Source organism: Camelus dromedarius, chromosome 33 (assembly GCF_036321535.1).
Source record: "Camelus dromedarius isolate mCamDro1 chromosome 33, mCamDro1.pat, whole genome shotgun sequence".
Lineage (NCBI taxonomy): Eukaryota > Metazoa > Chordata > Mammalia > Artiodactyla > Camelidae > Camelus > Camelus dromedarius.
In genome coordinates this window covers 15,221,360-15,467,988 of record NC_087468.1, presented here as the reverse complement: position 1 = coordinate 15,467,988, position 246,629 = coordinate 15,221,360, and the positions used below count along the sequence as shown (strand labels likewise).

General features: G+C 49.3%; 5 protein-coding genes, 2 long non-coding RNA genes and 1 other non-coding gene across 22 annotated transcripts; 4 read left to right on the top strand and 4 right to left on the bottom strand.

Annotated features, from left to right (window-relative positions):
• The first annotated feature begins 36,202 nt into the window (after window positions 1–36,202).
• TCF7L1 (transcription factor 7 like 1) lies at window positions 36,203–180,742 on the top strand. Its single transcript, XM_031440981.2, has 12 exons — window positions 36,203–36,472; window positions 36,558–36,621; window positions 36,829–36,956; window positions 163,385–163,468; window positions 173,862–173,994; window positions 174,840–174,942; window positions 175,215–175,298; window positions 176,147–176,290; window positions 176,960–177,119; window positions 177,208–177,315; window positions 178,072–178,147; window positions 179,334–180,742. Exons 1-12 carry the CDS (start codon window positions 36,203–36,205, stop codon window positions 179,765–179,767), a joined length of 1,788 nt encoding a protein of 595 aa, XP_031296841.2. The 3' UTR covers window positions 179,768–180,742.
• On the top strand, window positions 105,634–105,737 carry LOC116149580 (U6 spliceosomal RNA). Its single transcript, XR_004133200.1, has one exon. It is a non-coding gene; the product is annotated as a U6 spliceosomal RNA (small nuclear RNA).
• LOC135319866 (uncharacterized) lies at window positions 177,414–178,099 on the bottom strand. The gene is made up of 2 exons (XR_010378843.1): window positions 178,046–178,099; window positions 177,414–177,791 (listed from the first exon to the last, which is right to left on the bottom strand). It is a non-coding gene; the product is annotated as an uncharacterized LOC135319866 (long non-coding RNA).
• Window positions 180,743–182,815: 2,073 nt separating the features above from the next.
• LOC116149565 (uncharacterized) lies at window positions 182,816–187,565 on the bottom strand. The gene is made up of 2 exons (XR_004133184.2): window positions 187,510–187,565; window positions 182,816–184,269 (listed from the first exon to the last, which is right to left on the bottom strand). It is a non-coding gene; the product is annotated as an uncharacterized LOC116149565 (long non-coding RNA).
• Window positions 187,563–195,018, top strand: TGOLN2 (trans-golgi network protein 2). 2 transcript variants are annotated; one of them, XR_010378841.1, is made up of 5 exons: window positions 187,563–187,697; window positions 187,921–188,591; window positions 189,579–189,662; window positions 191,266–193,381; window positions 193,508–195,018. XR_010378841.1 is itself a non-coding variant. In XM_010997823.3 (4 exons), the coding sequence occupies exons 1-4, from the start codon at window positions 187,652–187,654 to the stop codon at window positions 191,269–191,271; spliced, it is 807 nt and encodes a 268-aa protein (XP_010996125.1). In that variant the 5' UTR covers window positions 187,563–187,651; the 3' UTR covers window positions 191,272–195,018. The 2 variants fall into 2 exon arrangements, 1 of the variants encoding a protein (XP_010996125.1); XM_010997823.3 differs by having other exon boundaries at window positions 191,266–195,018.
• RETSAT (retinol saturase) lies at window positions 195,005–207,941 on the bottom strand. Its single transcript, XM_010997824.3, has 11 exons — window positions 207,610–207,941; window positions 204,828–205,010; window positions 204,129–204,370; window positions 203,427–203,628; window positions 202,809–203,006; window positions 201,067–201,186; window positions 197,544–197,682; window positions 197,206–197,315; window positions 196,962–197,128; window positions 196,698–196,857; window positions 195,005–196,420 (listed from the first exon to the last, which is right to left on the bottom strand). Exons 1-11 carry the CDS (start codon window positions 207,776–207,778, stop codon window positions 196,281–196,283), a joined length of 1,830 nt encoding a protein of 609 aa, XP_010996126.1. The 5' UTR covers window positions 207,779–207,941; the 3' UTR covers window positions 195,005–196,280.
• Window positions 207,942–207,984: 43 nt separating this feature from the next.
• ELMOD3 (ELMO domain containing 3) lies at window positions 207,985–226,784 on the top strand. 6 transcript variants are annotated; one of them, XM_064481955.1, is made up of 13 exons: window positions 208,003–208,233; window positions 208,989–209,156; window positions 210,126–210,410; window positions 213,555–213,623; window positions 214,103–214,172; window positions 216,644–216,712; window positions 217,693–217,784; window positions 218,961–219,084; window positions 219,292–219,414; window positions 220,389–220,519; window positions 224,800–224,876; window positions 225,180–225,307; window positions 225,763–226,784. In XM_064481955.1, the coding sequence occupies exons 3-13, from the start codon at window positions 210,357–210,359 to the stop codon at window positions 225,963–225,965; spliced, it is 1,140 nt and encodes a 379-aa protein (XP_064338025.1). In that variant the 5' UTR covers window positions 208,003–208,233; window positions 208,989–209,156; window positions 210,126–210,356; the 3' UTR covers window positions 225,966–226,784. The 6 variants fall into 6 exon arrangements, with proteins under 6 accessions (XP_064338024.1, XP_064338021.1, XP_064338025.1 ...); XM_064481954.1 differs by having other exon boundaries at window positions 207,985–208,023; window positions 208,989–209,047; window positions 218,961–219,414; XM_064481951.1 differs by having other exon boundaries at window positions 207,985–208,023; window positions 218,961–219,414.
• A 970-nt stretch (window positions 226,785–227,754) lies between these two features.
• CAPG (capping actin protein, gelsolin like) lies at window positions 227,755–240,642 on the bottom strand. Of its 9 annotated transcripts, none has more exons than XM_031441361.2 (10): window positions 240,624–240,642; window positions 233,886–233,921; window positions 233,552–233,724; window positions 233,292–233,446; window positions 232,938–233,105; window positions 231,558–231,707; window positions 231,130–231,222; window positions 230,526–230,658; window positions 228,524–228,612; window positions 227,755–227,942 (listed from the first exon to the last, which is right to left on the bottom strand). In XM_031441361.2, exons 2-10 carry the CDS (start codon window positions 233,906–233,908, stop codon window positions 227,877–227,879), a joined length of 1,050 nt encoding a protein of 349 aa, XP_031297221.1. In that variant the 5' UTR covers window positions 233,909–233,921; window positions 240,624–240,642; the 3' UTR covers window positions 227,755–227,876. The 9 variants fall into 9 exon arrangements, with proteins under 9 accessions (XP_031297221.1, XP_031297220.1, XP_031297225.1 ...); XM_031441360.2 differs by lacking the exon at window positions 240,624–240,642 and adding an exon at window positions 240,359–240,430; XM_031441365.2 differs by lacking the exon at window positions 240,624–240,642 and adding an exon at window positions 240,359–240,425 and having other exon boundaries at window positions 233,552–233,721.
• Between the last annotated feature and the right edge of the window lie 5,987 nt (window positions 240,643–246,629).

The following is a 246,629-nucleotide window of genomic DNA, read 5'->3' as shown; positions in this document are numbered from 1 at the left end:
TCTGTGTGCCCTGAAAACAAATCCTGTTCTGTTTGTTTAAAGTTTTTACTTTTTGTGGTTGTTTAAAATTTTTTTCAATTGTTAAAATATGTTCTATTCAGGTGTAGATGAATTTCACTTATTCACTGTTCAACAAAGTTAACCTGAATTATGTTGTCTTTGTTTCTGAAAATCTCACATTCTCAATCATACTCCGCGTTGTTTGTGTATTTGCTTCCTAGTTTGCTGAGACAGATCAAGTATCAGGGGAGCTCTGAGGATTTGCCTTCCCAGACTTTGTCAATATATTACAACCAAATTCTTACTGCTAACTTTAGCACCTTTTATTTATTGGGTTTTTTTTTTCAGCATAAAAAGTAAAGCCTTTTAATTGAATCATGCCACCTATATGCCTATATTATTAATCCTATATGTAAAAAAAAAATGTACAGCTTTTTTGGGTTTGTTTTGGGGTTTGAAGGGGCCGGGATATTTTTTATTTTGTTTCCGTTTTTGTGCATAGACTTTCACGATAGCTCCAAGGCAGGGACAGCGGGTTTGGGGGTTGGGGGGCAGTTTTTGGAATGTAAATTTAGGACTTTTAAAAAAGGTGCGCACAGCTTCTGATAAATTTATAACTAGACTTAACCTAATCACGTCTCGTTCCAGCGCTCTCTTCTCCGAGCCCTCTCCTCCGTCTCCCTCTTTCTCCTGTAGTCCTTTCCTGTCCTGTCTGTGTTTCTGTTTCTTCAACACAACAAGCATACAGACTTGAGCACCCTCCGGGGTCCTCCCGAGAACTGTGAAGTCCATGCTCATCTAGGTGTAACCAAAAAAGAAGTCACCCCACACGTCTGAAAAACTGTTGCTTCTCCTCCTCTGAGACTTCAGACTCCAACAACTTCCAAATACCCTAGCATCGTTTTCTTTCGTTTCTGTGATGGAAAATGTTTTCAAGGAAAATTTTACCCCAGACTTCTGGGTATACTAGAAGTCCGGTCCAGTAGGGTTTTTGGTTTTTTTTTTCAATTGGTTGTTGAGACGTTTCAAAAACCAGTTTTCAAGCTGTGGTCTTTTCACACACATCTTCTGCATATAAGTCACACATTTCAATAAAGCATTTTCAAGACTGTTGACCACTTGGCTTTCTTTGCTGTTGGTGAATTAAATTAACCTAACCATTATTCAGAGATAATGTATCTCCAGTCCAGGTTTTTGCTTTTTTGTTTTGTTTTTTCCTTTTCATGCTGGACATGGAGGTCCTGACTTTGTGTGAATGCATTACTTAGGATATGAGAGATGGAAACCGCCAATTATGTGATTTCCCTTTTCTGCACAAATTCTGAGAAAATGTAAGATCCTTCGTTTTTTAACAGGGTTTGAGGGAACAACTGTCAAGTCCAGGCAGGTCAGTTTAATTTAGATGTTCAGCTTGACACTTCAGAAGACCTGAAGGTTCCTAAGAGTCCATCTCATGTAGAATACTGTGTATTAATTATTTTCTGCCAGATATTTCACAAATACCTCACCGCATCATGTATGTAATGAACAATAATGTATTAGGGCAGAAAGACACAGATTATCAATATAAAAAATATATTTAAGCCCTTCAAATTCTTGTGTCCTTTTTCTTCAGTTTCTGAATTAACATCATATCATTGGAATCACTGAATAAAAATCATTGCAAAGACTGTGATGTAGAGGAAAGAAAATCAATATACCAGTGTTTATTTTGGCTGCAGCTTCAATTCTAAGGACCAGATCGTGAGTCTTGAGAGGTTGTTGAGTTTGAGTATCTAGGGTATGTGTCTGTAAAGTGTTCCACGGGTCTTGTCTTTACTCTTTGTTTGGAAATAAGTGAAGCCTTTCTGCTCAAGGTGTTCTGAAAGGAGTTTAACGACATGACTCATAGAGAACCCCCCGGAAAATGTGGAGAGGAAGCCCTCCAGGGGGGTGTTTGAAGGTTTATTTGTTCCTATTTCTGTGTAACTTATGAAATAGAATGTGCTGTGTGTTTTAAGAATCCCCAAGCAAGTCCTGCTGAACTAGAACTGTGGGGAGGGGGGTGTGTGCGTGCTCCTCACTCCTGGGTGTTCAATCAGAAAACAATGGAATTTGGGGATTTGACCAAAATAGTAGAATCTACCTCGTGACTTCCTCAGATTGCATTTCATTCCTTCGTTTTCTAAAATACTTCAGCTCTTTTGGGCAAATAGAAATGCCTGTGCTTTTATGGCTGTAGCCTTAAGATACGATTTCTGTGATTGGCTGCAGTGAAGTGTTCGGGTTTCTATCTAGGTTGTATTTTGGTCGGTTGATTGGTTTCCTTTTTAACCCGCAGACTTGGAGCCGAGGTTTGTTACTGAGCAGTGGGTTCTTCATTTATAGTTAGACCCAGGCAGTGGATGAGGAAGCCCCCCTCCCTGTGGCCCCCAGAAGAAATAGCGTTTGCAGATTACATTATGAGAATAACGGAAACAACAGAAAAGTCCATCCCGTTATCCTCTCCCTCCCCCCAGTTCTCTTCCGGTCTCAACGTTTGAATTTTCGATAATGTACAGAGAGGTTGAACGATCACTAAGCCTGCTGTGTGTTTTCTGGTCTGTGAGCCACAATTAAAGACAGACGGGTGAGGAGTTCAGAGTTCTCCTGATGGCCTCTCACGGCGAGGTTTTCTCTTCCCGTGGGTGTTTTGCTCCACGGCTCTTGGGTGTGACACAGACTTCCGTGACTCATAGCTCTGTTTAAGGGCATACAGGGCGAGGTGGGCAAGAGGAAGGAGTGGAAGGAGGCAGCTGGAGGGAAAGGGCCTTCTGAGTGAGGTCCCTGCCGCTGAGGGCGTTCAGCGCGAGCAGGTAAGCCCTAAGTCCGCCGCAACAGCCCCGTGAGCCAGGAGTGTAGAAAGGCTGCCCGAGTGCAGCTGAGGCCTGGGAGCGGAAAGCTCTTCAACAGCAGTTTCACAGCAAAAAGCCCCGCGTCCGCATGCGTACGTGAGAGGTCTGCTGTGAGCCTCACCGACTTGCACGCACAGTTTTGGAGGCACATGGAAAATTGATTTCATGTGCAGTAATAAGTAAAACGGGGGGTCTGAAGGCTTCCCAGAATTACATGCTGAAGTGCACGCTGATGCTGCCTCAGGGGTCATGCTTTGCTGTGCTCTTTAAAGTTGCGCTGGACACTCAGACGGAGTCACTGAAGCCCTGCCTGCAGGTGGAGGTGGAGCGCGGTTCAGGTTGGAATGTGAGACGGAACAGCTGTTGGCAGGCTTTCTGCTCATTGGTGACAATGTTGTGAAATTCTGTGGCTTTAAACACAGCCTTAATCTGAATGATTTCATCACAGTATTCCAAAGCCAGATTCAGGTGACTGTTTTTCAGAATGGTGTGAAAACCTCACTCCCCGTGCCCGTCCACTGCAGCCACGCCGAAGTGATGCTTTGTCTTTGATTCTGAGGGCTCGTTACCTCTGGGTGCTTCTAGTGTTCAGCGCATCTCTGGCAAATAGTTGTTCTATAAATAAACATGGGCCTGGGAACTTCCTTGTTTAAGGAACCCGGCGGCAAGCCTTGCTAACGTGGTTAGCAGATTCAGATGTGAAAGATTCTCGCCTGTCAGGGAGGCTGGTCCGGGACCTAAAGTCCACGTGGCCTTTTGGTCAGTTGCTGTCAGGGGGGCAGTGCCTTGGTCAGCCTCCTCAACTTACAAAGGACCGTGCTCCCCTCAAGTTCTCGGCTTGTATAAAGTCAGCCGAACTTCACAGCAGCTAGTGAAAGAGGTTGCTTGATTTAAAAGGCACCCTTCAGTGCGACTTTGTGTCGCTTGGTCGTTTTCCTTGGGGAGCGGGTTGCGTGCAGACGTTGAAGAACGTGCGTGTGTGACCTGAAGCCCCTGTGGGCCACGTGCACACAGCATCCTGGGGCCGCGCTCCTTGAACCTAGGCTGCTGGGTTTTCTAGTCTGAGGTCGTCACTAATCCCTCAGGAACCACCAGGAACCTAGTCTTTCCCTTGTCTCCTTTACAGACCTTGGGCGTGGCCTGTGGTTTGCTGGCTCCTCTTGCCTCCGTAGACCACCATCACCCCGTCCTCCCTCATTTATACACACTAGTTGGGCTCTCAGAAGGTCCAGAGCTTTGGGCTAAGCATTATTTACAACTTGCAGTTTTTACAGACATTCCCCCCATAAGAGAGTTCTCCAGAAATAATTCCTGGAAGAGCCTTTCCCTCGCCCAGTTGGGAGTGTATTCAAAGGTCACCAAGCCTGCTGCATCTGGTGGGTAAAGTGACCGATCTGATCTGGTGCGTGAGTGTGAGCTACTGCCTTAAGTCTTGCTGTCGGATGGGGGTGAGCGTGTTTGGAATCCGGCCTCACACACAGAACATCGACCCGCATTTGAGAACGAAGCGGGCACAAAACTGGGGCATCCTGTCCTGTGAGCCGGATGGAGTCCTATTTTTCTAGATGTTCTGACCACACCTTGTGTGGTTTAGAAGGCTAAACACTTGAGGTGGAAGCAACAATATTCTTAAGGTGAGATTGTGTGATACTCCCAGATCAGCGAGAGCGGCAGAGCTGGGGGACCAGCCCCAGCCCCAGCCCCTGCAGACCGAAGATCTCGTGGCTCCTTAACACCCTCACCCCATACGCTATTCCAGCCAGTCTCGAATGCCTTTAATTTTGTCTATGAGAGCCTCCCGGGACAACAAGGCACAAGTTTCACGTTTGAAAACCCACTTGGGGGTATGCAGTGTGCTCATTAAATTCTGCTGAATTGCAAAAGGGCATGTCATTGGAGTGTGACCCAGTTGGATGTCAGCCACCTGTTCGCTGACCCCGCTCTGAATTAAAACTTACCTTGAAAAATGTCCCCCAGCGGTATTTTAAAATAAATGACAAACATTGTAACAGGCTCCCAGACACACTGGGTCCTTACGTGGGTTGTCTTTATAACAGCATCACTTGGCTCCCCGGCTTACCTGTGTTTTCTGATGTGAATCTATTCGCGGGTACATCTGTAAACTGTGTTGTCCACATCTCTTTCCATTTCATTCATGTGGAGCTTCACTGTCTGGGTGGCACCATCTTAAGATATTAGTTAGGACAGAACGTGTGGCACTGGGTCTCAGCTGTTCTGCAGGGAATTTTCTATAGTCTAAAGGAGCCCGTGAAGATCTCACTCCTCCTCTAGTCCCGCTCTGCTTCCTCGCCTGTTTCCCTCTGTCTTCATCTGTGTGTGTGTGTGTGTGTGTGTGTGTGTGTGTGTTTCGCTACTGCTTCCAGTGACACCGGAAGTTATAGCTTCATTTGCCTGCAGAATTTTCAGGACCCACCCTCAGACCCACTGCTGAGGGCACTTGGCACGCCACGAAGATGACGCTGAGTCTGAGAGGTGAAGGTGTGGTCTCTGCTCAGCCCAGACGGAGACAGTGGACCCCTCACCCCCCTCACAGCTTCACAGGACACATGCGACTAGAGCAGGGATGGGGAAGGAGCCAGAGCGTCGCCTGCACGACACGAGCCCCACCCGCCCAGGACTGGCGAGCGGACAAGGCTTGCTTCTTAACAATCTTTATTCCTCTTCAGAGTCCTCGTTGGCTTTTTGGCCGTTGTTGGTTTTTCCCTTTTTGAACAGCCAGATGCCTTCAACGAATAAAAGTGGGTTAAAAGTGACGGTGAAAACCATCAAACGTTGGCGTCTCCCTGAACAAGATCCTCTCACTATCTTCTCGGGCTCTAAGGGGCTGAGACCGTGAGGTGGGGGGTGTCTGGGAAGGAAGATGGGTGTATCTTTTAAAAAACACTTTTGCTCTATTTCAACAAGCCTTTTCGTTCTTTGTAGTGCATTTTCCAAGTGCTCACCATTCTGTGGTTACAGAACACCAGACAGGTCCATCCGATTAAACCCAAACCCACCGTGCAGACTTTCTGGCGCTTGTCCAGTGTCCCTCGTGCCAGATGATTTTTCACACTGCCTGGTTCCAAATTGCCTTCCGGGCAGCCAAGGATGGACAAAGATTTCTTAAAGGATGCAGGACATACGGCTTTCACACATACACACATACACACATACAAACCCTGGCTTTCTAGTAGTTGCTACTGTATCCCTATGTCTGCAACATTTGGCACATAGTAGGTGCTCCATAAACATTTATGGAAGGAAAGAATGAATATCGTGGGCCAGATTCTGTTCATGGTTTTTATGATTTTAAAAGCACACACCAACGTAAAATGCTCAGCCACTGTGGAAAGAGCTGGGCAGTTCCTCGAAAAATTAAACACACAGTTACCACATGGCCCACCAGTTCCACTCCTAGGTCTCTGCCCAAGGTAACTAAAAACGTATGTTCACCCGAAAATTCATACAGGAATGTTCTTAGCAGCATTGCTCATAATAGCGAAAAAGTGGAAACAATCCAAGTGTCCTTCAGGACATTTGGATAAACAAAATATGGTACATCCGCGCAGTGGAGTATCATTTGGCCATAAAGAAGAATGAAGTTCTTTTTTTTTTTTTTTTAACTTTTTTTTGAGGGGGAGGTGATGAGGTTTATTTTTTTGTATTTTTTAGTTGGATGTATGGGGGATTGAACCCAGTACTTCGTGCATGCTAAGCAGGTACTCTACCACTGGGCCCCACTCCCAGGAATGAAGTTCTGACACTTGCTACAACTTAGATGGGCCTTGAAAACCTTCAGGTAAGTGAAAGAAGCCAGACACCAAAGGCCACACATTGTACGGTTCCATTTAAATGAAATGACCAGCATAGAAACCGCCCCCACCAAGACAGAAAGCGCATTAGTGGTGCCCAGGGCCTGGGGGGAGGGGAGAGTGCAGAGTGACAGCCAATGGGCACAGGGCTTCTTTGTGGAGCGAAGAAAATGTTCTAGAAATAGGTCGTGGTGATGGTTGCACAATTCTGTGAATACACTAAAACCCACTGCATTGCGTACTTTAACATGGTAAATGCTATGTGAACTTTATCTAAAATAAACTTATATACCTGTGTTAGATATTCTTTAAAAAAAATTTTTTAATGGAGATACCAGGGTTTGAACCCAGGACCTCATGCATGCTAAGCATGAGCTCTACCGCTCCCTCTAGATATTCTTAACATCCCCAGCTCACAGATGATGAACTAAGTGTAGGGGAGCGGCTCTGCCCTGGGGCCCAGCAGCGGCCTCCCGGCAGTTCCTCCCGGGGAGCGCTGCCGTGAGGCCCTTTCTCGCCTGCCTCCCCACCATTCAGGAGCCATTTCCATTTCTCATCCAGGCCCTGGTTTCAGTTTTGGGCAGCCCTTTCCACCTGTCTCCTCGGCGGCCACAAGGATGTGTCTGTAGCCCCTGCATCGGTCCACAGAAGTCGGCTGGAGTTGACAGCGGGCTTTGGCAAAGCAGAGCGGCCACTGCCCCTGCCATCTGTTAACCAGACCTCCGGCTCGGTGTCATCCCATGGGACTAGACACCAAGCTGCTGACACCACACTGCTTTTGCTTTTGCTTAGCTGCCCGGCAGCTGTCCCGTCGGCCACCACACTGCTGCCTTGGGAATGCTTAAGCCTCAGAGTCAGGGGTGAAATAAATGTCCCCAGGTCCCACCACTGCCAGAGCCAAGGTGCGCTGACTCAGAGCAGACAAAGTAAAATCCATCTGGCGTGACCTCTGATACGACAGCACACTGAAATTAGGACATTTCTAGAAAACACAAGATGAAACACAAGATGGTTTGTTCTTCTACCGTTCTTCTCTGGCCTCATCAAAATTTCTGCCTTATCTTTACCACAGTAAATTCAGAGCAGGCAGCCCACAGAAGTCTCTCTGGGTATTTAGATGGGCATCCTTGGGAGCATTTTGGGGTAGGACCCTTAAAGCCACAGCATAACTTTCAGAAACACTGGCCTAGGAATGCACGTATGTTCCTCCCCCCGGGTGAGAAAGTCACCTGTGTTATATACTTAATTTACACTATGCTCTGCTGTATTTGAACGTTGCCTCCAAAATTGCCGCTGCGGTTTCCAAAGGTTGGAGGTCATGGTCCAGCAGGAGTACTGACCTCATGGTACCTCATGCCGGCTTTCTTCAGTTACCACCCTGACTTTCCAGCTGCCTCTTCTGTTCTCGCGATGGACAAGATTGGCGAATTCCTGTGAACTAGAGGCACCAGATCCTGAACCATTTCTGCTTGTGTTTGTAGTTGGAGGGATCACGTCAGCAGTGCCGGGAGGGAAGCAGGCAGTGGCCGGGCTCCCCTGCTGGGTCCTTGAGGCTGGCGATCAGCCATCATGTACGGGCTCCACGCTGTCAAAGAGGCAGGGAGGCCTGGGAAGTGCCAGCTGGGGGACTGAGGCCCAGCGCAGTGTGAGGTTGGCGCAGCCCCTTGCCTCCAAGTCTGACTCTCCTGTTCTGCAAGACGAGGGCACTAGCTTCCTGTGGATGAGCAGACATCACGGCCATGAAATCACCTGGCCGTCTCACACCAAGAAGCCTCCAGCAGGTCCAGGGAGCAGAGGTTTGGGGCAAATACATACTTCCATGTCCCGAGCCACGGGGAAGTCTGTCCTTCCCACTCTAAGAGCAGGAGGGCATCGTCTGGTGAGAGACTTCTGAACAGTCTCAAAATCAGGGATCTGAGCCAATCCTCCCATCACCTCAGCAACTTCCAACCTTTTATGCAACTGTGGTCGGAGTCAAGCCAGCAAGAACCGAGCTAATCTAGCAGAGCATTTTTCAAGGAGCCTTGAAAAGGAGGTGGCCTTGTGCTGAAGACGGCTTCTGAACGACCGCAGTAGACTTGGCAGCTCATACATTGCAGCAGAGGTAAGAGTGACTGTTGCCACCCTACTTAGAGAGAAAGGAACCTGCCAGCATCGTAGCTAATGTTTATTGGGCCCTTAGTTTGAGCCAGGAATTTATTTGTATTATTTTATCATTTCATTTAATTCGCTATCATTACCCCATTTTAGAAAGGATGGAACCGAGGCCCAGAAGGGTTAAGTAACCTGCCCCAGGTCACACAGTGCTGTCCAAGGCCAGAGAGGGTGTGTCTCCCAGCAGGGTGAGGTTCGAGGATCTTCATTTAAGTTCAAACCAGAAAATAGATTTTTAAAAAAAGTTTCTTCCATATAGCACAGGGAACTATATTCAATATCTTGTAATAACCTTTAATTAAAAAGAATATGAAAACTAATGTATGTATGTATCTGCATGACTGGGACATTGTGCTGTACCGCAGAAATTGACACATTGTAACTGCCTGTATTTCAATTTTTAAAAAATGAAGTTCAGGATGTGACCACCTGGGGGCAGTAGATCAACACCAAATGGAAAGGCAACCCCTTGCCCAGCCCTCAGCTCTTGGAGGTTTCCAAAGGGTCCGTTTTCACCCTTGTTTTTAATAGGTTTCCAGGGCAGTAGTGCCAACTGGTGCTGGGGCCGGACGGCCTGGGATGGGCGCTGCCTCCATCACTTACGGGCTGTGTGATCTGAGGGAGGTCCTTTATCTGGCCTTCTCTCCTTGGCCAGGGCTCACTCCGCAACTCCAGAGCAAGGGAAGACAGGTGGCAGCGCGTACCTGCTTGAAGCCAGGGGGTTGCAATTAGCACAGCAAGCAGCAAGGCTGAAGTGGCAGCCGACGGTGGGCCAGAGCAGAAGGGAGTTGTGGAGATGGTGACAGAGACATCTTGGCATAGCCACAGGCAACATAGCCAGCCAGCCAGCACGGGTGCTACTCACACTGAAGCATCGGAAGAAATCCAGGACGGTGATGATGACCAAGAAGCCGCGCCCCCTTGCCTAATTTCTCCGCTGAGCCAGCTTTCGAGCCTGGAACCCACTGATTAAAGAAGAGGCTGGAACTCCAGGAAGAAGGACCCGGCGACACGTGACAACTGAACGCGGTAATGTTTCCTCTGGCCTTCTCCCTTAGGGAACTCTGGATATTTACTTGGGGAATTGGGCATCATGAAAAAAAAAAGCCTAAACATTTGGAGGACATTTGCCCAAGACCCCCAGCTGACTTGGATAACCTGAGACCCAAAAGGTGATCATGGCCGCTTGTTAACAGACAGAAGCATGAAGGGCTGGGGAATAAATGGCGATAAATGGAGTTCTGGCCCAAATCTAGTTCAGAGAAGGTCCACCGAGTTTTGTTCTGCCCGTGGTCACTTCCCCAGGCCCCCACTATGTGTTAGGGATAGACGAACTTGACAGTTGGCTTAATCCCTAGAGTTCTTTTAATTACAGTGACTTGAATGGGTATGTAATGGCATCAAAATGTGTTTACTTTTCCAAATTGACTAATGATATTCAGCGTCTTTCATATGCTTATTAGATATTCACATGTCTTCTTTGGTGAAATGTCTATTTTGCCCATATTTTAATTGGCTTGTTTGTCCTCTTACTGAGTTCAGTTCTTTACACATTCTGGAAAGAAGTCCTTATCACATATAGGGTGTGCAAGTGAATTCTCGCATCTGGTTTATCTTTTTCATTTTCTCAATAGTGTCTTTCGCAGAGCAAAGGTTTTTAATTTTGATAAAGCTCCATTTTGGCTGACTTTAAATTCACATAGCATAAAATTAATCATTGTAGAGTGTACAATTCAGTGGCTTTTAGTACATTCACAGTGTTGTAAAACCACCACCAATTTGTCTATTTTTCTCTCATTGCTCATGCTTTGATGTCACATTTAAGAATCCACTGAAAAATCCAAGGTCATGAAGATTTCCCCTGGGTTTACTTCTAAACGTTTTATGGTTTTAGCGCTTATTTTTAAGTTGTTGATCCATATTGAGTTAATTTTCATATGCGGTGTGAGATAAGGGTTCAAATTCCCTCTTTTGCAAGTGGATATCTGGTTTTCCCAGCGACATTTGTTGAACAGACTATTCCCCTTGGCACCCTTGTTAAAATCAATTGCCTGTGAATGTACGGGCTTATTTCTGAACTCTCCATCCTCCCCCATTGCTCTGTATGTCAGTTCTATTCCTTGTGCTGGTACCAAACTGTTTTGACTTTCTGTTGTTTTGTTTTTTGAGGAGGGAGGTAATTAGGTTTGTTTTTTGTTTGTTTTAATGGAGGTACTGGGGACTGAACCCAGGACCTCTGCATGCTAAGCACGCTCGCTACCAAACTGTTTTGACTACTAGAGCTTTGTAGTAAGTTTTCAAATCAGGAAGTGTGAGTCCTCCAACTTTGTTCCTCGTTTTCTATACTGTTTTGTCTGTTCAGGGCTACTTGCAAATCCATATGAATCTGAGGACCGGCTTTTCCGTTTCTGCAAAGAAAGTAGTTGGAATTTTAAGAGGCATTGCATTGGATCTCCAGATTGCTTTGGGAGGAATTGCCATCTTAACAATGTTAAGTCTCCTATCCACGACGTCTTTCCATTTATTTTGGTTTTCCTTCATGCCTTTCAGCAATGCTTTGTGGTTTCCAGTGTACAAGTCCTTCACTCCCTTGGTTAAATTTATTTCTAGGTATTTCATTCTTTTGAATGCCTGTGTAAATGCAGTTGTTCATTACTAGTATGGGAAAGCACAATTTGTTTTTGTGAGTGAATCGGGTACCCTGCAACGTTGCTGAGTTTGTTTATTAACACTAGCAGGCTTTTGTGAAGTGTTTGGATTTTCTCTACATAGAATCATGTCGTCTGCAAATAGAGTTTTACTGCGTCCTTTCCAATTTGGATGCCTATTATTATTATTATGCCTAATTCCCTTGGCTAGAACCTCCAGGACAATTAAATAGCATGGGGAAGTGGACATCCTGGCCTTATGACCGACTGTGGGGGGAAAGCTTTCAGGTTTCCATCGTTGCCTCTGATGTTAGCTGTGGATTTTTCATGAATGCCCTTCACGATGTTGAGAAATTCCTTTCTATTCCGAGTTTCCTGAGTGTTCTCATCAGGAAAGGCTGAGTCCCTGCGTACAGTTCTTCCCGGTACATACTTAGGAGTGGAATTGCTTGATCACGTGCTAGTTCTGTGTTTAACGTTTTTGGGGAGCACCTTACTGTTTCCCACAGCAGCTGCAACGTTTGACATCTGTAGCAACAATGCACCGGGGTTCTAATTTCTCCACATTCTCACCAACATTGTTATTTTCCATTAAAAAAAAGCCATCTTTTTTTTTTTTTTTTTTTTTTTTTAGCGATCTTAATTAAGGTGAAGTTGTATGTCAGTGAGGGTTTGGTTTACACTTTCCTAATGACGAGTAATGTGGAGCATCTTTTCGAAAGGCGCACAGAACCTGCCAAGTCCTGGGCGTTGGGCGGTGTCCTGGGCCAATAGCTTGGAGCAGTAACCGGAACTACACAGATTCTGACATCCGGACCCTGTGTAGACGGGGCCAGAAGTGGGTAGGGAGAGACAGGGGCAGGGACTGAGATGAGATGGGAGCCATCGGATCCTATGACTCACCTGCCCTTCACTGGCAGCGGAGCTGAATTTTAAATTTTTATTTAACAAATATTTATTCAGGACTGACTGTGTGTCAGTAAAAACTTTGTACACGTTAGCTCGTTTAATCTTATTAAGCTTATTAATTCCATTTGCACACATGAGAATTCCAAAGCACAGAGAGATTAAGTATTTTGCCCCAATTCACCCAGGAAAAGGATGCAGATACTGTCAGCCAGCCTCCAGAGTCCTTGCTCTCGATCACTGGGAGAGAAATAGTCACCTTCCAAACTAGAAGTGCCTACTGTTTTCCCTGAGTTTGAGAGTAACCAAAGAGACATAAAAACACCTGAACAATGTAAAAGGGCACAAACAGAAAAGGAAAATGAGCCCATGTATGGACAGAGGGATGTAGGTACAGAGTCTTCAGCTAGTTTTCAACACGACGTATCAAAACCAGCTCTGGGGAGAGTAAATTAGCAAATCCAAATGAAGACAGCCAGGCTCAGTGTCACAAGACTGGGGAGTGGGAAGGGGAGGGTTCGGACTGGGAGGAAGCATTGAGAGTGGTACACAGTAGCCAGGGGGGGTGCTCTAGAATGGAAGGCAGCGAAGGGCATGTACCAGGGGGTCTGAGGAGACCCACAGGCCCGGGGATGGGAAGCTTTGGGACTTAGGAATATTCCAGGCCTGCTACTGGGCCCTCGGGAGCAACGCCTCACTCTTGGCCGTGGGCACAGGTGGGCACTGAGCTGGCAGGAGGCGGGGGACACCCAGCTCAGGTGGATTGACCCCCTCTCCTCCACGCTCCCAGCCCGCTGATGGGTCTGGGGGTGGCAGGGGAGCGTGAACTTTCCTAGATCCCCCATCCAGCGTGCCTTAATGAGCCCCATGGGGGCTCCAGTTGTCAGTCACCCCGGCTCCCTGCCCAACCTTCATCTTAGGGAAGAGGCTGATGAGAAGGGATACTGGGCATAGCGGCAGCAGGTCCGTCCAGCAACTGGCAACGTTGCAGAGAGGCCAGTGCCTCCCCGAGGCCGGAGGATGAGGATCCTGGGCTCCAACAACAGGTAGAGCCCCTGAGCAATCGCGCTTTTTCCCTTTCCTGACTTTTCTAGGAAGGCCTAGACTGCTTTACTGCCTTAGGGTTCCTGCCGAGTGTGGTGTTTCTGGGGGAGGTCGAAAGCTTGCCAGCCTGTGGCAGGTCAGGCGGTGCCCTTACAAGATGCGCAACGAGAGCCTAGGAGGAGGCCTGATGTCCGGGTCTGTGGCGGCCTGCTTAAGTCTGCTGGTTTCAGGAAGAGTCAGCTGGTCCAGCAGCCCAGTTCGGGAGAGAGCATTACATGAGATGCGAACACTCAGAGGCAGGGAATATTGGGGTCCCTCTGAGAAGCTGCCAACCACAGCCCACCTTCTGGCCCTCAGGGATTCAGGTCCCTGTCACATGCAAACTCCATTCTCTCCTCCCCAAGGCCCCTCAGTCTCCATCCATTACAGCATCAGCTCAGAAGTCCAGAATTTCAGGATCTAAATCAGGTCCAGCTGTGGATGAAGCTCCTCAGGTGTAGTTCCAGCTCTCGGATGTGGTTCCTCTCTCTCTGGATTCGTAAAACTGAAAAGATGAGTTATTTGCACCCTTCCCCCCACCACCCCCATCACAGTGGTGGGACAGACGTAGGGTAACTGCTGTAGACATTCCTGTTCAAAAACCAAGAAGCTGAAGGGCGAAGGAAATTGTTGGTCCATGGAAATTCCGAAATCCACCTGGCTAGACCTTGCAAGTTCCTTGACTAGTTTTCAAGGCGTGGGAATGACTGTCCATGACTTTCGGCCGCGCCCGGTAGGCTCTGGGCTCCGCCTCCGAGCCCACCCTTCCTTTGTCACGATGGGCAGTGCGTGTTTACACCTGAATGGTTTGCTCAGCCTGCTTCCTTTCAGCAAAATTTTGGAGTTCCAACGGCCTTTTTTCACTTTGTACATCTGTTTTTTTCAGCCCAAGCCAGTAGTGATTCCACTTACACAGTTTTCTCAAAAACTCTGTGGGTCTCCTTTGAATCTCACTGGGGCTCACCCCATTTAACAGACTAGCCCTTCTCTACCTTGGGCTCCTGCTGGGGGACAGAGCTCGTAAGTGTCCTAGAGGTCCTATTGTTTGATGGGAGAGGGTCTGGAAGGAGTACCCTAATTCTCCTGAAAAGGCCTTTTATGTGACTGAATAATACTCTGACTTTTTCACCTTTTTGAGGTCTTCACAAAAGGTCGTGTAGTCCTACCCTGGTTTATTGCCAGACCGTGTTTTCCTGGGAGCGCTCAGAAGCCATTTCTTTAGCACAGTTTGTCATCCTCAAGAGACTGAGAACTTTGAAAACCATCAAGTCCTGGCTCCTTTTTTTTTTTTTTTTAATGGAAGTATAGTTGATTTACAATGTTGTGTTAGTTTCAGGTGTACAGCAAAGTGATTCAGTTATACATATATATACATAATTCTTTTTCAGGCTCTTTTCCATTATAGGTCACTACAAGATACTGAATATAGTTCCCTGTGCTGCGTTAGGCTTTCTTGAGTCTGCCTGATGAGCTTTCAAGTGTAACTACTGAAAGAATGGCTAAAGTGTAAACAACTTTTCGACTAGGAGAAGGAAAAAATAGAATAAGAAAACAAAATTTAAAGTCGTTGTTTCAAAAAGACAAAAAAGGGGGGAAAAATGAAATGGCATCTTATTGTGCTTTTAATTTGGATCTCCCTGAATTTTAATGAGAAATGTTTCATATGTGTGTGAGCCACTCATGGATATCTGCATTTTTTTTTTTGCCCATTTTTCTTTTGGATTCAGATTCCACCCCCATCTTATGTACCTGTGGGAGTTCTTTATATGCTCACCTTACAAATCTTTTAGTCGGTATGTGTGCTGTGAACACCTTCTTCCTTTCTGAAATTCAATCAAGCAACAACACTGTTGGGTCAGACGTTTTTGGAATGATCTTTGGAGGCTATGGAAATTTTTTTAAAAATCAAAGTAATACATGCACATAGTTTAAAACATCAAACAATGACTAAAAGTCTATAATAAAGTCGCTAATCTGCTGGTTCTCCCCTCCTCTCCCATTTTGTCCTCTCCCCAACTCCTTAGAGGCAATCACTTTCAATTGTTTTCATTTTTTGTGAGCATGTACCTCTGTATTTTTAAATAACATGCACGCTCTGTCATCGCTTAATAACCAGTCTTGTTCACTATTCATTCACTATTCACTGACATCCCATTGTGGCAGAAAGGGACTTCAGCTCTCTCAAACCCACCCTCCCCACATCCTTCTCTCCTTTCAGTATGTCACCATTTTTGGTGAAATTGATAATCAGGGTTTCCATTATCATGACTAGGAAGCTGTTCACAGCTAAGCCAGGTGGAGTATTAAGATTACATTTCCTTTCTGACACAGCCTTTTGGGTTTGCATCATTCTTTCTCATTTGTTTAGTTTTCTCTCAATCTCTGGCCAAGTCTTCCCCCACATTCCCCCAACTCTATGCAATGCCTCTTAGTACGATCTTCCATAGGGTCGAACATCTCCCGTCCGCTCTTTCCAGGAGACACATCCCAGAGGCCTCGTCCTCTGTCCTCCAGTCTGAACTGGCTGGTTTCTAGGTGTGAGCAGCTTTCTGAGAAAGGACACATTCTTTTGTGTGATTATTTGCTGGTTGGGCCATTTTTCACTTTGAAAGTCTGACACCTTTGTTTCATGGACACTTGATCGATAGTTTGGGTAGGCCTGGGATGAGCTCTTGGGTTAAAAAGCATTCTCACCCAAGGAGGAGGGTACAGCTCGGTGGTAGAGTGCATACATAGCACGCACAGGGTCCTGGGTTCAATCCCCCGTACCTCCATTAAATAAATAAATAAAACTAATTACATCCCCACTAAAAAATAAAAAAAAAAAAAAAAAGAAAAAGCATTGTCACCCAGTATTTTGGAAGTGACTCTCCATTGCGTTTTATCTTTCAATACTGTCATTCCTTTTTTCATTTTTGTTTTGTTTTGTTTTATTTTGTTTTGTTTTAGTAGAGGAACCGGGGATTGAACCTGGGAGCTGGCACATGCTAAGCAGGCCTCTGCCCCTGAGCCATACTCTTCCCCGCTGTCATTCTTTTTAAAAATGAAAGATCATCCTATTCTAACTTAATGAACGCAGTATCTTCTCTCTCTAAGAATATTAATTACAATTTCTTTGAGACGTTCCTCTGCTCGGCCATCTTGGACTTAAAAGTCCCCTCTGTCCTACAGTCATAATTAAACTGTAAATGGGCGTATATGCTGTTATTTAGCCTCAAGTCCCCACGGTGGAGGTCCTTGAAATGATCCTCAAACTTCAGTGTCCATCCCAACCCCCCAAGGAGTTTCTAAAAACTGCACGTCCCACACCAGATGCGCTGATGCCCTGGGTCTGGGGCGGGGCTCAGGAATGCAAGCCCTCAAGGGATTCACACCGAGTGACTCCCCTCGGAAGGAGTTCTGCCTCTGGGTGTCGGGAATGAAGTCAAATTACAGTTCTGGCTCTGTCTTGGCCCTGCAATTTACTTCGCCCTTGTGGGCCTCAGTTTCCTGGTCCCCACAGCAGAGATAATGGCTGCCTGCCTTCCTCATCCCATGTTATGCAGACCAATAGGCATGATGTCCCTGAAAACCTCTGTAAACCATGCAGCCCTCTCAGGATGGAAGGGAGGACTGTGGAGGGAGGGTATAGCTCAAGGGGTAGAGTGCATGCTTGGCATGCAGGAGGTCCTGGGTTCAATCCCCAGTACCTCCTTCCTCTAGGAGTAATAAATGAATAAACCTAATTTCCTCCTCCCATAAAAAAAAAAAAAAAAGAAAGGAAGGAAGGAAGGAAGAAAGGAAGGGAGGACTATGATGATTCGTGCTGCACGACCAGCTGTGGTGGGTGTTCAAGTCCGACCACAGGCCAAGTGGTGTGACCTGGCCTCGGCAGCTCGAGTTTGGACTCAGTGGTTCTCAGTCTTGTCTGACCATCAGACTCACCTGTTGACAGCAGGCACCACCTCTGGAGATTCTGATCTAATCGGTCTGGAGGGGGCCTGAGCATCCGGGTGTTTAAGACGCTTCCTGCATGATTCCCACATCAGCTGAGGCTGAACCACAGGCTAGGTCATCTGGAAGGCCTCTCCAGCCAATTCTAAAAATAATCCAGGGCCTGCTGGGACCGCCAGGCCAGAGACACAGATGGTGGTACCGGATGGGCTGGGGCTACCACAGCAGTTCTTGGCTCCCCCATCTCTGCTCAACTCCAGCCAGACCCTCTCCACGACCAGCCGGGCCCTCAGTTTGCCGTGGGGGAGAGCAGCTCAGGCTATGAGGTGTCACAGCTGTGCACCTGGCAGGCCGCCCCAAGACACGGTTCGATGCAGCCTTCTGAGAGCGGGGCAGGCGGCTGCGGGGCTGTGGTGGGGGGTGCCAGCTGTCCGGGGGGCCAGCTTGGTGCTGAAGTGTTTGTAAACCTTGGGGAGTGAGGGCTTCCAGCTGGGGGAGGGGATACTGCCTTTAAAATTTTTTTTCTTTAAATATCTTTTGAAAACAATAGGGTCCTACTGTACAGCACAGGGAACTATATTCAATATCTTGTAATAACTTATTATGAAAAAGGATATATATATGCATAACTGAATCACTATGCTGTACGCCGGAAACTAACATGACGTTGTAAATCAACTATACTTCAATTAAAATAGAAGTCTTCTGAATTTATTAAGAGAACACATGATCATTATTTAAAAAAAAAACACACACTTCAAAAATACATAACAAGGTAAGAAAAAAAAAACAAACCCCAAATCACACCTAATACTACCATCCAGCAATAATCTCTGTTAATATTTCGGAATATTTCCAAATGTCTGTTCATGTCATGACCCTGACAGTGATGTGTTAAGTGTCTACGCCAGGGCAGGCAAGAACGGAGCCTCACGTGGACTACCTCGGGAGAGTGCCACGGGACACAAGGGGGTAGGTACTCCTGTGACTCTGTGCTTGTAGACAGAGAAACAGGCAAGAGATCTGCCCGCAGTGCCCAGATCTGTCCGGCTTTAGCACCCCACCACTCCTTCCTCCCAGCCACTAAAGCAGATGCAAGTGCACATGAGAGGCATCCTTCAAAAGAGAAAGTTCTATGTCCTTTTTTCCCTTAATATCTCCTGACGTTCCCCCCAAATCATTGAAATGCTTCTGTCATTTACTAGTCATCAAAGAAAAGCCCCATTTTTCACATGGCACATTGACGACATTTTAACTTACTACACACACACTGTGTTCAAATGCCTTGACTCAGGAACCCCATTTCTAGAAACTTACCCTAAGGGGGGGTGGCGGAAGGTTTAGTTACAAAAGCATCCACTGCAGCTTTCTTTAGCGCTGTGAAAAATGCTGTGCAAAGTAATTTGAATTGACTTTTATTTCAGAAAATGATGCCAGCCCTGAAAAATCACATGATGAAGTGTATTTACTAGTACATGAAAATATTTCCGGTATATGGAAAGCAAAAGAGAGTAGGATTTGATCCCAATTTGTGAAGTTTGCATAACGAATCCCTGTGAATTAAATGACAGTTCAGTCTTCTTGTTACCCAAAAAAAATTAAAAGAGGGGGACAGAATCTCTCCAAATGTGTAGGGCATGTTTAGGATGGGCTGAATTCAAATACAGGTTTATGGCACACTCACAGTTCCCTCTGTGGGTAGGAGGGCCTGACAGACTGCGGAGACAGGCAGACAAGTTCAAGGAGAGACCTGTGTGAGGGCCAGAAGAGACCTGCCCAAGTAAAACCCTGAGTCAGGGCCAAGAAACTGGTTTCAGACATGTGCCCCAAAGCCACCGTGCCAAGGACAGAGCCTTGGCGTTGCAGGTGCCAATTTGCAAGCAAGTTGCTTCTCCCACGGGGAACCGTGAGGTGCGGCTCCCCAGAGAGCAGGAGAAGGCCGTGTTTATGTCAGTGATGGTTAATAGCACCCCTGAGCAATGCTGGACAGACCAGGGTTTGCAAGTGTGTGTAGGAACGGCCTACAAACACTTCAGTGTTACCAGTTGTATCTCTGAGTGGAGGGATCAACCAATAATTTTGTATTTTTTGATATTTCTGTATTTTCTACATTTTTTATCCTGAATATATATTACTTTTAAAAAATCTTAAGGAAAATGTCAAATATACCAAAAGTAAAGAGAATACATGTCCATCAGTCAGCTTCAACTTTCCTCAACATTCTGCCAATCTTACTTCATGTATCCATTCACCAACTTTGTTTTTTTCTGGGGTATTTTAAAGCAAATTCCAATTGTCCCATCTTAGGCCAGTGGAAACCCCTTCAAGTTGTCTCCTGTGTCCTTTTCAAACGGCTCCATTAGATGCTTTCTGATGCAATAAGATGTCCCTGCACTAGGAGACTATGGACATGAAAAAGTTCACCTTTATGATGAAAGATATTTACGAATGGGTTTTACATGGGTTGGTAACTTGAGGTGTTCTGTTCCTTCTTTGTGTATCATCTGTGGTGATCACCTCACACATTCAGCAACGGCTCTTGGTCCATTTGGATGGTTCTAACAGACTGCCATAGACCAAGTGGCTTGTAAACAGCAGAAACTTATTTCTTACAGTTCTGGAGGCTGGGAAGTTCAAGGTCAAGGCACCAGCAGATTCAGTGAGACCCACTTCCTGTTTCACAAACAGCTGTCTTTTCACTGTGTGGATGTGAAGGCGCAGGAGAAGGCTCTCTTTTATAAGGGCATTCATCGCATTCCTGAGGGCCCCACCTTCAGGACTTGATCACCTCCCAGAGGCCCCACATCCAAATACAATCACACCAGGCGTTAAGACTTAATGTATGAATTGTGAGGGGACACAAACCTTTCGTCAATTGCAGGCTGCAAAATTGAAAGGCGCTTAACTACAGATAACAACTATTTGACAAGTAAAGGGGCTAATATTGTTACTGGCTACTGGGATTTCCAAACAGAGTAAAGTTTTTATTTAAAAAAGTCACAAACAGTGAAAAAGCTCCAAAAGCAAATTATTTAGTAGCAGGATTTGTTACCTGGGGGGGGAAAAAAAGTCATACTGCTGGTGAGAATCTAGTAATTCCACATATAAGATGAAAGTTGTCTGAACTCTAAAACAAGACACAGGGGGAGGGTACAGCTCAAATGGTAGAGCACATGCTTAGCATGCACGAGGTCCTGGGTTCGATCCCCAGTACCTCCATCGAAAAACTAAATAAATAAACAAACCTAATTACCTCCTCCTGCAAAAAATCCCTACAGACCTAAAGCAAGTTGCAGTGTGAGAAAATGCAAAGATTCTGTTCCCCCAAAATCCAGTAGGGCACTGTGTTGATGGCAGTCACGTGATACCGAAGAGGTTTTGTGCAATACACTAAATCAACAACATCTCTGTCCAGGCTGGTGAGTCAACAGGTTTCCCCAATAAATATCACAACTTAAAATTTGTGATATTTGTAAATAATAGTAGATTTCAAGACCATTTTTTTTTCTGCTGCAAAGAGCTGCTGTATAATCCATTAAGAAGATACAATTGTAAACACACATGCAGCTAACAAAGAGCTCCAAAATACATGAAGCAAAAAAAATGACAGAATTGAAAATATATACGGACAATACAACAATAACAGGTGGAGATTTCAATACTCAAATTTTTTTTCAATACTCAATTTTCAATAATGGGTAGAACAACCAGAAAGAAGATTAACAAAGAAAAATATTTGAGCAGCACCATAAACCACGTGGAACTAGCAGACATCTGCAGACCACTTGCCCAACAACAACAGAACGGAGCCTCCCCAGTGCACACGGAGCATCCTTGAGACAGATCACATGCTAGACCATAAAGCAAACCGCAATCAATTTAAAAGTGTGGAAATAATATAAAGTATGTTCTCCAACTACAATGAGATGAAATTAGAACCCAGTGACAGAAAGAAATTTGGGACACTCACAAATAAGTGAAAATTAAACAACACAGTCCTAAGTAACAACTGGGTCAAAGGCAAAATGAAAAGAAAAATTAGAAAATACTTAGAAATGATGGAAAACAAAGACACAACAAAGCAAGAGAATTGTATTCAATATCTTTTAATAACCTATAATGGAAAAGAATCTGAAAAAAAAATATATATCAAGTCACTTTGCTGTACACCTGAAACTAACACAAGGTTGTAAATCAATTATACTTCAACTATATATATATATACACACACACAAATATTTAAAAAAGAAAAAAGTTTGCCTATAAAGCCATTTTTAGTTTTCAGTGGCAGAAAAAAAGCCCCCACACGCCATATATCACAACTCATTAACATCTTATATAGTAGAAATTTGTAATAAGACTTTAGATCTTCTTGAATAATGTAAAATACTCATGTGGGAAACGTTTTCTAAATGAAAGGCTGGGGATTCCTTTACCAACACTAGTGACTTGCACTGGAGTCGAAATCCTTTGTGATTGGAAGATCCACAAAAAAAAGACTGTGCTAGTAAGTTAAGCAAAATGCATAGGCCACAGGGGGAAAAAATAACATTCTCTACTCGAAAGAGCATTGTCAATTATTCTGGACGATTATATTTACATTTCACAAATCATGCTAATGTACCATGAGCTGTGGGTGTAATTTTTATGTAAGGTTTCCTGGGACCTAAAACTCATTTCAGGAGTTCCTCTGGAGTGAAAAAGACTGCGAAAGACTGCTCTGTGGGTAACCATTTGTGCTTTCATTTTTTTCTTTAGAAAAATATCAGCAAATACATTTATATATTCACACTTCCACACTTTTCTCCCCCAAAGGACAGCATACCGTGGACGATTCTGTCCCTTGCTCTCCCCCATCTAGCAACGTATCTTGGAATCACTGCGTAGAGGTGGGTAGGTATCTTGGGCAGCTCAGGCTGCCATAACAAAAGACCATAGACCGGGTGGCTTATGCAAGAGAAATTAATTTTCTCACCGTTCTGGAGCCTGGAAGTTCAAGATCAAGATGCTAGCTTGGCAGATTTCTAGTGAGAGATTTCCTCCTGGCTTGCAGATGGCTGCCTGCTCACTGGGTCCTCACAAGGCAAGCAGAAAGTAAGCTCTTTGGTATGTCTTCTCATAGGGGCCCTTCTTATAGGGCCCCACCCTCAAGACCTCATCTAAACTCAATCACCCAAAGGCTCCGTCTCCAAATACTATTACGTTGAAGGGAAGGGCTTCAACATATGAATATTGAGGGGACACGATTCAGTCCAGAGCAACACGGATTCTTCTCATGGCTTCTTACATCTGGGGAGCACTCCACTGCAAACATGTAACTTTCAACCAGTCCTTACTGATAGATACTTGCACTGTTTACAGTCTTTTTTAAATTACAAATAGTGCTGCAACGAACTCCTTGTTTCTGTGGCACTTCACAGCTTTACCTGTGAGTCTTTGCGATAGACTCCTAGAAGGAGGATTGCTAAATCAAAGGGTAAATGTGTATTTAATTTGGCTCGCTATTGCCGAATTGCCTTCCATAAAGATTGTATCGCTTTGCATTCCATGAGTAATCTATGTAGAGAGCCCGACTCCCTACATCTCACCATCAGAGCATGCTGTCAGACTTCTGGATTTTGCCAATCTGATAGAGCAGAAATGTTATCTCAGTAATTTTAGTAAGCATTTCCCTTATTATGAAAAAGGCTCAGGATCTTAGTCATTTGCATTTCTTTTCTACTAACTATATTCGTGTGTTCCTCTCATTTTAAAAATCAGGAACACTTTATTTAGTAGGAGTATTAGCCGTTTGTGATGCAGGCTGCAACACCCTTTTCCCCATTTGTCAATTTGTCTTTTGACAAATTACAGTGTTCTCTCTCTCTCTCTCTTTCAGGATTTATCTCCTGCAAGGCATATTTGTGTCTATGTAGTAAACGTTACCAATCTTTTCTTCTATTTCTTCTTATTTGTAAAATTACAAATATTTCCCCCCTTCCCAGGCTATAAAGAAATGCATTCCGGTTTCCTTCTGTGTTTTTATTTTTCACATTTAGATCTCTTCACTCTTCACATTTAGATCACATTTAGATCTCGTCATTTATTCTGGTAAATGAAAAGAAGGAATCTCATGTTATCTTTCTCCAGGTGGTCTCCGTACCATTTACTAAAAGTTTGTCTTCTCCCCTTGGATTCGAGGGCCATCCTTTCTTGTATGCCAGTTTTCCTTTCGCACCTAGGTCCATTTCTGGGTTTTGCATTCAATCCCATTGGTCTATCTGTCTGTTCACGTGTCAGCTCCACACCATTTTACTTTTTGAGACTTTATAACACGTTAATGTCTCGGAGGGCTGGACTCTCCACCTTTCTCATTCTTAAGGGATCCTGCTAGCAATTCTTGGAGGAACAAACTTTGTGTAGCAAATCTGTTCAGCTCTACAAAACAATCAAAACCTGACGGTAATCCCCACTGAGATCATGACCAACACATCACTTAACTTGGGCAGAATTGGCATCTTTATGATACTGAGACTTCCTACCCAAGAACATGGTACATGTTTCTCTTTGTTCAAGTCCACTTTTGTGCCTTGCGCGTGTTTTTCATAATTTTTACCCATATGGGTTTTGCACATTTCTTTTAGGTTCACACCAGATATTTCACTTTATTTTTGCTATTTTAAAATGTATCTTCTCTTTCATTATATCTTTTAATTGCTTATTGTTTGTCTATACGAAGGCTATTGATTTTTACACATTTATTTTTTATCATGTCACTTTACTAAATGTTTTTATTGCTTGTGATAGTTTTTCGTTCAATGCTTTTGGGTGTTCCAACTAAACAATTATATCAGCTCCAAATAGAGATAGGGTTATTTGTTGCGGCAAAAACATTATTTCCATTTGGGCTAAGCCTCGGGAATAATGCTCCGGGGTGGTTAAAAAGCTGCCCAGCGGCTGCAGAAAGAGGCTTGGGCAGAAGCCCTAACACCAGCAGGGAGCTGAGGGACCCCTCAAAGGCTGCTGGGCTCCCGGGCTCCCAGTCCTGCTTGAGGGTGAGCCTTTCCAAGCAACACACTCCCAGCCCAGCCTGGGGGCTGACCAGCCTGTGGAGGTTAGTCCGGTGGTTGCCCAACTTCTCGATGAGTTTCACCTGTACATCTAGGAAGTGGCTCTCCAGGAGGTTGCAGAAATGGGGGTGGTTTGTGCGGGTAGACCCCAGGGCGTGCAGATCCCAAGGAGCCGGTTCAGGTTCTTCTCCAGGGCCATGGAGGCTTCCATGGTGTCCAGGGTTTTATCCCACTCATCTTGGGACATCTTCTGCAGGTCCTAAGTGTAGGTGCAACCATTGCTCCTGGGCCAGCTCTCAGAAGAAGAGGCTCTCTCCTTCCAGAGCCACGTCCTCATGGTCAGAATAGCCCAGAGAGAGGTGGGTGTAGGAGGCCAGCAGATGTAGGTTGACCAGGTGGTTGACAATGACCTCCACCTCAGTGCAATAATCCTGATGAATCTTGGAACTCTTGCTTGGTCAGCAATAAGGAGCTAACTACAAAATCCGTGCTGGCTGGTCCTAGAGGAAGGGGGTGGCCGAAAAGATGGTCTTGGATTTTGTGACTAGAGAGGAGGTTGGAGGTTGTTCGGAGGTCTGTTCCCTCCAAACACAGCTGAAACAAGGAACGGATTTGCAGGACCACTGGGCATGCTGCTAAATAGAGATGGTTTTATCTCTTCCTTTTCAGTTATTATATTTCTTATCTACTGTGCTTTCCCTTGAATAATATGTGTTGGTGAATACTTCCAAAACGATGTTAAATCACAGTGGAGACAGCAGCACTATTCCTGATTCAGTATTTCTATAATCAGTAAGTAAATGAAGATGCTAACTGTTGGGCAGTGATATATACAATCAGGTTTAAATTATATCAAGTTTCCTTTTTATATTATCTTGTGGGTTCCCCTGAAAACAGACAAAGGATTGTATGCAAATAGCTTTTGGGGGAAGGTGATCCCAGGGAACAAGAGCAAGGAATAAGAGAAAGTGAAACGGAGAAACAGGGAAAGCCAGCACAAAGATGCATTAACAAACTGGCTACCATTCATTATATGTAATTAGTGCTTAATTCTATGGGACCATCCGAGAAGCTGTATGAAATGTGCTTTGGAACTGTGTACCAGGTAATGAAAGAGAAGCTTCTCTCCACTGGCTTTTGTCTCCCGTTGACAGATCCATCATATTTCATGGTTGCACATGTACGAATGCTGAAAAGGTTTCTGCAGGCACCCCACGGCACCATGTCATAAGAACCGTGGAGCAGATGATAATATTTATTATCTCACAGTCCCTATGGGTCAGGGATGCAGGAGTAACTTAGCTGGATGGTTCTGGCTCAGGATCCCTCAGGTGGTTGCAGTCAGGATGTCCACAGATCCTGCAGCCAATTGAAGGCTTAATTAGGGTTGGAGGATTCACCATCAAGATGATTCATTCACGTGGCTGCTAGCAGGAAGCCTCAGTTCCTTATCACATGGGCCTCTCTGTTGATTGAGTGTCCTGACTAACTTCCCTGAGAACAAGTGATCTACAAGAGGAGAGAAATTAAGCTCCACCTCCTAAAAATATGAAAGAATTTGTGGACCTATTTTAAATCCAGCACACCATCATAACACAGTCCACCTCAAGGTGGAGTATCTGAACACCCTGAAGAACATCACATCGGTCCATTATGTCAATGACATCATGTTAACTGGACCACATGAACAAGAAGTGGCTAGTATGTTGGTGCTTTGGTAGAAGACATGCGCTCCAGAGAATGGGGAGATAAATCCTAGGAAGAGTCTGGGGCTCACCACCTCAGCAAAGGGTTTAGGGATCTGTCGGGGAAGAGGCACAATGCTTGGTGGCTTCTTTGGGCTCTGGAGATGACAGTAAGTTTCATACTGGGGAAGTCTGCTCTGACTTCTTGATTGGCTCTTTAGTGGAGGGCTGACAACTTTGAGTGGGGCCCAGAGCAAGAAAAGACTCCACACCTGGTCCATGTGATATGACAAGCAGCCCTGCCATGCGAGCCATGAATCCGGGAGACTGTGACAGTAGAGGTGTCCATAGTGAAAACAGACCTGTGAGGAGTGTATGTCAAGCCCCAGACAGCTCTACGCCATCGAATAAATAGCCCCTGGCATGCTCCCAGGCCACGACAGAGATGGAACGTGCGACTGTGGGACACCACGTGACCATGTGGCCAGAAGTGTCTATCATGAGCTGGTTTCTGTCAGACCCACCAAGCTATAATGTTGAGTGAACCCAACGGCAATCTGTGATAAAATTGAAGTATTATATAATAAGCAAGCCAGAGGCCAAAGTAAGCCACAACAAGAAGTGCCCTAGACCACTGTGGCACTGATGCGTCTTCCTGAGATTCCAAGCTGACAGAGGCCAAAGGCCAAGGTTGATTCTTGGGTGCATTGCCTCGATATGTGGGTGCAAGCCAGAAGCGGACTGCTGGTGCTGTGTGGTCTCACTCACTAAAAGGGTGCTGAGGGGAAATCCTCCCAGTGGTCAGAGCATTGTGTGATGCATCTGGTCATCTGCTTTGTGTGGGAAGAGAAGTGGCCCAGGGTACAAGCAGGTACAGCCTTCAAGGCAACGGCAAATGGATCAAGGACCTGAAAGGAAAACGACTGGATGACTGGGGACAAGGAGAGACTGGAAAGGAGCATGTAGATCAAGTCTGTAAATTCCTTCCATAAAGGGTCAGAGCAAATATTTCAGATGTACTGGCCACGTGGTTACCACTGCAGCCACTCTACTCACTGTTGGCGTGTGAAAGCAGCCACAGACAATACATAAATAACCGAGTATGGTTTTGTTCCCATAAACCCTTATTTACAAAACAGGCGGTGGGTGGATCTGGCCTGTGGGCTTGTTTGCCAGCTCCTGGTACTGATGGACCTCAGGAAGTGGGCAAGGAGAGTAAATGTCTTTAGACTGCATTTCAATGACCACATGAGAACATCTAGCCACAGAAGGGCCACCAGACAACCAAACAGACAGGATGACTCAGTTGATGTCAGCCAACCTCTGTTTCCTCCCACCCCAGTGCTGGCAGAATCTGCTAGGAATGGAATCGTCACTGCAGAAGGACTGGGGGCTATGGGTGAGCCCCAAAGCATGAGCTCCCACCCACCCTAGCATTACTGCTAGGCAATGCCCAACTTGCCAGCAGCAGAGGCCAATGCTGGGTCCCCGAAACAGGGCCTCAAGGAGGCCAGTCAGCCAGCTGGAGCCAAGCTGACCGCTGGGCCCCTCTGGGAGGAGTATTGCTTCACCTGGAATGATCGCGTGTTCTAGATACGGTCGGGCTTTTCTGCCTGTAGTGCCTTGAAAGCTCCCTATCTGAGGACTCAGAGTGATGTACTGGTAAGGAATTCTGCACATCACCTCTGACCAAGAAACTTAACTTACAGCAAGGGAGGTGTGGCAATCACCATATGACAGTGCAATCCACTGGTCCTATGCCACACATGCCACACTGGGCAGAAGCTTCTCGACTACTAACGTGATGGAGGAGCCTTTTGAAAGTGTAGCTGAGGTACCAGCTTAGAGATGATGCTCAGCAAAAACGGGACATCATCTTTCAGGATGCAATATATACCCTAAGTCAATGTTCATTACATGATGTTGTGTCCACAATAGATAGACTACATGAGTTTGGAAATCAAGAAATGTTCCTAAGAGTGGCCCCAACTACCATCACTCCCATTGGCCCACTTGGAGACTTTGAGCTTCCCATCCCCTCAATGTTAAGTTCTGGAGTTCCCAGAAGGGAACGTTTCCACCAGAGGGCATAGGAAGAGTTCCCTGTACTACTGCTAAGTCATCCTGGGCTCCTTGTGCCAAGAGAATAGGAAGAAAGGAAAGGAGTAACCGTACTGTCATGAGTAATTAAATGTCTAGGATCATCAGAAGGAGACAGAGTTGCTGTTACTCAGTGGAAGTGGGGAAGAATGCATTTTGCACCCAGGTGATTGATTCACTAGGAAATCTCTTGGTATTCCCTGCCCAATATTTATGGCAAATGGACAACAGAAGTAGCCACAGTCTAAGAAAAGTACGATGACTCTAGGCTTAAACCACTCAGTATTAATGAAGGTCTGGGCCACCCATCAGATAAGCCATCTAGATGGAAGATGAGGGAAATATGGAATTCTGGGCTGGAATCTGGCTAGACTCGAGGTTGTGGCTTGAGACCAGCTGAAGCAGTGAGGGCTGTAGTTTGCCCCACTGAATTTTCTCTCAAAAGTTTTCCCAGAAAAGGAGATCGTTCAGAACCCTGGAGCTATTCTCCAGGAGTGAACTGACTCTATATACAAAGGAAACAGATCCTGGTGCAAGGGATGGCTGTAGTGGATGCTGTAGTTTGCCGCACAGAATCCCCTCCTGAGGACTGAGAGACTCATTTCCTCAGCAGCCAGGAATATTGGCTGCCAATGGCTCACAGCTGAATCTTTCTCTAGAAATTGCTCTGGGCAAACGAGAGCTGCCTTCCCCAGGATCGTGTCCCTGCTCCGGTGGCAGCCCATTTTCAATCAGTAGTCAGTGTGAGAGTACAGAGACTCATCTGGGGGCAAGTCTAAAGGAAAGTGCCAGCTCTGTGGCTCCCCATGGGATCATCTCAGTCCTCTACTGCAAGTGCTTTGCAGTTCAACCTTCCCATCTAACTTAACCCTGCCCCTCTCCCTCACTACTTCAGACTTTCTGTCCAGTCCTCACTGGATTTATTGGATGATGCCCACCCACATTGGGAAGGGCCATCTACTTTACTGAGTCTACCAATTCAAATGCTATTCTCATCGAGGAACACCCTCACAGACACACCCAGAAATGATGTTTAATCTCGGCACCCTGTGGCCCAGTCAAGTTGACCCATAAAATTCATCACCACAGGACCCATGGAGCAGAGTCACCCTCAGATTCTCAGAAGCAGCTAACCCTGCGGACACCTTAATTTTGGACTTCTAGCCTCCAGAACTGTGAAAGAATACATTTCTGTTGTTTTAAGCCACCCAGTTTGTGGTACTTTGTTAGGGCAGCCCTAGGATACTAATGTACAACTTACATAAAATTTCCAGAGAATAGAAGAAGCAAGAATTATTACTCATTTTATGTCTATCAATAGATGAATAAAGAAGATGTGATAAATCTATATACACACAATGGAATATTACTCAGACATACTAAAGAATAAAATAATGCCATTTGCAGCAACATGGATGGACCTAGAGATTATCATACTGAGTGAAGTAAGTCAGACAAAGACAAATATTATATGATATCACTTGTATGTGATATCTAAAAAATTATACAAATGAATTTATTTATGAAATAGACCCACAGAAATAGAAAACAAACTTACGGTTACCAAAGGGAAAAGGGTAGCAGAGAGGGCTAAATTAGGAATATGGGATTAATAGATACACATTGCTATATATAAAACAGCAATAAACAGCAAGGATTTACTGCATAGCACCAGGGAACTATATTCAATATCTTATAATAACCTATAATGGAAAATGAAAAAAAAATATGTAGAACTGAATCACTTTACTGTACACCTGAAGCTAACACAATATTGTAAATCAACTATACTTCCAAAAAAGGAGGGTAGTAATATTCTGGTTTCATTGATGGAAATATGTAACAGTATATAAAAATTAATTCTTCCCAAATTGATCTATAGATTCAGTGCAAAGCCAATAAAAAAAATTCCAGCAGGTTTGTGTGTGTGTGTGTGTGGAAATTGACAGGCTAATTCTAAAATTTATATGTGAATGACTCATGGTTTTTATTTTTTGTCTTTCATGATGGTTTCACATCTTGAGAGCCTTGCTGACCCAGGAGAGACTGCCCCTCCCAGGCAAGCTAACTCCTAGAGATAGCAAATGACCCCCCTGTGAATGGGACTTCCACAACCAAGCCAAAGCTCACCGCCCCTCCCCCACACTGCTATCTTTATTGGGCTCTTACACTCTAGGCCAATATTCCCCTGTCATGATCGTCCCATGTCCAGTACCAGATAACTCAAGGCAGATCCTATGCCCCAGAGCTTGCTGAAATGACTTAAATAAGCCAATCCCAAACCTGCTTAGCCTGCCTGTCGCCTCACCCATTGTTCCCCATGAAAACCACAATAAGGTTTCTTGCCCATGCTTTCTCCTGGCTCCTTCCCTGGTGCTTTAGTGAGTGGCCCTGCATGGCCTGGCATGCCCCCTCCTCTTGAAACTGTGAATAACATACTATGTTTTCAAAGAAAGTCATCTGGCCTCACTATGTCTCAATAACAATAAAACCTACATTTTGAAACACTGTATCATTTAAAAGGCCCAAAATAACACAGATGACCCTGAAGAACAGTTGAAGAACTTGCACTGACAGATTTCAAGGCTTGTTACGTATCTGTAATGTGTCATCAGTGCTAGTTTAGACAGATGGACTAAGGAGAAAATCTAGAGCCAGACCCACACCTCGACTTGTGATTTATGGTAAAGCCACTAAAATACATACTGTCAATACCAAGTGTGGACGAGAATGTAGAGCACTGGAACTACTGTATGCTAGTGGGAGTGTAAGTTGCTATGAAGGGGGAAAGGATGGCACTGGCAACCGTACCTACAGAAGGGAGGACCTTGACCTCTAATTCAAGCCACACACAAAGATGTATTTCAGATGGATTGCAGCTCTAAACTTAAAGAAAAACAATAGTCCCTAAGACATAATACATGAGAATACTTTCATGACTCTGGTGTGAGCAAAGCACTAACAATAAAGTGGACTAGATTACACTTAAGATTTCTATTCCTCACATGACAGCAGTAGAACAGTAAAATGGTAAGCCACAGACCAGAAGAAAACACTTGCATTAGACATGTCTGTCAAGATATTCATACCCAGGATGTATAAAGAACTCACACCTGCATTTTCTCCATGGGAGAAACACAGACAACCCAAGAGAAAAATAGGTAACAGGCTCGAATGGGTATTTCATAAAAGAAAATATCCAAATAGCCAAGAAACATATGAAAAGGCAGTCAACAAAATCAGTCACTGGGGAAATCTAAATCAAAACCATAATGAAGTACTAATATACACCCATCAGAATGGCTAAAGCTATTAAAAGATATACTGGCAACACCAAGTGTGGACAAGGATGTGGGGCAATGGAACTATCGTGCACTATCAGCGGGAGTGCGAATTGGTATGCCCACTTTGGAAAACTCACTGGCGCTATCTAATAAAGCTGAACAAATGCACATCCCGTGACCCAGCAATTACACTCCCAGGACTCAGTGGAAGTGACTGTCCAACAATGTAGAGAACAACGTTCCTAGCAGCATCACTTGTGTTGGTGAAACTACTCAAATGTCCATCAACAAAACAATAGATCCATAAATTAGGGCGTGCTCATATGATATAACTTATACAGCAACTCAAAAAAGAAAAGAAAAAACAAAACAAAACTGCTGCTCCATGCAATGGCGACATGGATAAATCTCACAAGAATAATTTTATGCAAAAGAAGCCAGATACAAAGTACTGTATGATTCCATTTATACGAGGTTCTAAACCAGGCAAAACTCATCGCCTTTCCTCAGAATGCAAGTTCTCTTGACCGTAATACATTTTCTTACAGTCAGAGATCCTTCCCCTCAGTGCATCCCATTGGCCCACCCTAGTTCAGATCTAATCAAAAAAACAAACAAACAAAAAACCCCCCAAAAAACTACATTAGCTCCTTTCCTAGTCTTCTCTCTCCACTTACTTTCTAGCCAATTGATTGTGCAACGTTAACTCAGTGTAAGAGTTGGCCCCAGGGACAGTGCATACATACAGGAAACTATGACTCACAGTTCAGTACCTATTGGTAAATGCTAAATTAGTGATACAGACGAAGGGGCAGGAGTTGAGAGGAAACATAGTAGGTGCCCAATAAATTCTCCCCCACTTACAAGGTAAGTTCCATGAGGACATGGCAGCAGCGTTTTGCTTTGTTTTGCTTTGTTTCGTCTGTTGCTGTGTTTCCAGTGCCTCCTAGCACAATACCTGAAACGTAGTAAGTGAACAATGACTTGTTGAATGAATACATTAACGACCTAATAGTGGCCATTATGATTATTTTCACTGCTCTGTAACACTTCAAAAGTTTCTCCAAAACAGAAGTTCATGTATACATTTGCTCATTAACTCAACCAACATCAGCGTCTATTGATGGAAAGCTAAGTATGCACAGGATATGATTTGTGCCCCAGGGAATTTGCAACCTGTCGGGTAAAACAAAAATAGCCATGACTACTGTGGTAGTGCCCAGAACAGTGGCCACTGACCCACATTCTTTTTTTTTTTTTTAATTGAAGTATAGTTGATTTACAATGTTGTGTTAGTTTCAGGTGTACAGCAAAGTGATTCAGTTATATATATGCATGTGTGTGTGTGTATTCCTTTTCAGATTCTTTTCCATTATAGGTTATTACCAGATATTGAATATAGTTCCTTGTGCTGTACCGCAGGTCCTTGTTTGTTTATTTTCTATATAGTAGTCTGTATCCGTTAATCCCAGACTCCTAATTTATCCCTCCCCCTACCCCTTTCCACTTTGGTCACCATTAGTTTGTTTTCTATGAGTTGACCCTCATTCTGATCTTCCTCTGCCCCATCTGGTTCAACTACAGATCCCAGGGAGGCCTCCTGGCCTCCATGCCTTGTTAAATAAAATAAATAAAAACCCTGTTAAAGAATATGATTTCATTTAACATTTCTCTATTTGAGGACCCTGGGGTTGTTCCCAGCTTTTCACTGGGATAAAGACACTTCTATGGGTTGCCTTGTGTACCTGGTTATTTCCTTAGGATAAAATCCTAGAAGAACAGAGATGGGTCAAAGAGTTTATACTTTTAAAGATTTTTTCATAGGTATTGCCAAACTTCAGAAATGTTACACAAGGGCGTGCCCAGCAGCTGTGTGTTCTCAGCACAGGGGCCAATGCTGGGTGTCGCTCTTTTCTGCCTTTGCCAATCTGATAGGTGGGAAAAGGTATCTCTGTGCTGTTTCCGTTTGCATTTCTTCGAGGTTGATAGGTGTGGTAGGTTGATAATGGCTCACTCCCAAAGACACGTCCATAAACTAACCCCTGGAAACTGTGAATGCTCCCTTATAAGGAAAAGGGGTCTTTGCAAGTGTGATTAAAGATCCTGATGGGGAGATTGTCCAAGATGATCTGGGTGGGCCCTAAGTGACATCATAGTGTCCTTCCCTGTAAGCAGAAGGCAGAGAGAGATTTGACAAAGACAAGCAAGAAGACAACGTGATGACGGAGGCAGAAATTGGAGTGATGCAATCACAAGAGCGCTGGCAGCTTCCAGAAGCTGGAAGAGACGAGGAGTTTATTCTCCCTGGAGCCTCGGAGGGAACAGGGCCCTGCCAACACCTTGATTTTGATTTAGTGAAACTCATTTCGGACTTCCGGCCTCCAGAACAGCGAGAGAATGCACTGTTGGTGTTTTAAGCCACCAAGTCTGCAGTGCTTTGTTACAGCAACCATGGGAAACTAATACGATAGCTTTTTCATATGTTTATGGACCACGTGAAAAACCTTTTTACTTTTAAATACTTATAAAAATGAAATATCCTGCAATCATATGAACAGTATAATTCTGTTTACGTGAAAGTAAATCTGAACATTTGTATCTGTGTTTACATGCGTATGTAACTGCCTAAAAAATGTCTGGGAGAATATATGCCAAACGAGTAACAGTAAGTACCTGGAGGGAGGTGTGGGAGGGAGGTGGGGAGAGAGGAGCTTCTACTTTTCACTCAAGATGCCACTCAAGATACATCTATATTATTTGAAGAAGTTTTATGAGACTATATTCCTATACTAATTGTGTGAAAATATAGATAAAGCATATCTGCTTGTTGTAAACAATAAAATATGTAGAAAGTAGGGGGAGGGTTTAGCTCAGTATAGAGTAGAGTGCATGTTTAGCATGCATGGGGTCTTGGGTTCAATCCCCAGTGCCTCCTCCAAAAATAAACAGATAAACCTAATTACCTCCCTCCCCCTCCAAAAAATTTAAAAAAAATTGTAGAAAGTAGAAAAGAAAACTGCCCCTCTCCTCTTACGTGTCCCTTTGCCCAGAAACATTTATTCATAATAATTTGGTGTGCGTCTTCTCAGACTTCCTTCCTAAGAAGAAACAAATGCAGGTATGTGACTTTTAGAGAACAAAAATGAAGAGCCAGCACCATATGCACTTTCGCTGAAAGGTGTGTTCCTCCAGAATTATTCTAGGATCTGTGTGTGCAGGGGCCTCATTCTGCTGAGCTGGTTGCTGCACAATCTGTCACTTTAAGAAAGACCCGGAATACCTTTTACCAACCTCCCATCTGCGTTCAGCTTTCTCATATTTGTGACTTTGACCACATGTGGACACATCGCTGTAGAAAACGTCTGCCAGCTGCGTTCAAAATAGTTTCCTAGTTCTGCCTTCCAGGCTGCTTTTAAAACGGACGCACTCACCTACGGTTCTCCGCCGTGGATGACACAAGATGCATTTTTTCAAACTTTCCCGAACTGGTTGAAGAGATGATACCTTAATGTGATCACAGGAGGCATTTCTTTAAGCGTGAGGCAGGTTGGGCATTTTTCATACGCCCATCGGCTACCGAGGCAGCTTTGTGAAAGCTTCTGAGGTCACTGGGCTGACAATTTTCCTTTGCAACGAACCAAATCCGAATTCTTTTGAACCCAAGACCGTGAGTTACTCGCTTAAAAATCTATGCATCCGGAACTGTGGGGTGAAGGTGCTCTTTGGGATTTTGGCCGGGGTGACTCTGGACACCTGAGTAAAGTCGAAAACCTGGACTAGAGCGGGGTGCGCGTTGGAACCCCACGGGAAAGAGGGGTGGAAGGCCGCTCGGCATATTCCGGGGTGCCATACATTTCCCTAATTCTCTGCCTTACGCACCCGGCGAGGGCGACCAGGCCGGACGGGATCCTCCGCTCGGAGAACTCCAGGCACCAAGTGGCCCCGGCGGGTCTGTGGGTCCGAAACGTTCCCGCAGGGGGCAGTGCCGCCCGCCAGCGCGCGGATACGGTGGGAGGGGGTGCGGCCGCGGTGCGGAGTTCTGGGGGTTCTGGCGAAGAAAGTTAGGGGATGCCTGGGGTGGGGGCGGGACTCGAGCGGGCGGGCGGAGGGTGGGGGCAGGGCCGCCGGGGTGTGGGGCGGGGCGCGGGGAGGGGGTCGCGGCGAGTCCAGGGGCGAGGGCGGTGCGCGCTGCGGGGAGGCGCAGCCCCGGAAGGTGTGAGCGAGCGGCGTGCGAGTGTGAATGCGAGAGTGTGTGCGCGCCGGAGCGCTCCGGGTTCCGCGAGGCGCGCGGGTGTCAGCTTGCAGCCGGGGCTCCTCCCTCCGGCCCCCCTGCCCCGCGCGCCGGTCCCTCCTTCCTTCCCCGCTCGCCCCTCCCCGGCGGGCCAGGCTCTGGGACGCCCCGGCCGAGCAGGCGGTGGCGGCGAGTTGGGGAGCCCTGGGCTCCGCGCAGTCGGAGGGGCCCGAGCCGAGCCGCCCCCGCCCCGGCCCGGCCGCGCCAGCCCCGCTTCCCGCCGGGCCACGCCCTGTCAAACTTGGTTGCTGCGGCCGCCGCGGCGGCGAGCGGAGCGGGCCGGCGAGCGGGAGGGAAGGAGGGAGGGGCGCGCGCCGGGCCGGGCCGGGCCGGGCGCGGGCGGCGAGGGGCTCGAGAGCAGCGGCCCCGGCCCGCGGCCCCACCATGCCCCAGCTCGGCGGTGGCGGCGGCGGCGGCAGCGGGGGAGGCGGCGGCGGCGGCGGCGGCGGCGGCGGCGGCGGCGGCTCGGGCGCCGGGGCGGCCGGCGGAGGGGACGACCTCGGGGCCAACGACGAGCTGATCCCCTTCCAGGATGAGGGGGGCGAGGAGCAGGAGCCGAGCAGCGACAGCGCCTCGGCGCAGCGGGACCTGGACGAGGTGAAGTCGTCCCTGGTCAACGAGTCGGAGAACCAGAGCAGCAGCTCGGACTCGGAGGTGAGGAGGCTCCCGCGGCCGATCCCCGGGGGCCCCGGCCCCGCGCTCGCTCACCGCCCTCCTCGCCTTTGTGTCTCCTCCGCAGGCGGAGAGGCGCCCGCAGCCCGCCCGGGACGCTTTCCAGAAGCCGCGGGACTATTTCGCCGAAGGTACGTGCCGGCTCGGGCAGCCCCCACTCCCGGCCCCGCGGCGTTCGGCGCCCCAGCCCGGCCCGCCCGCGGTCCCCGTCGCCCCCGTGGCCATGCCCCTGCTCCCTGCCCCTGTCTGCCGCAGTCGTCCTGGGGCGCGTTCGGGTCCCCTGCCGCGGCGCCGTCCCGGGGGCCTCAGCCTCACCCCCGCCTTGGTCTTGCCCGCAGTGAGAAGGCCCCAGGACGGCGCGTTCTTTAAGGGCCCCCCTTACCCTGGGTACCCGTTTCTGATGATCCCGGACCTGAGCAGCCCGTACCTCCCCAACGGACCCCTGTCTCCCGGAGGAGCGCGCACGGTGAGTGCCCGTCCGGCCGCTCCGGGGCGGGTGGGCGGCCGGGGCCGGCGAGATGCGCCCCCGGGCTCGGCGGCGAGGTGGGGGATGGGGCCGTCCCGTGCGGATCCTGGGCAAAACTTGCTTACGGAGTTGAACTACTCCGGCGGTCGAGCGTTAGGCTGCGCTGGGCAGTGCTTGGATGAAAGAAAGTTCCTTTACATTCTCCCCTTTTGCTGGGGAGCGGCTTTGGGGCCACTTCTGGAGTCTTCGTCGGTCTCCAAAATCCTTTGCTCGCACTAAAGGAAAACTTGGATTTGTGCCGGGTTTTTTCTTGGGGGGGGGGAGGTGTTGCTTTCTTCCTGGAAATCGGTCAACTTTCCCTGGCAATTGGGCAGTGGGCCTGGGGGAGCTGGGTTGGCGACGTCGCCCCACGACTCCAATTTCGCTGGGCGGCTGCTAGTTGGTTCCTAAGAAACCCAGTATTCGTGGCGGGTTGTTCGCACACACACCCTCGCCACCCCCATCCCTCGCGCGGGGGCCTCAACTTTTCTGTAGAGCTCGGGATTTTAAACGCGCCGAATGATTTCGAGGGCGAATCGAGGCATTCTTCAAGTTGAGGAACTTGGCTTTTTCCCCCTTTGTTGCAGGCTTTTCTCATTTAAAGCAAGCGCTGCGACACTTTAAACCTGTTAATGGGCGCGCATTGTGTGCTGCGCGCTGGCATTTAGAGCCGTGATTAAGCAAATTGACCGGGCCCCAGACGACGTGCAAATGAGGGCGGATTCCATCGCCCCCCTTCCCGGCTCTAAACTCCCGTTCCCCCGCGTCGCGAAGGGCGCAACCCCGGGCTGGCCTGGCTTTTTTGTCCCCTGAGCTGCCACCCCACCCCAGGACCCCCTGTCCAGGTGCTAGATCGGATGGCAGATCTTGGATGAACGCCTACCTACTATGCGCCAGGCTCTTGCGCACTGCTGCTTGGGCGCCCCGCGCATCGGAGTAGTTCTCTGCTTCCTGCCCAGCTTCCCAGTGTCTGCCAGTTCCTGCTTGCTTCGAGGTGGGAGGTGTTTGGTGCCTTAGGAGCCGGCCCAACAAACTCAATTTATGCTCAAGCTGTCCTTAAATAATGATCATAATTAAAGTGCTGCCCGGGAAACCGGTGCTGAGTGCAGGATCCCCGCTGTCGCGGTACAGCGGTCGGTGGAGAGCGGAGGCCGCTGCTGCGGGTTCAGTGGGGGCGCTCCCCTGGCCAGCTGGGGTGTGGGAGTGAAGGTGTGACCAACCGAGAGGGGAGTAGGACCACACAGCCTTCACCATTCAATCAGGGCCGACGCTGCACCTTTGGCTCTGCTTTGGAGCATCTCAGGAAGTCCCAAATATAAGTCCTGAACAGGAGCTGGAGTTGGGCACCTGGCTGTTGCTTTTTCTCATTCATATTGAAAGAAAAAAGGTGTGAGTAGAAGTTGAGCAAACGAGTTGCAGCCACTTTGTTCAGATTTTCACAGATTCTCTTCCATGTCTGCAAATGCAGCTTAGTTCTGAAAGTTTTAGTAGGGTTCCTATAACTGTGTGTGAGACTGTTACACCATCAGAGTCCCCTTTTTCCATTTTACCTTTAGATGCCTGGGAAGAGGGGTTTGGCATTTCTGTGAGTCAGCACTGATCCATGTCCTGCTGCAGATAAAGTCACCAGAAATGTTCCAAATATGACCAGTTATTTCACCCAAGCTGGCTGTGCCTTTCCCCTGCCCGTTTCACATGAGGGCACTTTGATTCTTCCTCGTTGATAACAACTGCCTGTCTTCATATGCTGCTCTTCTTCCCCCTTCCCAGGAGCACACGTGGCACAGATTTTGTTTGTGTCAGTCCCCTCCCTCCTCCTGCCATCTTTCACCACCTTTTCTCCAATCACGTGTTCTTTAGCCTAAGGGCTTCCGAACGTTGATTTCTTGCTGGTACTGGGGATTCCTGATTACTAAATCCAGGCCTGCGTGGGGTGTTTGCAGCCCTCCTGGAGCAAGCTGACCTTTCCCCTCTGCATGCTTCTGACTATCCCTGCTCATCCCTGCAGCTGCTCCCTTCCCTGGGCCCTTGTCACCATCCTCCTTTTTGAGCCTCCAAGGACACTCACCCTCTCGCTGTCGATCCTTCGAACAGGACTTAGTATGTCCCGTCCCACTCTTACACTTCCATCTTATCCCCTTGGTGAACTGCCCTTGCCGAAGTCAGTTCAAGACCCACATTGTTCCTGCCCCTTATGTGCCTGTCATTGTGTTTTGACCTGCCTGGTTGCAAAGTTCAGTGAAGTTTCCTGCGGTTAGCTCGGCTCAGTGGAACCTGCTAATCTGACCCTTTCCTTGGGCGTCAGTGACTGTTAGGAAAGCGAGTGAGGAAACACTTAAGCACTTGATTGTCTGGACTGGAGGACTGAGATGGTGCTTTTCCTCTGGATGATTATATTGATGTAATTAATGTGATTCTCACTGTAGGCAAACTATAGGTGCAGATGACCTGGCCCTCTGTGGGGGTCCTGGCCTGCTAAAAATGAATGTAGATAGATATGGTTGTGGGGGGAGGAATGGGAGGAAGGTGACGGAAGGCTGAGAAGGGGTGGTGCCTGGAATATATGCTCTGGCCTCTCTTTGGCAGCCGAGGTATTTTTTTTTTTCGTTTGACCTCTAAATTTCACAACCATAGGTCTTGCTGTTCTAAGGCCTGTAAGTGGTATAAAATTGGGTGACCTCAGTTCTCTTCTGCTAGAACACTTCCTGGAAATACCAAGCCAGAGGCAAAAGTGAGGTTTGGCTGGAGTGTTTTCAGGGTGTTAATTGACCCTAGGAATAGCACGCGGCAGGGTTGCAGCATCCTCACCCACTGGCAAAATTCCTTCTGGGACAACTGGGGGCGGCCAGTCCTGCAGTCCGGCCGTCTCCTCCCCCCACTGGAATACCTTTGTCCTCCACTCTGCTTTGGCTGGGAGGCTGGGAAGTGGCCTCTTCCTGAAGCTCTTTAGAGAAGAGGTCCCCTTAACCTGGGGTGTGTGCCAAGCCTCCGAGCCATGATTCATTGTCAGCTGGAGCCCTGGGGACCCTGTGGCCAGTGAGGAGAGGACTGACCACCACAAGCCATCTTTCACTCCTCCCGAGGGTCACCCGAAATTCTGCCGTCATTCATGACCAGGCTGCGCCCGTGACCGAACCACCTCGGTGCTGTTGACTAGAATTTTGTTAGGAAAATGTCAGTTAACACAGAAGAAAGTGGATGTTGAAAAATAGTTGGACTAATCAGAGCCAGAAAGAAAATGTTGCCCGTGGCTCAGCGAGCGAGCTGCAGAGGTGACAGAGAGGAGTTCGCTGTGGCCGCAGCGTGAGTGCTGAGGACGGTCTGGAGGATGATGCTTCCAGGTGGCGCTGCTGAGAGAATCTGTGGTTCTGGGGTCCAGCGAGTAGATTTGAGAGCTGCTGCTGTGCAGCTCAAACACCAAGCTAATCACATGTTTCTCAGCCCATCTTAACTCAGATTTCTGTCTGAAATTATTCTGTTCTCCAGACGTGGGCCGGTTTTTCCGTCCTTCGTGTCCCACTGCTTCCCGTGAGCATCTTGCCGGGCATGAAGGCCCCCGGCAGAAACCTTTGTACACGTGTCGAGGGGTTCCCCGTTTTTAGGGGTGGTGTGTTAGAGCCAAGTAAAACCTTTGCTTCTGGCAGATCAGTAGAAACATGCTGCTTTTGGTAAAATTTTTTAAAGCCATTTCATCTAAATATAACTTCTGTTCCATTTTTTTCTAAATATAACTCAGGGTTTAATGAGGGCTTTTCGCATGGAACAAGCGTTTGCGAGGGCCCTGCCTGCCTGGCTGAAGTTTTGATACTTAGACTGCTGAGGTGACAATGGGTGAAAAGCTCTGCGGAGGGACTCAAACCCTGTGAGCCCTTTTTCTGTGGGTGGGTGGATCTGGCAGGGAATACCTGCGTGCTCTGTTCTAATTTTGGGAAGTTGTAGGTTGGTCCCAGTCTTCATTGATCTCACCTCTAGGGATTCTTGATCAGAAAGCAGGCTAGTGCATTTACACACACACGCACACGCACACGCACACGCACACACACACACACACACACCCCTAACCTTTAATGTAGCGTATTCCAGCCTCTACAGTGTTGTGCAAAGTTCCTCAAAGACTTCTGGCATAAATAAGAACTTAAACAGTTAACTCACTGGAAAATCCGTAATGCAAAGATCCTACTTACATTCCACGTTAGAGTCAACTTTTTCTTGCTAAACTGGGGGAAATTCAGATTGGCATCTTCCAGATAAAGTCGTAGCCCCTCGACTTCATCTGCTATTTATTGAGGACCTATCCTGGGGAATGACTAAGGGGCTGTGAGGGTTAGGATGAATTAGACCCAGCTTTGCCCTGAAGGACTTAAAAATTGAGTTAGGAAGAAGTAATGTTAGTACAGACCACTGTAATAGAAGGTCCATGTAAAGAGTCAGTAAAGTTCAGAGCATTTTTAGAATAAAAAGAACAGAAAAACTGTCTTGGGCTGGCATGATCAAGGAAGGCAAGTAAAGGAAATTGTTTTAAACTAGTCCCTGAAACTCATCATTCTTTCATTCAAAGTAATTCTTATTGATTATAAAATATTTGAACAATACAAAGGTATTTAGAGTGAAAGCTGGAAGTTCGTCACCCGCATCTTGACGTAGAAGCCAGCGCAGGGAGAGCAAAGACGCGGAGGAGGGGAAAGTTCAGGGCTGTTTTGGGTAATGTAAGTTCTTCCATTTGCCTGGAAGGATAAGGGGCCAGACGTTGAATGCGGGTGAAGGAATCTGATCTCCTTCAAGGGGCGGCAGAGAACCACCCAAAGTTCTGCTGGGAAGAGGTGTGAGTCGTGCATGTGCTGAGAAAGGGAACAGTGACTGTGGGGAGAGGACCTGGGAGGACCTAGGTTGTTTAGGAGACTCACGGAAGTCCAGGGGTGAAGTGGAAGGGACTTAAGAGTGTCCTAATGGAGAGGAAGGGTAGGATGAGAGACTGGGTCGGTTGCTTGATTTTGTGCGGGGAGCGGTGGTACCGGAGGAAGAAAGTAGCTGATGTCCGCTCACGCCTGGTGTCTGAGCCGGGGCGACCTGGGGGATGACTTCCTGCAGGTGGGGCCCTGGCCTGCCGTCTGTGCCTCCCTAGTGCCGGACAGATGCTCATGAACTGCTTTGGCAATAACAGCCCATGCATTTTGCCAGAGGCTCTCACTCGGAGGAACCGATAAGGCTCATTGGAGACACATCGGGTTTGAGGGGATGTTAAGGGAATAGTTGAAACTACAGCAACTGGCTGATGCCAGGGAGGGAGAGAAGAAGGGGAGAGGGCTCTCAAAGCAGAGAAGCAGGTCCCTGAGGGAGGCTGGAAAGGAGCACTTGCCGTCCTGTGATGGTGCCGAAGCTGGAGGGAAGGCAAAGGGGTGGGGCGGTCCTCAGTGTCAGATGCCACAGAGGGAGGGGACAAGTGGATTGAGGAGTCAAAATGAGCTTTGGGAATTCACTAATTAGGAAGTAATTCGTGCCCACAGAGAGCAGTATTCCAGGCAGGCAGTGATGATAAAAGGTACAGAGGCCGAGACTGCTTCAGGCTTCTCAACTGGATGTCAAGGTTCCATCATGCTGACTGGTCCTGCGGTGTGGCCCACCCGTCACTCCTCAGCCAGAGCCCACACCAGACTCCCGCACTTGCGAGCAGCATGCTTTACGCATTGCACTTGCGGTCTGGGATATGTTGAAAAGCCAGACTCTGGACAACCCATTCAAGAAGATGGGCTATGCCAGGGACAGGGAGGGGAAGAGCTGCAGGCTCTGGAAGTCCGTTTGGGATGCTGGAGTGGGAGCTCGATTGTAGGGGCGGGAGGGTGGGGGAGGGTGAATGGGGGAGAAGCTCAGAGGAAGAGATGAGACTGAGAACTTGGGGAAGACGGCAGTCTTCTCCCTCCATAGATGGAGGGTGCTCCCCAGTCGGTGTTGTTCTCTGGACTTTGCAGATGAGCCCAAGTTGAAGAGGGGGATGTAGGAAAATGCAGACACAGAGCTGCAGAAATTGAGGAGGAGTGCACTGGGCAGCTGGATGGCTTTGAGATTCTCAGTAAAACCAAGGGCAAGTTGGCTGGAGTTTTGTTGGCAGGCCCTTCCTCTGTACCCAGTTATAAAGCCCAACTTGTTGGGAACCTTTGGCTCCATGTTAAAGAATGAAATGTTTGTGCGTTGATTGAAAGATATGACACACTTGGGAAATTTTTCCTCTTTTTATTGTCTGGAGCTGGCTGACTTTGAAGGGGAACAGAGGTGGGGATTGAAACACAACGCATTAGCATCCAGGGGCAGATGCTGGGGTGCGATAAGTGATTGGGGATAGGAAGGGACTGACTGACCGCTTAAAAGTTTGTCAAAAATGGCCCCACACTGGCTAATCTAATAGTGTATTTTTAGAGGAGGTTTTTATACAGCCCATGTTTTATTATCTTCCCCCAGACTGGATTGAAATGATTGCAGTTTCCAAAACCTTGGCATTTGGGAGTGAGAGAACATGAGGGGAGTGAGGGGGCTGACCTTTCCCTCTATACTGTGTGCGCTGCCCCGGGAACAGCTCTGGGGCACTGGACAGCTTCCTTCTGAGATGCTCTGAATTATCCCTCAATTAATAGATATCTTTAAGGTTCTGAAGATTTAGATTCAGAATCCTAAATCTTTCCTTTTCATTACGTGCATGACCTTCCAATTTTCATGGGAAAATGAACATTTAGTTTAGAAATACACTTAAGAGTTTGAAAATAAAATCATAAAAAAGTCTTCCTGAACATGGCCCTTTTCAAGAGTTTTGGTGAAAGTCATAAGGGACGGTAACTCCAGGTACCTGGGGTCCTCGGGACAGGAAGTGAAGTCACACACATACTTTCAAACTGTGTGATAGCAATTTAGAAATCGATTTCATTCAAGAGGAGGAACAAGTGTTCACCCCACTTGCAGAAAATAAATACAAAATATAAACAAAAAATTCACGAAAGAAGAAACTACAAATGCATACTAAATATGTGAAATTATGTTCAGCCTCCCAAGTAGTCAGAAATGCAAATAAAAACAAGAACCCCTTTTTTTTTTTTTTGGTCACCAGAATAACAAAGATTTTGTCTACGACTGTTCAGGGCTGGCAAATGTGTGGTGAAGTGGGTGCTCTCAGCTGCCGTTCTTGAAGGGTGTCGATAGCCCCATCCCCCTGGAAAGCACTTGGCCCTGGTTACTAAAACCTGAATATTTATCACAGCTTCTCATCTGCTTGGAAGTACATGCTTATAATTCCCATCTTGCTGCCGGGCAGACAGACTTGCAGAGGTCAAGTATCTTGTTCAGGGTCACGCAGCTGGTAATTGACAGCACCCAGATTTGAACTTGGTTGGGTCCGAAGTCTAGGCCTTCCACCCTTGTGGCTTTCCACGCATGCCTGATACACTGGCCCCTCCTCCTCCTCTTGGGAGGAGGGCAGTGACCTTTGTTTCCCGGTTCAGAAATCCTGACGTGAGTTACCAGTTGGGGTGAAGGGCGGGCACATTTGTTCCTACTTGACAAATCGGACCTGGGAAGGTAGCTTCCCCAGTAAACAGTTGGATGGCTGTGGTTGAAGTTGTTCCTCCGGGGCTGTCTGTGCTCCAGAGGCTTTGAATAACCCTTAGTGGGCGGCCCCAGGAACTTCACCACCACGAGTTACCCTGCTTCAGAGGAAAGAGTGGCTATCTACTAACACAGACACGAACTTTTCTGCACTTGGGGACTGTTTTTCCTTGTTGAAATGGGTGGGTTGGAAGAATACACAAGTGTGTCTGGCGTGGAAGGAGGTGGGAGACACAGCCTCGCCCACTGCCCCTGCAACTGGATTACAACATAGTTTGGTTAACAAACCAAGCTCTGCTGAACCGAGCATGCAAATACTATTTCCTTCTTGCACATTTTATGACATATTTGATAAATTAATTGCTTTTTAAAAATTCTTTATAAGTTACAAATGCAGTTCCAATCGCCTATAACTCTTTCAGTAAATTGATGGCTACGTAAATACTAAACATTCACACAGAGAATGTATGAGTCCCCCTCTCACCTTTCCTGTGTGTGTGTGTAAGTGTGTGAGGTTGTTTGAAATGAGGAATCAGGTAATTTGGTACTTTTTACATTCACTTACCGAATTATCTTCCAGGTGATCTCTTTCTGAAGAAGAGTCACATGGTGGTAAGAGTAGTAAGAGGGGCTTCTGAGTTTGGTTGATAGACGTTGAGGGGGCACTGGGGTCCTTGGTAAGCCCTCCTGGAGATCTGCATATTACAAGGCACTAATCTTGGTGGGATAAACGTCATATATATCATAAAGTGAATGGGGCCATTATTTGTAAGAATGTCTATAAAAAGTGTGTGGAAAAACAGCTCCATAAATATGAACTAGTAACTGTGATTAAGAAATGGGTGGATCTACATTCAGTATCTTTTTTTTTTTTTTTTGAAGTACAGTCAGTTACAGTGTGTCCATTTCTGGTGCACAACACAATGTCCCAGTCATGCATAGACAGACATATATTCGTTTTCATATTCTTTTTCATTAAAGTTTATTACAAGATATTGAGCATAGTTCCCTGTGCTATACAGAAGAAACTTTTTTTCCCATTCAATATCTTGTAATTATGTATTATGAAAAAGAGTATACATGCATTTGTATAACTGAATCGCTGTGCTGTACACCAGAAACAAACACAACATTGTAAATCAACTAGACTTCAATAAAAATAAGTAAATAAAATAAAGGGGAGTTTGAGATTAGTGAATATCAGAAAAAATAAAAAGAGAAGCAGATGGATCTGATGATAAGAAGAAAAACAAAAGAAGCAGGAATGAGTGGTATGGAATGCTGATCGATTTCCAAGTCCAGCTCTGTTGGCAGTAGTGCTTTCTGATGTTTGGGGCTGAGCTCTTCTCCATAAATTCCAGAATGGATACACCAGAGTCACTAAAATCAGCTGGGTTTAGAACACATACGTCGTAGGGGTGGGTCGGGTGTTCCTCCCTTCTTATGGTTCTTATGCAAGAGCCCTGCGTGGGCACCCCGTAGGCCTCTGAGCTAGGAGGGACCCTCCAGCCCACCCCGTGGGGAAGGAACACAAGCCCAGGGAGACTGTGGGCTTGCCTGAATCAGACAGCCGGTGGAGATGCTCAGAGGCCCATGGCAGCCCCGGCAGAAGGAAATGCTATGGAAAAAACGCACCTCAAAATATTTCTGTATCAAACTAGAACCCCTGACCCAAGATAAATGATTCATAGACATCGGTTGAATGTTGACAGCGTGCGTATTTAAACATCAGAATTGGAAAAAACAGCCCTGTAGGCACCTGCTGTCTTCCGGGGCGCTACACCACACCATTTACAACTGTCACCACGTCTGTTGGTACGACCTCTGTTTCACCCGCGAGGGAGCTGAGACTGAGAGTGAGCGCAGGGCGCAGAGTCGCCTCTCCAGAAGAGGGTAAAGCCATCGTTCAGCCACGATGCTGCGATTTCCCTTCTACTGAAAGCGGACAGCCAAATTAATGTGGAACAAAATACAAAGAAATGGGGGTACAAGTGAAAAATGAGTCATGAGCAGAATCTCTGCACTCACTCTTTCCAGTGGCATTCCCAGCCCTTTACCAAGAGGCGCTTTTAATCACTGCGTCTGCCTGGGGTGGAGTCAGAGCCTTCATGACTGGTGTCTTTATAGTGTCAGCGAAGGTGTTCATTGCGGTCTTAATCTTTCTTTGCTTTTCTGTGCTCTGCAGCTTCGTGTCATCTGTTTTTTCTCCCCCTTCAGTTTCCCTTGGGCTTTCTTCTGACATCTCGAGGTGGTAAACTTGGTTCCTTAGGGACCACAATATGTCGTGTTGTGGGGTGCATCTGTTGACTTGATTTTTTGCCTCCTTCCCACCCCTGACCAGCCCCACTTTCTTACACATGTGTGAATGTTACTTTGTATGTAAATTGGATACAGTCATTGCTTGTGAATCACATTATCTATTTAAGCGTTTCCAGGCGGGGTGCATAGAGGAGAGGTGTAGCAGGAGTCTTAGAGATGTGTCAGGTGAAAATGCTTTATACTTCTACTTTACAGCATAAGACTTTCTATGGATAAAATGCTTGTCAGGGAGAGAGACACTGGTGTGAAGCTTAGAGTGGGAAAGAGATCTTCCCAGGAGTGTTCCCAGGCCCTCCTAGGGAGAGTTAACACAGGAAGGGGGTGGGATGGTGAGAGAGTCTGGAGTTGGGGAGAGCCCCTTAGTAAGCTGGTCCTTTGACCTTGTACCAAAATGAAGGAGCGAGGAATGTGTGGAAAGGAGCCTGAGGCTTGAGGGATAGAGGAGCATCCTCCACTAACCAGCAGGATAAGTGGCGACGGGGTCTGGGACTGGGGTTTGACCACAGTTGGCCAGGCCTTGGACCCCAGCCTGGCCATGGTCTGGCTCGGTGCCCCTGTGCCCCACGGTCCTCTTAGGCAAACTGAGGGTAGTGGTTGTGTTTGAGGGTCACTGAATTAACATTTTGGCTGAATGGACTGTGTTTTAAAACCAGGATTTGTCCAAGGCTAAAACTAAATATCGCCATCGTAGAGTGAGTCTCTGGAATGTAAAAAGAAACGGGAAATGTCATCAAAATAATTTACAATATAACTTGATTAAGATGTTTAGTGGCCAAAATTTTTAACTAATATTTTAGTAAGTGGATATTTTCTTGTAATATTTAAAAGTATTTTACAGGAAATGATTAAATGATACGGTCAGGGGAGAATCAGAAAATCTTAAACACAATTAGTACATCAGCTTCCGTACTTAGTGCAGGTTTTTTAAATGTACATGGTTATCAGTTCCCATTGTGAAGACTTACGTATCACTTTAAAAGAATGACCAGTTTGTGTGAGTTCTGAATCAAATAGCTTAATCAAACAGAATGACATACATACAACTTATCCACATATATATTCACATATATATATATGTGAATAAGTTAGTTGTATTTTGGGATAATTTTTTTATTTTGGGATAATTTCAGACACAGAAAAAAAAAGGAGCAAATGAGTACGGAGAATATCCGTGTACTTTTCCTCCAACTGTTAACATTTATTACATTTTATAAATCTTTCTGTCTTTCTGTGACTTTTTTTCTGAATCATTTGAGAGTCAGTTGCAGACACAGTGCCCCTTCACTCCTAGAGAGCTTCATGCATACATCCTGAAACCAAGGACATTCACCACGATACAATGATGAAAGTCAGGAAATTAGCAGAGAGACAGTCCTACTGTCTCAGCTGTAGACCTTACTCGGATTTTTACTGCTTGTCTTCCTAATGTCCTTTGTAGCAAAAGAAAACATTTAAAAATTTTGGTGGCGTTGGGGGTGTCCAGGATGGGTCCAGGACTGCGTCTTGTACTTAGTGGCCACATCTCTTTAGTCTCCTTGCGTCTAGAATGGGTTTTTGATCTGTGTCTCTTGTGTTGACTTTTGAAGAATACAAGCCATTTATTTTGCAGAAGGTCTTGGAAAATTTTTTTCCTGATGTTTCTTCGAGTAGATTCAGGTTATATATTTTGGGCAAGAACACTGTAACTGATGTGGTGTCCTTCTCAACGCTTCTCTTACGAGGGGCTGTCTCTTTTTCCACTTTCAGGTGATGTTAATTTTGATCACTTGTTAAAATTTAGTCTCCCCACTTCCTCCAAGAAAGTTACTATTTTTTCCTCTTTGTAATTAATAAGTATCTCATGGGGAGATACTTTGAGACTATGTACAGATTCTGTTTCTTATCAAACTTTCACCTACTGGTTTAACATCCATTGATGTTTCTTGCCAGAAACACTGTGGTTGTGGCCAGATTGGTGGTCAGATTTTTAAAGTTTGACATTGTAACACGGAAACAATAATTTCTTAGCTCTATAATTTGCTAGATTGTTTCTGTGCTTCTTTATAGCATACTTCTGAATACTGAATATGATGAAGGAACAAGATATGTTTGGTCCTTTTAAAAAATGGTTTCTTCATAATTTTTATAGTCTTTGTTATGTCTGGGTCAATCATACATCAATGATTTATCAAGAAATTATGATACATGATTTTGAAATCTTGTGAAATATTGAGGTAACAAAATTGACATTCTGCTCTGCATTCTTTGTAGAATGTCAGGAACTTCCTAATTAAGATTTTTAGGTTTTTATCTGATGACTCCTGTGGGGTTTCTCACGGTCTGGATTTTTATTTAATGCAACCCCTTGGTGTCTTTAAACATGTTTTTTCTGTCCCCCCGCAGTTCTCGAAAATTGTTAGCTGGATTTAGATTCTTGATCAAGCTTCAAGATTCATCTCTCTCTTGCTCCTTTTTAAATTTATTTTTGCAAGACTCTGTCGTAGATGTTGTCCTTACATCGTGAGACACTTAAGGTCTGGTGTTTCTCTGTGTGATATTAACAATCCCTGGTGATGCTGACCCACATCCAGAAAAGGCAAGAGTCTGTTGTATCATCGCTTCTCCATTTATCAGCCGTGATTCTTTTTAAAAAGAGAAACTGCCTCTCATCAGCTATTAGTTACCTTAGATCAGCGGTCAGCAGAGTAAGGCCCACAGACTAAATCCAAACCAGCGTTTGTGTTTTCTTGTCATGACTGTTGTATTAGAACACAGCCATGCCCACTCATTGCGTACTGCCTGGGATCGCTTTTGCATTGCAGGGGCTGAGGCGAGCCGTTGTCAGTGAGGCCCTAAGTGGCTCAGAGCTGAAAAGATCTGGCCCTATTACAGAAAAAGCTTGCCGACCCCTGCTCTCGATCGTATGCAAAAGGCGGTTTAAATGTTTGATTCCCTCCCCAGTTTTTGATTGGTTTCCTGTTGCCCTGCAAAGGTGACCAATGAAGTTACTTTTTCAAATACCGTTACAAACTCACAGACTTAAACCTATTGATGTAGTTCAATCGATTTGCAGTTATCCCTATTGAAACTCATGTTGCCTCATCTTTAGCCAGTGGGAGCCCCTTCAGTTGGCTTTTTGTGTGCACGATCCTAGTGGTCTTTGATGCTGCCCTGATTACCGGAGTGGCAGGATATTCCAAGGTCATCCAGGAGCATTTCCTGCCCCACACCTGGAGCCAGCCATTTCCAGGAGCTCTGATTCCTTCCAGTGAAACATGTTATTTAGAGTCGCATCTGAGGGTGCGTATACATAGTTCCTAAAGGTTATTCTGTTTAATGTTACGAGCATACCAAGCAATCCATGTAATTTATAGGTAGACTGTGATATGCCTATTGTAATTTTAAAACATTTAATCGCTGTTTTGTTTTATAAGTATGTAATGTTCTCTATTTATAATGTACTCTTAATATTAATGATGTTAATTAAGCCTCCTATTTATTTAGTAATTGTAGTTGAACTTTAGAATTGTTTTCTATGAAATGAACACTTTTCACACTCATATTTTATTTTTTCAATAAAATATCTACATATACTTCTGCCAACTGTTAGCATTTCAACGGATAAAGTTCATAAGGAGATTTCTGCTCAAATTACATGTGGAATGATTCCCTGTGTTTGAAAGGGCATGTTCAGATAATGACAGCGAATCCAGACCTGCTTCATTTCCTTATTTTCCAACGTTGTGACACTAATTACGTCCGTTGGTCACCTCTGTGACCACGTGGTCACCCGTCATGCAGAAGTTCAGACCTTCTGAAGATTGAAGTCAAAACTGAACAACAGATTTCCGTTGAATGCTGAGGCTGAGGCCATATTTGGATATATTCCTAGGAGCTCCCTCATAGTTGCAAAGATGAAATAAAGTTGTACAGGAGCACGTGGGACACCGCCTGGGGCATAGTAAGGGCTTGGTTAAGGGAAACCATTATCAGCTTTGCAGGAACTGGGTGTTCAGGCCTCTCTTGCCCGTTTGAAATTTAGGCTCTCCCTTGTGCCCTTCCCTGGGTACACAGCTCAGTTTGGGATTGCTAGCTTTCTAGAATGCACATTCTTAGTGACTGTCGTATTTCCCTTTTGATCGCCGTCGCCCCAGCACAGTGCCTTGTTCACAAAATCTGGACTGGATGAGTATTTGTTTATTTGCATTTCCCTCTTTTTAATGTATCCTGTATAACCAAGAGCAAAAAGTCTATCTTCCTTCTGGACCTTTTTAGGCTAACAAGGGAAATCATCGTTCACTTCTGAGCACTTTTGGGGTATAATCTCTTGTAAGTTGATCATCAGTGGTTGATCATTTTTATTTTACTTTTTATGAAGGTTTTCTCAATTCATCCCAGTATAGAGGCTTACATTCTTTTAAAAACAAAGCAGATGTCTGTGCTGGAGACAAGAGTGCCTACTGGCGTGTAGCGATGGACTTCCCCTCGTCTGTGATGCCGTGAGTGTGTTAGTTGTGGAAGCCATATGTTTTTACAGGCCTTTGCCAAGGAAAATACTTTAGAATTACATTAGCAACTCCGACGTCTTTTGGCTGTTCTGAGAGGGCACGTGATAGTTTCCCAATTATACGAACAAGAGCTTTTGTTTTGTGCTGAAGTTTCTTATAGACTCTGGGAACAGCAGCGCCTCCATTAGCGTTTCTCAGGGTGACATCCTTGGGATGTTAGTGGCAGTCCTGTTGCTTCATTCCTGCAGGACTTCCGGCGCCTCTAACATGCCAGCGGGCACCAGGAGTCTCTTAGCGGGGAGTGCGTTGTGCAGGATTCCTCAGGCTTGTTTGACCAAGGCTTTCCTTGTGTTTGGAATACTAGCCTCCACCCTGCGTCCCCCACCCAGCGCGTAAGTCTCACCTCATACTCCCTGGCTACCAGCCTTAGATGCGGTCCCTGCGGCAGAAGCTCAGCTCGCTGTACATGAGGACGTTTCTCTGCTGGTAAATATGTGGCTTAACCGTGATCTGATACATGTTTGTCTTCTCTGGATCCTAAACTCACTAAAGAAGGCAGGGTGTGGGTCCGGCGGGTCTGATCTGTTCCCTGTGGGCTTCCCAGCACCTGGCGTTCGGAAGTCCCTCCGTGAATATTTGCTGGGTGAGTGGAGGTGCCGTAGACCGGCTCATTTCTAAGCAGCAGCTCATGGGACAAGTGCTCTGCCAAACCCACTTTGGGAACCAGGGCTTGGTCTTCATTTTTGAGTAACTGGAATTCTGTAGACCATCATACTACTACTCAACGTACTCCGTGCATCCAACTAGTGGGCATCTGTCAATATATTTAAAGATGAGGCTAAGTGCTTGTAATAACTCGTCTCAGTGGTGCATAGTGAATAATCAGCTAGGATTGGGACCTTCATTTCTTGATACCCGTCCCTGGGCGTTGCCCACAGGCCTCCTGCAGCCCACTCTAACGATGTTAGTTACATAAATGGGAGCTGGTGTTCAGACTGTCAGGGGAGGGAGAAATCAGATGCCCCTTTGTGTGCTCATTAACGCAGGCAGAACAAAAGGCCCAGCTTGGTTTTCAAGTTCAAGTTTGGCTCACATGTGGTCCTCAGTGAAGATTATGATCTTGGGTAAATTAGAAACAAATGTTAAAGAAGTCGGAATGAGGTAGAAAGGGAGTTCAGGGTTCTTATTTTTAAACACGGGGGTAAACAGACCTCTTTAAAGCAGACATTCGTCTCCCCTCTTCCATGTTACCTCTGCACCCTCTGCTAATTTACTTTAATTAGCAAGATGGGTAGGTGTGTACACGTGGTCTCACGTCAGTGTACCCAAGCTTTGTTCACCAAGACCCTCGCTCTTCTGAACTGGGAAGAGAGAAGTTTGGTCAAATCCGCGGTTGCATCGAGTGAAAACAGAATTGCACCTTTGGCAAAATGGCCCCTTCCTTTTGCGTGACACCCAAGGGCCTGCTGCCCCAGGCGGCTTCTTTTTCCTCAAGCAAGCGTGTTCAGGGCCAGGGAGCGCAGAGGGAGCACACAGGATCCCCCTGTGCTCCTGTCCCCTGGGCCGAGCTCCCGGGCACGTTCCCCACTAGCACCGGGGAGCCCCGGGGCCCGGCAAGTTTCCGCACTAAATGGGACTCTGTATGTCGAAGCCAAATGAAGTCTGCGGGCAGTCTTTATGAGCACAGTAACCGTTTTACAGATGTAAAGAAGCTCCAGAGTACTGTGTATGTTTGTAGTCTCAACCCCTGTAAAGTTTCCACGAGCACATGGCAAGGGCTCTGTACGTGGAAGTTGTGTTCCTCTGTTCTCACCCTGCCCACCACTTCACTCTGTCAAAATGTGCGTCATTATTGTGTGTGTGTGTGTGTGTGTGTGTGTGTCTGTACACATGACTACTTCTCCACTGGGGGCAATTTTACCCCCTGCGGACATTTGGCAATGCGGGGAGACATTTTTGGTTGTTACGACTGGGGAGGGGAGGGACACTATTAGCATCTAGTGGTTAGAAGCCAGGGGTGCTGCTAAGCATCTTAAAAAGCACGGGATAGTCCCTCACAACAAAATATTATCTTGCCCCTAAGATTCATAGTGCAGAGGTTGAAAAACCCTGGTGTGCAGACACACATATTATATCATACATGAATAAAGCCACGTGCATGTGTGTATATGCATGTATACATAAAAGAATATATATTGCACATACACATATATATGTGACTGTATGTTTATATACATAATATACAGACATACTTTTTTTTTAAAGAAGGGATATTAGACAGACAGACAAATATGACATCGGCCCAGAGGCGCTGTCACCCTGTCCCCAGGCCCCCAGGCCCCAGGAGCTGACCAGTGAACGGACTGCGTTCTGCTGCCTTGTCCCCTCTGGCAAGGGTGCTTGAGAACAGGGGCAGTCCATTCCCCTCTGACGGGGACCTCTGTCCTTCTGGCTTTGGTGTCCACCTGCAGACACCGTGGGAAGCGCAGGCCCGCCCAGAGCTCAGGGGTCTGTTGCGGCAGTTTTCGATGTGTTTTGTTGCGGGAAGATACGAACCTGTTTAAAAATGTCTGCCCAAGCCCGCTGCTGGGAGAGGTTGGGGGACGGAGAGGAAGCCCACGTTGCAAGTCCTGAGAAAAATGATCATGTCTGAATTGCCACAATCACTGTAGGTTAGGCTAGAATAGTTTGAGGAGATGATAAAGTTTCCTGTCTCCTTTTGGGGGAAAAAAAAAATTCTGGAGTTTTCTGCTCTCCCCGTATCTTTCACTCTGATATAGTAAAATGTCACTAGGCCTCTCTGTAAGTGGGTAATTGAGCAGAGCAGCACGGTAACTTCTCTCTCAGTCAGGCCTGCAGTGAGGCCTGGTTCCTTGGAGAGGGTCCAAAACCAAATATCCGCAGCTCACCTGCCGCAGAGCCTCCTGGCACCGGAACCCCCGCCACGCCTTTCTGTCTGTCCTCGGAGGGCTGTTCCCCACCCCGATCTCTGTTATTGAAGGGCCGCGCCTTCAGATCTGACTGTGCCTCCGTCTCGGGTACACATTATCTTCCCTCGGGCGAGTCCCTGTCTCTGGCTTGGCTGTGAGGATGTGGACGCGCACTCGGGCTTCGTGGTGGAGGAGGCCTTTGCAGTGCCCTGGAAGGTGGGGTTCAGCCTTGTATAAGTAAACAACAGCAGGCCCTCGCTTCAGGAAGACGGGATTCCTGGAATGAGAGAGAGACTGGTGCCCAAGACCAAAAACTTCCTGGTGTTTCCGCAGCCTCTGCCCCTTCTCCCAGCCTCGCGGTCCTTCCGAAAGGCCGGCGGGCATCCCGGGAGCCAGTTCTCCTCCCAGAGCAGCTCTGACTCCCCCAGCTCTTGGACCAACCACTGACCCTCAGGACCACGGTCTGTGCCCCTTTTGTGGTCCAGAGACACTCCTGGCCCCTCATAAGACTGAGCCTGCAGCTTCTCAGGGTTTCCCAGGAAGCAGCTGGGCAGACGCCCACCTGCCCTGCTTGGGCATTTCCGCCCTCCTTCCGCGGCGGTCACTGTCTGCAGGCCGAGTGATGCCCTCTGCGGAAAGCACCAAGAAGGGCACGGTTAGCTGCCTGCAATTCGGAGATCCTGCGGGGTGTGAAGGGAGGTAGGTTTGGATGTTCCAACTGCTTTCCATATCAGGGCCTGGCCTCTGACTGGTTTGGGAGAAGGCCCTTTGACATCAGAGATGGGAGCAGCCCTGAAGGAATTAAAGGTCTTATTCAGGCCTTCTTGGCCCAAGGCCCATGGAAGCCTGGATGAAGGGGATGCTTAGGGAGAAGTGGGACATCTGGCTCTTCTCCAAGGCCGCTCACAGCAGGCCTGGGCCTGGACCGAGCGTCCCGCTGGCCGTGCTGCCTGGCAGCCGCCTCCTGCGCCCTCTCCCCCCGCCAGTTTCCTTCTGCCCTTCACAGTCCTTCTTTGCTTACTTTCTCCATCTGTGCAAGTGGCCAGCTTCCTCCCAGAGCATCTCTTGCTTCCCTGGTGTCTGGGTTCACCCCTCCCTGGGCGCGCTGAGTGTTGGTCACTCGGTTTCTGCGTTTCGGAGCCCGCCGACCCGAGCAGAACTTTGCTGAGTAATCTCCAGCCAACACTTTTCTCCATCTGCCTGAAGACTGTGTTGTTCTTTTCAAATTAAAAAAAAAGTATTATGCATTTTAACACATAGAGACTTGTGTAATTCCACCATTACAGTTCCTAAAAACTCCTTGTGTTTGACCCCTTTGTAGCCATGCTCTCCCACCCACCTCTTTCCCCAGCCACCCCTGACCCCCAGCACACTCCCCAGAGATTTGTTGTCCACATTAACCACAGCTTCCCATAAATTTCACGGATACCTAGTGGTATAAATAAAAGCATGGAAACGAAGTGTGCTCTTCTGAAAGCCTTCCACGTTCCTTGGCACCTCACTGTGACTGCCGAGCCCTGACTCCCACCTGGCCCCCCCCCCCGATATGGGCAAGTCGGTGTTAACCCAGCATTCTTCCTCCGCACCCTCAGCTGTGTCTGCACGTCAGCATTTTTTATCTATTGCATCCCTGTCTTTCTGCTCATCGTAAAAAATGCTTCTCGTAGCCCAGTGCTTCAAAATTATGTGTTAGAGGAGGAAGCAGATGAAGTCTAAGTTTAAAGGAATGCTGTCTGTAACAATAACCCTAAGCTGGAAATGGCCCGAGGGAGAAAGACGAGTTGGAAAAAAAGTGCACGGGAGACTCTTAACAGTGGATTTAAGCCCATCTTTTATTTTTGGAGTCTTGGTACATCTTTTTTTTTGAAAAAAAAAAAAGTTAAGGGGCTTGATTTTATTCCAGAAGATCATTTGCAAATCATTTGTAGCAAGAACCCACAAATCATTCTTGTTTAATTAGAGTAAGGCAGGGCGTGGTTATCGAGGTCTGTCTGGGCTCCCCAAACCGGTGTGGGAGAATTAGGGCCACAGACATGTTCCATCAGCTCACAGACGGCTGAATGCCCTTCCTGGGCTGGCTTTGGGGAGCTTGCCAGTATCCTTCTAGCTAAGGATTTACCCACCACCTTGTCCTCAGAAAAAACATCTCTTTCCTCTGCCCGTGTCCTTCTGAGTACTGTGACAGCCTTGACTCACAGAGAGATTTTTCTCATTTAATGAAGTGTTAACTCCAGAGTCTCCAGGATAAGTTGCAGTTGCCAAATTTCCTGGTAAATGTTTAGATTCTCTGCTGGTTTGGAGGCGTGAACGAGCTCTTAGAATAAATTAAAAAATCTATAAAATGTGATTTGGGTACTTGGTTTTGGGTGCCAGGACTTGCAGTGAGAAAGGAACAGAGGGCAGTCTGAAGACTGGTTTTCTTTAAGGTGGGTTCTGAGCTGTGCGCGGTGTTCGGGGGGGTGTGCCCGGGTGGATGGGGCTGGTTCCCTGAGCTCCGGCCTCTCGCTTCGGCCCAGGGCTTGCCCCCTTGCCTCCTGGGATCGGATGATTGGCCTCCGGGGGAGGGAATGACTCTGTGTGCAGAGAATGAATGCACCCCTCTTGTGGCTGTCTTTTGTGGGGAGCCAGGGTAACACGTGAGGCACAGGGGACATCAGGTCCCATTTGTACCTTGTGTAGAGCCAGTCTGTGTGAAAAGGAGAGAACGATTTCCTGCACTGTGGGCTGAGGGGGTGTGGTGATTAGCTCGGTGGGGGAGCTGCACTCTGGGGCAGCCCCTTGGGCAGATTTGGTGCCAGGACCCTGGCCTGGGAGCAGGGGTCAGAGCTGGAGGGGGATTGGGCCTGGGCGAGTCCTTACAGGGAAAACTCAGGCCACTGGTGGTCAGTCTTCCAGGGAGGGAGCCAGGGGAGCAGTCCCACATGCAAGACGGAGGTCGAGCTAGGCAGGCCCAGCAGGGCAAGCCAGTGCTGGGCCACAGCCTGGGGGACTATCCTCAGAGACAAGTTTGGAGATCAAAGCCACGAGTGCCCAAAAGGTGGAGAATTAGTGACCCATCAGAATTCTCTGGAGCCCGTGTTTTTTGGAAAGTCCATATGCCTGACCCCTGTGCCCAGAATTTCTAGGCTATGGGGCCCCAGGGCATGTATTTACTAAAAGCTGCCTTTTAAAAGGTGGTACATAACCCACAGCTAACCTACTCAATGGTAAACAGCTGAAAGCATTCTCTCTAAGACCAGGAACAAGACAAGGATGCCCACTCTCACCACTTTTATTCAACATAGTTTCGAAGTCCTAGTCACAGCAGTCAGAGAAGAAAAAGAAATAAAAGGAATCCAAATTGGAAAAGAAGAAATAAAACTGTCACTGTTTGCAGACATGATACTGTACATAGAAAATCTTAAAGACGCTACCAGGAAACCATAGAGCTCATCAGGGAATTCAGTAAAGTTGCGGGATACAAAATTAATATAGAGAAACCTGTTGCATTTCTGTACACTGACAGTGAAGTACCAGAGAAAAAAATCAGGAAGCAATCCCATTTACTATTGCATCAAAAAGACTTAACATACCTTGGAATAAACCTACCCATGGAGGCAAAAGACCTGTTTTCCAAAAACTACTGTATGAAAGAGATGGAAAACCACACAAACAGAAAGATATACCATGTTCTTGGGTTGGAAGAATCAATATTGTTAAAATGACCACACTACTCAAGGCAATATATAGATTCAATGCAATTCCTGGGCATTTTTCATCAATGGCATTTTTCACAGAACTGCAACAAAAAGTGTTAAAATCACATGGAAACACAGAAGACCGTGAATAGTCAAAACAATCTTGAGAAAGAAGAACGGAGCTGGGGAAGTCATGCTCCCTGACTTCAGGCTATACTACAGAGCTACAGTAATCAAAACAGTCTGGTACTGGTACAAAAACAGACACATAATGCAGTGGAACAGGGAAGAAAGCCTAGAAATAAACCCACTCACTTAGGGTCAGTTAATCTACAACAAAGGAGACGAGAATATACAATGAAGAAAAGACAGTCTCTTCAGTAAGCGGTGCTGGGAAAACTGGACAGCTACCTGTAAAAGAATGAAATTAGAACATTCTCTAACACCATCTACAAAAATAAACTCATTTTATCAACTCATATCAAAGACCTAAATGCAAGACCAGATACTCTAAAACCTCCTAGAGGAAAACATAGAACACTCTTTGACATAAGTTGCAGAAATATTTTTTTGGATCTATCTCTTAGAGTAATGGAAACAAAAGCAAAAATAAACAAATGGAAGCTCATTAAACTTAAAAGCTTTTGTATAGCAAAGGAAACCATAAACAGAACAAAACGACAACCTACGAAATGGGAGAAAATATTTGCAAACAATGCAACCGACAGGGGCTTAATTTCCAAAATATACAAACAGTTTATATAGCTTAATGTGAAAAAAACACAAAGAACCTAATCAAAAAACAAGCAGAAGTCCTATGTCTTCTCCAAGAAGACATACAGATGGCCAACAGGCACATGAAAAGATGCTCAACATCACTAATTATTAGAGAAATGCAAATCAAAAGTAGAGTGAGGTACCACATCGTACCAATCAGTCAGAATGGCCGTCATCAAAAGTCTACGAATAATAAATGCTGGAGAGGGTGTGGGGAAAAGGGAACCCTCCTACACTGTTGGTGGGAATGTAAATTGGTGCAGCCACTGTGGAGGACAGTATCAAGGTTCCTTAAAAAACTAAAAAGAGTTAACATATGATCCAGCAGTCCCACTCCTGGGCAAAGAAGAAAGTTCCGGAAAAGAAGAAAACTCTAATTTGAAAAGATTAGATAAAGTGGGAATTTGGGATTAACAGATACACATTACTGTATATAAAATAGATAAATAACAAGGACCTACTGTATGGCACAGGGAGTGATATTCAATATCTTGTAATAACCTATAATGGAAAAGAATCTGAAAAAGAATGTATATATGTACAACTGAATCACTTTGCCGTACACCTGAATCATTGTAAATCAACTGTACTTCAATTACTTTTTTAAGCCAAAAAAAATTAAAAATAATATGAACAAAGAAGTTGGTGCATAGATCATGGTGAAACCCCCTGCCTCGGGCAGCAGGGGGGTCTGGGGGCTGCTCTGTGGATGCAGACAGAAGCCAGGCCCAGGTGGACAGTGAGAACAACAAAATGGGGCAGTGCCTCACCCAGCCCAGGTCACCCCATGTCAGATCCCCAGTTCACAGAGCAGTGGTCCTCACATTTTCTTACTCTCTGCAGATGTATCGTCTCCTCTATTTCTAGCTGAACAAAACCCTTTGAGCCCAGCACGGATTAAGCCTTCCCACGCTGTTTTGTCCTCATGGAAGACATTCTTGTTTCTCCTTTGAGATCATCTCTGGAGTTGCCTTCTGTTGCCTTGGGGTGGTGGCTTGACCCCCTGCTCCCACACGCACCTCTGCTGTGGTACTCCTCACTTTAACAGCTGTCCACTTGTTTCTGGAATAAGACTGGGCTTCTGGAGGTCTAGATACCGGCTTCTGGTTCATCTTAGAGTTCCTGGCACGTAGGAGCTTCATAACCAAAGCTTACTGAGTTGATGTTTCAATGAAAGGGCAAAAAGCATTTTAAACTCCCTCCCCTCTTTGCCACCGTCCGTCAGATGTCCCTAGATCATCAGAATTACTCATCCACTCCTACCCAGTAAAGGCGGCTGCAGCCTGGACCTGAGAAACCAGCCCCAGGCGGCCCCCAGCACGCTTCTGAGAACCACTAAGATAAACACAGAATGCACTCTCGCCGAATTCTGAGAAGGAAAAGGCTTCAGAGGTCGCAGGGTCCAGAGGCTCTCAACCCCGGCCGCACATTAGAATCATCTGGGGAGCTTTTAGAAAGTGCTCATGCCCAGCCCCCACCCCCAGAGATTTTCATTCAGCTGGTCTGGGGTGGGGCCCAGGCTCGGGTGGAATTTTCTTAAAGCTCCACAGGGGCTTCTAATGTGCAGCCAAGTTTGTGAACCACTGCTTTAGACCAGAGCTCCGTATGGAACTTTTGAATGAAGGGATTAAAAAGAGCTCTGCCTGGCGAGGTGGGGGCCTCCACAGAAGACCACGGGCTGGTGGCAGAGTCACCACCGGTGACCCCTGGATTCTCTAAGCCCCTCTCTCCATTGTCCAGTCCTGTCATTTCTTGATGACAGACTTGGCTTGACCGTCGATCCTGTGAGGAACCAGAAGCCAACTCTGAACAAAATCTTGTTTCAAACTGAAGAGTGGCACGGAAGGGTGATGTCTGAAACCACGGTGTCGGCAGGGTTTCTCCTGAGGTCTGTGAGGGGAGGATCTGTCCCACGCCTCTCTCCACAGCTCACAGGGGCCATCTCCTCCCTGCGTCTCTTCACATCTTCCCTCTGCACGTGTCTGTGTCTACAGCTCCCCCTTTTATAAGGACACAAGTCACATTGGGTCAGGATCCACCCTGATGACCTCCTTTTAACTTGACTTCCTCTGCCTCTGGGAAGACCCCGTCTCTAAATGAGATCGTATTCTGAGGTCCTGGGAGTGAGGACTTCAGCATATCTTTTGGAGGGATATACAATTCAACCTTTAACTAATGCTCTCCAAGCTTGCCACCTGAGCTGCAGCTTTTAATGGGTGGAGCCCCACAGTAGAGTTTCCTTTACCCCCAAATCACTCAGAGCACGGAGACCAGGGCCTGTCGCTTCTCAGCACCCCGCACTAACTGGCCAGGGGACTGACATCTGTTCCCTGGTTCTGGGGACACTTGGAGGACGATGGTTTACGTTCAGGCTTCCCCAGGGATGGATTTATTTCCTCAACAGCGGCAGGAGCAGCCGAGAGGCTGGAGGTAGAGGTGAGCCATGAGGGGTGGGCCTCCCCGCCCCAAGTAAAAGCCGGAGTCACGTGCTGGTGTTACCCATCAGTTTGAGTGGATGCGCGAAAACGCTTTGGATGGAGGGCCTGTGTTGGTGGAGGTCCTGCTTTGGAAAGTACAGACTTTATCGCTGGTAAACGGTGAGGGAGTTGACGAGGGTGTGGAGTGAAAGCAGGCTTTCTCAGCCGTGGAAGTCACACATCAGCTGCTTACTCCTAAGGTTCTTAACGTGAGTCTGTCCACAGCCAAAATTTGGCGGGGGCTCTGAAAACTTTGATGGGAAAAAAAGTTACAACTTATTTTCACAGCCTGAAAGTTTGCATTTCCTTCGATTATGAATGTAGACCGCAAACCAAAGCGATGTGAACAGCAGCTTAGACTGCCACCAGTAGGAACCGCTGAGATGATTTTTTAATGCTGGGGCCATCGTGGATATCCTGAAGTATTGTTATCTTCATCACTGCTTCAGAACTAAGGTGGCTCTGAGACTGACCACTAGATCTCATTTAAGGTGTTGATTAAATATTACTATACAAAAATTTAAAATATTCTGATAACTGCATGTTCCTGTAATTGGTTTCCTCTGCAATGCCATGTGTTTGTGCACTTTTTACCATTCTGAGGAGGGTCCCCAGGCTGCCAGCGGGGTCTGTGGCACTGAAGAGGTTAAGAAGCCTTGGTGTGTGACTGTCATATGCCTTCCTATCCTCAGCGAGTGGGTAAATCCTACAAATGGAGATACGTCTAGATTACAGTCTTGACAATCACTGACGTAGCTAATATTTGTAGCTTTCATTTTTGGCTCCTTGGGCTAAGCCGTGTGTGCACATACACTCACATGGACTTGGACACCTCTTCTTCTTTTCAAAAACGTTAAGCGTTAGGTAGGCATTTTAGAACAAGCTCAGCCTTAAATCTGCTCTCCTGTCCTGTTGGGTCCTGCTTGGGAAAGCTGATCCCTGTCTCTGGCCAGTCCGCTCCAGTGTGTGGGGCAGAGAGTGGCTTTTGGCAAAATAACCATCTACTTTCCCAGGGCCAGATGCACCGGGAAGTGTTCTTGGTCACTGTGCAAATGTGCAAAACTTCCTTGCACTGGTGCCTGTGCTGCCTGTGTTGGAGGTGAAAGCTGGGCTCGGAGAACCCGTTCCAGGAAAAACATAAACGGTGGGCGTGAAAATGATCTGATTGAAGTTGATTAGGGTTATGGGTTGTTTTTGGAGTTTTGTTTGCTTTTTACTTTTCTTTCGAAATAATTAGACTCACAGGTAGGCAGAAATGGTACATTAGGGTCCCGGGAATTCTTCCAGTGGTTTCCCCCTGGGTAACATCTTATTTATACAGCTCAAGTTCAATACCAAAATGAGGATATTGACACTGGTACATTACTGTTAACTAGATCATAGGCCTTATTCAGGGCTCACCATTTTTAACACGCCTTCACTCTGTGTGTGTGTGTGTGTGTGTGTGTGTGTGTGTGTGTGTGTTTATACAGTTCTATGCAGTTTGTTCCCATGTAGACATTTTTCTAACTCCTCCAACAACCATGATACAGAACAGGTTATAGGATGTATTTTTGAAGCTTGGTTTTTTGAGGCACATAGCCTGGTTGTTCCATTAACCAGAGCACGGTCCGTCAGCCTCAGGGCTGGAGGTAGTGATTTGACGCGTCCAGAGGCCTTTGTAGCATTTGGACTCCAGTCCTAGGTGTGGTTGCCATTTACAAGGTCCCATCTGGACCTGGAGCCCCGCAGCAGGAGTCTTGGCTGACGAAGGGGCCCGCAGTCTGTAGGCACAGCACCCCGTGTTTCTCTGGGCTGGGGAGGGGGAGTAAGGCAAGAGAGAGGCAGGGAACTAGGGCAGCAGCCAACTCCCTGGGGTTCAGAGAAGGGCTCCAGGCCTCACAGGGGATGGGGGGCCAGGCAGGGACGAGAGGATGCCTGGACACACATGGGGTGGATTGTCGGGAAAGGTCATAACTTGGTGGGCTTGGGAGGACCCAGGGGCCCTGCCCATCCTTCCAGACACCCCTGATCTGACTGTGCTGAGTGCTTCCTCTGTTGATGTGGCCTCAAGATGCAGGATGGGAATGTTTGTTGCCTCGCTGCCCGTGCTCTTGTTGTGAGGTCATGGTACAAGAGAAGATACCTGATACAGATTGCAGAGAACACTCAGAACAAAGGTGGTAACTTTTCCCAAAGCCAGCCGTGTGTTTATTGTGCCTTTGGCGCTTCCCAGTTACAGGACGTCTGATTAAGTGGAACATCCATTCCCCAACCACACAGAGTAACAGGGCTCACCGCGTCTGGGATTTTAGCTAGCCATTTGGAGATGTTGGCACACAGGTGTCTATTTTATTTCCTGTTTGCTGGTTTTTCCAGTTTCTTTGGTTTAGGTTTTCAGCCAAGCACTTAACAGGACCTAACCTCTAATAGTCGGAGATGACACCCTGCTCCATCTCTGCAGACACACCCCGCTGCTGGATGATTCTTGCAACATGGGGCTGCCTGGTAAGAGCCAGTGCATGGTACAAGGCTAGCTCCCAGGAGCACATGCTGGGACATTGGATGGAAGATGCTGAGAAGGGGAGAGACGGAAGGCTGATTCAGACAGGCAGGCCCAACACAGGCCCTGAGGGGCTCCAGGAACCCAGGTGGAGGTGAAGGTGGGGCCAGCATGCAAATGAGGAGGCCAGCACGGTGCCAGGGAATTGGGGGAGGCCAGGTGCCGCCGGCGTGAGCACCAGCCACTGACTGGCAAAGCTGGGGTTCAGACGGAACCCGGGAGCCGCAGCCACAAGCAGGTGGTCAGAGGACAGCCTTGCAGGCATTTGTAAATAAAATTTTTGAAACCAAACTTGCAGCAGGAGGCCAAGGTTGCTACCATCCCAGAAAGAAAATCTGATTGAGATAATGTCCTGGCTCCATTTCCTTCATTCCGCTCACCTTCCCTTTCCGATCAGTTCCATCTTCCAAAACACCATCATCCTGTACCTTCATTTCTAAGAAAGCAGCAGTTACACCTTTTTGCTTTGTACACCTAGTTCCTGAGGCCTTCCGCACCTGACCTCAACCAGTCGGGCCAGCCTGACTTCTAATGAGTCCTGTCATTCAGCGTTTCCAAACGCGCCCGTTTCCCACACTTGGGGCGTTTCTGCTTCTCTTCCAGACTTCATCCTACAACCTTCTGTCCCTTTGCTAACAGCGCTGGCTTTGATGAGCTGAACTCCACATTAACCCACTGTCACGTTTCTCCCATGTGCCTCACAATCAAACACAATTGGTTTGTTATATAATGGTACCTTTATTGTCTTATAACTTCCATATGTTACCTATCTATGTGTGATAGTGAGTTAGGCAAAGCTTGTTGTGTTGGCCCCTAATTGGTGGGTGGGCAGGGGCCCTGTGCTGTATATTTTGTCCACCTTGGGCACCAGGATGGCCATCTCCATGCCTCATCAGTGCTTGCTGAGTGATGGAAACAGCCAGCTCCCATCACGCAGCACCTGACAGCTCTGCTCTGGGTCCTTATTCCGCAGGCTCTTCCAGAGCAGACTGGAATTTGCAGGCTCCCTGTGTAGTAGTCATTAGCCTGGAATGCAAGGGACTAGCAATCAGGGTATTTTAGTGAATGGTCAGGTTTTATTTGAGTGTGTGATAATCAGTTAAACTCACTTTGAGTTAACTGTGAAAGATCAGAATTGGGGAAAAAAAACCAGAACAATATTTTCTTGTAATTACAACTTGAAGTAGTTAAAACTTACTTTCTGCAAACTCAAGTCTAGAGTGTGATGAGGTAGACTTGAAAGAGAAGAAATTTTGATGAGATCTCAGGGGCCAAGAGTTTTCTAACTCTCTGGAAGGGCTCCCTCAGCCCAGTGAGCAGGGATGTCTACACTGCCTTCCCTTCAGTGTGGAGAGAGGAGCTGACTTTGCTCCTTTGGGTCATCTTAGGCTTGGGGCAGAGGCCACGTGTTCCGTGGGTGGGCCTCATTTTCAGAAACATCGAGTCTAGCATTTTTAACAAAGTAAGCAATCTCTGACTATAGAATTAAGTCAGTTTGTTGGGGGGAAAGTCATATATAGTCATCAAAGGGAAATCAAACCATATGGAAAATCGAGATATTAAAAAATTTAAGGGGCAAATAACTCTGCCCCTGGTTTGGATTGCCAGATTGTGGGCTGTTCCAGCTACCATCACTCTGTTCTAAAACACGCCAGAGTTTCCATTTATAGCCAGCAGCTCCTTCTTGCTTACTCTGCCACCGCCTTTCTGCTACTGTCTAAACTTCCCTTATTATGGGCGGAGAGAGTTCTGTGATTCCTCCTACCCCTCTGTCTGCTAATTGGAGCAGATGGATCTTTAGTGCTGAACGTCTCAGGAAAGAAAAATGGCACCCGGGGAACTCCCCCAGAGTGGAGCTTTGAAAATCAGTTTTGCCTGCCCGCCCAGGAAGCCAGCGCACAGGAGATGTGAAGGTAGTGCCCTCCCTCCTGCAGGGAGCCTGTGGACAGAGAATTCACTCGGGTTTTCCTGTCTAGGAATATTTTGGAAAATGCACACCTCGAAGTTAGTTTTGTTTCCATTTGCCAAAAGAATAGTGAGGCAGTTGGGTTTTCAGACTTTTGGGGGAGGACCGTGTCAGAGTGATGTGGGGCAAGGGCTGGGGAGCAGGGATTCTGTTTTAAAATGCAGAGGCCTGGGCTTCGCCCCTGGATATTCTGATTCAGGTGGGCCAGGGCCGGGCGGCGGTAAGGACTCCTACGGTGATTGTGACAACAGCGAGGCCCGAAAACCTCATGGTGTGTGCTCCCGACTCACAGGGCCCGGCTGTAGACCTTGAAGAGAATGTCTGTCTCCTTTAAGGACCTTCAGTGCTTCTGTTGTGGGTCAGGATTGGGGGTGCCAGGCTACTCCGTATGGTCCGTATGAAACTGCCATTCTTGGAGTTTGCAAATAGCTGATGATCAGCGATTCTGTATGATCGAACTGATAGAAAGACCATGAAATCAGGCCCACCTGGGCTTGGAACCGAGCGTCTCCCGGCTGCCAGCCTCCCAGCTTTGGCCAAGTCCGTTTCGTCATCTGTAGGATGGGGATTGTAACTTCACCTTTGCCAGATTATCTTAAAGCAGAGCCATCATGCGTGTCGAGTGATTCAGTCGCACTGTTTTTACCGTATTGGGGTAACTTTTGCCACCTCCCCCACCCAACTTCTCACTCTAAAACACATCCTTTTTGTGCATGTGGGTCCTGGGGGTGCCTGGGGCTCCAGTTTCTCAGTTTCCACTGCTCCTGCGGGTTCTCCTGGACTGTCCTGTGAGTTGGGCTGTGCCGTCCTGTATCCGTCACCAGACGCCCCTGGCAATTCATGCCCCAAGTCACACTCAGCAGTGTGTCCAGCCAGGTGTGCCAACAGGGTTGTCAGCATCACAGAAAATGATGTCTAGGACCTGGGGCGACGTTGAGGGAATGACGGGGTGATAGTCCTCCTCCTCTCGCTCCAGGCAGAAGCCAGCATCCTCCCCCTCTGGCTCCGCGCCCTCACATCCTTTGTTCCGTCCATACTTCTTGTTTCCCTCTGGGCTGCTTTTTGTCTCAGAGCCTTTGGGCTTGCTGTGTGCCCCCCCTCCCCCGAGAACATTCTTCCCTCTAACTCTGTGGCTCACTTCCCCGCTTCTTTGTTGTGACTGGCATCTCCTCGGTTTCCCGACCACCTTATTTCAGATTGCAGCCCTCGTTCTCCCCCTCCCCTGCTCTATTTCACTCCATGGCCCTTGTCACCACTGTTTGTCACTGTCCCTCCCCTCTTACTAGAACATCAGCCCCACAGGGGCTTGTCCACCGCTGTATCTTGGCACCAGAGCAGTGCTGAGCACACAGTAGGTGCCCAATAAACAATTTTTAATAAATAAATAAGCAGCCAGTGTTTTAACTTTTTTTTTCTCTTTTGTTAGTGGAGGTACTGGGGACTGAACCCAGGACCTCGTGCATGCTAAGCATGCACTTTACCACTGTCCTATACCCTCCCCAACAACACAGTGTTTTAAAAGATCCAAATGTGCTGACTTTTCTTATCCAGACCTTGTTTCCAGAGGAAAATTCAACTCATCCAACAGGCCTTCCTTTCCAAAGGAACACGAAGACGACAAGGTGATCTTCTCCCCATGTTTTCCTGCTCAGTGTCAGCAGAGGGGCCTCACCCGGGGGCCTGATTGGGACGATCGGCTCTGAGCATCGGGACAAGCAGGGACCTACGCTTGCGCAGCTGAGGTGGGGGGAGGGGGTGGCAGCGATGAGACATCCTGACAGTGGCCCCATGTTGGCTGACAGCCTGCCAGCGAGCATCGAGCGTCGGAGGCAGGAGACAGGAACACAAAAAAGGGCACCATGCGGGGATATTAAGGAGCACTTCGGGGGGGGCACATTATTTTAATTATAGCACATGGTGCCCAGTCAGTGAGAATTGAAACAGTGACCTTGAATTGTTAGTAAAGATTACATTGAATCGAACATACCCCGTACATCGAGGAGAGTAGCAAACATATTTAGACTCCCGTCAAGCCAGTTTTTAAAATAACAGCTTTATTGAGACAATTCCCACACCATAAAATTCATCCTTTTAAAGGGTACAATTTAGTCATTTTTATTATATTCACAGAGTTGTGTAACCATCACCACTGTCTAAATTTAGGACATTTTTGTCACCCTATGAGCAGTCGCTCTGTGTTTTCCCTTACACCCAGCCCTTGCAACTTTCTTTCTCTATGTTCTGGATATTTTGTATAAATGGAATCATGCAACATATGATCTCTTGTGTCTTGCTTCTTTTTCTCAGCCTGATGTTTTCAAGGTTCATCTGTGTTGTAGCGTGTAACAACACTATTCCTTTTTATGGCTGAGTATTATTCCACTGTATGGATATACCACATTTTGTTTACCCATTCATCTGTCAGTGAACATTTGGATTCTTCCTACTGCCACTGAGCCATTTTGAAATGTGATGAAGGGCTTGATGCTAGTGGGGTTTTCTTGCTCCTAAACTGGAGGCTCACACCCTTCTGTGCTGGTGTACATTGTGTGAGATTATCAAAGTCTTCCTCTTTGACCTGCAAGTCAAATCTGAACTCAGTAGCCTCCCCACCTCTTCCCTCCAGTCTCCATTCCTGCCTGCCTGGTCTCTCCACAGTCAGCTCTGAGAGCATCCCGTTCTCCCCAGCTGTGCCCTCCCCTGCTGGGCATCCTGGGCCTCTTGCAGTCACTTCAGGTGCCTGTGAAACCCACTTCTCTGCCTCAGGACCTTTGTATTAGGCCAGCTCTGCGGGCCTTTTTGGCATGACTGCCTGAGACAGTTACTGATGTTTACATGTATGTTTTCTTGTTAAGTACACTTTTTTCCCCTTTGATGTCGTTGCCTTGCCTTATGGCCTCCACCAAACCATAAATGCGACACTGCCAGACAGTGTCTTGTAACGTCCTTGTCCCTGGGCCCGCCGGGGGCAGCTCACGGTGGGTTCTCTGAGTGCTGGCTGGTTTAGTGTCTGGGAGTTTGGAGCCCTTTGCCATGTAACTGGAGAGGATGGAGGGGTGAATGGAGCCACCTGCTCAGCTGCACAATGGTCTTTAGAGGGGGGAATCAGGTTTAAATCACTTCAAATTCTGTGTTGACCTCCCATTGTTAATTGCTAAGAGTGTGTGGCCGAACCAGCTGAAAAGGAACTGGAATTTTGGTTAAAACTTTAAACCATGGATTTTCTTGGTGACCATGCTCACCTGCGTGAATGCCACAGAATAGCAACAGGTGCCCAGCGCCCATTCGGGGGGACCTTTGATAACTCCTTTTCCCTTCCCTCCTGGTCACAGACCTAAGCATCAAGTTAGTGTAGGGGGCGGGGTGTGACTTGTGATAACCACATCGGGAGCAACGAGGTCTGCCCGGTCCTTTGTCCCTTCGCAGTCTCTGTTTTCCAGGTGGATCCGGTAATCCACATCAGCAGGTAACTTAGTTGAGTTTTTTCACTGCCTCCCTGTTGTCTGTGTTCATTGTCTGCTGAGATGATAGTGAACAGCAAAAGAAGAAAATTAAAATAGGAAGGTGGGAAGGGCAGGAAGAGAATCCGTAGGCTCGGTAAACAAAAGTTGGCTGTAACAGGAGCCAGGATGTGGAAGCGCGACCAAGGACTCCTGCCTCTCTCGGTGCAGGCCCTCCGCGTCTTTCGTTTTGCTTGGCTCATCTCCCCGTCTCATTCTTACCAGACATGTTTAGGTTAGCGTTTTTGTTTTTTGTTTTTTGGTGTTTTTTTTTTTCGGTCGGGGTGGTGTGGGCAGGGGCTGTTCCTGAAGAAAAGGAGAGATAATTAGATGGATCTCTTAAAGTCAGAGTTTGAGATTAGACGGCTGGGTGGGTTGGTTCCAATGAACACAGACTTCCTTCTGACGCAACATTTCCTAGCTTTTGTAGGAAGCCATCTCTTCCTGTCTGCAGTGGTGACAGGCGCTCTCATCCTTTTCCCCCTGTGGCAAGGAGCTGATGATGACTTTTGCAGGGTGTACTGGGATGAGCAAAAAGGTGGGAGCTGGTCAACCCTGGAGGCTCAGTTGCCTTGGGCACACCCTGGCCCACTGTGAGGCCAAGAGCCACCAACTGGTTGGAAACTCTGGTGTATTGGTCCAGGCCCTGGGAGACCTGGCTTTGAGACTCTGATTTCCCACTGACCGTGTTTACCTCGAAGCAGATCGTGGTTGGAACTGATTTCTGGAAGCCCCTGAGCCCACCAGTTCCTGCAGGTAGCTTATTCAGTACCTTCCTCCCCACACCTCTGTGCGGTCAGGAGGGTTTGGCAGTTACTTCTGCTGTTGGACAGCTCCATTGGGGTGTGGAGGAGGGCATTTCCTCCTTAGATTTAGCTTCTGTCTTCTCCGTTCCTCACTCTGGAGTCCCCCAGGGTGACCTCCTCTGTATCCCTGGCTGCCAGGCTACGCTGTCTTAGAGTGACTGGTCCTCATGTGGGCTGTGCCCTTCTCGCCCCTCACCATCCTATCAAATATGGCTTTGTGCAAGTTACCTGTTCTTGTTCCAAAGGAAGATCAGTGGATCCTGAACACCTGCTATATATATATAAAATTATGTATAATATAATATACTACATTATAGATAATTGTCTATTTATTTTAAGGTCAGTATCTACCACATTATATAAAAAAGGTGGTAACTTCATCACCTAACAAACATTTTCATTTGAGTATTTCCTTTGTTTTTATTCTGATGAATCCAGTTATATGGTTATCATCAGAGTACAATATACAGAGTTGCAGTCATTTCCTCCACAGTTCTCGGCACCATAAAACAAAGACTAAAGAACACAAACATTTTGCGGCTACGGTGAGCGTTGGGGTGGCTGCACTTCGTTTAGTGGAGCAGACCCAGAGTCGGAGTCAGACCCAGAGTCTAGTAAGAGACACTGACTAGAGAGCAGACCAGTGATGTCGGGGGCCCTCCCTGCCCCGGGAGGAAGCAGGGCACCTTGAGGGAAGGGGAAGGAGTCGGTGTGAGGTCGAGCCACCTCCTGAGCTCCCGGGAACATCTCCGTACGTAGGACAGTGAGTGCTTAGAGAGGAAAGGAGTAAGTTTGGGAACCGTTTTAATCTTTTAGAAAAGAAAAGAAAGCAGTGCCCTTTTAACACACTTTTCAGAATTTCCTGTGTTTCATGTTAGCGGTGCCTATCTTGGCTTCCTTTCATGGTAGTAAACACAGTCTGATTTGTTTAGCAGTTTCCTTCCCCCTCAAATACCATTGCTGATCAATTCTGCTGTTGCTGGACTCATACATGCATTCACCAGTCTCTTTCCTTCCACCTCTCTCCCCCTAACTCCTCCATTTATAGGCTCCCACTGTGCACTCAAGGCTCCAGGAGGGGCTGTGGTCGGGGGTGTTGAGGGGAAAAGGGGCAGCTGTGTAGGAGATGCTTCTACCCTCCGTCCCAGGCGGCTCGCTCTCTTGAGGCTCGGAGCACTGGTGTTTAATTACCCTCCGAGATAGTGATTTGCCCATTTTATAGAGAGGGAAATGGAGGCCTGCTTAGTCACTGGAATCGGAGGTCGGCATGGCCTCACTGCAGCCCTGGCTCTGCTGTGGTTGCCATCTGTCCTGTCTGAGCTTCGAGAGCCACCGAGACAGGCAGTCAGGGCTGCGTTTTTAAACACTGTTGTCTTAAGTGTCTCAAGCAAGGGTCACTGTGGTGCCTCAGCCGGCCCTGCCGGCGTCTCTTGGGGGCGAGTGGAGCTTGGGTGGAGGAGACAGTCAAGAAGAGGGTGCACAGGAGGAGACGGGGGCTGGTTGGCCCAAGGTGAGAGGGTGGGGCCTTTCAGAGGCCCTGCTGGGAGAGGACCGGGTCCCGCAGGCCAGGCCGATGCTACTCAGATACGCCAAGCTGCGTTCCCTCCAAAGCCACCCGCGTTCTGCAGGCGTCATCCCCCTGGCCTGGAACAGCAAAAAGAGTAAGTTGCCTGTAACTGCCGTGGTAAAATCAGTAGAGCCACTCACCTTGAGCTCAAAATAAGGCTGGCCTTTCGAATGAAATTGGGAACACCTGGAGTTTGTTTCCTACCAGTTGGGCACAGAGCGGTTTCTGGTTTTTCTCGGAATGAAACACAGCCTGAGGGCCGGAGGACTTCACCGGGTCTCAGGTGCACCAGCTTCGTCTGCAGGGCTGGATGGTCAGCACTCACTGCTGGGCCCGCCCCGGAAATTCGTGTTCAGGGGGTCTGGGTTGGGTGGGGGCCCTGGGAACATGCATTTCTGACAAAGTGTCCTGTGATGCGGCTGCTGCCCTGAGAACTTCTGTCCTAGGGCACCTCTCAGATCTGGGTCCTTGTTCCCGTCTTTGCCCTCCAAAACCAACACAGTGAGCGCGGTAGAGAGCCGTCGTCTAAAAGAGAATTTATCTCCTTTCAGCCTATGGAGTAGTCTAGAGACTCTGGCTGAGGCCCGAAGCTGAACTGCCCCCCCAGCCCTGCCCACAGCCCTTCCTCCCTCCCCCGGGGCTGGATCCTTCCGTTACCTGCCACCCTGCGAAGGGGTCAGAATAGGGCTTGAGTGAGGCTGACCTCGAAGAAGTGGACAAATCTCTAGAAACATACAGTCTTCCCAGACTGAATCAGGAAGAAATAGAAAATCTGAACAGATTGATCACCAGTAAAGAAAGTGAAGCAGTCATTAAAACAAAAAAAACTCCAGCACACAGAAGTCTAGGGACAGACAGCTTTACAGGGGCTGTCCGTCTAGTTCCTTTCAGCCTGTGAAATTTGACGAGCTAAGCGTTTTCCGTGGTAAGTGCATAAAAAAGATTTCTGATCCTTTTTTGAAAGAAAGAAATACAACCTTTCTCTTGAGTCATAACTGTTGTTAGATGCTGAATGAAAAAAAGACAGTGCTCTGCTCCTCTAAACAGTTTTCTCCGACTTCTTTTTTGCTCTCAGAAGGTCTTGAGAGTTAAATTTTAACGGCTTCAAGTGTGTGGGGGAGTCGCGCCCTCCTGTCGAGGATGTCACTGGTCAGGACGCAGCTCAGCAGGGCCTGGGAACAGCTCCAAGTGGGCCAGGAGGGGCACAGGGACACCAGCTGGGGAGAGGGTCAGGAGACCTCCGTGGGGGGCGGGAGGAGCGATGCAGAGCTGGGAGCCTGGTGTCGAGCCCTGAGGCTTCCGGTCTGCACAGCGCTCTTTTTGGTTGACTTTAGGACCTCGGTGCGCGAGCTGCCAGTTGGGTGTCTGCTTGCCTGGCCCTCGGCCATCTCAGCCTCAAGGTCAGACCTAGCTTGTTACCATCCCCCCTCAAATGTGCTTCGAATCCCCATCCTGGTGAACCTTCTCAGTTGTCCACACCGCCTTCTCCCTTGGCCCCCACACCAGTGACTCCCAGCCTCCCCGGATCACTGTGTGGTTCATGCCGCTGCCACCTCCTTAGATTGCGCTTGTGTCCAGTAGTTTGCAGCCAGTCTCCAATTTCTCCCCCACCCAACCTGCCCTTTCTACCACCGCCGTATCGCCATCCGCGCCCCTGCTGAGCCCGGCTGCTCCCCACCCCCTGGGACTGCAGAACCGTTGATGGCTTCCTATGGCCCAAGAGAAAAATCCCATTTCCTTGGTATCAGCACTTTCCTATCTGGACCTGTCCTGTGTGGCCAGAGTAAGGCCCTATGAGGGTCTTGGCCATCCGGATAGCTTCTGGGTATTCAGCCGCTAGAAGGGGTGTATTTGACAGGCTGATGGCTTGCCACAGGACGGCCAACAGCGAGATTTGCTGACCCCTGTGAAGGGGGTGGAGGAGGAGGGTGATGGTGAGGTGGGGGGCAGAAGCTGTGCCAGGGAGCAGTGGAGAGAGCTGGGGAGAAGGGCCCCGGCATAAAGAGCTGATTTGTCCGAGCCTGACTAAGAAACCCCATTCCGTGCAGACCACCCTCACTGGGAAGACAGCGCAAGAGGCCTGGCTTCTGATGGTGCTCATGCTGGGGCCGCTCGGAATTTTGAAGGATGTCACAGTATGCAAATTTGGCTCTTTATAAGAAAGAGCAACGCAAGGGTCAGACTGTCCAAAGGTGGGGTAATTGCCCAGCATCAATAATAACAGTAATAATAATAATAGCTTATTTTTTTCTGGGACACTTTACAGTTTGCAAAGCCTTTGCATGAGAGGTGGTGAGCCCTCCTTCTCTGGAGGGATGCAAATTCAGGAAGGGATGTTGTTGAGGTTATTCAGGCCCTTCTGAGAGTTAGACGGATCCAGATGGGTGTTTCCCAAATGTGTGTCAGAATAACGTGGGGGTGTTTACAGATACAGAGAACAAACTAGTGGTTACCAGTGGGGAACGGGACGTGGGGGAGGGACAAGATAGGGGTAGGGGATTAAGAGGTACAAGCTACTGCACATGAAATAAATAAGCTACTAGGATATATTGTGCAGCATGGGGAACATAGCCAGTATTTCATACTAACTATAAATGAGCATAACCTTTAAAAATTGTGAATCACTATGTTGTACACTTGAAACTTATATAATATTGTACAGCGACTGTACCTCTAGAAGAAAGTTCACTGTGAAAAAGAAAATGAGTTATGTGGATGCTTTAAAAATATTCAGTATCTTGAGGGGGGGTGGGTATAGCTCAGTGGTAGAGCGCATGCTTAGCATGCATGATATAGATATATATATGCGAATATATATGATTATATATACCCATACTTTTTTTCAAAATAGAGAAATCTGCAAAACTGAAATGTGTTTAATTAAATCACTTCTAAACGTGAGGTCATCGCTGCCAGCCTGTTCCGTTACTGCTGACTCAGCTCCCCTTAGGTACGGGATCAAAAGGATTGAGCTCTTCCCTGCACCATCCTTGTGAAGTTTTCCAGATGTTCTTCCTCGGAGGTCACGGGTGCTGGAGGGTTCTGTGGTCCAGAGCTCCCCCTTGGCCTTTATCCTCTGGCTCACAAGGGTCTCTGCTTCTTGCCTTGCACATTCTACAGAGGTGAGTGACCTCCCAAAGTGAGGCTTGAGGACATAATTACAGTAATAATAAGAGTAAGAGCTGGGCCCTGAGGAGTGTTTCCTCCACACCAGGCTCCGTTCCGAGTGTCTGCATTTATTCCCGCCTGGAATCTTTAGAGCAGCCCTGGGCTGTTAGTGCCTATTAGCCTTATCAGCCCTGTGTTGCAGGTGGGGAAACTGAGATGCTCTGAGGCTGCGTGATTTGCCCGACATCGTGCAGCCAGCAGATAACCAGCAGCTAGACTGCCTGTTTGCCTGCAGGTCTGAAGCATGTGGTTCCCAGACCCAGCCCAAGTCCCAGCTTGCTCAGGGCTTCTGACAGACAACGTCCCCTTCCGCTGGACTGGGGCAGTCAGCTGTTTCTCCTGATGGAAAAGGAGAAGAGGAGGCTGGTGGTTTCAGGTTTCATAAATTTCTGAGGCTGCCTGCCCTGTCGCCCCACTTGGCTTGGGGCTTCTTCGGGGGAATTGGGGATGAGGCTTGCAAAAGAGAGAGGTGCTGTGAGCAGGGGCACCTGAGGGAGGGCTGGATCCCTCGGTGAGCAGACCTGCCTAACAGGAGTGGCTGGCAGGCGTTCGGGGTGGGGGAAGGGTGGAGGGCGCACAGTTCTCGTCCAGTATGGTGTGTGGCCAAAAACCTACGTGTGAGAAGGTAAGCCACATCCTTTAACATTGCCCAGGAAAGGCCCTGCTTTGGGTGGTAGCGGAGGTATGGGAGGTTTGCAGGGGTATGTGTGCTTCTGTGCAAGGCCTGGGAAGTAAACAGCTCGTGGGAAAAAAAGGATGGGTGGTGGGGAGACAGTTCAGCACAGCAAGGGAACCTCAGGCAGCTCCCGAAGCATTCTTTCTTGCGACTGAATAATTACAGATGAGCAAGAGGCCGCTTGGAGGGGCAAGTCTGGGGCCATAGTGTGCCCCCCGGGAAGAAGACTAGTCTGTGTCTCTGAATCTAAAATCTAGGTTCACTGGTCCCGCAGGCGCATGTACAGTACCACCAGGGCGCTCACCTGGGGTCACTGTTCCCCCAAAACCTCACTCATCAGTCACTAAGCAGGCATTCGGTGAGTGCCAATGTCGTGGTTGCTCGTCCGGTGCCAGGTCTAGGGGTACGTGCGAGGCATGCAAAACACAGCCCCCATCCTTAAGAACTGTGTCTTAAAGGGGAGACACAGACCTTCGTGTGAAGCAGTTAAATGGCTTGGGTGGACTCGGTGCCGTCTGAGGCCACTCTGAGAGCGTCAGACATAGAATATCTACGGACACAGGAGAAGGGAGAGCCAGCGGACTTGTAGGGGAGACCTCGAGGAGTAAGTGGGATTTCCTTTGGAGAGGAAAGGGAAAGGCGGCGAGCAGAGACCAGGTCCTCAAAACTGAACCCGCGTGGCATGGGCGGAAAGATGGCCATCCAGGCCCTTCAGGACGGCCTGGGACCTGGGACTGCAGAAACAGGGTCTCTGGTCCTCTGCAAACTCGGGCCCAGATGCAGGCTCTGGGCGCCCCTAACTGACAAGCAGGCAGGTGCTGGCCCGGGGTGCCAGGCCGGCAGGAGGGCTGGAGGGCGGCAGGAATGCGTTAACACCGGCAGCTGGCTGCTATCTGATCCTGGCCCGGCAGCGACTTCCGCTTCCCCCATTGTTAACATACCAGCCAGACTGTGACCGAATGAATGAGTGGGTAGAAAGGGGTCCTGTGCAGGCTTTCAGCGCCGCGATAAAATAACCCCAGCCTGCTTGCCCTGCCAGCCTTTGGCATTGGGAATCCCCAGGTGGGACATGGCCCCAGTGAGGAGATAGACCTGAAGCCCGGTGATTATTATTTCAACTGGGACAGAATACCTGCTTTGCAAAATAGCTCCGCAAATGGCTTAACACAATGCGGCTTTATTCCATCTCCAGTGCAAGCCCAGATCTTTCCCTCTAAGGGCTCTGCCATCTTCTGCAGCAGTGGTTTCCCACCTTGAATGTGTAGCTCAACCACCTGGGGGGCTTATTAAAACTCAGGTCGCTGAGCACTCCCCCAGGGGTGGGCCTGAGAATTTGCATTCCTAACCAGTTCCAGCTGCTGTTGCTGCTGCTGGTCCAAGGACCACACTCTGAAAACCACCTTTCTAGGGCTTCGTGGTTCTCCACTGAGGCTTGTGTATCCAGCCAGGAGATGGGGGACGAAAGAGAGCAGAGGTCAGTGCCAGTGGCTCCACTGAACTCCAAGAGAGCCTGAGAAATAGAGTCCTCTTGCCGGTCCCGGAGGAAGAGAAGGTGGCCTTGTTGCTGCCACAGTGAAAAAGGGCAGCCCAGGTCTTGACAGCACTGATCTCTGCCTGAATCACTAGGTTTCAAGTGCGCGGAGGAAGTCAGCCAAGGCTTGCATGGACTTGTGGCGCAGAGGAGGCAAAACCTTCATGGAGCTCATTATCGAGTGTCCAACTTGTCCCACACCACGTGAGTCACCTGAGACTCAGGTTCCTAGGTTGGGTTCCTAGGTTGGGCACCCCTAGTCCAACTCTTACAGCTCAGCCCTAAGGGAGAATGCTGCAAACAGTACCAGATCGTCACATGCGATGGACTTTGTTCTGAATGTCCCCAGTTCTTTCTTGGTGTCTGTTTTCATTTTTGTTGCCCGATGACTTTCAGAGCCTATGACCCTGCTTGCTTGCATAGGGCAGTGGGTGTCTTTTGGTCAGAACCTTAACCATAGTGAATGGGTTCATATCATGTGGTTCAGGCCTGATTTGGGGTTAAATCAGTGGGTGAATCAGCAGGTCTTATATGCCTGCCTGTGCCAGAGGATTCAAGAGAACACGGCTCCAGGACATCTTCAGTGACCTTATCTGGCTGCAGAGGCCGGGGCAGCCCAAATACAGACATTCCTCATTTTATTGCCCTTTGCAGGTACCGTGTGGGTTTTTTGGTTTTTTTTTTTTTTTTTTTTTTTTTTAATGAATTGAACGTTTGTGGCCACCCTGCCTCCAGCAGATCTATTGTTGCCATTTTTTTCCAACAGCATTTGCTCACTTCGGGTGTCTGTGTCACACTTTGGTAATTCTGGCAACATTTCAAGCCTTTTCATTATTATTATGCTTGTTATGGTGATCTGTGATCAGTGATCTTTGATGTTATACTGTAATTATTTTGGGGCACCAGGAACCATGCTCATAGAAGACAGTAAGCTTAACAGACAAATACGTGTATTCAGACTGCTCCATCAATCAGTTGTTCCCCCAGCTCTCTTCCTCTCCTTGGGCCTCCCTATTCCCTGAGACACAACAATATTGAAATTAGGCCAGTTAATAGCCCTACCGTGACCTCTGCACATTCAAGTGGGAAAAAAAAAATCACACATCTCTCACTTTAAATCAAAAAGTAGAAACGATGACATTTAGTGAGGAAGCCATGTCGAAAGCTGAGAGAGGCTGAAAACTAGACCCCTTGGACCAAACAGTTTGCCAGGTTGTGAATGCAAAGGAAAAGCTCTTGAAGGAAGTTGAAAGTGTTAACTGCAGTGAGCACGTGAATGATAAGAAAGTAAAACCGGCCTTATTGCTGATACGGAGAAAGTTTGCGTGGTCTGGATAGAAGATCAGACCAGCTACAACATTCCCTTGAGTCAGAGCTGGATCCAGAGTAAGACCCCAGCTCTCTTTAATTCTGTGAAAGTGGGGAGGTGAGGAAGCTGCCGAGTTTGAAGCTAGCAGAGAAGCCGTCCCCGTGACAGAAAAGTGCAAGGTGAAGCAGCAAGGGCTGGTGTACACGCTGCAGCAGGTTGACCAGAAGACCTAGCTGAGATCATCGATGGAAGTGGTTATGCTAAGTGACAGATTTTCAGTAGACAGAACAGCCTTATGTTGGAGGAAGATGCCATCTTGGCCTTTCATGGCTGGAGAGAAGTCAATGCCTGGCTTCAACACTTCGAAAGACAGGCTGACTCTCTTGCTAGGGGCGAATGCTGCTGCTGGCTTTAAGTTGAAGCCAGTGTTCATTTACCATCCTGAAAATCCTAGGGCCGTTCAGAATTATCCTCAACCTACTCTGCCTGTGCTCTGTAAGTGGAACAACGGAGCCTGGAGGACGGCACATCTGTTTGCAGCGTGGTTTACTGAATATCTGAAGCCCAGTGTTGAAACCTACTGCTTAGGAAAGAAAGATTCCTTTCAAAAATTCCTACTCTTTACTATGTCAACTTTTTCTATAATACAGCTAAGCTTTAAGTATCAGTAAGATACCAATTTGGAAAAATACTTCATTATTTAATGCTCGTGTTTTTTAAGGATAAGCTAAGAGGTCCAACTTATTTTTATTTCAACAATCAACATATGTTCCTATATTAAGCAAAAGATTAACTTCATATTTTTCCAGTAGAGCTTTAGTTTTTATAAATCTTTAGTATTTTCTCCATCAAAATTCGAAGTGATTAAGAGAGAAGGGCTTACTTTCTTTTGGAGGTTTTTCTAATTTGCACCATGGCACCAGATAAGTAATGTCACTCTCTGGTTGATCAATAAGAGCCAAATTTGGAATGAGAAATTGTTCCTGCCATTCCTTATCTTTGGCCAAAGCTTTCCGAACTTCAGTTCGATGAGCAAAATTGTCTATGGACAGAAAAGGAGTAAGAAAAATCAAAATGTTAAATCAAGAAAAAAAAATCCTCCTCATTGACAATGTACCTGGTCACTCAGGAGCTCTGATGAAGAGGTACAGTCAGACTGTTGCCGATGGCTGCTAGCACAGCATCCAGTCTGCAGTCATTCTTAAATCTTTATCCTTCAAGAAATACATGTCATTAAGGCTGTAGCTGCCATAGACAGTGATTCCCCTGGTGGACCTGGGCAAAGTCAGTCCCTTCTGGAGGGGAGTCACCATTCTTTTATTTATTTATTTATTTTTTTAATGGAGGTACTGGGGATTGAACCCAGGACCTCGTGCATGCTAGGCACGTGCTCTACCCCTGAGCTATGTCCCTCACCCCCGGATTCACTATTTTAAATGCCATTAAGAACATTCATGATTCATGGGAAAAGGTCAAAATATCAACATGAACAGCAGTTGAGAAGTGGACTCCAGCCCTCATGGATGACTTTGAGGGGGTCAAGACTTCAGGGGAGAAAGTAGCTGCAGATGAGGTAGAAGGAGCAAGAGAACTAGCCTTCCAAGTGGAGCCTGAAGGTGGGGCTGAACTTCTGCATCTCACAGCAAGACTTGAATGAAGAGCTGGTTCTCATGGTTGAGCAAAGAAAGTTGTTCCTTGAGATATAACCTACTCCTGGTGAAGATGCTGTGAAGATTGTTCAAATGACAACAGAGGACTTGGAATATTTCATAAACATAGTTGATAAAGCAGTGGCAGGGTTTGAGAGGACTGACCTCAGGTTTTAAAAATTTATTTATTTATTTTTAATTTTTTTTGGAGGGGGCGAGGTAATTAGGTTTATTTATTTTATTTATTTATTTTTAAATGGAAGCCCTGGGGATTGAACCCAGGACCTCGTGCATGCTAAGCATGCAGTCTACCACTTGAGCTATACCCTCCCCCCGGATTGACCCCAGTTTTGAAAGAAGTTGTCCTGTGGGTAATGTCAAACAGCACTGCATGCTACAGAGAAATCATTTATGAAAGGAAGAGTCACTTGATGTGGCAAACTTCACTGTTGACTTATTTTAAGAAATTGCCACGGCCACCCCAGCCTTTAGCAGCCACCGCCCTGATCAGTCAGCCGCCATCAACATTAAGCCAAGACCCTCCACCAGCAAAAAGATAACAGCCTGCTGAAGTCTCAAATGACAGAGTTTTTCAGCAATAAAGCATTTTTGAATTAAGGTATATACTTTGGTTTTGGGGGGACATATGCTGTTACACACTTAGCAGACTACAGTATAGTAGAAACATAACTTTTATATGCACTGGGAAACGAAAAAATTCGTGTGACTTACTTTATTACAGTATTCGCTTTATTGCAGTGTTCTAGAACCAAACCCACAGTATCTCGGAGGTGTGCCTGGGAAACGAGTGAGGGCCCAGACAGGGCTGCGTGTGTCCAGTGTTCAAGCCAGGGAGCCCAGCTCAGGGCAGAGAATGGCCCCGACAACTTGGTCCTGCTCAGCCCACTTCTGGAGCTTTCGGCTTAGTTCTGGGAGCTGCAGTCTCAGTGGGCCTTAGACAAAGCAGTGATTTTGAAGGGTCTGTAGGAGGCCCTGGCCTGGGGAAGATGGAAGGTGATGGGCTGGTTGGCCATCATGATCATTATAACTTTGGGCTGTGGTCGTGGGAACAGAGTGGACGTAACGGGCAGTTCCTGGGGAGAGTGAGGCAGAGTGAGGGGCATCTTTCGTTGACTCAGGGCGTGGAAGGGGACTTTTTGAACCATCGTGGTAGTCTGAAAGCAGAGCAGCACACTGCTGCTTTGCACTGCACCAGGACTGCTCACACGGAGCTGGGCAAATCCCACGTTCAGGTGATGACTTTGGGAGAGCAGCTGGACTGGAAGAAAACAAAGTGTCTGTGGAAGCAAGAAACCTGAAAGAACCTTTTTTGGTGGAGCCGGTCTTCGGCCAGGCTGTGACGGTCAGGCAGGATCTGGGTGGACAGGAGAGGGCTTCGCAACGTGGACACGCATCAAACCATCACCTTGTACCGCTTGTACCGTATGTCAGTTGTATCTCAGCAAAGCTGGGGGAAATGAGGAGGGAAGGCCTTCCAGCCAGCAGACGTGCACCGAGGGTGGGGTCCGCAGGAGAGGGCGCGAGGCACGGGCTGGGCAGGCCTTGACAGCAGGGAAGAGGGGCTGGACCAGGCCTGGCGGGGACTGCGTTCTGGAAAGCGGAGTCTGTCTGGCTGAGGATTGTGGGATCTTCCAGAGTGAAGGTGACCCGGAGGCGGCTTGAGAAATTTGGTGACGAGTGTCCAGATGGGGTGTTGGGGGAGAATGAAAGGGACAGTGGGCGAATTTAAGAGCCAGCTTGTGCGGATGAGGTCTGTAGTCCTTGGTAGTTCTAGCATTTTCACGATGGCGATTATGAAGAGGCCTCCCTGCACCTCCAGCCCTGAGAGCGTGAAGGTGGGAGGCCGCGGTGCTTCCCTGCGGAGCCGGGTGCGGGATAATCTCATCAGCCTGCCCCCTTCGTGGCCCGTCCTTGCCGCGTGGAAGGTCAAGGCTGCAGGACTTGAACGCTCTCCCCGTGGATGCCGCTGTGCTTGGCCTGAGAGGGTGGCCCCCCGATGCTCCCTGCCCACGCTGGGGTGGGAGGGAGCCAGGCCGGCTCTCAGTGCCTACTTCCCTCTGAGCGCCCAGTCCCGACCTTTGCTGTTCAATTTGGCCACAAGCCCTGTTATGGCCAGGTGGCGGGGCAGAGGGGTGGGGGACTCTCCCGTGGGTCCTGCCTTCTGATCCCCACAGCACCTCTGCAGGGCAGGGACTCTGAGCATCTCAGAGAGGCCCATCCCAAGGTGTCACAGTGAAGTGGAGTGACAGGTCTGCCTGGGTCTCAGTTTTCTGACTTCACATCTGGAGTTTGTTCCAGCGTTGAGCATCTTTCAGGGCCCTGGATGAAGAATTTCACATTCCTTAAGAATGCGGCTGCCTGGGCGGGGACTGGGACTCCTGGGAAATCATCTGTAGGCGAGTGTGCACTCGGATGAGAAGGGAATTTGTAATAGCCAGCCTGCACTGAGGGCCAGGCCTGCCTGTTAACTCGTGAATTCGCATCACGGCATTTTGGAGACGAGGCCACTGAAGCACAGAAAGCCTCAGTGGGTTGCCCAGCCCCGAGCAGGAGCCGGACCTTAGAGCCCCCACCCTTAAGCTCAGGGCAGCCAGTCCTCCCAGACGCTCGCTTGGCTCCGAGCGGCCTCTGAAGCTCTGCAGAGGGTTGGCCTGTCTGTGCCTGCGGGCTTTCTCCGGAGGCTGCCTTGAGTCAGGGAATGACTGGGTCTCAGCCTGAGATGCCACCTGCTCTGAGGTGGTGGCAGCTCGCTGCCCCCGGTGGGTTTCTGTGACTGGCTGGTGGAGAGGAAGATGATCAGAACAGGGAGGGCCCTCAATGTGCCGTGGCCCACGCTGGCTGCGGCCCTGACTCTGGGTCTCTCTGCGTGCTCTGCTGCCTCACTTAAACTTGAAGGGCATATTCTCCGAACAGCCTCCCCAGGAGATAAGGGTTTACCTGCGGGTCAGGAGAGAATACAGGGTCCCATTCAGAGTGGCCTGTTAAAGCGACGGTGGCTCCTCCTTGCCCTCAGGGGGCGCCGTTGAGACTTGAAGCCTCCTCTCTGAACATTCTTCCCACATGGATGGGAACAGTGAGCAGCGCAGCCGCAGATCTCATGGACCACGTTCCCCGGATTAACTTTCTCATCACTGTTGTTTTTATATGCTTATTCCTCAAGTTAGCTGTATGACACAAATTTACAGTTTGGTAAATATGATTACATGACCATATGGCTTTTATCGTGCCTTCTGACTTGGCCTAGGTGAAATTTTTGTTTCTACAAAGTATTAAGAGTTAAAAGCCCTTGATTGTTTTTGATTCTCTGGAAGTCAGTGATAATGCCCACTGTAGCTGTCACTAGAATTCTCCAAGAATAAGTTCCCAAAGAGGCATTTGCCTAAGCAGTTCCATTAAACATCCACGTAAAGAAATGATAAACTCAAGAAGGAAAATGCTGGATAGGTAATAAATATGTCTTCCGTACTGCCAATCCTGTTTGGAATATAAATTCTTTGTTTTGTGCTAGATTTGTGCTCTACTAATGAGGGAACCTTAGTTCCACACCTCCCCGCCTCCTCTTACACCTATACACATATTCTCCTCTTCTTGGCGTATAAGGTGGTGGGTACCGCGTGTGGCTGTCTGCTCGTGTTAGGTGGGTGTAGTTTGGTGAAAACCCATTATCAGCACCATAACCGCCAGTGATACTGAAACCAGATGGGGATCTTGGAAGAAGTGGCCATGGCTTTGTCAAGCAGGTGGAACTTGTCAGAACATTATCTTTTCCCTCTGACTCCTTTTCACCTTCCTCCATTCTCCTTAGTGCTCAGTGCCTATTTCATTTTACTTCCTTTTAGAGCCTCCTCTCAGCTGTGAGCTGGAGAGTTCGTGATATTCTAATTCACCCCAAGATTTAAAGTTCATATCTTATCTCCCAAAGGAATTTTGTGGATGAGCCTCTAAGCCAAAGGTATGACTGTGTAATAGTGGAATTTCAGTCATTTGGGACAGACCAGAGGAGAGGATGTAGTAAGAGGCACTTCCTGGTGTTCTGTGAATAACAGAGCTAAGATATCTCCATGTTCCCTGTTTTTTTCTAGAAGTTTAATAGTTTATGTTTTACGTTTAAGTCTGTGGTCCATTTCGAGTTACTTTTTGCATAAGGTGTGGAATTGAGGTTGATATTTATGTGTGTGTGTGTTTGTCCAATTGCTCCAGCAACATTTGTTGAAAAGTCTTCATCTTCACCCCTGAATTCATTGCACAGTATCAAAAATCACCTGGGTGTATCTGTGTGGGGCTAATTGCGAGTTCTCTGTTCTGTTCCGTTGGTCTGTCTTCAACCAGAACCATGTTGTCACAATTACTGTAGCTATAAGAGTAATCCTGAACATTGGAAAGAGGGATAACTTCATTCTTTTTCGAAATTATTTGGGCTGTTTTAGGACCTTTCACTAATGTTTACGAAGAAACTTACACATGAATGCTTGTAGCACTGTTATTCAGGATAGCCACAAGTTAGAAGCTACCCAGATGTTCTTCAGTAGTGAGTGTTTGAACAAACCGTGATACCCCTACACATACATGGAACACTGCTCAGAAATAAAAAGGAATAAATGATCGATACATGCAGCAGCATGGATGAACTGCAAAAAAACTATGCTGTGTGAAAAAGCCAATCTCCAAAGGGTACCTACTGTCCTGTTCCATTTATAGAACACTCTTGAAATAATAAAATTGCAGAGATGGGGAACAGCTTAGTGGTGGTCAGGAATTAGGGGTGGGGGCAGGTGATTAGGTCCCTGTTAAGGGACAGCATGGGGGAGTCTGGGGAGGGTGCAGTTTAGTATCTTGATTGGTTACACAAAGCGACACATTCGTGATCAAGTTTTGTGCACACACACGCACACTCACGAGTGCTTGTAGAATTCGTGAAATCTAAATGAGCCTTCTGGATTGTGCCAGCGCCATTCTCCTGGTTTTGATGCTGTGCTACAGCTGCTTGTACCAGACATCCACGTTGTGAGGGGCCTGGGGGGACAGTGCATGGAACCTCCCTGTTCATGTCAGTTCACTTTCCTGTGAATCTAGAACTATTTCAAAATGGGAAGTTAAAAAAACACACAACTTTTTTTTTTTACAAGCTTGCCATTATCGATGCGACACGTACAGACTTTAATGTTGTGTGTGTTTTTTTTACTTTTTTATTTATGCAGAAGGAGGGCCAAGTGACTTCTGGGGCCATAACATTTTACTTCTTAAAAAAAAAAACAAAACAAAAAACCAGAACCCGAAGCAAATACGACAGAATGTTAACATTTGTGAATTTGGGCTGATGAGTTCATTGGTGTTGTCTCGTTTTCTCCGTCCTTTTCTTTAAAAAAAAAAGTTTGAATTATTCCATCATTTAAAAATAAAGTAAACAAAACTAATAATGGTGCTTGGGTACGTGTCTGCCTCCATGTTATCTTGACCTGTTCACTGAATTGGTCTGGACATTTCGTATTTCCTCAGTATAACTGCTCAGTCACCAACTTCTCCCTTCTTCCTGCGAGTTACTAAGCCTGGGTCAGGAAGCCTGAGAATGCAATCCGTCTTTTTTATTATGACAAGCTAATTTAACTTTAATTGCTCATTATAGGATTGCAGTATGAGGAGGAACTATCTTTAATTATCTTCTCGGAGGTTTGTTTCCAAAGTAATGTGATCTCGGGAGCTGAGAATCATCCTTTCCGAAGTATTCACCTGACGATGCGCTTAAAATATTTGTGCGCAACAGTGGAAGTAGACGTCTCTGCTCCTCTGACTGGCAGAGTCTGCCCTCCCCTTGAAGCAATTAAAAGAATTCCAGGTGGGTGGCTCTTCCCTTCCTGGTTCTATTTAAAAATACAAATGTCTTTTTGGAGAATTTTTCCCCCCCTAGGAGAACACCAAGTGAGTGACACAAGAATGGGACCCTGCCTCTCCAACCCTCATTTAAATATTGGCCGTGTCCTTTCGAGGTCATTTTTCTTGGTGACATGTTAAACAATCTCAGGTCAGCCGGAGCCCTTGAAGGTCACCGTGGGAGTCAGGAATGCAGCCCTAACCGATGTACAGGACAGGCACGCGGAGGCGCCCTGCCTCCCCTCTGGCCCAGAGCCCCATCTTGCTATGAATGAAAAGGGTATCCTGTGTATTTACTGTTTGTTGGATTTTCCTTGCTGCCTCCAGCCCTCTTAGCTGCCCCCATGTAGCCCCAGCCTCTGCTGCTGCTGCTGCGCACTTGGCGCCCAGAAGATGCCATTGAAAACGCAGAGGCGTCTTCACACTGCTCTTTGTGGAGGGGTGGCCTCCCTTCCCTTCCCGTGGGCAAACCCCGGGCCTGGAGCCCTCCCGGCTGCCCAGTGGCTTTTGTGTGTGTGCAGCTTTCAGCTCCTGTCCATCAGCCTGAATGGGCCCATTCAAGGGCATTCATGCGCCTCGGAGACCCCGGCCGCCTGGGCACAATCAGCTGAGCAGGGCGCTGCGGGCCCCGCACATGAGAACGCGCCGGCTCAGCCTGCCTCCGGGAGCCCCCAATTGTTCTGTGGAGCCCAGGGCCCAGGAGTGAGCCCAGAGGGGTGATGCTGGAGCCCGCTTTGGGGCTCATTCGTTCTGTGCACTTGGGGGCTGTGGCAGGCCGGGGGAGGAATACCTTGTAGCGAGGAGGAATGTGCAAGCTGGGGCCTGCTCCAGCTCATCGTTGGCTCTGACCTTCCGCTTTTATCTTTGTGTACCACCCACCTGACTCCCTGCTTAAGAATGGAGACCTTGTCTTTTTGATCTTCATGGCCCTACATACCCGAGGCGCTCAATAAGTGCTTGTTGGATGAGCGAACCAAGGTGGTGCTCCTTCCGTTCAGGCCCAGGGCACACGCATGATGTCCACGTACTCGGCTGTTGTTTGAAGAAGCTGCTCTGCCCCTGGGGGTGCAGGCAACCTACTGGAGGAACCGGCATCACCTCATATTTGGTAGATCTGAGACCCTGAAGGGACAAAGGACATTTTCAATGTGGGAAGTCACAGAGAAGGGCCCTTTGGCTGTCAGGGACCTGCATCTGGAGTTTGAGAAGCTGTGTAAGGTGTACCCCGAGGCGTCTGCAGAGATCAGCCTCAGGCCCTTTGCAGGAAGGGGTCGTGCCTTTGGCTGACTGGGAACCGGTTAGCGGCAGATGTGGATTCGGGGGCTTGGACTTAATTGACTCCCTCTGGCTTGTGCCATGTGGCAGCTAAAACCCTCAAAAGCTCTGGCTCTCAGCTCCAGCTTGTGCCCTCCCTGCGCTCAGGCCCCCTAGGAGCAGGCTGAGAAATGGGGGGGATGAAAAGGACAGGCCGAAATGCCAAGGAGCCGTAGTGTTCCCAGCGTTACAAAACCATGTTGGGTGATCGCAGCAGCAAGTTGCAGCGATGGGCTAAGAAGTGGTAGAGTCTGCTAGTTACTGGGAACGTACTGGGCTGAGTGCTTTGTATGTAATACATGATTTGACTTAAGCCGTTAAGCTGTTGTGCACAGGCACACACGTTTGTAAAATATATACGTATGTGCATTTATAAGCGCTTTAGGTACTTGGAGGTAGGAAAGATGGTTATTCCCATTTACAGATGGAATGACTGAGGCTCAGAAATAGGAAGGGGCCTCCACAGATGAGTGGCAGAGCTGCAGTGGAGACGAGGGCTCGGGCTCTTAGCATCGCAGGTGGTGGTGCTTGCAAGTATGACTCTGGTGCAGTGAACCAAGTTATCGTTCTAATTTTTATCCCAGTTTTAAGGGTTAAGAAAAAAGGAAGAAAAAGAAATGCACATTTTTGTTGGGGCCATGACAGTCAAAAAGGTAGGCATCTTAAGAAGTCTTAAGAGCCTCGCGATTTAGTTGGGAGAATGCAGCTCACAAACGTAGAAGCACTTTCCAAACCGCCAGCAGCCAGAGTGGCGGCAGTGTGGGTGCAGGGCACCGGAAGGGAGGAGCTTTCCCACGTGTCGCAGAACCTGGGGAGGTGGTCACGAACCCGCTGGGACAAACGCATGGGTTTTCCTCCTGAGAAAGGGGGGCGGTTTGCTCCATGGCTAATGGAGGGATGAGGATCCACTTACCACGATGCCAGCTTCCAAACATCTGGCCTCAGCAGCTTGTCCCAAAGGGCACAGCGCTCTGTGAGGTCTCGCAGAGCTGGGTCCAGTGCCAGCTCAGCTCGGGGCAGGTCACAGAACCCGGCGGTGAGATGGGATGCCTCCTACGGTTAGTCAGCGTTGGAGGCATGGTGTGTGCTCAGTACTCTTCCATTTAGTGCATTAGAAGTTGGTTTCTTCTGTGGATGTGGCCGGCTTCCCACGAAGGGATGGGATTTCGTATCCAGCTCCATAGGGAAAAGCTCTTCATAGGGAGGGGCCAAAAATTCAGCTCCAGGCCACTGAGAGAAATCGTCTGGCAACATGAAACTTGGTGTAGTTTTGTTTCTGCCGTGGTCCCAGAATCCCTTTGTCCTCTGCCCAGGGGACTCCGTGCTGCACTGCGTAGGACCAGAGTGCTCCCACCGTGGCCCGCTGCCCCCTTGGTGGTCTCTATTTCCTCTAATCTAGGGGACTTAGTTTAGTCTAGAGAAAATCGGTCAGACTGCGAATGGCAAGGTGTGTTTTCTTCCCTCCTTGGTTCTAACTCTGAGTTTAAGCCTTGAAAGACCTTGACCATAACCCCCTACAAACTCAGTTTCTTCATCTGCAGAATGGGGTAACAGTGGGAACCACGGGGCTTAGATGAGATGGTGCATGTACAACAGGAGGGGTTCTGACACTAGTAATCTCTCAATAAAATGAGCTTCTCTTTTTCCAGCTGAGTGAATTGTGTCTATACCTGGGGAAGCTGAGGTCACGAGTTGCGACCCCGCGGGGCTCATCGCCTTTGTTACAGAGCACAATCACTAAAATGCCCATGGCTTCTCTTGCCCTTTTATGCTCATGGGTGATGGAGGGTGGAGCCCAGAGACGAAAGTGACTTGTCCAGTCTGGATGGACATGTCAAGAAGCTGCCAAGTGCGGTCCCAGCATTGTTCAGCTTGGACTGGATCCTGGACCATGGGTTTGTTCTACTTACCTATTTATTTTTCTTGCTCTAAAGGACATTATTGGGGCAATTGGCAACATCTGAATAAAAGTCTGAAGATTGGATGATAGTATTGTATCAATGTTAGTTTCCTGATTAAGTAATTAACCTGGTAATGTAAGAAAATGTCTCTTTAAGGAAATACACACTGAAGTATTTAGAGGTAAAGGGGTGTCTTGTGTGCATTTTAGTCTCAAGTAGTTCAGAAGAAAAAGCTGTCTGGTGAGACAGAGAAGGATAAATTAGATTAAATGTTAACATTTGGGTATTTAGGTGGAGGGAGCTCATTGTAACTATTCTTGCAACTTTTCTGTAGGTCTGAAATTATTTCAGAATAAAAAGTTAAAAATAACTCTCACGTGGTTAGGGCTCATGTGAAATAAAACCACTTGTGTGTCAGTTCTTCTAGAATAGACTAACCAGGGCAGTGTTTCTAGAAACACTTGCTGTGTGTGTGGTGGGGGGTCGGGAGCCCAGGACCGCGGCCCTTGGGAGTGGAGGGATGGAGACCATGTGAGTGATGAGAGAAGAGGGTGAATGAACTAAGAAAGAGAGAAGTGGTCCCTGAACACGGGATCTTTCCACCAAAAAAGGCGGGACTACCCTCTGAGATGATGTGGGCAGAGCCCAGGGGAAACCTAGGCTACCACGACAAACAGCTCTGATTTGGGCCTTGGGGAGTGAAAATTGTGAGAGAACGAGGCAGCGGGGACGGACCGGGCAGTGGACGGACAGGTCAGAAGGTCCTGTGGGGATGCTGGGGCCATCTGCAGTTCTGAGACCCTCAAACTTGAATGTGTGCTGAACACGGCTTCCAGCCGCCCTGGAGCCCAGGGCCAACAACTTGTGTGGTTCACACAACTAGCAGAGTGTGTAACCCATCACAGTAGACACCCCGGGAGGGGCTTATCACAGAAGAACCAGGAGGAAAACCCTGGCATATCGAGGTGTGGGGCTGAATCCTCACGTCCTTGGCAGGAAGCTGCTGCCGGAGCATTGTAGGCGCCCCGGTTCAAGTGTGATCACCCCAAGTTTATCTGAGAGTAACACATGGGTGGTGCACGTGGTGAAAAATTCAGACCAAATAGAGGCGACACATCAGAGGCTTCCTCACCTCATCCCCGAGGCGAGGGGTGTGGACAGTGGGGCTCCCTGCGGTCCTTTTTCAGGGTATCTGCAGTATCCTGTTTGCGTGGTGGCTGGGATCGTGGGCTCTGGGCGCAGACCTGCGTTCACAGACCACCTCCACTGCCTACAAGCTGTGCATCTCTGGGCGAGTTACTTACCCTTTTCTCTGCCTCCATTTTCTCATCATTAAAGTGTGAGTAACAGTACAGGCCAAATAGGGTTGTTGTAAAGACTAAGTGAGTTGGTGCGTGGAAAAAGCCTGGAGCAGTGCCTGGCAAATGGTTAAGGAATGTTAGCTATCATTTCCTATTGACATGTAAGGACCTAATTTTCATTTTAATTTTTTTGGTTAAAAACCAGGCATTCCTACTCTGAATGTTTTTATCAGTAGGGTTCTTAGTTGCAAGCAACAGGTATCAACTGACGGATACCAGCAGAGAAGGAATTTCTTTAAGGGACATCAGGAGGTTTCCCAGACTTGCTCGGAAGGCTGTGGACTCAAACTTGGAAACTAGGTGGCAGCCCAGACCAGGGCCACCGCTGTGCCACAAAACCAGAACGTTCAGGATCTGCAGCTTTCAGAGTGAGAGGCGGATTCTGTCCCCCACCAGGACTCATAAAGGGAGCAGGGATTCCTAACTACGGGAAGGGAGGCCCAAGCCAGGGGCCACATGTCTTCCCGAGTAGTGTATTATTTATCTGAGCCATCAGCGTTCTTTTTCGTGGTTGCATAGTATTCTCAGGACGGCCCTTGACTCACTGGACCACTGCCCTGGTGATGAACTCCCAGGTTGCTTATGCTTTTTGCAGCATGCCCCACTGAACATGCTTGCACACGTGTCTTTACACAGACGTGGCATTTCTGTTGGATGAATTCTTATAAGTGTAGAATTACAAATGTAGTCATTATTTTTCAAGTTAATGTTTCTTATATTCTGTGGACATTGAAAGACATTGTGAATATAAGTGAATAGTATTTTAAGCAGCTGTTTAAAAAGCTGTGGTGAAGTACACATCACATAATGCTTGCCATCTTAACTGTTCGTAAGTGTACATACAGATCAGTGAAGTTATGTTCATGCTATTTGACTATCACCAGCATCCATCTCCAGGACTTTATCTTCCCAAACTGGAATCCAACACCCATTAAACAGTAACTCCCCGTTCCCCCTTCCCCAAGGGAACTCCCTTCCTACCTTGTGTCTCTATGAGTCTGGCTGCTAAACAGTTTTCCTAGGGTGGTCACGGAAGTCATCTGCACAGGAATGATGGTTGAAGGGCTAAGAGATATTTCTGATTGGGAGCTTGAGCATTTTTAAAGACGGGTGTGAGCGGGGACTGGAGACACGACCAGTGGTAACAGGTCGCATTTTTCCAGCACGTCCCTTAGGCCCATCTGCCCGTGCTGCGCGGGCTGTGGTTCTCACCCCAGCGGTGCCTTAGAATCACCTGGGAGCTTTGACAGGCGGATACCCAGGCCAGGCGTGGCACAGGACCCAGGCATCAGGACTTTACAAGGCTCCAGATGATTCCAGCGTGGTAGGCAAGGTCAAGAACCGCTGCTTCTGGAGGACAGCTGCATTTCATCAGCACCCCATCTGGGGTAAGGATTATGATTATTCCTGACTGACAGACAGGAAGGCAAGTCACAGGGAGTGAGGCATTCTCACCGCCCAGCACACGCCCCTGCTGCAGTGATCTCACTGCTGCCTCCTGGGCGTGGGGCAGGGCGTGAAACAAGCCCCTCAGCGGAGGATGCCCCTGCCTCTTTCTCTGCCCCGTGTGCTCCCGGCCTCATGAGCCTGCTTTCCGATTGTCCAAACCCCCCGGTCCCTGGGTCTCACGCTCGGAGTTTGCTCTGCCTAGAACGTTGTTACCCTCCATCCTCACGTAACTCATTTCCACTTACCCACCTGCCGTCCCCTGCTCTAAAATGGGCCCCGTTCTTTTCCCTTGGTAACGCTAGGAACAGCATGTGATCATGTACCTATCTGTTTTGATTTCCCAGTTGCCTGGTACTCAGTAGGCACTTGCTAAATAAGATGAATGAGTGGGAAGAAAGCAGTAATGAACAGGAGCACGTGAGCTCTGTGAGGACAGGTGGCAAGTCCGGAGAGCTGGCTCCCTTCTCTGACGGTGGTGAAGCGTAAGCGCAGACATGCGAGCGGCGTGTTTTTCAGGTTCGCATGAGAGGCTTGGACCAGCTGGGTGTGATCCTGCTCAGAACTGGGTTAAACTTCTGAAAATGGAGACAAGTAGGACCACAGAGCTGTCCCCTCCAGCCTGCCACACAGCTGAATCACCTGGGGAGCTTAGGAACGAGCGCGGCCTGGGTCTTTGGTGGGAGGCGAGGCTGAGGGACATGGACCCGGAGGTCAGAGGGGCCAGGGCAGGGATGCTGCGGCAGGGGCAGGTGGGAGCTTGCAGGAGGCCGGATCGAGGCCGTCCCAGCTTATGGGAGCAGCACCCTCGGTCAGACCAGAGAGCCCTGCGGGGTCATCGGGTGGTTCCTGTTCTCTGCTATGGGTCCCATGCTTTGGGGGTTTCTCAAATTTTGAACTTGGTTTTTTTAATTTAAAAAAGTCTTTATTTTGTTTATTTATTTATTTTTTACCAAGTAACCAAAATAAAACATGCCTGATTAGATAGCCCGCATTTCAACAGGCTGGAGACCACCGGTGCCCTAATGGAGCTTCCAGGGTGGCTCACGCTGGGGCGGGGGAGTCCGCTGCCACCTTCTGTCTATTGGAATTTCTTATAAATGTGGTATTGGTTAGAAGCTTGGAGTCCAGCACCCGTTTTGCTCAGTGTTCAGGCACAGTCTGCTGTCAGGCCACTACCCAGATGCTCACTCATGCCCTTCATGGGGTTGGTGGCTCTGTCTTCAAGGCCCAGTGGCCAGTTCGCTAATGTGGGATGTGTCGCCTGGTGGAACTGTCTCCTGATATTTCAGGCTTCTTGCAAGTTTTGGGTGCGTCTTGCTTGATTTTTATGTGTGATAAGGAAACGAGCAGTTGTTCAGTAGTGTGGGAAGCCAGCACGGCCTAGTGGTTCAAGTGTGGAGCCTGGACGTGAGTCCCAGCTCTGCCGTGTGCTGCCTGTGTGGCCTTGGGCAAGTCGGCTAACCTCTCTGTGCCTCATTTCTTCATCTTTTAAGTAAGGATCATGGTAATGGTGTTGCAAGGCTTACACAAGTAAAAATATAGGTAAGGGGCTGAGAATAATTACCATGTAAGAGTTTTCCATTGTTTCTAATATTATTTTAATGACTCTTTGCAACGAAAATTTTCTACCACTGTTTCAAATTTTGTATGTACTGAACTCATGCATTCTCAACCAGAAAGGTATTGCCCCCCAGGGGGCAGAAAAAAAAATCTAACTATGTGGTGATGGTTCATGGCTCTCCAAAGGGTCACCGTCCATGGAACCAAAGGGTCAGATGCATGGAGTATCTGTATTAAGATTCCTGGTGGGGGGGGGAGCACAATGAGGCAAAATTGTCTAGCAAGTCTCCTCGTTCAGGGGCTGCGGGGGAAGGTGCTTCATAATGAAAGAAAGACCAAGAAACACTGGTTTTAACTAGGGACCATTTTAAGATCCGAAGGGAGTCTCCTAAAAGCCAGTTAGCATTTTCTACCACCTGTCTGTGGAAATCAAGATTTTTCTCAGCTCTGTGCAATTTAAAACAGGAATCAGAAATAAGCGGCTAGGTGATGTGGCTGGTTAGAGGACAGCTGTCGGCCATAACCGTGGGTGTCAGGGCACGGCGACACACCTCTGTCTGTCTCCCTGATGGATCTGGTTTTTATGTCGAGGATTGCAGCCTCCTTAACACAGAGGTTTCCTCCCCGGCGAGTTTCAGCAGCCAGCTTTGTGGCAGCGCTGCGGCTCCTGCCGGATGGGTGGCAGGTGAGAAGCAGAGCCCGCGCCGGGGCAGTGGGTCCCCCTGGCTCTCGAGGTGCGAGCAGAGCAGGGAGCCTCTGCCCAGAGCTCTGGCGGGCAGTGTGGCGGACGTGGAGAGGGCCGTGCGGTGTCCCGCATCTCTGTGAGGCTGTCTGCGGGGCTCCTCGGGGAGGCTCAGGCCCCACGTTCCGTGCAAGGAAAGGCAAAGACCTTCTTTACTGGTACAAAGGCGGGTGGGGTGGCTGAAGCCCCCAGGTGGTGTGCAAGCTTGAAAACCCAGTCAAGTTGACCAACAACCTTCGGTTACAGTCACGTGGCATCTCCATTACTCCCGAATTTCCCGTTTGGGGTTTTATTAGCTTTTAGTCAAAGGCGACATTGTGAAGAAACCCAGGTTAGAATTCAACTTTTAAAACAGCTCAGTGAGAAAGTGGGGAGGAAGAGCCAGGGAGCTGCACAGAAAATCTTGGAGAGGTTACTCAGCAAGCTCAGGCCCAAACCAGCACGGTGTGCGCGTTCCTTTCGAGGGAAGGGGCAGGAGAGCGGGGCAGGAGCGCCGAGCAGCACCCCGGGGGAGGGGCAAGGGGCTCCCCGTTCCTGGTCTCCGGGGCCTGGTGGCTCTTCTGATCGGGGAGGAATTTCCAATGGGCAGGGGCTGGGTGGGGGCCCAGACAGCCTCCCACAAATGGACTAATGAGCAACACGCACTGGCCATGACTTTGCCAATTGGAAACAGCTTTGGGGCTCCGAAACCAACGTGGAGCCTAATGCAGACCCGACGTGGGTTTCACCAGCTTGGGGGAAAATCATGAAAATCAGAGAAGCAGTGTTCGAGGTCTGCGAGCTCCTGGACGGGAGCTTGCCTGAGATGAGGAGGTGGAATAGCCTCGTCTTCCCACCATCGTAAGAAAAACTGGTTTGTCATCAGGGTAGGGACAGGATGGTTCCGAAGGTGAAGCTGGTGGACTTGAGAGTTTGCAGTTTTTCCAGACAAGTTTCCATCCAGCCTTTCTGCCTCTTGTACTGACAATACTCAGGTTGAGTGGATGTTTCTAATGGTTCCTTCTGTTGGAGTAACTCGAAAAAGAAGTAAGTTCGGTTCCCAAGGACTCAGTTTTAATTCGATCCCCATTGCAGCTCACTATGGTGACCTCAGTGTGTGTCTTAGCCATTTTGTACCTCAGAGTCTCTGTCTGTAAAACGGCAACCTGCTGATCTTTAAAAAATGTATATATATACATAGAAGACACAGTAAAATAAAATCCCAGTTTTAACAACCAGAAGCTGTGAGCCATTTAAACTCTTGTTTGTCTCATGTTTATGAGAAAGGATAAAATGACAGATATCTAAACCAACACCAGGGACTTTCTTGAAAGCTCAGATTCTAGGGCAGCCTGTTCTCAGTTTTGTCTGCACATTAGAATCAATTGGGGAACTTTCGAAAAACACTAGTCCCCAAGCTCCACCCCAGACCAATTAAATCACAGCCTCTGGGAAGGAGGTCCAAGTATCTGTGTGTTTTTAAAAGTTCCCCGGGTTATTCTAATGGGCAGCCAGGATTGGAGACCATTGTTTGGGGTATGCCAGTTGGATGTAAAGATTCAGGCTTATTTCCAGAAATATTGTACAAGATAATTTTTTCCTTCATTCCTTTAATGGCTTGAAAAGAAATCCTGTTTATTTATTTTACTGAAATATAATTTGCATACCATAGCATTCACCCTTTTATTAAAGTGAACAATTCAGTGGTTTTAATATATTCACAGAATTGTGTAACCATCACCACAAATTCCAGACCATTTTCATCACACCAAAAAGAACCCCTAACCCATTAGTTATCACTCTCTCTATCTCCTCCCTCTAACCTCTGGCAACCACTAACCTACTTCTCCATGGAGTTGCCCATTCTGGACATTTTGTATAAATGGGATCATACAATATGTGGGCTTTTGTGATTGGCTTCTTTCACTTAGCATAGTGTTTTCAAGGTTTATTCATATTGCAGTGTGAATCCACATACAGTCCTTCTTTATGGCTGCATAATATTCCACTGGGGGATATACCACATTTTGTTCATCCATTCATAAGTTGATGGACCTTTGGATTGTTTCCACTCTGGGGCTATTATGAACAGTATTATGAGTACTTACATTTGTGTATAAGTTTTTGTGTGTATATTTTTAATTATCTTGGGCATATACCTAGGAGTGGAGTTGCTGGGTCGTAAGGTAACTCTCTGTTCAGACATTTGAAGAACTGCCAGTCTGTTTTCCAAGGTAGGTCCACCGTGGTACCACTAGCAGTGTACAAGGATTCCAATTTCTGTACATCCTTGCCAACACTTGACATTGCCTGGCCTTTTCATTATAGCCATCTTGGTGTGCGGTGGTATCTTGTTACAGTTTTTTTTTTAAACATTTTTTTATTGAGTTATAGTCATTTTACAATGTTGTGTCAAATTCTAGTGTAGAGCACACTTTTTTAAAGCTGTGCAGCATCTTTTTATGTGCTGATTGGCCACTGGCCTGTCTTCTTTAGAGAAATGGCCATTCAAATCTTTCACCTTTTAAAATTGGATTATTTGTCTCTTTATTAAATTATGAGTCTTTATGTATTCTGGACACTAGATCCTTATTAGACGTATGATTTGCAAATATTTTCTCCCATTCTGTTGGTTGTCTTTTCGTTTCCTTGATAGTATCCTTTGAGGCACAGAAGTTTTGAATGTTGGTGATTTATTTTTTCCTTTTGTCTTTTGTGCTTTATATGGAATATCTAAAAAAAACCATTGCCTAATCCTAGGTTATGAAAATTTATGTCTGTGCTCTCTTCTAAGACTTTTTAAATTTTAGCTCTTAGGGTTGAAGTCTTTGGTCAGTTTCGAGTTAATTTTCCTGTATTGTATGAGGTAGGTTTTATCACTCCAAAAGGTTAAGGGTCCAGCTTCATTCTGTGCAAGGTAGTTTGATAATCTTAGAATGGTAGAGCAGGGACTTGGGAACCCCAGCCCACTTACTGTAATGGCAAGGAACCTGAGGTACTGAATTATTTCAACTGAGGGGCAAATACTGACTGACTCTGGGATCCTATAGAAACCTGAAATACTTCCTGACTCTCATGAAAGGTTAGGGTATATTCTTCACTTTCAGTGAATTTTAGTAGCATTTCTAACATTTGAAACCTAGCACTTATCTCTGAGGTGTTTCGTGCATCTTAACACCAGATTAACTAAAATGACCAGAGCACTGCATGTCCCTGCCACAGATGAAATGCCAACTCAGTATCATGTTTAAAGATGTTCATTCTTTTTTTTTTATTGTTATAGTTGTTTTACAATGTTGTGTCAAATTCCAGTGTAGAGCACAATTTTTCAGTTATACATGAACATATATATATTCATTGTCACATTTTTTTTTCACTGTGAGCTACCACAAGATCTTGTATGTATTTCCCTGTGCTATACAGTATAATCTTTTTAAAAGATGTTTATTCTTGAGTAGCTGGATAGCCGAGAGTAGCTGAAATGCAAGTTCAGATTATAGATACATCAGACTCAAACTAAGTGGAAAATTGTATCACGAAAGAAAATTAATTCCCAATGGATTAGCATGTTAAGAGGTTAAAAAATTAAGACACTTAAAAAAGTTTTGAAAAAGATGTTAAAGTGTCTTGTAAAACCACAACAAGGGATAATAGACCAAAGGAACATCAGGGAGAACTCAAACAGGTTCAAGCATGTATAAAGGAAGGGATGGCTTGGAATGGGCAGCTGGAGCCCTACCTCATACTGAAGTCAAATATATCGACTGGATTAAAGATTTCCTTCCATCATTCTTTTTACACTTAAGAGAGGAATGAATGCAAGTTGCAGTAGAACAGTCAAACAGCACAAGTACAATGAAATTCTGTCTTGACCCTCTCCTTCCTCTCTCTCTGCCTCGCTCCAGTACACACCATACTCTCAGCTGTTTGGTGTGTGTCCTTCCAGGCTGGTTTGAACATGTACATACAGTGGACCCTCTGTGTCTGCAGGTGACTGGTTCCAGAATCCCCCGTTGTGGATTCCAAAATCCGAGGATGTCCAAGTCCCTTATATAAAATGGCATGGGGGCATACCTCGCTTTATTATGCTTTGCTTTATTGCACTTTGCAGATTTTTTACAAACTGGGTTTTTACAAATTGAAGGTTTGTGGCAACCCCGCTTTGAGCAAGTCTATCTCCGCCATTGTTCCAAGAGCATTTGTTCACTTTGTGACTCAGTGTCCCATTTTGGTAATTCTAGCAATATTTCAAACTTTCTCATTACTGTATTTGTTATGGTGATGTGTGACCAGTGATCTTTGATGTTTCTATGCAGAAAGATTGTAACTCCCTGAAGTCTCAAATGATGGTTAGCAATTTTTAGCAATAAACTATTTTTAATTAAGGTGCGTACATTGTTTCAGACATAATGTTATTGCACACTTACTAGACTACAGTATAGTGTAAACACAGCTTTTATGTGCCCTGGGAAACAAAAAAAATTGTGTCACTGGCTTTATTGCCATATTTGCTTTATTTATTGGAACCAAACCTGCAGTATCTCTGAGGCACGCCTGTAGTATGTGCATATGAGCTATGTGCTGCCTCCCTCATACTTCACATCATCTAGGTTACTTCTAATACCTACTACAATGTAAATGCTATGCGAATAGCATTTGCCCAGTGTGTGGCAAGTTCAAGTTTAGCTTTTTGGAACTTTCTGGAATTTGTTTTTTCCCCGGAATACTTTTGATCTGTGGTGGGTTGAATCCAGAGATGTGGAACCCAAGGATATAGAAGGCCGACTGTATACAGCAACTGTGTATTATTTTGTGTAATTTTTTTTAACACAAGGAGGATCATATTACTCATATTCAGTAACTTGTGTGTTATTTCCCACTCAGGGTATCTCAGAGACCTTTCCAGATCAAGTACATATGGGTCAACCTCATTCTTCTTAACTGCTGTGTTGCATTCTGTAGTAAGGATTACCTTGGAACCATTCCCATGTTGATAAACGTTAAAAAAAAAATCCTTGTACTTGTCTCTGTGTGCCTACAAGTTAGTCTTTCTCTAGAATAGATTCCTAATGGCATATTTACTGGATCTAATGGTATGTATGCATCTTAAATTTTCATAAATTCTGCCAAAGTGCCATCTAAAAAAAAAAAAAGCTTTCTGTAAATGGACATGCGAATAGAAATGACACTTCCATTAACAGTATGGGAATGATTTTCTGTACTCTCAACAGCTTCTTAAATTTAAACTAATTCAACAGGCAGAAATTATGCCTCATTTTTTGCATTTTCTTTATAAGCAGAAAAAAAAATCTTTGTTCAAGGTATTACTTAGTTTTTTTTTCTATAATCTTTGCATAGAAAACCAGCTGGAAGTGAACAGGATTGGGAGAACTTTCCGCTTCCTAAATTTGAGTCCTGTTTCAGGTTGTCTGAAGGTAATATGTGTATATTGACTTTGTAAATTGAAAAACAAGGATATTTTAAAAGCCGATATCAAACAAAGCCGCCCTTAAAGGTGGTTTACTCTTTCTGTCTCCCTCTCAGGGCAGAGCTGGCCTGGAGCTGAGGGCAGCAGGAAAGATGTGTATTAAAAGCCTTTGTTTTTTCCTGCAGTAGAGGCTGCACACCTCTGTAGGGACCACTGTCAACCACAGGTTGAGTATTTCGAGTCTTGAAATGATGGATTCATGTAAGGACAGATTGTGTGTGCCTGTGCATCCGGGGCGCTGGATATATTGACAGAAGAGGTTGGGAGCAGCAGACAGGAGTGTATGGAGTGTATGTCAGCTCCTGTCCTTTTATTTTTTTCCCCGGTTTGTTTTGTTTTGCGGGGGAGAGGTAATTAGGTGTATTTATTTAGTTAGTTATTTTAGTGGAGGTACTGGGGATTGAACATGGGACCTCATGCATGCTAAGCATGCTCTGTACCACTGAGCTATACCCTCCCCCCAGCTCATGTCCTTTATTCCATTTTTTTCATATAATAATTTCCAAGTGGTTTTTCCAGCTCCTATGGGTTTTTAAAACAGTAGACTTCATGTAAAAATTAAACGGTATCACTTTAGTTGGAGCCTGGGAATGATAAGTCATTGATAAGGACAGTCATCCGCTTGGATGCTTCCTTTTCTTGGTTTGAAGTGCACAGCCAGCCTTTTATTAATAATGACAAAGAAAGACAGTTCCAAGTGAAGGCACAGCCACCCGGGGGCATTAACTCGCTCCTGCCGGGCTCCTGTCCTCTGCCCAGAGGGTTTGGGGCAGAGGCCCTAGTGGAAAATGAGGGCATGTGGCCTGAGGGTAACTTGTCTGCTGGGATTGCTTCCACCTTGTGGGAAGGTTGGTGGCCTTTCTCACACCTGCACAATACTGACTTGCCTTGTTGGCGGCCCTTGTTATCACTGAGACCTTGTGCGTTAGTTTTTGACCAGACAGGCTCTGCATTCCTCCCTGGCCCTGCGGGGCTGTGTGACCACAGAATGTGTCAGTGGGTTAGCGGTTTTGTGCCAAGTAAAGACTGATAGAAAACACTGAAGATGACAATGCAAAAGTTACATGAACAATCATGATTCTATTTGCATTTTGGGGACCAAACAGGGATCCCCGCCACTTATTGATCGACTGCCAAGTCCTGGGCTTCAGAATAGGTGCTCTTCATAAGGCATCATTTCATTTAATGTTCTGGAAAATCAGTTCCAGAGTCTGTAATCCCACAGCTAGCTTGAGGCAGGCACCGGACTGAGAGCAGGATTTGTGCTAAACCAGACCAGGCGAAGTCTTTAAACTGAGGTTCCTTCATCTCATTAAACTTGTTTTCAGGCTCTTGCCTGGGCCAGGCACTAATCGTAGTGCCGGGAATCCAGAGTTAATGCCTCCCTAGAAGGAGCTAATAGTTCAAGAAGGAGATCCTCTTTCATTTTATGCAAATTAAATTGTTGCATGTGTTGTAATTTTAGGTGGAGAAAGTAAACCCCAGGAAACAAAAAATAAGAAATATTTTGCTCTAGTGAAAAAGAAAATCCAGTCTTCTAAGGATTTGTCTTTGCTTACGCACATTGAATTCGGTTCCCTGAACCTGAATGTTGACTCCAGCCAGAAACCTCGTTCTGAACAAGGATGGGAAAGGTGGGAGGGGGGTGGATTCTATGACCGAAAAATGTTTTAGCCACACTGATTCCTCATTCCAAGGTTTTCTCAGACATTTAAGAAGCACCTTCGCTGAGGCAGAAACAAATGGGGGGTTTCAGCCCATATTTTAATCATGAATTTTAGTCCTCTTTTATAATTGGTGTGAGAACAGACACTTCGAGTTGTTTATTCCCTGCTTCTATAAATCCTGTAAGCAGAGTCAACGCCTGACTGGCACTGATTGAATTCCAGGTCACCGCCCGTCTGTCTGCCAGATGTGGGCGGACGCCTTCTTGTCCTTCATGCCCGTGTCTTCCTCACTCACGTCCACCAAACTCCTCCCATCCTGGACCATCCTGAGTGCTTCCCTTTCACTCCGCTCTGCACCTGGGCAACCCCCTCGGCCTCCGGGTCTCAGCTTACGTGTCACCTTCTTTGGGGAACTTCCCTGATCCCCTAACCTGAAATCAGTCCTGCGCTTTTCATTCTCATAGCCCCTCGCCTGTCCTTTTTAGGCGCTTATCTCAAACATAGCTTTGTATTTTGTGCGCACACATCTGCCTGGGGTCTGTCCCTCCAGAAGCAAAAACCCACGTCTGTTTTGTGTCTGTCTCTCTCCCGTTACATAACATCCATCGTGGCGTCTAGATCATGTGGGTGGATGTTTGGGGAGGGCGATGGATGGACTGATGGGCAGATGATGGGGTCCTTCACTGGGTCCATTGACCTGGCAGGCACTTTCGAGGGACTGGGCACATAGCAATGAAGAAGAGGTTAGTTCTCAAGTTCTTCCGGCTGGGGAGAGTGACAGTGAGCACAGTGACAGAGCGTGTCAGGTGTTGATGAGGAAAATAAAGCAGAGTGAGACACGTGGAGAGGAAAGACAGCGATGCTGTTGAACGGTGGTGGCAGAACAGGCCTCACAGAGGCCACACTTGAACAGAGACTTGGAGGAGGTGAGGGGGCGAGCCATATCGAATTCCTCGTTGAAGAGCTAAATTCTTACCATTCCGTGTTCTCCAGGTGGCTTCTAGGTATGTGTTTGTCCTGTCACACATGCAGCTTTAGTTTTCCATGTGTCTGGAGCTGAATATAGTTGACCTTCCTCATCCGCAGGTTCCGAGCAGGGGATTTGACCAACCGCGGGTCGAAAATATCTGGGGGCAAAAAGAATTCCAGAAAGCTCCAAAAAGCAAAACTTGAATTCGCCGCACAGTGACAACTATTTGCATAGCATTGACATTGTATTAGGTGTTACAAGTCGTCTAGAGATGAATTAGAGTGTGTGAATACAACTCCGTTTCACGTAAGGGACTTGAGCATCCATGGATTTTGGTCCTAAAACCAATCCTCTGTGGATACCGAGGGAGGAGCGCACACAAAGTCCAGTGGACGGAGAGCCTTTGGAATGGTAGGATCTCCCTTTTTTGTGGAAGGGACAATTCCAGGAAGAAAAACAAAAAGATGTTTATGGGCCACATTTTTGCTATCTTCAGTTCATTTTTTATTATCTTGAGGAAGTGACACATTATTAAAAAAAGTTGAACTTTTTTCTTCTTCCCCTTGGGAATCAACACGAAATCAGTAAGAAAGTGACTTTGTCCAAGTAATCTGGGCTTGCGGGTTCGGCCCCATGTGTAATGTCATTGATTTCTTTTTCCTCCACGTATTTTACAGATTTTACAGTAGTCATTGAAAAACAGGGGCAGATATTTCTCTGAATCTAAAATGTGCCACCGGGTGAACAGGTAAACAGGTGGTCTGGTTAGGAGAGTTTTTGCCAAGCGGGACAGGTGATGTGTGCGTCCAGGCCACCCAGGAGAGACCTGGGGCGTGAATAAGGAGGTCAGTCCCCAGGCAACAGCCCAAAGCAGGAGGGCGACTAGGGGCCCCAGTGTAGGGCCCACAAGGATATCTTCTTCTTTTGCGTGAGTCCCTGTGAAGCCAATGGCGCTGTCCTCTCTGGGCACATGAATGAGACGAGAAGACTTACTTCGTGCATCCTCCGTGGTTGGGGGTGGGGGCTGCAGTGCCAGGAGTTGCTGGCCAGCCTGCTTCTTTTCCTGTGGTCTGTCCACTGCCTGTGCTCCCAAAGGGAGCTGCTCCAGCTCTGAATGTCCAGGTGGGCCTCTTGGGTCAGAGAAGGGAGCAGGGAGCTCCAGGGAAGATGCTCAGGGGCTTCAAAGCTGCAGACCCGTCAGGACAGTGATTCTCAAAGTGTGGTCCAGGGAACTCTGCTTCAGAATCATCCCAACTGCTTGTTGAAATGCAGATTCCTAGGTCATCCCAAGGGGCAGAAGGTGCGGCCTCGAGACGGAAGGGCTGTCTCCAGGGCCCACATAGGGAGTAGGTAATGGAAGCAACGCCTTTGCACAGAAACCTACTGCTGCAACTGTTGCATTTCCGAATTATGGATGATTTTTCCCCCCAAATGTGTCTGATAAGTCCGGTCCTGGGGAGGCTACTTAGCAGACCTGGGTGGGGGGTTCCAGACAGGAAATTCAACAACGTTAACGGGTTAGGAAACTCATTTGCCTTCTTTGAAGGGATCTCCATTTGAGACATGAATATCCCTTGTAAGAGAGGAAGCATTTCAGTCTCCATATACCTAAAATCCTGGAGAAGGCGAGAGTCTAGAAGGATCTGTCCTGGGTTGTGCCTGTGGAGACAGGACATAATCTTCACAGATCAGTGTTGATTCAACAGTACTTCTTGGATCCTAGCCCTGTGTCAGACCCGGTTGGGGACCCTCCCAGCCGTGTGACCATTACTGCTTCCTTATGGTGACGTCAGCTCTGCCCCTGCCCTTACCCCCTAGGAGGTCTCCCCTCCTGCCTGCCCCCTTCTCCACGCACACTGAGTGTCCCCATCTCCCTTCCGGCTTCTCCCAGGAGCTGCCTGCCCTGCTGGGGAGGCCTTGGACCTACCCAGGCTGAGCCCTACAGGGTCTCCCCTAGGCAGGCATCTCCAGCGGTGCCTTGGGGTCGCTGCCAGGTAGACAAGACAGACGGGCCTTCTCCTTTGAGGAAATGACAAGTGCGGAGAGCTGGGGAGGGAGAGAAGGGTTACATGGGTGTGGCAGCCAAGACAGTAGATTGGAAGATAATCACGGTTTGCTGATTGCCTACGTGGAAGCCCAAGAGGGTCCAGGGGAACCCACCATAAACCATGAGCCACAGCCGAGACTCACCGGAGGAGTTTTCCCTGGGCCGTGGAAGGAAGCATCCGGTGGCAGCGTGGAGGGCTGGGTTCATCCAGGTCGGTCCCGACACCCTGTCCTTGTCTGCTGGGCCTCTTCCTTCCATGGGGGTGACAGAGACGCATCAACAGGGCTCTGAACACCACCACTCTGGAGGGGCTGCCACAGGCCAGACAGGGCCCTGAACACGCACAACAGCCCTGTGAAGCGGTGAGCACGGTCAGCACCGAGCTCATCACCCCCATCTGACAGGTGGGAGACTTGAGTGTGGAGAAGTGAGGAGACTGGCCCCGGGAGGCCACTCAAGGCTCCCCTCCGCCCTGCGCTGCCTTTGGCCACACAGCACGAGGGGCCTGTTCCCCGAGACACTTTGCTTTCCTACTCTGGGACCCCCACCCCTGGAAATTTAGCCAACATCACTGAACAAGCCTTTGTCTCCAGGGCAGTGTCCAGTCCTCAAGGCAGACGACGTAGCCCCGAGAGCTCTGAGAACTTAGGTGACCAGGGAGCCAAGTGCTTTATTATTTACTGAGAGCTTTTCAAACATAAACAGTTCCCTCATTCATTAATTTAAGAATTGATTTCCCTGCCTGGAACCACAGAGATAGAGCTCATCAACCAGGATTTACAACTGCTCCGTGAGCTGGAAGGAGCTGGAAGGAGCTGGAAGGAGCTGGAAGGAGCTGGAGGGAGTGGGCATGGGGCTGCCACCACTGCCTGAGACTTTTAGTAAGAGACTCAACGCCTCTTAACCCTTCACGGTCTGCCTTTGTTTAGAAAGAATAAGGATTATATAAGCCGATATATAGAAGAATCTAGAACAAGTGTTGGCACGTAGTAGGGTTTCTAGAAAGTCAGGCTCTCCCCTGTTCTTCCCAGGAGGGCGAGAGGCCGTGTAGGATTTCATGAAACGCGATGGACTGTAAGACCTGCTCTCTGTCCTCGCTTAGCTTGTGATTTAGGGAAGGAGGGCTCTCTGAAACCACAAACATCGGAACTCCAGGCCTGCAAGGAGAGACCCCACGGAGCGGTGCCGGCTCAGGGGTCGGAGGCGTTATTCCTGGCAGGCATGGCCTGTGCCCACTGGCCCAGTCCCGTTTCAGACATGACTTGGGGCTGGTACGGTGATTTTGCAAAGTTTGAAATTGTCGGTGCTCGCTTTGGCAACACATATACTAAAATTGGAACGATACAGAGATTAGCGTGGCCCCTGCGCGAGGATGACACGCAAATGTGTGAAGCGCCCCATGTTTTCCTGTGTATAAAATAGATAAACAGCAAGGTCCTGCTGTAGAGCAAAGGGAACTGTATCCAATACCTTGTAATAGCCTGTAATGAAAAAGATTATGAAAAGGAATATATATGTATGACTGAATCACTCTACAGTACACCAGAAATTGACACAACGTTGTAAATCGACTGTACCTCAATGAAAAAAGAAAGAAACTAGACAATTGGAGAAACTTGAAAAACATAACCTAAAATAAACCAGCATTAAAAAAATAAATAAAATAAAAAATAAGAGTTCTGATCATCAGACAAGCAAAAAAAAAAAATCATATAAAAATCCCAACTTCAAGCTTCTCTTGAAAAATCAGAGGTGTAGCAAGGCTGGGCTCAAATTCCTGCGGGGTGAAGGTTGGCGGCCTCCCTCCCTCCCGGTTTCCACGCCCACTCCTCCTGCAGAGCTGTGTTTGGTTGGGGCCACAAGCAGGGCTGGGTTCAAACCCTGGCCCCACCACTTAGCATCGGCCATGACCTTAGGCAGGTTACCTGACCCCTCTGTACATCCTGGCAGTGACGGTGCCTGCCTCACGGGATGATTATTATCATGGTTTCTGTTTATTATCACGACTACTCTCCGCCTGGCCCTGAGAAGTGTTCTCATGTTTGACCTCTGATTTCTAGGAAGGAAGGCTCATTGCAGTCTGAGGTCTTGATGTTTTTCTGAGTTGTCTTTTGAATCGAGTGTGAACTGGGAGAGGAAGGAGAGGATGCCGGGCCGGGGAACAGCAAGAGCCAAAGCTTGGAAGTAGGAATGTGCAGGCTGCTTTGAGTGGCTGCAAACCCATATACAGTCTTCCTTCCACTGCCACCGAGAGCTTTCTCACCTGCTCCTGTGTGACTTGCACAAGGTTTTGGGCCCAGGTGCTCCTCACGCCCTCAGCCCCTGAGCAAAGATGTGCTCACTCACAGGTTGGGTACAGGCATTCCTCCTTTGGATCCGAACACCACCCGCTGAGCAGGCTGTGGTGTCAGGGTCACCGTGCGGTCCGAACAGGCTTACAGGAAGGATCTCCCGTGTCAGTTACCAGGTTAGGAAACAGACTGGCCTTTAGAAACCCCCAGGACTAGAACAGGACAAAACTTGTCTCCCAGCAGCAGAGAATGTTTGGCTCCAGGAGGAGTCCCAGAAGGGGCCGGGGTGGAAGGGAGGGTGTGTCTGCTGAGACTGGAGCGCCCAGGAGATGCCTTGAATGGGAAGCCTCCAGTCTCCCCGTGTGCCGGGGGTGGGGGAGGGCTTTGAGGGCCAGGTGTGTGGATGGGCCCCGGCTCCTTTTTGGACCCGAGCGGCAGTGACAGAAGACTGCACTGGGCTTGGAAACGCTGACCTTGAGAGTGGCCTGCATCTGTGTCAATTTCAAGTTCTGAAATTTCCTAGGGGTCCCCATCACAGATCAGCAGACACAGGCCTACTAACCAAGAACACGCCACACTTCCCCTAATCGTACCCCTTCGATCGTCTCTTGCGTCTAGAAGTCACACCCCAGAATACCCTCTGTGGAGTCCCATGCCCCGCTGTTTTATTTGGAAGGGAGCGTCACTGCATTTATGTGTCGGCCATAAATGCTTGGACCAGAGAATGAATTCCTGAGGATCCGCCACTTCCGGCTGGTAGCATTAGATCCCTTGGAGAGTCCTGTGTCCCAGTGTGCCAACAGATTTAGAATTTTAAAACAGTCATGGAAACAAACAGGTGCTGAGCGCAGCTAAAAATAACCACCCTGGGAAGGGAAGCTGGGGCGGCGCCAAGGAGTTAAGGTGAGCAGCAGTGAGCTTCTGGGGGAGGTCAAGACTGCGGCAGAGAAAGCCAAGAAGGGAAAACCCTGCCCCTCCCTCCCGGTGCTTTGCTCAGGACGTCTTCCTGTTGTGCTGGCCTCTTTACATCATCTCCACCGCAACTTCTTGCAACCCCATGCCCACCCCCAGGCCTGGTGGCTTTCCTGCCTAGACTTCTGAGTGAAAGTCCCAACCCTGCAGGGAGCCCGTGTGCGTGTGTGGTGAGTGGGCAGCCTCTTCATGTGCCGGTGGGAGGGCTCCTACTGGGGAGGTGAGAGGGTGAGGGACAGCCCGAACCCAGAGGGCACTCGGAGCCCAGACATTCCAGCCGGTGTCATCCTGCTCCTCCCATGAAGAGCCCCGGCCACATCCTCCGTGCCCCGCTGCACTTCCTGTGGAGTGAAAGATGGTGGCTGTCAGTGGGTGAAGGATGAGGGTGACAAGTGGGGTAAACACAGCTTGTTACTACCAGATTCAGTTACCAGCAGTGCTCGAAGACAGATGGCCAGGGGCTTGTCCGCCCCTTGAGGACAGGGCATCTTAGACGCCATGAGCAGGGTCCTGGGAAGAGGAATTGCAAATGCCACGGGATTGCCTTACAGAGCAAAGCTGGTGTAGCGGACAGGACTGTAATGCAATGTCAAGTTTTCATTCTTGGCAGTTTTGGTTTTAATTTTTTCATTGAAATATAGTTGATTTACAATGTTGTGTGAGTTTCTGGTGTACAGCGTTATGATTCAGTTACACATATATAAATATATATTCTTTTTCATATTCTTTTTCATCATGGGTTATTGGCATTGTTGGTAGTTTTTACTCGGGAGCGTGGGCTTCACCCTGAGAATAACCCAAACTGCTCAAAAGGTGTATTTTTACACCAGAGACACGCTCTGTGATTCCATTTGCTCAGACGGAGGCAAAAATGTCTATGACGATGAAGATCAGAATAGTGGCTACTTTAGAGGCAAAGGAGTAATGACTGGGAGGGGACACATGGGAAACTTCTAGAATGGGTTCTAGAATGTTCCGTATCTTGATCTACTGTTGGTTACACGGGTTTATACATATGTAAAAGTTAATCGGTCTGTACAGTGAAGATGTGTGCTCATCATTGTGTGTACGTTATCACAAAAAATTTAAAATGTGCATAAAAGGAGGGCTGTGAAGAAAAGCACCTTGGCAATATTTGAATAGTCTGGCTTTTCCTGCCCTTGGAGTTTGCTGTCCCGTGGCCCCAGATCCTAACAGTTTGACTTGGTTCAGTCCAGAAGTTTTAAACTACAGCCACTATGAAGGAATAAAGTAACGAATGCGAGTCTCTTCCAAGTCTTGACAGTCAAGAGAGTAATTTGGAAACTGCCAACCCAAATCCTGAATCAGAGTCTCCATTGCTCCATGATTTAACGAGATGACTGGGCATCAGTTTCAAGCTGACCCAGCTTTGAGTTGCTGCCCTGCTTCTTACTGGCCCTGGGACCTTCTCGAAAACTGTTGCCCTCTCCAGGGCTCAGTTTCTTGCTCTGTGACTTGGCTGATCTTTCAGGAGTGCTCTGCAGTGAGGGACGACCTGTGAAGTCCTCGCTGGATGCTCAGTGCTTCACAAGTGATAATGAATGCTAATGCTGCCGCTGCTGCTAATGGCCACAATCACCAAATTGTGCAAAGTCCGCGGGGAGTCCGGGAGCCACCGTGCTCACCAAGGAGAGTGCCGGGCATCTCTGTGGTCGCTCTACCAAACGGTTCCCACACGACCCAACTTTTCCTACAGTTGGGCCGGCTCCAGGGTGCAGAGGCCCCCTCTGGCTTGGCCGGATTCTCTGGCTGCAGCCTCTGCCGGTTCTCAGAGCAGGGGCATGGTCGAGTTGGACAGCAGTGTACCCGCGCTGAAGCAGCTGTGACGAACATCTGGCTCTGATTATCTGGCTGGGAATGGCTGGGGGTGGGAGCTCCGTGATTTATAGATTGCTCCTCTGGCTGTAAATCCCATCTGTAATTGTGACTTCTCTGTCCCTAATTGTTTGCAGAGAAGAGAGGAGCTGAATGGCTTACAATCCCTGGCAGGGCCAGAGGCTGCTGGGGGGTGAGGCTGGTTGCTAGGACACCACCGCCTTTGTTTTGGTCCCTGCTCAGCAGTGTTTTTAAGGCCCTGTATACATTTCTCTGTATTGTTAATGTAATTTGTTCAGGCAGTGAACAGCCAAGTTCAGCCGGAGGAATCCGATACTCATAACAGAAACACCAGAGGCCAGGTTTTTGTGGTCAAATTAGGGTTTTGAGGCCTAGGAAGAGAATGAAATGTTTGAGCTTGGCCAGGGGGACAATCTCCCTTTCTCTCCTGCGCTAACACTGGCCTGCGTTCAGCTTCCTTGCGGACCTCGGCTTCAGGGGCACGGAATCCACCGTGTTCAGGGCTGTGTTAGGTGGGGAGCGGGGCTGCCCTTCTGGGAGAAAAGGAATGCAGACTTTATTCAGAAGGGATGAAAGGAAACTGACAAACTACGGGCAAGGTTGAACCCTCTCTGCCCAGCCTTCCCCTCACCCCCTCCCCCGCTCTGGGCACCATTTATCTACGCGCCACTCCCGCCCTTGAATTACTTGACTGGTGCGGAAATAATAGTTGGGATCTGCTGAGAAGGTATGTGACTGTGCAAAATGCAATTTGCCATTTCCGTTGCCCGTGAAGACCCGACAGCCCACTTGCCATCTGGGAACCTCGCATCCTGCTGTGCTGGGAGTTTTTGGAAACGGTGGATTCCAAACAACTTTCAGTGAGTGATTAGTGATGTTAACTCCGCTCCTTTTACCCTCTTCGTTTTGCCTCAGAAAAGAAAACCAATCCAAACAAACACACCAGCCCACAGACATTTTCCATGCTTTCTTATGCTTCTAGGATGTGTGCATGTTGTGAAATTAATCAGAGCAGCAGTATCAACGCCCTCCCTGCCTGCTTTGGAAGAATGCCTGGGGTGCATGCATCCGTCCATCCATTTAACAATGACTGAACACCTTCTGTGGTTACCAAGTAGAACATGACAGGGTCCCAGCCTGTGGGAGCTTGAATTGCAGGGGAACAAACAGGAAAACCAGTCCTTACGATACTGACAAAGCAGAATAAAACGTCAGATGGAATACCTGTGAGAGGAGCGGCTCAGGCTCGGAGGGGTGAGGGGTGGCCCTGGCAAGGAGGTACGTGAGCCAAGCGCTGCGGGACAACACCCAGCAGCAGTTCTAGGAGTAGCCGGGGTCCCGCTAGCCTGCCTTCCGTTCCAGTGATGGGAAGCCCCCTGGAGAGTGGAGAGAGCCCCTTCGTCTCAGTGACCCTCTTGTCCCGAGAATGCTGGAGATTGGTCAGAAGTCTTCAGAGGCTAACCATCTTCATTCAGGAGGTGAATCTCATGACACGTGGTGTAGGCACCCCCTGCTCTAAACACTTCCAGACACTGATGTCGTCTTAGAAGAAGCTGATGCTTTATGGGCGTATTCACGCCTCAGTACATGTTCACCAGTGACTGGACCAGATGAGCCCATCAGCTTCCTATTTTTTTTTAATTTTATTGAGTTATAGTCAGTTTACAATGTTGTGTCAATTTCTGGTGCACAGCATAATTTTTCAGTCATACATGAACATACATATATTCATTTTCGTATTCTTTTTCACCGTGAGCTACTACAAGATCTTGTGTGTGTGTGTGTGTGTGTATATATATATATACACATACATACATATATATATATATATACACACACACACACATATATATATGTATGTATTTCCCTGTGCTACACAGTATAAGCTTGTTTATATACTCTATATATACCTGTCAGTATCTACAAATCTTGAACTCCCAGTCTGTCCCTTCCCACCCCACCTCCCCACTGGCAACCACATCAACTTCCTACTCTTGATCGTGATCGACTTCTGTCCCCTTCCCCCAACAGCCCATACTAGCATTAAATAGCACCAATCAGTTTATATTAAAACAATTGTTTTTCTCATCTATCTCCTCCATTAGATCATGAATTCCTTGGGATCAGAAATGGAGTTCCTATCTCCCCATGCCTAGAAAGGGTACCTGAGAGTGTTCACTGTGTATTTATGGGGTAAAAATTTCATGTATCTGTGCCTTTTATCCCTTACAAAATTTGGTTCTCCAGACAGTAAATGCTCGTTTTTCAAAATGCTGAAATTAACTTTAGCCATTTTTGATGGAACTGTTCTAAAATGCATCCTACGCTTTTCTGACTTCTTAAATAATGAAGATAGAAACTTTGTTTTTTGTTTTCCATTTCATTTTGTTTTTGATGATTCAGGATCAGCCTTATGAATCCCAGTTTTGTCTAGGGCTGAAGTAAAACGAATTTTTCACAGGTGTTTATGGTATCGTAGAACCATTGAGTGTTTGAGTTGAAAGAACAAAAATTTTAAGCCATCTAGTTTATCTCCTTGTACAGACTAGGAAAACGAACTGGAATCAGCAGCCGGGTCTGACTCGTAGCTGAGCGTATCTTCTGTCGTCACGTGCCTTCTGCCCGTCTCTCCTTTCTGCCATGTCCCCTCCTGAGTAACTGAAATGACGCTGCTTCCTTTCACCGGGCTGGCGGGGGCTGCACACCTTTCTGTTAAGAGGAGGGGATAAGCTCTCTGACGTCTGTCTTGTCCTTTTTTTCACTACATCCCAGAGTTGGGAGTTTGCAGTACTTATCTAGATATTATACTTTCAGTGTTTCAAACATCTGTATTAAAATCAAGAACGAGGAACTGTTCAGTTAAAACAGGCCCTCGTCCCACTGAAAAGTTGGTCATGTTGTTCTTTACTAGAGTTCTTGCTCTTTAATCCAGAGGTGGGGCCCCTGGACCTTTACCCAGGATTTTACGAAGTTGATTTAGGAGCACCGCTTGGTTACTGGATGGTCAGATTAAGTGGCAGCTGACCACCTAGTCAAAGGCAAAGAGGTGCAGCGATAATACAGCAGGGTGCTTGGTAACGGGGGGGTCACGGTGGTGCTACAGGATGACCAGAAGAGGTTAAATGCATTCTATGCTTTCTGTTTAAAAAGAGAAGCCGGATCGGGGAAATGATATTAAAACAATGAGATGGCAAAAATTAAAGTCCAAGAGCACAGGTGTTGACAAGGATGTTGGTTAACAAACGATGCTTAAATCAGTATACCTACTTGGAGGAGTGATTTGGTGACAGCTAGTAAAACGGAAGCTGCCCGTGTCTTGTGACTCAGCAGATCTCCTGCACGGGGCGCAAGGGCTGTGACCCAGAATAACTGTTGCTGCGTCGCATGCAGAAGCACCAACTGGGACGTTGCATAGCCATCAGCATATTAACTAAGTAAACAAATACAGCTGTATGGTAGAATGCAGTGAATTAACCAGAGCTACGGGCATAACATGAATGATTTCCAGAAGTCTAATGTTGATTGGGAAATGCAAGTTGCTAAAGGATACTCACAATGTAACAGCATTAATATGAACGTTTAAAACGCTCCCGAGAGTGATACTTTCACTGTGGTTACATAGAAGAGTGTCCTGGGGCTTAGGAGAGCCTTGCTGAGGGATTGGAGGGTGAGGCGTCAAAATAACTACAATTTACTTTCAAATGATTCAGCAAAATAAGTGTGTGTGTGTGCGCGTACGTGTGTGCACCTGTATAGAGGGGAGGGAGGTAAACATAAAGCCAATTTGGGATCATGTTAATGACGATAAATCTGGTTGAAGGACAGATGGGTTTTCACTGTTCTTCTCCTACAATTTTCCCGTAAATGTTTTCTAAATAAAAAGTTGAAGAAAACACCCAGACTGAATCTGTAAACTGTGGCTAATACATATATGTATTAAATACATGTAAATAAAATTATAGACACTTGCAGAGGCTTGATAAACAGCACTTTTGGACAATAGTTAACTTCTGGGGAGGGTGGGGAAATGAATGGCTGAGATTAGAAACTTTACCTGTGTATCAGAAACACTTCATTTCTATTTTAAAAAAAAAAGTCAGGTGAGCTCTGAGATCAGTGTGGGGAAGTGTTAAATTATTCAGTATGGGTAATGGGTACATTAGTGTTACCAGTTATTTCTTTACTTTAAAAAAATATGTACCTATAGTTTTATTTATAGGTAGTTTTATAACTAAAAGTAACGTTTTTTAAAACTACTGAGAAGTAGTTAAATGATTTGGTTTCATGTATTATTAGAAAGTATTTTGGTGCTTAAAGGATTATGGAATACCTCCTTCTCTCTGATAGATACCTGTCGGACAGCTAAGGATTAAAAGGCTCAAAAGAGAGAGGGAAAGACGTATACTGACCCACAGCAATGTATGGACCACATCTGGGTCCTGATTGAAATACATCAACTGTAGGGGGGAAATGATTTTTAAAACAATCAGGAAAATATAAAAGATATTTTATAGTATTAGAGTACTGTTACATATAAAAACATCATAATCATTTTGTAGAAACTTTTAGAATTCCTGTCTTCTTGAGATACACAGTGAAATGATGTGCTACTTGGGGTCTGCTTCACAGACGTTTGGGGCTCAAGGTGGGGTGACCGTGGAGTGGATGGGAGTAGATGAACCGAGATTGGCCACGAGCTAGCGTGCCTGAGGGCTTAACCAGGCTCCTTATATTATTCTCGCTCCTTTTGTATATGTTTGAAATTTTCCAAAATAAAAAGCTTTATGTATATGTGTATATATTTTTTTCACCTGGAAGATCCAGTATAGGAGTTGAAATGCTTGCCATATAGTTGCGTGTTTGAGCCAGACCAGTAAACGGGAGGGAGGGAAGAGAGGGGCCAGCCTGGGCCAGGCCTGGTCAGGAGACCTGCAGGACAAGGGTCTGCAAGCAGTGATGTGTGGGTGTGGGCTTCCACAGGTGGACTGGATTTAGATGCGCCGAGAATGAGGAGGGAGAAACACGAAGCAAATGCCCAGGGAAGAGTGCACAAGGGACTGCTGACAGCAAAGTATGGGAGACTGTGCGATTTAACACTGTCTGGCAAATAAGAAATCCTTTAGTCCTTAAAGCCAAGCCCCCATAAGGACTACACTGTTCTTTCCTTTTTTTTAAAAAAAAAAAAACAGAAGTATAGTCAGTTACAGTGTGTTAATTCCTGGTGTAAGCATAATGTCCCAGTCATGCATATATGTACATATATTCATTTTCATTTTCTTTTTCATTAAAGGTTATTATAAGATGAGATTTTTCTTAATGTCACTTAATCCTGTCACCCAAATATAACCGTTTAAACACGTGGGTCCAGTTTCTGCCGGAACTTTCTCCTGGTGTGTAAATTACATACTTGTTTCTCTTTTCAAACATCAGTGTCTTCATACTATGAACTCATCTACAAAACAGAAACAGACTGGCAGACACAGTAAACAATCTTACGGTTACCGGGGAAAGGGGGTGGGAAGGGATAAATTTGGGAGTTTGAGATTGACAAGTGTTAGCCACTATATATAAAACTAGATTTTTAAAAAAGTTTCTTCTGTAGAGCACAGGGAACTATGTTCAATATCTTGTAATAACTTTTAATGAAAAAAATATGAAAATGGATATGTGTATGTATATGCATGACTGGGACATTGTGCTGTACACCAGAAACTGACACACTGTAACTGACTGTACTTCAATTAAAAAATAAATAGATAATTTTTTTTTAAAAAAGACCAAACAAATTATGAAGGGAAAAAAACACATCACTGTCTTTAGACTGATGTCTAATTTGGTATCTGGCTTTTTTCATGTAATACTTTACCACAAGCTTTATCTTCAGTGGACACATAACCATCCCCCTATTTTTAGAAACTCAGGTTTTTCTGGAATCTTACGCTTACAAACAATAGAGCAGTGCATGTCTTTTATGAGTAAAGATTTTTCTGAATTTAGGATTATTACCCTAGAGTGGATTCCCAGACGTGGGCTCCTTGAGTGAAAGGTTAGAAACATTTTGAAGCTCTTGGTCATGTTGCCAAGTTTCCTTACAGTGGGCTGAGCCAGTTTGTTCCTGGGGCTACCGTAGGGTACCCATGTCTCCTGCACCCCTACGTGGCACTCTCTTCTGTAGGGTAGAGCCAGTAGGATTACAGGTCCTTAAAAAAAAAAGTAATGGCCTCGAGTTGTCAATATTTTTATTGGTTTTCCTAGACTGTACACCATATATAGTCGCCTTGATTGTGTTGCCCGAGGAAAAGCTTGACAGGGTAGGTGGATGTCTGTCGCCTTTTAATTTGCTGTTAGTTTGTCATAAAGGAACAAATATCGTAAACTTTCCAAAACTTAGTCTAAGCTTGGATAGATCCCTTGACTTTTGAAATCGGTTCTCAGGATTAATGCCCTATTTAGTTGGGGGGGAGAACATATAAATGTTCCCAGAAACATTATGGGGTGCATTGAAAATCCTTTGAAACACCTGCAGGAATCTTACTGATGGACGAGGTTGAAAGCAAGCCAGAAGGAACAGCCCGCCTCACCCCAGCTAGGTTTGACGGGGTCACCAGCCCTTGGGAAATGGGGTCGGTCAGGATGCTCTGGGCTGCAGGGTTCAACTCCGACCTGGCCGCACATGACATCTCCACGCAGCAGCCAGGTTTGCATTTCTTCTTTGAGCTGGAGCTGGGCCTTTCCATTCCTTACTTGCTCTCGGAGACCTGAGAATCACTTCGCATCTGAGAATAATTAATTGTTAGCTGAGATCACAGGGCTATCTGGTCCAACAGTTTGTTGTCTGGCCTCTGCCTGGACACCTGCAGTGACGGGGGCAGCCCAGAGCAAACTGAATTCCTCCTCATCCACATGATGGCCTTTCACTTTCCGGAAGACAGCCTTCCCGTGTCGTCTTCTCTCCACCCTGACTGTCTGCAGATAACGTAGTTTTGAATGTCCCTGACTTGCCTCTCCACTCTGGACAGAACTCCATTCCCTGGTCCTGGGAGGAACATTAGACACTGAAGCAGTCTTTTGGGGGGGCACCAAAAGTTACTGTCACGTATGTAGCTGTCAGTTCAGCCATACCCCCTCCCACGCCCTTCCTGCCCTTAGTGGTGGGATGTCTGTGGGTGGAAGACTTGACCTCTGATAACCTTTGTCTTCATGGATTTATCCAATTTTCCGGTTGTGTAAGGGTTACACAGACCCTCGGGTCAGGGTAGGTTCAGATCCCACCCTGGGCTAGTCAGAAAGCTCCCTGCGCCTCGGTTTTCTCAATCTGTAAAATGGGACCCAACAGCTCCCACCTCAGATGGTTGTTGTGAAGATGAAGTGAGTTAATGCTAGTCAAGTTCTGACCACAGAGCCTGGACATTGTAAGACATGGAAGTGTTAGCCCTGTTGGGATGTTTTCGCTTTTCACTGTGTGTTCCCTCCAGGTCTGAGCAGGGAGCCTGTGAGATCAGAGGCCAGCTTGGCAAACAGGTCCGGGGTCAGTAGCTCAGGGCTGGAGAGTCAGGGCTCCCGTGCCATTCGTTCTGAGCCGTCTGCTTTCTGTCCTTCGCTTTGGAGGTTGATTTTGTGGGGTGTTTTTTTTTTTTTATGTTTTGCTTTATGTGTGTTCAGTTTTGTAATGTTATTTTAAATCTCTCTTGGCACACTTCCTAATACTCAGCTTGACCTGTGTGAATCTTCCATGTATTTCTTCTCCATTTTTCTCTAATCAAATTGTCTCCTCTGAGCTCCTGCCTCAGGGCTGTTCATTATTGGGCAAATACGGATTATGCATCTTGTCACATGCATGTGGGCGCCATGTTGTCCTGGCCACTGGGGCCACAGCAGGGATACGAGTGTCCTGGTAAAGCTGCCATTCCAGGGATCTGGATGACCTCTGTGAGGCCGCACTGACCTTCTGCACCAAGACCTTGAATTTATTCACCTCTGTTCAGCATATGGACATTAACCCACTTGAGATCATAAACTGCTTTTTTTTTTTTTAATTTGGGGGGGAGGTAATTAGGTTTATTTATTTATTTATTTATTTATTTAAATTATTATTTTTAAAATGGAGGTACTGGGGATTGAACCCAGGACCTCATGCATGCCAAGCACACGCTCTGCCACTGAGCTACACACCCTCCCCCCATGCACTGCTTTCTTTTCATCCTCTTCCCACTATTTCCTCTCCTACTTATTAAGGGATGTCTCCTCCACTATTAGTTTTTCTTCCCAAATCATACACAGAAAGAGCAAGACCGCAAAAAACAGAAACAGATGAGCTTCGGGTCTTGAATATATTCATCTTTACCTTCACCGGGTTAGAGAGAACAGAGTCAGGGACTGAAAAAAGTGCGCTGCGCTTGGAGCCGGGCAGGTGTAATTCGGGAGAATCGCACAGATTCTTCATTGTTTCATCCTGGCCTGAAGAGTCAGTACCCTGTTTCTAAAGGACTAAATTCAGAGATTTTTTTTCTTTTTGTGGCATACTATAAAATTCACTGTTTCTGGAGTACGGTTCTATGGGTTTTGACAAAGCTTACCACCAAAGTCACAGTACAGAACAAGTCCATCTGCCACCAGCTTGGCATCCTCTGAGAGGCAACCCACCCCTGTAACCAGTCCCAAATCCTGGAAACCATGGATCTGGTCTCCACGCCTATAGGTTTTGCCTTTTCCAGAATGACATAGAAGTGGATTCATGCAGTGTGTGGCCTTTTGAATCTGGCTTCATTCACTTAATAGAATGCATTTGAGATTTATTATTGCTGCTGCCTGTTTCAGCAGTTCTTTTTCACTCCTGAATAGTATTCCAGTGTGTGGATGAGCCAGTGTGTGCTGATTCATTCACCTGTCAGCAGACATTTGGATTACTTCCAGTCGGGGTGGTTATGGATAAAACATTCACCTAAAGTTTTTGTGTGAGAATAATTTTTTTTCCTAAGGCTTTTTACACTTCTAGTCATTTTACTTCTCATTTCATATTGTTCCGCTCTGATTGAAAGGCTGTGGGAATTTGCTGGTAGAAGCTATGTCTGATAAATTACAGGTGGCAGTGCATATTGTGAAGAAACTTTGCCCCCACTCTTTCAGAAAAACAAGATTTCAAGAATTCCCAGACAAATGCCAAAGAGTGTCTCCCCTCTAAGAAGTACTGGTTTTGAACCACACTCTCCATCCACTGGAATTTATTTGATGCCCCAAGTGAATCACCTACTTAAATTTTCATTCTTTGTCTTTGGGTCGATATTTTCCTAAATCACAAAAAAATACAGCGATGCTGAGCAAATGATAAAGATGCCAGAGGTCCGGGAATCTCAGAACAAGGGTTTGTCCTCAACTTTGGACACATGGGAAGAAGGGTGAGGTGAGCCGGGGTGTGTAGATGCTGGCATTATCCTGGGTGCTGGGAATGGGATGAGGCTTGGGGATCTGACTTGTTTCTGAAGGGCATTCCCAAATCCTGCTCTGGGATAATTCCCCAACTACCATTTAATCAGCTCCATTAAACCCTGCCCTGTCTAGTGCACCGTGCTCCAGACACAGCTCTCCTGGGCTCTCAGTAATAGCTCAATTGTGTGTAAGTGGCTGTGAAGAGGCTCTGTGTGCTGGATGAATAGGCGCCATCTCCATGGAAACCAGCGCTGGCTGAGGGGCTGACCTTTGACCCACTTGTTGCCACCATACTGTTAACCACTGGTGCCTCTTGGGTGGAGAAAGAAAGCAAGGAAATGGCTGTCAAAGTTGTTTTCATTTTCCCTTAGTTTAAGCCTGAGTCCATACTAAGTAGAAGTAACACACCAATATTAATCCAGAGCGCTCGGATTTTATGAGTTTAATTTGATGATGGATTCTGCCTGTCCTCCCCTGCCCTCTCACAAGCCTCTTCCTCGTCCTACAATGCAGAAACCCAGCCCTGGGTGGCAGGACTGGTCTGTCATCCCCCCTCTGGAGACGCCCGGAGCGTAGCCCCTAAGGGGAGTGTCTGGTGTGACCAGGCGCTCACTCCCTCACCTGTGCAGTGGGCCTGATGCTCTTCCTGTGACCCAGGACCTTGCGAAGCTCAGTGAGGAGGCGTGTACCTGTGAGGCTCTCCACTAACCCAGGCATTAGGATCTCAAGCGCAAGGATAAATCACGCACCTTTCTGGTGATGATCAAACCTTGGCCGTGTGACAGCCTTTCAGATCAGCCAGGGTGGCTTTAGCAGCTCTGCAGGGATTCCTGTGTGTGTCAGCATGTGCTTTAGTCCTGGTGGGCACTCTCTGAGTACAAGCAGATTTTTTTCCAAGCTCCATCCTTTGCTCTGAGCTGACTTGGGTTGTCCTGGACCCCATGAAGACATCACAGACAGAATCAGGGCTGTCATCCCCGTGTTTCCCTGCAGAGGGTCCCCCGGCCGGGGTCAGACCCCAGGGTCTCCTCTCCTAGGTGTGTGGCGGTGGCCTCTGGGTGAGTTTGTGTAAACGTGCTGCTTGACCCTGGGGCCCAGAGTGTGAAAGTGTTTCAAAAGAAATCTGACTTGTCAGGTTTCTAGCTGTGGCCACCCCATCAGACAAATCAGGTAATCTGTTGAAAAGGAATATTTGTTAATCCCTAAGTAGAAAAGCAAAGTGACCCTTGGTGCCTGCAGTTCTGAGACCCCGGTGGCGGGGTGGGTGGGGGTTTGGGCAGGCTGTATGTATTTATCTGTCTGAGAATGTGTCACCCTGGGGGAGTGGACCACAGGAGGCAACAAAAGCCCCAGACTAGTTCCTTGGAGAAAGTTAGTCAGAAGGCAAAGTAATAATTCTTCTTTAGAGACAGAAACCTCAAAAGTTCCATGGCTTTCCAGGAGTCACTGTCTTGAGTTCTTTCATTTGTCCTCTGATCGGATTTAATCCAGGCCAGTCTGGGGTACTGCCGCCACTACCTACGCTAATGACGAGTGCTTTGAGACGCGTCTGGTGTGGTCTTCCCTCCTGGCTTGGAGTATGGTCACGGAGCTGATCGCTGGGGCACATCTTAGGTTTGGAGATGTCCAAAATGCTTTCCAAGTCTTTCGTTAGTTAATTTACTTAGTTTAGTTCTAAGATACTTGTTAGAACTGGACAGTTTGTCTAGTGGGGAGTGTTTTTTCCCCCTGCAACTTGCCCGCAACTTGCTCAAGCCTTGGATGCTGTGATCCTCAAACAAGGATGCCCACTGCAGTTGTCCCTGGCTGGAACCCTGGTCCCCTGGGGGTCTGCGGTGTGCCTACCTTTCCGTTGCTTACATTCTGGGGCTCAGGTGGCGCGGAACAGCCGCTGGCCCCTTGGGCCGCGGAAAGGCAGCCTGCGTAGGCGTCCACGAGCTCATTTACTGTAAGCGGTTCAGCATGCGTTTCCAGTCCCCAGAAAGTGCCATTATCAGCGGATGGACTACTTACAGGAGGAGGGTTGGGGTAGCATTCCCACTGCCCAAAGTTGTGGGGAGCCGGAAATATACATATATTAACCCGGGGCTTGGGGAGGGGAGGGGAGAAATGAGCGTCGGTTCATTCTGCAGCTGTGTAAACAGTCCAGGGGGAGAGGGGCGAAGCTCAGGATAATGGGGGAGGAGGGGGGATGCCCGATAGAGGGGCCTCCCTGGGGGCCCTGGGAGGACTGTGAGCCCGGTGGGGGAGGGGCGGGTAAGAGTGTGACGCGTAAGGTGGGGGAGGGCGGCGGGTACACAGGCTCCCAGGGTTTTCACAGGCGGAGGACACTTCCGCGCAAGTAGGGCTGATGCCAAGTGATGAGAAGCGTAAGTGATGAGAAGCATAAGTGATCTGGGCCTACTTGACCTAAGGAAAAGGAATGAGGGGAAAGTGATTGGAGCAGAAGGTGATGGGGGCGGAGGGGGGACCCGCCAAGGAGGGGGCGTGGCAGATGACAGGCCCTGCGCCCTCGGGTCAAAGGCGGAAAGGCTCTCCTCCTCCACTCAGTCGCTTGTTCCAGCAGCAAATGATTATTAGGTCCCTGCTGTATACCAAGAACAGTTATGCGCAGTGGCAGCAGGCAAGGGGTGGAGATTCCAATGTAGGACACACGGGCCCTATTCACAGAGAGTCCATAAGCCAGTGGGGAAGAAAGGGCAGCACATAGACGACTCCACTCAGAGCCCTTTGTGTCCCTGGAGGGGTGTTGGAGGGGAGGGGTGTTGGGGGAGGGGCGGGGGCTGCAGGAGCACTTGCGGTGGGGGGACGGTTAGAGCCTTAGCTGGGGTCTGTCTTCCAGGTCCTGGGGGAAGGGCTGGAGCAAAAAAGGCTAGAAACAGTGACAGGGCAAGCAGGAGCGTGGCTTTGGAGCCAGGTCAGGGTTTGAACCTCAGCCGCCACGGAATGAACTGGACTCTTCCATTTCCTCCGAAATGCAGATGACGGCAGCTCTGAGGGTGGGGGATTCAATGCAGCATTTTACCGAGAACGTCGCACGTGTGTGTTGTAGGAACTGGGTCCTCGCGCACGGCTGTGGGCACTGCTCCGGGGTCTTCTACATTCAGCACTAACTTATGGATTGCCTTCAAGAGCCAGCCCCTGTCCTAGGATCTGAGACAGGCTAGGTCTCCGCCCTTGGGGACATCACATTCTATTGGTGGAGACGGACATTGAACATATAAAACACCACCAGCAGTAAGGATGTGCTGGGCAGAGAACTGAAACAGTGCGGGGGGGGGGGTGTTTGAGGTGCTACTTTGGGTTGGGCAGAAGGCGGTGGAGGGGAGAGGGGTTGAGGAGACATCAAAGCTGAGATGATGGGAATGACAAGGAGATCCAGGGAAGGGTGTCCCTGGCAGTGGGAACAGTCAAAAAGGCTGTGGGGTGGGGAGGGAGTAGGAGACAAAATCAGAGTGGACGGCGGAGGCCAGATCAAACTGTAGAGTGTGGGTTTGACTGCATGTGCACAGGGGTTGACTGGAGGGTTTTAAGCAGGGGGGGTATGACTTCATCTGATATAAATTTTTAAATCTCCAACGACTGTGTCAAAAAGGAACGGAAGGAAGGAACAGGTGTTGGGTCTATGGGGGTGCCTTTTTTGGAGGTATGTGCACCCCACCTCCTTTGCTGGACCCAGCTGCCAGGCTGAGGTCCCCCTGCCACCCCTGTGCAAACTCCCCCAGGCAGGCAGTCAGGGCTCGCCCTCCCTGAGGTCCATGTACCCTTTTCTCCCTGCCGCTGGGAGGGTTGAAGCCCTTGCACAGGATATGAATGGCCAGGCAGCATCCTTCACCTCTTTCCTGGGCACAGTGCAGACCATTTCCCATCTGTATGTCAGGCTCTCCCCCTAGTTCCTCAAGCGCTGGGAAACTATGCCAAAAAGCAGTAGGAGCAGTGGGGTTAGCTCCGGTGTGCCCCTGGCCCTATGGGTGACTTTGCACTGACCCCTCTAGGGCAATGCTGTCCAATAAAAATAAAATGTGAGCCCTGGAGATAATTTTAAATTTTCTAGTAACCACATTAAAAACAAATGAAAATGAAACAATGAAATTAGTTTTTTAATTGATGTATACTTGATTTACAGTGTTGTGTTAGTTTTAGATGTACAGCATAGTGATTCAGTTGTACATACATACATCCTTTTTCAGATTGTTTTCCACTATAGGTTATTACAAGATATTGAATGAATATAGTTCCCTGGGCTGTCAGTAGTTCCTTGTTGCTTACCTGTTTTATATAATCCCAAACACCTAATTCATCTCTCCTTACCCTTTTCCCTTTGGTAACCATAAGTTTGTTTTCTGTGTCTGAATCTATTTCTGTTTTGTAAATAAGTTCATTTGTATCATTTTTCTAGATTCCACATATAAGTGATATATGGTATTTGTCTTTGTCTGACCTACTTCACTTAGTATGATAATCTCTAGGTCCATCCCTGTTTGTGCAAATGGCATTATTTCATTCTTTTTTATGGTTGAGTAGTATTCCTGTGTGTGTGTGTGTGTGTGTGTGTGTGTGTGTGTGTGTGTGTGCGCGCGCGCGCGCACACCACATCTTCTTTATCCAGTCACCTGTCGATGGACATTTAGATTGTTTCCATGTCTTGACTGTTGGTAAATAATGCTGCTGTGAACATTGGGGTGCATGTATCTTTCCAAAGTAGGATTTTTGTCTTTTCTAGATATATGCTCAGGAATGGGATTACTGGATCATATGGTAACTTTAATTTTAGTTTTTTAAGGAACCTCCATACTATTCTCCATAGTGGCTGCACCAATTTACATTCCCACCAGCAGTGCAGGAGGGCTCCCTTTTCTCCACACCCTCTCTAGCATTTATTACTTACAGACTTTTGGGTACTGGCCATTCTCATTGTAGTTTTGATTTGCATTTCTCACTAATAATTAGTGATGTTGAGCATCTTTCCATGTGCCTGTTGGCCACCTGTATGTCTTCTTTGGAGAAATGTCTCTTAGGTCTTCTGCCCATTTTTTGATTGGCTTGTTTGTTTTTTTGATATTGAGCTGTATGAGCAGTTTGTGAATTTTGGAGGTTAATCCCTTGTCGTTCTCATTGTTTGCAAATATTTTCTCCCATTCCATAGGCTGTCTTTTCATTTTGTTTATGATTTCCTTTGCTATGCAAAAGGTTTTAAGTTTAATTAGGTCCCGTTTGTTTGTTTTTGCTTCTATTTCCATTACTGTAGGAGACAGATCCAAAGAAAATATTACTGTGATTTATGTCAAAGAGCATTTAAAGTAATTTTAGTAATGAATTTTACTTAACCCAGTTTATCAGCAATATTATCATTTCAACATGCACTCAATATAAAAAGTTATTCTTGAGGTGCTTTATATTCTACTTCCATGCTAAGTTTTTGATGTGTGTTTTACGCGTGCAGCACCATCATTTCAGTGCTCAGAAATCACGCGTGGCGAGTGGCCACCGTGCTGCAGAGTGGCCCTGGGAGCCTCCCTTTCCTCATCTGCACAGTGGAGGGGATGGCGTCCCTGCACCTCCCTCACTCATGAGGCTGTTGTGAATACAGAGGAGAGGAAGCCGGAGATGGAGATTGAGGCTCTTGTAAAAGTTCGGTGGCTACCATCCCAGAAGGTGTTGATGGGAAAACCAGGGTGGGAGTAAAAGGGCTGATACGGGAATGTTCCTCCTGTTTCTAAGTCACTGTGCTACAAGCGAGAGATAACGGAAACACGCACAGACAATTAAATACCATAAATCTACAAAAATAGTGCCTAGACTGATGGACTAAATTATGCGGGGGCAGAATTTAGTGTCTCACTGATTTTTGAAAAAGTCATCTTTCAGCAAAAAAAAAAAAAAAAGAGAGAGAAAGAGAAATGTATTTTTTCCTTAAGCCTCTGGTAACAGTAAACGCATGTGATGCTTTTTGTGAAGTGGCATTTTAATGGAAATATTAAATCTGTGGCTTTTGTTTTTGTTTTTAAGGAAATGGAGAAAGGAAGGAAGCTGGAGGGTTTAAATTCGTTCTGCTAGCTTTGGATTCTGCAGAATCAGGAAATCAGAAAGTACAAGTTCTCAGAGCAGTGACATTTAACTTGATTGGGAAGGGGCACGCCCAAGGTCACCCTTTTAAAGGGTTTGTCTTCCTTTTCAACAATTTTCACAGCATGTCTTTTGAAGCTCAGCATTTTTCGGTCTTTCTTTTTCAGTGTGGGAACAGAAGTTGGAAGGCTAGAGTTTGCTCACTTGACTCTGCTAGTGCCCTGTCCTCTGTGCCTTCTACATGATAGCACTCTGGAAGTTTGTTGATTGACTCACAGACCAAGTTTCAAGGATGGGGAGCAGTGGGGAGGATGCTTTTTCAGTGGAGAGGGAGCATTTTTTCTTTTTTTTTTTTTTTTCTATTTTTTTTAATTGAAGTATAGTCAGTTTACAATGTGTCAATTTCTGGTGTACAGCATAATGTTTCATTTATACATGAACATACATATATTCCTTTTCATATTCTTTCTCATTATAGGTTACTACAAGAGAGCGAATATAGTTTGCTGTACTATAGAATAGAAACTTGTTGTTGATCTGTTTCATATATAGTAGTTAGTATCTGCAGATTTTGAATCCCAATTTATTCTTCCCACCCCTGGATGCATTTTTTAAGCAGTCCTTGTTCATGTGAAATCATTCAGGTCCCAGGTATATTTTTATTATGTTATTGGCTCCCTTAGAAACTTAAAAAGAAATTAAATACGGTCACTGTTTATTTTTAGTATTTTAACTGAACTCTCCACAGTTTAGGAGCTGGACAACTACATGGATCTAGGAATAGTTTGTTTCTGTTTCTCCATAAATATTCCTTTCAGGTTTCTTTCTGCTTTCTTTCTCTTTTATAGCCAGGGAAGTTTTTTAATTACCCAGACTCTGAAAACATCTAGCTTTAGAAACTGATGGGAACTTCTTTCACTGTCTGGATCACTCCAAATCAAACATTTGCCTACAGGACCCTGGGTGGGGGAGACTTAGGTGTCCCCCAGCAGGTCTTTTCCATCTCGTGACGTTTACGATCCCCTAGTTCTTCCATGGGTACCACGAGGCTTGGAAGCCTTGGCTACTGGCTTTCCCAGGGCACCCCTGCCAGCCCTGGGCTGCCAACTACCAACATGGAACCCACGTCACGAAATGCACACGCTCAGTATGGTGCCAGCATCTGGTCAAATCCACACTGGACTGTTCGTGAACGCATGACATGTCAGCATTTCTTTCCCTTGTGTTTCTGCGGGGAAAGAACGGTCCTACGTTGCCTTAGGTTTTGGTCAGCTTAACTTTCTCATCCAAACCTGACCGTGCTGTTATCACATCACAGACCCAAACCCCATCTCTCTGGACCTCGGAAGCTGCACTCTGCCTGCGTCTTCCTTCCTGAATGGGCTCCCTGCTGCGGTTCGCAATGAATGAGTACAGATGTCAAGTGTGAGGGCTTGTCCCCAGGCTCGTGCTTCTTGGAGACATTTCCCTTGAGCCCCCTGCTTGGAGCTCCCCTCCGTGCAGGCGTCTCCCTTCCATGTGGGGTGTGTTGCTGCCTCCCATTTCTTCTCTTTGCAAATCTCTAGTTTTCTGTCTCCTGCGAAAAATCTCCCCTGACACCTCTGTCTCCCTCTTTCTCAGCCTCCCTATTGTTGGAAGCAACTATTTTGCCTCTTTTTTTTCTCTTTTACATTCCTGGTATGCCGCTGCATTTTTTTTAAAGCTCTTGAATGAAAGGGCATGTTTTTCTTTCTCCTTTTAGATGACAGACCTCTCAAGGTGCAGCCTCCGACAAGCCTTAGACCTCAGTGCAGCCAAGTACCAGCCATAGTAGTTACTCGACAATAAGTAACTCGAATTGGCTTCTAGCTGAACATCACGTATCTTGGTTACCACGTGCAAAACTGGGATGCGTTCAGCTCCAGTTTTTCTACCCTCAGCCTATTTTTGAAGTTGATTCATCGTCCGTGGGCATACTATTTCAAAAAGGCTAATTCTGTAAAGTGCTGTGGCTGCTCCTCAGCGTCATTAAGGGCTTGAGATCCCCCTGCTGTCTGTCTGTGTTCTGATGAAGGAAGCATCTCCAAGCTCTGACCTCGAGGTGGGTACGGAAGACTGAGCTTTTGTAGCTTCGTGCCGGGAATGATGAAGCTGAGTGGAGGCTTTCAACCACTCACATGAGGCTCCCGCACTTTGTTTTGAGTTCCTCAAGGTCCATCTTGTCCCTCACTCACCAGGAGGCACATGTGACTTAGTGCCCATCTCTGCGCCGGGTCTGAGGAGAAAACGATGGTAGGGCCATGTGCAGGGACTCTGCACAGGGAAGCGGTGCTTATGTGGTATTCACAAGGGACCCAGTGGTTTGAAACGAAACAGAGGGATGACCCATTTCTCCTGTGAAACCACTGTCAATGTCTAAACAGCAGAAGAGGTACAGGTCTGTGGGGCTGAGAGGGCAGGGTTCTTGTCCTGTGAAGTGTGAGGCCGCCTTTGGATCATTCATTCATTCAGTAGATACACGCTGGGCCACCCACTCTGTGCCCTGCACCAAATATGCCTGTCATGACGCACAAGATGCACCGTCCCTGTTCTCGGGGGAGACAGGCCGGCAGAGTCGGCCTTCAGAGACAGACCCCTGCCAGGCACAGACCACACAGCATCCCCTGCATGTGTGAGATGTCGGGGGCCAAGGGTTCTGGATCCCGCCCTAGGGTAAGGACTAACAAGGACAAGGCACTCTGTCAGGGGTCCCTGCGCCCCAGGGGGCTTCCAGGCAGAGCTGCCAGTTAAACAACTATTTACTGAAGGTCTCCCTGGGGGATGACTTTTTAGTCAAGAGAGAAGGGAGCTGACTGTGTGGACACATGGGAGGAAGAGCGTTCCAGGCACAGGGAGGGAAGAGCCAAGTGCAAAGGTCCTCAGGCAGGATCACGACGGCTTGTCTGAGGAGGGGAGGGAGCCCGCGTGGCTCGAGCAGAGGACAGGTGCGAGCGGGCACAGTCAGGAGGGCAGCTGGGAGCCGGGCACAGAGGCTCCTTTTCCTCAAGACCCAGGTGAGAAGGGGAGTGTTGGAGGGTTTGAGCAGAGGGGTGACATGATCTGAGCTAGGTTTTAACAGAGCTCTAGGGCCACTGTGATAAAAATGGACCAAGGCGGGGTGAGGGTAGGAAACTTGGAGTCAAGTTGGGGCGGAGGTCAGTGTGGTTTGGACGGTGGAGAGGGAGAGTTGTTGGATCCTGGGTCCGTTTTGTTTGGTTCGGAGAGGGGGAGGTAATTAGGTTTATTATTTATTTATTTGTTGCCTTTTTTTTTTTTTTCAATGGGGGTACTGGGGATTGAACCCAAGACCTCGTGCATGCTAAGCACATGCTCTGCTACTGAGCTCTACCCTCCCCACCCCCTCACCCCGATCCGTTTTGAAGGGGATGTGGCAGAATTTGCTGGTGGGGTATAAGAAGAAGAAAAGAGTCAGGAATATCTCCTGAGCAACAGGAAGGAGGGAGGGAAGCGGTGCCGAAATGGGAAAGACTGTGAGACAAGCGGATCTGGGGGGGAGATCACCAGGAGCTCTGTTTGGGACATGTGGCATATGAGCTGCTTTTAGGACATCCAGTGCGGTAGTGATGGGCAGTAGGGCAACTGATATCAGGAAAGGGATCTGGATTAGAGAGAGAGACCTTAGAGTCATGGGCTCACGGGTGGTACCCAGACAGGAGATCCCTGCGGGATGAGGGCTGCGAAGAAGCAGGCGAAGGGCCGAGCCCTGACACTGCAGCTTTCACAGGTGGAGAGAAGAGTAAGAACTGACGAAGGAGACCGAGAGGGGGAGAACCGGGGGGGTACAAGGTCCCTGAAGCCGAGGAAGAGAGTGTATGAAGGGGCCACCCGGGTCAGGTGCTGCTGAAGGGCCAAGTAAGGTGACGGGTGAGCTGATGGGGGTCATCGCTGTCCTCAGAAGCGTGGTTGCCATGGAGCTGCCAAGACGGACGTGGCATTCTGCCGGAGAGCAGGGCAGATTCCAGAGTGGGGGGTCGAGGCAGGTACTGGGCAAACGGGGCTCCTCTCCAATATCCCGGGCACACCTGGCCCCCGAGGAGCCTCAGGAGAGCTCTTGGAATCTGTGCTGGACTCCTGATCTGGGGAGGTTGGTGGAATCAGTGGGTTGATGTTGGGAGTTGCAGGGTGAAAAGGACCGAAGCTCCCTATGGCTCAGGAATGGCTTCAGAGCATGGGACCTAAGGGGCTCCTTGGAGTCGAGGGCCTCCCCGCCAGGCCTCGGTCCCCATTCCTTCATCACCTTAGATGGAGTGAAGGGCTGAAGAGGCTGCCAGCTGGGCTCAGCGCAAACAAGGAGCCCTGGGTGGGCGACTAGAACCACGGGGGTGGGGGGGAGTCTTCGATCTCCAGGATCAGGCCCAGGGCTTCTCTGAAGCAAACAAGCAGCTGTTTGTGCCCTGAAAGGAGTTTGCTGAATGGACATGTTAGAGGGCAGCCTCAGCCCTCCTGGGCAGCGCGGCACAGGCTTCAGTTCTTGAGTGACTGGCCAGCCGTCCTTGCCACAGGAGGATCTCCGTCTGAGTGGCAGCCAGGTGTTCCTTCAGACCAGTGGCTCAGGGCGGGACTGTCCGCACTGCGGACGCGATGCGGTGGTGGTGTTTATGCTCCCACGAGTCGTGGAGGCTGGCTGGGCCCTGGGCTCCAGATGTAGCAGAGCCATCCAGGGAGCTGAAGTCATCAGGAAGAAACCTGATGACGGACAGCTCAACCCGAGTGAGTTGGGTGGAGTGTCACCTTCCTATTACATGTAAGGTTCACAGGCTTAGAGGAGCCTTAAGCTGCCCTCAGAGGACACACTATTAAATCAGAACTGGATTTTGTTGCTTAATGAATTCTAAATGTGTTAAAATTTAAAGGCAAACTTACTTAGGGGCCTGGGAGGGGGAAGTATGAGTGTCACATGCCTCTTATGACATTGAAGAAGGAAGCTTACCCCAGACACACCCAGCCCCACCCACAGACGTCCCACATTATAGCCTATATGCCTGGGTTATTGGCTGATCGACACACTTAGGGACTCACATCCATTATCTCATTTGATCCTCAAAATAGTTCTAAGAATTAAGCGAAGCTGCTATAATCGCTCCTATTTAATAGACATGAGCTGAGGCTTATCGAGGTGATGGATTTGCCCCTGGCAGGGCCGGACTCTGAACCCAGGGCCCCCGATTTCCACGTCTGGCCGTTGCCGGGCGGGACAGGGAGGCGGGGAGGAAGCAGCCCCTCTGACAAGTGTACTCACGGATGTTGCCACTGGTGTTTATTAATAACAGATGGGCCAAGGAGTCCGCAGAGTTGCCGTCCTAAGGACTCCCACGCATTTAACTCTCAAGACATTTTTTTTTCTTATTTTGTGAAATCATGCCGTCTAGTCCTTATCTGATAGGTGCACCCCAAGGAGTGCGTGAACCACGTCTGCCGAGTCGATGGGGTGACTGACAACCTTCCTTCCCTCTTGGTCATCGCAGGGCCGGAGCGTTGCCCTGTGGCTGTGGTCCCTGTGGGTCCTGGCTCCCCACCGTTCTCTGTAAAGTGTGGATGCCAGCCGCTTTCCGTGAGGTCTGTGCTGTGTGGGTGGGAGGATTTTGTAGCTTTTTCCCTCCTAACTGAAACGGTGACTTGAAGATGCTCTTGCCAAGTTCTGCTTCTTTGCCCCACTGGGTTGGTGTCCCTCCAGGAGCCTCTTCTGTCTTTCTTCAGGTGTTTAATTAAGCAAGTCCACGTGCTGCTCCATGTTCCTGGAGAAACTAACACAGTGAGCAAAGTATCCCAGGACCTCGCTTCCTCCCAGGTGGCCAGGTTCCCACCCTGCCCGTTGTTACAACAGTGCGTCGCGTGTCACATGTGTCCCGGTGCAGGTGGTGTGTTACAGCACGTGACTGCAATACAGCAGTATGGCTGCTGTTATTAACAGCCTCTTCCCCTACGCACACGCGTTCCCTCCTATACATCCTATTTCAGAAGACTTACCTTCTTAAAGGCCCATACACTGAAAGCAGCTCGAGGAGACCAGAAAGCAGCAACTAAGCTAGGTCCTAGTCTTAAGTCCCGGGGCCTTTTAAGAAGGTATCTCTCCCAATTTGACCTTTTTTTTTTCTTCTTTCTTTACTATGCCAAGGTGAATGAACTGCATCACATCTATTTAGATATCTTGTATTTAACTTACAAAACTTAAATGGAGTTTTTTTCTATTTGCACTGTTTCAGGATTCACAGAAAATCAAATCCAGTCCAGCCTCCTTCTCAAGCAGCTAAATTTAAGTTTTAGGCAAAATCGTGAGGGGTTGAAAATCAGCTTTCAACCCAGAGCGTGTCCATGGGGAGGCTGTTGGTGAGTCCTGAGGCTCTGTGGAATTAAGCATTAGTGTGGCCGCCTGATTCTTTTCCTCTGTGGACTTGCAAATTAACATCTTCCGTGGCTGCCTCTGCCTGCGTACTTATATTCCAATCTCCAGATGTGTTGTTTGTTATCAAAATCACCACGTTTATGGGGTGAGGTGGGGAAGGTGTGGTGACTGCCCCAGATGCGCTGACCCTCATTGTAACCAAACATGTTATTCAGACATACTGGAATATATTCTTCCCCACCCTGGCTTGGCTCCGTCACTCCCTCCCTCCCTGGAGCCAGGGACTCCCCAGACTGGCAGGGAAGAGCAGGGCTGGGCAGGGACCTCTTTCAGAGGGGTCATGTCGAGGGCTCACACTGAGGCTGGGGTCAGGTGTAACAGCAGGCAGGCGGGCAGTGCACACTCATTTTGTGCGGTCAGCCTGGGGAGCTGTCTGCATGTTCTAACAAGGGTGGAACTGCCTGTAACCGTGTATGCGAGTTCTCTAGAAGTCCTACAACTGTACAGGGGCCAGTTTCTACAGCTGCCAATTCAGGCCCATGGCCGAGGCTTCAGGAGAAGGGAGTGTTTCTCAGCTGAGAACGACTGGGAACCAGAGGCGCAGGCTGACCTGCGGAGCGGGGAGGGCCAGCCCAGGGCTCCCTGTGTCCCTGGGTGATCGTTCCCCACTTCGGTCCTTCCGTTGTGTTACGCTGCCATGGGTCTGGAGTGGAGCCAGAGACTGCATTTCTGACATCATCGCAAGTGGTACTGATGCTGCGGTCCGCGGAACACACTTTGAGTAGCAGGGAGCCACGTCAAAACGACCCAATGCTGGAGGGTCAGGCCCGCAGAAGTCTGTTTCTGTCAGCCCTAGATTTTCCTACCCTCTCCCCTTTAGCTTGTACACATTTCCATTTGCAGACAGAAAATAGTGAACATCTGACAACATTTGTTTAATTGTGATTGTTGTGGGGCCCTTCGGGAGTTGGGGGAGAAGAGCGTCTCAGCCAAGCTGCCAGTCCCCACCCCAAAACCATCAAGACTGTTAGCGTTGTGCCTGGATTTTTCCAAAAATGTGCATGATCGTGGCTGATCCACCCACTCTGGCCTTACGATAACAGAAACCGCTCCGCCAGAGGGGAGTGATTGGTCCGGAATAAACCCACCCAGGGTGGCAGTCAGTTCTTTACTGCCCTGTTTAGAGCTGGCCTGAGGATTGACATTTCCTTGTACTGTCTCAAGTGAGAACTCTCCTGGGCTTCTTCCAGCAACCCGTGTCTCCTCCCAGACTCTGCAATCCTGTGGTCACTCCATAAATAGTTGTTGACTGGCTTGACTCATTCCCTGGGCGAAAAAAAAAAAAAAAAAAAAAAAAAGCAGGAGGAAGTAGGGAAAAGGGGAGTGGGCTTGGTTTTCTGTCTCTCTTAAGTGTCATGAGGAAAGGCCCAGCCTGCTGTCTGATTGTTTGCAGGATGTGGCTGTTTCCATCATATGAAGTAGCACGAAGAAACGCAATTTTTGTTATTCACGACCTGCAGTCTCTTTGGAGGCTTAAAGGCAGAAAGCAGTTCCCTCCAGAATTTCCAGCTGGGAACCCCAGCAGGAGAACCAGCCGCCGCCACCGCCGCCCTGACTGCTTGGAAAACACGGCCCCTCGTCGTCCTGTGAAGCTGTGGGCCCTGTTTCGTGTGCAGTTACCCTTGGAGGGGTGGGCAGAGGCCTTCGGGTGTTTGCTCTGGCGACAGCCAGGTTCTCGATGCTTTTAAGGCCTGGGGTTTTCCCTCGCGGTTCAGCTGTGAGACTCTTGAGGGTGTGTTTGTCCTCTCACGATTGTGTTCTGTGCCTCCTTCCATTTCTCTCCTTCAGAAATGGAAGGGGTTTCCCTGGCTTGACAAAGGGAGAAGGGGGCTGTGTTCCAAGGGGCCTGTTGTAGGCAAACACCCCTCTTCTCAAGCTGGCCTGAACTGCCACTCCACTGCCTTTCCTGGGGTCTCTGGAACCTTCCTTACAGCTCACACAGATTTTGTCGCTTCCAAGAATGCTCTCTGGCCCTTCGCCTCCGTAAAATCATCTGCGTTGGGGTCTGAGCTCTGGTGGAGCATTGCTCTGGGTTTTTTTTTTTTTTTTAATTTGCACGTGGGCTATACCCAGGCCTTTCCATGGGTCGGTAGAAAACGCCTGGACTCCAGGAATGGGGAAGGGCCCCCAGTTTCCTTATCTGTGAAAAGGAGCTGGTAAGAAGATAAAGAGTCTGTACGCGCAGTGTTGGCATGAGGGTTGAGTGAGTTTGCGTCTGCAAAGACTTAGGGCGGTGCTGGACGCAGAGTGAGTTCACTGCTGTTATCGTGTTTCTGTGTGGCATCCACATTGTGGGTTTTTTGGTTTTTTTGTTTTTCCCTGTATCATGAGCTTATTCAGCTCAACTTTGGGTTCCAGGGTCGAATGCAGGAGATTGTCCGCTCAATAAATGCTTCTTTTAAATTAATGGTGGGGGAATGGGGCGCAAGCATGTTGTGCGAGGAGACACTTAACAGCCTGCTCTGGGGGTGGGGGGTGCCCCGATTTGGGGTGCTTGTCCTTTTCCATGGTGTAAAGGCTCCCACCCACAACCGATTGCAAACTCCCGGTGGGGCCACAGTGACCGCCGGGTTCAGAAGAGACGCTCATAAACCAGGACCAGCTGGCCCGACTGCACCGCTGGGAGGCTTCTGTGATGGAAACCACAAGGCTGCGGCCACCCCCGGCCTCCTCCCCCTACCAAGCTTAAGAATTGGTGATTTGGCCTTTTTAAAAAGCACTCAATAATAAGATCTTAAATATAGCCTAGGTTAAAAGTGGGATTTTTAATAAGCCTGTGCAGCGCTGTATTACACTGCTTTGTGTTTTGCACATGTTGAACGTGCTGGGGTTGTGCTGTCCCCTCCAAAGGAAGCCCTGAATGCAGGGAATGGGACTCGTCTGGGGGACAGAGAGATGACCTTTAAAAGACCTTTCAGAGCCACTCAGAAAAGGGAAAGCAGAAACTAGAGGCCCTGGAGGATACTTAATGTTCTGTCTGAGCAGCGAAAGAAGGTGGTAAAGAAGTAATTAGCACGCTTCTAAACAGCAGCTAAGAGTCAGGGGCCAAATGCAGAGAACACGGCCTGAGGCCACCGTAGCGGGAGAGCGCCACCAGCCCTGCGCGGCGGGGAAACAGATGTTAGCACCAAGGTCTTACTTTGTACTTAGGAGGTTTGTGTGGTTTATTTGTTTTGGGCTTGAGTCTAATTTAACAGTTTGGGAGTGGAAAGAAAAATTAAGCAATTTATCGTGCCGTCTGAATAATGTTTTGGAATAACCAAGAATAGGTTCATGTAACGAGGGGGTAGGTCATTGCCCCGCGTAATGACCCGTATCTGGATAGTGTTATTGTCCAGAGTGATGACCGGCCCTCCTTCTCATCACACACAAAGAGAAGCCTTACGGGGAAGAAATAAAAAGCCTCGGCCTTCTATTGTACACAGTATATAGTGTAAACAGTGGGTACTTAATATGTGTTTGTTTCAATAAAGGCTTTTTCTAGCATCTGTGCTTGGCGCGGGGTGGGACCTGCCTGAGGTCTCGCTGCTCAGTCAGACCCAGGTCTCTGGCCCCGGCCCGATGCTGTGGACTTCTCTCAGCGCCTTGGAAGGGACCAGCTGGACGTAAGAGCCAGTGGGGGAGAGGCCCTGACAACAGCTTCGTATTAGATGCCCGAGTTTTGTCTCTAGGGTCCCTCTGGCAAGTCTCTGCTTCTAGATTGTTCCCTGTGACTGACGTCTGTGTTGGCTTGCCCTTAAACTAGTGGACAGAGTGCAATTAAGAGAAATGTAGAAACTTTCCTGCTGGAGATGCTCTGTGTGTGTGTGTGTGTGTTGCAAGTGTGTTGCAGGGAGAGGGTAGTGACAGGAGGGCCAGAAGGCAATAGTATAACATAACCAAAGGACTGAAGGGGGAACTATCACCCAGGGACACAGGGGGCCCTGAGCTGGCCCTCCCCACTCTGCAGGGCAGCCTGCGCCTCTGGTTTCCAGTAGTTCTCAGCTGAGAAACACTCCCTTCTCCTGAAGCCTCGGCCATGGGCCTGAATTGGCAGCTGTAGAAACTGGCCCCTGTACAGTTGTAGGACTTCTAGAGAACTCGCATACACGGTTACAGGCAGTTCCACCCTTGTTAGAACATGCAGACAGCTCCCCAGGCTGACCGCACAAAATGAGTGTGCACTGCCCGCCTGCCTGCTGTTACACCTGACCCCAGCCTCAGTGTGAGCCCTCGACATGACCCCTCTGAAAGAGGTCCCTGCCCAGCCCTGCTCTTCCCTGCCAGTCTGGGGAGTCCCTGGCTCCAGGGAGGGAGCGATGGAGCAGAGCCAGGAGAGGGAAGAAAAAGGCTACTAGAGAGTATGTGTGTAACGGAGCCCCTACTCCCCACAGCCCGTTTTGAGGGGAGAGTTCCAGAAATGTCTGCACACAAACAGTGTCATCTGAATACACATGTGGTTCTGAGCAGCCCGCACCACGCGCTCCCCTAGGACCCTGGGCCTCCACCCACCTGGCCCTGCCCCTACCCACCAGCTGCGAGTACTCGGCTTTCCTTGGAGCTAATCCTGCCCCTCCTGGGGCCCAGAAGGGCAGGCTGAAACTTCTAGGCTGAATAGATGACAGCTCAAGCAAACGGAAGTGCTTACTGATGTGAAAACCTAAAAACTTCCATCTTTGTTGCCTACTGTCGGAAATTAAGGCTGGGGAAAACAGCACAGCAGTTTCTCTGAAGGCCTAAAATTAGACCAACACCACCCCAAAAGAGATGGTCCGGTCCAACCAAAGAATGCCACAGCCTGGGAGAAGGTGGCCCCTGACCTTGTGACCCATTTGTGTAAAAACAAGGTCGTTTATAGGGACAGGCCACTGAGACAGGCCACCGAGCAAGGCATTCTGAGCCTGCATCACATTGAATATAAACACTCAGCATCTGTGTTTCTGAAGAAGCAGCAGGCCTCTGAAACTGCAGACGTGTGTGATTACTTGTTGTGTGATGACATTATCGTTCAGTGTTTGATTTTTTTGAAAAATAGAGTGTTGGTGGTCATTTTCATGAAGTGTTTGGCACCAGATCAGGAGGTCCTGTTTTATGGTTTTTCCTAAGGACAGAAATATCACCTGCTTACGGTGGGAGGGAGGTCTGGTCTGCGCTGCCGCCGGACCCACCTGGTTACGGCATCCGTGCGTAGTTCTGTGTTGGCCGGTTCTTGCCGGAAAATCAGCGCAGCAAATACTGACCAGCTTCCTGCTGATCGCAAGCAAACACTGGGTTGAGCATCACAGGAAGGTCAAAGATGAGTAAGACCATCCCTTCCCACCTGCCCGTCTTTCAGGCCAACAGGACTAACAGCTGGACTGACATTATGGCAGAGAAAGCTCAGTGTCTTAACAGAATGATGTGCTTTGGAGCCTCAGAGAAGGAGGGATGTTAGACCATCTCCCTCGGTCTAAAAAAAAGTTCCCATCTTTAAATTACCATTACAAGAGCTTACCTAGTCTAGACCCTATGCTTGTTACGTATTAACTCAGTTCAGCCTCAGCACAACCTTATGAACTGAGTTATACCTTTTGAACAAGTGGGAACCGAGGGTAACTTTAGACCAAGGTAATACAATTCATGTGGGTGCAGTCAGGATTCAGCCCTAGCTCAGCCAGACCCTGCCACGGTCTGTGGCTCGCAGCGGGGCCGAGAGGCAGCAAAAGTCCTGGGGTCTTTGGGACAATTTAGCCTGTAGAAGCTCCGGGCCGTCTTGCTGTGTGGAGCCTGGCAGATGAGTGGTGGCCTGGAGCAGGTGGAAAGGCAGGGAGCCCGGCAGAGCCCCGGGTGGCCGGATGAGCCCTTTCTTTGAGGTAGCTCTTACATCATCTCGTTTGGGATAATCATTTGTAGACTTGCTGCCGCTGCAGACCGTAAGCCCCGCTCAAATTTCCTCTGCGGCAATGGCCGTGAAGTGGTTCCCTTTGCAGGACACAGGGGCCCAGGCAGCACTGCCTGGAAACACGGTTGTTTCAGTCTCAGGGGGGATGTCGGTGTGAGTTAGGGAGTCTTCTGAATTATAAAAACCTTTCTAAAGGAGCACAGGTTTATTGCATCTGAGCTTCACCAGGAATTTCAACCAGAGTGGCAGAGAGATCCCAGAGCAAGGGTCAGCAGCGCTCCCCCTGCATCTGGGGGTGTCGAGGTGGTTTCACAGCCTTTTAAGTAGCCCCCATTGCAGTCTTGTTTGCAATTAATTTGTACTATCTGTAAAGGAAGGGGTTGCCCAGTCAAGGTAAACGCCACCACCCTGTCCCACACTAATGAGCTCTGCCTGTGTAAACCCTATTAATTGTGGCTGTTGGCTTTTTAATTGTCCTTAAATTTTTTGTACGTTAACTGCCCCGGGGCTGGAACTCTGGTTTCTGTTTCCGTTAGAGGCTCTCTTTCCATCCCAACCCCCAAAAGTCTCGCCAGTCTGCACCCCGCCCCCACCCATCCCCTGTCCGGTATTAGTAACTATGAGCAGAAGGAAGGTCAGAGAAATGGTCTCATTGGCCCAGACTAGGAGCCACGGGCGTGCGGGGAAAGGAGGAGCGGAAGCCAGATGGTTTTTTCATGAGGGCCCGGAACCTCAGGTCAAGAGAAGAGGGACTTGAGATTGTCATGGGGTCATCTCAGTGTGATGAAGGATTCCAGCAGGGCTGTGTGCAGCTGGGGCGGCTGCCTTAAGAAAAGGGCTCGAGCTGAGGCCAGGCAGCCTGTCCGTGCAGGGAGGGTTCAGCCTCCCCGATGAACGATGAACGGGGCAGACTGAGTGCCCCTTGTACGCAAAGCGGGGTCCTTGGACAAGTATCTTTCAGGAGCTCGTTAGACATGCAGCATCTCAGGTCCCACCTCAGACCTGTTGACCCAGAGTCTGCATTTAATGAGGTCCCAGGCCGATTCATAGGAACGGAGGCTCTGCTTTTTAGGACAGAACTGCATTGGAGTCACCTGGAGGAGAATTTTGACATGCTAACACCAAGGCGTTCATCCTGCAGCAGCAGCAGCAGCTGAGAAGCCACTGGTCTGGGTCGTGTAAGAGCCATTTCCACACCTGAGATTCTGGTTCTCTCGCCTTTCCCTCCCTCACCTGCTGCTGCTTTTCCAAGTCCACGCAAGTGTGCGCACCTGCACACGAGAGAGAAAGAAAATAGCGTTGCGTGGAGTAATGCCTACCCGTGGCGTGGGTCAGGCTTGCAGAGAGAACGGGCCACTTTGCCTGGCAGCCTCGAGGCGGGGGCCAGAGTCACCTGCTGCCTGTTGTATCCCCTGGGAAACCAATTTTGCCAGAAGAAAGGGGTGGGTGGGCCAGGCCTGCCCTAGTGCTCCCCAGCCCAGCGCTCTGGTGCCTGGTTCCTGCAGGTCTCGTCTGGGACCTGTGGGTTCCTTTCGGGCCTGAACTCAGTCACCGTGAGGCCAGGACGTCCAGATTGGACTGGGTGGGGGTGGTTTCCAGTTCCTCAGGCCCCTGTGATGGGAGCACACCCAGCCCTCTGGAGCCCCCACGCAGGGCCTGGGCTGGGAGCCCCACCCGTGCGTGCGGGCAGTGGTGACTTCGCAGTGACGGACAGCGCCCGGAGCCCGGGGCCTTTGTCTGAGCCCTTGTCTGAGCCTTTTGCGTCCCTCCCCTGGAGACCATTGTCTGGCTTGGGGGGTGTTAATCCACAGCCCCTGAGAAGCTGCCTGGCAAATGAAAGGTTAATGTGCAAACAGCAGGGAGTGTTGTCAGCATGTGAGGCTGGACAGCAAGTGGGAGGGAAACAGTTAAACCTCCTATTCGTGGTCCAGGAGAGGAGGGAGGGGTGGGCTCAGGAGCAGGCCCGGGCCTTGTGCTAATCTGGCTGGAATGTAACCAGTTCGGGCAGTTTCTGGTTTAGGCGTGCCCCCACCTCTCAGATGCTGGCGTCCCCCCAGGCCCCTCTACCTGGTGTAGACCCTGCAGCCCGGGCCGCTCTTTGTCTGCAGCAGCCGCACTTTAGCGGGGTCCGGGCCAAACGGCTCTAAGACGAGAGGATGGGGAGAGGTCCCCCCGCCTGGTCCTCACCGCGCCCCGCGCTACAGGAGGCAGCTGTGCCGTCCTGGGTGCAGGAATCACAGGCTCTCCGCCTGCTGCAGGAATTGGATGGGGGTGGGGCGGGCAGGAGCAAATGTTCTAGGAGAAAGACCCCAAACCTGTTTGGTCAGGCAGCTTTAATGCCTGAAGGCCTGGGAGCTCCGAGGGGGAAGGCCTGGCTTCCGGACACACTGAATTATAACAGTGGGGCCTTGTGTGTGTAGAGAGATGCTAGGAGGGGGGTCGTGGGGGGTCAGCTTGCATGTCCTGTGTGAATGCTTCACCAGGAGAATGTGTTCATGTGTTACTTCTGCAATTCTCAGTCCGTTTGTAAAACATTCTCTGTCTTGGTCTGGGTGGTGGTCACATAACGCGGGCGTATTAAAAATTCATCGAGCTGCACAAAAATTTCGTGCACTTCCCGATGTAAAAATGTATGCCTTAGTTTAAAAAGTTTACAGAAACTCAATTTTGAAAAAAGAAAGAAACGAAAAAAAAAGTCCACCTTCTTGACCCCGCAGGGCCTTGCCCGGCTTTCACAGCTGTAGGGAGGGCGGGCAAGGGCTCTGGGCCTGGCGCGCGGGCATCTCTGAGCGCCCGGAGTGGCGTGGGCTCTGGGCTCCCACACCAACCCTTGGAGACAGAATGAAGCTGCACGGCACCCCAAATGCACCCCCCAAATGCATCCCGCCGCTTTGCTCTCGGGGTTTGGAGAAAGCATCAAAGCAGTGGTTTTCGGAAGGACTCCCAGGGTCCCGCTTGGAGGGAAGTCACCTTCCCACCTCACCAAGGGCCCCGGGGATGGCTCTGGGCAGGACACGCCTGCCGGGCACCCCTGGCCACCTGCCTGGCCCCTGGTGGCGTCCCCTACCCCCCTGGGAGCCTGTTCCCACCGCGCAGAAGGGATGGTGGTCCGCAGGCAGGACCCTGGATTCCTCCCCTGCACAGCCCGCCAGCAGATCCACACTGGGAGGGTTGGACGTAATGAATTTCGTGGTTCCTTCTGGCTCTGATTCCATGATTCAGGACCAGGAAATGATTTTCCTCTGCGTTTTTTGCCGCGAGGCTCAGTCTTAACATTGGAACCGTGGCTCTGCCACCTCTAGTTGGGTGGCCTTGGTTACATTAAAATCTCTCTAATCGTAGTGTCCTCATATGTGAAGTGGGCAGACCAACGATCCAGAGCTCACAGGCTTGGCTGGGGGATTCGGTGCAAACTCACATTGTTGTATTCATTGTCTGGGATAAAGGTTAGCCGCCAGCATCATCGCCGCCATCCAGGCCACACAGCACTGTGTCTCATCACCCAGCAAATCGAATTCTTCCATGGACTCAGTGTCACCCCCAGGCTGAGCAGGAGGGCCCCCCGCCCCCGCCCCCCGACCAAGTTTAGGAGGCCCAGTCTGCCACCCTTGGTCCCTGCCTTCCTCCGACGATAGAGCACCCGTGGGCCCAGGAGCCAGGGAATGAATGGGGTTCTGAGTCCGAGGCTGGTGCTGATTTCTTCCTCCGTCCATCCTCCAGGCGTGGACGGAGCCCTGGTGTGCGCACCCCTAGAAGGGGCGGTCCAGGGGGCTGCTTGCTTGCCTGGAGCTGAGGTGTGTGGCCTGTTCCCATGTGTGGTCCTGAGACCTTGTGGTGCAGAATGGAACTGGGGATGGAAGAGAAAGGAGGGGTCCTGGGTCAGGCTCCCCCCCACCACATCTGGTCTGGAGCTCTGAAGTCTAGGAATTCTAAATTTGAACCCAGCCTTTTTGTACCAATTAGACAGGAGGGTAGAAGATTCAACAGTTTGTTAGTGTGCGTTTTAAGTTTTCAATATGTCAGCACGTGGACTTTTCATCTATACTCTTGTCCCAGGACCTGCAGATCTTAGGGGTGGGCCAGTCACAGCCACTGACCTCTGACACTTCCTCCCTAGCTGTCTTTAGGAACACATTGTCCCAGATCCCTTCTGTTCAGAACCTCTACGTATTTATAATTGCACCGGTTCTGGACTAGAGCCCCGCTCCGTGTAAACTGTCCACGTGGGCGACTGGGCTCTCAAGTTCTTCAAAGTCTAGGTCACATCCCACCTCTCTGCCTTCTCTACACACTCACATGCTCCGTGGCGTTTGTCACACGGGGCACAAGTCTGTCCTCATCAGGCAGAGGCCGCCCGGAGCCACCTTGCCGTTCTGTCCCCGGGCCACCGCACGCAGTGCTGGCGTGCGGGAGACACACCGCGAGTATGCGTGGCAGGAAAGGTGAGCTCCCTGCGGACGAATTAGTGTTCTCAGCCTTTGCTGATTTTTCTTGAACTGCTATGTCAGTAAGCTCCCCCCGCCCCCTGTAAACACATTCAGACCCTAAAGAAAATCAGGCACCCAGCCTTTAACAAGCGCATAAACCCAGCCCTCCTTTCATTGTCTTCGGGGTGGGTTTGCTGGGGAATTTGTATCTGTCTAAAATCTTAGCGTTCGCTGCTGTGAGGCAAATTTTTTGCATTCATTTATTCTTTCAGTGGTTTGGCCCCAGAAAGCAGAGGGCCAGCCTGAGGGGAAATTGTGAAAGAATATCCCAGTTTGTCTTTGGTGGCAGGAGTTAAACAGCTTCGCTAGGCCTTGCCCTCAAACTTCAGCCCAGTTTACTATTGAAAATTGTGTCTCAAGGGGTAAAGAGAGCCGTGGGATAATGGAGCCTGAAAAATTTTGAGATGTAGCCATTTTGTTTTCTTTTTTCCTCGGAGAATAATCTTTGGGGAAAAACTTGGATGGAGACCCTTAGAATCACACAGTTTGTTTTTTTTTTCAGTTGAATTCAAACCTCAAGTCATGGCTTGATTCATTTTTGTCTGAACAATGGACAATCAATGCCGGTGGAGAGCTGTGAAGTGCCGGGAAAAGAAGGGGCGGGGGTTGGCCAGAAGCGCCCCTGGGCACAGACATTGTGCATGTGTGAGGGAGGGTGTAGCCCCTGGAACTAAGACAGCCCTGTGGGCAGGCCTTGCAAACTCACTCTTATTCATTAAGGCGAGAACGCTGCTCTGTCCACAGTGTGACAATAACACCAACAAGGAGAAATGATGGTGATTACTGAGTGCTTAAAAGAACCAGCACCTGAACTTGACATTTCCTTGTGGAATCCTCGATACAGCCTTATCAGCAGGGTGTTGCCCTGCCTTGTTTTACAGGTAGGGAGGCCGGAATTTAACCTGAAGAAGCGATATCATTGTTTCCAATTCATCATTTAAAGACACCTCATCTGTGAAAGGCCTGGCCGTTTGTCCACGCCTGTGTGGCAGCTGTCTCAGTGGTCACCTGATGAACACATGTTGAGCATCAAGGCCTGACCTGCGACACAGATACTGGTACAGCCAAGTAGTGAAACCCCAAAACAGCGGCCCTCCACTCTGGCATGTCCACGGGGTTCCGCGAGGGCCTGGGGGGTTTGTTACAGTGACTTAGCATTTCTCACCCTCAGTCATCGTGTCTTCCTGCGACAGGCCCTGAACCTGTCTTCTGAGTTCCTTCTTGCCGATAACCTTTCTGCCATTTCTAACTAGTATCTTTGTGGTTTGCAGTTACTATATAGTAGCTGAATGTGACCTCAGGAGCATTACGGTTCTTGACTACTTGACGGAATTACTGCTGGGGTGTGTGTGGTGGGGGGGCCTGTATTCCAAAGCCAAAGCAATAAAATTTACTTCTGATAGTATTAGTAGAATTATTCAATCCCCTCAAACCCACCATGAAAGTTAACTGTAAGACGAGAAGGCTCCCAGGCCTGGATGTGAAGGCATTTGGTTTCTTCTGAGATGCATCACACCGGCCAGACCTCTGGGTCCCACATCCCAGTGGCCGCTTGCAATGCAGGCGTTCAAGGAAAGGACGTTTTCAGTGGGTTTGAGGTTATGAAGCACATGAGCTCAGGCCCATGGAACCGACCTGCCGAAGGGTCTGCCATCAACACCTCCCTACCGGCCTAGAGAAATGGGGACCGTATGTGACTCCACCAGCACCCGTGGAGTTAGGAAGGACAGGAAGATGTGCTTCAGCTGTGACCGAAAGCCAGCCCAGCAGCACTGTTTCCAACAGCCAAGACACAGAAACAACCTAAATGTCCATCGACAGGTGACTGGATAAGGACTTTGTGGTATATATATACAATGGAATACTCCTCAGCCATAAAAAAGAATAAAATAATGCCATCTGCAGCAACATGGATGGACCTGGAGATCGTCATTCTAAGTGAAGTAAGCCAGAAAGAGAACGAGAAACACCATATATCAGTCATATGTGGAATCTAGTAAAGGAACACAAATGAACTTATTTATAACATAGAAACAGACTCATGAACATAGAAGACAAACTTATGGTTACCAAAGAGGAAAAGGAGGGAGGGATAAATTGGGAGTTGGAGATTTGCAAATAAAACCTACTATATATAAAATAGATAAACAACATGTTTCTACTGTACAGCACAGGGAACTACATTCAGTATCTTATATAACCTATAATGACAAAGAATATGAAAAGGAATATATGTATGTATACGTATGACCGAAACTTTCTGCTGTCCACCAGAAATTGACACAACGTTGTAAACTGACTGTACTTCAATTAAAAAAAAAAAAAGCCAGCCTAAGCCATCAAGGTGAGTAGATGTCAAAGCTTTTAAAAAGAATATGCCGCAGGCCCAGGGCTTCCTCTCCAGAGGAAATCTCTCAGTTCCCTCGGGCCTCTGATAAGCCAAGCGGAGTAAGGGGGAAAGCAGCCTGCAGCCCTCAGAGATGCGGCTTGGAAGAAGTTGAGTGCCTCGAGCCCTCGGTCCAGATGTGGGCACTTTCATCAAGGCCTTGTGAGAGATTCAGGTTCAAAGACTCCTCGGGAGGTTTCCCCCCAAGTTGCCAGAAGAGAATGGGAATAAAGTGCAAAAGAATGAGCCTTTATACACGCAGGGGATGCCTGGCAACCTTAGGCTCTCTTGGGACCCCTGAAGGCCATGAGGGAGCAAGGGTAAGGGCTGTGGTCCCAGAGCAGGTTCCCTTTGGATTCCTGCTGAGCATTACTCCCAAGGACAGGGACCTGGAGAGGAACGCTAGGATTCTGCAACTGATTGGATCTGATCCCCTGTCCTTACCCCAAACTTGGAACTACAGAAATAACAGAGAGGCCACTATGAGGCCTTGTTTGCTATGTAACAAGGGTCTCAGTCTCTCGCTCTCATGGACATTGTGATGGCTGGAGAGAGCTGAGGCTGCTCGGGAGTGCCTGGTCAGCACTTAGGCCACTGACCAAAGGCGCCTACGGTGGTGGTCCAGCCCTGGCCCTGCCCAGAGCACGGGGGCGTGAACAGCGGAACACCCAGAGAACAGAGTAGCGCGAGGAGGCTGGAACATGGAGGTGGTGTTGGAGGTTGGGGCAGTGTGGGCTGGGACCTTGATACCCACTGCACAGGCAGGTTTTATTCTGCTCGCATCAGGGAGCCACCAGGGCTCTCAGCAAGACAGTGACACAGTCAGTGGCATGCAGGGCGGGCTGACCTAAGGAGGGGCTGCAGGCGAGGGTCAGGCAGGAGTCTTTGCAGAGGTGCAGGTCAGTGATGGGGAGAAGAGACGAGAGGGAATGATTTGAGAGCCATTCCAGGGTTGGAATGATGGGACTTGGTCCCCCATCAGATGTAAGGGTCAGGGAAGGAGAGAAGGTTATCCTCAAGCTTGCAGAGTGGTCAGCGTCACCTTGTGTCCTGGGGTACATCTGTTGTCTGATGTAGTAGAGTTCTCCAGGGAAACAGAAATAGTAAGGGCTGTGTGTGTGTGTGTGTGTGTGTGTACACAATCAGGGAGGCTGGCAAGTCCCAAGATCTGCAGGGTGAATCAACAGGCTGGAGACCCAGGAGAGCCGATGGTTTAATTGCAGTCTGAGGCCAAACACCTAAGAACCAGGAATGCCAGGGGTGCAGTTTCCATCTGAAGGCTCAGAAGAGCTGGTGTCTCGGCTTGAGTCCAAGGTCAGGGAAGATGCTGATGTCCCAGTTCAAAGGTCATCAGAGGAAAAATCCTCTTATTCAGGAGAGGGTCAACTGTTTCCTTCAACTCAAGCCTTTAACTGATTGGACAGGGCCCACCTACCTTCCAGAGGGGGATCTGCTTTAGTCAGTCTACCGATTCAAATGTTAATCTCACCCCAAAACACCCAGACTGATGCTGACCAAATATCTGGGCACTCTGTGGTCCAGTCAAGTTGACACAGAAAGTAACCGTCACAACTGGCCGAACTGTTAAAAGTGTTCCCCTTTGTTTTCAAAAGAGTCCTGGTTTGTAGGATGCTAGGGGTTTTGATGAGTAGTTGGGGGGTTGAGCTGCCTGTGCCAAGATGGAGAGGAGGCCATTGGAAGTGCGGCGTTCGGGGTTCGGGAGTGAGCTTGGGGCCAACCAGAGGGGTGCTCGCCATGTGGGCACTGACAGCCCTGGGGGCACGTGCTTGCACTGGGAGGATGGAGAAAGGCCTTGAGAAGTGGTGGGAGGGGAAGGGGGCAGCCAGCTGATAGGGGTGTCCCTGAGGTGAGGGCCCTCTTGGGGAAGAGACCTGGGAGATGACAGGGAACCCGGGAGGCAGGTGTCCACAGCAGCCATGCCGGAGCGGCGTCAGTGATAGGGAAGACAGGCTGCAGTGGGACGGGGTGTCAGGAGTGGAAGGGACAATGTGGGGTGTTTGGGGTTCTTGTAAAAAGACTACAAGGGGGAGAGGATGGCAGCAGCCCAGGGGCCCACCCAATTGTGGGGGGGGGGCTGGCCAGCTGCACTGGTTTTCCTTCTTCAGGAAGAAAAATGGAAATTGAGGAGGAAGAAATTAATGACCCATTCAAACCATGACTTCAAGTTTAATTCAGCATGTCTGAGTACCCTGACCTCAAGGAATTGATAAGTCGTGTGAGACGCTTAAGAATGTAACATAGAAAATTAAGGTGGATCGAATAGAGAATTTGGCTTGTAACTTGCCAGAAGCGTTCAGATGAGCCACACCTGGGACGTGGAGAGGGACTTGTCACTCAATTCAGTGATCGCCTTTCAGAGTCAGTGGATGGGAACCAGGGCCGCAGGAAGGAAGTGGCAGAAATGTGGAATCTCGCGGTCATCAGATGCAGGCCCTGAGCAAGGCCTGATCCCCTCCCATCCCTACTCCCCAAACAGCTGCTTGTGAAGATTCAGTTCTGTAACCGGCCTTGTGCGCAGGGCTGTGCCTGGAGTCGGTGTGCTACCAGGTCACTTGGGAGATGACATGAGATTCGAGACATGTTTTCAGGGCTTCTGTGCTCTGAAATGTTTCCCCCGTCCCCAGCCCAATGAGCCTAGCACAGATGCTTGAAATTCCATAAGGACTAAGCCCTGGACTTGGTTGGAGAGGCCCGGGAATGCGCTGCAGCCCCTCTCCCAGCCCCAGAAGTAAGGCGTGACCTGTGCTGACGCCAGTAGGAATGTTAAAGGAATACTGGTTGTGACGGTGAACTTGCCCAGGAGCGGCAGCAGGAGTCGCGGTGCAGGTCTTCCCTGTCTAACCTCCTGACGGTTCATTGGTGGACTCTGCCAAGGATGCTTTCAGGTTGTGGATTCTCCGTGTTTACTAGAAACTTCCACTTTGAGCCTTATCCATGTCATGATTCCTCTGTAATAAACATAGTATTCCAGGTAAGGATTCAGACAGGGGCGAGACGTGGTACTTGGCATACAGTAGGTGGAACTGAGAAAATGTTTAAAGGGTAAGTGGGTGGATGCTGGCTTTGGGGGATGAGACCATAAAAGGGACAGGACCATAGATCCACAGGGATCATTTTTGAACAAGAAGCCCAGTGGGTAGAAACTGCCGAACGTTATTAGGGGACAGGGCTTGTTATCTCACTTTAGCATCACTTGGGGAGCTTTTTTTAAAACAAGGACGCTCAGGCCCTCCTCTAGAGCAGTTAGATCCTGATCAGGAGTTGGGACAGGAGTCAGTGTCTTCAGGCTCCTCCCGGCAGTGCTGATGCCCAGGGAGGGCTGAGCTGCAGCAGACTGGGTTATCTCCACAGCCTGTGCCTTCTGGTCGAAATGGCACCCCAACTTGCCCCCTTTAGGGCACCCTTCTGTGTCCAGCCTGGAAAGGAAAGGATCTGGAGGAGCGTGTCAAAGGGCAGGGTCTGCAGAGCGGACCTTCCTCAGCTGTCAGTCACCACACTGCAGGCCCAGCTCATCTTGCCCAGGGACAAGTGGAGATTCCCCATGGGGCTGTCACCCTTTTTCAGACCCTAATGGGGATGACTGGATAGAGTTGTCAGGGGCAGGACACTATTCAAGGAAAAATAGCACTTAGAAATTCAGAAATAGAAAACTGGAGGTTTGAATATAAATTTCACTGATTTTTTTTTCTAATTGGTTTTACCTGTCTTTAAAATTTCTGATTAAAAAGCGATTCCTTTTGCATATATTTGTTTTTACATTTTAAAAGCAATGTAAGTGTAGGGGGCTGGGGGCAGAGTTCAGGGGCAGAGCATGTATTTAGCATGCACAAGGTCCTGGGTTCAACCCCCAGCACTTCCATTTAAAAAAAAAAGGATAAAAAAATAATAAAATGAAAACAATATATGTGTAACTAAAAGAAGAAGATAAAAACACCTGTAATCGTGTCGTCCAGGGAAAAGTTCAGCTCGCCTCTCGATGTGTAGCGTTTCAGATCTCTCTTCAACAAAGACATAAAAATGTTTCAAAAGTGGGATGCTATACGTGTTTGTATCTTGCTTTCTCCCATTTTAACAGTTTATACGCTTCTCCACGTCTGTAAATATTCACCTGCTTTGTAAGTTCAGATATCATGTTTGTAGCATAAGGTACTTAATATCTTTTAGCTCTTAGAAACAGCTCTTCAGTGCGCATTCTTGAGCTATATTTTGCTCACATCCTTAATTATTTCCTTAGGATACATTCCTGGGAGTGGTAAGCCTTTGGAAGGCTTGATACATACCTCCAAATTGCACAAGAAAGCTTTTACTAATTTACTTTCCCACCAACAGGGTATGAAAAAGTGCCCGTGGTAATTAAGGAGGAGAAAGCCTCAGCCAGTTTGACAGGCTGAAAGTATTTAACTCATTACCGAGTTCATAACTTCTTTATCTCAAATTCTGCACACAAATGGAGGTGGAGCCCAGAGATTTCCCTTAACTGTCTGGGTAAGTACCTAGCCCAGAGGACCTTTACTGTCTGACCCTCCAGGTCACGGCGCTTGGGATTTCTGAGGCCTTTCCCTGATGTGGTTTCCAGCATCGATGGTCTCTACCCTCATCCGAAGCCTTTGTTCAGGCTCCTCGTTCGTCGGGCCTGCTCCCGTGTGTGCATAGGGACCACTAGGGGGCAGTGTGGAGCTATGGCCACGCTCGGGTCTTTTTGGTTTCTCCATAACAAAATCTTGACTAATGCATTTCTTTATTATGTGTTATATGACTTCTGCTGATTGGCATTCGTAATATTGATTTGCTCAGAGTAATGTTTCATCCCCTTCCAGTTATTTTTATAATTTTTTCTATAGGTTATATGTTGGCTGAAAAAAAAAATAACCTGATCCTCTTCTGCCACTGGGGGCCGGGGTGCCCGGCTTGTTCCAATCCCAGCCCTGCCAGTGGCCTGAGGGCCCTTGTCTGAGAAACGCCAGGGTGGGCTGGAGGAGTGTGGCTTATTTCTCCTTCAACACTAGTATAAGGAAAGGGTTAAGAGTGTGGCCTTTGGGGGAGCAGGACTTGGGCAAGTTACTTAACCTCTCTGCTCTGTTCCTCTGTTAAATGGTGTGACAGCAGCATCGACTTGCAAGGCTGTGAGGGTTAAATGAAACAACGCATGGAAACAGCTTGGTACAGTGCGTGTGTAAGGCGATTAGTCAGTAAACGTTATCTGCAAAGACACCTGTTATTCGTCTGTGCAGTTTGCTGTCCTTGGCCTTTGCACCTGCTTCTCCGCTTACCTGAATGACAATATCAGACAAAACATGACTTTCAGAAATGCTGTATCTTATAGTAGCAACGAGTGGCACAATCATAGGGCCGTGCCCCCTAAACCCCCACTACAGGAGAACTAAGATAGATCAGGTTATTTTTTGTAATCAATATATAAACAATAGGGGGAGATACTAAAACCACTGGAAGCAGATACGACACCAGTGAGTGTTTGATTTGATCAGCCTTACTTTGTTAAGTAAACGGAGACTTTTATCAGCTGGTGGACCACCCGTTGGCAGTGGACGGGCCACTGGCTCTATCCATTGCCTCCTCAAGGGCTGTGGTTGTCACTGCTCTCGCCCTCGGCCAGTGAGATTAGGGTCTCTGGGGAGCATGGCCACTGATTGCCTTTGCCCTTTGGATGCATTTCCACCTAGAACTGGTTGGGAAGCAACACGCAGAGGGAGAAGCACTTGTGTCTCTGATTTGGTTTAAGTCTGACACACCCTGTGATAGTCATCAAGCACCTCTCAAATAATGTGCTGGGCCAGGGGCTGTGGGGACCCACGGCACGAGTAAGTTTTGGTTCCTGGGCCGTGGAGCTTCAGGGGAGATGACGGAGGATCCGTGAGTCTTGAGTGTGAGCAGGGATGTCCGTGGGGCAGCAGAGTGTGTGCATGACTTGCAGGAGGGACTGAGTCAAGGGTGGGAGGGGTTAGGAAGCCATTGAAGGTCAGGGGTGGTAGAGATGGAAAAAATACTGGGGCAGCCCATGAACAGGATGTAGCCAGCAGTGAGGAAGAGGGTGAAGCAAAATGTTTCTTGAGGTTTTGACCTGGGAGAACACAAGAGGATGGTGGGTCTGGGTGAGAAGCATTTGGAAAGAAAACAGTAGTGTGTCTTTGGACATGTTGACTTTAGGTTTTGTGTGTAGACCTCTTCTGGCTCCTGAGGATACGGCCCATAATTTGCTGTAGCCTCTGGGGGCCCCTCAAATGTCCCTTATTTATATAATCTTTGCCGCAGAGTACCTATGCTATTTGCTTAATAGTTTTCTTTGAATTGACTCACTTTATGTCTACTTTTAGAAAATGGAACTTTATTGAAAGCAGCCTTGTCTAAGAAACCAGTTTTATAAATATATAGATACACTAATGCCTATTAAAATGAATATTTTAAATACTAAAAAAAAAGCTGTTATTTAATAGATGGGCATCTACTGAATGTTGTTTTAGAGATGGGAACTGGGGATGAGGTGCAACACCTGTTTATGAAGCGGGAGCCGGAGGCATGAATTCGGTGGTGTGATAATGCGTATAAAGTATCTACATGCAGTTCACGCACTGTCAGTGTTAATTTCTTAGCCCTTCCGCCATCCTGTCCTGATTTCCCGCAGCCTCGCTTCCCTGTAAACGCACAGTCCTTGTGTGGTTCCCTCTGAGTGAGTAACCCAATGTGTGTGCACACGCATTTGCACACACACCAGGATACTAGGATGCAGGACCCTAGGCTTCCTGCTCCCCAGTCAGGAGTGATGGCCGCGTGTAGAGGTGGCTGGCGTGGCCTTATTCTCAGCACCCTCTCTCACCGGTGGGTCCGAGATCTCTCGCAGAACTGCCCACCGACTGAGGGACCTCCTCAGACGTTTCCCATTTCCTGGTGCCCGGGACTTGTTGATTTTGGCCAGCCGCAGAGGGGTCCTGGAGAGAGGCACGGGGAGGCAGCTCCAGGCCGCCTGGCTGTTCTTTTGTGTTGTGTGTTTCACTGGCCCGAGATAAGCACTTCCTGTTCCCCATTGATTATCCACAGATCCTGCTTCCTTTCTCCTCAATACCTGGGATGCCTTCCAGCTTCTCCTCCCACAGGGAAAATCCATCAGCTTCAGAGTTCCCAGGCCTGCTCCTGGTCAATGGGCTTTGCAGTCGTTACTGGTTTTGCTATGGAGTCGCGTTCTGTGTGGCTCCCTCCCCTCTGTCTAGGAACTTAGCTCCTCATTGTGTGCCAGCAGGAGGGAAATGTTCCTGAGGCCTGGCCTCACCTCTCTTTCTCACCAGCCAGAATTTCTGTATCTACCTGCAGGCTTGAGTCAGAGAGAACAAACAGACTGCACCTCACAGATCAGTGGTGACCTGCGTGGTGTACTGGGTTGAGGGTTCTGAAGTCTTAGCCAGCACTAATTGAGAATAGTGCCACGATCTATTAGCAGTGTCTGCCACGGGTCCATGAGGGGCAGCACCCAGGCACCGAATGTGCCATCCCAAGATTCCAAGATGAAACTGAAGCTTCTGGAAGGCAAAGAGCATCCCTTGGACCCTGTGGGTCATACCGTAAAAGTCCAAAGCCCCGTGTTCTCATGCCAACTGGAACATCAACTAGTTGAAGACCTTGGGCAAATCCAGGAGATTCCAGCAGGCTCAGTTTTCCCATTTTTAAAATGAGGATGGTAATAGCTGCTTTGTCCATAGCTAGGGGTCAGTAAGATCAAATGAGATCAGTAATTTAAGATGCTTTCAAAAGTAAAAATGACCACAGAAGTGGATGTTGCCTGTATGGCCCAGCTCAGAGGCCACCTCCTCTATGAAGTGTTCTAGTTTTCCCACGAGAATCCTGCCCACCGCAGTCCCTCTCTTCTCTGGACCTGTCATTTGCTGACTTACATTCTACATTATTTATACACCTTAAAAAAATATCCCCTGTGGCATATCATGCACATAAACAGCCACCTGATAGAGGAGATACCCATTAAACGTTTATGGCGTGCTCTGCACAGAGCTTTCGCTGCATCTTGGTTATTTTAGAAGTCTAAGTAGGCAGTTCTGTAAGAATGAGAAGCCACCTGCTAGCTTTCAATAGTGTAGTTTTATGTTTCAGAAAGATGTTTCTGGAGGTGAGTGAAGGGCAGCCTGGAAGAGATGGGGAGAGAGACAGAAGCAGTGGGGACACTGTGGAAGAGGATTTGGGACCCCGTAATCTCCTTCCACCACCCTGTTCTTTGATCTGGACAGCAGACATTTTGTCAGTCTGAGGCAAAATGACCTGCAGCCCATTCCCCAGCCCCTTCGACTGAGTTGCCATCCCCAGGGGCCTCCTGGATGGAGAGTCTGGAGCAGACACAGGAGCCAGGAGACCAGAGGCGGGTGCTGCAGTGGCCCAGCCTTGAAGTAGGGAGGGCCTGGATCGCTAGAGTTTAGAAAGATGCCGAGAATCCGTGGAACTTGGCGGCTCACAGGAGGGAGGGGAGGTGGCTAAAGACATTAAGCTGGTGCACTTTGAGGTTTCTAGTTGGGGAAACCGAAGGCACGGGTTTGGGAGATGAAAATAATGCATCTAGGGGTGATGTTATTTTATTTTATTTTTTAATTTTGTGCAGGAGAGGTAATTAGGCCTACTTACTTGTTTTTAGAGGCGGTACTGGGGATTGAACCCAGGGCCATGTGCATGCTAAGCACGCGCTCCACCACCTGAGCTATACCCTCCCCCACTTAGGGTTCCTATTATTTTAATAGCTTTGCCTTCCGTTGCGACAGTACGTTATACGGTCATTGTAAAAATTTCAAATGAAGAAGAAAAGCGCAAAGAAGTAAGAAAATTGCTCACACTCTGCCATCCACCAGAAACTAACACAACACTGTAAATCGCCTAGACTTCAATTATCCCCCCCCCCAAAAAAAATTGCTCAAAATGCTGAAACCCAGGGTAAACATTTTGGTGACTAGCTTTCTGGGGTCCGTAACTGGCTTTTCTCACTGAACGGCTTGTCCAAGACATTTATGTGGGTCAGTAAATGTGGATCAACCAGAGGGCACGCAGAGCTGGAACCCAGGAGAGACGGTGTGGGGGAGGGCTTCTGGGCAGCAAATGTGTTTCCCCAGAGCCACCAAGGAAGATGAGGCCCATGAGATGCCCATAGGATTTGGCAGATAAAACGCCAGCTGCCTTTATTTTCTTTCCCAAGTCGTGGGAGGCAGCAGAGTGACTGGAACAGCAGCCAGGCTGTAAAGTGAGGAGGGGGCGGGTGGGAGGTGGGGAGGAAGAGCAAACCTGGACGCAGCGACCTGGGCAGGGAAGGAGGGGGAAGCAGAACGCGGTTATGCAGCAGCCGCCCTGCTCACCAGCCCTGAGCGGCAGCGTCCTGGGGTCCCCTCTGTCTCTGCCCGCAGGCGCACCCCGCAGCTCGTGCCCTCGGCTCCCACCAGATCGGCCCCCTCCTCACCCGGTGAAGGTGCCACAGAGGTTGCACAGTCCGCCATCACTGAGAGGATCCCCAGAGACCCCCTCCTGTGTCTCTCCCACACCTGCCTCTACACCTGCACACTTCAGACTCACTCCCACCCTTTCCCTGACCCCCGCCCCAACCCCAGATTGTAAGCCCACTCCCTCCTGACGACACACAGCTTTATTCTGTCCTTCCAATCAGTACCTGTGCATGTGACGTGTGTTCCCAGCCTCACTTCCACCTAGAAGACTGCGGACCAAAACTACAGTGAGTTACTGTTTCTCACCTGTCTGTCTGGCAGAGGTCGTTAAGCTTAATAACACTGTGTGGACAAGGGTTTGGGGAAATGAGCTGTCTCGCGGGTTGCTGCCTCCAGTGTAGACCGAGAGGCAGTTGGTCACACTTCTCAGAAAACCTCAACGTGCGTACCTTTGACCTAACGATTCTGTCGCGACTGGAGATGGATCCCACAGCTGTATTCAGACATGAGCAAAGTGATGAGGGTGGATGTTCGTTGCAGCAAAAGACTGGAAGCACCTGTCCGTCTATGACCGCGCTGCTTTATTTAACAGTCGGTGGCACCTCCAGGTTGCGGATCCTGAGGGGCCGTTACCGGGGGAGGTGGCTGTCTGGGTGCTGATGTGGGATGCGCTCGAACGCGTTGCTCGGGGAACAAGGTGGGAGGCGTGGGTGCGGCCAGAGCACTGCAGAAAGCTGTACATGGGCAGAGGCCACCGCGGGGCCAGGACAGATGCTCGGCCCCAACCGCAGGGGCGCGTGGTCAGTATGCACTAGACGTGGCCACAGCGAGGCAGCAAGAGGAGTGGGGTCAGGTAGGGCTCTGCCCAGAGAAAGGGGGGCCAGGGTCCAAGGTCAGTTCCCGCAAAGAAGCTTCTCTGTGGTGTGTCCATTGTCGGCCAGCGAGCACAGAAACTGCCCGGGCCCAGCAAGCCCAAGGTCAAAGCCAGTGCAGGGCTCAGGAGGCGTGAAGCTCTGGGCTTCAAAAATGAGGACCCAAAAGCAGTTTGTTTGACTTTCTCGGCAAGCCCAGGTCTCTGCCCCAGAGGTCCCCTTATCACAGAGTGGCTGTACCCAGAGCTCTGGGGACAGAGTTTCCCTGCCTCTTCTGAAAGCACATGGCGGCCAGTGCCCTGCCAAGTGTCTAGCTCTCCCTTAAGACCGCTTCAGCCAAGGACCCCGGGTGTCAGCCTCCCAGCCATCTGTGAACACAGCCAGCAGTCCCAGCGAGTCGGGGCAGACCTGAGACCCCGCGGGTTCCTGCCCCAGGCAGTGGTGTTGCCCCGGCCAGCTGCTCCCCAGCCGGTTAGAAGCATCTCCTTCCAGCACTGCCGTCGGCAACTCATTGTGGGAGCTTGCGGTCAGCCAGGGTGGGAATACCGGCAAACCCTGCAAAGCAGGGCTTATCTTTTTGTTTCTGCTTCGAGAGCCAGTTGTTGAACATTCATCCATAAGGGACGTCTCCCCACAAAGCACCCGGAGATGAGTGAGGGGCCCGACTCCGGTGATCAGCTCTTCCCTGTCCCTGGGTAAAGTTCAGGTGATGGGCACATCGAACAAAAATAACTAGTGACTAAAGACGTATTTCCCAAGAGCTGCCGGTCCTTTCCCAAGTGACTGACTGCCCCTCTAGGTAAAAAAGCCGTCCAAGTAGTAGGTGCTGTTAGTCCCCCATTACAGGTGAGAACGCAGGGGTTCCGAAAGGGGAGGCAACCCCCTCAAGTTCTCAGCTTGTGCGTGGTGATCAGCTGGGACTCCTGGTTCTGTTCACTGAGCACCTCGACCCAGTCTCCACTCCCAGGCACCCGCTGTGCCTTACACGGACCTGCACTGGATTTTCCTCCCATAGGAGGCCGTCTGGTCCAGGTCCCTGCCTTCAGGCTGATGAAGTCAAACAGCCCCATTTTAAAGGTGAGACAGAATCTCGTCCAGAGAGGTTAGGAAGAGCCTGGAACCCTGGCCTCTCGCATCTCGGGTGCTCTGTCTTTCCACCACTGGAAACTGGCCTCTGGGGGGAGCCAGTTTTTAAAAACAAGCCTTTCATCAAACCTGGTGGGCAAAATGGCCAGATTCTCTGAATTGGGAGGGGAAGGGCACCGTTTGAGGCCAACCAGCATAGAATAGGGGTTACAGGGGAAAGGGCGGGAATAGGTGCTTGTGGGGGAGCTGAAGCCCGAGCGCCCACCCTTGCCGCGGGGCTTGCTCTTCTTCCGTCGGGACGTATCCTCGGAGCCCGTCTGCTCCCAGTGCTCGGACGGTCTGCAGAAATATCTGTTGACAAAACTGCTGTGACAGGTGCTAGAGAGAGAAGGTTCACTTTGTTGGTTTAAAGCACTTCAGAAAGGTCGTTCTAAGCAACTTTTCCAAGGGAAACTGGGCCTGGCATATCGAGTGGAAAGCGTCGCTTACGTTAGGGCTTCCTGGGTTTATTAATTGGATGTCTTTGTCGCAACTCACCCTTCGGCAAAGCCTCGAGAAGGAACCGAACCAAACCTTGCACACTTAAGCAAAACAGAGAGGGCGTTTGTGTTTGCAATTTAGTGTCATTCATAAAACTAAGCAAATGCAGAAACTACTCATCTTTAGGAAAGGAAATAAGAGGTAAGAGTGGAAACCTGGTTGGGTTTTTTTGTTTTGGTGAGGGGAGGTAATTAGGTTTATTTATTTATCCTTGGAGGAGGTGCGGGGGACTGAACCCAGGACCTCATGCATACCGAGCAGGCGCTCTACCACTGAGCTGCGCCCTCCCTCCTACACCTTGTTTTATACTTTTGCTCCTGGAATTTTGTCTGATCCATCGTGTTTGGGAACCAGCTCTTCTGGTACTTCCGTTTTCTCTTCTTCGGTGACTCCTGAAAACTAAACGTTTGTTTCCACTTGGGAAAGCTGTTCTGTCTCCTCACTAAGGAGTTCATTGCTCAGTTTTCAAATTTAGATCAACTTAGTGTCCATTTTGATAGGAAGTATCTGACCTTAAATAGGCCTCCAGGAACTGGCAGGGTCGGGTGACACAGCCTGCAGGCTGCATTTCCAGATTCTTGGCAATACTAAGCCAACTGATGTGAGAACCGATCGCTCAAGAGTGAAGGGGGCTCCGTTGCATTATGTGCGACTCGTGTTGCTAAAGGATCCAGGAAGAGGCTGGAGAGCCCAGTGTTCCAGATGTGGGAGCTGGGGCTTACGAGGTTGGCAGCTCGCGGAAGCTCGAGTTGGGCAGGGTCTGGACGCATCATGAAATGTGGCTTCTGGGCGAGGGACTGGGGCTGCAGACGTGACCATTGAGGAGTTTCCAGTCCAAAGGACAGACAGAATTTGCAAATGGCTGCCAACAGCAGCATGCTGAGTGCCAGAGGGGAGGTGACTGACTCTCGTGGGCACCTGGAGAAGGCTCGTGTGGGCAGAGGACCTTGATGCTGGGTTTTGAAGAAGAGGATAGAGATTCCCATGCGTAAAGGACACAGCAGGCTGGGGACCAGCTGAGCAATACGGCACTTTCAGAGTCTATCAAGAACTTTAGTGTGGCTGGCTTGGTGGGGGGGGAAGAGTTGGGTGCGGGAACCCTGACGGTTGAAACCAGAAGGATAGTTGGCTCTAGATTGCTGGTGAGTGTCCCCTGACCCAGCAACCGACCAGGGAAGGCATTTCAGCAGGGACGGGATCTAATGGGTTGATTTTTAGACATCTAAACTCTTGTAGACTCTAGGAAACCATTGCAGTCATCCCGATAAATGATTTCGTCCCAGCTGTGGCGGAGTGGAGAGTAACGAAGAAATGATAGAGTGTTCACATTTTTCATTTATAGTATGACTCTTGATGTTTAAAAAATCACCTTTAAAAGGAGATGGAGAACGTTTGCACAGTGTCCTTGTCACTGTGTGGTGGCTGGTCTTCTGCCTGCAGGATCGGGTTTCTAGCCTGCGCTCCTGGGTGGCTGAGCCGTACCATCTCCTGGAAGGGAGGCCTGGGAAGGGCTCTTCTCTGTTAAAGGGGCCCCACCTCTGGCGTCCCAGAGTCTCCGTTCACCACTGGGGACCAGAAGGGCAAGAAAGACTGGTCACCTAAACTGGTAAGCTGCTTCTATGAAGCACAAACACCACAAGACAGGAAAGCCAGAGAAAGGAGCCCTTTCTTTCTGCACCAGGCTGTGCCTCCCGCCCAGAAGCAGCAGAAGGGATTCTGTGGAGTGCTGTGTTCTCACCTGCGAAGCTTCTGGAGAGAACTTGCTTCTTGGCTCCCAGCTGTAGGGCGCCCCCCTCTGGGGACACTGCGATTGGTTGTGTAACAGGAAGCTTTTTTGCTTCCTCTCTTGCTGGGCTTAAAGGGTCTTCTGTGAGAACGTGTGACTGGGGAGAATGTGGGCGTTCCCAAGAGTCCCGTGGAGTCCTGTCCACGCCAAAGCAAGCTTGGAACAGGAGGGCCTGGCTGGGGGAGGGGGCGCCCCGACCTCCTGGGAGGCGGAGGGTTAATCTCCGTAGCTCATTGGCAGTGGTGCCTCTGCACAGGGCATGCTGGGATTTCCTCCCAGCTGTTTTACATCATGAAGATTTGTATGTTGGGGAAATTCCAGGGCACAGCTGCAGTTAATCTGCTGCAGGCTCCAAGCTAAGCAGGATTCGGTGGGCCCCGGGCTCCGCCTCCCCGCAGGAAGGGAGCTCTGGCGCTCTGGGGGAGAGACCCTTCAGAGGGACCCTTCCCTGGGCCAGGCTGAGCGGAAACAGCCCACCTGGCCGAGTGACTCCCTCCCCCACCAAGGAGGGTGCTGGGGAGGGGCCCAAGATGCAGAAAGGGGCCTTAAACGGCAGCAGCACCCCTTGTAAGTAATAAGGCCAACATAACAGGGATGCAACATTTGATATAGACGTCACCCCAAAAAGAAAGCTTGCTCACTCTGACTTAGGGATGAGTGCAAATCTTAAAACACGCGTGGCTAGCATTCCACGACGTGGTACAAGCACGGACACGCCATCACACACCCGGCGAGCACAAGAGCGCGTCCGTGTAAGAAAACCCGTTACTGTGTCTACATTTCGTGACTGAGTCAAGTACGAGAAACCACAAGGCTGTTCTGATAGATTCTAAGAATTCGGCAACTACCCCAGTGATGACGATTTACAAAGAGGAACAGAACCCTCCTTCCTTAACAAGGTAAAGGCAGGGTCCAAGGCACAGCCTCACTCTATTTAACTGTGAACCACAATAGCAGAATTGCCCCAAGTGGGTTCCACGGAACCCCCCCAACAAAGAGTTCCCCAGATTCAGTAAGGTTGGGAAATTGCCTATCTGGCCTGTCTCCGAGAGTCACCGCATGCAGCAGCAGGTTCAGTAGTGTTTGCACATCGTGGGTTAGCAGTAGTCACCATTTGAGTTTGGTTTTGTCTTTCTGAGTTTGGAATAGTGGAAGGGAGCGCTTGTCCCATAAGTGGTGGCTGTGGCTGTTGCGTGGCCGTCGGTGTGCTGCCGGCACACAGGCCCCACGCGGTCCATTCCGATGACCATCCCCCAGGAGGGAGGTGGCTGGACCAGCTTCTCTGTGTGCTGAAGTCTGGCCATGATACACTGGTCAGGAGCCAGTGTGGCCAGTTGGATGGAGCCTCGCCTGGGCTTGGAGAAAGCAGCAGTTTTCATTTGCCCACATGCCATTACTGTGCAGAAGTTTAGGCTCAGCCATACATCTCTTAATCCCCAAGAACACGCTCCCCACCAATGAGTGATTAGCCCCATGGGACTGGCCTCACAAGAGAATTACAGCCAGGAAAGATTTATTTCCACTCAACGCTGGGCCGAGCCTGACCTGGGAATTCAGAACTGCACAGCCACCTCCAAATTTCTGGTGATGAGGTTGGGCAGGGTGACAGGGGGTGTTGCTGGCTCCCTCTGCCCCAGGTCGTGGTTCTGAGAAGCTTAGCTGTCCCTTTAGAACACTCTTTTCCTCCGAATTCCAGAGGCATCCCCTGGCTAAGCTGCAGGGGCTTTGACTCTTCCCCCACCCTCACCCCCACCACTTGTTTCAAAATTTTTTTTAAAAAGAGGCAGAAAAGTGGAAAGGGGAGAGTGACAGTCTTCCTTTTCCCTCCCTCCTGGAATGAAGCCCCCTCTGAACACCCACGTGTCACCACCCCCTAACCCCCATGATGGGTTGGAAGATGCAGGCTATTTCCAGAACCACCTCTCCACGCTTGTGTGACTTACCCGGAAGGAGCCAGACTCCGTGGTGGCCAGGGCTGAAGATTTTCACCCACCCTTCAAGCTCCCGGGTTTCAGTGAAAGTCAGTGAATGAGAGTGGATTCCAAGGAGAGCAGAGGCCAGTGCGGTTCCTCCCACAGAAGCCCAGACATCCTGGTAGCAGGTGAAACGCTAACCACACGACAGGCAGTCATGAATAGTGGCTACTGCCGACAGCCCTTACTGTGCGTGTGTGTGTGTTTCTAAGTATGTTTGTACCTTGATCGCCTCAGGACCAAAGCAGATGGATGACCCTCATGCATCTCATAGTGTAATGGGTACAAGCTCCTCAACCACGGAGCAGTGGTTCTCAGGAAGGGGGCGGTTTTATCCCTCCAGGAGACATTTGGTAAAGTCTGGGGGCCTTTTGGTTATCACAACTGGGCAGGAGAGTGAGGGCTATTGGCATTTAGTAGGTAGAAGCTAGGAATGCTGCTAAACATCCCAAAATACACAGGACGTCCCCACAACAAAGAATTATCTGGCCCATAAATGCTGGAGAGCGTGTGGAGAAGGGAACCCTCCTGCACTGCTGGTGGGAATGTAAAATTGGTGCAGCCACTATGGAGAACAGCATGGAGGTCCCTTAAAAAACTAAAAATGGACTTACCATGCGATCCAGCAATCCCACTCCTGGGCATATATCGGGAGGAAACTCTCAACAAGAGACATGCACCCCAGTGTTCACAGCAGCACTGTTTTCAATAGCCGAGACATGGACGCAACCTAAATGTCCATCGACAGATGACTGGATAAAGAAGTTGTGGGGTGTGTGTGTGTGTGTGTGTGTATATGTGTGTATATATATAAATGGAGTACTACTCAGCCATAAAAAAGAAAGAAATAATACCATTTGCAGCAACATGCATCAACCTACAGATTCTCATTCTAAGTGTAGTAAAGCCAGAAAGAAAAAAGACAAATACCATATAATATCACTTATATGTGGAATCTTTAAAAAAAATGACACAAATGAACTTATTTACAAAACAGAAAAAGACTCACAGATGTAGGAAACGAACTTATGGTTACCAGGGGGGACAGGGGAGGGTGGAAAGATAAACTGGAAGTTCGGGATGTGCAGTTCCTGACCACTATGTATAAAATAGATCAACAACGAGGTCCTACTGTGCACAGCACAGGGAACTATCCTCTGTATCTTGTAGTAACCTGTAATGCAAAAGAACATGAAAAAGAAACAGACTTATCCAGACCCAAATATCAGTAGTGCCAGGGCGGAGAAGCCCTGTGCTGGAGTCCTGCGAGCCTGCTGTTCCTAACAACCTGGGGGTCGGCTGTGTATTCTTAAAGAGCCAAGCTCCACACTGTCCCAAACTAGGATTCAGGTAGATTCCTTTGGGTCACCCCAACATTGACCCAAGAACACCCCTGGTAAGCAAGAAGAGTCGAGTGTGTTCGGCATGGGTCTTTGTAACTCTAAAGAGGGAATCAGATGCGGGTAGAGTTGATGGATTTTAGGAACCCTTATTGTGTTTCATGTTGGGGGGTGTAAATTTGGGCCAGTTCTCTTTGGCACTGGTTATTTGTGACTGCAGAGAAGCAACTTCCACTCGCGTGGACGCTCCGGCCACCTCCAGGGCCCCCCAGGAGAACGCTGCTGTGTGTGTATATTCATTCAGCTTCCGGGTGGCCAGCCCCGAGTGAGGCAGAAAAGGAGAGAGAAAAAGCCATCAGAGCAAAGAAAAGGCTGCGGGTGGGGGTGGGGTGGGGGGTGGCGTGGAATGTTCAGGAAGGCGATGCTATGAAAAGCTTTCTGACTCATATTGTGGTGAAGAGTGGGGTGTGAAGGCAGGAGGCCTCAGCTCCAGCTCCTCATAGAGTGGGCAGGTCATTTACCCTGAATCTACCTCCACTAGCGCCTCTGAAAATTGGGACGGTCACTCCAACTTGCCGTGGCAGCATTGCGCTGAAGCTTAAACTGGGTTTAACAATACCAGTGTTTGTCCAGTGCTGTTAACCTACCACAGGCGTTTAAATCCCAGTCAATTCATCTAGGAAGTGTGGGCTCTGGGAAGGGAAATGGATGAGTAGGAGGGTGAAGGAAGGAAGCAGAGTCAGCAGAGGACGGGGACAGAGGTGACACTCAGTTGGGGGGGAGGGGCAGGGTACCGGGGGCCCGGAGTGGAACTGTCCTTGTTCAAGGGCCCCCTCGAAGGCCCGCTGTCTTTCCCACCTCCCAGGCCTCCCACAGCCGGGCCAGCTTACCCCATCCCGCTGCTCTCTGTGCCCCTCGCTGGCCCTTGGGAGGTGTGCCCTCTGGTTACTATTCCTGCCTGTGGACACCTTTTTGAAAGCCCAGCTCCTGCCCTCTCAGTCAATTTTTGTGGCTGATGAAGAGCAAAGGGGCACCGCCCACCTTCCTTTTCTGATCCTGTGCACAGACCTCAAGGCCAAATCATGATTTCCACCACCCTTACCGCCCCCCCATCCCCACCCAAATTGAATGACCAGAGCAAGAGATTATTCAAAGACTTCTTTCTGTCTCCCTGTGAAATTCTTCCTGGAGCCACCACTTCCTCTGAGAGCGTTAATTTTCAGAGGAGCCTCAAAAATTCTGCAAAGAGGCTGCATCTCTGGTCTGCTGCCCCAGAAGCACCGTGTCAGTGCTGACAGAGCCGACACGGTGTGTTTTGCTCCTGGCAAAGACTCGTGGTTCACTTACGAAAATAAAAGCTGCTGTTTTTCAAGTGTCTTCCACCTGCAAAGCACTGTGTTCAATCCTTGATGTTGTCCCCAATCCTTCCAACAACCTGTAGAGTTAGTGATAAGAGTCTTGCTTTATGGATGAAGAAACGGAGACTCGGAGTTGTTAAGACACTTATCCAGGGTCACACAGCCTACCTTGGCAGAGTGAGGACCCGAACCCATGAGCGCTCGACCCCCAGGCGCAGGCGGCTCACCCGGGGCCTCTCACTGTCTCTCCACCCACTCTCTCCCAGCCTTTTGCCCGAAACTGGTTTGGGTTTTCTGCAGCAATACATGGGAGAGGGCAGGTACCAGATAATTTTTTTCAAGGTTTGAGAAACACTGTCACGAAGTAAAGATCCACAGCCTTGAATATGGACAGGTATTGCCCATGACCCTGCAAGTGTCAAGCAGGTGGTTTTTATTCATTCACTCACTAGAAATTTCTGGAGAGGCTGTTGCCTGGGGGCGGGCGCTGTGTGTGAAGCTATAAGAGATGTCAGTGAACAGGCGGGGTCACCATATGGGAGTCCTGGATCCCTGGATGAGCCCCGCTTGTAACGCAACCAGAGCAGGGGGACTTGGCCCTCCCCAGCAGGGTCTTTGAACACTTTGATCGGCTCTGCTGTCATGTGTGTCCCCAAAGTGACGAAGGGGCTGGTGGCGGTAGAGGTCATAGATGCACGCTCTACCCTGTTCTGATCACTTGGGCGTTGACCCCATAAGGACCATGCAGTTAAAACGAACTGCGTGTTCCCACCTGCGGAGCACCCCCCTGCGCACTTGGGGTGTCGCGAGGCCTCCTCTCACCGGCCGCTTTGTTTTCTGTCCCCGTGCAGTACCTGCAGATGAAATGGCCCCTCCTCGATGTCCCCGCCAGTGCCACAGTCAAGGACACCAGATCGCCGTCCCCCGCACACTTGGTAAGTCTGTTTCGCCTGAAGGCGCCGCAGCGGCACCCTCGCCGGCCTCGTCCCATGTCATGCCTCCCCTCACCTTCCCAGAGGCCTAGCGGTGTTGCCGCAGGCGTGTGAGCTGTACGGCCTGGAGTGAGGCATGCAGCTGCTGCCTGTGCACGGCCCACCACTGCCACCTCAGCACACACCGCCCAGGATGCTGTGGGTGGGAGATGCCAGCCCTGACCCTGGCTGGTGACCCTGGTCTTTCCCCGCCGTCCATCCGCCCCGGGCAGCCGTGTTCTCCTTTCTCTCCTTCTCCCTGTTGGAGCTCGCTCAGCATGGCCTCTGCTTCCCCCTCGTAGCTGCAAGGCAGCAGTTGAAGAGGCTCTTCTGTACAGGATGTTACAGGAGTGGATTAATTAAAACACGTGCAAACAGAAACCCCAACGGGCAACATGCCGCCAAGGAAGGTCTGGAGGGTCCTGGGAAGAGGGGCAGTGGGATCTGACAGGTCTCCTCGCCTCCGGGGCTTACAATGGACTGAAATTGGACTGAAATTGATATGACAGGAGACGTGCCCGGGACCCCGCGTTCCTCCATCCTGGACTTTTCTTAGGAGCTTGGGGCCAGCTCCCCACAAGTGCGCATCCCACCAGCTAACTGGTATTGTCCTTTGCGCAGTGGGTCTCAGAACCAAAGAGGGTGCTGCCAGAAGGAACCCCAGCTGGCGTGACCTATCCATCTCACAGACAGGGAGCTCCTGGGAGACCTGATGCTTCTTAAACATTATGGAAAATTACGGTGGTTCCCTTCACACACATTCCCCTTTCCACCACACTGGGTTGTTTGAAAGCAAATCCCAGACATTATTTCCTCTCATTTCAGGACATTTTAAGATATCCAATAGTCCTTTTCAATACAAGTTTAGAGTCTAGGTGAGGAGAAGGAAGTTCTGCGCAGATAAGTAATGGCGCAGTGAGCCTGCAGGATTTCCAGTCATGAGAGCAGCTTACGGTGACAGAGCCGTCGATGGTTGTCAAAGCAATGCCACGTGTAGTTCTCAGGTGACCGGCACAGCCATCTGCTGGGGAGACAGGTGGGGACTGAGTGAGCAGCAGGGCCAGCCATCCAGTGCAGGCTGCCCTGAGGGGTTCTGTGGTGAGCATCCTGTTGAACAAGCACCCCAGGGGGCAGGCGGGGGCGGTACCTCTGGCCCTCCCGACTCCAGAATGGCCCTGGATGGCCGGGTGCGAGGCGCTGGTGCCCTCTAGTGGTCAGTCACGGTGGAGGACTTGGCCACCCTGCCACAAAGCTGGCTTGTCCCCTCCCAGCACAGCTGTCTCTCTTTAACTGTTTCAAGTCTTTGCTTGCCCCCCACCCATCCTGTAGCGTCCCCTAGCCCACCCCAGCAGACCCTGCATCTCTTCTTGCTTCCTTCCACGTACTGTCTCTCTACGTATCATCCAAAATCTCCATCTACATTTCGAGGAAGTGAGTTCCCTTTAAAACTAGCACATATACTCTGAGTTTCCCATCCTTCCTGTTGCACAGAGCCATCCATCTCTGAAAAAACAAATAAAAAGACTTCGTCCCGCCCTCCTCCTCCTGTGATACATTACCCTATTTCCCTTCCAACATTCCCCACCCAATTTCACACGACTAGAACTTCCACCCACCCATCCCTGAATCATTTATTCTTCCAGTTCATTCGCCATCTAATACCTGAGCCCAGTCATTTGCCCTACTTCTTCTCAACCCTCTGGTTCTTAGAATTCTCCTTTCCTTGGCTGTGGGAGACCGTATTAATATACATTATCAAGTTCTTCTTTTCCTCAAATAAATCAGCTACTCATCCTCATTTATGATCTCAGTGGAAATGACATAAAACATACACAAAAGCCCTGAGCTGTCCACAAGGTTCTGTGCCCATAGCTCCCACTGCCAAGCAAACCCCCAGCTGTTGCAGGTGTGTGTGGTGTGGATGCTGGCCCAGCACCGTGATGGAGCAGGGACTCCTTGTTTGTCCGAGAGTGGAGGAGCAGGAACAGTGGATACACTACATTGTAGAAAGCACAATGGATGCTTGTCTAGTAAGTTGTACATTATCATACTCTGTACTGTAGTTTAATGGAAAAGCAGACACTGGCCTCAGAAGCTTTAAGAACATTTATGGGAGAAAACGTTAAGTAACTTGAGATTCTGTACACCATCTTCAATTTTTGAGTCAGAGCTTCTCATTCTGACTTCTGAGAGAAATAACACGTATTGTGGGAGCCAAACCTCAGATGCCTGGTGAGGATGCTCCGCGTGCGGGAGGTTGCGTCTTACAGCGGGTTTCAGCCCCAGCTCCACCTCTTCCCACTTATGCGGCTTCAGGAGATGGCGTCGTCTCTCCTTGCCTCAGTTTCCTCACCTATAAAACGGGAATTAGAAGAGGACTTGGCCTCCGAGTTGTGAGAAAACGGGCCCGTGCATTGTGATGCGTCTAGAACAGTGCTCACTTGCCCAAAGTGAGCCTCCGTAACTGTTAGCTTGCTCCAACCTTCCCGCCATCACCACCCCTAGCACTGCTATCATTATTAAGAGACGGAAAGAACAATTAAAGTACTGTTTAATCAGCAGGCGAAGAGGTGATGAGGGCCTGATTTAGGTGCCAGGTCAAACAGGCGCATTGCAAAGTAATAGAGATAATGAGCTATAAAATCTGGCATCTAATCTGCCCAGGATATGATTTAAATGGTCTGGGGCAGGGCTGTTTGTTTTTCAAGCACCCCAGGAGATTCTAAGGGGCAGCCAGAGCTGAGAATCACTGCCCTCATTGCAAATCAGAGGCAGAAGCGAGGGAGCCAGGGACCATCCCGGTTTCCTAGATGCCGGGTTCTCTAGGCTGGAGGCAGGAGCAGGTAAGCAGGTGACTGGAAGTAGTCAGAGGTTTGGACACTGGCTTTTTTCTTAGAAAAATGGAAACACTTGATTATGAAATTCCTTTTGGGCATCATGAGCAAACTATTTTAAGATGAGGTTTGCCCTGGGAGAAGGGCAAATGAAGGAAACAGCCTGCATGCTTGCAGAGACGTGAGTCATGTCGAAGCTGCCTGTCAGGGAAATGTGTATAAACAAGCCGTAACTGGGCCGGGGCGGGGATGGAGTTAAGTGTTATTACCGCTTGGATTTTTATGCCTTCAAAACAAGCTCTAAAAAGTAAGTAGCAGTGATGTTTCTCATGTCGGTATCTGTAGTGTCTGATCACTGCACGGAGTCTGCGATTCAGATGCCTCCCCCTGGCGCCTGTCATTCCCCACATCCACCCCCTGGAAGGCTGTGCCCAACCACACAAAACAAATACATGTACTTCCAGAGTTTAACTGGCTTGAAGATAGGAATCTCATCTGTTTTGTTCACCTTTGTTTATTTCACACCTGTCAGAGTGCCCGGCCCAGAACAGGCTCAAAGGAGCATTTGTGAATGGATGGAGAATCAGTGATCTGGGGATCCGCTTCTGAGCCCCTCTCTGCCCCCGAGTCAAGTTCCTCTCCTCATTCAGGAGCTTTAATTAAATGAAATCATTTTTTGAAATCAGAAAAGAAATGCGTGTGTGTAGAACGCTTGGGAAAATGCCAAAGCACACAGAAGAAACCCTGTACTCCCACAGCCGCCAAACGTTTTGTTGCGTAGCATTTTGGTCTCATTTCTGTGTGTGTCCCCCAGTAACTTGCTTTCTAGGTGATGGCTGAAGTGCTTCCTTTGATCAGGTGAACACCCTGTTTTAGCCTTAAGCTTTGGGCTGCACTCGGAGCTTCGTGTCCAAACCAGGGCCTGGAAACCCTCCTAGAGGGTGGCGGTCTCACCGCTGCGGCTTTGAGCTGAGAAGCCTGACTTTCCCAACATGCCAGTTCCCGAGTAAAAACATTCATAGAGGTTTCCATTTTTAAATGGTAGTTTCTCCATCTTTCCACCAGTGGTCCCGTGTAGACCCCAAAACCCATTACGCAGTCTGTGGCTGCTCTGTCCCGACTTCCAGTACTGGTTCCAATTCTTATTACACAGTATTCACTTTGTATTTGGATGTGAGTTTAAACTTCTAGAAAAATTGCAAGACTGATACAAGGAACTCCCATATACCCTTTATCCAGATTCAGAAAATTTGCCCCAGTCTTTGTCTCTCTCTCTCTCACTGTATGTGTGTATATACACACACGTATATATGAGGGTTTTTTTTTTAACAATTTGTCAGTAAGTTGGAGACATTGTGACCCTATACCCCTAAATGCTTTAGATGTATTTCTTATATTTTTTTTCTTTTTTTAATGGAAGTGCTGGGGATTGAACCTAGGACTTCATGCATACTAAGCATGCGCTCTACCACTGAGCTGTACCCTCCCCTCCAGATGTATTTCTTAAGATCAAAGGTAATATCTTACAATGACTGCAGTACAGGTATCAAAATCAATTATTATCTAAATCCACATATATGTTCAAATTTTGGTAATTGTCCCAGTAATGTCTGTTAAGCGGGGTGTGTTTCCTTGGCCCAGAGTGCAACCCAGGATCACACGTTACATTTAGTTGTCATGTCCTTTAGTCTCCTTCAGTCTCACGGACTTCCTCAGCCTTTGTCTTTTCCTGACCGTGACATCTTTGGCAAAGTACAGACCAGCTGTTTTGTAGAATGTCCCTCAGTTTGGGTTTGTCCGAGGTTTCCTCGTGACTGGATTCGGGTTGTGTGTTTTTGGCAAGGACACCACCACACTGATGGGTCCCTCTCCCCGCATCACGTCGGGGGACAGGCCTGCGATGTCCATTTGTCCCAGTGTCGGTGATGCTGGCCTTTGGTCATTTGGTTCAGGGGGTGTCTGACGTGTTTCCTCTGAAGTTACCCCTTCCCTTTGTAAGTAATCAGCACTCTGTAGGGAGAGGCTTTGAAGCTGCGTAAATGCCCTGTTTCTCGTCAAACTTTCGCCCACTCTCCATGGCAGGCAATGACGGTCATGTCATTCATTCATTAGTTTCTGCTACTGAGATTTAGCTTTGGGGAATCCTTCCTCGTATCTCCCAGCTCATTAATCTGAGTTAAGAGCAGAGTGCACATCGTGACAAGTCAAGTCTGTGCATTGAAGACACAGATGGAAAGGATGATGATGGAGAGAGGAGAGAAACTGAAAAACCAGCCCACAGACAGTGTTCCTGAAGAGACCACAGCCAATGGAAAGAAAGACAATGGACAGTAAGAGAGGAGAGTGGAACTGGGCTTTGAAAACAAACACTTGCGTGTGCAGCTTGAAAGAGCTCGCTTGGATTCTACACAGTAAGTGAGAGTTGACATTCACCTAAACATGTCCTGGCAACAATCTGAATTGCGAGGGCTAAAAACATTTTTTTCCTACAAGCATCTAATGCAGGGGCAGGGGCAAGACTGGTGTCAAAGGAACAAAAATAAAAATAATCTCAGGGCTCTCTTTTCTGTCTTTCATGCCAGCAAACAGTAGAAAAGGGGGCATTTTAATAAAGGAAGATATATCCCAAGAGGTTTGTGCCTCGTCCAGTCTGCAAAGACCTCAGAAATGGGCCACTGCTTCCAAGAAGGACCTGGGCATTTTCTCTTGCCGCTGCCCTCTAGAGACCCTGGATTTACCGTGACATCTTTCAGAGCCTACAGCGCCCAGCTTTTTAGGATGACAGAACTGGCAAAGAGCTTACACTTTAAGTGATATTGGTTAGAGAGGGGTGTGCGTGGGCACACACAGAGAGAGACTTGGGTTTTTCCCCCGGCTTTAATTAAGTTCCTATTTGCCCCTGCTTCTGTTCCATGTAAACCCACTGCTGTGAGGGGACTCACATTTTAGGAACAATTTCAGTTTCCTTTTCCCCCCAAGTCCTGCATTTAAGTATAGTCTCTTGAAAACAGTTCTGGGCCCCAAAAGAGAAGGTTTCTTCAGTCAGTAAGCAGTGACTAGAGGATATTTCTTAAATACTTAAAATCAGGTATGCTTAGCGACCCAGTGCAACTCTGAGGATCTTTCCTGGGTAGCCCTTGGCTGCTCAGTGACTGCTTTGAGTGTGATAAGCACAGAGTTTAGGCTTCTCTTTGCCTGAAACCTTACTATCCTTCCTATCTCTGAAGTTGGGATCAGGAGGAGAAGATAGTGAGTGAACACGAGGAGGCAGGGGGCTCAGTGAAGGCCTCAAACCAGCTACTGAGAGAAGCAGCCGGACAGGAGCGGCAGGGCCATGTGGAGGAACGGTTTACAGAGAACTGGCTGGTCTGTCTGGGGTGGAGCTCTGTGATGTTGGCTTTACTTAGAGCTTGGAAGTAAGTCATGAACAGTAAGAGAGAGGATACACTGCTTCCTTGGGACCAGAAGTTTCAAGGAGAACTTTGGTTTGGCCCAACTCTACAAACAGAGTGAAATAGATGAGAGACACTTGAGCTAGGAAGGGGTCGGGTCTGTGTGACTGGATGGAAGGATTCAGGTCCAAAATGGCTCCGAGATGCTCTTCTTTGGGTAAAGCTGGACGCGGCTACTTTGCCAAGGGAACACCTGTGCCCTGGTTTGCGATGCCCTGTGTACCGAACAGTGGGTTATCCGCTGAGAGGTGTTCAGTGGTTCCCAGCATGCCTACCCCTGGCCTGGGCTTATGCTCTGGACATCCTGCCCCCACGGGCAGCTAAGGAGCCAAGAAGCGGGAACTTTTCTTGAGACGCCACCTCCAAGGAGAGCTTTCCCTGGGTCAGCCCCAGGGGCCAGATCTTCCCAGCCTGACCAAGGAAACGTTCACCTTCCTGTCTCTTTCTGTGAACCCGCCACCTTCCCATCCATCTTCTGGACAATGATGCCTCCTAATGGGAACCAGTAATGCCTCACAGAATGTTTAAGTGAGGACACCTGCATTTTCAAATATACCTCACATTTCCCTTCTTTGTGCTTAACTCTGCCACCCGTTCGGTGCTGTTTGCCAGTTTCTGATGAAGCCAAACCCAACAGCACATGACCAGTCATGGTTTCATAACGCTAGTATTTTAAGATGACTATGTGCACGTACCAAACCATCACACAGGACACGTGAAATATATTACAGTCTTACTTGTTGATTATACCTCAACAAAGCCAAAAGAAGTTAATTTTTAAAAGATGGTTCTAAATGATGTAAATAAAAAACAGATGCACAAGAGGCCTGAATGAATGGAGATGTGCCAAATGATGGTAACGACTGGGTTGGGCTGGTGTGATTGTTTTTTCCTAAATGTTTTAAAATATAATTTGTATTTCTTTCTTAGGGAATTTGTGTTTATCATAAGTATATTTTATACTTATTATAAATAAATTTTATATTTATCGTATGCACATTTTTAAGTAGGTAATAATTAAAGTTGGAAAATACAGAAAGGGGAACAAGAAAAACAAAAAGCACCCATAGTTCCACCACTCAGACATACCTACTGTTTACATTTTGGTGTGCTTCTGGTCTTTTTTTTAAATCATAGAGTTTATGTGTTTTTTAAAAATTATAATCATTCTGTATAATTCTTTTGTCACTTACCATTACTTTAGTAATGATTCTATGGCTTTTATGGTACTAAAAATCACCCTTTAGACAAAGCTGTTTCTAAGAAACCTTGATACATCAAGATCCTAGAAATCTGACCCTAAAATAATTTTTTAATACTCTTATTTGTGTATGTGCATGCACGTAGAGACCTCTTCAAAAGCCAGTTAAGAGAACAGGTGAAAACAGTAAGAAGAAAATAGTTTTAGAATTTCTCATGCAACTTCAGATGAGCCCACTGAGGGAGGTGATAGGAAGTTGTACAGTGGGAGGTACCAGCAGGGCTCGGCCAAGTGCCAGTGCCACCTAGTGGTCGTGGTCAATTCTAAGTTCTTTTTTTTAACATTTTTTATTGATTTATAATCATTTTACAATGTTGTGTCAAATTCCAGTGTAGAGCACAAATTTTCAGTTATACATGAACATATATATATTCATTGTCACATTTTTTTCTCTGAGCTACCATAAGATTTTGTGTATATTTCCCCGTGCTATACAGTAGAATCTTGTTTATTCTACAATTTTGAAATCCCGTCTATCCCTTCCCACCCTCCGCCCCCTTGGCAACCACAAGTTTGTATTCTATGTCTATGAGTCTATTTCAGTTTTGTATTTATGCCTTGTTGTTTTGTTTTTGTTTTTGTTTTTGTTTTTTAGATTCCACATATGAGCAATCTCATACGGTATTTTTCTTTCTCTCTCTGGCTTACTTCACTTAGAATGACATTCTCCAGGAACATCCATGTTGCTGCAAATGGCGTTATGTTGTCGGTTTTTGTGGCTGCATAGTATTCCATTGTATAAATATACCACATCTTCTTTATCCAGTCATCTGTTGATGGACATTTAGGCTGTCTCCACGTCTTGGCTATTGTAAATAGTGCTGCTATGAACATTGGGGTGCAGGTGTCATCCTGAAGTAGGGTTCCTTCTGGATATAAGTGCAGGAGTGGGATGACTGGGTCATATGGTAAGTCTATTCCTAGTCTTTTGAGGAATCTCCATACTGTTTTCCATCAATTCTAAGTTCTTAAACATCTGAATTCTTGACCTCACTTCTGCGGGTCTGGTTTCTGGACGCCTGGGCTCTGGACGCCTGGGCTCGTCGCCTGCTCCAATACTCTGCCTCTCATTTCTGCTTAGCCTGCTAAAACGGAGCCAGGCTACCGTCAGCACACGAATACCTAGGAGATGTGCAGACTGTAGCTTGCATGATGAGCACCAAAGGGGCAACTGAGTAAAAGGCAAAAAGGGCTCAGGGAATCAATGCAATTAAACATTCAGCCAGGAAGACAGCAGTTAGGAATTCTGGCCCCTGACATGCCTCCAAAACATTGTTCTTCTTACAAATTTCTTTTTAAATAAATCTCTTCTCCACTTGTAACTCATTTACCTCATTATCCACCCCCCCCCCAAAGTATCTTCAGTCCTTTCTCTGACAGATATGTTGTGATTAGACTGTTGGGAAGGGCGCCAGTGCTGGGAAAACACTATGGAAGGGCTGATATGAATCCATGTCTGCCACTTACTGGCTCTGTGTCCCAGGCTGTCATGTAATCGTCCCAAGCTCAGTTTCCTTGTTCGTCAAATGAAGCTAATCGTAGCTTCTTTGCTAGGTTATAATAAGGATTGTAGCCATTTTTTTAAAATAATAAAAAGCCTTGTTGTTAAGTCAGAATAGGTTAAAACAGTTAAAACATTAATTCAGTTCACTAATTTCTAGGACACGCAGGTTTTCCCCATTTTTAACGTTTGTGAAATCAGGAAGGGTCAATGACCTGCTAGTGTTTTTTGCTTTCTTAACAGTTATATAAAATAATGGCATTCCTTAGGCTCAGGGGTATTTTAAATGAAATGTGGTCGTTAGGTCAGCAGAGCGTTTGAAACACTCCAGGGAGAACTGTTTCAGGTGCTCTTGGTGCTGTCTGCAAAGCCTGAAGGTGACAGCTGGTCACGTGAGGTCTGATGGTGACCGTTCCCTCGCTGCTCTGGTCCCAGTCTCAGACCTGCACCTGGGAGCTGCTGTGTCTGTGAAGCTTATCTGGAGAGCGTGTGTTGGACCTTTCGCTGGGGTTACCCAGAGCACGGTTTACAATTCGGCAGCCCGCAGCACCCCGCAGTATACATGCAGTCAATAGTGGTGGGTCGTTTCTGAAGCAGGTATGTAGGAGGGTGGGTGGAATCCCTCCTCTGATCCTGCTGTTCTTTCCCTGCTGTGTAGACGGCTGCTTTCTTGCAAGTATTCTGTGAGGACTGAACGGGATGCTGCGTGGAAAATACTTGGCACGCACGCGACTCAGTAAACAACCGCAGGTTTTACAGGCAGACCTCGTTCTACCGCACTTCGCTTTACTGCATTTCTCCGATAATTGCATTTTTTTACGGATTGAAGGGTTATGGCAACTCTGTGTCGACCAAGTCTGTCGGCCCCATTTTTCCAACAGCATTTGCTCAGTTTGCATCCCTGTGTCACATTTTGGCAATTCTTACAGTATTTCAAACTTTTTCGTGATTATTACGTTTGTTGTGGTGATCTGTGGTCCCGTGATCTTTGATGATACTATTGCAAAAAGATTACAACGCGCTGAAGGCTCAGGTGATGGTTAGCACCTTTTAACAATAAAGTATTTTTTTAATTAGGGTATGTAGATTGCTTTAGGCAGAATGTCAGTGCACCCTTAACAGACGACAGTGTAGTGTCAATATAACTTTTTTTTAACATAACTTTTATATGCGCTGGGGAGCCAAAAAATTCATGCGATTTGTTCGCGCTACTGCTGTGCCCTGGACCCGAGCCCGCAGTGTCTCCAGGCTCTGCCGGCACTTTCCATCTCCTTGGCAACTGTCCTTAGCCTTTCTCTCTGTCTTCCAGTCGAACAAAGTCCCTGTTGTTCAGCACCCGCATCACATGCACCCGTTGACGCCTCTCATCACCTACAGCAACGACCACTTCTCCCCCGGCTCCCCTCCCGCACACCTGTCCCCAGAGATCGATCCAAAGACAGGTGAGTCGGCTGTGGCCCAGGCCGGGCCTGGGCCAGAGCTCGAGTCGGGGCAGGCTTCCTTCTCCATCTCAGCCCTGGAATCAGGCAGACCTGGGTTCAAACCATGTCTCTGACTCACAAGAGTCTGTAACCTTGCCCACTAACTTTAGCCTTTTCAGTTTTCTCAGCTGTCCCTTACCTGTCCCCTCTACATAGGGTCACTGTGAGGATAAGGAAGAGAAATGAGATAACCTCTGGGGCCTGGTCCCACAGCACACATCTGGTGCTGCTCGGCCGCTGTTTCTCTCACTTTAGGTTCTCAGTGCTTTAGGAGTGGGATGAGCTGGAAGGGAAAAAACATCTCCTTTTTCATTGACTTTGAAGTCCAGGCCAGCTGCAGGCTGAGCCTCCCTAAACCCAGACCTGTGCCCTAAACCGAACATCCTCAAGTACAATCGGTCCAGCCAGGTGCATACGTATAGCTATAAAGCAGTAAGGCTGAGCTGGCTTTTTTTTTTTTTTTTCACTTGCCCAAACTGTCCATCCCAGAGGGAGCCACAGTGTTTATCAAATTCCCATCAAATTGCCATGGCTCAAAGCATTTTCGGAGCCCCTCTTTAGAGAAAGCATAGTTCCTACCAGTTACAGATAATGAGGAGGACAAATGTGGACGGGAGATCCAAAGTCTATTTTTCCATGAACGAGTTTGGGTTTTCTAGCCGACGACTCTGGGGATATCTTTGTCTCTCAGTCCAAGATTGCTGCCTGCCTCTTAAACGACTCCTGTATAAGTAGCTGGGAGTTGCTGGTGTAAGGTGTTCAGGTAGAGCCAGGGAACCATCTGACACATCTCTCTTTGGAAGCAGGAATCCCTCGGCCCCCTCACCCATCTGAGCTGTCTCCGTATTACCCACTGTCTCCCGGAGCTGTCGGACAAATCCCCCATCCCCTCGGCTGGCTCGTCCCACAGTAAGGAAACTTACAGCCTTTCTTAGCCTCCCTCCTTCCCTATGCTGAGCTCTGCCTTCCGGACCTCCAGCCTGCTCTGGGGTCCCACAGGCGCCCTTTCACCAAAGCCGGGGACGGACCTCCCTGCCCTCCCCAGGGCAGCTTCCTCCCAACTCCTACTTCCTGCCTTTTACTTAATCATCCTTTCTTCCCAACCCCCCTCCTTCCCTGTCTTGGATGTTCCCATTTTAGCCAATCTGCTGACCAGATTTCCTTGCTCCTGGTCCCTGTAGGCAAGGACAGCCCATGTACTCCCTTCCTCCTGGTGGCTTCCGGCACCCCTACCCTGCCCTCGCCATGAACGCCTCGATGTCCAGGTGAGTCCTGGGGCTGGGGCTGTGAGCATGAAATGGCAGCATGGGGGATGGTCGTCTATTAGCATCCGTGCCAGTTCTGACCATTACACAGCCTTCTCTGGGCAGGGGCTCACCTTCCCTCCTTCCCTACCTCTCTGATGAGGCACTTCCTTGAGCCCCTGGTGGGGACGGAGACCACAGGCTCAGCTCGGTCGTGCCCACCTCTCTGAGAGAAGAATGGCAAAGCCCTCGCACCCAGCCCTTCTGCACCGAGTCCCCCCGTGGGCTGGGCTTTGTGGCCCTGAGCATTTTGTGTACATCACACTGAAGCCAGAGACTGGGAGAGGATTAACTGTTCCTGAAATGATGTCAGCACAGGGGACAGTGTGGGGCTTCTGTCTCAGGGGCCGATCTACCTGACAATAGCACCTCCAGTGACAAAGGCCATGCATCGCACAGCACAGGCCCTTCCTTCCCCTCTGTGTACCCTGGCTGCTGACCCGCTGCACCTTTTTTTTTTTTTTTTCTAGGAGGGGGAAGTATTAGGTTTGTTTGTTTGTTTGTTTAATGGAGGTACTGGGGGTTGAACCAAAGGACCTCATGCATGCTAAGCACCCCTGAGCTACACCCTCCCACCTCCGCCACACCTTTTTTCTGTTTTTCGTCCTACCTGCTTTCAGCACCAGATAGAAGAAACTTGTGCGTTTGTGGGGGCGGGGAGGCTAGTCGGTGTGTCCCAAACTGGGTTCTGCCGAGGTCAGTGCGTGGCCTTCCATGCCCCCGCTCCGCCCCAGCGGGGGTGTTTACTGGTGGGTGACAGGCCTGCAGCCTGACTCCGTCTGTTGTCTTTGTTTCCACCTGGCACGCAGCCTGGTTTCCAGTCGGTTCTCCCCTCACATGGTGGCTCCGGCCCATCCTGGTCTGCCCACCTCAGGGATCCCCCACCCCGCCATCGTCTCCCCCATCGTGAAGCAGGAACCGGCGCCCCCCAGCCTGAGCCCGGCAGTGAGCGCGTGAGTCCCGGGCAGCTGGGATGGGGGTGAGGGGGAATTCAGCAGGGGGCCTGGCAGCCTCCCTCGGCCACATCCTCTCCCTGGGACTTGTTCCCTTTGACCCTTGGGGTTCCCCTCCTCTGAGACACCGCGCAGCCTTTCCCACGTTAAGGAATGTTTTACGATCAGGATTTTGAGACTGAAAGGGAACCTAAGGGAATGTGTAGCTTCCTCCCCTACCCCCCATATACTTGACAGCTGCAAGGCCCAGAAAGGAACAGTTTCCCAGGGCCGCGTGGCTGACCAGTGGCAGAGCCGAGACCAGCGCTGAGGCCTGTGCTTTGTCTGCTAGGCCGTAAGACGGCAGAAAGCCAGTCAGTGCCTCGTGGCTGAGGAGACCCCCGTCTTGTTTCTGCCTGAAGTGCCCTGCCCCCTTCCTCCTTCCCACCTGGGGCCAGTGCATCCCAGATCTCACCACCCTGTTCTCCTTTGTCAGGAGATTGTCCTTTCCTAGAACGGGGCCTGAGGTCAGTCAGCTGCTGGGAACCGGATGCTCAGGCCCTGAAATCCCGGGGCCACCTGAATCGCATCCAAGCGGCTCATCTCCCTCCCCCTCCCCCCAGCCATCCCCTCCGCCTCCTTGGAAGGTGCCAGCCAACCCACGCTAACCCCAGCCTTGTGACTTCCCAGGAAATCGCCAGTTCCAGTGAAAAAAGAGGAAGAAAAGAAACCCCACGTGAAGAAGCCTCTTAATGCCTTCATGTTGTACATGAAGGAGATGAGGGCCAAGGTGGTGGCCGAGTGCACCCTGAAGGAGAGTGCGGCCATTAACCAGATCCTGGGGAGAAAGGTAAGGTCCATCCTTGCGCTCCGGGCCGCGCGGCTCGGCATCCCCCGCGCTCACCGCTCCCGGCCGTCCCCGGCCCTCTCTCCCGCAGTGGCACAACCTGTCCCGAGAAGAGCAGGCCAAGTACTACGAACTGGCCCGGAAGGAGCGGCAGCTTCACTCGCAGCTCTACCCGACCTGGTCAGCCCGGGACAACTATGTACGTGATGCCCACTCGGACCCCAGGATTGGCTTCTGCCGGAGGAAGAGGGGAGAAGGATGTTGACCCTGTTTGTAGAGGACCCAGGGAGAAATCTGTTTCCCTAGACGGAAGGAAGTCACTTTAATTCTCAGGAGATCAACAAGGTCTTGGTTTTGGTGTCCTGAGGACAGACTTAAATTTGTGCCCGTCCCATTGGAAGCGGACTCAACCTTTCGTTCTGTAATTCAGGGTGCCGTGTGAGCTGTGTGCTAGCTCTGCTGGTCACAGTGTCTCTGGCCAAGGCTTCCCACCCTGGGGCTCAAAGACCAGCGTGCGAGCCGCTGCTGGCACTTCTAACAAACGCCCTGAAACTGGGCAGGTTGTTCAATGTACGTTCTTGCTTGCTTTTCTTCTGTGAAGAGTCTTCATAGCTGTGTTAGATTTTCAGTGAGACTTGGGACCCTGTCCAAGAAGATCAGGAACCCCACACAGTTCTAGGGAGAGAAACAGAAGATAAGCCTGGCGGGCAAGGAAAGAAAGAGGCCTTTCAAGAAAGCCGGGACCCCCGAGCAGGAAGGCGGGACGGAGTGAGGACAGGACGCAGTGAGGGCAGGAGGCAGCCTTCCGGGACGTCTCACTCTGCCTCCCCCTGGGGCCCCACGGGGAGTGCCTGGGGTGGGCAGCTCCCATCTGCCTGCTTCGTAGCTGGGAGTCCCCCGGAAATGCCAGGCATTCTGTCTCTGCTCACCTCTCCCTTTGGCCGTTATCTTCCAGGGTAAGAAAAAGAAGAGGAAGCGAGAAAAGCAGCTGTCGCAGACCCAGTCCCAGCCGCAAGCCCAGGAAGCAGAAGGTAGGTCTTAAGGGGGCGCCGCATCTTGACTTCTCCTTTCCGCCATGCAGCTACACCTGCCAGGGCCCTGCCCTGGTCTCTGATGGACATGGAGACAATGCTGTATGGTACTAACCGCCATTTCCAAGGCCTCCGCCCCAGGCCCACTCGGGTGGGTGTTGCCATCACCCCCTTTTTGGAGATGATCACTTCCAAGGCTCAGAGACGTGAAGGGATTTTCCCAGTCACGCCCCTTGTTGAAGGTGGCGGTGGGACTCAATCCCAGCACTCTCCCACCTGGAAGACGAGGAGCTTTTCAGTGCAGCTGAGTTGCATCTCATTTGAGGGTTAGGTTCTGAAGTCAGTGTGCAAGGTAAAAACTGAATACAGCTGGAAGGATCCTTGAAATTGCCTTAGAAAACCGGCCCGTTAAGAGATTGACGCACCTCCTACCAGTGAATCCAATAGAATCAGATTTTCCTCCAGTGTCTGGGTGGTCGAATACCAGGAATAGTTGGCTGGGGGCCCCTTTGTACCCCGAGTATGTACTGTATCTTTTCACACCAGAATCACCCAGCACAGAGAGGCTCACACGGTGACCCATATTTTGATCACACTTCCCACATCCCAGGACACATACGGAACTGCTGGGTCCATCTGCTTTTTATTCCTCCTCCTTTCCTTTCTTTGTCTCTGTATCCTTCGTGTATTCATCTAAGTCTGGGTACATGTAAGTAAACTTGTGTGATGCAAAGCCCACTGTGTACCATGCTGCTTGGCAGGTGCTACACTGTCTCCAGCAGTACCGTGAACCAAAGATTTTAGCGCAAATTGAGTGGAGATCCAGCCCGAGTGATGAGATTTTAGGCAGAGGAGACGACCTGACAGGCTGAGCTGTCCTCCCTCCAGGCAGACGCTGAATAGGCTTTGGCATTTGGGCCTTGCCCCTTCCCTGTGCTCTCAGTGTCTGGGTCTTGAAAGCCTCAGTCATGATTTCAGATTCTCACTTCCCTCCTGGTAGGCATTCTTTTTTGTGGGCGGTGCAGCAGGGTAATTAAGTTTATTTTTCAACGGACCCAAGACCTTGTGAACGCTAAGCGTTCCTCCTCACACCCTGGATAGCTGGGCCTCTCCTCCAGCCCCCACCTCACCCAACGCCACTAGCTGCTGGCTCTTTCATTTGTTTTTGTTTGTTTTTTTTCCCTAGGTGCTCTGGCCTCCAAAAGCAAGAAGCCATGTGTTCAGTACCTGCCGCCTGAGAAGCCCTGTGACAGCCCCGCCTCCTCCCACGGCAGCATGCTGGACTCCCCGGCCACCCCCTCCGCGGCCCTGGCCTCGCCGGCCGCCCCGGCCGCCACCCACTCGGAGCAAGCGCAGCCCCTCTCCCTCACCACCAAGCCAGAGACCCGGGCCCAGCTGGCGCTCCACTCGGCGGCCTTCCTGTCAGGGAAGGCGGCGGCCACCTCCTCTGGGCAGATGGGCAGCCAGCCCCCACTCCTGTCCCGGCCCCTGCCCCTGGGGTCCATGCCCACAGCTCTGCTGACGTCCCCCCCCTCCTTCCCAGCCACGCTCCATGCCCACCAGGCCCTCCCCGTTCTCCAGGCCCAGCCTCTTTCCTTGGTCACCAAGTCTGCCCACTGAGCTGCCCCCTGACCCATGCAGGCTGTCACGTGACTCATCGAGTAGTAATGATGCAGAAGAAAAAAAACAAAAAGGAAACTTTATTGGTCAATATTTGACCACTCTGGACTGTTCTGTAAAGTGACTGCTTAACGGCAGCACTTTACGTTTTGTAGATGTAACCAGTAGCTGAACTTAAGGCTTTTTTAAAAAACAAAACAAAACAAACAAAAAAAACTTAAAAAAGAGAACTGAAAACTGAAAAGTAGTGTTCCTCTTCCTGTATGTGCAGCGGTGGATGGACCTGGGCAGAAGACGCCTCTCTCTCTACCTCTTGGACTTTCTGCCCTCCTCCCTCTCCTCATCGTCCCCAGTGTGTCCCGGCTTCCCCCACCCAGTCTGCATGTTGGCCAGCGCTGCCATTTCCAGCCCGCCGCCTCTCCATCTCCATCCCATTCCTGGGCATCATTCCCCTTTACCTGGCCCACGTGTCTCTGCTTTGCTGAACTCCATCGGTTCTTGCCTTCATCTTCTTCATCCTCTGCCCAGTGTAAGGCTGTGACCGTGTCAGAAGACACCTTGGCCTGGTTTGTCTCCACCAGCGTCCTTTCCATCAGTGGCCCTAACCCCGCCAGCCTCCAGCTCTCGGCAGGGGAAGAGGTCCTCTGAAATGGTTCTTCCCTGCATTTAAAGGGCCTCAAGGTGCCTGCCACTTCCTCAGTGAAGAAGCCTGTGTTCCATCCCCTCATCAGTCAAGATGTCCCCTCACAGCCCCAGAGTGGCAGAAAGGACCTGGCTCCGAGGTCTGGCTTCTGTCACCTGGGCCAGTGCTAGCACAATCTGCCAAAGCTCTACAGACCCTCCTCCCTCCCCCATCACCTCACAAGCTTCTTCTGTGTGTATTTCTTTTTGTTTTTATGGGGTTTTTTTGGAGCAGTTTAAACTCCCAGTTGTTTATTTTCACAAAAGAAAATAAAATTGCAGTCGCAAGACCTCCTCTGAGTATTTTAGTCCTTTTGTTGAATTAAGCCCCCTTCCTCACACCGAGCCCGGGGTGAGGGTTTTGCAGACACACAGAAGATTACTGCTAATTGGAGGGGGATATAAATCTTGCCTGATTCAACTAGAAAAATCCAGCCGAGCTTCCAGTCTCGAATGTGCACAGACCAGTCTGCATCGATAACTGAGATCCAGAGAGAGGGGTCTTTTTATTTCCATTTGTCCTGTAATTACCAAGAAGGGTGTCCTTGGATTGCTTTGCATGTATCTTGCCCCACAGCTAATTTTTCATTGTTGTTACAGCCGTATTGAGATAGAATTCACATAACACAATTCACCCATTTAAAGTGTACAGTTTGATGGTTTTGAGTATGTTCAAAGTTGTGTACCCATCATCACAGTCGATTTCAGAACATGTTCAAAATTCTCAAAAAGAAACCCTATACTCTTTAATACCCTCCACTTCCTCCTTCTCACCCCACTCCCACCCCAGCCCAGCCCAGCCCTTGGCAAACATGAATCTCCTTTCTGTCTCTGGATGTGTCTTTTCTGGCTATTTCATTTAAATGGAATCATACATACAGTATGGTCCTTTCTCACTGACTTCTTTCAGCATAATACTTTCAAGATTCATCCATGTTGTATGTAACAGCACTTCATTTGTTTTTTTTTTTTTTTTAGGATGGTAAAACAGATAGAACAAAATTTGTCCTTTTAAGCAATGTACAATTCAGTGGCATTAATTACATCCGTGGTATTGTACAACCATCATCACCGTCTATTTCCAAAACCTGTCATCACCCTAAACAGAATCTCTGTAACCATTAAGCAGTAACTCCCTTAGTTCCCTCCCCCTAGCCCCTGGTAACTCCTAATCTACTTTCTCTTTCTAAATATTTCATATAAATGGACTCATAAAACACTTGTCCTCTTGTGCCTGACTGACTTAGCTTAGCATAATGTTTTCCAGGTTCATCTACGTTGTAACATATATCAGAGTTGCGTTTTTTAAGTCTTGATAAAATAATTTAGTTTCTTTTACCTTTTTCTGAGTACTTGCCAGGTTTTTCACCCTACTCAGACACACAGCTTTTTAAATTGTGGTAAAATATGTAATATAACATATATATGTATGATATGTATAAGTTGACAGTTTAGTGGCATCAAGTACATTCATGATGTTGTGCAACCATAATTTCCAGAACTTTTTCATCATCCAAACAAAAACTGTACCCATTAAACATTGACTCCCCATTCCCCCCTTCCCTCAGACTTAAGGAACCTCTAATCTACTTTCTATCTTTATAAATTTGCCTCTTTTAGGTAACTCATGTAAGAAGAATCAGACAGTCCTTGTCCTTTCGTGCCTGGCTTATTTCACTCAGCGTAATGTTTCCGAGGGTCATCCATGTTGTAGTGTGAGTCAGCGTTTCATCCCTTTTTATACCTGAGTAATATTCTATCGTACGTATAAATGACATTCTATTTATTCATTCATCCATTCAGGAATACATGGGCTGTTTCCACATTTTGACTCTTGTGAATAATGCTGCTATCAACATTCACATACAAATACAAGTTTGAGTCCCTGTTTTCAATTCTTTGGGGTTTATACCTGGAAGCAGAACTGCTGGGTCATACGGTAATTCCGTGTTTAACTTTTTGAGGAATTGCCAAACTGTTTTCCAAAGCTCTGCAACATTTTACATTGCAATCAGCAAAGTGAGGGTTCTAATTTCCCCACATCCTTACCAACGTATTATTTTGTTTTTTTGATTACAGCCATCCTGCTAGGTGTGAAGTGGCATCTCACTGTGACTTTGATTTGCATTTACTCAACTAATACTAATGGCGCTGACCATAGAAGTGTAGGCTTAATTCCAGACTCTCAATTCTGTTCCATTTACCTCTGTCTTTATGCCTGTACCACACTGTCCTAATTACCATCATTCTGTAGTAAATTTTAAAATTGGGAAGTGAGAGTCTTCCAGTTTCGTTCTTTTTCAAAACTGTTTTGGCTATTACGGGTCTCTTGCATTTTCATGTGAATTTTAGGATCAGCTTGTCAACTTCTTCAAAGATGACCGCTGGGACTGTAATAGGCATTGGGGAGCACAGCTATTCTAACAATCAAGTCTTCCAGTCCATGCACATGGGATGTCTTTTCATCTATTCAGGGCTTCTTCAGTTCCTTTCAATAATCTCTCATAAATTTTCAGTGTCAGTTTTGCACTTCATTTGTTAACTTTACACCTAAGGATTGCATTCTTTTTCATACAATGGTAAATGAAATTGTTTTTTAATTTCATTGTTAGGTTGTCCATTGCAAGTGTACAGAAATACAACCGACTTTTGTAGAATGCTCTTACAGCTTACAACCGTGCTGAACTCATCCTAATAAATTTTTAGAAAATCCTCAGGACTTTATACAAGGTCATGTTATCTGCAAATAGCAATAGTTTTATTTCTTCCTTTCCAATCTGGATGCTTTTTGTTCTGTTTTCTTGCTGAGCTGTCTCGGCTACTTCCAGTACAAAGCTGAACGGAAGTGGGGAGAGCATACATCATTGTTCCTTATCCCAGCGGGAAAGCACCCAGTCTTTACCATTAAGTATGACCTTAGTTGTAAGGTTTCTGCACATGCCCCCTTCAGACTGAGGAAGTTCCCTTCTTTTCTGAGTTTGTTGAGTGTTTTCATCATGAAGAAGTGCAAGGCAATTTTAAGACTTATTCAAGTTACACCCTACCATTCCCTTAAACCGAAATTGGTGTGAGTTAGGAGTTAGTGCTAAGATCTGCTTCTATTCCAGGCAGAAGCACTGCCTGGAGAAAAACCACACAACTGAAGCAGGTGCCACAGTAGATCTGTGGTGCCTAACATAACGCAGGCCCTCAGCACCGCTCATCGATTATTACACGTACCCTGGGTCAGCTTCCTCTCTTAGTCCCCTCAACAACGTTTCTCTCCACCATCAAGCCCCCAGTTTAATCCCCACCCTCTTACTCTCAAAGACTGCCTTACCTCTTAGAGTATCAAGAAAATTGAGGCCAGCTCTAGTTTGATCTCCAACAGCCCTACCTAAACATCCTCTCACCCCCGGCCGTTCTAACCGCCTTTCTGCAGGTCTTACGTGTCAACCCCGGGTTCAACCCAGTGGGAACTGCACTACTGCTCTCCAGACCTCGGCCCTTCATCTTGGGTACCTTGTTCCACCAGTCGTCCAGCCACTGTATCTGTCCTGTAATCTTGGTCTAATACTGTCTTCCTCTCAGTCAATAAAAAAACTTAATCTTCTCCCACATTAGAAACCCTCTGTTTCTCATTCACACTTCCAGGAAAAGGTGGTTTCTACTTACCTTCCATTCACCACTTGCCCCACTGCCACCAGGGTTTGCTCCCACTAGTCTGCTGAAATATCTAAGTCCTTATCTTACTTCAGCTCTGTGCTGGGTTTAAGACTGTTGATTTCATTTTCCTTCTGGAAACACTTGCTCCTATGACAACTGTGAACCCTCAAAGGATGCTGAGTAAACAAATAGTGGAAAACAAGGAGAGGTTAGTGTCCTAAAAGACAAGTGACAAGACTAGTAGCACTAAAGCTACAAAGAGGTCTGCAAGGTAAGAACTGCATGAGTGGTTTTGTAACTTGCTCTGTTTCCAGCTGATACCATATGCACACAGATGCCTATAAAAAAGGGAGAACCAACAAAATATTCATGATCATAGCTCTGGATTACAGGATAGTTCTATTTTCTTACTTTAGCTTATCTTTGTTTTTTTTAACTTTTCTATAATGAACACATTAATTATAATAACAACAATTTGGGGGAACCTTAATTATATGCTAGATACTGTGTTAAATACTCTGTATGAATTATCTAACCCTCAACACTTTGATTCCCATTTCATGATGAAGAACTTGATACTGAAAGCAATTAAGTAAATTCCCCCAAGTCATGTGAATTACTTGTTCAAAAACTATTCAAGAATAATAGTTAGTGACTATTTTTTTTTCTTATCAAATTAGCAGGTTAAGAATATTCACTGCTGTCCAAGGATGGGTAAGATAATAGGATGACCTTAAGCAAGTTGCTTCATTTTTTTGAGGGTCTGTCTCATGCCCTTAACCAGTCCCTGATTACAAATAATAGTTACTAACAGTAGAAAACTGAAAATAATTCAGATCTCCAATAATAAGGGAACTGTCACAAAAATTATGATAAACTCAAATTACTTTTTCTGAAACAATTAAGTCATATTTTCTAAACAATATTTTAGTTAGGGAAACAGTTCCTATATTTACCTTCGAACTCCATGCTCACATTTCCAACTACCTCCCTGACACCTCCACTTGACTGTCCCACAGGCATCTTAAACAAGAGCAGGATGAATTCATTTTCTATGCCCTACCCTTATTAAATCTGGTTTTCTACACCTTCCTCACCATCCCCCTCCCTCCCAAGTCCAGTCCACCTCCACGGTCTGTTGGTGTTGCCTCCCAAGTTTATCTCAAGTCCAACCACTTCCCTCCGTTCTCACCGTCCCTGTGTTGGTCCTGTTTGGACTACAGCAAGTCTCCTTAATGATTAACTCCTAAATCCACTCTTCTCCCCTCACCACCCTGACGACAGATTCTTCACCTGACAAGCAGACTAACCTTCAAAACTTCCCGTCTCTGATTATATCTTTCCCCTACCTACACCTCTTTAATGGCTTCTCGTTTATGTTAGGATAAAATATAAAACTTTGGACATGGCCCACGAACTCTGCATGATTTGGACCCTTATTTTCTCTCCTGCCTAATAATGGGTCAGGCTTAATAATATGCCATTCTCCTATCTACACACACAAACACAAATGTGCGCACATATGAGTGTGCTAAGCCAATATCCTTTTTTTTTAATTGAAATATAGTTGACGGACGATATTATGTTAGTTTCACGTGTACTACATAGTGATCTGACATTTGCATGTATTACAAAATGATCACCACGTAAGTTTAGTAACCATTTGTCCTAGGCCGGTATTCTCTAAGGTTACTCAAGTATTTATTTAGGGGAGGTGGAGACAATTTTAGAAACATTCACTTACCAATTCACTTCCTCTAGCCAGAGTCATGGTTCTGAAATAATTTGGTAAACAATTTCTCACTTCACTCTGATTCTTATTCTCGCCTTAGTGATGAGAGTGTGTGTGAGATTTTCTTACAACAGAAAAACACTGAGACGCATATTAAAGAGGTTTTAAATGACAAGGCACTTGTTCTTGAAAATTGTATCTATGCCATGTACTAGTCCTTAAAACCCTTTAGAATTTGGACTAACTAGTACTGAATGCCATGGAACCCGAATATTGTACTCAGACTGCAGGGGAGTGTTTATCTCCTGACAGCTGTAGTCCTTTTCAGTGGGATTACATTTCAACCTGCGTTAACTGGCATAGTTTTTGATGTACTTTTGTGCCCCAAAGAGATTTATGTTCGGGACAACTCTCAGATTATTTACTCCTTAATCCAGATCTGCTCCAGCCTCATCCCCTGCCATTCTTCTTCTTCTCTGTTATCTGACAATGCTATCATCATCTTTTTTCTTACACAAAATACCGAGTTCCCATCTGTCTCCAGGCCTCTGCACACCCTGTACACTCAGCCAGGAAAGCTCACCCTCCTCTTCCCTTCAATCTCACCAGAGAAATACCTACACTCTACACCTGGTCCTCAGCTCAAAGTGCCTTTCTCAACAAAGCTCATGTTTTCTGTACTTTTCTTTCTTAGCATTTCTTGGAATGTGTGTGCACATGCACACACACACACATCTGTGTAAATATTTGATTAATGTTTGTGGTCCACTAGATTACATATTCCATTAAGTTAGCGCCTACCATTTTTTAAACCTTAGTCCACAAAGCACATACTCTGGCCAGTGTTCATAAAACGATTTCATTATAAACAACAATAACTATAAACGTAATTTTAAACAGTGTAATGCAAAACTGCCCAATGGTTCCAATTTGGGAGAAAATTAATATGCATAGAAAAAAGACAACGAAAATACACTAATTAAGAAGGAAAGGAAAATATGTCTATTTGTATTTGTTAAAAAAAAAAAAACTAGATGTAAAGTTGCGGAGTAGAGAGCAAGAATTTTCTACCTGTACTTAAAAAAAAATCCCGTTCTGATTTTTGAACCATTAAATGTATTACGTAATCAAAAACATTAAGTATTTGCCGGACAGAAATACACTAAAACATTAACACTGATTACCCTGGAAGAGTGGGACAAAAATTTTGTTTTCTACTTCTACACATTCAGTGGATTTTCTGCAGGAAACACGAAGACCTTCTAAGATCAGGAAAAGGATGGACTTTTTAGAAAACATCTCTGGCGACCTCAGAGGGCAGTTCCCATGGAGTCGGGAGAGAGGGCAGCAAGGTTGCGCAGGCTCCCGCCACAGATTTCCACACGTTCGTGTGCAGCAGGGCAGGAACCACGAGACACGGGGAAAGATACGCAGGAAGGCGATGCGGCGAAGTGACGCGCGGCCCAGCGACGTCACACTCCCGTGGGACCCCGCGGGCCAGAGAGCTCGTGCTCGGCCTGGATAGTCCCATAAGTATGAGAGGAAAAGGAGAGTGACAAGTCCGTTGCGACAGCCACGGAGCAAAAGAGCCAGGGAAAGGTGGATACGCCCTTCACAGAGGACAGCACGACACCGCCACCAACAAAATTCGCCACAACCGGAAAGAAGCTGCGGAACTACTCACCCGGCACGCCTTTCCCCAAGCCCCCGCCCTGGGCTCCCGGCGGGGCTGCGGAGGACGCGCGCAGGAAGGGGCGGGGCTTCGAGAGCTGAGCCCGCGCGCCGATCTCGCGATAGCAGTAGAGGGCGGAAGCGCAATCTGCAGGATGCGGTTCCTGGTTGCGTTTGTCTTGCTGAGCGTCGCCGTGGCGGGTGAGACCCCCCCATTTCTGCCAGCCCCCAATAATCCCACTCTCGACCCCGGGCCCACCATCCTCGCCGAGGCCGATCCCCACCTGACCTCACTTCCCTGCCCTGCCCCTCACCACCCCTCCGCTCGCCATCACCCCTCATCCCCTGTTTGTCCGTTGCAGGGATCTGCGGGTTCCTTTCTCCCCGCTTGCCTCTGTTCAGCTAGCTGGTTTCTGTTTTTCAGAGGCCTTACAGCCCACTTCTCCGCCAACCACCAGCCTCGCTCCGAAGGAAACTCAGCCTTCTACAGGACCTCTCACCTCGAGCCAACCGTCTAAGCAAAACGATACTGGCAAAACCACTCTGAAACAGCACTCCACGAATGACAGCTCTAGCCGGCCGGCATCGGAGCTGCACACCACGAAAGCCGGCCCTGGAGAGTCGACATCGGAGCAACAGCCCTCTGGAGACTCCAACCAGCAGGTCCCCAGCGCCTCCTCTGATAACAAGGAGGTCACAAAGCCTGACTTCAACACACTAGCTGACAAAATTCTACAAGCTTCCAGAACTGAAGCTGGGGGAAACGTATTACCGGGCTCCGAACCCCCTTCTCCCCAGCAGGAGGGAGAAGATAAGTCTTTAGCGCCAAGTGAAGATGTGGAGCCCAAGGACACTGAGGAAGAGGATACAGAGCCTGAAGAGGATTCACCACCCAAAGAAGAGAAAGAAATGCCTGACCCTGTCTCCAGTAAGAACCGTGAAGAGACGTCTTTGAACCCCTTGAATAAGCAAGATGACCCTGATAAGGATAATTTTGGAAGTGCCGGTGCGGAGAGCAGCCACTTCTTTGCGTATCTGGTGACAGCAGCCATCCTCGTTGCTGTCCTCTACATTGCCTACCACAACAAGCGGAAGGTAAGTTGAGAGCCACCCTAAGAAGAGCAATGGGGTTTCCTCCACCCGGAAAGCGTGGTGTGAGTGTTCATCACTCATCTGCCTGTAAGCACTGCGAATTTAAAACAGACTTCAGTTTTCTTCTCAGACCCTGCTAGGGCTCTTTACTCCTGTTGTAGAAACCATTTGTTTTCATGTCTGTTTCCTCTGCGGGCCCTCTGCTGTTGCATCAGGTGCCGAGTTTAGGACATTAATATGACCTGACCTGAGTTGAGGCCTCCTCCCATAATATTGAACTTCGATCCTTCACAGCCTGAGAGGACCCGAGTAGCTGTCAGTTTGTTAGTTAGAGCACTTCTCTTGCTGCGTCCACTCTCAAAAAAGACAATGCTTCCTGTCTTATTATTATCTCTAGCTTAGTAACCACTCTAACTACAAAATGATTGCATTTCTTATTGAGCCCTAAGAACTTCGTAGTTTCTATAGGCTGGTTAAAACTGAAGGATTCAGTTCATGATAGCCATGAGGCCTAGGGCTGTGAGAAATGAGGGGAGACATTTAGTAAAATGTCCTTGTTCTACATCCAAGTATTCATCATGGCATGAAATGAGAGTGATAAGGTTAAGATGAAGTGAACTGGGGGGTGAAAGAATATATTGGCAGATAAGTAAATATTGCTTATGATTAAAAAAAAAAAAAAAAAAGGGATCGCTTAGCCTGGAGGAGGCTAAGTTGGGGAGGAGCTGGCAGTTCTTTTCACCAAGTGCTCTTGAGTAAATGACTCCCACAAGCTAGAGCCTAGAACTGCCCTCCTGCATCTGACATTTCCTGTTTAGCAGCATGAAGGATTCTGATGTAACGAGGCCCTGACCTTTCTGTGGACATACTGCTTTTTTTGCTGTCAGGGTCATTAACAAATGGGCCACCAGGTGATTACCTCTGATTTCAGAGACTGAAACGTGTCATTATAGAGTGACTTGTTAATCACTTTCTTTTTCCTTGCCCTAGATTATTGCTTTTGTCCTGGAAGGGAAAAGATCCAAGGTCACTCGGCGGCCAAAGGCCAGTGACTACCAGCGTTTGGACCAGAAGGTAAGGAAGGAAGAGCCGGGTCCATGGGAGGGATATGCACTTTCAGATGGGCCCAGCAGTGTGCTTGCATCTGGCATGGTGGCTGCAGCTGATTCTGGGGCGGGGTGGGGGACTACCATTGCCCCTGCCCTTTTGAGACTTAAAGACATCCATATAAACATATCTGCAGTGTTGGAGCTAGAAGAAATTCTCAAGTACTCAACAGCTTCTTCCTTCAACAAATGAGGAAACTCAGGCCCAGAAACACTAGGTTTTTTTCCCCTAATTTCCCACTACAAGTTTATGGCAAAATCTAGGTCTGAGGGCAGCTCTCTAGGCTTTCGTCCTGTACTTTTTGCCCTCCACTAGCACTTCCTAAATTTTAATCGGCGTATGACTCACCCTAGGAATTGTGATAAAAAGCACAATGAAATATATATAAAAAAAAAACAACACAGTGTGCCTGGGGTGAGCCAATGTGTCTTCATTTCTAGGGAGTTCCCAGGTGCCATTCTTCATGCTGCTGGAACGGCACTTTGGATGGTAAAGCACTAGTGTACACTCCCTGAAAACAAACACACCCAGAAACGGAGGATCTGGGAGCCTCCAGCCCCCCGCTCAGCCCTGCAAATAGGCTTCCTGAGTGCGGCCAGCTCAGGCCCCTGCCAGGGACCGGCTGTTGCCTCTGCCTCGCTGCCAGCACACGCCCTTCCTCCCTCTGTGCAGTTCACTGAGGGCATTGGGCAAGAGTAGTTGGTGCCCAGCTGTGCGTTGTTCCCAGACTTACAAGGAACACAGCTCACATGTACAGCTCGGACCAGGCCACTCAGCTCAGAACCCCTTTGTCAGCTGACCCAGTGGGTCAGCTTCACAGTTTAACCCTAGCCTAGTACCCTCCCAGATAATTGACTCCAGGGATTTTTTTTTCCCCTTCATTATAATTTTTTTTTAATAAAGCCTTATTTTATTTTAGTTTTTGGGGTTTTTTGGGGGGGGTAATTAGCTTTTTTATTATTTATTTTTAGAGGAGGTGCTAGGGGTTGAACCCAGGACCTCGTGCATGCCAGTCATGCGCTCTACCACTTGAGCTATACCCTCCCCACCATAATTTTGTTCTGATTAAGAAAAATGCACGTGTAAACAATTCAAAACAATACAGAATGGTACAAGGTGGAAGCCATGATTCCCATATGCCCTCCACCAAGTCTGGCTCTTTCTAGTGTATGTTTTACCACAAACCAACTTTTAAAATAATTTTATGGGGCGGGGAGAAGGATAGCTCAGTGGTAGAGAGCATGCTTAGCATGCACAAGGTCCTGGGTTCGATCCCCAGTACCTCCACTGAAATAAATACATAAATAAATAAACCTCATAAGCACCCATCACCAAGAAAAAGCTTTAAAATTTTTTTCCATAATTGTAAAAAAATAATAATAATTTGATGTGCTTTTATTGCTGGTTCTATGGTGGAGGGTCAGTTTGTCTTAATTCTGAATTTTTTCCCTGAATTGCGACTCCTGTTTGATTCCCCCTCCACCCCGACCCCTCCTCCAATCACAGTAGTAAGGCATATTCCTCTGAAAAAAGTGACCGTTACCAATGGGTTGTGTTGCTCCCGTTTCAGATTTGATTTTTCTGTTCTCAAGAACCTTGTCCTCCCTGCTGATGTGTTTCTAAATCAAGAAAAATGAAGAGAAGAATACTGTGACATAAGAGACAGCCCCCCCTCTAGGGCTCGGCGGCAAGTCCCGGCCGGCAGAGGTGGGGGGCATTGCTTTGGTTTTTGCACCTGCACTTTGGTGACCCTGTCCTCCTGTGTTCCTGTTATTTATGCTGGTGTCTTCCAGCCTTTCCCCCTCTAAGTGTGAGTTGAGGAACATGCGGGCTCCCAGCCGTGACCAAAGGGAGCTCCCAGCCTAGGCAGGTGACTGCTGTTGACTGCCCTCCCTGGGGCCTTGGCTCTGTGCTAAAGTTAGCCCCTGAAAGTAGCAGCGCACTCACCACTATTTACCTTCGCGGACCTAGGAGGAAGCTGTAGGTTGAGGTGCGTTTCTAGTAAGTCCTCTCCCTGAGCAGCGGGGCTGGCGGTGGGGGAGGTGCCCTACAGAAGATGGAGAAGATGGTAAATGTCGATGAGCAGAGAGCTCCTTTGCACCCACAGTTCTCCTCCAAGGCTTCAGCCGCAAACCCAAACAGCCGCTAAAAAAGCACTCTGGCGCCTGTGGATCCAGCCTGTCTCGCAACCTCTTCACGTTCTTCTGGTGTCTTCATGTCACTGAGGACAAAGTGAATCCACCTCCATTCGGTTGTCCTGAGCAGGAAGCTCAACTTGGCGGTTCTGGGAGCAAAGCCGTAGCACCACTGTCCTATCGCAGGTTCTTTTGAGAATAACAGTTGCAGTTACTGAATCTCTGTGCTCGTCCCTGCCCCCACCGGTCGTTACAGATGCTCTCAGACGCTCTCGGGAGTACGGTGAACTCGTGCTCCGGGCGGGGGAGCATGTGGGAGGGCTGGTTTGGGTCTGCGTGTTTTTCCCAAGGGCTTTCGTGAACCAGGTTTCCCATCAACTCTGTTCTGCCTTTGTTGCCTAGAACAGACAAAACAGACTTCTATTTACAAACTGACTATACGCCCTCTTCCACCTAATCTAGTTAATGGTCCTCTTATCTGATACAAAATGCCAAGGGTAATGAGTAAAAATTCCCCTTCTGTCCCACGTCAGGGGTTTTTAAAATGGAAGAAATTTGGAGAGTCCCCCGGGGTGACCGGGGCTAGTGGCTTGGGTCATGCTGTGGTTTGAAGTTTGACTTAAATCTGTCCTTGTGGGGCTGCCCGATTGCAGAGAGCCTAGAGAGAGTCGTTTCTGCAAAGAGAAAACTGAGAGAGAACAGCTGGTGTCAGGGAAACGCAGAGAAGGGGGGAAGTGAGAGGATGGGATGCGTTCTGTGCTGTCGAAGACGTCTGGCTGAAGAAGGGACCGGCCTGTCTGTCACGCTGTCTTCTACCTTGCTTAAAACAGCCCACGACTTCGAGTTGAGGTTTTCATTCTTTGCAGGTGACATCTGTGCAAGTAAGAAGGGAACGTCCCTACCTTCCTTCCTCCCCTCTTGTTTCTTCTTTCTGCCCATCTCCACTAGCCCCTTGTGTCTGCCTTCGTGCCTGCCCGGATCCCTCTGCTCCCAGCCAGTCTATGTGGTTCCTTCTGCCATTCACCCTCTCCAGAAAGTGTCGCTTCCATCCCCTTGCCCTGCATCCTCTTCATAACCTTTACAAACTCACTTTGGTCCCTGTCTTTCCACTGATGATGTTTTCCCAGAGGTTCAGGTCACCCAGTCCAATGGCTTGTTCTCAAAGCTTAGTCTTGGCCCTGATAGAATTGGACACTATGGACCGTCCAAACTGACCTCCCCTCTTTGGGGCCTGTGTCCTGGCTTCTGAGAACTCCTTTGCCTTATCCTGTGCTGATGGGGGAGAAGGCCCTCGAAGACACGTCTGTCTATTCCCCTCTTGTCGGGTGCGCACCCAGGCCCCTGTGCCACCTTGTCCTTGCTGTGGCCTCTGTTCCCTGGCTCCCTGCAGGGTGCTCCCCCTTCTCTTCTTTCCCCAGACTCCCCCACCTCCACGCTTGGCTCTTTCCATTTCACTCCAGTAGCTCTTAATAATGCCGGTCACAAATGGTGGAACGCCAGCAGAGCAGGGCATCCAGTATCCGACGTCTCTGTCTGATCTCCCCAAGAAAAGTAAGCTCCTTGTGGGACATTCCCCCCCCCCATGGCGCCGTCTGTGGATCTGCCTAACACGGGACAGGCCCCGGGGACGTCAGGAGTTGGGTGTCTTCTTACAGAGGAGACGTGTTCTCTGTGCAGGACATCTGGATGTGACCTGACTGGGGTCTCACCCAGCTCTTTCTGGCTACTGGTTGCTGTCCCTTACTGATGGACTTTGCAGTAAGGAGGAGAGCAGAGAAAGGTTGGTTCCAGGCACCAGGAGGGTGGGCCCCAAGTGGGTGCACAAGTCATGTGGCGTCCACATAGCTTTTTGAGCCTCCGAGAAGTACCGTTCCTTGTGTGAGTTATGATAGAACTGAAGTTTCGCTCTAGAGATCGCCCTGGGAGAAGTCTCCCACACCACAGGGAAGGTCGTTCTCTGGCTAATTGTCTTTTTGAAAATAGACTCTTTGAAGCGTGTTTTCCTGTAGATTGTGTAGATGAAGGTGGGCTGGTGGAGGCATCTGTCCCGCCAGGGAGGGGCAGGGAGCAGGCGTGAGAGGCCCCGCATCCCTGTTTTCAGGAGCCACCTTAAGTGGCTTCCTGTGCATCTCCTCTCGCGTGTAAAGGGACCAGCGTGATCTTGGGGCAGCACAGCTCTGTGCTCCCCTTCCCGCCCCCCGCTTTCGCTTGCAGGATGTTTGTTTGGAAGGATCTGTGCTTCAGTCACGGATGCTAACAGAGGAGCTTGCTTCCCTGCTTCAGATCACCGGGCAGAGTTATCTGATGAGTCCCCCTCTGGACTGAGGGAGTAGAAGGCATCTAACTAGACAGGCTCAGAGACCTCAGAAAGACCTGACAGCCGGCGATGCGCACGCTGACATCTCTCTTCCCATGACGACTCTTAACGGAACACTGGGTGATGGGACTCCGAGCCTCTGAAATTCCCCGGATGGGCATTCACATCTTCTGCCATTTCATGTCATTTGATTCAAAAGCCTGCCCCTTGTTTTCACAGGGTAACTTGATAAGTAATGCTGCATGTGTGATGAAAACTAGCACGCTTTGCCCGTGTTCTGAATCATTTGAACAGCAAGGAGAGCGTGCCATCCACCAGCCCCAGTAGCCCTGCCAGCCATTTTTCTAAAAACTCTTCCTGGAATGGTTGTGTTTGGCTTGGCTTTGCTTAAGACAGAATCCTGGGAAGAGATTTTCAAATTTAATTTAACTGTGCATCCAGAACCAGGACTAACTCAACTCCACTCCCCAAGTCCCAGGTGAATTTCCTAAATATCCCAATTTAGAAACTGCTCGGTAAAGTTACGGGGTCTGAGCTGTAGAGTGTTTCAAGCTGCCAGCAAAGCCAGCTTCCTCACACTCTGATGCTCCTTTAATGCAGCAGTCTGACGTGTTACATAAATGAGTGATTGTTGAAATTTTCCCTTCTTTTTTGTTTACCCAATTAGTAGAACACCACTGTTTTGCAATGTTTTATATTTCCAGCTTGTAACTTAATGATAATTACTTAATTTTATTTCTTTAAAGCTTCTTCGGTCTGATGATAAGTATTTTTCAGTGTATGTTTTACTGAGCTTCTGTGAGGGCCATTGCAATGAAGTTTTGTATCTGCACAGAAACCAAAATAAATTTCAAATATTAAAGCTATCAAATCATTACATTTATTTTTTTTTCCTTTCTTTTAAAAAAGGAGAGTTGATAGGGTTAGTACTATATTGTATTCATTTCAGGTGTAGAACAGCGATTCGGCATTCATATGCAAGTTAATCACATTAAGGCAAGTAACCATCTGTCCCCGCACGACGTCACTACGCTATTGCCGGTTACAGTGCACTTCTTCATCCCCCTCGTAATATCAAATTTATTAAAACTGCATAAAAATGAACTGAAACAAGGTCTAACACAAGTAAAAGGTCATTTTTTTTTACCCTTTGGCCTTCATTCACCTTCCCACCTGCTCTCCACGTACATACTGATAAACTGAAATGCCACTCCCAGACTTGGCACACTTTCTGTAGCCTTTCAGGTTCTGATCCTGACTGATTTCCAAACCCAGAAATCATGCAGCCGGTGTTCTAGGTCTGGGAGGTAGCTGGGCTGTTAGTCATAATGTGTCTGACTGCTAACACCCCTACCTTGCTGTGTATTTTTGGAAGATAAGCTTTGAGGCTCAGGCCCGGAGCTCTGGGAGGGTATCTCGGTGCCGGCACGTGAGACCCTGATGTCAACTGGATCAGAAAGAAGACGAGCCTTGGGCCTGGCTACATACGAACTAGATGTGCTTGCCTACCGCATATCTTGCCTTCTAACGTGTCCTGTCTGACCCCCAGCTCCCACATCCACACGGAGCCTATCAATCACACGGGTTTCCCCACCCTCTCAAAGAGCCACTGGAACCAGAAAAATGGGATCTGGAGCCTCTGACCCTGTGGAACTACAACCACAACCTTGCTCATCAGGCACCCTCTCCTCCACAGTGCAGACCTGCAGCACAGCACAGAGTGAACGGGAGGAGAAGCCTCGGGCCCACAGGACCCACCGGCCCACCAGGCTTCAGCTCACCCATGCTCGAGGGTTCTAGCCATGTGGCCAAAAGAACACTCCGTCCAAGGGCTCAGAGTCTGGAAGTGTGGGTGTGGAATGCAGAGCACTGTTAACGAGCCATTAAAGCTGCCCAAATCAGTAGCCCACACTGGGCCTTTTTTGGGATGGCGTGTTACAAAAAGTGTGGACGAGCACCGCCTGCCCTGGGTGGAAGAAGCTGTATGCTAGCCCTGTGTGTTGGACATCTACTCAAAAAACAGCAACAAATTAGAGTTATTTACGTGATCAAGGAAGTAATGCAGAAAGACATGGGTAAGTCAGGGCAGTGCCACAGCACCAGCCAAATTCCTCTGATTCATCCCCAACTGAACTAATTCTTTTTCTTCTGTGCCTGGATCCTTGAGCCAAGCTTCTGAAGGTCTGAGTACACGTTCCGCTTCAGGATGGCGCTGCTGCAAAGCAGGGCCCCTTGCAGGGCTCCCATCAACCCACAGGTGAAGATGTCCTGGCCTAGGAGACGTGAACAGAGGCCTGTGAGCACTGCTGCCTGCCCCCATCACGTCGGGGAGAGGGGAGGACAAGGGAGGACAAAGATTCTTGGTTCATCCCCCTGAGCTGGGGCCACTGAGTGCTGGCTTCAGACCAGGACCAGGGCCCACGGCTGCCGAGGCAGCACAGCCAGGGTGTGGGTGGCTGCAGGGGACAGACAGCAGGATCTGAGGACAGGGACAGGGGATGTGGGGTGTCAGGGAGGCCCAGGGCCTCAGGTTTTGGCCGAATGGGGTACCTGTCAGGTAGAGGTTGGGGATGGGGCTCTGGGCCCTCACGGAGGCCATCGCATGAGGATGCAGGCGGCTCAGATCATGGTCAGCCCCATAGCAGGCACCCTCGGGAGTCGCCAGGTAGAACTGAGCCGTCAACGGGGATCCTCCCGTCACACTGTCCACCTGAGGAGATGAGAGATGGGGAGTGGGACCCTGTGAGATCCTCGCCTCTTCCCTTCCTGCCCTTCCTGGAGCTCAGTCACCCGGCCCTCATTCCCCTGCCCTACCTTCCCCTCCAGCTGTGGGAACAGTTTCAGGGCGACTGACAGAGAGGCTTCCACGAAGGAGCTTTTGAGGGCCTCGTAGTCGCTGCTCCGCTTTCCCTTGGGCTCGCCCTGCCACTCCTCGAACCACTTGTAGGAGGTGGGCACCAGCATGACCAGGGTGGACCGATCTGGGGACGCAGAGCCGGGTCACTACAGCCGCCCCTTCCCCAGCCAGCTCCCCTCCCCCTGGGACCTGTAGCCCCACCTGGGTACCGGTCCTCCCAGGTCGGGTCCTTGGCCGAAGGGGAAGCAAAGAAGAGGATGGGCATGTGGGCTGCAGCCTCGTCCCTGGGCTTAGAGAGGTAGCGCTCCATCCTGGGGGAGGAGGGGGCTGTTGGTCTCTGGCCTTGGTCCTCCTGGCAGCCACCAGCACCACCCCAAGGGCAGTTCATCCCCAGGGACCCCTCCAAAGGGATGAAGCTGAGGGGCAGCCTGGGTGGGAGAAAGCCCTATCGGGAGTGGATTCTGCCCACCTCCTCCCATCCCATCGCCTGCTGCCTCTCCCGGGGCTCAGCCTCCCCGACGTGCACACAGATGCCTTACGCCTTGTCCATGTCTGTGTCAAAATAAATGTAGTAGTTGGTGGACTGCAAACCCAGTTCCTTCTTGGTGCCTCGGAGACAGACGAAGACCAAGAAAATGCTCAAGCTGGGCCGCACCATCCCCAGCTGCCGCTTCACGCCTGCAGAGAGTCCGGAGGGCTGTGTGAGCCGTCGCCACAGATGGCCACTGATGGCCACCAACGGCCACCGCCGCCCTGGAGAGGCCTGCAGATGCCTGCTCCCTTCATCTGCAGCCTCAGCCCTTCGGACAACGCATTTCAACATCGACTTGGCGGGGGCCTGCTCTTCTGTCTCCCACCTGCAAAGGCCACAGCCCCAGACTTCTGCTCTGCGCTCCTTCAGAAGCAGGTGACACTCAGCCTCCCCGAGCCGGCTCACCGCGCCTGCAGGACGGTCTCAAGCTCACTGCCTCCAACTGTCCCCTTAATGTCTTTCAGTGATGAGCCATGACTGGGCTCCAAACTGCCAAGAACACCGATGTGAACAGTAGTTTGTTACAAGCCTTGCCTTCAGTATTAAGTTTAATACAAGCTTATCTAATGAATAAATGCGCCTAATTCCTACTGTGCTGGACAGTCAGCACAAGGCCTCAAAGCCATGAGCCATGCCGGTGAAGAGATGTGAACAGCATCACAGGCACCTGGCACCTGGCATTTCAGGGTTCAGCTGGGGAGGAGGGAGGAACAGCACTGGAGTGGAAAGGTGACAGCCATTGGATGTCCCCTGGACGGAAGCTGCTGGGCGGCCCCACCTCTCAGCCGATGATCCCAGACCAGTTTTCTGGAAATTGCTCCCCCAAACTAGCCCTTGTTCTTGTTCCCAGGACACTTTCAGCCCCTGCCTGAGGGATAGCTCACCACTGGCTGCTCTGCTTAATTCATGTAACAAATATTTGTTGAGGACCTAAAACGTGCTGAGTGAGGAGGAGTCAGATAAGATGCCCACCTCCTGCAAAAGAGAGCTTCCAGAAGAAGCCCGCCACCCTCTTAGAGGCTGCAGAGAACTGAGTGCAGTGGGTAGGATGACCACAGAATGTGTCATCCAGAAAAAGCCACTTTTGAGAGTGAAAGCGGGCGTTGTAACAGTGGAAGTAGGGCAATGGCCTTAAGGTTTCCAGGCACTGAGGCGGGAAGGGGAGGTGGTAAGGAGCAGGAACTGCCCAGGGCCGCAGGTGCACCTTCCCACCTGGGCCCCAGCGTTGCCAAGTGACCACACCCCATCTCCAGGTGGGGTGGGGTGGGTGCGGAGAGGACCAGGGGCCCGGGAGTGAAACCCGCTAGGTCTTCAGAGGCCTGTTAGAACAGCAACCACCTCCGCGCAGCCCCGCCTTTCCCTTTCTCCACCTGGAAGGAGGGGGTCCAGGAGCCACACACCTGGCAGCAAAATATAACCTCGGGCCTTAAATCAGGCACACAGTGATTACACCAAGCCCTAATTCTCAACCCCAGCCTTAGCTTCCCTTACTGATTGTCAAACCAGCCCTGGAATTTAAGAAAAGCACTCTTGTCACAAAGGCCCCTCTGCCTGACCACCCCACCTCCACCCGCCACCTGACCCAGAACCGCCTGTCCCCATGGCGCCCAGATACCCAGTTCCCATCTCTGAAAGGGAGACAGAACTGTGAGACTCTCTACCCTGCAACAGCTGGAAACAAAGGAGTCCCAGCGCCTGGGGTCTCTGAGTTAAGCGTCATTAGCACCACTGCCTGAAATGTTCTCAAACTGGGATTCACCTGGGGCAGCATCTAACTTTGCACCCAAGAGGGACAAGTGGCCCTTCAGCCAGGTTGGGGCTGGCACCCCAGCCCGTCTTCCAGGCTGAGACAGGTGGAGGCTGTGGCCGGCAGTGAAGGGAGGGCAGGGCAGCGGCAACTCTGAAGCGTGGCTGCCCGGAGGGGAGGCGGGCCTGGCGGGAAGTGGGCTGTCGGGGACAGTGGCAGGGTTCAGAGGTCCGGGGAGAGAGGGAAGCAGGAAGTGCCAACGGCCAGTGGGCGGTCTCTGCCTCACCCCATTCGGCTCACCCAGTCTGAGAGAGGGCTGGCCTCTGCTGGCAGCCATGCTGGCCGAGGCCCAGCCAAGTGGGGCAAAGGACTGAGGAGGCCAGTTTCTGGGAGGACACGTCCTGTCTCTTGGAGACAATCACAGCTGCCACCCACCCTCTCCCCACAGGGAAACCCAAGACCTCACTCTCCCACTGAAGCCACCTGGCCCGGCTCCCTCGGGGATGGAGCGTTCCTTCCACTGCTCTCAGGGCCCCCACTCCGGGGCCCACTGAAGTCCATGGTTTCCACCCCACCCGCACCTTGAGCTGCTCCTTACTCTCCACCTCCCGCCCCAGCCAGAGGCCTCCACCCAGACCCCTCTCTCCTACTCCCCGGGTTACTGGTCCCCTCCAGCCCAGCGGCCCCCTTCCCTCAAGCATGTCGGGAGCTTCCGGCTACACTCCAAAATGGTGGCGTCCCAGCTAACCTTGGCTCAGCCACTGTTTCTTGTGGGCTGACCTGCTCTCCTGCCCCTTCTAGTGAGGCCTTCTCTCTGGAGGCCCCACTCTTCCCAGCCCAGAGAGGGCCAAGAGCTCAGGCTTTCGAGTCAGACACCCCAGCAGCCTGTCTTGGCTTGAGCACCTCCAGCTGGTTGGCCCTGGGAAGTTCCTCACTTACACACCTGTTTCCCCAGCCATGAACATTAGGGCGACGCTCTCTCCCTAGTGGCTGAGCATCCAGTGCAAGGACAAAGCTATAGCTCGCACACAGACAGGCCCCCCACCCCGACCAAAATACATAGGCTTTCATTTTTAGACTATCAGGAGATGGCCAGACTGAGGCATATTTCCATCTGGGTCCCAGGTTTCGAGTGCTGGGCTCAAGGAACAGAAGAAAGCCAGCAGGGTACTCCTGTAGCCTGCGCATCGATCCGGAGCTGGTTCCCAAAAAGGCAGGAAAATATAACCTTGGGCCCCAGGAGAGGCCCGCAGCGATCACGCCAGGCCTTTCTCCTCCACGACAGCCTTAGTTCCCTTACCGATAATGTCAGACCAGGCTTCCCCACTCAGTAAGTGAGGAATTAAGAAAGGAAGCAGAATTCATGAGGCAACCTAAGTGAAAACCCCAGAAATGTCCCTTTAGGACTCAACCCACCGTCATTAACTATCAGAGAGAGGATCTAAGATCTAGGGAAACCAGAAATGGGCAACTTGGACTAGAGACTCGAACAGAGGAGAGGGAACCGTGGTTGAGGTTACAAGGGGAACGGGAGTAAATATGCCAAGAATGAAATGAGAGAGAAGGACCAAGGGGTCTTTGAGGAGGACGCAATACAAAGGAAGTTGACCCCAACCCCTGAACAGAGGCCTGCTGGGAATGGACATTAGGGACCAGTGTGTTCCTCTTTCTGTCTAAGGCGGGTCAAAGGGCAGCCCTGATTCAAGGAGGAGCCAGGCTGAGTAAGCTGCCTGCAGAGGGGCCAGGCTGGGGAACTTGGAGAGCGACGCAGCCCGGCGTTTACCTGGCAGAGAGCGGGCCTTCTCGGGCAGCAAGTGCTTGTAGGTGTTGAACAGTCCCACGTCAGAGATCACGACGGGGCAGTGGATGTCCACCAGCTCCTGACCTTTCTTCACGGTGACACCTGCAGGCACAAGAGCTTGGCTGGGGCTCTGTGTGTTCCAGGAGGACGAGAAAGGCCCCTATCCCCGCCAGATCTCTCCCCCGGGCAGGCGGGCAAAACTGCGAAGTGAGGGGAACATCCTCAAGCACCCCCAGGGCATCCCACAGTCACCCCCACTTGCTTCCAACCCCCCCACCCCTGCGTGGGCTCTCCTCTCTTCACACGAACCCCAACGAAGCTCGTGGGCTGAAGGCCTTTGCTGGAATCCCAGGCCCCTCCTCACCGCTGCCGGAGCTCTGGTTCCAACACTCTCCTTAACATCCTCCAGTGACACCTCAACCTCTATCAAACCCCAAAGCCTTGTATCGGCCTTCCATGACGTGGCCCCTCCTGGGCACCCAGCCTCGTCTCTGGCCATTCTCACCCAACTATTAGGTGGAACTATATGAAACAGCTGGTAGTCGACCATGTTTTTGACCTATAAATACGGCAGTTTCTTATGATTCAACCTAACATTTTCAGCTCTTTCCTACCTCTGTGCCTCTGCACATTCTATTCCCCCGGCCTGGAATAAACCTACCCGCCCCTCTGGCTTCTCCTCCCTCTTTGTGGCCTCCCTCTGAGGCCTTCCCTGCCACCATCCTCTGTCACCTCCACCCTCAGCACGTGCCCCTACGGGGCATGTCAATTATCTTCCCCATGAGCTGGAAACTTCTTAAATGAGAGATTAGGATTTACGTATCTTTTATCTCCACCTTTTATCACTTAGCACATGAAAAACACAAATAAATATATTCGGAACTGAATTTACTGAACCGATAAACCCACCTTGATTCATAAGCCCCTTCCGGCTGGAAAAACTTGCTCATGAAAAGGAGAGAGAGTCTCACACAGCTGCCAGCTGCCTCTCCTCCCCCTGGCAACTTCCCGGACTCCTCTACAAACGCGTCCTCAGAGATCCCCCTTGATTTTTTCATGCACTGGGCCACCCACTCACCCCCTCCTCCCTAACAGATTTCTCTGGCAAATTCACGGTCACACCAGTCCTCTTTTCCTAGGGCCTCCTCCGTCCCTGTCCCCAATGCTTCTTAAGCACCACCCCCTCCCCGTTCTATTTACTGGAGTCCATCCTTGCATAGCGCCTCCCCTCACGGAGTTCACCCACAGGGGGATTCTGACTCCCTGCAGGTGACCTCAAATGCCTGAGCTGGGACAGTGAGTGTCATTTATAGATCGAGGGCAGGGCAGCCTGCCGGCCCGCACATGCCCTACGGAGTGCCCAGGTACGGACCCACTCCACTGAACATTTACTGGGCTCTGTTATCTAGAATCTACAGACATAAAGATTAAAAAGACACAGCCCCTACACTCAAGAAGGCCCTGGGTTACTGGATAACTATTTTTATCTATTGAAAAAATGATGAAATACTGCTCTCTGGGACCCACGCAATCCTTTACCCTTCCTGTGTCCTTTTTGCCTCTGAACCAATCACTATTTCTCCACCCGTTTGGAGGCGGATTCCAGCTTTTAAGCTCCCGCGAGGAGGTCAGTTCTGCACCTTCTGCCCTCACTGCTTTCTTTTCTCTGGGGTCTCCCCTCCACTCCAGCCCAAGGCCCATGAAGCCCCATGCAGGCCTCTCACCACAGGCTCTCCCAGCTGAGTCCAGCAAGATGCTCTGCACAGGGGCCCTCGTCAGGACGGCGCCCCCAGCCCGCTGAATCACACGGATGGTGTGGAAGGCGATTTCACTGGAGCCCCCTCGGGGGTAAAAGGCCCCTTCCAGGTAGTGGTTAACCAGCAGAGCATGCATGGAAAAGGCCGTATAGCTGGGGGTCACACCTACAAAATGAAGGAAGGGGTGACGGGGCAGGAGCAGGCAGCAACACCATTCAGGAAGGGACACGGTTCCCATCAGAAAACACGTGGCCTGAGGCTCTCCACCCCAGGATCCAAGTGATCCCCAGAGAAGCCAGAGGGCCTGTTTCCATCAAAACGTGGGGAACCACGCTGGGGCCAGGGGGAGTGTCCTCCCTGCCAACTGCCAGGCTGCCGGGGAGGGCAGTGGTGGTCGGGAAGGAAGGTCATCCAGAGCATGGATGAATGGCCTTTTCTCCAGAGCATCCAGCAGGGAGGTGGACAGACGTCTCCTCCCTAAGCTCCCTAAGCTCCCTGGGGTGAATGCTGCTCCATTTCAGTCAGTCCAGCAGGTGCAGGAAGGAAGATCGAGGGAACGGCCCAGGGCCCCAGGCTGGTACCCACCGTATGTGGGGAAGATGTAGCTGAGCACCGCCTGGAGCTCCCGGGAGGCTGGGAGCTGCTGCAGGACCTCGGCCAGGCTCTGGGTGGACGCGCGAAGGAACGGAGAGAATCGGGTGAGCAGCCTGCACTTGCTGAGCACCTGAGCCACAGGCAGCGGGAGGATCTTCAACAACATGGCATGAAGGACTCCGCGGGATACCACCTGGGGAGGAAACCGGCAGGGAGGAACCGCCTGGCCCCCAGCAGCGCTGTAACAGCATCTCCTCTCCGAGAGCCTGCACTGGCCGAGGGCCCTGAAACACTTACCCGGCTGAACATGGATTTTTAAAACTCTGTACTCTGAATTTTTTTCCATCCTCCCCTCATATGATTCCTTTTTGGCTTTTCAGTTTCCTGCCCAAATTCCTTTTGAAAAATCGCAATCTGGTCTCAGAGGAAGTGGAAAAGGGCGCCTATGTGAACACAGCCTGGTGAGCGAGGAGAACAGGGCGCCCCCAGAGGCCGGAGTGAGCATTGCAGCTGCTGAGCCCAGGCTGCAGAGACAGAGGGGCCAGCTGCGCACAGAGGCCAACCCGGGTTGGGGGCTGAGTTCCAGACAGACATGCCTGCTCCTCCTTCCTGCTTCCCTCACCAGTCACTCCTCTAATGCGGAAGGTCAGCCTTGTCGGGACTAGGCAGGGGTCCTCAGCGTGTCCAGCTTACCTTCACCAGCTTTATGTACTTGTCGATGGCAGCTTCTTCCTGGGGAAACTTGTCCTTGAGGCCCTGAATGTACGCTTTCTTCCCACTGTACATGGGAAACTCCTTTCGGCCGCTGGGCCCTTCTAGTACCATGATGTCAAAGGGTGAGGGCAAGGCAGCCCAGTCCAGCTGCCCCTCAGTGATCTGGTCCAAGGTAAAACGGCCAAAGCTGCCCTCATGCATGCGACCAACATAATGGATTCCTGTTGGGAGACAGAAAAACAAGGCATCGTAGAGAGAAGGCGACTGAGCCCTGAAAGGCTCCAACAAGGAAGCAACGTGAAAGAGGTTGTTCTGGGGGAGGGCACAGCCTAGTGGTAGAGTGCATGCCTAGCATGCACAAGGTCCTGGGTGGAATCCCCACTCCACTAAAAAAATCAGTAAAAAGCTAATTATCTCTTTCCCCAAAATGAAAAAATAAAAACAACAACAACAACAACAAAAGAAAGAGTTTGTCCTGCAGGGCCGAGTCCACGCCTGGGGGGGCTACCCACCCTTTCTGTAGAGGGTAGTTGCAGCAGAAACCACCAAATCCCTGCCCAGTTCAGCTCCCAGCAGGTACGGCTGTCAGACAAGGAAAGTGGTGCCCAGGGAGAAGACGGGGTCCCTCAAATCACAGAAATGCCCATTATCCCAGACCCTTTTCCACAGAAGCCTTACCCGTGTCAAATTCAAGGCCATCCTGTCTAAAGGTATGACAACAGCCTCCTGCCTTGGTGTGTTGTTCCAGCACCAGAACTCGCTTGCCAGCTTTGGCCAGGATCGCAGCGGCAGCCAGGCCCCCAAAGCCGCTGCCAATCACCACCACATCTAGCTTCTCTGGCACCAGTCTGGCTGAGAAAGCTGCAGCACAGGGGAAGAGATAGAGGGTGGGCTGCTCAGGCGGGACAGCGAAAGAGCAAAGATGTGGAAACCAAGGCAGAACCCTCTAGCTTGTACAATGCAGGAAAACTCTAGAGCAGCTTGGCTCGGAACTCCCGGCTAGAATATCACCAACACTTTGCTGGGAAATGCTCAAGGCCAGCCAGGCAGATTAAACAGAGTGATTTGGTTAAATCTGATCGAACTGATTTAACCAAAAACTAACAAAATAAAAAAGAACTGATTTAACCAAAGCCACCTATGTACCTGGGGATTTTCCCTACTTTCAAAGAAAGTAAGACTCGGGAAATTATTATAAGAAAAACAAGCAACAAAAAAATCTGACAACAGTGGGGGGAGGGTATAGCTCAAGTGGTAGAGTGCATGCTTAGCATGCATGAGGTCCTAGGTTCAATCCCCAGTACCTCCTCTAAAAATAAATAAACCTAATTACCTCCCCCCACCAAAAAAAAGGGAAAAATTCTGAAAACATAAGCTGAGAAACCAAAAACCAGACAGAGAGTGAGCTAGGGAAGAAACAATACAAGGAGGTGGGGGAAGAGGGAGTGTCGTGGGGCAGGCTGCTGGCTCAAGGAACTACCCCATTCACAAGCAGGTTATCTTGGGAAAATGTAAAGTCTGCAGGGAGAGGTGGGCCAGCCCGGTCATATGATGGTTCTTCAAGATCCTGATGCAGAGGCGTGGGCAGCACAGAGCTGCTTGGAGGCTGCTGCTCTGAGACGTCACAGCACCACCCCCCTCACACTGGGGAAGCCTGGAGGCAGGGTTGAAAGGGCAGTACCTAAACAAGACAAAACTGGACAGCCCGTGGTGCTTGATGGGCACTCCCCACACAAGGTCTGTTCTTTAAAGATCACTCCTGAAGAACTGAGATTTGCAATCTTTCAAGCTGCTAGAGAACTTGGGAAACTTTTAACTTTTCAAATGTTTTTTAAAAAAGACTTAGAGTGAAAAACTGCATAGCCGTTTAGCACACTGTCACTAATTTCCTGCATGGCCATTAACAAGTCACTCCAAGGTGCAAGGTACAGTTCAGTGGTAGAGTGCATGTCTAGCATGCACAAGGTCCTGGGTTCAATTCCTAGCACCTGTTTAAAAAAATTTTTTTAATAAATAAATCTAAAATTACTTCCCCTCCATAAAAATTTTTTAAAAGGAAAGGAAAGAAAAAAAGGAAAAATTTTAAAAAGGAAATTTAAAGAAGGGAAAAAAAGTCACTCCATTATCTGGGTTGGTCTAAAAATTGATAATTAGTTTAACTGTTTTTCTTAACTGTAATCACTTGAGGGACCAAATGCAATTTCCTATAAAGGTTTCTGTGTAGCTCTTCTATGTACCTGAACCCCTGTGGGAAGACAAATTAAAAAGTTAAAGTCTTAAAACCAGTAAGAGAAAGGTCTCTTTATCACGTGAGCATGAGCCATACTAAGGGGCGGGGCCTGGACCAGGCTATGCCCAGACCTTTGCTCACCAAAATCCTTGCCCAAGATGGTGGGGCCATAATTCGCTGGGTCCCAGTGGGCAGCAGCTCACCCTGCCGGAATGGGAATACTAGAGTGAAAAATACATTTCATATTACATCCCAGAATATATGTTAGTATATAACATAAATACCTGAAACAGAAGTTTCACAATACTTACCAGAACTATATATGATGCACTCTGATGTTTTCAACTCTACTTCACTTTAAAATGCTAGTCCCAACCCACTCAGTCGATTTCATGACCCACTAAGAGATCACAACCTGGTGTGAAATACAGTTAAAGTAGTTATCTCATTTTTAGACAAACCCAGATAATGGAGTGATTCGTTAATGGTCATGCAGGAAATTTGTGACAGTGTGCTTAATGGTTATGCAGGAAATTAGTGACAAGTCCAATTAAAACTGATCTCAGCAGTTCCGACTAATAGTCCATTCACTCAGAACAGTACCATCTCCAACTGTGAAGCAAGGCTTGTCACACAAAATACTAGTGAGGGACCCAGGAGATCAAACAGGGTAAACTTTTTTTTTTTTTAAAGCGGCATAACTCTTTCTTTAAACTTTAGAAAGAAGCCCCAAATACTTTTTAAAGATGACAGAGAACGTCCTTTGGTCAAAGAGCAGACTCTGTTGGGCGTCTCCCTAAGTTTTCAAGCCATGGTCCAACCAGTCAAGTCGCTCGATGGACCAAATGCAATTTCCTATAAAGGTTTCTGTGCAGCAATCCCACGGGGGTCTCTGAACCCATGTGGGAAAATAAGTGAAAAAGTAAAGGTCTTAAAACCAAGTGGGGGAAAGGTCTCCAAATAGGGGGAAAGCCAGTGCCCGCGCCGGGGGAGCCACGATTCCCTGAGCCTGTGGGGGTGAAGGCTCTCGCCGGTGGAGGACTCTAAAGCAGGCGTCTCCACCTGCAAGGAAGCCTTTTACGTCTGGGGACCCTGAGGCCTGGGTCCGGCAGCAGCTCGCCCTGCGGGGATGGGAACGCCAGCCCGCGAGGATGCCCGGGCGCAGCCTCGGACCCCGGGGTCCGAGGATGCCCGGGCGCAGCCTCGGACCCCGGGGTCTCTCCCGCTGACCTTGCCTGAGAACCTTCTTCCTGGCCTCCTTGTCGGTCACCAGGGGCGCGGGTGGTCGCCTGACATCCTCGAGGAAGGGATTCGGGGAGCCGCCTGCAAACAGCGCCTTGTAAACTTTGCGAAGGACCGCCAGCAGCAGCACGGCCAGCAGCAGCAGCGACAGCCACATCGCGCCGGCGCCGGACGCGGGCAGCTCGTCCGCTTGGACTGCGCCCGCGGCGCCCCCGAGGTAGCCTGGCCTCCCAGCCAGGAGGTGGAGGCAGCTTGGACCGCTGACCAACCAGCACTCTTTGGGTGGGACGCCAAGCCTCCGACGCAGATTGACCCTCCCGGCTCCTCGTACTTCCTTCTCCCGCTGCGCGGGGGGTTGGGGGGGCAGATAGCGGCGTGCGCATGCGCGGAGGAGGCCCGGAGGTGATGAGGGACCCCAGTCCGGACAGAGCTGGGAACTCGGGGACGCGTCCGGGGAGTTCTGGGAGTCCTAGAAGGAGGAATGCGGGGTGGAAGTCATCGCCCTAGGGCCAGACGAGGCTGAGAGTTGCAGGACAGAGAGACTCCCGACTGGCAGACGGGAGATCTGGGTTATGGTCCGCGCTCTGCCGCGGACTCGCTGGATGACCTGAGGCAAGATGCTTTCCTGTTTCCCCAACGAGCAGTGAGAAAGTTTCTATCTGGAGTCCCCGCGCAGCCCCTGTCTGGCTGGGTGTCTCGATAGATTGAGATCTCTGTTGAGATTCGCACATCTCAGCCGGCGAGTACTCGGCTCTGTGCCGGCAAAGTGGCCAGTAGTTTCGGCCGTGGCGCCCCACAGCCCGCCGACGCCTGCGGTGGGGGCCTGATGGGGGCCAGAGAGAGCAGGGAGCTGGCCGGTGACAAGCCCAATGAGAGGACAGCCCTGCCTGTGTGCGTATTTGTATTTAAGGTGTGGAGCCAGTTTCTAGATTCAATACTTATTCCAAGAGTGTAAGCTTCAGCAAGCTTAAACTTAAAATCATTCCCCTTAATGCAGCTCCTTGCCTAAAGTGGATGCATCTTAAAAATAGATAAACAACAAGGCCTAGCTTTAGCACAGGGAACTATATTCAATATCTTGTAGTAACCTACAAGATTAGTAATCTGAAAGTAATGGAAAGTAATCTGAAAAAATCCATGTATATAGCATAACTGAATCACTGCTGTACACCTGAAACTAACAACATTGTAAATCAACTATATTTCAATTTTTAAAAAGTGGGTACACCATAAATACTTAATTTGGAAAGCATCTATCCTTAAAGACGGCCATTTCCTCAGGCCCAGCTATAAGGAACCAGTAGGAGTGACTCTGTAACTTGTACTTGCTGTTTGACAGTTTCTGCTCTTTTCTTCCTCTGATACAGGTAGTAACTATTTCTTTTGGAGCCCCCAGCAGCGCTCTAGCCACAGCTGAGATTTGCAGGTGTGTAAAGCTGGTCATGCTTCTACGCTACTTGATTCATTTCGTGCCCAGTAACAGAAGAGCCTTCTTGAGATTGCTGCTACCATACCTGCCTCTCACCTTCCCAAGGGTGGGTGATACGTGTTTTGTCATATGCTGTCATGGAAGTCAAGGGGGAGGGAAAGGAAAAGGAGGCAGATACCGGGACCCCAGAGGACATGGAGAGAGCTAGATCCTGGGATGCCATGACTGAACCGCACTGCCCTGCTCCCTCAGTTACCCTGGGCCAAATGTCCAGCCCAAAAGCCAGGAGATATTCCTGCTCCTGGTGTTAGGAATCAGTGTGTCCTGCCTCCTGATAAAGATTCCAGTTTGTCACCTGCAGCCAGAATCCAGATCGTTTGCCCACAATGGAGGGCTGACCTCAGAGCCGTGCCACCCTCCTTCTTCAGTCACCCAAGTCTGTGAGGTGTGCCTGTCAGTTGTAGGTGGGCCATCTGCCTGTTTATCCGGATTTTTGTTGTGACGGGCATCCATGGTGTCCGGTTCCCCGCGGTGAGGTACGGGCCTGTCCAGACCTCTTCCTAAGGTCACATCATAGGAGGAAAGACTTAATGTTGACCAGACTGTCTAGGCAGCTGTCACATGCACGATACTGGTGAGAACTGAGGAAGGGTAGGCATTGCGTTGCTTTTTGAGTTTCTACCATCAAAGGAACCAAATCAAATGTCAGGTCCAACCTGTGCTGAGACCTAAGCAAAGCCTGAGAGCTTCAGCTAAGACCATTCAACAGCGTGCCACCCATTAGCCTCACCCCTCTGATAGGCTGCCCCAGATCCCAGTAACTTCATGTTGGAAACAGACCCCACCACTTACACTGGGGCCCTCTCTCCTGGGCACTGAGATTCCAGCCCTCAGAATCCTGCAGGGACCTCTTCTTTCTGTTCAGTGACAGGGCAAGTAAGAGAACGGCATTTGACTAAAGCAGCCTGTTTATTCAGAATATGTTTACAGCTGCCTAAACATTTTTAAAGTCAATTTTTCCCAACAGAGCATAACTAAATGATGAAACCAGTTTTCTTCTTTAATTTTTTTCCAGGGCTGAGGCTCCAGAGACCTCGGGGACTTCTTTCAATACTCACAGAAACCTACACCCTGGTGATGGCACAAAGGGACTGTTTTCTTGCTCTTAGTCTGAATGCTGCCAAGAAGGAAGGCAAAGATAGGACAACCAGATCTCAGGCTGTCCCCATAGCTTCTAATCTCAGACCTCATTCAACTCCTTTCTGAGCCCAAGGACAAAGCTCTCTTGAACAAATGATTTTGAGTCATGAATGAAAACTCTTGCTCTTTCCAAAATGAGAAAGAATTAAGAGATGGAGAGGTAAGCAAGCGCTTCTCTTCGGGAAATAAGGTGTTGGTTTGGGATATGCTGTTAATGGTCGTAAGACAGAGCATCTATGAAGACAGTGTGGAGCTTTAGAAATGTTTAGGGAAAATCCTCATGTAGTTCTCTTTGTTCGCTTCTCGTCACTTCTGGATCAGTTCCCTTTCCTGATACCTTTTCTTCTAAGTGGGTTATGGGATTTTGGTTTGGATTTGCTTGGGTGGGAGGAGAATTCCAACCCAGGATTCCCCAGGACATTTGTATTTCATCGATTTGGATTGTTTACCTTATCGGCCCTTTCTCTCTCAAACACCTACTTTGACCTGATTATCCTCAGGACCCTTGGTTCACTGTGCTGTGTCTTGTGTGAGCCTGGCAGGTACCTCTACATCCTTACCTTTCTCACTACCTTGCCCAGAAACAGTCTTAAATGGAGCCTGTGGGATTCAGTGGACAGAATGGGGACAAAGTCTTTGCTTCGAAAACCCAGGAAGGTTTTCTTCACTGTACTAAGACAGGTGAACTGTTCTTCCAGAGGGGAGTCTTTGGACACCGGAGGGGACTGAGTCGGAGAGGGAAAGAGGGGATGTGATGAGTCCTGAGCACACAGGCCATGCAGGAAGTTGTTCAGCACGATGAATCACTGGATATTTGAGACCATACCTTGTGCCTCGTGCTGTGCAGATGGATGTGAGAAATATAAAACGTATCTGAGGAGGTCCCTGCGCTCAAAGCAGCCGAGTCTGATTCGGGAGGCGGGTCTTTTGCAGAAGACCTGTGCTTCATACAGAAGGGCTGTAGGACTTAGAGAAGTGAGGGCCCATTTTACCCCCAGTTGGTAACGTCAACCCCCTTGAGAAGATGGAACTGACCTTGATGGGACTAGAGGACACAGAAAGTTGGGGCGGGGGGGGGGTAATTCTGGAGGAAAACCACGTGACCCAAGGGATGGATGGCAGAGGAACTGCAGGAAGTGTGTTCGTTGGGTTGAAGTGGGAAAGAATAGTATTCAGGCATCGTGAGCCAGTTGTAGAGGAGTTTGCTCAGCTGTGGTGTGTTTGGGTGTCCATTCTTGTGTCCCAAGCATAAAGAAATTTTAAAAAATCAAGCCTGTGTTTAAGGAGTGTTAATTGGGGAAAACATGTAGGAGGGTTTAGAGTAATGGGACAATCTGGGATTCCAAGGCTTTGACATAAATGATGATTCCTTTATTAGTTATTTTCATTTAATAATTATTTTTTCTTTTGTTTATTTTGGAGAAAATAGTCCATTCACATGGTGCAAAATCCAAAAAGTGCAGAGGATGCACATATAGTGAAAAAATGACCTTCCTTTTGTGTTCCCCCAGCCACCTCCTTTTTCCTTCCAGAGACAAAGTTACTACTTCCTTGGATATAATTCTGGAAATAGTCTCTGCAAAGGCAGGAAAATATATTTATGTGTTTTTAAAAAATACAAATGGCTGGTATTGTTTTGTTTTATGAGGGGGATGTTATTAGGTTTCTTCACTGATTTCCGTTTGGAGGAGGTGCCCGGGATTGAACCCGGGACCTCTTGTGTGCTGAGCATGCGCTCTGCCACTTGAGCTATACCCTTCCCCCTGGCAATACAAACGGTAAAATAGTATATATACTCTGCCCTTTGCTTTTTTACTTAATGTAGCATGAAGATTGTTTCATATTGTCTATAAAGCACTTTCTTATTCTTCTTTATGGCTCTATAGGATCTCACTGAGTGGATATGCTTTAATTTGTTTACAATTAGTCCATTAATGACAACTAGAACTGTCACGGTGATCATTTTGAAATATATAGAAATACCGGGTCTCTATGTTGTATACCAGGAGATAACTTAGTGTTGTATGCCAATTATACTTCAAAAACAAGCAAACAAACTCATAGAAAAAGAGATCAGATTTGTGGCTACCAGAGGTAGGGAAGTGGGGGAGGCGGAACTAGGTAACAGCAGGCAGAAGGTACAAACTTCCAGTTGTAAGAGAAGTTCTAGGGATGTAATGTACAACATGATAAAGATAATCAACACTGCTGTATGTTATAAATGAAAGTTGTTACGAGTGTAAATCCCAAGAGTTCTCACCACAAGGAAAAAAAAAATTTTCTATTCGCCGATGTTGTATTATGTGAAATGATGGATGGTCACTAAGCCTATTATGGTGATCATTTCATGGTGCGTGCAAGTCAAATCATGATGCTATGCACTTTAAACTTACACAGCGCTGTGTGTCAATGACATCTCAGTAAATCGGGGGGAAAAATTAAGTCTATTAGCGGGCATTTAGGGTTTTCCTAGCCTTCTGCTATTCTAAACAGCACTGCTAGTCAATCACACTGTACATTGTTTTGCACAAGGATGAGTCTGTCTGTTAGCTACATTTCTGGAGTGTAATTGTAAGCCCAACATATAAACAGCATGTATGATTCCATCAGGTATTATCGAGCTGTGGAGGTCGTAACAGTTTGCTCTCCAGTGACTTATAACTCTTGGCCATCTATCCAGCGCCGCGTTACCACACTTTTTGATCTTTGGTAACAGGATAAGTGAAAAATATTTTCTCAGAGTAGTAGCATTTGACATTTCTCTTGTCATGAGTAAGGCTGAGCATTTTCCCATACGTTTAAGAACGATTTCTGTTTCCTTGCGTGTAAACTGCCCACATCCATGCCCATTTTTCTACTGGGTTGGTTTTCGCCCTTACTGATTTGTAGGGTCTTTTTTTTTTTTTTTTAACATACTGGGAAAATTAGCCTTGTATTGGTTATAAGAGTTGCAAAATGTTGGTCAGGCAGTTTTTTAAGTTCCAGTAGAGGAAAGGCTTGGCTGAGCAGAGAGGCCAAAAATGAAGAAACTGCCTCTCTGAACGTTACTTACTTAGAGCTCTGAGACCTTTAATGGAGCCAAGACATCTGTATAAGATTTTTGCAGTTTTTCTTAAGACTAGATTACACAAAAATTTTCCGTTGCAGTATTTCTTGTAGTTGACTTTTTGGGGGTTCATCCGTCGTGCGTTGTGTGTGTGTGTGTGTGTGTGTGTTAGTGTTACTGGAAAAGGTGCGACATTTTAGCTCTCACCTTTGGGGGACTGCTGCGTGCCCGGGAGACTGACTCTGGTTTGTCTTGCAGGTTGAAAGTGTGTCTGCTCCACCCTGTGACAAGGACAGCAGTGCCCTTCTGGCTTTCAGAGGAATTCCTGTACGTGTCACCCACACCTCGATACCTCCTGCCAGTAGCAGCTGATGTTGTGTGCTGCTGTGTGGTGCACAGACCCCACCCTCCAGTAGCCCACACTCCCGGGGTGGAGGGTGCTGGGGTGCAGGGGGCACAGACAGGCAAAACAACCTCCATCCAATAAGATAATTGTTATAATGCAGCAGAATATCAAGTGCGGTGGAATGCCGAAGGCGCACCACCGTCTCGTTGAGTTGAGTGAATTTTTGTCTGTTTACTGTTCAAGGAGGGCACAAACTTGCCCCCACATCGCCCACCTTCTACACCTTCGTTGGAGTTTTCCAGGTTCCTCTCTTTAAGATCGGCTTTAATCAGTCCATCAGGGAAGACTAGATCCTTCTGGCCTTAAGTTTCAGGAACACTCAGTACAGCGGGTGGGATGGGTTGCTGTGGACGGGGGACCATGGATTCTGCCCTCACACTAAAGTCAGCTGCCCCCGCAGATCTCGGAGTTGAAGAACCACGGCATCCTCCGGGCCCTGACAACAGAAGCTAATGGCTGGGAGCCAGGTGGTAAGGTCGCCCTTCAGGGTCCTCGGGGCCTGGGTGGGATACAAGGCAGAGCTCCCCAAGGGTCTGCTTTTTATCGTTTGAACATCTCTCACTACTTTGCCTACAGAATTTTATAGATTTATCATTCTTCAAGGAGAATGAGAGCCAACACTGGATCAGGAGTCAAAAGCCATGAGTTCTGATTTGACCCCACAAGCCCTGCTAGTGGCTTACTGTGTGCCTTTGAGCAAATCATGTGATCTCTGTGTCTGGAGTGGAAACATTAGTACCTCCTTTATCCTCAAAGGGATGTTGTGATAATGCAATGAGACAGAGTGTGTGAAGAGGCTTTGAAAAGTTATTTATTTCATCTGACTTGCATGATTCTTCCCGTACTATACTTAAAGCTCATTCGCCTTGCTAATTTTTTTGGTGTGTGTGTTTTTTTTAAATTGAGTTATAGTCAGTTTCCAATGTTGTGTCAATTTCTGGTGTACAGCACAATGCTTCAGTCATGCACAAACATACATATATTCCTTTTCATATCCTTTTTCACCATGAGCCACTACAAGATGTTGAATATATTTCCCTGTGCTGTACAACTACTTGCTAATTTATTACACCAAAAAGCACACCCACCAGTTCACAAGAGTCAGGTATCTCTGGCTTCAGTCCTAGCTCTCTCATCCACCAGCGGCATGACCTTGAGTAATTAACTCAATCTTTCTAACCCTCATTGTCCTCATCTATAACACAGGAATTATCTCAGAATCTGTATGGTGGGAATCGGATAAGGATTAAATGCTTAGCACATAGATTGTAAGCCATGCTGAGTGCTCACGAGTACGCATCGTTATCTTTAAATTCTGCAAATTGAAATGTAATCTCCAAGAATATGGGCCTATTAAAAATATTCTAAATTTGTAGGTCTGTGAAGTTTCTTTTAGTTTTGTCTTGACCGTGTAGTGACAAACCTAACGTTTATCTGAGATTTTGCCTTAAATGCTAAAAATCTCTATTTCAGTACAGCTGGCATTTATGTGCCAGACATTTTTAATCATATTAAACGTTAGAATTTTTTTCCAGATGGCTCTCAGCTACTTTAAATTAATAGGCTGACTACATCAGCAGTGCTGTGTACTCTGTGAATAAGTAGAAGAAACCCTGAGTAAAGGAGGCAGCTGAAAAAAGGGAAAAGGAGCCGTACTCGTGTGAGCTGGGTTGGTTATCCTGGAGATTTGGCTCCGCCATCTTCTGTTCGTATGAGGGGGTGGGAAAGTAGTATTTACGTCAGGATCATCTTCAGAGGTGGGGGCTGTGTACCTGGTTCCTAAAGGAAAGGAAAGATGCTCTTACAGAGGCTGGATGTTTGTCTCTAATTTGGGTACCAGATTGCGATTGTTCCTTGAGACCTTGTCCGTCCCGTTGACTACGCTGCTATCACAGCCAACTGGCCACACCCTTGCCTGCGAGGTTGGCCTCCTGGCTCACAATCTTTGATCAGCTTGTTTGTAGGTGAAAGTGTGCAGGGTGAAAGATTGATAAAGTAGCTCGTAACCATCTGAAGCGTGCCGAGTCAGCAAAGTCGGATGGACTCTAGCTGACGTGCACTGAGCCCTCACCTTTGGACCACATACACACACCCCTAGAACTGAAGAGTTACAGTCCTGAGAGGGATTACGGATGGTTGACCGACTTGGCTGGAAAAGTCCAGCAAGCGAGTGATGGGGATGAAAAGCGGACGAGCCGTGGGCTCTGCCTTGTGAGTTCCAGCTCTCCTCTCCTGCTTCCCCGCTGCCTTCTCGTCCCCATCAACCATTCATGTTTCAAGGTTTCGGTAGCATTTTATTTAATTTGCAAGTATATTTTCAAAATGATTCAATGTCATGTGAGGCTCTTGGCCAGGATTGGGCTGGAGAGTGACAGCTGTGGTGTGGAGAGAAGGGCTGCGCGGTGGTTATATAGCGCCTGCCCTGCTCCTGTTCTCCATCCCCCACCGCCCCATTCGTCATGCTTTCACTTGTTCATCAAACATTCATTGAGCACCTGTCACGTGTCAAGCACTGTGCCAGGCTCAGGAGAACCCTGCCTTCCTGTAGCTCCCTGTGCAGCGGGAGAGACAGTCACAGCACTGAGACAAGCACGGGGGGTCAGGGTCTCCCAGCGGAGCGGCTCCGAGTGCAGACTGCTGAGGTTAAACAGGCACCCGGGGGAGGTGAGACCAGGAGCTGCACCAGAAGGGGCCGGAACTGAAGGTGGGAGAGCGGTGTGTGCAGAGGCACCGAAGTGGGTGATGAGAGACTTCAGGTAGTTCTGGATGCCTTAGAACAGAGCCGGAGAGGCAAGAAGGGTCCAGATTGTGAAAAGTTATGGAGAACCCGTAGAGGGTTCTGGGGGCGGTAAGACCCAAGGCTGGCAGGTAAAGCTGGGGGCTGCGTCAGTGATCCGGACACACCTGGATCTCAGAGGGTCTCCTTTTCTCACTGTTGCAGCTGTGAGTACAGAGGTGCTCAGAGCCCAGGAAGAATGGGAAGCCGTGGAGAGCATCCAGCCAGAGACAGGTAACTGCAGGAATGGCGCCATCTGCACGCAGCCCCGCGGCTGCTCAGGGCACCGTCCACCTGGGTGGCCAGTGCTTCTGTGACTCTGGGAGGAGGACACAGAATTCCTGAGTGTTCTCATTTTAGCTGCATGACAGAGAATAACGTCTCTATTCCCAATCCAAAGGTGATGCCATCCAACCTCTGGAAGGAAGGGGGGTGAACACCACGGGGAACGGGCCACCAGCTGTCCTGCCCTGGGAGAAGACAGGGAGGCCCTTGGTCAGGGTCAGCTCTTGCAGGGTGATGAGGTCGGGCAGGAGGGTGGAGGCAGGCAGCCAGGACCCCTGTGTAAGGTTGAACAGGTTGTTCACTGTACAAGGAAGTCCCCAGGCATGAGGACTAAAGGCATCTTCTGGCAGCTCTGAGGGCTGGGTCAAGACCGTCTCTCGTGCCTTTCTGAGAGGTTTGGATGGAGCTGTGGGAGAGCAGAACAGGGACCCATATCGAGCCTGAGCCCCACTTGAGCTCCTGGAGAGATGGTGCAGTGGACTGTATCAGCCATCACCTGTATGCTGACTGATAAGCTAGTTCCCCGTAACAAAGGACAGAGAGGGGATCATTCATACCCAGGGTGTGGGAAGGGGCAAAGTAGAAAGGCCCCTAAACAAACCTGTAGCACGCTCCTGCGTAGGCACCTGCTCCAGGCAGTGACTTGCCCTCTCACAGATGAGTGGGCTTCAGAAGCTCCCTGCAGATCGGTCCCTGTTCGCTTGCAGTGTTGCCCTAGCCCGCCCCTGAACAGCCCAATCTGAAAAGGGAGTCGGCCCAGCACGTCAAGCCAGCCCCCTGACAGAGGACTGATTGTAGCTGTAGGTGTTTGGTGTTTACAGCTGGAGGCCAGTGCTGGGCTTAGAGATGGTGACCAGAAGGCCCTCGGCAAGTGCTTGCTGACAATGACTGCTGCTGCACACCCTGAGGTTTTTTCCTTTTGGCCGCAGGGAGCCAGGCCCGCTCAGACCAGCCGGGGCAGCTTATCTCCTTCGGTGAGGCTCTGCAGCATTTCCAGACCGTGGACCTCTCCTCCTTCAAGGTATGACAGTGAGGAGGTTTGGGGTGTCAAGCAAAGCACTTTCTTCCCAGGAGCCAGGATTCTGTCCCACCAAGATAAGGCACTGGGCAAGCATGATGGAAGCTTCCAGTTGAGGGACCTGTCCCAGCTAAGAAATTTTGGGCCACAGGCTCACGGGGAGCCAAAGACCCACGTTTATCCACGTTTCATGCGGGGCCACGGCGGCTTTTTGGAGACTATGCCCCTGGAGCTTTTGTGGTCCCATCATTCAGGGGTTTGTGTGGCTGCTCCCTGCTCTTCCCTCTTGGGGATGGGGAGGTCTGGAATCAGATACTAGGTTCCTTAGGGAAGCAGGGTAGCCTGTCCAGAGAGCTGAGTAATTCACGGTCAGCGTAGGAAAATCTTCCATTCTCTCGAGGAACAGGAAGCTCTTTGGGAATTTAAAAACTAAGTGGGGTTGGAAAAAGAAAGAATATTGAGGAGAATAAAAGCTGGCAAGCTTTCTGGGGCATCTTGAGTGGCCCGTAGTAAATTTAGAGGACTGTGATTTCAGATCTTCAGCCTAAAACCTGGCTCAAGGAGAGAGGATGAAAAGACAGGGGTCAGTTTGGTTTGTAGGACCCAGAGAGCCAGGAGCTGCTGAAATCAGGGTGTGCTAAGACCCACAGCAATGGCTCTGAACAAGAAGTCAGCGTGAGCTGGTTTAGTGCTGTTGTGTGGACAGAGGCTCCAGCTACCCCTCAGGGGGATCTAGGTCCAAAAAAGCCTCCACTGAACCCCCCTTCCCGCTGACCATCTTGTCCGGGAAGCTGAGGGGGCCGTTAGACTTTCTGTTTATGTCCTTTACAGAGAGAGGCAGAGGCAGACATACAAAGGGTAGAAATCGTCCTGCTGGGAACCTCTAGCTTCCTGGCAGTCAGTGACATATTTAGTTCCAAACGCAGGTGACTGGCTGATCATGCCTGTGCGTGGGGACATCTCTTTCTGCCTACGAAGAGCCTGGGAGCTAGAAGAGCCTGTCTCCAGATTCAGCAGGTGCTTCCTAGCTCCTGCCCGCTTTCCCTGGTCCAGAGGCCAGCCAGTTAGTTGGGGGAACCACTCCTCTCTGCAAGAACAGTCCTGTACCGAGCCTGATGGTGAGTTCGTGAAAGCAAGTGAACCTAGCACTCTGCCCACTGCCTGCAACTTCCTCCCCAGAAAAGAATCCAGCCAACGATTCGAAGGACCGGGCTCGCTGCCCTCCGGCACCGTCTCTTTGGGCCTCCAAAGCTCCACCAGGGCCTCCGTGAAGAAAGGGACTTGGTCCTGACCATCGCTCAGTGTGAGTGGTCAAGCAGAGAGCACAGGCCGCCCACCCTGTTGCCGAGACTAAGCCAAGGGTCTTGCCTTTACCATGTCAGAGGGAGAGCGGGGTGTCTGGAGCACAGGCCAGGTCTCTCCTGGCTGTCCCACTCTCTGGGAGGCACTCAGTCCTCCCCTGAGGGCAGTGCAACAGAGCTTGGGGGCTTTGGGGTATGTTTTGGGGCAGGTGGCCTGGATAGCCAAGATCCGATGCACGGCCGAGTCCTCCAGACCATCTACAAGAAGCTGACCGGCTCCAAGTTTGACTGTGCCCTCCTTGGAGACCACTGGGAAGATCTGGGCTTTCAGGGTAAGAAAGGGATGGATCGTCGTCCTCTCCTTGACTCCCTCTTCCAGGCTAGAGTGAGAGCCCACGGTCCTCCTGCTGTCATGCCAACACCATAGACAGGGTACCTGGGGCAAGTTCGTACAGCAAACACAAAGGCCCCGAGGTGAAACATGCATAAGTCTTTCTGAGAAACAGCAAGGAGGGTGGCTGAAGTGGAGAAGAGTGACAGAAGTGTTCACGGTGGCCTTGCAGGCCACGACAAAGCATTCACTCTACGGGAGATGGTTAAAAAAACAAACAACGTTTACTCTAAGTGAGGTGGAAAGCGTTGGAGTGATAGGATTTAGAATCCAATTTTTCCTTTTTCTTCTTTTCTTTTAATATTGATGAAAATTTTGTTTTATATTATTATTCTTTTTTTTAATGGAGGTCCTGGGGATTGAACCTAGGACCTCCTGCATGCTAAGCATGCATGCTACCACTGAGCTATGCCCAACCTCTGTTACTTTATTTTTTGAGTGAAACAAAATGATTGCACCTGTTTTGGGCTTGTACTATTTTTGCAAAATCATATCAAATTACGTTTGTCTAAAACAGGAAGATACCTTAATTTTAAAAGGAATCTTTATATACCCATAATTAATCGGTGCCCTGTTGGGATTGACAGTGTGTTTAAGTCCCTTTTCCCACCCTCATGTTTAACATAATTGTCTTAAATATTCCGTCTGTATAACTGGGAAGCACATCAGGGGTATGATTTTTGTTTCAACCATCAAACAATTTAAAAAACTCAAGAGAAGCAAAGCCTGTCGGATTTACTCACGTATGTACCCTCCTTCTGTTCTCTCTCTATTTCTAATAGTTTGAGATTCCTTCTTTTGTCATTTCCTTTCCTTTAGCCGTTTTCTAAGGTAGGTCTGCTGGCAACGAACAGAGCAGGGATTTCTAAGCCTTGCCCACTGTCACCCTCGCTGTCTTCTTGGTTTCTGTTACAGGAGCAAATCCAGCCACAGACCTGAGAGGAGCAGGCTTTCTTGCCCTCCTGCATCTCCTGTACCTGGTGATGGACTCAAAGACCTTGCTGATGGCCCAGGAGATTCTCCGCCTGTCCCGTCACCATATCCAGGTGGGGCTTTGGCGGGGAGCCAGCAGACAGGGCTGGCAGAGCTAGGACGTGGGCACAGCGCTCTCCTGAGTTGCCAGGGCGGCTTCGCGGGCAGATATCTCCAGTTGCTGAGGACTCGCAGGACAGCTGAGGCAACCCAGGCCTGGCTTGCCCTGCCGCCCTGACCTGGCTGGAGTCTGAGCTCCGCCGCTCATTGGTGTGCGTCTCCAGCAAGAGCCACAGCTCCTCAGAGCCTTGGTTTCCTCGTCTGTACGATGGAAATCATGGAAACTGCAGCTGGATAGTTGGGAAAATTAAATGGGCTAATGTACAAAAGCAGTAGACACAACTGTGGTGTCACGCTTCAGCCCACTGCCCTCCCAGAACTGGCAGGGTCCCCTGACCCTGGAGGAAGGGGGCAGCCTTTACATGCCCAGAGGATGGAGTTTGCCTCCGACGGTCAGGTGACAAGGCCAGAAATGGCCCCTGTGGCCCTCAGTCTCTGTCCAGGCCTGCTGTCTGGGGTTAGGTGTGATGGCTTTCCCAGGTAGTAAGAGGTGGTGGCCCCTCCATTTTAAAAAACAAACTCGACTTGTCTCCTGCCGTTCGTCTGCCGCAGGTTCATGGGGCCTGGAATTCTTCATTCACTGAACAGTTACTCACTGAGCATGCCCTGTGCGAGCTGTTGTTGGGACTAGCAGTTGTTCTTGGTGCCTGGGGTGTGTCAGTGAGCAAGACGACAATCCTCCTAGCAGAGAGGACAAGACAGTAAGCCCGATACGTGCATGAATGGCAGGGTATGTAAAGGTGCTGAGCAGGCAAGCTTAGGAGAATATGGGAGGGTTACAGTTTGTCGTGGGGTGTTAGCGTAGCTCTCGTGAGAGGGTGAGACTTAAACCAAGCCTCGAACGGGGTGAGGATGTTGGCCAAGCTGGTATTTGGGGGAAAAGCATTCCACGCAGGGGGAGCAGCTAGAGCAAAGGTCCCAAGGAAGGAGTGTGTCTGGCAGGCAAAGGGACCGCAGGGAAGCTGGCTGGAGAGAAGGAGTGGGGGGTGCGGGAGGAGAGGAGCTCACAGGGTACCAGGGACCAGGCGGCGGAGGGCCTGGTAGGCTGTGATGAGGTCGTTTACTTTTACTCTGAGTAAAGTGAGGTTTTTAAACAGCCTGGGGTGACATGATCCAACTTACATATATATATTATTTTTTTTTTTGGAGGCAGGGACTTAGGTTTATTTATTTATTTACTTGCTTAATGGAAGTGCTGGGGATTGAACCCAGAACCTCATGCATGCTAAGCACACACTCTACCGATTGAACTATACCCTCCCCCTCAACTCACATTCTTAAATGGATCCTACCAGCCGCAAGCCTGAGAGTGGTCTCTGGTGAGGTTCTTTTTGTTTTTTTTTTTTAATTGAAGCCTCGTTGATTTACTATGTTGTGTTAGTTTCTGGTGTACAGCATAGTGATTCCGTTTTATATATGCATATATTCTTTTTCACATTCTTTTTCATTCTAGGTTACTACAAGCTATTGAATATAGTTCCCTGTGCTCTACAGTAGGACTTGTTGTTTATCTATTTTATATATAGTAGTTAGTATCCGCAAATCCCAAACTCCCGATTTATCCCTTCTCCTCTCCTTCCCCTTTGGTAACCATAAGTTTATTTTCTACGTCTGTGAGTCTGTTTCTGGTCTGTAAATAAGTTCGTTTATGTCATTCATTTTTCAGATTCCACATGTAAGTGATGCCATGTATTTGTCTCTCTCTGACTGACTGACTTAGTATGATGGTCTCCAGGTCTATCACATTGCTGCAAATGGCATCATTTTATTCTTTTTTCTGGCTGAGTCCATTGTATATCTGTGCCATGACGTTTTTTATCCAGTCATCTGTCAGTGGAAAGTTGGGTTGCTTCCATGTCTTGGCTGTTGTAAATAGTGCTGCTGTGAACATTGGGGTGCATGTATCTTTTTGAATTAGAGTTTCCTCCAGATACATGCCTAGCAGTGAGATCGCTGGATCATACGGTAACTCTGTTTTCAGTTTTTTAAGGAATCCGTGAGGGCTTTTATAATCAAGTTAGAAATGGTGGTTTGGATCAGGGTATTTTCAGAGGAGATGTTACGAAGTGATCGGATTCTGGATAAAGAATCTTGAGTGTATGGGCTTTAGAGAGGAAAGCCAGCGTATTTTTCTGATGGACTGGGTACGGGTGTAGGAAAAAGAGAGGCATCAAAATGGTGATTTTTAGTCTGAAAGACAGAGTGGCCATCAACAGAAATGGAGAAGAAAGCGCCAGTGTCGGCTTAGTATTTTGCACGTGTGATCTGAATTACTCCTCAGAGCAGCTCTGTGAGGTAGGCTGTGGGACAACAGACCGTGTAGACCGTAGGTAATAAAAGGTCTCATGGAGTTTCTGTAATGATTAGTGACTTGACTCTGCCCAGCATGGTGCTCGTGTCGGGGTCCCCAGGACCACCGCTAGGTTCAACAGTTCATTGGGAGGACTCACCGGACTTGGCATATAGTCAGACTCTCTGCTATGACTGACTCCAGCAAAAGCAAAATCAGCGAAGGGAAGAAGAGCGTGGGACAGAATCCACAGGGAACCAGGTGCAAGCTTCCAGGAGTCCTCTCCCAGCGGAGCCACAAGGGATGCACTTAGCTCCTCTGGTGTCGAGTTGTGCAGCACGTGGACTGTTGCCAACCAGGGGGCTCATTAGCGATTCAGTATCTGAGCTTTTCACCGGGGGCTGGTCACGCAGGCACCATCTGTCTGGCATGCACCAAGATTCCAGCATCACAGAGGGAAACCGGGCATTCAGCAGAAATCATCGCATTGTTTGCACAGACAGTTTAGGTGCAGTGAGTCAGTCTGAGGGAATGATGGGAACCCTCTCAAAATCCACGTTCCCAGACGCCAGCCAAGCTACCCTGGTAAGCAGCACTTTCTGTGGGTGGCGGTGTCAGGCCTGCTGGCCTCTTTTCTGCACAGCACTCAAACTTCATCTCCTTTTTGACTTGGAGAGACAGGAGAGCCAAGGCTCACAGAATTGGGGTGGCCTTCCTACGGACACACAGCTAGCAGGTGGCCAGGCCGAGATTTGGGATCGAGGTTTCATGGAAGAAAAAACCCTGAGAAAATTCTTCCTGGGGCCAGAAGACCCTCTACAGTACAGTGCTGTCAACTAGAGCTTTCTGCAGTGATGGAAACATTCTGTATCTGCACTGTCCAATATGTGGCTATCGAGCACTTGAAATATGGCTGGGATGACTAAGGAGTGATTTTGAATTTTACTTAATTTTCAACTAATTGAGATTTAAAACACTTCACGTGGCTAGTTGCTGTCGTGCTGGACAGCACAGTCCTATATCCTAACGTAATGGAGTTTTCTTCTCGGGGGAAGCAGATGAGATAAATAGACCTTGGCTCGTGTTCTAAGCTCCGGAGTGCGCTGGCCTGCGCGTCCCTTTCAGCGGACGTCCTCATGTGTGCGCAGCAGTGGAAACTAACATGTAGTATTTGCAAATTCCCCAGAAAAAGCCCCTTTTTGTTTGCTTGGCTTTCTGTTACTAAAGAATAGGAAGGGGCTTGCCCCTTTAAAAATAAAGCATTCAGGCAGACCCCCTGGAGGGGATTCTGAAGCCCTTCCTGGTGAAGCAGCCCTGCTGGACCCGGGCTGCCCCCTCTCGGGAGTGTGACCTGCACAGCCAGTCCGCAGGCCTCAGTGTCACTGAAGAGCAGGGTGTGCTCCAAGTCAAGGTTGACTTTCTACCTACTTGTACCTTCTCTGTCTGCTTTTGGGTGAAGAGCTTATGAGCAGTCAAATAACCAGAAGCCTAGAGAATGGAAGAGATTTTTAAGAACCTATAGTTGGTTAGATAACTGAGCCTCACTCCTCTCGGGTCCATCCAACCCCAGGGGACGATATGGTCCATGGGGGGGCACACTGGCTGGGTCTGGTGAAGGCCAAGGAGAGCTGATCGGTGGGGATGTTGAAGAAGCTGGAGGAAGTGGCACAGACGTTTGCACAGTAGCTTTGGAGTGAATTAACCTCAGTAGGAATCCTGATCCCAGTGCCTCAGGAAAGTGATTTAAGGTCCCTGAGCCTCAGTCTCTTCCTCTGTAAGATGGGGAGATTATCGTGAAAACTAAGTGTAAGCCTCAGTCATACTGGCTGCTTGCCTCCGGGCTGTGACTGCCCTGGTCACCTGCAGGCCAGGATAGGTTGTGGATGGTGGAAGCACAGAAAGCAGAGGCTGGGTTGCCAGTGACCCGTACCCCACCCATTCCAGCAATTCCCCTTCTGCCTGATGTCCGTGAATATCACCCGCATCGCCATCCAAGCCTTGAGGGAGGAGTGTCTGTCCAGGTGAGTCCCCACGCTGCTCACCACCCACCCTGTCCCCAGCCCCTGGCCAGCAGAGCCTGGTGCCCTCCCACCCCTGCCTCATCCTCCCCAGCTCTCTTCCTCACTCATCTGCTGGCTCCTGGGGACCTGGATGAAGTCCCCATGCATGAGGGTCCCAGACCATCTCTCCTCCCTGACTCTGACCTGAGATGTGAAGGCTGCCTGGGGAAGGGCTCCCCTAGGGAAACAGGGAGAGAGGAACCCCCCCCAGGTGTCAGCCTTTGTCCACTGCTGAGCAGGTGACCCCCCCCCCCCATCCTTCAGGGAGTGTAACCGGCGGCAGCAGGTAATCCCGGTGGTGAACAGCTTCTACGCCGCCACCTTCCTCCACCTGGCGCACGTCTGGAGGACGCAGCACAAGACCATCTCAGACTCGGGCTTTGTCCTTAAAGGTATGCTCGCTCTTCCCGGGAGTCCTCGCTCCTGCACTCCTAGTGGGCCCAGGTTCAGGGACTGGTTTTGGCCACATCCCTGTTCACACAGTGTCAAGTTCAGCTTCCCTGAGTCTCCATCAGCACCCTCTCGGGAGCCCACTCTTCTCCTCTGACGCCATCACCTCCCTCTCTGGCCTCATACCCCCGGCCATCATATTTTCTGATTCAAAAGCTGGGCCCGACACCTGGGCTGACTATTCAGAGTTGAGATTGTGCCGGACAAGTAGAGTGTGTGGTCCCTGTGGCCGTATCTGGTTCTTTGGCCTCTCTGGGGAGCTCTCCCTCTTAGAAGATGCCTTCTTCCTTCTCTCCAGAGGCTCTTGGTTGGGCGTGTGCCCCAGAGTTGCTAGGCCCTGATGGTTGTGCAAGCCAGAGCCCCCGCAAGCCTTCTGTTCCCCAATCCTCTGTTCCAGACTTGGAAATGTGGGCCAAGAAGAGCCCCCGGCGGCTGCTCAAGACCCTGGAGATCTACTTGGCCGGTGTGTCAAAGGGACAGGCCTCCTTGTTGGGAGCACAGAAGTGCTCTGGGCAACAAGCCCCTCCATCCAAGGACCTGACTTTCACAGGCGTGTGTGACTTGCCACCGCCCTCATCCAAAGGCAGGTGGCTGATCTGACCCACCCCCACAGCTGACTGACGGGGAGCCTTGAAGGGGCTTTCGGCGGGTGCCCCGTGGCTGGGCCAGTCCCTTCCCACCCTAGCAGAAGGGATGTAGGAAGCCTGTGAGCCTGGTCAGGGGAGCCAAGGACCCTCACCTGCATGAGGTACTAGGGGCTGTTCTATTTGACCCACTCCCTGCAGACCTGCCCCCAGAGCAAGGAGGCCATTGCCTAATCGTAGCTGGGCCGCAGCTTCCAGAGTCGAGTTCCAGGTAGTCTCAGTGCGAGTGACTGGTTGTGAGGTGGGAAGCCCTCGGGATGTTCCACACAGCCCCACGTGGAGGATGTTCCCAAGCAGAGGTGCTGAAATTCTGACTCCCCACGGGCTTTCAGGCCCCAGGGGTCCACGGGACAGGGACCAGACGGGGACTGAGTCAGAATGTGAAGGGAGAGGGTAGCAGTGGCGGCTGACGGGGGGAGGCGGGGGGAGCGGCAGCGTGAACCAGAGCTGCCCCAGAGTGCAGCTGGGCCTGCTGTCCTCCTCCGTCCCCCAGGCCAGTTAGAGGGAGAGGGGGCCCCAGAGGGGGCGTCTCTGGCCTTGCACTCTTCCCCCCCACTCACCACTCCCCATCCCTCCCCCTCCCCGCCGTTTGGGATACACAGCCAGGCACAGGGGCGAGGTGTCTCTGCTGCCACCCACCCTGTCGTCTCATCTAGCTGGGCTCCTGGCGGAGGCTGTGCGGGTCCCATCAGGGAGGGGTTTCTGGCCTGGCTGAGGGAAGGAGGAAGTTCACAAACCAGCAGTTTCCGAATAAAAGAGTTGTTCTGGGTTAAGGGTCTCAAGTTTTGTCCTTCCTAACAAGCTTCGCACCTTCCTGTGGCCCTTTTATCCCAGGGTCCCCATTAGAACCAGGCACTCGGCCCAGCGACAGCCTAGTTGTCTCCTGCACTGGTCACAGGCCCCCGAGAGAAGGCTGCTCTGCCCTGGCCAAACTCCCGCCGAGTTCATAGGCTTTCCGGCTGCACCCTGCTGCAATCGCAGGCCCCGAGGGTGGGCCAGGACAGCTGCAGTCCCACCAGGCCTCGCAGACTCCCATCCCTCTGGTCCAGGCTTACACAGCTCTCACCTTGTTCCTGCCCCCCCGGTTCACACTCTCCAGGGTAAGACTGCTTTGGGGCCACTCCATTCTCCCCGTTTAGCTCTCTAACCTCTTTGATAGTCCAGCCACCACCCCGCTACACAAGAGGATGAACTAGAGCCTGGACAAGGAAGAGCTACTTGCCCGGGAGCAAACAGGCAGGTGAGAACCAGAACCTATGACCCTTGACGCTAGTCTGATGCTTTTCCCCACGTGGCCCTGAGCTCATCAGCTGAACACACGATGCAATGTGCTTATGACGTGGCAAGCTGGACTCCTGCACAGAGGACTTGCCTTTTGCTTGGCAAACATACATCATTTGGAAGCTGCCTCGCAGTGGTTTATTAGGGCATCTGAGTTAATAACTGACTTGAATGGAGATGCATCCCATGCCTGCCGCCACAGCCTCGTCCCCGTTGGGAACGTGAGACCAAACTGAGCCCTGGGCTGAAAGTGCCCTGAGGCCTGGCCCTGCGCCACCGCCCTCCTGGGTTCACGGCAGTGCCTGCCAGGCCCGCTGGACTCCTGGCCCCGCTGCCTGAACCCTGCAAAGCCAGCTCTGGCCCCTCAGAGGCTGTGGAATTGTCATCTGGGTCCCGCCCCGCCCAGCATGGGAATGAGCCGGGTGAACAGGCAGGGCAGGGAGAGTGAGCCTGGAGGCAGGCAGTGCAGGCAGAGAGCAGGAAGGGCACTGGTCTCCTTTATTGAACATCCGCGGGGGCACCTCAGCACTGATCGGGAAGGCAGAGTAGCCAACAGGCAGGCAGTGGGGCAGGGAGACACCTGCCTTCATTTCCAGTCCTTGAAGAATTGCTTGAAGATGGGACTCTCGCGGCCCTGGGGCAGAATCTCCACCTGCAGGGACAGCAGAGGATGTCTCGCTCACAAGGGGGCCACCTCTGCCTCTGCGGAGGGCCAGGGCCATGGAGGAGGGTGCCGGGTACCAGGCCTGAGCCGACACACCACCCAGGCCAGGGATGCTCCTCCGGATAAGCCAAGAGATGAGAAAGATTACAGGGACGCAGGCTGAGAAAACAGACTGCTTCAAGGACTCGGGTGCAGGTTGAGAGGGGCACCAATTACACACGGGCTTTACCAGCTCTCCTCAGAATGACCTGTGGTGTCGCTGGGCTGGGGCAAGAAGGGGCGGTACCAGCTAGGGACCACAGCCCAGAGGAGGCGCACGTGCTGTCCAGAGGCACACAGGCTCGCTGGGCTCCCGAGGGAGTGGTGCCCAACACCCCCTTAGAAAATAACACACATTGTAAATCTCTGAAGGGCTGAGAGGGGTTTTCCCACTGGGCAGGTCTGGGAGGGAGGCCTGGCTGCTCCTGACTGTGCCCCAGGCCTTCCTGCCTTCCTTGTCCCATCCACGAGGTGGGAGGCCACGGGGAGGGCCCCAGGAGGAGGGCACAGGGGCGCGGGGATCGCCTCACCTGAGTGTTTGCGGGGTACCGCATGCGGGAGATGAAGTCCTCGGCCACCTGCAGGGCCGCCTGCCGCTCCTTCTCGTTAGCTTTTCGCCCTGGATCATAGGGAGGAGAGTTTTCCAAAGAGCAGGGCCCCCTCTCTTGCCCACATCCCATTTCTCTTGAGATTTAAGGGGGTCAACAGAATAGCTGGCACCTTTGAAAATAAATGGACCGGGGTATCTCAGTGGCAGAGTGTGTGCTTAGCATGTGCAAGGTCCTGGGTTCAATCCCTAGTACCTCCATAAAATAAAATAAAATAAAATAAATCAAATCAAATCAAATCAAATCAAATCAAATAACATAAAATAACATAAAATAAGATAAAATAAAAAATAAAATAAAATAAAAAATTAAACCAAATTAAGTAAAATAATCAAATTAAATAAAATAATAAAATAAAATAAAAGGACCAGGAGGTGCTAAGAATGCTGAAGGGCTCTCTGGAGGCGGGAGGTCAGCCCCTCCCAACCTGGCAGCTCCAGATGAAAACTGCCCTCTGCCCGCTCTAATCGTCAAAGCCTTCTGCTCAGACCAGGGCCCCAGGGAAATTCCAGGAGAACCAGTGTCTCCCTGGCATCAGACTCCAAGGCCCCTCGCCTCTTGAGTCTGTCAACTACACTGTTGTCAAGCCTTTTTCGTAAAACTAAATAGGACCAAAGGGTGTGAGTTACTATCCGTCTTCCTCCCACGAGGCCAGATGCCACCGTCGGCCTAATGGTTACGCCAGCGAAGAGCCATTAAAGGGAACAGCCCGTCCTCCCTCCCGGCCTGCTTCCGGTCCCTTTAACCAAACTATGCTCCCCTCGTTTTTCCAAGGAAGCAAGGCTCTGTGGCTGGCTCTCCAGCCAGGCTGTAAAAATCTACTTAGTGAAAATGTATCTGAAACGAATGTGCTGTATCCTGCTTCTGTGATTGCAAGACACTTCTCTTCCTGGCCCCCAAGCTTCCTGTTTCTCCTCTGGGTTCTCGGTTCTTCTTTGGGATTAAATACACTCCCGTGGGCATCTGGGAACATCACCCCCCCACCCCCCATGCGCAGAACTGGTTCCACGGGAAAGGTACCCAGAGGCAGGAGCAGCCCCAGTAGCACTACTCCCCCCTCCCCCACCCGCTTACCTCTTAGGAACCCGCCTGGCCTCGTGCCACTCCTGACCCGTCCCTGAGGCAACAGTGTTACTGCCCCGTAGCTGCCAGGCTAGAACACCTCATACTCACCCTCCTGGCTGAGACTTTCTCTTGGTTTTGCTTGACCCCACAAATACTTACTGAGCAAATGCTATCTCCTCAAGACAGCAGAGATAATGTGTTTCCTGCTTTCAAGAGGTTTCTAATCTGGGCAGGGTGGTGAGACATCCAAGAAAAGACAGCACAGAGAAGTGGCCCCCTGTATCACTCAGAGACCCAGAGCTTTGTTTCAACATTTTCAGAGTGGGATCTAGCCAACAGGCTTCCGCACAACAGTGTCTTATTTCCAGCTGGTGCAATCTCCCGGGAAAACGAGTTCTGCTGGTTTACTATCCACTGCGTAAAGGGAGATTTAATATCTAAAGTCTGTCTGTCATACCGCAAGGCAGAATGGTAGGAACAGGGGTCCCAGCAGCCCTGAAGGCCCAGGAGAGCTCTGTGCCAGTGGTCCTCTGGACTGGCGGCACGGCCTGGGAACCGGTTAGATGGTTAGACGTGCAAATTCTCAGGCTCCACCCGACACCTTGTGAATCAGAATCTCATGGGATGGGGTCCAGCTATGGGTTTTAACAGGCCCTCGGGTGCTTCTGAGGCAGGCTAAAGGTTCAGAACCTTTGCCTGGAATTAAGGAGCCAGGAACTGCAAAGAGAAACGCCTCAGCCATGGAGGCGCCCTGAGGCTGCCTCTGAAAGCCGTTGGCTGGCTGAGCCCTGCCGTGGGGAGCCCCCCGGGTCAGAGCGGCCGCAGGAGTCTCAGGCTGGGGTGGAGAAGCCACACGTACCCTTCCAGATGTAGATCTTGCCACAGAGCCCATTGTCCAGCACAAAGCAGTCGTCGGGGATCAGCAGCTCGAGGGCAAAGGGGCTGGAGCCGGCCACCTTGGTCAGGTTCATCTGCCCAGTGGCATCAGAGACCTGGGGAGAGTGGGCAGCGCTGGATCACCCTCCTCCCTGCAGCACACGGAGCAGGCCGCCTCGCCACCCACGGCCCCAGGCCAGAGCAGCAGACCTCACCAGAGAAATCACGGCAGGCAAATCCTGGGCCCCACCCCACCCTCACTTCACGCTCAGTCACTGCCTCCCAGAGCCCCCAAGTTCCTTTGGAAATTGAGGAGACTCCAAATTAACAAACAAGTGCAAAGCATTCAAAACAGTAAAGCTCGGCTTGTTTCAAACCTCCTTCTCCAGAAGGGCGGAAGTGACTGGCGCACCTCTCCTCGGGGACCCGGCCTCCGCCCACTTCCCATCCTCCTCTCCCTCCAAGCCCTGGGTAAACCAGCCCGGTGCCGGGCCCAGCCTGCCCACTGCTTTCTCCTCTCCCTTCAGCCCCACGCACACCAGACTTACACCCCCTGCCGGGTCCCAGGGCAGGCCTGGAGCGCCCACCTTATACAGGGCCGCAGCCTGGGCATTTGTCCGGTCAGCTGTGAGGTCTTCCTCGGGGTTGCCCTCCTTCAGAGCCGGCTTGGGGCCCAGGACCTGCAGGGGCCAGGGCAGGCTATGTTTCCAGGAATTCCCGGGCACCTGGCCTGGACCTTCCCACCCCATCAGGCCCAGGGCCACCGCCTCTGGTGGGACAAACTGCATCTGCAGCACAAGGGTGCCAGGCAGAGGTGGGGAGGGCTAGGTCCACCTGCCCGGCCACCGGTCTCTCCACCCCCAGGGAGACTTGACTCTGAGTCCCACCAAGGTAGCCACTGAGCTAGCCAAGCCCTGAGCAGCGCCCCACCCACCACCTCCGGGGTAGCCCCCCAGCTGATCACTGCCTCTCTCAGGAGCTTCCAAGCAGAGGCCACCCGCCAAGTCTTCTCAACCTGGATCATGTCGGCAGGCTCCTCCCCGTCAGTGACGATCTCCACCTGGGCCTTGCCCTGCCGCTCACTGTCCCGGATGGCCAGGGCCAGGTCCCGCGCCTTGTTACGCTCCAAGATGTTGGACTTTGCACCACACCAGGTGAAGATGTTCTGGAGGGGAGTAGGGAGGATCAGGTTAGAGCCAGCTGCCTGCGTCCACAGAACTAACTGTCCTCTGAGGCAAGACGATCAAAGACAAGCAAGGACCACGGCCTCTCTGGGAACGGGAATGACAGTCTGTGCAAGAGGGTTTCCCCATCTCCCTCCGGCTTTATGTTTCTCTACATCACGTATGTCATACATTTAAACATCTTTATCTTGTTTATAATCTATCTTCCCTGACTAGAAAGCAAAACTCAAGAGGGCATGAGTGTTTTGTTTTGCTTAGCCTGGCCCACTGCTGTGTGCCCCCTGCCAAAACAGAAACTGGTACGTATTTAGGCCCAGAATAAACATTTATTGTCTATTTATTGAATATTATTTGTTGAGTGAATAAATGGCATCCCTGGGCCCAGAATCTCACAGGCCTCTGCACCCCTACCAGGCACGGCCCTCATCACCTCTCCTGAGACTCCTTCCTCTTCCAGACTTGCTTCCAAACAGCACCTGGGTTCATCTTCCTGTCCCAAATCTTCAGCACCACAAGATGAGGTCCAGACCCCTAGATAGTCAACCTCCTCCTCACCTGGGTCTCGGCCTCCTTAGCAATTTCCACTCCCACCGCTCCTGCCCCCACCCTGGGTCCCAGCCAGGCTAGATCCCTCTGTGCTGATGACATGCATGTCTGCACCCTCCTCCCCTTCAGTGCCTTGGCTCACCTGTCCCTTCCTGGAATTGCATTTCCCCTCTGGGAAGGTCCAGTCAAACGGCGCCTTCCTGGGGCAGTGACTCTGGCTTAGGCCAGAGGGCCCCTCCCTGCCCCAAGCCTCCCCCCAGCACAGCCACTCCCTCTCTTAGGACCTTCATCACATCCAGTCATGAGGTTACAGCCAGTGATGGACCCGCAATTTGTGGTCCCCGTGCCGGCTGAGAGCAGGATCATCAATTCACTGAGTGAAGGGATGAGTGGACTGATGAGCGCACGGGCTGGTGGGCAGCTAACTCAGACCCACAGAGGCTCCAGAAGGAGAGAGTAGCTTCTAGTACTAGAGGCAATGGCTAGACAGCGGAGGGAGGCTTCTGTCCTTACAAATAGGAGGCTGTCTCTAATGGCTGCAGTGGTCCGCTTGCAGTGCGCTTACACCTTCTCAGCCTCTCTCCCTCTGCCTTTGCCTCTGGGTCCCCGCCCTTTCAAAACGCAGCGCCAGCCCCGGCGGGTGCTTGGTCGGCCCTGCCCCCCACCTGGCCCAGGTCGAGGATGAAGCAGTCCCCTGTGTTGAAGCTGTCCCAGCTCAGCGGCCGCTCGGTGGCCCGGATGTTCTTCTTCCCCTTCACCTGGTACAGCTTCCTGATGGCAGCTGGGGCGGCCCCTGGGGAGGTCTTGTGAAACGCTGACTCCACGCCACCATCCTGCAGCCCAAATGGCCAGCCTGAGTGGGCTGACCCAAGGCCCAAGCATCCCACACCCCATCCCACCGGGAGGCGGGCAGAGAGGTGGGGAGGACCCTGCCCCAAGGGGGCACAGGCCTTTCGCAGGGTAAGGACCAGCTGGAAGTGGGGCCGGCTCTGAGAGAACCGCAGGAGGCGGGCTCTGACCTGGTACTTGAGGCCGTGCGGGAAGTAGCTCATGAAGAGGTCGGACTCGTTGCCCTGCACCTCCCGGTGCTGCACAGGCCGCTCCCCGAGCAGGGTGTTGAGGTGTACGGCCAGCACGGCGCAGGCCCCCTGCTCATCGCGGGATGACTGCTGGCCTGGGGCGGGTGGGAGGTGGCAGGGCACGGCCCATGAGACCCATGCCAGCCCCGGGCCCTGCCCGGGCCAGTCTCCCAACCAGTCCTCCCAGCGCCCTTACCTACCTATCCACAGGTGCAGGTGGGAGAGCTCTTCCAGGCCATTGTACAGCACTAGGTAGGAGTCCCCAGAGAAGAAGATGCCCTGGTTCTCTCGGGCCACTGGCACTGGCTTCAGCTTCTCCACCCGCCATACGTGCAGGCCGGGGTGCCGCACCGAGGCTGGGAACGGAGAGCTGCTGCGGGAGGGGAGAGGGTCAGCGGGGGACAAGGCCCCTGAGGAATAGGCCCAAGCAGAGAGACCTGGGCAGGCCGGGGGACCGGGAGGTGGGGGCGAGGAGGGGCAGCCCTTGGAAGTGAAGAAGGGGAGGGGTGAAACGGGATGGGGCGCACAGCCTACCTCTGAGGGCCGGGTGTGTACATGCTGTTTCCAGATCTGAAAAGACAGAAGAAGCCATTATTATTACAAATGCTGTTCCAACCACCATTCACGTTAGTCTGGGGAGATCCTTCCAGGTGGCCAAGTGCCTTCATACTCATCAACTAAGTCACCTGCAAGAACTCAAGAGGAGATTATCTTTGGCTCCATCATGCAGGGAAAGAAACTGAGGCAAAGAGAGTCTAAATCCCAAGTCACACACTTGAGTGACTAGTGAGTGGCTGGCGATAACCAGGTTTCTGGCTCCTGGACCAGTATCTTCCCCTTGCTGTGACCCCTCGGCCACACCTCTCTTCTGCTTCCAGACTCCTAACTCGGCATCACACGAGGCAATAACTGCTTACATTTGAAAAGTCTAAAAGTCAATGACTTAATAAATAAATAGAAAACAACAAAAAAGAGAAAATCAATGAAGCTGATTTTGGGAAAAATCATTAAAATTGATGATCTTTTAGGGAGGTGGGTATAGCTCAGGGGCAGAGGGCATGCATAGCATGTATGAGGTCCTGGGTTCAACCCCCAGTACTTCCATTAAGAAAAGAAAAAGAAAAAAATGATGACCCTTTAGACAAACTGACTAAGAAAAAGAAAAGACACAAATTTCCAATACAAGGCTATGACCATCACTTCAGATTCTACAAGCATTAAAAGGATAAAGAGAATATTCCAAAAACTGTATGCCAATGTATTCAACAACTTGTGTGAAATGGGGAAAAAGTCCTTAAAGGGCACAAATTATGAACGTTCACTCAAAAAGAAATAGATTATCTGAATAGTTCTAATATCTATTAAAGAAATTGAAACTGTACTTAAAAACTAACTCCCCTCCAAAACATTCCATGTCCAGATGAATTCTACCAAAAACTTAAGGAAGAGATGATACCAGATCTACACTCTTCCAGAAAACAGGAGAGAGCCCCTCCCAATTCATCCTCTGCTGCCACCATTATCCTGAGATGACAAAACCAGAAAAGAAGATTCAACCAAGATACCCCAGGAACACAGAAACAAAAAAAAAATTAACAAAATTTTAGCACACACAATTTAGAAATATATAAAAAGATAAAACATCATGACTAAATGAGGTTTATCCCAGGAACGCAAAGTCGGTCTAGCATCTGAAAATAAATCAATAGAATCCACTCTATTAACCAACCACATCAACAATTATAAAATCATCTCAACAGAAGCAGAAAGGGGATTAAGAAAAAATCTACCTCCATTCTTGGTTAAAAAAAACAAAAGCTTTCAGCAAACTAGGAATAGAAGGGCACCTACCAAAACCACCCACCCAACCGAACAAAAAACCTCAGGGAAAAAAAACCCTACAGCTAACATCAGACTTCCTGCTGTCTCTAATGCTAAGCTCCCTCCCCCGGGAATTTCCCCCAGTCCCAGGTCTCAGTTATCACTTCTGGATGCCCAGCTCCCCTCCAATGCCAGGATGATGAACATCACCTTTATTCTGTAGGTCAGTAAGAGCAACTTTTTTGGGACAAAAGTTATTTAGGGAGAAAAAAAGTGCTCAAGGCAAGGAATTAAAAAAAATGTATTATCTTTGAAAAAATTCCGCAAATGCGGTAGCTATTGCTTCACTCGCTGTCTTTTTCATGTATTCCCATCAATAGAGGGTTTCTTTCGTTGGCTGAAATGCGGAACCCACCCCAGCAAGCACTGCAGCACAATTCATGCTGTGCAGCTGAGCAGCAAGCCCCTGTGGTGCCAGGGCAGGGCCGGGGGATTGCAGCGTTAAAAGGCAAATCGGCACCATAGGAGACTCTTGGGGGCTGCGGAAGCAGGAAGGGCAAAGAGTAATCTTTGGTGGGTGGATGGGAGAGCAGAGGGTGTTAAGTCTGAGTAGGAAACAGAGGGAGAAACAGGAGCAGTGGTCATGGGTGTAAAACACCACGTGAATTAAGACTTTCCTTTTCCTTCCTAACATCCAACATAGCTGAAGGCGTTTTTTGGAACCACACCTTCCCAAAGGGCGGAGGCAGTGAGGGGGAGGTTTGGGGGAGGGAAACTTTAGTGGTTCTCCATCCCACAGAGGGTCACATGCTGTCCCCACATCCCATGGGCAGCTCAGCCTATGACTCAGGCCCAAAGTGGTGAGGTGGCCGCCCACAAGCCCAAGCCACTGGGGAGAGACTGGGGACAGCGGTGGCAGAACAAAAGAGGCCGAGTGTCGGCTGTTTGTTTTTTGTGCTGCATTACCGACCTGAGAGCTCAGGCCACAACTCAAAAGCAGGCAGGCCTCCCAGAGCCACTGCAGGGTTTTAATGAGAGAGGCTGGCCGCCTGCCCCAAGGCTCTCCACCCTGGCCACCCGTTAGAATTATCTCGGGATCTCACAAAAACACAGAGGCCCAGGCCTGGAGATTTGGATTCCATGGGGCCTGTGCATCTGCATTTTGAACTGTGTTCCAGATGGTTCTGAAGCTGCCAGTTAACTCTGTCCAGAACAGCATCTCACAGTTCCTTGCACATTAGAGTCATCTGGGGGCTTTAAAAACATCCCAGTGCCCAGGCCAGTTAAAACCAGACTCTCTGGTGTGGAACCCAGGTATCAGCATGGGAGAAGTTCTAACGCTGCCCCCCGGCCTTCTGCTCCAGGTTCCCGCAGGCAGGCGTCCACCCGACTTCAGTCCGGCCTGTCACTCCTCTCCCTCCACCCCCTCCGCTCAAGACCACAGCTCCTTTGCTTCCTCTGCAAAGGAGCTCCACCCTCACGTCCATCAAAGCCCTACCACCCCTCCAGGCCCATTTCAAGCCCCATCTGTCTGAGGAGGCTTCCACAACGTTCCGTAGCCTCTGCCTTCTTTGGGAGTTCTCCCAGACCTCTCACCTAGGAGCATACCCTTCAGTTCCTGCTTACAAGCTGAGAGTGACCTGACAGCTCTGTGTCTCAACCATAGCAGGGGACACGCCTGGCACTCCTGCACTCCTCAAGCAGCCCGTGACAGGGGCTGCGTAACTCCATTCAAGGTCTATGCTGGGAGCTCGACACTGGGCAGAATGGGTGGGGAGGGGCACACAAATGAAGAAAGAGACATGCATGTCTCATGGTCTAGCTAATGGGGCGGTGAAGCAGGAAACCATCACACCGCAGACAACCCTCCCTAGACTGTCACAGAATCACAGATGTCAGCATTAGAAGGCGAATCCTATTCCACATCTGCCTCCCAAAACCTAGCACAGAAATCCCTTCTATACACCCCTCGTTATCCTCTTCTTGGACACTTCCGGTGACGGGGAACTCACCACCTCACAAGGCAGCTGCTTCTATACCTCTTACATTAAAGCCGTTATTTCTTCCCACTCTACCACAATGTGCTGAGTTATGGCCATGGCCATCTCCCCCACTAGATTAGAAGGGCTTTGGGGGCAAGAACTGTATTTTGCCTCTTTTGATCTGGCTGGAACCTCACACTGTGCCTGGCACCATGCAGGGGCTCAGAGAAGGAGTTGATTAACTGGACTTGCTGGGCTCCAATTACTATACCAAACGGAACCTAAGTGTCTACAAGATAGCACAGGATTTCAACAGGCAGGGGCAGCCCTGGAGGCAGAAAGCAGGGCTTAGGGGTCAAGTCAGATCGTCAAGGGGCTGGGGGAGGATGTGTGCCCTGCTGGCTGTCCCACGGTCCTGACTTAGGAAGGAACCGGCCTTTGAGGACACACAGGGGTGGGAGGTCGGTCATGCTGGACAGCTGTCAGAATGGCCAGTCCTCCCCAGACCCCGATTCCACTGATTCCCAGCAGGTCCCTTCACCTCACCCTCCCTGTCTGCCCTTCCACGTGAAATGCAACAGCCCCTACCCCTCTCCCCAATAATGAGTGAGGGGTGGGTGTCAGCACTTCTAGAAAGGAGGCCAGATCCCCCCAGCCCGGAACGTGGGCGTTCGCAGGAGCTGGGTCCAGAGGCCCGGCCTGGGGACTCCTCAGCCAGTGCCCTTGCCCCTGACACCAAGAAGGACTCCTGCCCTTTCCCCAGCTCCACCTTCACCTCCCTTCCTCCACCCTCCCCCAGCCAGACCCTCAGCTGGAGTCTTGCTGAATCTGCAAAATAATGGACTGGGCCACACAGTTAGATCAAACGCTCGGCCTGCCCCACCCCAGCCAACCACTCCGACCCACCCACCCACAGTCACACCACAGCCCTAACTTAGAAACAGGCATCCTCTAATCTGAATGCCCCTCCGGGCTGGCCGAGGGCCTTCAGGTGTCTGGACACTTGGCGTGGTGGTCTCTGTCCGGAAGCCCCGACCCAGGAGCTCCTTATCAATATTGTGAACCCAACCCACCTGTGCAGCTAGGAGGCTCCCGTCGGATAATGTATCTGTCCAGACAGGGCAGTGAGCTGAGCGCACCAGCCCTGGGCAAAGAGGCTTCCAGGAACGTGAGTCGGCTTCCAGCCCCTGCAGCCAGCCCTCACCTGCCCACCTAGGAAGGTCCCGGCCAGCGCAGCCAGGTCCTCCCTCGGCCACCCTCCACTGTCACCTCTCTTAGTTGCTCCTCTTCCTCCTGCTTCTGCTTTTCAGGCTCCGTTTCCTCCCAGCCTGCCCTACCCCACCTTTCCACTTCCCTCGCCTTCTTTCTGGGCGGCCCCTCCATCGGCCCCACCCTTGGGCTCCTCCCCCAGCCTGTGCCGAGGCCCTGTCCTAGGACAGGAAGGGGTAAACTGTGCTGGGGCTCTGATGGAGAGCTGACACTGTGGGCTGCCAGGAAGGGTGGCAGGGCTGGCTCCTCAGAGGCCCCCACGGCGAGGCGGGAGGCCCACCCCAGCTCGCAGCGCCCCCGCAGTGGCCTCAGCCAGCTGCAGGCAGGGGCTGGCAGCTCTGAGTCTGGGACCCGCGAGGGAAACCACAGGAAAGCTGGGACTGGCCACATTCCCCACGCGCCAGCCTTGTGGGGCAAGCACGTCTGCCGGCCCGGCCTCTGCGGGGTTAGTCACTTTTCCTGGGTGGGGTCACTGCCTCTGCACCATGTTCTCCTCCTCCCCGGACCTGTCTTTCTCCTTGCCCTGAATGCAGACATTTGAATTTTTTTTTTAAAGTTCAGTTCTGAGGGTATAGCTGAGGCCCGTGAAACACTTTTGCAGGGTCCTGCACCCTGGAAGCCTCTGAAGTCCACCCCTGCTCAGCTTCTCCTTCACCAGGGGTTGACTGTCACAGTCTTGGCTCTGGGAGCTCCGAGGGACAGCACCGAGAATAAGCGTGCCAGAGCAAGTCACTTGTGCTTTCAGGGCCTCCATATCTCCTTGGGAGAGTAAGCAAGCGAGTTGGACCAGAGTAGCTCTAGGCCCTTACGATGTGATGGAGGCAAGATGGCCCCTGAAAGCACAAGTGACTTGCTCTGTGATCACACAGGGAGCAGGAGGCAGAGCAAGGGAGCTTCCATTCCCTCCAGAGCCTGCTGCGGAGGAGGCAACAGAGTGCGTGTGTGCGCCAGGAGAAAGTGATGCCGCCACACACACAGGGCCCCTCAGCCCAGGACACTGGCCCACCTGTCCTGGACACAGGCCTGGCCTGGACCCAGGCTAGTCAGCAGGCTGGTTAGAGTTAAGACTTAGCCTTCAAGTGGCCCCACCCAGGGGGCAGCAGTGGGGGCAGTGAAACTGACTCAATCCCTTCGTTAAAATTTCTGGACCGGAGCAAGTTAAGAAGTTAAATAATTTCTTCAAAGAACACAAACTCTAGCTGGCACCTGAGTGTCTCCACGGCCTTAAAAAGAGGGTAGTCTGGGTTGGAATCCCAGCAGGGTCTTGTCCCCATGAGACCAGAGGCTGGGCAGATAACCTGGCAGAATGGAAGGTTGGAAAGTTTGGCTACTTACTGGTGATGCTTCCTCCAGCAAGTGACTTAACTTGCTGGAGCCTCCCTGTGCCCTGTCTGTAAAATGGGCATGAAGATAACCGTGAAGATTTAATTAGATGGTATAATTAATTAGCAAATAATAGACGCTCAATAAGCTTAGATGGCTTTCTTTTCTTAACACAGTTTACCATGGAACCTCAGTAACAAATACCCAGCTCCTCAGGATGCAACGTCTCTGCCCCCTCCCCCAGCTCACGGTTTAGCAAGAGGATGGAAAGTTAAACCACAGATCACCCCTCCTGGCCCTGCCACCACCCTGCCCCAGTGAGATTCACTGATTCTGGTCTGCACTGGTGCAGAACCCGGGTGGCTTTTTAGCTCCGGACTCCGCAGCGACCAAAGTCACAAGGATGAACGAGTGTCTGCTCTCTCCCCACACTGGAGCGTCACCTGGCTAAAGAGGTGGCTCCATCACCACAGGGAAAAAAGAGGTTTGCAAATTAACAGAGAAACAAAAGAGCAGGACACTCCGCCCGAGCACCCGGGAACTCTTACAAAGCACGCATTAATGATATTTTCTGGTAACCAGACTCTTACATTTGTTTTTTATCAGACTCACAGTTTTCCTCTCCCGCCGGTCTCCCCAGCAGGAATGACCAGTTTGTCCCAAATGGAGTCAAAGAAAGCATTACTTTAGCACGGACCCGCCCCCTCCCGCCCCTCCTTACGGGAAGCCAGGAGACGTGAATAGACACGTGGGTGCGGCCTTAAGAGAGGATTGGGGAGCGGGCCACCCGAGGAGGCGGCCCCGAGCCAGCTGAGCCCCTGCGTCCGGCACTGAGGAGCCCGGACGCCGGGTGGTTAGAGCCCAAAGCGCGACTTGCCTGCCACCGCCTCGCTGGGTTGTTCCGGCCGCGGTCTCCCCCGGCCCTCGACATCCAGAAGCCGCCCCGAGTGAGTCAGAGGGAGGGGCCGAGCGGGCCTGGGCCGGCTGGGGGCGCTGCTGAGCCCGCCCCTCGCAGCACCCCCTCCCAGGAGACTAGGGCGCCTAAAGGGACCTAGACTGGGGGAGGATGCTGGGAAACTAACAACCGTACCATGCGCAAAACTTGTCGAGACCGTGGCAGTGTTCGTGGCCCATTCAACTGATCGAGCCTTGGCCTCCATCAAAATGGCACAGCTACTGTTCCTTGAGTGCCTACTGTGTACTCAGTGATCTTGTTCAGTCCTCACAACTGTCCTCATCATAATGAAGTCTCCGGGAGGCTCAGACAGGGTAAGTAACTTGTCCAGGGTCACACTGCCAGTTCAGTAGCAGAACCAGGATTCTAATTCAGGCTGGTCGGGCGTCAAAGCCGGTGCTGGAGCTGCGAAACCTCACCCTTCTCCTCTTTATTCAGAGGAAAACACGCCAGCCAGTAGTGTCTGCACCTGGAGCCTGGGCCTTCAGAAGTGAGTGCATAGCAGGTGGTCCACAATTCCATATTGGTTTCTGAATGGAGCCATGCCAGCAGGAGAACCCGCCAAGAGGTCAGCTAACAAAAGGCATTAGGATTAGGGTGTGGTCCCGGACACAGTGGTAAGAGGACTTTATCCTTTCTTGGAAATCGGCTTGAAATTTTTCCAACAGCAGGACTTTCTCTAAGGCCCTCTGATGGGGCCTGAGGTAAGGGAAGCCGTTCAAAGCCTTGTTCTATCCCCTTGCATCTGGGCAACACTGGGCAGCCACACTCCGCTCCTGAGGAATGCTTTGAAACTACCCTCTTCTGACCAACTGGTCACCTACAGATTCAGCCTAAATATCCCTCTTCTGAAATATTCAGTGACCTTGACTCCCTCCTCAGTTCTCCTAGGTGCTCCGGGCATCAGGCCACTGGGCCATTAAGGTCTACAGACTCCATGGGAAAACTTTTCAGCCACACCCCAGGAGCAAAGATGAAATTGCATCCACGAACAACCTAGTCAGCCCTTGGCTTCTGGACAGCTGAACCCTGCCAAGACCCTGCTAGGCGTAATCCTCCCAGAGCATTCCCATGTCCTACATTTTTCTCTCTCTCTCTCTTTTTTTTTTTTTTTGGTAGGGGAAGGTAATAAGGTTTATTTATTTATTTTTAGAGGAGGTACTGGGGAATGAACCCAGGACCTTGTGCATGCTAAGCATGCGCTCTGCCACTTGAGCTATACCCTCCCCCTCCCATCTCCTACATTTTAAAGGTAAAATTTACAGTGAAATGCACGCATCATAAGCGTACACGTGGATGAGTTCTGACATATGCAAACACCCATATAACCCACAGGATATAAAACACTTCCACCACCAGAAATTTCCCTCACCACCACTTTTATTATCTGCCGCTTTTGCCTTCCCCATCACACTGTTAGCTCCTCCATCCCAGAGACCATAACAGGTCATTCCCTGCGATCCCTGCACCCACCAGAGCACCCAGCAGGTAACAGACACTCAAAATAATTTTGTTTTTACCTGAATGTATTAACAGATTAGAGAGCAAAGTCCCCAAATTCTAGTACTGCCCTTAGCCTCATCACCTTGGGAAAGTCACTTAAATCTTCCGAACTACAGGTTCCTCCCATGTGAAGTGAGGACATTTACCCCAGACCTCCTAACCCGAGGGATAGTGGGGCTCCAATGAGTTGACCTACAGGAGGCACTTTGAGAAGAACGAAGTCCTAGACACGTGGAGGATGCCATGGTCTTTATTATTAATGGAGTCCTAAGACAAACATCTGGCTGAAAGAAACCAGGACAGGGAGGCTTCGGAGACTGGCTTCCGGCCTTTGGCTACTTGGGCTCTGGCCAAGGTCTGGGACCTCCCAAGGTGGCAGCCTGTGTCTGTGGACCCAGGCTATGGACTGATTTCCCGAGCTAAGAATTTCCTGAAGTTGCAAAGGATCCTCCCCAAGTGAGTTTCCCAGCCTGGCTTCTAACTACCTGCCACGTGGCCGTCTGTCCGAGCCTGTTTCCCATCTGTAACATGCAGGCACTAGATGAGGAGTCCCTTCTGGGTCCTCTGACTCCAATCCTGAGGGCAGATCAGGCTAAGCTGTTGTACTTCCTCAGCCTGGGGGGATGACAAGGGCCTGTCACAATACCTAGAACTTCCAATATCACTACTCTGCCAGAATATCCCTTGAAGGCATTGACTCAGGATGCCACTAGCCTTTACATTTGACTTGCAATGAATTTTTCTAGATCATTTCAGCTGCTCTGAGGAATAGCCAGGGGTCTGGATGGCCATATTTTCTGAATAAAGCTCATGACTAGGAAGTTTGTTTTCAATCACTGCTGGGTGCTCAGAGGCATCCTGGACAGTGACACCCTGGAATTCCTTGGTGATCTGTAGGGAAAATGGGACTGTCCAGTACAGCATGAACGGGCAGGCCAGGAGAAGCTCGGGTGGAGCATCATGGTGGCGGGGAGGGCACTGAGTGATTGGGGCAGGAGGGGTTGTCCCCAAGGAGGACACGAGAGGACAGGTTTACTTCCTCAAGGCCAGTGTCACACTGGGTCCTCAACACCACTGTACGGTCATAAGAGCTAACACTCTTGAGAGTTGACACTATATGCCAGGCGCTGCCTTCATACGATTTTCTCATTTAATCCTCCCATTCACCCTCTAAAAGTAGATCCTCTCATTATCCTCATCTTACAGATGGAGGCATCTTACAGAAATGGAGGCAAAGTGGGATCAAAATAACTTGCTCCAGGACTCCCTTAGTAAGTGGCAGAGCCAGGTAGGACACCACGCCTCCCCTCCCAAACACTGCACCCAGCCTCCTGCGGTGGAGCGGGGCTGAGACAGCCGCCCCTCCTCCCTGCCAGACCCTGCTCTCCCCCCGACCAAGGCCTGTCCTGCTCTTAGTGTTGAATGCTACTGCCAGCTCAGAGTCCTTTGCAGATAAGAGACTATTTCTGCTCACCCTCCAGATACTTTACTTAAAAAAAAAAAAATTTCAAAATAATTATAGACTCTCAAGAAGTTACAAAAGTAGTGCAGAGTACTGATACCTGCTACTACCCGGAAGAATTTTTTAAAACATCGTAAGAGAAGGGGAGGGGATATAGCACAAGGTCCTGGGTTAAATCCCCAGTACCTCCTCTAAAAATAAAGCAAGCAAGTAAACCTAGTTACCTTCCCCCTCTAAATAAATAAATAATAAAACTAAACAAGACTTAAAAAAAAATCATGAAAGAAACATTGTGAAAGAAGCCAGTCACAAAAGATCACATATTATATGATTTCATTAAAATGAACTGTTCAGAATAGGCAAATCTTTAGAAACAGGAAATAGATTAGTGGTTGCCTAGGTCTGGAGGGGTTAGGGAATTTTGGGGGTGACTGCTAATGGGTGTAGGTTTCTTTTGGCGGGGTGATGAAAATGTTCTAAAATTAGATTGGGGTGATGGTCACACAACTCTGAGAATATACTAGAAAACATTGGATTGTATACTCAATAAAGCTGTGAACAAATGGAAAAACAAAACAGTTTTGTATGTTTGAGTGGTAAGGCCAGCCTTGATTCATTTGCACCCCACGTTAAAAAAAAAACAAACTGTAGAGAGAGGTCCCACGTACCTATCACCCAGCTTCTCCTAATGGGGACACAGCGAGTGTACCTTCCCCTTTAACCTGTTGCTCCTGAAGACCCAGCGCCTTTTCTCCAGGGCTTAAGAGTTCGGATCCTGACAATAACACCTCACCCGTGCCCCAGGCTTTACAGTTTACAAACCTCCTAAACACACACACACACACACACACACACACACACACACACACCCTGCCACATGATCCTCAAAGCAAACACGTGGGCAGGGTCGCCCCATTTCTTGGCTTTCAGGGTCACAAGAGTCTTCCTCCCTCCCAGGGCTCCTTCTGTAGGTTTGTTAAATTTGGCAAATAAAACTTCTGTCTGACAACCCTGAAAGGTAATCAGCTGTCAAGTGCTCAGCCAGCCCTGGGCGGGTCTGGTCATCATTACGGGACACCACTGATCGCAGACCCTTAAGACCTGAAAAGGTCCTGGACCATCGCCTAGCCCAGCCTTGCCCACCGGGGCCTGGAGTCCTCGGCCCGGTCTGGCTTTCTCCCCCGCCTTTCTCTCCCGGCTTTCCACTCTGGCCTGGCTCGGCCGGAGACCAGGGCGCGCCCGGGCCAGAGCGCACCCGTCTTCGTGCCTCTTTTGCGCGTCTACCGATTGGTCCTGCCGGCACCGGCAGACACATCGCGGGGTCGACCGGTAGGCAGCAAGGGCCAGAGGGAGCCCGGCTGGAGTTGCGACCCCGCGCCAGGCCTATTGGCCAGATCCAGAGCCCTCGGGAAAAAGTGGAAATAAGGATGGCACCACGCGGGGTCCAGGTGGGACTCCCAGCCCCAGCCCGAACTACAAATCCCAGCAGGAGCGGGCCGCGAGGTGGGGCCTCGGGAGCGAGGGCCGGCGATCCCCGCGCCACGCCCGGGTCCTGGGGGCCCTCGGGGGCGAGGTCAGGAGGACCGGGAGGCTACAGCGGACCTCGGGACACACTTACACTCGCGCACACACACAGGCGCGCGCGCGCACTGGCTGTGTTGGCCCTGCCTCCACGAACTACAAACCCCAACAGGCCGTGGTCCGCGGGGCGGGGCCTCCGGGAGGGAGGCGCTCCCGGCCGGAAGCTAGAGTCCCGCGCGGTGGGATTCCCCAGCTCCGGATGGGGCTCGGGTCTCCCCTGCCGCCGGGAGGCGGCCCTGCACTCCCAGCAGCCCGGCTCCCTGCCCCGCACACAGTACTCCACCGTGAGGCCGCTGGCCCCAGTCCTACTCCCCGATCCTGAGTGCCGCCCCGCCTTCCCGACCGAGCTGGGGCTGTCGGAGAAGGGGATGGCAGGTGGGCACTTGGGCCAGTCTCCTTGCAGGGGCGCAGTGTGCCTCCTTGACCTTCTTCTCCATCGCCTGGAGCGAACTCCCTTTTCCTGGAGGGAGGAGCAGCCCAAACCCTGAGGCAGGACTAAGCCTGTTAGGGTATCTGTATGGCCTGCAGGTCTCCTGGAGAAGCCCAGGGAAGGCCAGGGTCCTCCTGAGTCCTGGGGTGTAGGTTCGGATGCTCGATCCTCGGTGTCTGACGGCTCTTAGCGCCCTGCACCCAGCCATCAGCTATACATGGCAGAGCCAGGTAAGGCTCAGGGGCTGCCACGAAGTAATAACCCTGGCACTCTTCTTCAGTATGCTCCCTCTCAAAGTGCTCTGTTCACACCTCAGCGTCAAGCACCAGGACTCTTGTCCTAAGGTTGCATAAGGATCCACTGAGATACTACAGAAGGGACTTACCCAACCCCTTCTGTGCCAGTCAGGAACTGCTTGGTGGGGTGAGCCGTGCTGAGGTCTCTCTCCCTAGGCCTCTTCTCAGCTGATTTCTGGCTCCCAAGTGAGGATTCAGGTTACACCTGTATCGGGAGCAGTGACACCACAGTGGCCAGCAACACATTGGACTTTCTGTCTCCAACTCCATTTTCAGCGTTTACACTTCCTGATCTGACCATATACTGCTGTGTCCCTGACCATCAAGGCAGATAGGAAAATACCTGGCTTTTGAAGGTCTAGCCATGACCCTGTAATGTCAGTGAGATTTTATTCTTCTGTAAGTTAGATTAAGACCAGCTATTTCCTGGAAATAGTCCATTTAATCTTGAAATAATTAGAAACGACTCCAGAAAGGATGTTCAAAGTAGAACACGCAGATTCCTTTTGGTAACAGGAGTAGGAGTCACATTAACTAGTCAGGTGGTCTCTAAGCATGTCCATTGCTGCCTGGGAAGTTACCAAAGTCTTGGTTTTCCAAGTATTTCTGTTAAGACAACCAGCCTTTTGTTGAGTATCCCCTCTGCCCCTAGATAC

Excerpts from the sequence above, each read along its gene's own strand:
- TCF7L1 (XM_031440981.2), top strand. The coding sequence starts at position 36,203 with ATGCCCCAGCTCGGCGGTGGCGGCGGCGGCGGCAGCGGGGGAGGCGGC. Across the intron at positions 36,622-36,828 it reads GCGGGACTATTTCGCCGAAG|TGAGAAGGCCCCAGGACGGC; the intron begins GTACGTGCCGGC and ends TCTTGCCCGCAG. Across the intron at positions 178,148-179,333 it reads GCAAGCCCAGGAAGCAGAAG|GTGCTCTGGCCTCCAAAAGC; the intron begins GTAGGTCTTAAG and ends TTTTTTCCCTAG.
- TGOLN2 (XM_010997823.3), top strand. The coding sequence starts at position 187,652 with ATGCGGTTCCTGGTTGCGTTTGTCTTGCTGAGCGTCGCCGTGGCGG. Across the intron at positions 187,698-187,920 it reads GCTGAGCGTCGCCGTGGCGG|AGGCCTTACAGCCCACTTCT; the intron begins GTGAGACCCCCC and ends TCTGTTTTTCAG. Across the intron at positions 188,592-189,578 it reads CCTACCACAACAAGCGGAAG|ATTATTGCTTTTGTCCTGGA; the intron begins GTAAGTTGAGAG and ends TCCTTGCCCTAG.
- RETSAT (XM_010997824.3), bottom strand. The coding sequence starts at position 207,778 with ATGTGGCTGTCGCTGCTGCTGCTGGCCGTGCTGCTGCTGGCGGTCCTT. Across the intron at positions 201,187-202,808 it reads CTCAGCTGGGAGAGCCTGTG|GTGTCACCGTGAAGAAAGGT; the intron begins GTGAGAGGCCTG and ends TTGTGCCTGCAG. Across the intron at positions 197,316-197,543 it reads GACACAGACATGGACAAGGC|GATGGAGCGCTACCTCTCTA; the intron begins GTAAGGCATCTG and ends CTCCTCCCCCAG.
- ELMOD3 (XM_064481954.1), top strand. The coding sequence starts at position 210,357 with ATGAATGAAAACTCTTGCTCTTTCCAAAATGAGAAAGAATTAAGAGAT. Across the intron at positions 210,411-213,554 it reads AAGAATTAAGAGATGGAGAG|GTTGAAAGTGTGTCTGCTCC; the intron begins GTAAGCAAGCGC and ends TTTGTCTTGCAG. Across the intron at positions 219,415-220,388 it reads GGAAGATCTGGGCTTTCAGG|GAGCAAATCCAGCCACAGAC; the intron begins GTAAGAAAGGGA and ends TTTCTGTTACAG.
- CAPG (XM_031441361.2), bottom strand. The coding sequence starts at position 233,908 with ATGTACACACCCGGCCCTCAGAG. Across the intron at positions 230,659-231,129 it reads AGGCTGCGGCCCTGTATAAG|GTCTCTGATGCCACTGGGCA; the intron begins GTGGGCGCTCCA and ends CACTCTCCCCAG. Across the intron at positions 228,613-230,525 it reads CAAGATCTACATCTGGAAGG|GGCGAAAAGCTAACGAGAAG; the intron begins GTACGTGTGGCT and ends CCTATGATCCAG.